Genomic DNA, 288358 nt, shown 5'->3' with positions numbered 1-288358 from the left:
ACTTGGATAATTTAAGTTTAACCATGTTAATTTTGAAGGTGGTTGGATTTAATTTGGATTTTATATGGAATATTAAATATTACACACTGCTGCGGTTTTTCTGGTTTTTTAAACATTATAGAGCAGTCACGGTTTTCCTACTATTCCCGAGGCTAGATTGATCAGAAAATTATGATTTTTGGTTTACTAGAAAGCTTAATCCGAGACGGTCGCATGGATATAAAGTTTGTACAATTTCGAATTCATTTGGTATTTTAAAAACAAAATTGAGATTGGGCTACCGATGTGGTTTTGGTGACAACCTTGGATATAGATTTTAAGAAAAGATTTCTATATTATTTCCAAATGTTTTTGAGAATATAATGCTGTGGCAATTGCCGATAAGAGGTTGGTGAAATGTTGAGAAAGAGGGAACCCGTAAAGGTGGCCAAGTTTTATTTTTAGGGGAGATTATGTCCGAATTTTTATAAAAAATATAAGGTGGTAATTAAAATGAATACTTAAGTATTATTTAATGATAATAACTTCAATGATTCTTTTGAGAAAAGATTATTTGGTTTATGAGGTTGTTGGCAAGGGCGTGGGTCTTGTCTTGCTTGCGTATTTGCAGTTATGAAAGAAAAAGGAAAGAGTAGAGTACTTATCGTATGTTTATCTGTTGCTTGAGGCAACCCAAGAGATATTTGTTTATTGATTTGTTGCTTGAAGCAACCCAAGAGATATTTGTTTATTTATTTGTTTGTTGCCCTGAGGCAACCCAAGATCTTCTGTAGGGAAACTAGGATACCTACAGCAATTTTCCGTTCCCAAGAGTATATATTTCCTGCGAGTAGAAAGTAGAGGCTATCTCAATAGAGCTGCTAATAATTATATGCGCATTTATTTGAACGGAAAATCGTATCCGGGAAATCGTGAATTCGTGACCGGATAAATGTCGGGAATGCGGGTGCCAACCGACACATGAGCTCATGGCTTGTACTAGGACTAGACATTCATCATATGCATCTATGTGACATTGTTTGGGTGTGCATATTGTAATTGGTTTGCCTATGTGAATAATTCTGTTTAACTGCTAATTGTTATACTTGATGTAATTGCTCTTGATTGTGTTTGAACCTCATTACTTGTGTTTGTAACTGGTTGACTGGACTGTGGTGAATTGTGTGATGATTGAATTTGCTTGGGCCTGAGGCCGTGACTAGTTTGTGTTTGAGGCTTAGTAGAGTATGAAAGATCAAGCTGGTTCAGCATAGACTTAATGAACCTATGCTTGGAACAAATTGGTCATTCATACAGTTTAGGAAAACTTTTAAGATTATTATAAAGGAAAATATGGATTTAGGATTTTGGATAACTAACTGATGCTTTTAAAGAAGGTTATGGAATTTAAATGTTAAGCCGTTGGTTTTCAAGAGGATTCATAAGGCAATGAAGACAGTTTTCTTTAAAATATCTCGGAACGGAATTAACTATTTGCGTTTTATTCTCTACTTTCACATTTCACGGCATTCTCTACCTCTACTGAGAACATGTGGTTTGGTTTTCACCCCCCAAATTTTCTACCCTTTCAGTGACATAGGTTTGAAGACGCAATATGAAGCTGCGAGTGATTTGTAGGTTTTCTTTATGGTTTTAATTACTTTCATAGAGTCCCTTCGTTGTTGTCCCTTGAGATTTTATTTTACATAGAGGGGTAGGTTTGGTATATTGTATTTGAGTTTCATTTGGTTTCTTCTGTATAAGAACTATTATTAATAATATTTATGTGATTATTATTTGTTGGAAATCTTTGAAACATGACTTTAATGAATAAAAACAAAATTTTTTGGCATTTTCTTAAAACTGAAACGCGAACTCGATACAAAGGCTCGATAATTAAGTAGTTAATACTAGAAAAGTTTATGTAATGTTCTTTCTAGTAGAAATACCTTGACTTAAGCAAGGTATTTTGCTGGACGGGACGTTACAATTATTATTATTATTATTATTGTTGTTGTTGTTGTTGTTGTTGTTGTTGTTGTTGTTGTTGTTGTCAAAGTCAAATAATCTATTGCAATATCTGCCATCTCTAATTTTTGTTAAACCCTTGGTGTAATGGTGCTATAGAGTTGAGAATTTGAAAGAAAAGAAATGGGGATGAAGAAGAGCGAAAAAGGCAGCAAGAAAGTGATGGAAAATAAGAAGAATGAGAAGAAAGATGTTGGCAGTGCTGCCAGCAATGCAACGATGGAAAATGACAGCGTTTTTGCTTCTTGCTCCTTCTCTAGCCTTGGCCTTCGCCCTTCCTTATGCGATGAACTGCGTGGTATTTCCTCTCTTGCTCTCCCGCTTTCTTTGATTTTTATTTCTTTCATAAATTTTCATTCCTAGCGTCACAGAAGCATGCCTGGTTAGAATTGAGCTTAAGAGTAACCTACAATTTCCCCTTTTTTTTTGTTCGAAATGAGAAAAGAGTTTATATGTTTTTTGTTGATAGAAAAATTGGGATTCGAGGTTCCAACTCTGGTGCAAGCTCAAGCCATTCCTATTATTCTCGCTGGCCGTCATGCGTATCCTTTTTTCCTTCTCTGGATTTAGAAATCTTCCTTCATCTTCTTTTCTTTAGCACATGCTATATCTTCTTATTTCTGGGTTCCTTAATGATAAAATTTTAGACTTATTAATGCTGCCACAGGCACAGGGAAGACAGTTGCCTACTTAGCTCCACTTATTCATCACTTGCAGAATTATGATACTTGCATACAACGCTCTGATGGAATATTTGGTAAGTCTTTTTTTGATACCTATTTGTTACTACTATTGAGGAGCACATATGTGAAGTTTAATGATAATGCATCATCTGAAAGTTGTGTGTTAATATTTTTTATGGGAATATTGTACTGACCGTTTGTTTTCCCCTTTTTGTAACACAAAATAATATTGCATTTCTTTCTTTAATTTAGTCTGAATCAGTTACAGATTTAATTGATTTGTTGGAAATAGCGTTGGTTCTTGTACCGACGCGTGAGCTATGTCTGCAGGTTTATGAAATTCTTCAAAAGCTATTGCATCGTTTCCATTGGATTGTTCCCGGGTATGTTATGGGTGGTGAAAATAGATCAAAGGAGAAAGCTAGGCTACGCAAAGGTAGAAATCAAGTATATTTATCAATAACATTTTTAATAGGGAAAAAAAGAACAGCATTCCTATTATCTTTTCATATTTAAGGTTTTGTCCCTTTTTAATCTTTTTCTTTTGTTCATGCGATGGAATTATCAAACTGATAGCAACAACATTATGAAATAAAGTTGTTTCATGATAACATTATTTAAAATGTGCTTTAGCTTGTTAGAGGAACAAGGTTGGATATTCACTGTACCTCGTCAAATTTGTAACCTGTGGTTATTATTTTAGGCATATCAATTCTTATAGCAACACCTGGGCGTCTTTTAGATCATTTGAAGAATACATCATCATTCTTGTACACAAAATTGCGCTGGATAATTTTTGATGAAGCTGATAGGTATGGCTTGCATCTATTGATGCTATAGAAATTATCATGTGTTGGCATAGTAAATGTGATAATGATTATGCATATAGTTTTTTTTTTTTTGCCAAGTATTTTTTTTAAAAGGGTTAGCTGGATGTATGGTTTTCTGCAGGATTTTGGAATTAGGATTTGGACAAGATATACAGGAAATACTACATCTTTTGGGTTCAAGGAAAGCAGCAAATGATAACAAGGAGAGTACAGTTCCAAGAAACTCTGAATTTCAAAGGCAGAATTTGCTTTTTTCTGCCACCTTAAATGAGAAAGTGAACCATCTTGCTAAAATAAGTTTACACAATCCAGTGATGATTGGTCTTGAGGGTAAAACAAGAAAACCAGTATCAACAATTGAAAGCATTGATCCTTCAGAGTTTGATGAAGAAGACGAAGTCAAGTATTCCAGTAAAATACCAATAGCTGTAGATTATAAAATCCCCACACAGTTAATTCAGAGATACGTGAAAGGTATGTGATAATTAGTTTCTTTTTTATCTTTCCTTCACTGCATTTCGTGGTTAATATTCTCAAGATGCTGAGTACCTAATTGGAATACAATTTTGCTAAGCAGTGCCTTGTGGTTCTCGGCTTGCTGTTCTTCTTTCAATTCTAAAGCATCTTTTTGAAAGAGACACTTCACAAAAGGTTAGGCGTCACTTGCTCTAAAGATACTTTCCTTATCTATATTATATGTAGGATGTTGGAGTTAGAAGATTTTTAACTCTCCGCATTCTCTCTTGCTTTTAGTAGCTGTATTTCTTATCATTGGCAAATATTGACATGACCGTGCACAATTTAATATTTCTGGTGTACTTCTGAAGAATTATGTGATGGGGACAACAAAAGCTTGTCGATATCCCTTGAAAACAGTTGACAAATGGAAGGCATTATTTTTTTATTTATGCGACTGGAACTTATATTTGGCATGCATCGATCCTTAACTTTATTTTCCCCTTGCCAATTGAACATGCTGTTATTCAACTATTATGCTTTAAGATTCACATAATTGACCTAGTGATTTTACAGGTTGTGGTATTCTTTTCGACATGTGATGCGGTAGACTTTCACCATTCGCTACTAAGTGAGTTCCACTTCTCGACTGATCCTCAAACAAAAGAAAGGGTCATACAGATGTTTCTTGGATGCCAAACTTTTCGATTGCATGGTAATATGGAACATGAAGACCGGAGATCTACTTTTCAGGCTTTTAAAACTGAGAAATCTGCTTTGCTTTTGTCCACTGATGTTTCTGCTAGAGGCCTGGATTTTCCTAAGGTTCGATGCATCATACAGTATGATTCTCCTGGGGAAGCTACTGAATATGTGCACAGGTATGTATACGTATTTTTTGTTTTGGCTTCTTTTACCATGTTTTTAGGGGTGGTTATGTGGAAGGCATTTTTTTTCTGATTTTAATTCTAGTTTTTTATGCTAATTGCAGTCCAAACAAACCTCCCCGGACCATTTTATATCAATTGTATAACTTTATTTTATTTGATCTTTTATTTATAAAACAAGTGATCTCCGAGCTTCAATTAGTTAGATCAATGCTGTTAATGGAGAACTTTGTCACTTGTAAATATTCAGGGGCTAACAGCTATGCCACTCTAGCATCTTAAGAATGTCTTATCCATTCCATGAGGGATTTTAAAATCAATTAATATTCTGAATAACTAAATGATTGTCATATCATTGTATCCAAATTTGCTGCAATAAATAGCCCTAGAAGGACCCACTTTGAAAATGAAAACATACATGATGTAATATCTATCAGGAAGTGGAATTTGTTTCATGAATATCTCTTCTTCTAGATTCAAAAGGATCCTCCCATGCTGTCTTTTATGTAATGTTAAAGTCTTAAAGCATGATGTTAAGACTATGATTTGTGATCCTTGATGAATTCATGATGCAGAGTTGGTAGAACTGCTCGTCTGGGTGAAAGGGGAGAGTCCTTGTTATTTCTGCAACCAGTTGAAATAGATTATTTACAGGACTTGGAGAAACATGGTGTTTCACTAGCAGAGTATCCTCTTCTCAAAGTGTTGGATAATTTTACATTACACGGACATAACAAACAAGTAAAGAAGTCTGTTTTCATCGACTTGCATCCTTGGGTCCTTTGTCTCCAGAAGGCACTTGAATCATTCATCATTTCCAAGGTGATACACTGCTGATCTTTCTAAATTCTGGTTTAATATAGATACTCCATTTCCATCTAACTGAATGATACATGAGAAACCTGTATTTTAACATGTTAATCCTATTTTGATTTGGAAAAATGTGCCCAAATTTAACTCTAGAGCCATTATTGTTGTTTGGCTTAGAGCTTTTACAACAATGAAACATTTGGAGTTGCCAGTGTTGGTTTTATGCATATGCTAAGCAAGAGGACTTATGAACCGCTGACAATCTAAATTAATGCCAGATAGGTTTGAGTGAAAGGAAATGGAGGGTCTGACACGGAAATGGGTCGTGGTTGTCAAAATCACATGTCAACTCATAATGTTCTATGATTTCTGCTAGGCTCTTAAATCCTAATCACAGCCACCAACTTGGTTTGGTGGAATTGATAAGGGAACTTTTTGAAGTGGTGGGATTGGATGATCCCTGCTGCTGTTGAGTCATTGTTTATGGTGGCAGATTCTGGATAAAAATCCAACCTACTCCAAAACGATTAGACTTAGATAACGGTAACTATAAACCACTCTTCATCTATTTCCCCATATTTATGTCTCTTCCCGAATCTCTGCATTGGCCTTGTATCCCTTTGATCATCATTTGTGCTGAATGCCACCAAAAAGGGCCTTTGTGCTGCATCTTAGTTGTTCATGTGAGGTGAGCTGCACTAGGTAGGATGTTTGATCATTCACTATGCCTCGTTTACCTAGGTGGTTATACATCTAATGTATTGACAGAGGTTAAATTAGACTTGCAGGTTGATCTTATGACTTGTAACAGTAAACATCAATAAAGAAGTTGTACTCTTAATATGTCAACTTGTCAAGTATACAAATACTATTTCTCTCGAAATTGAGCCATTGAAATCATGTTACATCTAATAACGAAGAGGGATGATGATTTCCAAAACACAATCATCCTTATTCCTCATGATTTCACTGAATTTTTTTTTTACAAATACGATTTTATATAGGGATCTTAGTTTCTGTGTATCATAAGCTAACTGTTGTGTTGTCATTTTTTCAGCCCAAGATGGATGAACTTGCTAGGAAGGGATTTTGCTCTTGGGTCCGTGCTTACACAGCACATCGTGGTGAGCTGAAAAGAATATTTATGATCAAGAAACTTCACTTGGGGCACGTGGCCAAAAGCTTTGCTTTGAAACAACAACCATCCGTAGTTGGACAATCCTTCCAAAAGCAAAATAAGAAGAGAAAGAGATTTGAGAAAAAAAATGGGCTATCGAAAAAGAGAAAAGTTGCTAGAGTGACTTAGGTTCAGTTTGGATAAATAATTTAAATAAGTTCTTTTTAAAGATTTTTATTAATAGCAGTTTATAAATAAGTTATTTTGTATTTGGATTTTTAATTATAAAAGTATTTATTTTAAAGTTATAGTGTTAGGATAAATAACTCAAAAAATAAATTTTTTTTACAGAAGAAAATAAATATTAAAATAATGATGATAACAAATACTTTCTAATATTGAATGTTGGTTTTACATAACCTAATTACTAATATAGTGTATGATATCATAAGTGAAAATAAAAAATAAATATAAAATGTATTGTTACGATGGGTAATCGGAGATTGATGGACTGGATGGAGTTAGTTGGCCCAAATGTGTGAAGGAGGAGGACTCCGAATGGATCTGCAACTCGGGAGGCTTCGTCCGATTTGTTTGTGCAAGGAGATGGGGGTGGTACCTGCAAAGACACTCCGATGTCTAAATTAGCAAGGGTGTGAGCAGATCTAGAGAGTATTGGGCTTAGAGATACCTGAGGGGTGTCAGTGTATTTATAGTGGTGAGCCAATAACCACCGTTGGAGTAGTGTTATATTTTTAGGGCGTTAACCGTCTCATTATCTTAGGGAGGTTAAGATATGGCTCGTGGAAGTAGTTAGAGAGATTCTAGAGATAGTTATTCATTTAAATGAGTGTTTATCCGCCAGCTAATCTCGTGTCCGACTTCTTTAGAACAGGTCGTGGTGAGTACCGACTTCATAGTATGAAGATTGGTACTGGTGAGCCCCAACCCTTTGGATTAGGTCCTTTGATTGATCCTGGGCCTTTATTATTGGGCCAGGGTATGAATAGTGCCCCTACTCGAGCCCAATTTTTTCAAGATTTGGGTTCGAGTATTCTACTCGGGGTCGTAGCTGACTTATTGGAGGACCGATGTGATTTTCTAAAACCGTCGTGACTTTCCGTGTCCTTTGGGTTCTGACGGTTACGTCTAATCAAGCGTCGTGTCCGTTAGGGATGTGCGTAGGTCTTGGTAATGGTGCATTTCTCATTAATGACTGCCCCGCTTTTACCATTATGCCCTTAGCATGTTTATAAATACTTTCCCTCTCTTTCATTTTTTCGTTTCTGCAATTTTTCAAATTTCTTCTTTCTTCGTTCGTGCTGCGTTCTTGCGTTCGGAGACTTCTGCTTCTTCCAACCTTCACTTTGGATAAAGGTTAGCTTTTCTTCTTTCATGACATGCTTTGTGTTTGCATGCTTTTATCTTGTTGGTAGATAGGTTGGTTTGTAGATTTTGGCTCCGTATCTCCTCCCTTTAGAGACCATGTTTTTGATTTCCTTTTCTTTTTCTTTTGTAGGTTTTTGTCACCCTTTGTAAGAAAAAAAATGGCTTCCGTAGATGTTCTTTCTCAATGGGTTGATGTCACGGTCCTAGGGGAGGAACCCTTGGTCGATGCTGAGTTTATTACTCATCTTCGTACTCACCACAGGATTTGTACTTCTGAGGAGGACGAGCCAAAGTATGAGTTGGTAGTCCCGGGTCCAGAAGACCGGGTTTGTTTTGGAAGGGCCGAAGAGGCGGCCCCTCATTTTTTCTTTATGTATGAATGTATGATCACCCGTTTGGGTGTTTTTCTTCCTTTTTCGCATTTTGGGATGTCTGTTTTGCATCACTGTCGAGTTGTCCCTACCCAACTTCACCCCAATTCTTGGGGTTTTCTGAAAATTTACCAATTTATTAGTCACGCTTTGGACTTTCCGACCTCTTTGAGGATTTTCTTCTATCTTTTCCACATGACTAAGCCCTTTAGTGGGCTAAATAACAAGCAGCAATGGGTGTCTTTTCGAGCCATACAAGGTCGGAGAATTTTCACCCTTTTGACGAATCCTTCCATGACTTCAAAAATTATTTTTTCAAAGTGCAAGTTGTAGAGGGTCACCACCCCTTTTTCTTGGATGAGAATTCTTCCCCTCGCTTTCCCCTCTATTGGTTGGAGGCCTCCCCTTGTGAGAAGTACGGTCTGGACGACCTGGATGAGGTGGAGGCGGCCATTGTGGGATTTTTCCGAGAAGTGTGGGGGAGGGCCCCATACTTGGATACTAGAAAATTCCTCCAGGGATCGCCGACCTTTGTTCGGTCGCAACTAGGTAGTTTTTATATATTTCTTATTTCCGACTTGTGTCTGCCGACTTGAGGTTTGCCGACTTGTAATTTTTGCTAATTGTTTCTTTTGCAGACATGGCAAGGAAGAATGCTCAGGAATCTTACCAAAGAGTTCAGGAGGCTAAGGCAAGATCCCGGGCTAGGACTGGGGGTACCAGGGCGATCGTCTCTCCTCCTCAGACTATGGGGACTCAGCCCATTGTGATTTCTTCTTCAACTTTGTCTCGGCCACTCCCCTCCGCCCGACTTCTTTCTGAACCAGAGAAGAAGAAGCGCAAGACTTTAGAGTCTGGCTCTTCTTTTGATGGTGGGGTTAAGGCGGATGCTCTTGCATTCGTCCGAAAGAACATCTATCCTCATATAAGTATGGATGATGTTTCTGTTCGAAACCACCTCACCACTCTGGCTGAGGAGAGTTTTAGGGCGGCGGGTGTTTGTGGCAAGCTTTTGGATATTTTTGAGAAGACTCCTCTCAGCTCTTTGGGGTTAACCTCGAAGGTTGAGGAGCTGGAGGGGAGGCTTCTTTCTTATCAGGAGCATGAGAGGGAGTTGAAGGAGGAGGTCGCCAAGCTGAGGGCGGAGAGAGATAGCCTTCGGGAGAAGGAGAGTAAGTTACGGGCCCAATGCAACATGGAGGCGAGTTTGAGGAAGACAGCACAAGAGAATTATCAGAGTTTATTTCAAGATCTTGTGTCTGTGAAGAAGGATTTGCTGAACTCTCGAAATGCATATGCCGAGTTGGAGGACTCTATCGCTGATGGTGCCGAGGAGGCTTGGAGGATTTTCAAGGAGCAGGTCAGAGTTATTGCTCCTGACTTGGATCTTTCTCCTTTAGATCCAGACAAGGTCGTCATTGATGGTGCTATTGTGGATCCTCCTGCCCCCGTAATTGTTTCTGAGTCAGAATTGAAGACTCGGGGGCAGAGGATTATTGAGTCCCCTCCTCGTTCTAAGGACGCTTCGAGTTCTTCTGTTGTTCCTCCGACTTCCTCTTCATCTCCCGTGGTTGCCTCTCTTCCTGATCCTGGTGGCGCTCCTCCTGACTCTGGTGGTGGTGATCCGTCTACTCCTCTGCAGAAATAACTTTTTTATGGCTATATAGGGGCTCGGCCTGTGAGTCCCCCCCTTTTTAAACTCTTTACATGGTTTGTTGGTGGTGTTTGGACAATTTCTTTTGGCCTTTTAAGGCCGTAAACAAAATATTTTAGAAATTGCCCTTTTTAATAAGGGTTTTAAATTAACAAAATAAATACCCCTTTTTTGGATAAGGGTTTAAGTTACCTTATGCGTGTATGCTTTTCTGATTTCGAAGTCCCCTTGATCTTTTTCCGAAAACTTTTCCCATTGGCTTGTCTGTTTTCTGAGCCTTTTTGTTTAAGGACTTTTAGACAGCCTTTAAGCTTTTTCCTATGTTTTTTCAGTCTCTTTTTTATTATTCCTTATGCTCAACTATGTTTTATTGAGTTCTTATGACTTAGGTTATTTTTGCGATGTGTTTTTCTTCTGCTCGGTTCTTCGCTCCGACTTTTGGGTCGAAGTGTTTTCGAGCTTCAGTACTCGGAGTTTTGTTTCAACTTATGAGTCGAGTTGTTTCCGAGTTGTCTACGATCAGCTTATATAACCTCTTTACACCGACTTGTACCTCGTCGTTTTATCCTGACGACCATCTAGGTCGGTTCATGGGATTTTCACGTTTTGTCGAGCTTAAGTCGGCGCGTTTCGTAGAAAGAAAGAGAAAACAAAAAAGGAATTTATAAGAGATATTGTAAATGAAGAAAGATCTTTTATTGATTGGGGAGGTACCTTCTTGCTGCTAAGGGTTTTTAATAGCCTATTTTCCCTTAGCCGCTACTATGATGCCTCGTTAAAAACCCTTCTCCAGAAAAAACCCTTTGATTTTGGGAAAAAAATCATGAAGTTGGGAAAAGAGTACATCAGGGAGTAGAGTTCGCTTTTAACTGTAGTACCTTTTCATATTACAAGCATGCCATGACCTTGGGAACTCAGTGCCGTTCAGGTCGGTTACTTTATAATAACCTTTTCCTAAAACTTCGTTGACTTTGTATGGTCCCTTCCAATTAGCAGCAAGTTTTCCTTCCCCTGATTTGTTGACTCCAATGTCGTTTCTGATTAAGACCAAGTCATTCGGGGCAAATATTCTTCGAATGACTTTTTTGTTGTACCTTGTAGTCATCCTTTGCTTCAATGCTGCTTCTCTTATCTGGGCATCTTCTCGGACTTCGGGGAGCAAGTCGAAATCCTCTTTGTGCCCCTGTATGTTTCCAATCCCGTTATGGAGAATTACCCTTGGGCTTTGCTCATTGATTTCTATTGGTATCATTGCTTCTACGCCATAGACTAGTCGGAAGGGCGTTTCTCCAGTGGCGGATTGGGGCGTTGTCCTGTAAGCCCATAGCACTTGGGGGAGCTCTTCAGCCCAAGCTCCTTTTGCTTCTTGCAATCTTTTCTTTAGCCCTGCCAGTATGACTTTGTTGGCTGCCTCGGCTTGCCCATTGGCTTGCGGGTGCTCCACCGAGGTGAACTAGTGTTTGATTTTCATACTGGCTACTAAGCTTCTGAAGGTAGAATCGGTGAATTGGGTTCCATTATCTGTAGTAATGGAATAAGGTATCCCATATCTTGTGATGATATTTTTGTAGAGGAACCTCCGACTTCTTTGAGCGGTGATGATGGCCAATGGTTCTGCTTCTATCCACTTTGTGAAGTAATCTATTCCCACGATAAGGTATTTGACTTGTCCTGGCGCTTGGGGAAAAGGACCTAACAAATCTATTTCCCATTTTGCAAAGGGCCATGGAGAAGTGATACTGATGAGCTCTTCTGGTGGAGCCACGTTGAAATTTGCAAGCATCTGACATGGTTGACACTTTTTTACAAATTCTGTGGCATCTTTCTGCAAGGTCGGCCAGTAGAATCCAGCTCGGATTACTTTCCTGGCTAGTGACCTTGCTCCGAGATGGTTTCCGCAGATCCCACTATGTACTTCCTCCAATACCTCGGCAGTTCTTGAGGTCGGTACACACTTTAATAATGGTGTTGATATCCCCCTTCTGTAGAGAATATTTCTCACCAAGGTATAGTGTTGTGCTTCCCTTCGGATCTTTTTAGCCTCTTTCTCTTCTTCTGGGAGGATGTCGAATTTCATGTATTCGACTAAGGGGTTCATCCATCCGAGGTTTAAACCGACTACCTCAAGTACTTCTTGTTTGTCTTCTGTTTTTACTACTGAGGGTTCCTGGAGGGTTTCTTGGATCAGGCTTCTGTTGTTCCCTCCCGGCTTGGTACTTGCTAACTTGGATAGGGCGTCCCCTCTGTTGTTCAGATCCCGAGTTATGTGTTTTACCTCGGTCTCTGCAAAGCGCCCAAGGTGCTCCAGAGTTTTCTCCAAGTACCTCTTCATATTTGGGTCCTTTGCCTGATACTCTCCACTTATCTGGGAGGTCACCACTTGTGAGTCGCTGTATATCATCACCTTTGTAGCACCGACTTCTCCTGCCAACTTCAATTCAGCAATCAAGGTTTCATATTCTGCCTGATTATTTGAAGCTGGAAATTCAAATTTTAGGGAAACTTCTATCTGGGTTCCTCTTTCATCTACCAATATTATGCCTGCACCGCTTCCTGTTTTATTGGAAGATCCATCTACATAGAGTTCCCATGTAGTTGGTTTTTCCTCCTGATCCCCTGCGTATTCTGCAACGAAGTCGGTGAGGCATTGGGCTTTGATCGCTGTCCGAGTTTCATATCTTAAGTCGAACTCGGAGAGCTCTATTGCCCATTGAACCATTCTCCCTGCAACATCCGTTTTTTGGAGGATTTGCTTCATGGGTTGGTTCGTATGGACTCTTATTGTGTGAGCCTGAAAGTAAGGTCGTAGCCTTCGTGAGGCTATTACTAATGAGTAGGCAAACTTCTCTAGTTTGTGGTACCTTAGCTCAGGGCCTTGTAGAACTTTACTGATGAAATAAACTGGATGTTGTCCGACCTCGTCTTCTCTTATCAGGGCTGATGAAACAGCCTTATCCGCTACGGATAAGTACAGGACGAGGTCTTTTCCAGATACTGGTCGGGTCAGAATAGGAGGTTGGCTTAAAAACTTTTTGAACTCCTGGAACGCCTCCTCGCATTCAAGAGTCCATTCGAACTGGCATCCCTTTCTTAATAAGGAGAATAGTGGAAGGGATTTTAGTGCCGATCCTGCCAAAAATCTGGAGAGGGCTGCAAGTCGGCCATTCAGCTGTTGGACTTCTCTCAAACAAGTCGGGCTTTTCATTTCTAGGATGGTTCTACACTTATCGGGATTGGCTTCGATCCCTCTTTGTGTTAGCATAAATCCTAGAAATTTCCCTGCCTCCACCGCGAAGGCGCACTTTGCGGGATTTAGTCTCATCCCATGCAGCCTTATGGTGTCAAAGACTTGTGAGAGGTCTGACAAGGGTCGACTTCTTTCTTGGTCTTTACCAGCATGTCGTCGACGTATACTTCCATTAGACTCCCAAGGTGAGAGGAAAACACTTTATTCATCAATCTTTGATATGTGGCTCCTGCATTCTTTAATCCGAATGGCATGACCACGTAGCAGAAATTAGCTCTGGGTGTGATGAATGATGTTTTCTCCTGGTCTGGCTCATACATTGGGATTTGATTATATCCCGAGTAGGCGTCCATAAATGATAAGTATTGATACCCCGAGCTGGAGTCCACTAGGGTATCAATACTTGGCAGTGGATAAGGGTCCTTGGGACATGCCTTATTTAAGTCGGTATAGTCGACACACATTCTCCACTTGCCATTCGATTTTTTGACTAGCACTACATTGGCTAGCCATGTTGGGTACTTGACTTCTCTGATGAAGCCAGCTTCCAGGAGCGCCTGCACTTGTTCTTCTATTATTAGTGCTCGTTCTGGGCCGAGCTTGCATCTTCTTTGTTGTACAGGTCGGGATCCCGGATAAACCGAGAGCTTGTGGGACATGAGCTCGGGGTCTATCCCGGGCATGTCAGAGGCCTTCCATGCGAAGAGGTCAGAGTTATCTCTTAGGAGCTTAGTCAATTCTTGTTTTAGGGTTTCCCCTAGGTTGGCTCCTATATGAGTATTTTTCCTTCCTCTTTGCCGACCTGTATCTCCTCGGTTTTTCCTCCCGGTTGTGGTCGCAGCTCTTCTCTGGCCCTTGCACCGCCGAGCTCTATTGTGTGAACTTCTCTACCTTTTCCTCTCAGATTTAGGCTTTCATTGTAGGATTTCCTTGCCAACTTTTGATCCCCTCTTACCGTTGCTATCCCTGCTGAGGTCGGGAATTTCATGCAAAGGTGAGGAGTGGATACCATGACTCCGAGTCGATTAAGGGTAGCTTTGCCGATTAAAGCATTGTATGCCGACCCCACATCAATGACTATGAAGTCTATACTCAGAGTCTTTGATTTTTCCCCTTTTCCAAAAGTGGTGTGGAAGGGCAAAAATCCTAGTGGTTTTATTGGCGTGTCCCCTAATCCGTATAGGGTGTCGGGGTAGGCTCTTAATTCTTTCTCATCCAACCCTAGCTTGTCAAAAGCGGGCTTAAAAAGGATATCCGCCGAGCTTCCTTGGTCTACTAGGGTTCTGTGGAGATGGGCATTCGCCAGGATCATAGTTATTATCACTGGATCATCGTGTCCAGGGATTATTTCTTGCCCATCTTTTTTTGTGAATGAAATGGTAGGGAGGTCGGATGACTCTTCTCCGACCTGGTAGACTCTTTTGAGATGTCTTTTGCGAGAGGATTTAGTGAGTCCTCCTCCCGCGAACCCTCCTGAGATCATATGGATATGTCTCTCTGGAGTCTGCGGCGGTGGGTCTCTTCTATCCATATCGTCTCGCTTTCTCTTTCCATGACCGTCCGACCTTTCTATGAGATATCTATCAAGCCGACCTTCTCTAGCCAACTTTTCTATCACATTTTTAAGGTCGTAACAGTCGTTTGTGGAGTGACCATATATTTTATGGTACTCACAGTAATCGCTGCGGCTCCCCCCTTTTTTATTTTTAATGGGTCTAGGGGGTGGCAATCTTTCAGTGTTACAAATCTCTCTGTATACATCTACTATAGAAACTTTCAGAGGAGTATAAGAGTGATACTTTCTGGGTCTCTCGAGACCGAGTTCTTCCTTTTTCTTGGTTTCCCTTTCCCTCTCTTTTGTTGAGGGAGGGGGCCCAGGTCGCCAACTCAGGTCTCTCAACTTAGCGTTTTCTTCCATATTGATGTACTTTTCAGCTCTCTCCTGTACATCACTTAGAGAGACGGGGTGTCTTTTAGATATGGATTGTGAGAAGGAACCTTCTCTGAGTCCATTGACTAACCCCATTATGACTGCCTCTGTGGGCAAGTCTTGAATCTCTAAACATGCTTCATTGAACCTTTCCATATAGGCTCGTAAAGATTCTCCGACCTCCTGTTTTATTCCCAGGAGGCTCGGTGCATGTTTCACTTTGTCTTTCTGGATAGAGAACCTCATCAAAAACTTCCTTGAGAGGTCTTCAAAGCTAGTAACCGACCTCGGGGGGAGGCTATCGAACCACTTCATCGCTGCTTTCGATAGAGTGGTCGGGAAGGCTTTGCATTGCGTAGCGTCGGAAGCATCAGCTAGGTACATCCGACTTTTGAAGTTGCTCAGGTGATGCTTTAGATCCGTGGTTCCGTCATAGAGGTCCATATCAGGGCTTTTGAAGTTCCTCGGAACTTTTGCCCTCATTATGTCCTCGCTGAAAGGATCCTCTCCACCTAAGGGTGGTTCCTCTTGTTCGTCACGGGAGTTGCGACCATTGAGGGAGGATTCTAACTTTAAGAGTTTTCTTTCTAACTCTTTTCGTCGTTCCATCTCCTCTTTTAGGTTCTTTTCAGTTTCCTTTTGTCGCTCCCGTTCTTGTTCTAACTGTTCCAGGCGACTGTGGACTAATCCCATGAGTTCAGTTACATGGGATGGTCCCTCTTTCTCTGATTCGCGCCCTTCTGAAGAGTTTACCTTCGGGTTTTTTACTCCGGAGGTACCTTCCCTGTGTTGATTATCAATTTCTTGGTGGAGGGTGAAGTCCGCATCGTTATTGCCTGTGTCCAGATTCTCTTACTCAGAATCTGTCTCCACATGACCTTCTTCGTGGGATCTGTCCGCCATCAGTGGTTGATCTCTCGGGTCCCCGGCAACGGCGCCAATGTTACGATGGGTAACCGGAGATTGATGGGCTGGATGGAGTTGGTTGGCCCAAATGTGTGAAGGAGGAGGACTCCGAATGGATCTGCAACTCGGGAGGCTTCGTCCGACTTGTTTGTGCAAGGAGATGGGGGTGGTACCTGCAAAGACACTCCGATGCCTAAGTTAGCAAGGGTGTGAGCAGATCTAGAGAGTATTGGGCTTAGAGATACCTGAGGGGTGTCAGTGTATTTATAGTGGTGAGCCAATAACCACCGTTGGAGTAGTGCCATATTTTTAGGGCGTTAACCGTCCCATTATCTTAGGGAGGTTAAGATATGGCTCGTGGAAGTGGTTAGAGAGATTCTAGGGATAGTTATTCATTTAAATGAGTGTTTATCCACCAGCTAATCTCGTGCCCGACTTCTTTAGAACAGGTCGTGGTGAGTACCGACTTCATAGTATGAATATTGGTACTGGTGAGCCCCAACCCTTTGGATTAGGTCCTTTGATTGATCCTGGGCCTTTATTATTGGGTCAGGGTATGAACATGTGTGTTAATGTATATTTTGTTGTTATTTTTTATTTTTTTTACTCCTATTAGAATTTCCTTCTCTTTTATTGAAGTAAAAAACTTACTATAATTAACTATGAAAATGATAGTAAGTTATAAAATTACATGTGAAAAAAAATAGACTTATCGAGAAGGAAAAATAGACTTATCGAGAAGGAAAGTAGATTTCTTTTTGTTTTGAAATTAATTTTTTTTAAGGAAGTGGTAAAATGACTTATCAAAAAGTAGAGAAGTCATATATTTTTATTTCTTCAAAAAGTTATAAAAGCTGTAAATTAACTTTTCAAAAAGTTAAAATCTTTTTTTAAAATAATATCAAACACGTAGATTGTGACTTTTCATAATTCAAAAAAAAAAAATAGCTTCTGTTACTTCCCAAACAAACTCTTTATGCAAACCATGACAATGGCTGATGGAATTTTGATGAAGCAAATGATAACGAAAATGACAACTATAGATGGATACCGACATACTGTGTCACGCGAATCTGGATCATTATCCCCTCATGTCATAGGATTCGATACAAAGCTGACACCAAGTGATCCGAGATAAAGTATCGTAAGAAGTCCTTCCTCCATTGGAGCACTGTTTTGTTGTGGACATAAGCTGAACAAAGTTTTATATGCTTGATGCTTGGTATTTTCGATGTATATCATTTAACTTGTACTATATAAAATACGGTAATTATGTAATTCAACTCATAGTATTGCAAGAAAATTTGAAAGGTGATGAAATATATTCTTTTATTGGATCAATTTGGGATAAATTCCAAGAACTCAACAAGAATGAGACTGATCATGTGGAGTACAACTGCTTTCTGGAAATGTAAGATATATAGGATTAAGTACTATTTTGGTCTATAATTTTAGGTCGAAATCTAATATTTCAAACGTTCTATTTCAATTTCAAAATATTTCAAACGGATTTAATGTTATCTTACCATTAAATTTGATTCGAATAATTAACAAAAAAGTTTACATTAATAATTATTGATGGGTCAATTTTATTTCTGTATTGAAATCAAACGTTATATTAGTTTTTAAATGTTAATTTTTTATGTTAAGTTTAACTTTAAAATAATATTAAATCCGTTTAAAATTTTTTTAGATTGAAATAAGACATTTACAATATTATGGACTAAATAAAAATCTAACTCATATTAAAACTAAAATAATACTTTATCCATATATATATTTTCTCATACTAATACCTTATCTCAGATTATTTGGAATTTGGACATTTGTCATTTGGTGTCCGAAAATTTTTTGGCCAAAAAATTTTGATATGAAAATACTTTTGGAGTTATGCCCGAGATAGGACCCGAGGGTGTTATATGTCTGGGTGTGATGGTCTTGCCCTTCTCATTTATCGCCAAAAGATTTAATATAATTTTTTGTTTGAATTCAACTTATCTGACATAGAGTGAGATGTTTTTTTTAATTGTAAAATCTTTTTTTTGTTAATTACAAGATGATTTTTAGGTTTTTTTCTTTTCTTTTAATTGTAAATTTTTTTTTCTAATAACAAGATGCTTTTTAGGTGTTTTTTTAATTAAAAACGCAATTTTTTAGTTGCAAAAAGTTAGAAGAAAGTATTTTTCGCAAAAATGACTATGCACAACGATTTGCAAAGAAAGAGAATCACTCTTTAGCAGATTAATTTGACAATTTTAGTTTCTAGTTGTATGTGAAATAGTAATAATATAATATTATTTATAACTAAAGTTGACTATTTTATAGTAAAAATATTTTTTTCTTTCTATATAAAATAAATAACCCAACAGATGAGAGATATTCATACTTTTTTTTTCTCTCGTAATTGTGTTTTTCACCATTTCTTTCTTTTAACTTCAATGTCTCGGATATTTTTAGTTTTGACAGGTATATATATATATATATATATATATATGTGTGTGTGTGTATGTGTGTATTATATAAGAGTATTTATATTCAATTTAAATGTATTAATTTTTATTTTTTAAATTATTATGAATTTATAATTATAAAAATAAATTATTAAAAATTATAATTAACATAATAGCATCTAAAACTATGCTTAATATATAATTTTTTTGTCCAAATAAATTTTTTTAAAAAATATTGAAGATCAATAAAATATATATAAAATGACAAACTTAAAATATAATAAGACTTTTTTTATTTGATATTATGATACCAATTACTATATTGTGCAATATATTAAAGATAGTAGTGATATAAAAAAATTAAAATATTAGACTTATTTTAATAAATACTTATATATATGGTTTATCTATTTTATTAATTTAGCTGAAAAATAATTTTGTTTTATAAAATATTAAAATTAATAAAATAGTATGAAATCATTTATTTGTATTATTTATTATTTGATAGTTGAATTTTATTTAGTTCATTATACTTTAAAATAATAAGATTATCTTTTTATTATAAACATAACAAACAAAAATGAAAAAATGAAAATTTATTGACCTTAAAAGTAAAAAGAAAAGAATATATATATATATATATATATATATATATATATATATATATAAAAAGGAGTTTGTGAAAAATTTACAACAAAAATAATAACTAATTGAACAACATGTACCAAACAAAATAAATAGTCAAAGTTTTAGTTTTATAAAATATTTGGGTTTTGGGGGGATGGCTCCATTGTTTTAATAAAGCTCTGGTACTGAATGTAATATGATTAGAATGAAAGTGTAAAATTATGAAAAAAAATTATAAGTAATGTGATTAAATAATGAAAGTAAAATTACATTATTTACAATGAAAGTGTAAAATTTATTTATTTATAAAAAAATTACATTACTTTAAGAGTAAAATTATAAATAATTAATTTATTTAGAATGAAAGTGTAAAATTATAAAAAAATTATAAGCAATGTGGTTAAGTAATGAAAATAAAATTACATTATTTAGAATGAAAGTGTAAAAGTTATTTATTTATAAAAAAATTACATTACTTTAAGTGTAAAATTATAAAAAAATTAATTTATTTAGAATGAAAGTAATGTGATTAACTGTAATTTACTTAGATGTGATTAAAAAATAACTGAATACTATGTACAGTAAAAAATTGATATTATTAAAGAATTAAATTAAAATTTATTTCTATGTATCGTTTTTGTCCCCAACGTTTTCGTCATATTTAAATCCATAATGTTTCAAAATCGTCTCAATTTTGTTCCGCCGTCAATCCTGTTAACGGATCCCTTAACGGTAGGACAACATTGAGTCAATTTTAAAACGTTAATGACTTAAATATAACGATTGAAACGTTAGAAATAACTTTGGAATTTACATCAAATGTTGAAGACAAAAACAGTATTTTATTCTATAAAAAAATTACTTAGACACGTCATATTCTAATTCACCAATTATTTCACATACAATTAAAAAAAATAAAAACAACCAAAATTGTTTCTGTTTTGATATGACTTGATGAGATATCTTACTTTCGTATATTTAACAAATATGTATCTGATATAAATTAAAAATATAAAGTAACATGTCTTTAAGCATTTAACGTATTTTGTTGATGTGTAACCTACTAAAAACATAAAAAATTGTATACTATTATCTACAAATTCACATATTGACAAAATAATTTTTAAAAGATTTTAAAATTTGACAAGCGTATCCACGAGTTCATTGAAGCACATTTCCGACAAACACAGTGCTGACATGGCCACTGCGTTTTGATGACATGGCAAATACCCCCAACCCTAATTCTTCTCCTTCTCCTTCCCCCTCCCCAACGCACTCTCCCCTTCCCCTTCCTGAATACATTCTTCCCCCTCCCCAACCATAATCCTTCCTTCCCCCTCTCTAACCCTAATTTCCCATCTCCTACGCACTTCTCCCCTCTTCAGTCCAAAATTCTCCTTTCTGAACCCTAATCCCCTTCACTTGCCTCTTTAAATTCTAATCCCCTTCCCAACACAGTGTCTCACACTCTCAACTCACTCTCCCCCAAAACAGTAGTAGAGGTCAACCTTCTTAGTTTTACAGAGCCAGTGTCATCGACACCGCACTGCCGCCATCTCGTCGTCGGGTCTTCTGCGTCCGCCAGTGTCTCCTTCGTAGCATTGCGTTGTCTGCACGCCTTCACCGCTGTCGCCTTCACTGCTTGTATCTGCTTGCTGCTAGCCCCCAGTCGTTGTCATGCCTCCTCTGTCTGGGTTCCATTTTGGCTCTATCGTGTCCTGCCGCCTCTGTGTCTGGTGTTCATCTTCTATTCTTGCTTTGGTGGTGTCTGTATTAAGTTTTATTTTATTTTATTTTATTTTGATTATTGTATATAAATTTGTTTGTTTTTTCTGAGTTTTATTGTGATTAATCTTTTTGAATGATAATTTAACCTAAAAATTTGGGACAATTCATAATTTGGGACAACTCTGTTGATGTGAATGGTGGTGTTGAAGGAGGGAGAGAGAAGTGTGCGTTGAGGAAGGGGGAGTGGTGAAGAGAAAGAGAGTGTGGTGGAGGTTGTTGTTGCTGTTGATGTTAAAGTTGTTGTTGCTATGAATGGTGGTGTTGAGGGAGGAAGGGAAAGTGTACATTGGGGATGAGCTTGTGATGTGGCGGAGACTGCGATTAGGGAGAAGTGTGCGTTGGGGATGGAGGCTACGACAGGGAGGGAGAGGGAAGGGGAGGGAGTGTGCGTTGGAGAGGGAACTTTGGGGGTGGTTTACCAAGTCACCAAAACACGGTGGCCACATCAGTTCTGTGCTTGCCGAAAATGTGCTCCGGTGCACTCGTGGGTAAGCTTGTCAAATTTTAAAACCTTTTAAAGACCATTTTGTCAATAACAATAGTGAGATACCAAAATGTCAGCGTTTGAATCTTTCAAATACTGATTTGGTCATTACCTCCATATTTAAATAATGTTTCAAGTATTAAATTTAAAAATATTTTGCTCATGTAAATTTTTTTTTTTGGTTGCCTACAGTAAATTCTATTTAAAGGTCTGTTGCTGGTCAATGAATTGCTGCATACACAAAAAAAAAGTATATTTGGACTTTTACGTGAAGCCTATCTCTCTTAATATATTTTAAATATTCATCTATTTTCTAAACCAAAAAAACAAAAAATAATATTCATCTATTTTTTTTCTCTATTCCTCTTCGGAGCTAAAATCCACTATCTAAACAAGGAAAACTATTTAGATATTACAAACAGTTCACACCCAATTACAACAAACAATTATCATATACAACATTAGACCTGCTAAGTGCTAACAGCACTCAGTTCATCCATGTATCTACATGAGTACTTGAAAAGTCAAATTCAGACAACTCAAACACAAAGGACAATAAATATTAGCATTAAAGAGGCAAATGTAAGTGGATAAGTGCATTAAAGAGCAGTTGTTAGCATGCAAAATCAGAATCAGAAGAAAAATGAATCGATGTTCACCTTCCGAACCTGTCTGGGATTGCTTGCATTTTGCATTTGTTTCTATATTCCTTCAAATATACATACATACACACACACACACACACATATATATATATATATAGCCTCCTGCAGCTGAAGAGAGTTAAGTAAAACGAAACAGGTTCAGAAAAGAATTTTGAAACTCTAAGCACAACACATAGAAGTCCTTTGCTTTGCAAGTAACTCCCTGTCTTTATCATCTTTGGATCGGAACTTATATAGTCCTGGAAGGACTTCTTCAACTCCTGCAGCAACCTTCTATCATCATTGCCAGGGTATTGATTTAACATCTTGGTGAAGAAATTCTTCCAGAGCCCAACGTTCCAGTAACTATTTGATTCGACAAGCAAATTAAGGGTGCTTCAAATGTAGAATCAAGTTTCCAAATTGACTTCACCAACATTACAGTGAATCACATGACTAAAGATAAACAAAAAGTAAATGGACATATACCGTTTAAAGCGTTGTTTGGGAAGATACATGTAGCCTCCATCAGATGATTCTTCTTTGGCAATCTCCATATAGCAATTATGCAACATCATATGGACAACAACGCAAAGGCCGTATGCGTCTACCTGTTGGTAAGTGATGGAGAAGAACAACTTCAAAGACAGTAAATCATGAAGTTAATTACATTTGTAGTGTAGTTTTAAGGAGTGGTTTGCCTGAAATTTCCATGGCTTATCCTCTTGCATCTCAATGCAGCGAAATCCAGAAGTTCCGCAATCACCCTTAAATACTATGTCATCTGGAAAGAGATCCAGAACAATCCCTCTTCCCCAGTCTACAAGGCAAAGACCTTATGGATAGAACAACTTTCAACAACAGAAAGTACTAAAACCAGAAACGGTTTAGTTGTATCATCATCTGGAGAAAAACTGACCTGATCACACCAAGGACCACTTCGGTCCAAGAACCCTTCTTCGTAAGGTCATCCCTGCAAAATAGCAAAACCAGGAATGAGCACTGTCTACAAAAGCAAAGCATTTACAAAGTACTTATTTGGAACATGCATAATATAAACACTAAACAACAAGAAACTCTCTCAGCTCGTATTTGCTCGCATTTGCATGTCAGTTTTATCTCAATCAATATCTAAAAAGTAAAAACGTCATGGTCTGGATCTTCAGTGGTAAACATAACAAGGTTGTTTTATCTAAGTGGTAGTTTTAATTTTACTATATATTTGTAGGACTTGTGGTTTTTTGAGACTGAAAATCGCAGTAACAATAACTTCAACGCTGCCATAAAAGAGAATATAGCACTGGAAAAGTGTTACACTAGACAATATAAAATTAGAATGGAAAAACATCATCTCAGGTGGTTTGGCCATGCATTAAAAAAAAAAGTATGTAAAAGTCATGAACTCTTTCAGGTAAACTAAAACAAAACTACTGCTGAAGCCATAAAAAAAGAATATAGATTAAGATTATTTATATATACACATAATTCCAATAAAATGTCATTTTTTTGTTTGTATAACTCGTCTACTTAGTAGGAAAAGAGTTGATTGTTGTTTTTATTTATACTACATAAGTTGATGCTTTGCCAGAGATAAAGGGCAATTCTACACCCAAAGTCCTCCTTAGATATAGAAGTATATAATAACGAGACGATGTACTTAGTCATGTCATCATAATCATTAATTAAGAATGAGAAACCAGCTTTACAATGACATTCTGCAAGTAATAAGGTGCAAGCGAACCAACTAATGGTAACGAATGAGAAGCTTAATTTTACCTAGCATAGCGAATAAGCAGATTATCAGGCTTGAAATCACCATGAATCAAGCCAACATCATGCAAAGTTTCAACCATGTGTAACATTTCTATCGTGTAATAAATACATAAAACTTCTTCCATGGGTTTCCCTTGGACCGCATATCTGTTTATGACATCCTGCATAGTATGTTCATCTTGAATTAACACTATATAACATTGAACAAGATAATAAGGGAAATCAGTAGAAATAACTGACCTGTAGCGTTCCATGAGCTAAATAGTCACAGATGAGTATGCTACAGTCTGCATACAGATGAATTCTCTGAGCCAAACCATAGCTTGACCTCTGATATAGTTAGATATCAGACAATTCAGTATATGTGGATGTTTATAGAAAAGGCAGGTTGATGGTATAAATATTGAATTTGATATTGATATTAATATCACATACTTCTCTGCCAGTGATCCGCATATCAAGCTGACGATACATGTAAAATTCCCAAGGGAAAGCTGGCTTTTGTATCTAACATTTAAGGTTCAAAGTACAATCAAATGAGACAAATATCACATTTTAAGAGGAAATGATTCTGAAAGACCATCAGCACCTTTAGCGCAACAACATCATTTGGATCACTGTTGACAAAGGCCTTGTATACTTGAGCAAAACCACCTTGTCCAGCGCAACCTTTGATATGGTACTTCCTCCCGCCTTTGGATATCATGATACGGACCATCAAGAGAATGAATGAAGCCAGTAAAGAAAAAGAATAAAGACTATGAAACTATATGAAATACACTGATATGATCATGTTGTGGTGTCTTACAAGAGATGAACACTAACTGCTGTTGATAATAGGAAAAACCCTTATCCTAGACAAATAAGGAAATGATGATGTAATAATAGAAAGAACCAAAACTACTCCTAAGAGTTTTTATTGAGATCCAAAAAGATATACACTCTTTATTTCTAACAATAGATAAACCTAGTTTTGTAGAAACTATCTGCAACAACATTGTCTTTGGAAGACAAGCTAACAACTCTGGGGAGACATCATAAACTCAGATTCAATGGAAATTTCGTTGCAGGGTCAATTTTTAGCAAATATCATGAACTCACAATTTTTTAGCATCTCCTATGAAATTTATGGTATTAATTTATATATGATACAACTGTTCCTGTTCCGTCAGAAATACAAGAAGATAAAGCAACTAAATTCATATATAATGAATTCTTCAGATTGATCATAAAGCTAGGAGCAGTCAGACAATTACGTCCCAATGATGAAGACAAGAGTAAGGATATGAATATTACCTATCTCTATAACTTTGTTCCTTGATGCATTCTTCAAAGTAGATAAGGCCACTTTCCCTGTATAAGATTTAGTGCTCAAGTGATACCCCTGAAATGCATTTATACAAGCATAAAGCACCTGAATCCTTGTCAGTTGCAGTAAATCAAACATGTATATAACAAAGCATATAAATATCTCACATAAAATTTTTTAATTGTAGGATTTATCTTCTTCATCAGGTCTTCCAAAATGGAGGAATCCCATGGATTAATGCCAATGTTTCCCAACTCTGTGGATCCCTTATAATCAATCTGAAATTAAAAAATAAAATGAAATATATACAAAAGAATTCTTAAACTGTAATCGCAGTCAGTGTTAGTAAATCTCAATTCAGGAGACACAACATTGAGGAAATATGTCAATCTTGAGGAAATATGTCAATCTTGAGGAAATAAAATAAATAAATAATGTGTTTTGCTTTTGCAAAGGCAGTGTTTGATTCATCTACTACTTGAACAAACCTTTGGCTAATTGGGAAGCAATAAATTGCCTACCAACGATCACAAAGCACAAAGCCTATTCAATAAAAGAGTACAAGGAAGTTGGTGTTTTCTCTATTTTTATATCTTTCCTTTGCTACTAGTTTGGCTCATTTTGCCTAAAGGACTAACTTCTTTGTGAATAGGCATACCTTCTGCCTTTCAGAAGCCTTCCAAATTTCAGATATTCTCTGGTGACATAATGCATGTGCCTTCTTCAACCACTCAATTGGCTCTGCATTCCTATTGAACATTGACCCAAATAACTAAAATTACAGTCAAGGCACCCCAACTTGAAATATCAAAACAAGCAAGTACTGAAGATTCGACTTAACACAGCACTGACCTGGAAATACCAAGGTGATAGATTGTGAGGGCATCATGGAGCCTCCCTTTCAACTCAAAGAAACATGCAGACCACACATAGAGTGAAGCATTTTTGGTACACACATTGCAGTTCAGCATTTCCATGAAAACACTTCCAAAATCTGAACTAACACCCATCTGCAAAATCAAACCAATGGAAGCATGTTGAGTTGATCTGCTCAACAAAAAGTGCCTCAAAACAGCACCATTACAAAAAAACTTACAGATTTGTTGCAACTAGACTATGTTCTGCTAAGCATATAAGCTTTATGTACACGGATCAAAAAACATCTTTATATCCTACTGTAAAAGACATCAACAACGAAGAACATTAAAGTCTGATATTTTCTTGATAATTTTGCATATAGTTTCTTTTCCTTTCTTTTTGTTTTAAATTAATCTCCCCCTATCTCTAGTCATTGAGCTACCTTCCATCTGATCTATATTCTTTCTACTGGCTAATTTGTTCTACTAACAAAAAAATGTAAAGCAAAGTTCTACTATTACATGATTGATGTAACATCAACTTTCCTAATTGATTCATATTATATAACAAAAACAATATATATATATATATATATATATATATATATATATATATATATATATATATATATATATATATATATGTATATATAATTCAAAACTTTTTAAAAGAAAAAAAGGGGTAAAGGTGCCATATTAAAACCATATTTAAACTTTTCTTTCTTTTCCTTTTCTTTCAACCAACAGAAGATATCACAGCTTCTCTTGGAAGGTTACAGACTAGTCCCCCTTGACCCAGCCCACAATCCCGGGTCCTCTTTCTTTAAGACCTTAGTTCACCTTACCCAAAATCATATTCAGATCATTTTAACATTTGATATCACAACTGCGAGAATCCTTAGCAAGCATAACATTCAAGTAATGTAACCGTACTCTGTTGTGCACTCACTCATGTAGCTAGGTTTTCATAGCTACTATAGCTACCATGGAAAATCACTATTCAATTAAATAATTTTATTCGTCAAAATGCCCTAACCACGAGATTTGAAACATGAGATAGAACGAGTAGATTACATAGAGGATCCAAATCTTGAGAAATCTGACGTCGTTTCGATACTGTTCGCTATCCTTGAAGCTTATAATGCAATCTCCTAGTAAGTTCAACAGGTTCTGGCTGGAACCGCCGGAACCTTCTAGAGCATTCTTGACACTCCTAAAATTCATAAAATGGAGAGAATTTTGTCAATCTTATGAGATTTTTTTTTTTCTGGGACTAGTTTGTGAAAGGCAGAAAGAGCAATACCAGAGGAATGGTAAGAGAGGATCGTCCGTGGCGGAGGTGAGGGAGTTATAAAATGTGGCCATTGAGTGTTTGAATTTGGAGAATGGGAGAGAAATGCAAGGCTTTTGCGAGTAGCCGAGTATGTAAACGAAGACAGTCGTAATATGGGGGGATCCAATATGAGAGTGAAGCGCGGAAATTCCAGATTTGGAATTTAGCGGTTGTGTGAAATTGGGTGTCCAATTTTATCTCAGGAAGGTTCTTAGAATGGGACCCGAGTCTCGATATTAGACCGGTCAGTCTACTCAATAAAATAAGAGTCATTTTTGTTTCTTTGACCAATTTAATTAGATTTAATAAAAAAATTAAATATAGAATATTGTTAGTGTTAAATTTGCAATGCACATATTTATATTTTAATTTGATATAATAAATCGAAAATAATATTTTATAATTATAAATTTTTTAAATTTAATATAATATTATTATTGTCTTTATATAATAAATGTATTGAATATGTTGTTTTATCTTTATCCAAAGTAAAATATAAATATAACAGTTTAAAATTTATAATATTTTTGAACTATAAAAAAGAGACCTAAAAAAATAAGAACATATATAACTATAGAATTTGGATCTTTTAAATTTTAAATTTATATTTTAGAGGGTAAAGTATGATCTTCTACTTTTAAATGATTTTTTTCTCATATTTATTCTTGGTCCAACTTATAAAATAAATTGTGAGAGATCACACTTTATTCTTTAAAGTGAAATTCAAACTTTAGAAAATTCCAATACATAACTATAATAGTAATATGTCAATTTTACACTAAATTTTATATCAAAAAGCTAATGAAAATTTATCAACAACCTAGTATTTTATTAACCTCGTTAGAAAGCAGTTAACCTCATTACACATTTCATTTTAAATCTAAAAATAGAGTTATAGATAAATTAGTTATATTTACAATAAATATTTATACAAAAGTATAAATCATAACATATTATTAACGTGAAAATGCTATTTTTCTTACTTAAATATTATTAAAAACTTCTTTAAACGTAACATTTGTTGTTGATAACTTTGGATTGCCGTCTTCGTTCAGAATTAGAACTTTGAGTTTAAGGCCACTGCAGACTCTTAACTCTTGACACAACAACGTAAAATTGTCCACGAGTAAACACTGATTTTGGCAAGTGAAGCCGTACATGTGATGATGATTGATCCTAACTCTTGTTGATGGTCATTGCAAAGCACACTTTAATAGAAATTATCTCTGTTGGAACTTAAATAGCAATTCTGAATCTGAAGGGATCAAGTTCATTTTTTGAATGTACACATTGTCGCTAATATTTCTACCAATCACTACCGTCGCTCCAATTACGTTGTTGTCAAGTTCGATAACTATTAACGTTGTCCGTTGCATAGATCTGAAGTCTCGTCTATGTTTTGCAGTAGTATTACAGCGACTCCTAACTTCAAAGTCAACTTGTGGTTGGGTAGTCCCAAACATTTGATGTCATTTAGAAATTCTGGTGTAAACCATTCTTGTTATACCATTCTCATCAGCTTGACATGTTGTGTCAGAATTTCGATACTCTTTTTTCATTCTTGGAAAGATTGTCAAAGACGAAATCGTTTACCTTCTCAACACTCTTAAACGTGGATGCAAGAATTGTCCGAATATAAAAATACCTGTAATCTGATGTGTTTTGCAACATATTTAAATATATAAAGTCTACCAAATGAGAGAGAAGATCATCAGTAGTTGCAATCACCAGATCATTTGAAATTTTAATTTCTGACTCATGTGTCTTATGTTAATCGGTAACTGACATAAGATCTCTGAGCGTCCAATCAAGTGCTTCAAAGCACATTTTATTCAGTATTGGAGTTTCATATCAAATTATTAAGCTATTTTGGGTGAACAGCTAAACCTTCAAACTATCATGCTTGATGTTGCAAGTAGATTTATCAATAATTGTAATGGGTATTGAAAATTTAAAATGAGTTATTCCGTCACTAGGTAGGAGTAAAGACGCAATTTTACTGGATGCGATATTTAAAACAATCTTTCCTCTAGACCGAATAACAGAAAAAAATCCATTCCAAATAAATGTCTTATCACATCTACCATGTCCATAAACGAAATAAAAATTATCAGAATCTGTAATAACAACATTAAATATCTTATCGAAAACTAACCTTTATTCATGAGTTATATTTTATTCTGTATATAAATTTGTATGAGTTAATTCACTTGACTCAACATATGAATATCACGTCAATATAAGAACTCCGCATTATTATTACTATTACTATAAAAATAAAGATGAAAATAAATGTTTATTAAATAATTAGATTATATGTGCTAACGGCTCAATTATTGAACTGTTTTTTAATTATTTTTATGAAATTAATTTTTAAATTTATATTTCTATTATTATTAGTTTGATATTTCTATTAAAAATCATTACATTGTTACATGTAAAAAAATCAATACGAAGATTTAAAAATATTATTTGTAATTTATGTTATTATTTTTTTATTTTGGATAAAATATAAAATATATTTTATTGATAGAATAATCCAAAAGCATAAAACACCTGACATAAAAAAAAATACAGAGATTATTAAAAATATAAGATAGTAACGTTTTTACAATATTAAATATATTTAAAAAAAAAGACAAATATCTACATTTATTACTTGAAGATTCATTTATATTATTTTTTGGATTATTTTTATTTTTATTTTTTAGACCGATTGTCCATCAAATTTTTTTATTTTATAATTAGTCATTAAATTTAAATTCGTGAATGGTTAACGATGAAATATAGATAAATTATTACGTAAAATGATAAATTATTAAATTTTATTGTTATATGCATTATTAAATTTAAATATTAAATTATTATTTTTAAAAATTTTATTTTATATTTAATTAAATCGATTTAATAATGATTTAATTACAATTGAATTATTGAACCAATTATTAATCAATATGAATATTAATGACATGTTTTTTCTTCTATTTCTGTGTTCTTTCTCATATCTTGATTTTTGATTAATTTATTATTGATTATTGGATATTGATGCCTTGGCAGATTAAGAATATGGATTAGCCGATTAGTTGAATTTTTTATTTATTTTTTATTTATCTTTTTTATTAAATTAGTTCTAGTTTTAACCCTTTATAAAATAATGAACCAAATAGGTAAAGTTTTTGGTATAGACAGTAAGATAATATCTATATGTGTAGACAATGGGTGGTAAGCTGTGGTTATGACATGTGGTATAAGGAGGGGGATAAATTGATCAAGCTTTCACAGAGGTTGCAGGAAAAGTTAATGGAAGCACGTGAGGGAAGGCATCGTTAGGTTGGGTAATTAGGTGTTATAATTAGTAATCAGTTTTGGCTTATTAGAGCCCAAGTCTTGGCTCGTTTTTCGTTGTTGGACAAAAATGTTTTGATACTGTTTTTTAATTTGTTAACAGAAAAAAAAGAAAGGGATTCAGGTCATTCCCAACCCTCCATCATGACCTAACCCCCTCTCCCTGTTCCCTGAATCATTCATTCATACACGTACAGGAGAATGCAGAATCAAAGAAACCCTCACGGCCTTGCCCTCCACCTAGCCCTGCATGGTCGCCGATTAACACAGGTCCTCAGTGCCGACGCCGTCCCAGGTCCTCAGCACTGTAGCTTCTTCCTCCATCCTTGTCGCCTAACCTAGATCCTCCATCGTCACCGCCTTACCCAGTAACTCGGCAGGTCCTCATCGGTTCTTCCTCTTTGTTGGCTTCTCGGCACGAACCCAGGTTAGTGGCTTATCGTCTTCATCTTCACTGAGGGTGTGGTATTCTTCTTGAATTTTTGTTTCTTTTTTCTTCAAGTCTACTTCGGTCTTGCCTTGCATTTTTGGTTCTGAAGTTCGGTTCTTGGATTCTTCTTCTTCGATCTTCGTTCTTGGTTTGAAGTTTGATTCCGTCTTGTATTTGCAAATTTGTATGTATGGTTCTGAATGCTATGTTACTCTGTGGAAATTTGTATGTATGGTTGCTAATGGTAGAAACTCACTCTGTTAGGCGGAATTTACATTGGTTGCTATTGGCAACAGCTTACTCTGATTATAATGGTGGAAATTTGTATATTGTTGAATGCTGTAGGTGGTGTAGAATTTATAACCCACAAACTAACCGGCAAGTGCACCGGGTCATACCAAGTAATACCTCAAGTGAGTGAGGGTCGATCCCACGAGGATTGATGGAATAAGCAAAAATGGTTGATTAATTTACGTAGTTAGGCAAGCAGAAAAGAGTGTTTAGATGTTCAAGAGCATTGAAGAGTAAAGAAGAGTTTGAAGACAGGCAGGTGAATAAGTTGGGAATAAAATATGGAGAAAGCAGTTAAGGCTTCAGAGTTATCTATTTTCCGGATTGATTTTTCTTACTAACTATTTTAATCATGCAAGATTCAATTCATGGCAAACTATATGCGACTAGACCCTAATTCCTTAGACCTTTTTAGTCTCCTCTAAAATTCATCAGCCGCCAATTTCTTGGTCACTTGATTCCAATTAGAGGGTGAAGTTTAATTACTAGTTTATATGCCACAAAAATCCTAATTATCCAAATATAAGAGGATTCTATGTCACGTATCCCGTTAATTCCAGATAATTAGAATATAGGAGAAATTATTTTCAAGCTGTTGTTCAAGTAAAGAGCTTTTCCAAGTTATACAAGAACTCAATTAGAAAGAGGGTCATACTTCCATTCCACCCAAATTCATAAGATAAAGAACGAAAACAATTCTTGAAATATAAATCAAAACATGAATTAAAATAGAAAAATAATAGCATCAATTCATACAATATATAAAGCTCCTAACCTTAACAGTGGAGGTTTAGTTGCTCATGGCAAAAAGTGGAAACTATGATTCTCTTAGAAAAGCTTAGAATAATGGAATAATGGAATAATCTTTGTGTCTCCAGAAGAGAAGTTTCTTTTCTCTTTTATATCTAATCCTAATAGATTTAAAATCTACTTTCTCTAAAATTCAAAATAATATCTTTTCCTATTTTAAATTAACATTTAAATTTAAATTAGAATTAATTATGGCAATCAGCAAGTCTTCAATTGATGGATGGGGACCACTGGATTCCTTCACTCTGCAGCCTCTGATCTGTGCTTTCTGGGCTAAAAACTGGATCAAAAACAGCCCAGAAATCGCCCCCAGCGTTTTCTGCATTTTCTGCACGTGACGCATGTCACGCGTACGTGACAGTCACGCATACGCGTCGATAATCTTCTTTGCGTGTCATGCGTACGCGTCAGGTACACACACGCGTAGCTGAGCAACTTCGCTTTTCACGCGTACGCGTCAGGTACGCGCACGCGTAGCTGTGCAAATCTCCAAATCACGCGCATGCATCAGGTACGCGCACGCGTCGCTCTTCGCTGGTTTTCTCCTTTAATTCTTGTGCTGCAGAACTCCATTAAATCCAGCTGAATGCTACCTAAAATAAACAGAATTGCACAAGACTCAAAGTAGCATCCATATTGGCTAAAAGATCATTAATTCTTGATTAAACTTAACAAATTTAATGCAAATTCACTAGGAAAAGATAGGAAAGATGCTCACGCATCAGTAGGCAGAATTTGAATGTCTCTGAAGTACTTGGATTATTGAATTTGAATGTCTTTGAAGGCTAAAGTAGTGATTACTTGAGTATTGATTTGTGTTTTAGATATGAAATTTGTGATAAATGATAACTGACTTGTCGTGCTTATGAAATTTGTGTTTTCCCTAAAGTTAATTTTAGTTCATGTGATTTAATTGGTGTTTAGGGTAGAAAGTGAAAAGGTGTTTTTAATTAGATTTGCAAGGTGAAATTTGGTTGACTTTTGATTTAATTTGGTAACAGTGTTTATGATTGGGTTTATCTGGTTTTCATTCTTTTGGAATTTGGTAATAGTGTGATTTCTTTTTGTTGTTTTGTAGTGTTTGTTGCTGAATGATGGTTGTTCTCTCTTGCCTCTGTTTAGTAATCTTTATTGCAATTATGTACATTTTCAATGCATATTTGTACATTTTCATTGATATTACACCTTGTGAATAAGTAGCTGGTTAATTATTACTCCAATGTTGTGGTTAAAATATTTGTCTAGTTGATGATTTCTGTATCGATTTCCTTTACTTGAATTCGTAAAGTTGACTGGTTGTTAAATTGGTTTGCTGCTCCCTTTTAAGTTGCAAAATTCTTTAGGGTTTTGCAATTTCAATTGCCGAATTATCTATTTAGGTGCTGTGGTTGTCTGTTTGTTAAATTGTTGTTGTGTAGTAATATTGTTGTGTATGAAATCATTGACTTGCCATTTTCTTCTCAAATTATTCGATTAATGACACTGAATCATAAATTTTCTTATATGGAGTACTAAACAAAATACTATTAAAAATTTGAAAAAAAAGGGTATAACAAAGAATAAATAAAATTTTCATAACCTGACATTATTATTTAATAACATTTTTTAACGAGTTATCCATAAAGAAGTGAAAATATTAAACATTTCATATTCTTATTACAAATTTTAAAAAACATAAAATCGAAATGAATTATATAAAACGATTTTACCTATAAGAATGATCTAAAATAAATAGTACTTTATAAAAAATGGAATGAATTAGAATAATAAAGTGTATAGTTTATGGTGCTCATTTTTTTAGTTATTGTAAAAGATCTGGTGTAATGCCTCAATATTTGAAGTGAGGGTGTTTTGCAAAATTGTGGCGGCAGTACAATTCGCAGAGGGCGAATTGTCAGGGGTAGATTCTGCCTAACACAGTCATCAAGACAATACGCAAAGGGCGGATTGTATTTTTATAATATTTAAGGGATAAACACAGTCTGTATATTGTGTTATTTAATATTAAAGGGACAATACACAGACTGCGTATTGTCAATCCGCAAATTGCGTATTGTCTTTTCGTAAATAAAATATTATAATTGAAGTACTATAAAAGGAGAAACGGTATTAGGTTGATTGAGTTTGAGAGTGTTTTATTTTTTTGAGAATGTAAGAGTATAAAAATGGAGAGAGGTATTAGTTTGAAAATGTATTATAATGGTCAAATCTTTCCCCAAACATCTGAAGGTGTGAGTTTTGTTTGTGAGAATCCACGTGATATTGTTATTCCTTTTGCAATAACATATGAGGAATTTAAGAGTATACTTTGTCAATGTGGTGAAAATCAAGTATTAAAGAGAGTCGTAAATATTTTTTATAGACAGCCTATTTTAGTGTTTGGTGGTTTCGTTCAGTTTCAAATAATGCACGTGGTTGACGAAGGAAGTATGCAAGTGATGTTTTCGATCTACCAACAAACACGAGCACAAGTGTCTATTCTCGAATTGTATGTTGAGTTTGAAGAATTAGTTGAGGTTGATTTATTGGAGGCTAACATCGACTGGACAGTTTATAACAGTGAAAGTGAAGAGGAATTTGAGGGCACTTACCATATTGTTGGTCCAACTGAAGAAGTGGGTGAAGATGATATAATAGTTGAGTCTAACGTAGCAGATGTGGCAAATGCACTGGCGAGCCAATATCCATCTATAGAGCCTTCTTTCATGCACGCCTTGGATGTAGACGCTATGAATGCACCAGAATTTCCTGAATATATCAATTCAAGTAAGCAGTTATTATTATTATTATTATTATTATTATTATTATTATTATTATTATTATTATTATTATTATTATTATTATTGTAAAGCAATAGTTAGAATTATTTGTTGTTGTTATTGCTGTAGATGTTGTTGTTGTTTTGGACAATGATTTTGTTGTTGGCATAGAATTCAGTTCTAGAGAGACTGTTATTGCAGCAATTAAAGATTATACCATTCGCAGGGGAGTGGATTACTGATGAGCGGATAATTTGTATACTTTTTGGCATTGTTTTTAGTATGTTTTTGTTATGATATAGTTAGTTTTTAGTATATTTTTATTAGTTTTTAGTTAAAATTCACTTTTCTGGACTTTACTATGAGTTTGTGTGTTTTTCTGTGATTTCAGGTATTTTCTGGCTGAAATTGAGGGACCTGAGCAAAAATCTGATTCAGAGACCAAAAAGGACTGCAGATGCTGTTGGATTCTGACCTCCCTGCACTCGAAGCGGATTTTCTGGAGCTACAGAAGCCCAATTGGCGCGCTCTCAACGGCGTTGGAAAGTAGACATCCTGGGCTTTCCAGCAATATATGATAGTCCATACTTTGCCCAAGATTTGATGGCCCAAACCGGCGTTCAAAGTCACCTCAAGAAATCCCAGCGTTAAACGCTGGAACTGGCACCCAAATGGGAGTTAAACGCCCAAACTGGCACTAAAGCTGGCGTTTAACTCCAAGAAGAGTCTCTACACGAAATTTGCTTCATTGCTCAGCCCAAGCACACACCAAGTGGGCCCGGAAGTGGATTTTTATGTCATTTACTCATTTCTGTACACCTTAGGTTACTAGTTTTCTATAAGTAGGACCTTTGACTATTGTATTGTAGCTTTTGGATCTTTGTATCTTTTGATCACTTGAGATCATAGATCACTGGGAGGCTGGCCATTCGGCCATGCCTAGACCTTATGCTTATGTATTTTCAACGGTGGAGTTTCTACACACCATAGATTAAGGTGTGGAGCTCTGCTGTACCTCGAGTATTAATGCAATTACTATTGTTCTTCCATTCAATTCCGCTTGTTCTTATTCCAAGATATCACTTGTTCTTCAACTTGATGGAGGTGATGATTGACGCCCATCACCATTCTCACTCATGAACAAAGTGACTGACAACCACTCTTGTTCTACAAGCATTTGAGGCTTAGTGAATATCTCTTGGATTCCTGATTGCACGATGCATGGTTGATCGCCTGACAACCGAGTGCTCGCCTGACAAACGAGCCAGCCATTCCGTGAGATCAGAGTCTTCGTGGTATAGGCAAGAATTGATGGCAGCATTCAAGAGAATCCGGAAGGTCTAACCTTGTCTGTGGTATTCTGAGTAGGATTCAATGACTGAATGACTGTGACATGCTTCAAACCTGTAACCTACTGGGCGTTAGTGACAGACGCAAAAGAATCACTGGATTCTATTCCAGTAGGGGAGGGAACCACACCGGTGATTGGCAGCACTGTGACAGAGTGTGTGCATTAGCTTTCACTGCGAGGATGGGAGGTAGCTGCTGACAACAGTGAAACCCTACACGAGCTTGCCATGGAAAGGAGGAAGAAGGATTGGATGAAGGCAGTAGGAAAGCAGAGAGACGGAAGGGAAGGCATCTTCATGCGCTTATCTGAAGTTCCTACCAATGAATTACATAAGTATTTCTATCTTTATCTTTATGTTATTTTCGTTCATCACCATTACCATTTGAGTTTGCCTGACTAAGATTTACAAGATGACCATAGCTTGCTTCAATACTAACAATCTCCGTGGGATCGACCCTTACTCACGTAAGGTTTATTACTTGGACGACCCAGTGCACTTGCTGGTTAGTTGTGCGAAGTTGTGTAATGTCATGGTATTGAGCTACCACGTGTTTGGAGCCATTACCGGGGATTATGAGAGTTGTGAAAAAGTATTGTTCACAATTTCGCGCACCAATTACCAGGTGTGTGAATCTGAGCCAACGACCTTTTATGCTAAGTGTGTACAATACGGAACAAGTTGCGATTGGCTTATTAGGGCTAGTCTTGTTAAGAGAAAGTTTTGTTGGGTTGTAAGGTGATACAATGGTAGTCACACATGCACTAGAACTAGAATTTTTCAAGATCATGCCAAGCTAAATTTAGACATGATTGCAGAGGTGATAAAGCCATTGGTTGAAGCAGATCCATCTTTGAAAGTGAAATCTGTGATTGCTGAAGTGCAGTCAAAATTCAATTATACGACAAGTTACCGCAAAGCATGGCTCGCGAAGCAAAAGGCAATTGCGAACCTTTTTGGTGGTTGGGAAGCTTCTTATGAAGCTTTGCCGTCGTGGTTTGAAGCAATGGTACAAAAAGATCCATCAGCAGCAGTCGAGATTAAAACTGCACCAGCATACCAAGGGGATGAGGTAGTCCAGGATGTAAGGATACTGACGCGGGTATTTTGGAGCTTTTATCCTTGCATCAGAGCATTTAGGAGCTACAAGCCAATCGTACAGGTGGATGGGACACATCTGTACGGGAAATATAAAGGAGCTCTATTAGTTGCAGTTTCTCAGGATGGCAACGGCAATATTGTGCCTCTTGCATTTGTCGTTGTTGAGGGTGAGACTTCTGATGCATGGCACTTCTTTCTTACTCATTTACGCACACATGTAGTGACTCGAGATGGTGTTGGGCTTATCTCTGATCGTCACGACTCTATTACCTCAGCAATAGCTCGTAGTAATGGATCATGGGGACCTTCAAGAGCTATCCGAATGTTTTGTGTTAGGCACATAGCATCCAACTTTTTGATAAATTTCAAAGCGCCGTATTTACAGAAGCTGATAGTCAACATGGGTACGTAGATTATTGTGAAACTAAGGTGTATTTGTTTTTACAAGGCATATAGCATCCATTTTATTGATTTTATTTCGTTGGTTATTTATAGGCTATTGTAGGACTGCGCGTGAATTTAATATGCAGTATGCAAGATTGCGTGAACGTGGTGAGGCTTACACGCGATGGCTTGATCGAATCCCATGACAGCAATTTGCTTTGGCATTTGATAATGGATACCGTTGGGGTCATATGACCATGAACCTAGTGGAGTGCATCAACGGAGTACTGAAGGGAGCTCGAAATCTTCCTATCACGTCACTTGTGAAGGCAACTTTTTACAGACTAAATGAGTTGTTCACTAGGAAGAGGGCTGAGGCTGAGGTTCGAAGGAATGCAGGACATGTATTTTCTGAATATGCTAGCAACAAATTGCAATCAAATCAGCAAGCAGCAGGAAACATCCAGGTTAATCTATTTGACAGGCACAATGAGATCTTTGAGGTACGTGAGATGCCCAGTGGTATCGAGTATGCGGTGAATCTCCATCAACGGTATTGTGATTGTGGTGAGTTTCAGACAGATCGAATCCCATGTCGCCATGTCTTTGCGTGTTGTGCGAACCAACGACTTGATTGGCAACAATACGTTCATGAGGTATATAGGATAGATGAGATAAAAAAAGGTGTATAGAGCACGATTTAAGCCATTAGGAAATCTAGCAACGTGGCCGGTGTATTAAGGACCAAGACATATACCTAATCCGCACTTAAAGCGGGTTTCCAAAGGGCGTCCCAAAATAACCCGCTTCTTGAATGAAATGGATATGCGTGATATGCATGGTCCTAGGTGTTGCAGGCTTTGTGGAGGCGAAGGCCACAATCGAAGTAGATGCCCCCATCGTGCAGGGCCTAGTGCTGGTGGATCTGCACCTACGTCTTAGTGCATTTGGTTTTTCCTTCATTAGGAATTGGATTTAAATACTACATCAATTGTATTAAATACTACTTTATGAAATCCCTGTGTACTCAAATTTGATGTGAATTTATAAAATTCATAACAATTACAATTGCAGTCTTAAATTAAAAGATAAATAACAATTATTTGCTAAATGTCTTTTTCACAAATTTAGTACATTTTTTAACTGCCTTCTTGATTGTGGAAGGGGTATATCTACTTGCACTTCTACGTGTTGGGTCAATCCTCAGATTATAACCTTTACCATGAATATCTGGAGTATCCGTCCTATCCGCACCTTCCGCACCACCTATATGACATCAAAAACCACAATAATAAATATATCACAAGAAAACACTAATATATCACAATAACGAATACAAAAATATATCACAATCATACACTAATATACCATAGTAATGAATACAATAGTATATTATTACCTGCATCGTCATCACCATCGTTGTCACCGTCACTATCATCCTCACCAACATTATCATCCTCAGCCATGGGTGCCTGCACCTGAGGAAAATCAACAGCATTACTAAACCCAATCCCTCTGGCGACACTCTGGATCGAATCACTCTGAATCGAGTCAATAGACCTTCTAGCTCCAGAGCGTGGAGAGGGGCTACGACGTCGTAATCGCGAATCAACAGATGACCGACCAGAAACAATTTGAGGCAATTGTCTACTACACTACGGAGCCTGCTCGTTAATTTCAAGAGGTTGTGACTGAAATTGTTGCACTTGCAGTTGAGGGTCCAACAACTCATTTACCCATTGCGACATGTCTGTTTCAGGTGCCCACCAATACAACTGACGATTTGAAGATTGCTCAGCTGTGTCCCTCTGCTGTGACATGGCAGGTCGATAATATGCTTGATATGGCGGCATCTGTAATGAATGTGAGTCATCGAATAACTGACTAAAGAATGAGACCCCAGGCTTAGTGTACGGTTGTGTGTACGGGTACTGGTATGGGTGCATCATAGGTTGTGGCTGTGGCTGTGGCTGTGGCTGTGGCTGTGGCTGTGGAACATAACCAGTTAAACGCAGGTGAGCCCCATATTCGTCATTATACCATTGCATATACGTTTCAGATGTAACATAGTGTACTACGGGATCACCAACCAGAACAGAGGTCAAACGGTTTGTCCATCTCATTATGTATGCATAATGCTCATCTCTCCAATCTTTGATCTTTGGTCCAGTCAGGACCATGTTGTGAGCTTCTGCAAGTATCATCAGTTGACTAGGAACTTCCTGCTGTAAACCAAATTGTCTTTTGACCCTATCTGATGCATGCCATTCAATACACTAAAATGATATCAGTGGCACAGTTGCACTCCATATTAAGTGATGTTGCAAGATTTTATTAGGAACTACAATGTTTCCCATACATTCATGGTTGTACGAGTTCCACACAAACTGCAAATGCATAACAAAACAAACATACAAACATAACTACAAAACAATGCACAATAATAATAAAACTAACAAATGTAATAAAAAAAAAACTTACCCCATCTGCAGGAATATCGTCTAGTAACTGCCTAATAAGCGAGATGGTCCACTTTTTGTAGCCATGAAATTGCGAGCTCCAAGCAATCCAGCTGAAATAAAATGAAACTATATTATACTAAACCGATATATTTAAATCATATATTTAAACAATGCACACTAAATAATTCATAGTAACATGTTATATTAACATTAGTAACTTTACCTGCACGCAAGCGGAAAGCTTGGTTGCGATCGCACAGGTGCTAGGAACGGTAACCGTTCCCAAGCCCATACACAAAGCAGCGCCAATGGACCATCCACATCTTTACAATTATAATGTGATGCCCGACATAATGTCCTATACAAATGTGCCAGGCAAGCTGAAGCCCAACTAAAGTCCCTAATCTCAGCAAAATTACAGAGCAGAGGCAAGAATTTCCAGTGGATTGTCATTCCAGACTTGTCACAAAATAAATTTGTGCCGAACAACAATAATATATGAATCTTTACGTACATTTGCCTGCCCAAGGCAGTATCTAATTGCATGCGCCGCTTTAGGGTGCGGAGCCATGCAAGTTTGACACCGCTTCCTTTGTGATCAGCTGCAGTAGGTACTGTCGCAAATTGTATCATGAATTCATTTTCGAGGCTACTACTACTGCTATCTGTGAATCCTGACACCGGTAAACCATCCGTGGGGAGTCCAAAAATCATTGCAACATCTTCCAAGGTAATCGTGCATTCACCGTATGGAAGGTGAAATGTGTGATTTTCCAGGCGCCATCTTTCAATCAAGGCATTGATAAATGCATTGTGCAAAGTAAGTTTTTCTAGTATCTGAGATATGTGATAAAATCCACTATCCCGTAACTCGATTTCAACACGGAGATTATATACATCTTGGTGGAGATATCTTGATCCTAAATTTCTTGAATTCTGAAACAAAATGAGAAATATGATGAGTATCAAAAACAACAACAACAACAATAAGAACAATAATAATAATAATAATAATAATAATAATAATAATAATAATAATAATAATAATAATAATAATAATAATAAATGAACAAAGATAAAAAATAATTACATATGGTAGACGATCCAGATATTCAACAATATGATCTTCAGGACGCATAATGTCACAAACCATATTCTGCGTTTATTTTTTCCTGAAAAAATATATTATATAAACTTCACTAGATCTGAATTTAAATATTCATATTTAAATTAAATTTGAATTTAAAAAATTAACTCTTATTTAAATTTATTATATTTATATATAAAAAATATCAAATATGTTTAACATATTTAAAATATATTTAAATTAAAAAATATTTTAAATCAAACTTAAATATATATTTAAATACATATTAAATTAACAATTAAAAATATTGTCAATTTTAAATATATATTTCACTATAAATATATTCAAATTCAAAGTTAGATATATAGTTAAATTCGAAACATGTTTAATTTATATCTAAATTCAAATTATTAATATATATTTACTCAAATTTAAATAAATACCGAAAACCAAAATGTAATTAACGACACTTTGTGGACTGTATTTAGTTTCAAAAAATATATAATTTTAAATTATAAATATGTATTTTCATATTTTTTAATTTTATTTAAATTTAAATTTAAATATTTAATTAAAACCAAAATATATTTGAAGTCAGATTTTAAGGTAGATTTAAATATAGATTTAAATTTAAAATATATTCAAATTCAAATTTAAATTTATAATCAAAACCAACGTAACAAACTTAAAGTCAGTTTTAAATACATATTTAAATTTAAAATATATTTAAATTCAAATTATAAATATATATTTAAATATGTTTAAATTTAAATTTAATTTTATAAACAAAGCTAAAATATAGTAACGTTAAATTTACTTATATATATAAATTCAAAATATATTTAAATTCAAATATCAATATAAAATTAAAACTAAAACATATTTAAATAGCCTAACTACAAAATTTAAACTTTTTAACATATAAATTAAAATCACAATTATATTTTATTTTCAAATTTAAATAGCCTAACTACAAAATTATATTTAAATTTAAAATATATTTAATTAATACTAATTACTAATTAACATCACCATCATTCATCTAAATATATAATAAAGGTATAATTTTTATTTATGTATTTTTTTCAACTACTAATAAATAAATACTATTTAATTTAAATAACAACTATACACATTATTATCACATTATCTCTATTTCAAATAAAAAAATACACAATTAATCTATTAATTATATTAATAATATTTAAATAACTTACTTGTTAATTCTTGAAGAAACAACAAATTTGGCAAATGAAGACGAAGTCTACAAGAGGAAGCATGGAAGGATAGAATTGAAAAAGTATTAAAGAGTAGAAGGAAAGGAATGTGTGACTGTGGTTATCTCTGAAAATGTATGCAAATTGGGGAAGCTTGTGCACATTGGCGAGAGAGAGAGTCAAACCATCACCTTATTCACGGGCTTCAGGGGTTTGACGCGTGTCGACCATGCACGCAATACGGGTTTTGCGTATTGTAGGGGAATACGCACTTTGTGTATTGTGCTTCCCAAAGAACGCGCCCCCAAACCTCTGTTAAACACCATTTTTTCTAATATCTTCATAAATCTCACGTTCTTCATCAATAATGAAATAAAAAATCCGAAATTGTTAGCATGTCAATTATTTATTATTTTAATTACGATGTTACTATTATTATTTATGGCAGGTTTTGGGTTATCATGATGATGCATCTAGCATATATTGTGAGTTCAAATAGATGAGTTTAGGTCTGACAAAAAAAATGAGGAGATTAGGATGGGTATCGAAGAGTCAAAGAGAATTTCAGAAGCTTTTCAATTACACGAATCACGATAAAAGTAAAGAGTGGACGCGTTAGCAGTGGCCGTAAGTGTTTGGGGTGAACAGCATGTATTTTTATTTTGAGATTGACATGTGTTGGAAATGTAATCTACTACATATAATGATTACCTATCTAATGAATAAAGTTGAGGATTCTTAAATTTTTTTGGTTTCCGATTTCAAGAAAGTAACATGTTATCATGGCCTTTGATACAATTTTTGATTTATTTATATTGGTTTTTTATTAAGAAAAAAAACCAATTTGGAGAAAATGAAAGCAAATATCTTATTTTCCTGATCAATTGAATAGTAGTTGCATCATGTATCCAAATTATGTTAAAAATTGGTTAAAATTACATGAGATACCGACTGTCTAGTATTTTTTGTATGATTTTATATCATAAAATAATAGCCAAACGTTTAAGCTATGATTGGTTGATAATTCTAGAAACAAGTATGATTTTTTTGAACAATAGAAAAGGCCAAAAAATGAATGCAAAGTTATATATTACTCTAAAAAAATGAGCCGCGATTTTAATGAAATTAATGCAAGTGAATATAAACAGTTTCACATATTTATTTTTTGTTAAATTCTGATTACCTTTTCGTTAATTAACTATAATAAACTATACAAATATAAAAACATATATTTATATGTTTTTGTTTATATTTTTTATTTTCATTATTAGTTATAAATATAAAGTATTATGTTTTTGTTTTTATGTCGTTGTCATTTTAATACTTTTATATTTTGAGAATGTAATAAATTTTTACGAGTTGAGTATTTGTTTCATATTTTTTAAATATTTCCCTTTTTCTAAATTTAAAAGTTTATTTCTTAATTTACTTGCTGATTCAATCGTATTTATAATCTATATTTTTTTATTAATTTATATTTCGTTACACATATTTTTAAATGTGCCTAAACAAACAATTAAAAAAAGATCGTTTTTACCATTTTATGTGAGTATGATTTGTTTAAGGTGAATGTGCATTTAGCTTTACGTTTATTTTCGTTGGGTCGGTGGGAGGGGGTGTTAATGGATAAAATGAAGTATAAAATGCTTTCCTCATACTTTTCATAGTGGTGTCAGCAATCTTGGTTTCTCCTGTAATCTTCGAAGATACCCACAGTTGCATGTGTTAATGCTCATGGCGACCGAAGCTGGTCGTTTTCCCTTCTATGCTGTTCGAAGAGGATGTGTCCCAGGCATTTACAGGTCATGGGAGGAATGCGAGCATCAGGTGAACGGGTTCCGGAATAATGAACACCGTGGCTTCCATGATCTGTTGGAAGCATTGGCTTGGCTGCGTAGTGCCGCATCTCCTCCTGCTCGTCGGCCAACACCACATCCTCAACCGGTGAGAAGAAGACCGTCAAAATTGCTAGAAGGTGCTTTCTGTTCACTCCGTTCGTCTCAGAAAGTTTATTCTGTCGTCATGCCTGCTGAGAATTTGGACTGTGGAGATAGTAGTGGTGGCAGCAACCCTACTTAAGTGACTGGTGAGCACGAAGATCATTTTTATAATTTTTAATATTGAATCGGTTTTTTTCATGTAGCACTCCTGTAAATGCAGAGTTTTGGTAATGATGTAGATTTTAATTTATTCTGAAATAATAAATTGGTTTGGTTCGTTCAGTTAAGGATACGGGGACAGACGACAATTTTGTGTATCTGGAAGACATGGAGTTGATGTTGATGAGGGCGTGTTCATCTTTTCAAATTGGTTCTCCGCTTTTTGTTCCTCAGGAAATCAACACGAACGATGAGCGTGTGCTGTTCGGATTCACAGTGGTTCTGCCTCACAATAGCAGAGGTATAGATCTCGTGGCTCATGGTCCTTTGTGTTATGAGGAACGTGTTGCTCTTCAAGAAGTTTCGTTCACAATGCTTGATAAAATTCTTGTTGCTACTGGTTATACCATTCATGATTACAACTATCGTATCTTGGGTCGGGTCAAAGAAAGTTTGAATCAGTCGAGGGCTGACGAAGTGGGTAGATTATGGGAGCGAATTCGTATACTAGAAAAAGAAAATGAGGAACTTTCTGGACAAATTGAAATGTTTGGGGAGATGTTAGAGGAATAGGTTGCATGCTGGAGGATGTAATGCATGTTTTGGATGGAGGTATGCCAGGCTTTGGGATTTCTATGTTAGTGTATTTTAGAATTAGTAATTTGGCTGTATGTTGTTAATGTTTCCTTGGTGGCTAGACTTATTGGGTGGCTGGCAAATTTCCGATTGAAACTGATATTATTGTTGCTGTGTTGCTCATGTTTTGTGTAATTACTTAAATTAAATCTAGTCGTTAATGTTATGCCATTTCATTTTGGGGTTAGATACAGGTGTTATCATGAGAATTTATATCCAACTCATTGCACAAGTAATATCTAAAGGTGAAGGTTGTGGTAGGCTTAGAGAAGGGGGGTTGAATCTATGCCTTCCTTTTAAGTTGCTGTTATAACCTTCTTAAAACAAAACTTTCAATTCTGATTCTGTTTGTACTCAGCAGCAGAAATTTATGAAATAATTTATTTTTGTCTCATGAATATCAGAAAATAGAACACAGCAGAGAAGAGAAAAGCTAACACCAGCATATATCCTGGTTCGGTTGCCTTGTGCTATGCAACCTACGTCCAGTCTCCTCCACAACAATGGAGGAATTTTCACAATAGTTAAAAGTATTACATACACCAATTTCGCATTCAAGTTCTAACCTAACTTGACTTTGGCTATGCTAACACCTAACTATTCACTCTTAGTGCTAACCCAACTAAGAAAGGGATACCTAACAGGTACAAGATACAAGACACTTAACCAACTTAAAGAAATCAGAAAATAACTCTAGGCTTTTCTCTCAAGTGTATCACTCAGCCTTTTTCCACTCATGGCTTTTACTTGAGCTTCCTCACAATGCCTTTTCTCACAAGAAATTACAGAAAGATAAACATAGAAAAGCACATTATAATCAGTAAAACATGAAGGAGATTGACTTCATCAACAGCCTCTGTGCTATGCGAAAAACCAGATTAGCAAGCCTCTGATTCAGTTCTTCATACTAGCGGAATGCACCTTTGATTAGGTTACACTGTCCAGTTAGTTGAACTTTTTCAAAGATCACTTCTCAGAACAAAACCTCAATACTCTGGTTATCGCTTCTTGCTTTCTGAATGAGCAGGAAGTCTTCTTTTAACTCCTTACATGTTGTTGGGTTCTTCTTCCAAGGTCAACACCTTGAGCCTTGAGCTTCACCAACCCACATATTCACTTTTTCTCCTTAAACATCAGAGTAGGACCTTTGCTTTTGACTTCTCCAACTTGACCGAAAGCCATGAAGGAGTAACCGAAATTGTCTTCTAATGGTCAACCAAATCTGAACCATAGAGATGCAACTTGGTCCCCAAGAATCTCTTGTGACCGTGGATTTGTAGTAGTAAAAAACAGTGATCAACTTTCCTTTGTATCCCATTTCGGACCGAGCAGAGTGTTGGGAAGAAGAGAAGAAACTTTGATGCATGCAAGAGGAAATGGGTTACCTTTAACCTAAGCTTGATTTGGTTTGAACTTGATGAAAAGACATCTGCCTTTCAAGCTTAATGTCTCTTTCTTGCTTCTTCGATGATTTGCTTAGGGAGGAAGCTCTCTCTCTTTCTCTTTCTTATTTTTCTGAAGTTCTGATTTGACTATGACAAAAGAGAGGGGAACGTTGTTTTGGTTGGAGTAAGATGGAGGGAATTGAAATTAAATCAGGCTTGGATCAGATCACTTCTTTTTGTCCGTTTTGATTTTTTTTTCAACCTTGTTTTCTTATGGGCTTCGTTTATTTATTGACTCACCAGCCTTGCTATGTTATTTTCATTTCAATTTGGGCTGCTAGACTAAGTTTTGGCCTGCAACATATAATAAATAATTAGTAACATATACTTATTTATAATCAACACTAATTATTTATTTTACCCAAAAATAATGTTTGTCATCACTAATTAATTTAGTTAATTTCTTAACTCAACAAAAGGAGTTGAACAGAAGACAGTATCTTATTTTTTGCCTAATAACAAAATATTCCATTCTAACCAGGGAACTCTTTCATGTTGGTATACTAATGAAAAAGTTTTTGCTCAAAAGAAATAAGTATTTTCTAAGATGCTGCTTCAGCCCCAACATTTTTTCCAAACTAAAATATGTTAATGTCAACTTGATCCGTGTATCCAACTTGTTCCATAATTAGCAAAGTTAAACTCAGAGGGCAGAAATCACGGTGCCATAAGGTTGTGGTTCTGGTGACTAAGTTACAAATAAACTAACGGACCAAAAATTGATAATGGGGTGGCAGTAGATGTAGTCGCAAGCTGATGCAAATATAGGTTTTTAGTCGGCCCTGCAAGTTGGGCTTGATGAATGACATTTGCATTCAATCAATCACTCTTTTGTAGGGTTGAGTATTGCAGTAGGAGAATGTGTTTTGGAAGCAACATCACATAATGAATACCTCGGAATGTGTGAGAAGAAAAAATCCTATATCTCAAACCCTCTCTCTCTAAATTGGACCTCCTTTAGTGCTTTTTGCTGTCTAATCCGAAAGTATGCTTCTTTGAGAGTGTGAATTTTCTGTAGTACACCAAGCCTTTCTTTTCATTATGAGGTAAGGCATATCTCCAACATACTGCATCTGAGAATCTCTTTATTTGGCCCGTGTAAACTTGGCGCCAAGTACGTTGGTAAAATCTTCTTTGCTCTGCGTCATTGGAGGCAGACATGAAAAACAAGGGGAAGGCTACCCTGTAGAAGGTTGGGGGTCCTCATGTGACCTCGAAAGATGACTCCAGTGTGGAAGAGGCAAAGCAGTGACAAATGAATTTTTGTTGATATAGAATTTATCAAGTGATCAATCGTAGTATAGTCTAAACCAACGAAAAATTCATCATCAAACAAATCTACAATCTATATCCGAGAGTACTAGTCTCCCGAGTCGTTCTCCCTTGGAATTGCCAAAGTGTGCATCTTATTGACTTAGTAAGCCTCGTTGGAATTCTTTGAAGATTTTAGCAAGCAATGAGAAACAAACAATCAATTATCAAAAGGCTTGGCTTAGGGTTGGCATTAGAACCTCTATCCTCATAGTCCATTCAATGTTGATAACAATTAGGCCTTGCTCCATTTAGTCATCCCCTAAGTATAGAGGAAAATCAAATGAAACCAATCAACTTGAGTCACAAGTCCTAGCTTCACCTCATGGGAATCTAGCTTTAGTGCACTCCAAGTCAATTAGCAATCCCTAACTCTCAATCAACTATTGATACAACTATTCAATTTCTTCCAATGACCAAACCCTATGCCAAGTGTAAAAATTCTACTCCATAGCTAGTGTTGACATTTTATCAAACATGTAGTGAGCATGAAAGAAGGTCATAGTAATATGAAGAGAGAGGTAGAATTAAAGATGTTGCAATGCAAGGAATTAACAACAATTGTCAAAGAGCAATAATGAGGATCAAAATCTCAAAGCATCAATGGAATCCAAAAAAATCATAAAGTTGAATCCTAGATCCAAGGAATTTAACAATTACAACTACAACTTGAAATTGGAAAAGAAAATCTATTACATAAACAAGATGAAGTGAAAGTTGCAATGGATCTCACCAAGGAATGGTTAAAAATTCAGAATTTTTATGAAGAAGAACCCTAGGATGAACTTGAGTTCTCTCTTCTCTCTCTCCCCAAAATATCTCAAAAACTAGAAAATGAACTAAGTGTCCTCTACTCTTGCTCCCCTGGTCCTCTTAAGGCTTTTCCCGCCAATACACTCCTCAAAAGTTCAGATCTCTAACCAACTCCACGCCTGAGTCACGTGACTTCTAAAAAAATCATATTCGAACATCGGCGCGCACGCGCAAGGTACGCGCACGCGCCATGGATGCGGTTTTAGAGTGTGCGCGGAGGCGGAACGTACCCGTGCGCGTCCATGAGAATCCTGGCTTAGCCGCTACTCAAGCCGGCTCGTGGCTTGGCTCTTGGTCTCGGCTTCACGTTGCTCATATCCGTGCGGGCGCGTCAGGTGCGCGCACGCGCCCATGCGGAAATTTCCCAAGCTTCAATCCTCATGCTTCCTTTCCTTGCACCCGTCTTCCTTCTCTTTTCCTGTCCATTCCTACTCTATATCCTGAAACTACTTAGCGCACAAGTCACGGCATCGAATGGCATCAAGAGAAGATTAGAGATGTATCTATTTTAGTGCAAAATAAGCATGTTTTCCTTCATGAGACAAAACTAGGGAAGGAATGCAAATCCTTGTATTTTCATGCAGAAAGTGTGTGAAATCATTGATAAACCCTTTGAAATTAGCACAAGATAAACCCTCAAAATGGGGTTTGTCAAGCAGATGCTGGCTGTGACCGAGGATGCATTTTCCACATCAGATGATCCTATCGTCGACGTGTTCAACAAAGTGCGTGAGGTGGGTTGCTTAAGGATCATTTTCAAATGGACCTCTCTTGTTGATTTTATCTTTCAACTGTGGGTCTATATTTTTTTAAGATATTTGTTTTCTTTGGGTTTCCAGATTTTGCTCAGATCTGATGGAGCAACTAGATCTATAGTTGAGACTCAGGCAGAGGAGATTAAGAAGCTTAAGCGTACGGTCGATGGTCACGGAACCCTACTAGAGATACTGTGGTCGGAAAATGCAAAAGGACGAGGAAGGCTACTAATGCACCAGGAGAGGTATGGTTTAACTAAAGGTCTTGTTGTTCACGATGCAAAGAAGCAAAAGAAGGAGTGGCAACGAAAGCCGAAGCTGCCCTATGAGGATGTCGACGCGGTGGCTTTAACCAACGATGTCGATACTATAATAGCCAAGATCGGCACTGGGATGAATGCTGTAAACACAAATCCCGACCTTGCAAAAAATACTGACAACAACAAGGGTACAAGGCCTGCAGCACAGTCTAGCACTGTTAAGCAACAACCACTCAAGGTAGCAATGCTGCAAGGACTCACTGTTGTTCTCTCACTTGAATACTGTTTTATTTGGAGGTTCTTAACATGTATAGATTTTTTTATCACGAGCTAATGCTTCTTTGTTTCCCGGATTGATTTGAAAATTTTTTTATAGCAGCGGCTAGAGTTCGTTTCTGGCAATGATTGTAGTCCATACCCTATTCGTGCCCACGGTGACAAGGAAGTCCCTCTCTTTTATCGAGTTGGTGCATCGAACTTCATAGACGGTGGAGACCTCCCACACGTAAGTCCTATAACCTTCCTTAGTTCCCGCCTTTGTGTAGTTTACATGACGTTTGTGAGTGGGAGAAATAAAATACCATGCCGGATACCTGTGCAGTGTATTGACGTTGTGTTCCGTCCCCCCGCCGGTGTCAACTTTGTGACTGTTGAGTTAGCGATCGCTACGTACGTTTTCAGTCAGAAGCTGTTGATGAAGTACGTTCCCTCATTCTTCAAATTACTTTAAAAGTTTGATTTCTTCACTTGTTACTTGCATGTCCTTGTGGTTTGTAAAGGTGCTTTAGTAAACCTAAACTTCCATCACCGTATGCATCTTAAATTTGTGTTTTCATTCCTCATTGGAGATTTCTGATCTGATTCTTTCATGAAGTATCACCATAAGCCATCTGTGTAGCACTGTGTATTTTTTATTAGCTCATTACTTGAAGATTTTCTTAGTTGGTAACATCCATAATTTTGTGCGTGGCTCCTCGCCAACGTTTTTCGTTTTTTGGTCAATCCCAAAAAATTTAGTCCAACTGCTCCCCCACCCCCCAAACCCATTTATTTTTAGGTTTCTGGGAAACTCAAACAAGCATGCGTGTTTTGGCCACCAAAAAATCAAGTTGGGTAAGAAATGGGAAACTTAAAAGAAGGCCTTAGGCCCATGGTGCAGTCTCTATATATGCTGCATCCCAAAAAAATTAGGATTTTGGTTGATCCATTCCACTCAAATTTCTAGGTCCATTAAAAATAAAAAGGTTCATCAAGTCCAACGGAAAAGTACTTGCTATATAATAATTACCAAAACCATGCATTATAAATAACCAGCATGAATAATTTGTTGTAATGTATTTATCGAATTACATTGAATATCACAGCCTAGTTGATATATGATAAGAACATAGTTTAATTGTTGTTAAACATTAATCAAATAAGGAATAAACACCTTGCATAAGTTCCCATGCTTTGAACCTCATGTATCCTCTCAACTTTTTGGGCCTTGTTGGGCTACAGCCCTGGAACAAAGTATGGAGTAATCACTGTTCTGAGTATGTCTGCCGCAATCCTCCCCTAGGCTAGTTTAATTACTACTCCTTCCTCATATTTCACACATTGGTAGCTTTACGTTGATGTCATAGTAAATTTATTCCCGTTTACATTGCTGCTATATTTTCCAACTATTCTTTGCTACAGTTTTCTTTCAATGACTAATAATTTCGCTTGATGAGTGCTTGCAGGGAGGTGCTCATCCTCAATGAACACTGCCAGGGAGACAAGCAAGCTTTGTGGACATTGCAACTTGGAGAGGAAGTTGTGGACGATGTAAAGTATTCTGAACTACCATTTAGTCGGCTCACTCTTACTTGTCTTAGTCTAATTGGTTGTATTCATAAGCTTTGTTTTAACAATAAATTTTTACGTTGACTGTGATGCTATGTGCAGGTGCTGACTCTACTGGCTACTATGCTGACTGATGAGTGAGCAGATAGGCGCATCTGGTGGCTTCCAACGACATTCGCAGTATGTCGCCTCAACCCCGAATGATGTTGTCTGTCCGCCCAATTTATTTTTAACCATGCTCAACTATATTAAGTTTTTAAACGATGTTTTAGCAACCCTTTACCAACTACTTCAACTTGTGTTATGTATATTGTAATCACGAGTGCCAATATGGAAACTAATGGACAATATTGATATTACAGCAGGTAGCCCTGAACTCTGTCGCATTCTGCTAGGAGACATTGTCCTTCATCAGACAACACTACATGGGCCGGACTGATGATCTCACGAAGGTACACATCTGTATTCCAAAGGACTATGCATTTGTGGTTTCATCCATCTATAGATGTCCCTGCCGAATGTTAAACTATTTTTTTCCCACAGATCTTTGTACCGATGCACTTAAATCGTCATTGGTATCTAATGATCATCGATATCCAGAACAAATCACTGATTTATCTGGACTCTCTCAAGTCACAAAACACGCGTGACGCCAGGATCAACCAGATATATTTTATGGTAGTTTGACCGCGTGACAATCCCTTTTGTTATACTAAATAAACATGACCGGCATTCTTTAATTTTACTATACTTGAGTATCATTTCCATTTGGCATTGCAGGCCAGGTACATCCAACAATTGCTGCGAGAAGGAAAGTTCTATGACAGGTCAGAAAGCAAACCACCACAAGTCACTGATTTCAAATTTTTAGAGCCTACAACGGGTCAATAAGCACCAAAGTCCAATGATTGTGGCATCGGGTTGCTCAATGGATGGAGCTGTCACATCTATGGGGATTCTTTGACTTGGAGGTATGTATAAGTATGTTCTTTTAACCCGTTTGATTTTTGCTTCCTGGCCACTATTACGTATGTGTATGTGATCTAGTGACTTATGAGTCATTGTGTGATGCAATATGTTTTGGAAAAGCCCTAAAGCTTTGAACCTGTATGGAAGCAACGTAGTTGCTCATTTTATTGTTTCTAGAGGGTTGATGATGAAACTCGGATGAGGTTGGCTGTGGATCTGGTTATGTCGAAGTCGAACCCTAAAAGGGAGGAGGTATGTCAGAAGGCTGGATATTTCTGGGATAACTCAGTGAAGAGCTACTTCGACAGTGATGGGTGTGACACCAATGATGGCGGGTAAGAGGATGCAACAGCCGGCAGCATGAGCAGCCAAAGCCTGACCATCTAAGTTAACATAGTAAAGGGTTGTAATTTTTTTTGAAAACTCCTCATGGGTGAGGACGAACTTCGTTCTCCTGACGTGTTATTGTGATTCCAAACATTCTTTCTACCATTGCCTGCAACCTTTTGGTTTTGTTATGTTGCATGCAGTTTAGCAGTATTTTATTTTGGGCTACTACATTTGGTAAAATAAAATGGGTAGATGTGCCACACTGATGGCCTGAACCCGTTAGAAGGGTTCCTAAATTGTAGTGGATTTTAAGTCACCTGCTTTGTCTAAGATCAATGAAACCTTTTGCACAACACCCCTTGAAGTCTAGTCAGGATATCTATTTTAGTTAAGCGTTAATTATGTTAGTATTTATAAATATATTAAATTTTTGGATTATTGTTAAACTTTTAATTATATATGTTACATGTTAGAATTATTAAACTTAACTAATTCTCTTTCAAAACAATATGTAACTAAAGATTTTTAAATTTTTAATTGTCGTTGTTTTTTACATAATAAAAAAACCTTTGAATTACTCTATAACATTTTTTACGTATACAAGATCTTGTTATACAATTAAGAATATCTTGTAAATTGATGCGTACGCATCTTTCCTATCTTTTTCTAGTGAATTTGCATATAAATTGTTGAGTTTAATAAAGAATTAATTATCTTTTAGCCAATATGGATGCTACTTTGAGTCTTTTGCAATTTTGTTTATTTTAAGTAGCATTCGACTGGATTTGATGGAGTTTCTACAGCTCAAAAATCAAAAGAGATTTCAGCGAGGAGCGACGCATACGCGTGACTGACGCGTACGCGTGATTTGGAGCTTTCCATGGCGACGCGTGCGCGTGACTGACGCGTACGTGTGATTTGAAGATTTGCTCAGCGACGCGGATGCATGACCCATGCGCCACGTGCAGAAAACGTAGAAACCGCTGGGGGTGATTTCTGGGCCCCATTTTAGCACCCAAGTTAGGCGCAGATCCAGTAAAGCTAAGTGGTCCCCACGTTACAAGACGCAGAGTAGTTAGTTAATTCTGATTTAAATTCAAATTTAATTTTAAAATAGGAAAAGATATTATCTTAATTTAAAATATTAGATTTTAAATTAATTAGGATTAGTTATAAAAAGGGAAGACTTCTCTTCTATTAGGAACATTACATTAGGGGATTCCATTAGGGAATTCTATACAAATTTACAATCCTAGTTTTCTTCTCTGAACCATGAGCAACTAATCCTTCATTGTTAAGGTTAGGAGCTCTGTCTATTTGTATGGATTGATTTTACTGCTTTTTCTATTTTAATTTATGTTTTGGATTTATATTTAAGAATTGTTTTCGTTCTTTATCTTATGAATTTGGGTGGAACGGAAGTATGACCCTCTTTCTATTTGAGTTCTTGTATAACTTGGAAAAGCTCTATACTTGAACAACAGCTTGAAAACATATTCTCCTAAATTCTAATTATCTGGATTTAACGAGATACGTGACATATAATCCTTTTATTCTTTGGGTAATTAGAGTTTTTGTGGCATGCAAACTGGAATTTGATCATGTACCCTTTAATTGGAATTAATTGACCAAGGAATTGGCAGTTAATGAATTTTAGAGTAGACTATGAAGGTCTAAGAAATTAGGGTCTAGTCACATATAGTTTGCCATAAATTAAATCCTACATAATTAAAATAGTTAGTAAGAAAAGTTAATCCGGGAAAATAGATAACTTTGAAACCTTAACTGTTTATCCATATTTTATTCCCAATTTTTTTAATTGTCTATACGTTTGATATTTTGAATTCAAACTTAAACCTTTTGAACATCTCAAAACCAATTTCTGCTTGCCTAACTAAGCCAATCAATCAATCATTGTTGCTTGATCCATCAATCCTCGTGGGATCGACCCTTACTCACGTAAGCTATTACTTGGTACGACCCGGTGCACTTGCCGGTTAGTAAGTGTGGGTTGTAAACTACTCACACCAAGTTTTTGACGCCGTTGCCGGGGATTGACTGTGATTGACAACTATTAGTTGTTTGATTGCTTAGATTAGGTGTTTTATTTTTAATTTTATTTAAAATTTGTTTTAAATATTTTAGAAAAAAAATAAAATTTTTAATTTTAATTTTTCTTATTTCACTATTTATTTATTTTTTTCCTTTCTTCCGTTTTTGTTTTTCGCCTTCGTTTCCCTGTTTACTTTTTTTTTATTATTTTACTTCTTTTTAATTTTTTTCCTTTCCTTAAAAAAAAAACTTTACGTCTTTTTTTTTCTCTTTCGTTACACTTTCTTTCATTTACTTCCCCCTCCCCTATTCCTTCTTTATCGCTTCCTTTTTTATTTTGTTTTAAAAAATATATTTTTTTTAAATAAATAAATAGCACTAATATTTTTCTTAATTTCTGAAATTAAGTTTGGTGTCCCTTTAGTTGTTTTATTTTTTTAGTTTAAATCTCCTTTATGTTCTTTCTTCTTTTCTTGCTTGTCAACCACATGGTGCGTTTAATCCTGTTTGGTGTTTTGTGCTAAGGAAAAATAATGGAGAAATATCACGTGGGTTACTACTTACACTCAAGTAGTGATTCATACTATGGTGGATGGAGGAACTATCCAAATTTTGGTTGGCAAAGTCAAAACCAAAGAAATTTCAATGCTCAATGTTCCAACTACCAAGAACCATCATCTTTCTACCCATATCAAGAGCCACCATCAGATATTGAAGCTTCTCAAAAGAAGAGTGTTATGGAAGTAGAAACTCTTAATGCTATTCTTGCTCAGAACAAACTTTTGTCTCAGCAATTAAATCTACTTACTCAACAGATGAGTGACATGCAAGTCCTAGCTATCAACACCCAAAATCTTCTTCAAGAGGTTAATTACATGGGGAATGCTCAGGGTGATTTTCAACAGAATAATTTTAATAACCACCAGTTTCAATCAACTCAGCAGGCAAACTCTAAATCCCAAGAAAATCCTAATTGGGAGATGATGATGAGTTTTATGCAGGAAATCAAAGCCTCTATTAGAAACTTGGAAATGCAAATGGGCCAAATGAGCAAGCAATTACTTGAGAGGTCTGCAAGTATATTTTCAAGTGATATAGTGGTGAACCCAAGAGAAGACTGCACGATTATTCAGTTGAGCGGTGGTAAAGTAGCTGGCTCTGAAACCAAGGTCAATGAAGAGTTAGTTGAAAAAGAAAGCTACCAAGAGGAAGAGATGGAAATTGAGAAAGCTTGCAAAGAGATAGAAGAATTCAAAGGAAAGCACAAGGGAGTGGAGCTTGCAAGACCTCTTCCAAAGCCATCACCATCCAATACAACATTTAAGTGGGTAAAATTCCTATCCTTAACCTGTACTTTCCCACTTGAATATGGGCTACTAGAGACGGATGGTCAACTTAGAGCTCTTTGTGGCATTAAGAGTAAGAGGAAGATGGTTAGTGATAAGAGATGTCAAGCAAGGTTCAGTATGGTTGCATGCTCCAAATTAAAATGCAAGGATTGGTGTAGAGCTAATTTGAATGGGTCTAGAAGGTTGTTTGGATGTCTCTGTGAGAATTCAGATTGCTTGCTACCCGGTGGGAACAATGGTGATCCACAAGAAGACAGGTATAAAAGCAAGGTTTGGGACCCTGGAATTCATCTCCACAATCAACACTCATAGGGCCCTGTCACTTGCTTCAACTTGCTCAAAGGCGTTATGCGCCTAGTTTGGGATCTCGGTAGCCATTGGAAATACAAACATTGGTGGAGATTCCTGTATCAGTACAAGCACAAGCCACCATGACAAGGAGCGCACCACATGTCCAACTTAAGGACTTTAACTAAAAGTGCTTGGTGGGAGACAACCCACCGTGGTATGATCATTCCTTTTCATTCTTAGTTATTTTTTTCGTAGTAGTAGTTTTCTCACTTATTTGATTTTTATTGAGTTCTTACTAATTTTCTGATCATGCAGCTATTTTAGAACAGGAACTCGATATTAAAAAAAAAAGAACACACGACGCATACGCGTCAGATGGATGTGTGTGAAAAATAAATTTTACAGAGAGTTGCGCAGGAGTGGCACCAGAATGGAGCCTTTCGTACAAACAAGCCCACGCGATCGCGTACCCCACGCGTTCGCGTCGTTTGTGATTTTTGCCATCCACGCGGGCGCACCAATGACGCGGACGCGTGACCTGCAAAATCGACGTAAAAGAGTGTTTGGGCAGAGAGTTATGCTGGCTTGGGGCAAGAAGTGTGTTAAAAGCACAAATTTGGTCACGCGGACGCGTGACTGACGCGTCTACGTCAATTGCACATATGGCCATCCACGCGTTCGCGTGCATGACGCGAACGCGTCGTATGAAATATTGGTTCCTAAGCCATGCAAACAAAAAGTCGCGCGGGCGCGCGGCTAGCTTTGCGCGAATCGCACAAAACCCAGGGCACGCGGATGCGTGCTTGACGCTTACGCGTCATTATGGAAATTTCGCAACCCACGCGAACGCGTGCTGCACGCGTTCGCGTCGCTTGCGCCACACTAGTTCGCCGCCCAGTTTTCTTTCTCCTTTCTCCCAATCCTAATCCTCTCTTGTTCTTTTATCCTTTTATTTTTCTTTTTCTTTCCTCATAATATTTATCTCTTTCTATTTTCAGCACTTCTTTGCTTGAGGACAAGCAAACCTTTAAGTTTGGTGTTGACACTTTGCTTAAGGGTTTTTCTATTTATTCCTATGGCACCAAAGACGGAGGCGAATCTCCTTCACTGAGGAGCACAACCTGAAGAATAAAACGACCACTAGGATAACTAAGGTGGTTGAGTTCCTTTCATATTTTTTATTCCTCCCTTCTTTTTCTATGTTATGTTCTGATTTTCTGCTATTTTGTTTTGTTTGTTGCATGATCCTTTGTTAGTTAGAATCCTAGGACTAGTTTAGTTTCCTTTTTTATGCTGAAAAGATGTTTCATGTACCACTCACTGAACTTGAATCCAAAAAGAAAAGAAAAAGAAGTGATGTATTACATGAGAAATTGAGTTTAATTCTAAGAATAGTCTTGTTTACTTAAATGTGGTGGTATTTTCTGTGATTTTTGAATGCATGATATGAACAGTGCATATTTGAATTTGAATCAAGGGATGTTGATGTATAAGGAACAGAAATTTAGAGAATTATTATGACTTCTCTGAAATAAACAAAAATTTAATCCTTGAAGCTAAAGAAACAGCAAAAGAAAAAATCATTATATAAATAAATAAATAATAATAAAAGCAAGGTCCAAGGCTCTGAGCATCAACGACTAGAGAGGTCAAACATGATTAAAAGCTCAAAGAGTTGTTTCCCTAGTCATATGCTTGTGGTGTGATTGTGTCAAGTAATCCTTGAGACAGAACACTTAGAGTCGAGACCAAGTGCGTTTAACAGAGTATGCCAAAGGCTTTGAGCACCACTGTCTGGGAGTAATTGAAAGAAAAATCAGAACTCAAAGAGAGTTCCCCAGTTAAGTGCTTGTGGTGTTTCGGTGTCAAGTAACTCTTGAGACAAAACATTTAAAGTCATGGCTAGGCTCAAGGTGCAAAGCACCAAAGAAAAAAATGATGAATAAATAAATAAATAAATAAAAATTAAAGTAAATTTTGCTGTGTTCAAGGATTAAACTGAAATATAAAAAATCAGAGAATTCATAATATTATCCGGATTCTAAATCCGAATGACATTAACATTCTTCTGATTCAAAGGAGAGTGAGATGCCAAAACTATTCAGGATTGCAGTTGTAAACCCCACTATGAGAAGAGACATGAGCTTAATCGAACTCTCATTCTCATGCAAATTCACATCCTAAGCTTATATTAGTTTTGGTTGCTTGAGGACAAACAACAGTTTAAGTTTGGTGTTGTGATGCGTGCGCATCTTTCCTATCTTTTCCTAGTGAATTTGCATCTAAATTGTTGAGTTTAATAAAGAATTAATTATCTTTTAGCCAATATGGATGCTACTTTGAGTCTTTTGCAATTTTGTTTATTTTAGGTAGCATTCGACTGGATTTGATGGAGTTTCTGCAGCTCAAGAATCAAAAGAGATTTCAACGAGGAGCGACGCGTACGCGTGACTGACGCGTACGCGTGATTTGGAGCTTTTCATGGCGACACGTGCGCATGACTGATGCGTACGCGTGATCCATCAATCCTCGTAGGATCGATCCTTACTCACGTAAGGTATTACTTGGTACGACCCGGTGCACTTGCCGGTTAGTAAGTGTGGGTTGTAAACTACTCACACCATAAACCAAACTTAAAAAACACATGTCAATAATGGAAAGAACTTATACTCGAGAATTGGAATGAACTTACACTCGAGAAATGTTTACTATTACAGTAAGAAAAGATAATGAAATGAAGGTGAAATTATAATACTCCAACCGGGCGAACTCAAAATCAGTGCATGTATGTTCGTGGTTGAGACAAATGTGTGAAAACTTATATTTCTCTTAATGGGTTACATTGCGATGCATTGCCTGGAGATACAAATTCCTGGACCTGAGACATCGTATATCATCTGATATTTCTTTATCCTTAAAATGCAATCAAAAGTGGGAACAGGAAAATGGAAATAAATTTATAAATTGCATGGCTAATAAATAGAGATGCTGCTGTCTTTCAATCTGCCCTCAACTGCAAAACTATTTCTTCCAATATATGTAGGTATAATAACACCATAATTTACTTTTCATACTAACTTGGATGTAGCTGCACGATTCGGGGCATCAGCCAAATTAACGAAATACAAACCAAGGAAATTTAGAACCCTTAAAAAGTTGGTAAAGTATCAAAAGTTTTTCCATCCATACAAAGAATACCATGTGCTCAATACTTTCAATAGCGATCTTGTAACAACCGCAATATTTCCAACACCAACAAAGAAGAACCTCACATTAATCCAAACTCACCCAAGATAAATGAGTCACAGTAACTACTTTCTACTCCACAATGAATATAACAAAATCAAGTATATTAAGCTAACTTGCAAGTTCCATAACAATAAATTCATAATACAAACAGCGCCATGAAATATCATCAAGAAATTCCCAAACACAATCCCTGCCACAAAGCATGTTTGGAAATTTAAAATCAGAATACGAGTAACAATCGAAAGGGAGATTACCAAGCCACAAGTCGATTACCTCTATGTTCCAGTCGACGGTGTTACCCACTCTGCCCATGTTCCTGGTTTGGCTTTGCGCTGTGCCTATTACATGGTCCCAGCTGTCGTTAGCTCCGCCATCTTGCTCACTGCAACTATCATCTCCCTCTTCTAACCATTTGCCTTGATCAGCGTGTAGGTTAAAGTGCGGCGAAACAGCCTACATGACAACAAAATTGATATAAAATTGCTGACTTAATGAGGTAAAACTAATTAAGTAGTGAATATAGGGTTTGCAACCAAGTGTTTACCTCGAGTTTGCTAACTCTCATTTCCTAGGTTGGACAGTGTTTATATTTTATAGAGGTTGAGATTTTTTGTGGCTCCGTGCACCTCCATTTTGTGTGCTCGGTTTTCCTGCGTCTCGTGCACTTTCTTTTTCTACCTTTGTGTCCCTGTGTGCTGGGTGCCCCTTTGGTGCGCACAACGGTTGGATCCCGAACAGCACAGGCAGCGTTCGGACTCCTATCCATCATGTCATTGCCGCTGCGGGCTTCTAGATCACAGCATATCTGCCTGATTCTGCTCATGCATTTCTTGTACAGATCGTCATTTTTAGATCCGATGAACAACATCCACTGCGAAGCAGCATGCAGGGCTCCATGTCTCAACAAGAAACCCCACTCATCCTCTAGTCCCATCTTCTCAGTGAATTCGTTGATTGTGTTCACATCCTTCCTCCATCGTCTCAAAATCAAGCTTTCGAGAATTCTTTTTACGTGCTCGTGCTTCATGACAAAAAACATATGCCTGTAAGGAAAACCTTCTTTCTCCCAAAATCCACATCGACATACCAACCTACCTCTTTTTGGATCGTACAATGCCACCACATTCTGACCAAGGAATCCATACTCCTCAACCGTGTACACCATGGTTGTTTAGACCCTTTGTTTGCTTATGAAGTTAACGACCGAGATAGACTCAATCTCCTTCTTCACTTGTGTGAATATGACCTTCGTATACACCGATGTTGCAAACTGTTCGATGGGATCAAGACGGGTCATCATAACGGGAACACCGTAAATTGAATTGAACTATGCAACCTGCTCACTGTTTCGGTATTCCCGTACTAGTAGCTCCAAATTCTGCACAAGCTCTAGAACAGTGTGCCTAGACGACAGAAATTTTTTTAGATGGGAATTGATGCCCTCACATCGAGACATCGTTCGAAACCCAGCGCAAAACTTGCGATGCAAGTATGCATTTGCCCACATCTTCCTCTTCTCATACAGTTGTAACGCCCAATATTTATTAAGTAACCCATACTGTTCAGCAACCTGTGCCCATTCACACTCAAACTCTTCAACCTCCATGTCAGCATACAACCACTTGGCAAAGACATCACGGAACATCTGCTCGTTGGTGTTCGAGGTCACATTCTTCTGCAGATACCATGCACACAACCTATAGGTTGCTCGGGGCAACACTTCCCTAACTGCAACAATCATTGATTCATCCCCGTCGGTAACGACTACAGAGGGCAGCTTCCCACACATGACTTCTAACAAGTTCTCCAACATCCACTTGTATGAACTAATTGTCCCATCTAAAACCAAACCGAAACCAAAAATTGTTGTTTGCTTGTGATTGTTTGAACCTAAGAATATGACAAGGGGTCTATTGTACTTGTTCTTCTTATACATTTAATCAAATGCAACGACGTCTCCAAAGTGTTGAAAATCAACCCTGCTAGGACCATCTACCCAGAACATGTTTCCCAACATACCTTCTTCAGTCAAATTGTACCGGGCCATAGACATGGGATCAGCAGCTACCTTGCCTTCCAGGTATACTATATCAGCGTTCATGTCTCCATCAACCACCTTTGCATGCTTCGACCGATCCATATAGTTGTATGCGTCTTTCTTGGTAAAACCCAAAGAAGAATAACCACCCGCAATCCCAGCCATGTACCCGAATATCTTAGATGTCGGCAACCCATACGTATGCATTCCATCCATGTGGGCCTTTGCAGAACCCGATATCGCCTAGAAACTTCGAATCATGTGAACCATTCCCCTCGGTATCAACTCGTGGTTATGCTCGAGGATTACTTTTCGAACCTTCCAAACCGAGCTACCCTTATCAAGGTATATAGACATCAAGGTCTGGCAATTCGTGCGTGTCTCAGGCCAATGGCATCTTTCCTGTCTAGTCTGTTGTAGTGTTTTCCATCCCTTAGGCCAGCCCGATTACAGAAGAACCTCCTTCTCACTACACTCCCATCTTCATCCTTTGCATAGTCTCCCTTACGGACCCCAAATCCGTTGCATTTCCCTGACCTACCATAAAACTCATATGCTCGCTCTTCACTTTGAAACACCTTTTTCATTATATCCTCTACAGTCAAACCAGTCACGTCTCCATATTCACGACCATCTTCATCCGACAACAACTCAACCTTTCTTAAGTCATTCTCGTCAACAACATTGTTGTTTAAAAGGCATAACTCGTTTTCACTTTCATCTGGAGACAAACCGTTTGCCTTGCCCATCCCACCATAGCACTCCATCTATTAAGTTGTAATAGTTGGTTTTTTAAATAATAACTTTTTTCTGCTATAAAAATACACGCCTTAACCTCTACACAACAACAATTTAACAAATAGACAACCACAGCACATAAATAGATAATCCGGCAATTGAAATTGCAAAACCCTAAAGAATTTTGCAACTTAAAAGGGCAGCAGCAAACCAATTTAACAACTAGTCAACTTTACAAATTCAAGTAAAGGAAATCGGTACAAAAATCATCAATTAGACAAATATTTTAACCACAACATTGGAGTAATAATTAACCAGCTACTTATTCACAAGGTATAATATCAATGAAAATGTACAAATATGCATTGAAAATGTACATAATTTCAATAAATATTACTAAACAGAGGCAAGAGAGAACAACCATCATTCAGCAACAAACACTACAAAACAGCAAAAAGAAATCACACTATTACCAAATTCGAAAAGAATGAAAACCAGATAAACCCAATCATAAACACTGTTACCAAATTAAATCAAAAGTCAACCAAATTTCACCTTGCAAATCCAATTAAAAACACCTTTTCACTTTCTACCCTAAACACCAATTAAATCACATGAACCAAAATTAACTTGAGGGAAAACACAAATTTCATAAGCACGACAAGTCAGATATCATTTATCACAAATTTCATATCTAAAGCACAAATCAATACTCAAGTAATCAGAGATATTCAAAATCACAAATCACTACTTTAGCCTTCAGAGACATTCAAATTCAATAATCCAAGTACTTCAGAAACATTCAAATTCTACCTACAGCATTCAACAATATACAAATTTCCACCATTATAATCAGAGTAAGCTTTTGCCATTAGCAACCATACAGTGTAAATTCCGCCTAACAGAGTGAGTTTTCACCATTAGCAACCATACATACAAATTTCCACAGAGTAACATAGCATTCAGAACCATACATACAAATTTGCAAATACAAGATGGAATCAAACTTCAAACCAAGAACGAAGATCGAAGAAGAAGAATCCAAGAACCGAACTTCAAAACCAAAAATACAAGGCAAGATCGAAGTAGACTTGAAGAAAAAAGAAACAAAAATTCAAGAAGAAGACCACACCCTCAGTGAAGATGAAGATGATAAGCCACTAACCTAGGTACGTGCTGAGAAGCCAGCGAAGATGAAGACCCAATGAGGACCTGCTGAGTTACTGGGTAAGGCGGTGACGATGGAGGATCTGGGTTAGGCGGCGAGGATGGAGGAAGAAGCTGCAGTGCTGAGGACCTGGGACAGCGTCGGCGCTGAGGACCTGTGTTAGTCGGCGACCATGCAGGGCTAGGCGGAGGGCAAGGCCGTGAGGGTTTCTTTGATTCTGCGTTCTCCTGTACGTGTATGAATGAATGATTCAGGGAACAGGGGGACGGGGTTGGGTCACGAGGGAGGGTTGGGAATGACCTGGATCCCTTTCTTTTTTTTTTTTGTTAACAAATTAAAAAACAACATCAAAATGTTTTTGTCCAACAACGAAAAATGGGCCAAGACTTGGTCCCCTAATCAGCCAAAACTGATTACTAATTATAACACCTAATTACCCAACTTAACTATGCCTTCCCTCACGTGCTTCCATCAGCTTTTCCTGCAACCTCTGTGAAAGCCTAGTCAATTTGTCCCCTCATTATACCACATGTCATAACCACAGCTTGCCACCCATTGTCTACACATGTAGATACTATCTTGCTGTCTATACCAAAGACTTTGCCCTAATTTAATAATAATAATAATAATAATAATAATAATAATAATAATAATAATAATAATAATAATAATAATAATAATAATAATTTTCAGAGATGCCATTTTTATTTAGAAACTTTGGAGGCCTCATTATTTTGTTTCTGCCACAACTACAAGAAAAAATCGTATTTGTAACAAAAAAAATTGTTACAAAATGTCAAAATTTTGAAACAAAAGTTTTATTTTAACAAAAAAGAGACCGTTGCAGTAAGTCCCATTACAAAAAGTTTTTGTAACAAAAATGAAACTGTTACAATTCAATATGATATTTTGTAATAATTTTTTCTGATACAAAAAATCAGAAGCCGTTACAAAAGTTGTAACAAATTTTGATATTCAAGGTATTTTTCGTATCAAAAAATTTTGCTACAAAATGTAACATGATTTTATAACATTTTCTTTCTTTAGTTACAAAAGCAAATTAATTATTTTGTAACAACTTTTTTTTAATACAAATTGCATGCATAATTTACTAAATTGTTTTTTAAATTAACTAATATATTAACTATTTTAATAAGCAAGTTTACATCTATATAATATGCAAAAACATACATAAGTCAAACAAGATCCTTTTAGCTAAAATTATTTTCAAACAAAATAACATTAGTGAGTACATTGATTAGTTCTACAAGTTATATGTCTTGCACAAGCTCAATCAAAAATTAAAAGTTCTAACATAGATTAGTGTCTCTATGAATCAAAATATTCTTGAGCCCTCAAGGTAGCATGTGGTCACCATTTCAGCACTCCTGTAAATAAGAAAAAGCGAACCAAAAAATTAGAAACAAGATATAATACTAATTATAATTTTTTCCATTAAGTTTTATCCAAAATGTTTAGAAAAATTTGGGCAAAACCTCCCCTAAAACTTGAATATTTCCACCCTCTACGGTTCCAACAAAAACAACCAATTCACAACTTATTTCTCAGCCAATACACAACCAAATTTATCAAACCAAATTTAGGCATGAAGTTAAAATGAACTTGAATATGCCATATAACTAACCATTAGCAACGGTGCTCCTTTACTCTTGCCCTTTGTATTGTATCACATCTATTTTGCCTATTAAACACAAAAAATAAATTATAAAAACTTGTTAGCATATTTATTAGCATAGTTAGAATTGCATAACTTGAACATAGTTAGAATGTTTATTAAATAATACCATCCATTTGAGCATTAAAAAGGAAAGAATTAGCACAAAAAAAAATTAGGAGAATATATAAAACCAAGTATAACATACCCAGATTCTTTAGTAAGTATAACAAATAGTAACACATGACACTTGTTATTTATATAAAACTAAGTAAAAAATATCCAGATTCTTTAGTAAGCTACAGCATCTAGTGTACAACAACAATCAACATACTAGTCACTGAACAAATTCAATAAAAAAAAGGAGAATAGCAAAACAAAACAAAATAAATAAATAAAAGCATATTAAATAAAGGACAGAAGATGTTGGAAGGCTCACCGTGCGGATGCTGACAACATTAGACTGAGCTTTCATAATCTCGACATCATGCTCTTGTTGCTGCTTCCAATCAGAAAGCAAGGTCTCATCCTGTACAAGTTCCAAATTAGAACTGATCCATGAACTGTTGATGGCAACCAAAAAAATTGTACAATAATATTAATCTATGGTGATACCTGAGGTAGCTGTATAGTCACTCTATTTGGAAAAAGGGAACTAAGTTGCTTCATTACTTTGGGTGTTTCTTTGCTCCTATCATGCAATCTACCAAAATTATCCTGCACAAAGTTAGATACCAAATTACAGTAGTTCAATAATCAATAATTCCTGCAGGAGCCATGACAAAAAGCTAATATATATAATCAATAATCAATAGGTCATTAATAAAGTAAGAAAACATCATTATGCAACATTTGCTTCAAAGCTTTCTTAGTCCCTACCTCAATCAAAATTGTGTCACTTCATTAAAGCTGGTGACATATTCCTCCATCAAATTCTCTATATGCAGTGCCTAACCTTGGCCCTTAAAAGGTATTTTAATTTAATATAATTAAGATTTTTTGTAGATTCCTCATAAACTTGAGTACATGACAGCTTGAAGGTAATAAGATAATGATGGAAATTAAAGAACCAAAACCGGGAGCAATAAGATAATGATTGATAACTGGTAATAAATAAGGCAAAATTAGTTGGCACAAAACCGGGAGCAATATAATTTACACGAGTGTTTGGGGGCATTTCAGCAACCAAGGCCTATGCAGCATATTACGAATAATTATCAGATTTAAAAACAAGAAGATATATACAGTTTTGTTAGATGTTCAAGGAACACTTTACAGGGCAAGTGAAGCTTGTCAAGAACAGAGTCTTTGGTTTGCAAAATAGGGTCAACAGAAGGATTTGCAGCTGCGTTTGACACAATCACATCTATATTTCCACACTTATGTAATGTTCAACAGTATATTCAACAGCATTCAAACAAATTTTAATAAAGGATAATGCATTCGATAAAAATGAATAGAAAAAGGTGACCTGTGCGGTTTTCTGAATCAAATCCTTTCTCTGTTGATCGTTAGAGACATGTCAAATAAGGGCCAAAACTTCAATTCCTTTAGACCTAAGTTTTCCTGCAGCCTCTTCAACATTTTGCTGTAGAAACAAGGAAATTGAGTAATGAATATAATTAATTGGAGGCAAAGAGGAAAAGAAAGGGAAAAGGACCTGCTTGCAAGAAGAGATGACGACGGAAGCACCTTCCAAGCCCAGTCTTTCAGCTATGGCGAAGCCTGTTCCAGACGAAAGAGGCGATATGGAGCACTAGGGGGTTCAGCCAGCAGCGGTGGTGGCTCCCTGTCTTGCCTTTTGTTCACGTTCCCTCACCCTCAGACCAGATCGGCGGCGACTGGGCTCATCAACGATGGCAGAAATGAAGGGAATCGGCGACGACGAAGACAGCCCGGACAGCGGCAGCGACACGACGCTTCTCCTCGCGACAGCTTCCTCGTTGCGCGGTTCTGACAGCAGCTCGTGGACGGACCAAACGGCAGCGGCAACAGCGCGACCTTCTCCTCCTTCTCCTTCCTTGGCTCGCACCTCTCTCTTCTCTGCGCGACACGACGGCGCGGCGGCAGTGACGCCCGCCGGTGCCGTCCTCACTCTCCCCTCCCCTTCTTCCTGTGAATCCCTCTCCTCTCTACCCTTTCTGTTTCTTGAGTTCGGTGCTGCTGTTTGTGTTTCAAGCTTGATGAGTTTGCTGAGGGCATTTAGGTTTGGGAAAGGACTGCGGCTGGGAGATGAGTGAGGGTGGATTAGAGTTTTGAGTAAAAATAAGTCTAGGAATAGTTTTATAATCTCAAATAAAAGTGTGGATAATATAATAATTAAGAATAAATTTTATTCCAACAATAATAATGTATAAAAATTCTTGAGATTAATAATTTTGCTGAAAAGGTGCCCTGCTAGGGTTTAAAGGGTGCTCTGCTAGGGTTTCTCCCTGTAGGGTTAATTCTCTCGATTTCAAATCGAATTCTCACAAACTAAATTGTGCTCTGATAGTAACCATGGCTAGACGTAAATCTGGTCAACGAGTGGTGTTAGATGACACTGGAGAGTTGGAGGACGAGGACATTATTGTGTTTGGGAAGGAAGAAATAGAAGAAAGTCTCCAGATCTGTGCCAAAAGTCTTATAGGCCGGATCTTGGCAGATCGATCCTTTGGAGTTGGTACAGTGGAAGGAGCAATGAGAGCGATCTGGTCTCACCCAGAAGGGTTTAAGGTTATGGATTTAGGTGATAACCTATTCCAATTCTTCTTTGAAAAGGAAGTGGATCTGGTTCGCGTAGAACGCGGTGCACCATGGCTGCTGAAAAATTACATTGTTAATATCAAAAGGTGGGAGGAGAAGGATATTAATAACAATGATGAACTATCTCAAGTCCCAATTTGGGTACAACTGTGGGGGATTCCAGAGCACTATAAATCAAAGGAGTTAGGGAGGAAGATTGGAGGTACTATGGGAGAAGTAGTGGAGGTGGATTTTTACTCAATGAGAGGAAGAGAAAGTAGAATCTTAAAGGTTAAAATTCTCATGGATGCTACAAAACCTTTAAGAAGAAGCCTCAGGATTGCTGGACCTAATAGAAATGTGATTGAGTTATCCGTAAAATATGAGCGAATCGGGACTTTCTGCAACTATTGTGGTCACCTCGGACATGAAAGTAGAGGATGCAATCAACACCTTGAAGATTCAATTAAGGGAGAAGTGCAAGAGGAGAAGTGGGGGAATTGGTTAAAAGCCGAACAAGTAGGTTGGAGGGTTGAAAGTTACAAGGAGAATGCAAATCCTAATATTCCTAAGGTTGAGATGTCTCGGATTGAAGGCCCTAAAAAACAGACTCCAGTTAACTTGCTAAGGAGCTTTGCCAATCTCTCAATGCAGGAAAACAGTGGTGAAAATGAGCAAGTGGAAAGCAAATCGAAGGAAGATAATAGTGATAATGGGGCATGCGAGAAGATAATGGCAGATCAAAGGGAGAGGTTGTTGTTAGTGCATAAAAAATGTGGAGACAAAGAAGATTTTAATGACGGCAGAACTGAAAGTGAAGCTAATGAAGAAAAGAGAAAGGGAGGACTAAAAGGAGTGGAGGAGGCAGTGAGCTCAGGCTTCAATATTGGCCGAGAATCTGACACACTAGAGGACGACGGCTGAAGGATGAAGTTAAAACAACTTGCAAGGAGGAGTGGAAGTAAGTATAAAAAATTCAGTGGTGAAAAAAGGAGAATAACGGAGAAGGTAGCAGACAATGGAGGAAAAAAACAATGCATTAGTGATGAAAGCTCAGAGACAAAGGGGGAGGGTGCCAGCCCAAACTTGGCACCCGAAGAGGTATGAAGATGATGATGTGGAACTGTCGGGGTTTGGGGAAACCCCTGACAGTTCACAACATAAAAGAGATCAATAGATCTCGTTCCCCCGAAGTTCTGTTCTTATGTGAGACAAAGAATAGTTCTTCGTTTGTGACAGGCCAATGCCATAAATTGGGGTTTACAAATGTTAGTTGTGTTGAACCTCAAGGACTAGCAGGAGGATTGGTGTTGGCATGGAGGGAAGGTGTAGATATTGCAGTGGTGAAAAGTGTAGAATTTTTCATTTATTTTAGATGGACAAACAGGAGGCTACAGAGAGAGTGTGGCGTTATTGCAGTGCATTTACACAGTGAAGAAGGACTGCGAAACCAACAGTATGGCACCATTTTGAATCAATTAGAAGGAATGGAAGATCCTTATATGGTTATTGGTGATTTTAATGACATAATGGCTCATGATGAGAAGGATGGAGGGAGGATGAAATTAGTTGCATCTATTGAAAATTTTAATAATTTTATAAATGCAGCAGGCCTAATTGATTTGGGATATGAAGGAAGCAAATTTACTTGGTGCAATAAGCAGTTTGGGGGAAATTTGATAAGAGAGCGATTAGATCGGTGTTTGGTCTCTATGAACTTATTGGAATTATACTCGGGAGCAGCGATCTTCCATTTAAATGATCAAGGCTCCGATCATAGACCACTGCTGTTTGAATCGGAGGTCGAGCAACGGAGGTTTAAGAGGAGGTTTAGGTTTCAGGAGAGGTGGTGTGATAATGAGGTTGTTGGACAGATTGTAAAAGACACATGGAAGGAATCTATAGAAGGCTCACCTATGTTTCGTCTTTACACAAAGCTTAAAATTGTTCGACATCGCCTTGTTGAGTGGCAACAACAGCCTGGCAGTAACTCACTAAGACAGATCCAGCAGCTTAAACAGAAGATAGAAGAAGAAAAAAGCAAAGCACAGCAAGCAGACAACTTTTGTATTAAGGTTTTAGAAGAAGAACTTACAGAAGCATACCTAAGTGAGGAACGCTATTGGAAAGAGAAAGCAAGAGAGCAATGGCTAAAATATGGTGATCAAAACACGAAGTATTTTCACTCAAGGGCACAAATGAGAAATAAGCACAATAGAATATAGAAACTTGAAGATGAAAGAAGGGAGGTGCACTCGGATCCGGAAGGAATAGGGAGGACAGCGCATAAATACTTTGAAACACTGTTCAGTTCGAGCTCCCCTGCTAACCCAAGTGCATGGCTCTCAACAATGAGAAGGAAGGTGTCTAGACAGAATAATTGGGCCCTTACAAGACCAATTAGTGAGCAAGAGATTAAGAGGGCAGTCTTTTCAATTAACTCTTTCTCAGCCCCAGGAGACGATGGTTTTACGGCGAAATTCTATCACTTCTTTTGGGATACTATTAAAGAAGATATTATAAAAGCAGTCACTAGTTTTTTCTCAGGCGGAAGAATGCTGAGGTCTTTCAATCATACACTCATTTGTCTTATTCCTAAAATACCTGAAGCTGCTACCATGTCACAGGTACGACCTATCAGTTTAAGCTCAGTCTTCTATAAAATTATTTCGAAGGTCTTGATACATCGTATGCAATTTATCATGAATCGGATAATTAGTGATAACCAGAGTGCATTCATAAAGGGGCGGTTGATTAGTGACAATGTCCTCATAGCACATGAGTACATGCATTTTTTGAAGAATAAAAAATTTGGTGATTGGGATCTAGCTTTGAAACTCGACATGAGCAAAGCATATGACAAGGTGGAATGGTGCTTCCTATGGAAGGTTATGAGTCAATTGGGATTTTGTGATCAGTGGATAGGATGGATGAAGGAGTGTGTAACTACTGTTTCCTATTCTGTTACTGTGGATGGTCAACCTAAAGGTTTCTTTAAACCTACAAGAGGTCTCCGACAAGGGGATCCTCTTTCACCCTATCTTTTCATTCTTTGTGCAGAGGGACTCTCCCACTTGCTACACAGAAGAGAACAGAATAATGATATTGTCGGGCTCAGATTAAACAGTAGCTGCCCTACTATTACACATTTGTTTTTTGCAAATGACTCTATAATTTTCAGCAAAGCAAATTCTCAGGCATGCGGATGAGCGGATAATTTGTACGCTTTTTGGCATTGTTTTTAGTATGTTTTTAGTATGATCTAGTTAGTTTTTAGTATATTTTTATTAGTTTTTAGTTAAAATTCACTTTTCTGGACTTTACTATGAGTTTGTGTGTTTTTCTGTGATTTCAGGTATTTTCTGGCTGAAATTGAGGGACCTGAGCAAAAATCTGATTCAGAGACTAAAAAGGACTGCAGATGCTGTTGGATTCTGACCTCCCTGCACTCGAAGTGGATTTTTTGGAGCTACAGAAGCCCAATTGGCGCGCTCTCAACGGCCTTGGAAAGTAGACATCCTGGTCTTTCCAGCAATATATGATAGTCCATACTTTGCCCAAGATTTGATGGCCCAAACTGGCGTTCAAAGTCACCCTCAGGAATTCCAGCGTTAAACGTCGGAACTGGCACAATAATGGGAGTTAAACGCCCAAACTGGCACCAAAGCTGGCGTTTAACTCCAAGAAGAGTCTCTACACGAAAATGCTTCAATGCTCAGCCCAAGCACACACCAAGTGGGCCCGGAAGTGGATTTTTATGTCATTTACTCATCTCTGTACACCCTAGGTTACTAGTTTTCTATATATAGGACCTTTTACTATTGTATCTTGGAATCTTTGGACATCTAGTTCTTAGATCACATCTGGGTAGTTATCCTTGTTCTGATGCTATCTTAGATCATTGGGAGGCTGGCCATTCGGCCATGCCTAGACCTTGTTCTTATGTATTTTCAACGGTGGAGTTTCTACACACCATAGATTAAGGTGTGGAGCTCTGCTGTACCTCGAGTATTAATGCAATTACTATTGTTCTTCTATTCAATTCCGCTTGTTCTTGTTCTAAGATACCACTTGTTCTTCAACTTGATGAATGTGATGATCCGTGACACTCATCATCATTCTCACCTATGAACGTGTGCCTGACAACCACCTCCGTTCTACCTTAGATTGGGTGGATATCTCTTGGATTCCTGATACACGATGCATGGTTGATCGCCTGACAACCGAGTGCTCGCCTGACAAACGACCCAGCCATTCCGTGAGATCAGAGTCTTCGTGGTATAGGCTAGAACTGATGGCGGCATTCAAGAGAATCCGGAAGGTCTAACCTTGTCTGTGGTATTCTGAGTAGGATTCAATAATTGAATGACTGTGACGTGCTTCAAACTCCTGAAGGCGGGGCGTTAGTGACAGACGCAAAAGAATCACTGGATTCTATTCCGGCCTGATCGAGAACCGACAGATGGATAGCCGGGCCGTGACAGGGTGCGTTGAACATTTCCACTGAGAGGATGGGAGGTAGCCACTGACAACGGTGAAACCCTTGCTTGAACTTGCCATGGAAAGGAGTAAGAAGGATTGGATGAAGACAGTAGGAAAGCAGAGAGACGGAAGGGAAGGCATCTTCATGCACTTATCTGAAATTCCCACCAATGAATTACATAAGTATCTCTATCTTTATCTTTATGTTTTATGCGTTTATCACCATACCCATTTGAGTTTGCCTGACTGAGATTTACAAGGTGACCATAGCTTGCTTCATACCAACAATCTCTGTGGGATCGACCCTTACTCGCGTAAGGTTTATTACTTGGACGACCCAGTACACTTGCTGGTTAGTTGTGCGAAGTTGTGTTTATGCCATGGTATTGAACACCAAGTTTTTGGTTTCATTACCGGGGATTATTTGATTTGTGAAAAGTATTGATCACAATTTCGTGCACCAAGTTTTTGGTGCCGTTGCCGGGGATTGTTGAGTTTGGACAACTGATGGTTCATCTTGTTGCTTAGATTAGGTATTTTTTTTTTCGGAATTCTTGAAGATGAATTCTAGAGTTTCATGATGATTTGTTGAAGTCTGGCTGGCTGTGAAGCCATGTCTAATTTCATTGGACCGAGGTTTCAACTTATCATCACAAGAGCTTGTTGATTTCTATCAATCTTGCTTTTGGAGCAGTGATCTGCTAAGGCTTGGCTGGCCTTTGGCCATGTCTAGTGTTTTGGACCGAAGCTTTCTTTGAAAGCTTGGCTGGCTGTGAAGCCATGTCTAATTCCTGGACCGGAGTCTTAGACTAGCATTGCACTGATTCCTGGAATTCTCATTAAGAATTTTGATACCTTTATTTTCTTTTTCCACTTAATTTTCGAAAAAAAGCACAAAAAAATTTACAAAGTCATAAAATCCAAAAATATTTCTTGTTTGAGTCTAGTGTCTCATGTTAAGTTTGGTGTCAATTGCATGCATTCATTCATGTGTCTTAGTGATCTTCAAGATGTTCTTGATGATTTCTTACTCTAATCTTTAAATTCTCTTGACTTGAGTGTTTTGTGTGTCTCATATGCATTCTCATTTTATTAGTGTCAGTAGTATACAAACTGCTAAGTTTGGTGTCTTGCATGCATTGTTATTTGATTCTTGTTGCATTTTGATTTTTCCTTATTATTAAAAATCCAAAAATATTTTTAATTTGTGTCTTCTCAAGTCAATAATACAGAGAATCGAAGATTCAGAACATTCAGCAGAGGAATTGCACAGAAAAAGCTGGGCGTTCAAAACGCCCAGTGAAGAAGGACAGACTGGCGTTTAAACGCCAGCCAGGGTACCTGGTTGGGCATTTAACGCCCAAAAGGGTAGCATTTTGGGCGTTAAACGCCAGAATGTGCACCATTCTGGGCGTTTAACGCCAGGATGGCACAAGAGGGAAGATTCTGTTTTCAATGCAAATTTTTTTTCAAGTTTTCAAAGTTTTTCAAAATCAAATCTTTTTCAAATCATATCTTTTCATCAAAATCAATTTCTTTCTATTTTTAAAAATACTTGCTATCAATTAATGATTTGATTCAACATTTCAAGTATGTTGCCTTTTCTGTTGAGAAAGGTTTAATGTTTGAATCATATCTTTTCTTGATAGCCAAGTCATTAATTTTCAAAATCAAATCTTTTTAAAATGTTTTTCAAATCATATCTTCTCAATCACATCTTTTTAAAACTAATCATATCTTCTTAACCACATCTTTTTCAAAATAGTTTTCAATCAAATCTTTTTGATTTCTAATTTCAAAATCTTTTTTAAAAATCACTTGATTTCTTTCCCACTTTCATTTTCGAAATCAATTAGTGTTTTTCAAAAAAAAATGTTTTCAAAATCTTTTACTTAATTTTCGAAAATTACTTCCCTTCTTCTCACATCCTTCTATTTGTGGACTAACACTATTCCTTAATGCAAAATTCGAACTCTATCTTCTTTGATAAGTTCGAATTTTCTACTTCTGTCTTCTATTTTTCTTTTCCTCTGACACCTCAAGGAATCTCTATACTGTGACATAGAGGATTCCACATTTTCTTGTTCCCTTCTCTTTCTTATGAGCAGGAGCAAGGACAAAAGCATTCTTGTTGAGGCTGATCCTGAACCTGAAAGGACCTTGAAGCGAAAGCTAAGAGAAGCTAAGGCACAATTCTCTGTAGAGGACCTAATAGAAATCTTCAAAGAAGAAGAACTCATAGCAGCCGAAAACAACAACAATGCCAACCATGCAAGGAAAGTGCTGGGTGACTTTACTGCACATACTCCCGATTTCTATGGGAGAAGCATCTCTATCCCTGCCATTGGAGCAAACAATTTTGAGCTTAAGCCTCAATTAGTTTCTCTAATGCAACAGAATTGCAAGTTCCATGGACTTCCCTTGGAAGATCCTCATCAGTTTTTAGCTGAATTCTTGCAAATCTGTGACACTGTCAAGACTAATGGGGTTGACCCTGAGGTCTACAGACTCATGCTATTCCCTTTTGCTGTAAGAGACAGAGCTAGGACATGGTTGGACTCTCAACCTAAAGAAAGCTTGGACTCTTGGGAAAAGCTAGTCAATGCCTTCTTGGCAAAGTTCTTTCCACCTCAAAAATTGAGTAAGCTTAGAGTGGAAGTCCAAACCTTCAGACAGAAGGAAGGAGAATCCCTCTATGAAGCTTGGAAAAGATACAAACAATTAATCAGGAAGTGTCCCTCTGACATGCTTTCTGAATGGAGCATCATAGGTATTTTCTATGATGGTCTCTCTGAACTATCCAAAATGTCTTTGGATAGCTCTGCTGGAGGATCTTTTCATCTGAAGAAGACGCCTACAGAAGCTCAAGAGCTGATTGAAATGGTTGCAAATAACCAATTCATGTACACTTCTGAAAGAAATCCTGTGAACAATGGGACTAGTCAGAAGAAAGGAGTTCTTGAGATTGACACTCTGAATGCCATATTGGCTCAGAACAAAATATTGACTCAACAAGTCAATATGATTTCTCAAAGTCTGTCTGGAATGCAAAATGCACCAAGCAGTACTAAGGAAGCTTCATCTGAGGAAGAAGCTTGTGATCCTGAGAACCCTTCAATGGAAGAGGTGAATTATATGGGAGAACCCTATGGAAACACCTATAATCCTTCATGGAGGAATCATCCAAATTTCTCATGGAAGGATCAACAGAGACCTCAACAAGGTTTCAACAATAATAATGGTGGAAGAAACAGGTTTAGCAATAGCAAGCCTTTTCCATCATCTTCTCAGCAACAGACAGAGAGTTCTAAGCAAAATACCTCTGACTTAGCAACCATGGTCTCTGATCTAATCAAAACCACTCAAAGTTTCATGACTGAAACAAGGTCCTCCATTAGAAACTTGGAGGCACAAGTGGGTCAGCTGAGCAAGAAAATTACTGAACTCCCTCCTAGTACTCTTCCAAGCAATACAGAAGAAAATCCAAAAGGAGAGTGCAAGGCCATCAACTTGGCCGAATTTTGGGAGGAAGGAGAGGCAGTGAACGCCACTGAGGAAGACCTCAATGGATGTCCACTGGCCTCCAATGAGTTCCCCAATGAGGAACCATGGGAATCTGAGGCTCAAAATGAGACCATAGAGATTCCATTGGACTTACTTCTGCCATTCATGAGCTCTGATGAGTATTCTTCCTCTGAAGAGGATGAGTATGTCACTGAAGAGTAAGTTGCTAAATACCTTGGAGCAATCATGAAGCTAAATGACAAGTTATTTGGAAATGAGACTTGGGAGGATGAACCCCTTTTGCTCACCAAAGAACTGGATGACTTGTCTAGGTAGAAATTACCTCAAAAGAGACAAGATCCTGGGAAGTTTTCAATACCTTGTGCCATAGGCACCATGACCTTCAAGAAGGCCTTGTGTGACCTAGGGTCAAGTGTAAACCTCATGCCTCTCTCTGTAATGGAGAAGCTAGGGATCTTTGAGGTGCAAGCTGCAAAAATCTCACTAGAGATGGCAGACAATTCAAGAAAACAAGCTCATGGACTTGTAGAGGATGTTCTGGTAAAAGTTGAAGACCATTACATCCCTGCTGATTTCATAGTCCTAGAGACTGGGAAGTGCATGGATGAATCCATCATCCTTGGCAGACCCTTCCTAGCCACAACAAAGGCTGTGATTGATGTTGATAGAGGAGAATTGATCATTCAAGTGGATGAAGAATCCTTGGTGTTTAAGGCTCAAGGATATCCCTCTGTCGTCATGGAGAGGAAGCATGAAGAGCTCCTCTCAAAACAGAGCCAAACAGAGCCCCCACAGTCAAACTCTAAGTTTGGTGTTGGGAGGTTCCAACATTGCTCTGAGTATCTGTGAGGCTCCATGAGAGCCCTCTGTCAAGCTACTGACATTAAAGAAGCGCTTGTTGGGAGGCAACCCAATGTTATATTTTATCTATTTCCTTTTGTTATTTTATGTTCTTTTGTAGGTTGATGATCATGAGAAGTCACAAAATCAATGAAAAAAGCAAAAACAGAATGAAAAACAGAAAGAAAAATAGCACACCCTGGAGGAGAGCATGCTGGCGTTTAAACGCCAGTGAGGCTAGCTGTTGGGCGTTTAACGCCCAGTCTGGCACCATTCTGGGCGTTTAACGCCAGAAAGGGGCACCAGACTGGCGTTAAACGCCAGAAAAGGGCAAGAAGCTGGCGTTAAACGCCAGAAATGGGCACCAGCCCGGCATTTAACGCCAGAATTGGCTAAAAACGCATTTTTGCTTGCCATTTGGTGCAGGGATGACTTTTCCTTGACACCTCAGGATCTGTGGACCCCACAGGATCCCCACCTACCCCACCACTCTCTCTCTCTTCTTCACCCATTCACCAATCACCTCAACACCTCTTCCCCAAAAACCCTTCACCTATCAAATCCCATCTTTCTCTTCACCACTCACATCCATCCTTCATAAAACCCCACCTACCTCACCATTCAAATTCAAACCACTTTTCCTAGTTAACCCCCCCTAAATTGACCGAACCCTACCCCTCCCCCACTCCTATATAAACCCTCCTTCACTCCTTCATTTTCACACAACCTAAACACCACTTCTCCCCCTTTTGGCCGAACACAAAGCCATTCCCTTCTCCCTCATTTCTTCTTCTTCTACTCTCTTCTTTCTTCTTTTGCTCGAGGACGAGCAAACATTTTAAGTTTGGTGTGGTAAAAGCATTGCTTTTTGTTTTTCCATAACCATTTATGGCATCCAAGGCCGGAGAAACCTCTAGAAAGAGGAAAGGGAAGGCAAAAGCTTCCACCTCCGAGTCATGGGAGATGGAGAGATTCATCTCAAGGGTGCATCAAGACCACTTCTATGAAGTTGTGGCCTTGAAGAAGGTGATCCCCGAGGTCCCTTTTTCACTCAAAAAGAGTGAATATCCGGAGATCCGACATGAGATCCGAAGAAGAGGTTGGGAAATTCTTACCAACCCCATTCAACAAGTCGGAATCTTAATGGTTCAAGAGTTCTATGCCAATGCATGGATCACCAAGAACCATGATCAAAGTATGAACCCGGATCCAAAGAATTATCTTACTATGGTTCGGGGGAAATACTTGGATTTTAGTCCGGAAAGTGTAAGGTTGGCATTCAACTTGCCCATGATGCAAGGAGATGAACATCCTTACACTAGAAGGGTCAACTTTGATCAAAGGTTGGACCAAGTCCTCACAGTCATCTGTGAAGAGGGCGCCCAATGGAAGAGAGATTCAAGAGGAAAGCCGGTTCAATTGAGAAGGCATGACCTCAAACCCGTGGCTAGAGGATGGTTAGAGTTTATACAACGCTCAATCACTCCCACTAGCAACCGGTCCGAAGTTACCATAGACCGGGCTATCATGATTCATAGCATCATGATTGGAGAAGAAATAGAAGTTCATGAGGTTATAGCTCAAGAACTTTATAAGGTGGCGGACAAGTCCTCTACCTTGGCAAGGTTAGCCTTTCCTCACCTCATTTGTCACCTCTGTTATTCGGTTGGAGTTGACATAGAGGGAGACATTCCCATTGATGAGGACAAGCCCATCACTAAGAAGAGGATGGAGCACACAAGAGACCCCACTCATCATGAAATCCCTGAGATGCCTAAAGGGAAGCACTTTCCTCCACAAAACTATTGGGAGCAACTAAACACCTCCCTAGGAGAATTGAGTTCCAATATGGGACAACTAAGGGTGGAGCATCAAGAACACTCCATCATCCTCCATGAAATTAGAGAAGATCAAAGAATCATGAGAGAGGAGCAACAAAGACAAGGAAGAGACATTGAGGAGCTCAAGCACTCCATAGGATCTTCAAGAGGAAGAACAAGCCGCCATCACTAAGGTGGACCCGTTCTTTAATTTCCTTGTTCTTTATTTTCCTGTTTTTCGAATTTTAGTGCTTATGTTTATCTATGTTTGTGTCTTGTGATCATTAGTGTCTTAGTGTCTATGCCTTAAAGTTATGAATGTCCTATGAATCCATCACCTTTCTTGAATAAAAAACGTTCTTAATTGAAAAAGAGAAGAATTGCATGAATTTTGAATTTTATAACAGTTTAATTATTTTGATGTGGTGGCAATACTTTTGTGTTCTGAATGTATGCTTAAACAGTGCATATGTCTTTTGAATTTGTGGTTCATGAATGTTGGCTCTTGAAAGAATGATGAAAAAGGAGACATGTTACTGAGGATCTGAAAAATCATAAAAATGATTCTTGAAGCAAGAAAAAGCAGTGAATACAAAAAAAAAGAGAGAGAAAAACGAAAAAAAAGAGGAGAAAGAAAAAAAAAGAGAGAAAAAGAAAGAAATAAAGTTGTGATCCAAGGCAAAAAGAGTGTGCTTAAGAACCCTGGACACCTCTAATTGGGGACTCTAGCAAAGCTGAGTCACAATCTGAAAAGATTCACCCAATTATGTGTCTGTGGCATGTATGTATCCGGTGGTAATACTGGAAGACAGATTGCTTTGGGCCACAGCCAAGACTCAATAAGTAGCTATGTTCAAGAATCATCATACTTTACTAGGAGAATCAATAACACTATCTAGATTCTGAGTTCCTAAAGAAGCCAATCATTCTGAATTTCAAAGGATAGAGTGAGATGCCAAAACTGTTCAGAGGCAAAAAGCTAAAAGCCCCGCTCATCTAATTAATACTGATCTTCATAGATGTTTTTGGAATTCATTGCATATTCTCTTCTTTTTATCTTATTTGATTTTCAGTTGCTTGAGGACAAGCAACAATTTAAGTTTGGTGTTGTGATGAGCGGATAATTTGTACGCTTTTTGGCATTGTTTTTAGTATGTTTTTAGTATGATCTAGTTAGTTTTTAGTATATTTTTATTAGTTTTTAGTTAAAATTCACTTTTCTGGACTTTACTATGAGTTTGTGTGTTTTTCTGTGATTTCAGGTATTTTCTGGCTGAAATTGAGGGACCTGAGCAAAAATCTGATTCAGAGACTAAAAAGGACTGCAGATGCTGTTGGATTCTGACCTCCCTGCACTCAAAGTGGATTTTTTGGAGCTACAGAAGCCCAATTGGCGCGCTCTCAACGACGTTGGAAAGTAGACATCCTGGGCTTTCCAGCAATATATGATAGTTCATACTTTGCCCAAGATTTGATGGCCCAAACCGGCGTTCAAAGTCACCCTCAGGAATTCCAGCGTTAAACGCCGGAACTGGCACAAGAATGGGAGTTAAACGCCCAAACTGGCACCAAAGCTGGCGTTTAACTCCAAGAAGAGTCTCTACACGAAAATGCTTCAATGCTCAGCCCAAGCACACACCAAGTGGGCCCGGAAGTGGATTTTTATGTCATTTACTCATCTCTATACACCCTAGGTTACTAGTTTTCTATATATAGGACCTTTTACTATTGTATCTTGGAATCTTTGGACATCTAGTTCTTAGATCACATCTGGGTAGTTATCCTTGTTCTGATGCTATCTTAGATCATTGGGAACGGCCATGCCTAGACCTTGTTCTTATGTATTTTCAACGGTGGAGTTTCTACACACCATAGATTAAGGTGTGGAGCTCTGCTGTACCTCGAGTATTAATGCAATTACTATTGTTCTTCTATTCAATTCCGCTTGTTCTTGTTCTAAGATACCACTTATTCTTCAACTTGATGAATGTGATGATCCGTGACACTCATCATCATTCTCACCTATGAACGTGTGCCTGACAACCACCTCCGTTCTACCTTAGATTGGGTGGATATCTCTTGGATTCCTGATACACGATGCATGGTTGATCGCCTGACAACCGAGTGCTCGCCTGACAAACGAGCCAGCCATTCCATGAGATCAGAGTCTTCGTGGTATAGGCTAGAACTGATGGCGGCATTCAAGAGAATCCGGAAGGTCTAACCTTGTCTGTGGTATTCTGAGTAGGATTCAATGATTGAATGACTGTGACGTGATTCAAACTCCTGAAGGCGGGGCGTTAGTGACAGACGCAAAAGAATCACTGGATTCTATTCCGGCCTGATCGAGAACCGACAGATGGATAGCCGTGCCGTGACAGGGTGCGTTGAACATTTCCACTGAGAGGATGGGAGGTAGCCACTGACAACGGTGAAACCCTTGCTTGAGCTTGCCATGGAAAGGAGTAAGAAGGATTGGATGAAGACAGTAGGAAAGCAGAGAGACGAAAGGGAAGGCATCTTCATGCACTTATCTGAAATTCCCACCAATGAATTACATAAGTATCTCTATCTTTATCTTTATGTTTTATGCGTTTATCACCATACCCATTTGAGTTTGCCTGACTGAGATTTACAAGGTGACCATAGCTTGCTTCATACCAACAATCTCTGTGGGATCGACCCTTACTCGCGTAAGGTTTATTACTTGGACGACCCAGTACACTTGCTGGTTAGTTGTGCGAAGTTGTGTTTATGCCATGGTATTGAACACCAAGTTTTTGGTTTCATTACCGGGGATTATTTGATTTGTGAAAAGTATTGATCACAATTTCGTGCACCACATGCCAAAATATAATGCAGGTGTTGAATGACTACAATAGTATAAGTGGACAAGAGGTGAACCTGAATAAATCTGCTGTGTTTTTCAGTCGGAATACACCGCAATCAGAGAGGGAAACCTTTGCAGCCATCCTTCAAGTCCCGAATGTTGGCACTCAAGACAAATACCTGGGTTTACCAACAACAATCCAGAAATCAAAAAAAGCAACATTTGCATATGTCAAAGATAAAGTTACAAAAAAATTACAGCACTGGAAAAGATCGTTACTATCGGTTAGCGGGCGTGAAGTTCTAATTAAATCTATGGGTACGGCTATCCCGATATATACTTTGGGGTGCTATAAACTACCTGAAACTTTTATAGAAGAAATTCAGAGACTGCTTATGCAATTCTGGTGGGGACAGAAACAAGGAGAAAAGAGACTTCAATGGATTAAGTGGGACACACTGTGTAGACCAAAAAATCAAGGAGGATTGGGGTTTAAGGATCTAAAAGCTTTTAATCTTGCCATGCTAGGAAAACAGGGATGGAGATTGATGACCAGACCAAATTCCCTAGTGACTAAAGTATTCAGAAGCAGGTATTTTAGACATTCTTCATTTCTAAAAGCTGACATTGGATACAATCCGTCATGGGCTTGGAGGAGTCTCTTAGAAGGGCGAAAGGTTCTGGAAAAGGGGATTCTCTGGCAGATTAGGAGGAGATCAGCAGTGAAGATTTGGGAAGATTGCTGGGTTGGAAGACAAGAACCATTGACACTGAGACAGAATCAGGAGCCTAATCCAAGCTTAATTTGGGTCTCTCAACTCATCACTGAGGAAGGTAATTGGAATGAGCACCTTATAGCCAACAACTTCACATCAGAAATTACACAGGAAATACTTCAAATAAACATTAAAGAAGAAGATAACTTGATTTGGTACAGAGAAAAAGGGGGTTCTTACTCTGTAAGGTCAGGATATGAGGTATGCTTCAATTTTTTTCACCCGCCACTCGAAAGTCTTCCACCAATTTTCGGAGACAAAAATCTATGGAATTCGATTTGGGATCTTGACTGCCCAGCCAAAGTTAAGGTCTTTACCTGGAAAGCTCTCCATAATGGTTTTCCGGTGAGGCACCGACTGCACGCCCGCATTCAAGCTGTCCCTGCGATATGCCCAAGATGCGAAATGGAGGACGAGACTTTGACCCACTATTTGCTTAATTGCATTTACTCGTGGCAAGTGTGGAATCACATGGGGTTCTTGTTCAACAGTCCAAATAGAGTGGATGCAGAGGATAGTTTTGGCAATTGGTGGAAGGAGATGCAGGTAAAGATAAAACAAGAGAGTTTTAATAAGAAGCAACGAAGTCTCCTTGCGATGGTGCTATGGAGGATTTGGATATCTAGAAACAACTGGCTTTTTGATGGCAAAAGGAGTGAACCGGCTGCTATTTGGGAAGAGGCATACAACATGAACGAAGAATTTCACCTTAAGACAAGTCATTGTTAGTTTTCCTTTTTATTTCCTTCTAGGTTATTCTCATGCTTTTTCTTTGGGTTAATGCCCACCTTATCCTTGCTAGAGTTCAGACATGGACTAATATTGCTTTATTGCAATTTATTAATAAAATTTCATATCTTAGAAAAAAAATAATAACGTATAAAAATACTATTTGTTCATCAATTTTATAAATTACTTTCAATAAAATATTCAAATATAAAATTTAGAAATAATATAATTAATTTTTTTATTTTCCAAAATTACAGTATTAATATTTTAAATATTAATTATTTAATGCAAATTATATAAAATTCTTATTATTTCATAATTATTAACTTTATAATTTAAATATAGAGAATAATCTAATAATTGTAAAATTCGATAATAATCCTAATTTATTTCAAATTCAATTAATCAAAAATTGCTCTAATTATCTTTAATAAAATAATTTCTGAAATTAAGACTATAAATAACTATATGATTTGAGACTTGATCATAATAAAAATTTTTAAAAGTTTCGGATCTTATAGATATGGTGGTGGTGATGGCGGCGGCGATGGAGGCAGCGACGGCTGCGAGCTTTAGGGTTGAAGCTAGCCTCTTGCACATTTTCACGAGATCTTCTCTCTCACACTGCGACGGCTGAGAGGTTTAAGGTTTGTTTGGAGGGAGTTGAGAATTTTAATTATGTATAATAGTGGAGGAATTTTTAAAATTATGTAGGAAAGTTTTATAATTTGTTACAAATAAAATATTTTGTGTAAGTTTTTAAAAAATCTCACTAAAAAATCTCTACTAATTATTAAAAAATTTGTAGTGTAAAAATCTTATTATTAATAAAATTTATATATTAATAATTTAGAAGAATATAAAATAATATTTATAATTTTTAAAAATTAATGAATATATACATTATATAAAAAAATTTTAATTTTTGAAATAAAATAAAATTATTTTGAAAAAAATATATACACAATTTTTTTACCTTAAAGTGTTTAACATTTTGAAAAAAAAATGTTATAAAATATGCTTATATTTTGTGACAAATAATTAACTTGTTATAAATAATATTGAATTTTGTTACAAATTAATTTTTTTGTTACAAAACAACTGGAATTTTTTAAACAAAAAATTATTTTATTACAAAATAATTGGAGTTTTTGAAACAAACAAAAATTGTTACAAAATATTTTAAATTTTTGCAACTTATTTTTTTTGTTACAAAATATTACAATATTTTGTAACAAAACACTATATCGTTACAAAAACTAACATAATTTGTAACAAAATAAAACAGATTGTTACAAAATATTATCATGTTTTGTAACAACTTGTAATATTGTTACAAAACATTATTCTTTTGTAATAATAAAAAACTATTATTATAAAATATTATTTTTTTGTAACAATTTTAAATTTAATATAAATTTTTTGTTATAAATATTCTATTTTCTTGTAGTTATACAGTGGTAATTTGTAAGAAATAAATTCAATTTTCTTTTTTCTTTGTTCTTTATTTGTGCATTTAGCAAATTGCAAGGATATAGGAGTGGAAGTAGGTTGGACTATTTATCAAAAGTTCATGATTTGGCTAAAAAAATTCTACAAAATTTGTTAAGCCGGCTCGTTAAAATATTTTTTTATTAAAATAAATTATTTTTAGGTTAGACTTTCAATTATTTATTTATATTATATACAAAATAAAATAAAAAAAATTAATGGTCAAGATTAGTTAAGATTGTAGGTTTTTTTTTTTTAAAAAAGTTTTTAGATTGTAAATATAGTTATGATACGTGATTAACGATTGATATTTAAACAAATTATACTTTACAAATTTTTGAGTTATAATTCACGAAACAGACTTTTTAAATAGGCTCGTGGGATTGCGGGCTTTAAACAGGCCGGACTCGAGTTTAGAAAAAAGTTTAAGAGATAATAAACCTAAGTTTGATCCATCTATTTATAACATAGCCAAACTCGTTAAAAGTAAAGCTCGACTTGGCTCGGCCGATTTTCACCCTACATATATATAACAAGGCAATAAAACAGCGACGGTAAGACAATGATAGATACGTCTATAGAAAATAATAGTTTGTGATACAATGAAAAAATATAATGGAAATATAAATTAATAATTTTAAAAAAATAATAAAATTATAGATAAATTAATATAAAATTATAAAAATAAAATATTTTTTATCTGTTAAAATTATGCATAAAGATAAAGAATGTTTTGAATATAAATTTTTATTATTATTTTAAATTAAATATTATTAAAAAATAAATAAATAAATTTATAAAATATTTATAAATAATTACTTTATAAATATTTATCTTGATTTTGTTACACATAATAACAACCTAATAAAATTTTTTAATATTTATTTTAATTTAAATTTACAACTTTATACATTTTAAAAATTAAATAACTTATATAAAACTTTTATATTTATTTTAAATATTTTTTTAATTTTTAAATTATTTTATCAAATTAATCTCTTAAAACAATGAAAAAATGACGGAATAGACACCGTATTTATTGAGCCACTAGTATATATAATAACAGGTATTTAGAAGAACTAATGTATGTTCCCGTGATAATACATAAAATTATATAAATTTTTTTATCAAAATTTAAAGAAAGAATATATATATAATAATTATTATTATAAATATGTTACAACTTAAAAATATTTAAAATAGTTAATATTTATTTTAATCAATTTAGATTGGTTGAATGATCATCTTATTTGTCTGCTTAAGCAAGTATTTGGAGTTTGAATTTTGTCTTGTGTGTATAAGTAATCTATTAATTACCGACAGACCTTTAATAAATAGAACATCAATTTGTGGTGGATTAATCTTCGACTTGCCGAATTAGGAATCCATAGAAAAAAATTGTATTTGTCTTTAAAATAGATTAATTTTTCATTAATAACAATACTTATGAACTTTTGTCTTTATTAAAATTTACTTGGATAATTTTATTCGTTGGTATCATATTCATTCTTGAAGTCAAAACAATATGATCAACATTGTTACTCGTTAAAACTTCACATTTTATGAAATAATTTTTAAATTTTCAAATTCATAAACTTATATCATTACAAAAGTTATTAAATCGATTAATATTTCTTAGTAACATTGTGTACTGAAACACCATCGTTGAGTATTAGTTAGTATGAAGAGAAACCAATAATAACTTTTATTATTTTATATATAATTTATTTTATTAAAAAATAAATTAATATTTTCTACATTTGTAAATACATTTTCTTTTAAATTTATAAAAGAAATGAGAAAAATTAATCTAAAGACTAATTTGATATACATCTTTTAATTTTAAGGACTAAAATATTACGAGTAAAAATTAAATCACTTATAACAATGTTATGGATCGGAGATGCATGATATATAGATAAATAATTATATTAGATGCACATTAAAATTAATTATTAGTGTAAAATATATATTAAAAATGAGTTAAATAATATATATTTGTATACAAATATATAGTGTTGTAGATGATTTTAGTGTACAAATAATATTTTTATATAGTAAAATCATGTCTCACGGACGCACACCACATATTTAGGCCAGCAACCAATTTTTTAAAAAATAGAAACCATTAAAATCACAATGCCAATAAAGGTTTGGCTAGTTTTCATAAGCGGTATTATTTATAAAAATGTGTCATGGGGACGGGCTCTAGAATATGTTCTTAATATAATATGTAGAGACATATGGAGAGAATTTTTTTATTTGTTTATTTATTTTGAGCTTCATCAGTTCCAATTCCAAGACAGCATCTATTATTATCGAAAGCTTTTAGAAAGAAAGTAACAAATATGGAGAAAAAAGAAGAACGTAGGAGCTGAGTGAGCTTGCCAACCCCGAAAGTGGACAGGCCAACATTCCCCCATAAGATAATATTCGATATTTAAAGGGATAAAGTCGGAAAGCAAATGTATAAAGGTAATTAGCCATTATTTGAAACGCATAACAGAGAAAATGACCTCCTAAGTTCCCAACAAAACTCATAGGCAAAAACAATGGAGCAGATAAATTACTTCTTGATATTGCGACGCTCGACCACAAGTATGTTTGGCTTAAAAATAGTAAGTCATGATACCATCTAATTTTATATATAATAAATAATAATATATTTTTCAGAGATGCCATTTTTATTTGGAAACTTTGGATGCCTCATTTTCTTGCTGTCACACAGTGGTAACTTGTAAGAAATAAATTCAATTTTCTTTTCTCTTCTTTATTTGTGCATTTAGCAAATGTAATGCAAGGATATAGGTAGCAGTGAAAGTAGGTTGGGCTATTTATCGGAAGTTCATGGTTCGGCTTAAAAAAATCTTACTAAGTCCTTGAGCGACTCGTTAAAATATTTTTTTATAAAAATAAATTATTGTTAGGTTAAATTTTTAACTATTTACTTATATTATATACAAAGTAAAACTAAAAAGAATTAATAGTCAAGATTAGTTAAAATTGTAGTTTTTTTTAATTTTTAGATTGTAAATATAATTATAATACGTGACTAATGATTGATATTTAAACGAATTATGTTTTACAAAAAATTTTGAGTTATAATTCATGAAACAGATTTTTTAAATAGACTTGTGGGCTTGAGGGTTTTAAACAAGCCATACTCGAATCTAAAAAAAAAAGTCTATGAAATAACAAATATAGGCTTAGTTTGAACTATCTATTTATAACATAACCAAACTCGTTAAAAGTAAAGCTCGACTTGACTCGACTGATTTCTACCCCTACATATATAACAAGGCAATATAACAGCAATGGTGAGATAATGATAGGTATCTATATAGAAAATAATAATAAAAAAATAATAGTTTGTGATACAATGAGAAAATATAATAGAAATATAAATTAATAATTTTAAAAAAATAATAAAATTAAAAATAATTTAATAAATTTAATATAAAATTATAAAAATAAAATTTTTTTATTCGTTAGAATTATGCATAAAGATAAAAAATATTTTAAATATAAATTTTTATTTTTATTTTAAATTAAATATTATTAAAAAAAAATAAATTTATATAATATTTATAAATATTTATCTTAATTTTGTTACGTATAATAACAATCTAATAAATTTTTTAAATATTTATTTTAATTTAAATTTATAATTTTTATACGTTTTAAAAATTAAATAATTTATATAAAATTTTTATATTTATTTTTAAATATTTTTATTTTTAATTTTTTAATTTTTTATTAAATTTATAATTTTAAAAATAAAAATATAAAAACTAACCTCTTAAAAAAATAGAAAAGTGATTAAATAGACACAGTAATACATATTTAGCGAGCTGCTAGCTTAGTATATATAACAACGGGTATTTAGAAGAATAGGTTGTCATGCATCTTCCATATATTACTACTAATTAATAACCTATCCTTGTGTGATTACACATAAACGTTAAATTCGATTCTTTCAGAAAAATAAAATAAATAATATTATATATTTAAATTTTTTTGTTAATTAATTTTAATTAAATTAGTTTAATATCAACAAAAATTAATTAGTTATGAATAATATTATTTTAATTAATTTAGTTTAACATCAATTGATTCATAATAAAAAAAATTTGATATGTAACATTACTCGAAGAGAATAAATTAAATAACCTTCGTATATAATTTTGACTATGCATTATTTCATTAATAATATGGATTATCAATATCTTTCGTTGCCTATACTCTAATTAATTTCCTTATATTATGTCTCTCTTTTAGAATCCCATTCCAATTTTTTTAAATACTTTATCAAACATAATATATATTATGAATTTTTTTTTTTTTCGAAACCACTTTTTTCAAAAGTTTAAACTGATTAGAGAATGTACATAATAATTATATTATATATCTAATATGCTCCTTTTAACAGGAGTATTTTTTTTATTTGTTTAAATTTTTTTGTATAAATTTTCTTTTTATATGTCTTTTGTTTATATTATTCTTTTTTTTTTGGTATAAGAGAGATCGAACTCTTGAACTTTTAGTTATAAAAATTTTGATAATAAAATATAACACTACTTTTTTAAAAAAACTTAAATTGATAAAAAAATATATAAATGATTATATATCTAATAATTTTAATATACGAATTATTACAAAAAAAATTTATACAAACATTCAATCAACTTTATATGATTAGATAATTTTTTAAGTAATGAATTTAAAAATTAGTTAATTTTACTTAGCTGGTAATATATGATTAGATTACTATTAAAACTCTTTCAGATTAAAATTAAATAAAATTGAGATATTATAGTTGTCACATTTTTTCCTTTAATAAGGTTGAATACATATATATATAGATGACAAAGCAATGTTAATCGAGATGTTGGACTATGAATTAACATGGAGTAAAATAAATTTAATTGGCAGGGAATGATACGGTTGACAGGTTAGCAACTTTTGGAATGCAAGCAAACTTCATGGTGTACTTGATGAGCATTATTTATAATAAGATGGATCAAGTACCTGCATGCTGCAAACATCATTAACACATGGAATGCTGTCTCCAATGTTGTCCCAGTAATTGGTGCTTTTGTTGCTGATGCCTGTTTGGGGAAATTTCGAACCATTGCCTTTGCATCTCTTGCTAGTCTTACGGTATGTTTAATTGTTTTTCTCGTTAATTAACACTATATAGTGCTAAATAGTTAGGATTATCCGATTATTTATTTGTTAGAACAATTTTATCAGAATAATATGCTCTAATTACATTCCGATTTATGTTAGAGAATATATATCTATTTGAAAAATATAACTGTGATATGATAGATGATGTTTGGAATATAAAAATACCATTTATATATAAAAAATTACCTACAAAATCAGTTATTAATTTATGATGTATTTTTGTATATATATATATATATATATATATATATATATATTATTTAACTACTTATTGTTAATGTATGTATATTTTATATTTTAAAATATATTTTATTTAGTGGCTAAATTTTTGTGTATATTTAATATGTTTGTTGAAATATAATTTGCTGAAATAGAGATCACATGAACTTGCTTATTCGTTTTTTATGTTTTAATAATTTGAAAAAAAAACTATTTGTATATTAAAAGTAGACACTAAAATTAATTACTATATATTTTTGTGTGAATGTATGTGTTATATAATTTATGTTCAATGTATATTTTATATTTTAGTATATATATTATATTAGTTAATTTTAATGTACAATTAATATAGTTATTTTAATAATTTAAAAATAAATAAATCTCATTAATTCTAAATAAATTTTATTATATTTTTTTTATTTGATTATTCTTATTTAACCACGATTGAGTATGCGTGGTGTGGATAATAATATATAAATCATGATTCTTCGAAGATTTCGATAATATTTAAAATTGTGGCTAATAACTCTAAAATTATAGCAATTTAAAAATGTAACTCCCGATTAGCCACAAATAATTTTTTGTGGTATATAATTGGAGTTTAGTCACAATTTTTCCGTAGCTAAACCTTTGTTTCTTGTGGTGAACCAAGTTCTTCAATGTATACTACAGCACGCAGGGTTTGATCATGCTCTTCAACCAAACCCTACTTGTTTATCTCCCAGACACTGTTAGCTGGACTCTTGGTCGTTATGGGTTGCCGGTTTTGTTTATGTCGATTATTGTGTTTGTTTCTGGAGCTAGGGTTTATGCATTTGTTAAACATTGGAAACTCTTTGCTTTATCTGAAACCAATCAGGTGCCAGTAACCTTTAAACATTGTTCATAATTTCACCGGGAAGAAAGGGAAACCTGATTGGCTTCATAGTGATATCAACAAGGGAAGATGGGAGTACTTCTATTTCATCATTGCAGGGTTCATAATGTTGAATACGTGTTACTTTGTTTTCTGTGCTCGTCGTTATTGCTTGATGAAATAATTAATATTCATGCGTTATTGTTTGTATTGGAGAGTCAGAAACTGACTGATGAGATTATTAGTTTGAATTTAAGAGTAATACAGTGATAGATAGAGGGATTTTGAAACCAACGAAAAACAAAAGTTATAGTGTGAACTTGTTTATAGCCAATAATTTTTCTTATGAAGAAATGGGGAAAAATTAAGTTGTACAATTTTGCTCAACCAAAAATTTAGAGACAATAGATTTATATGAAATATAATATATCTAAAAAACTTGATAGTAGTAAAACTAATTATTGCAGAAAATTTTATTTGTTTTTTATAACAAGTACATTTTAGGAAAATTTTGTTATAATACATAGATTAAATATACACATGAAAAACAGTCAATCTTATAATAATTTTAATATTTAAGTTACTACATAAATATCAATATAAACTATAAAGTCATTCATAAAGTACGGACAAAATTAAATGGTCAAAGAAAAAAAACACAAATTGGTCAAAGTTAAAACTAAATAAATAAACAAATAATATATTTTATTTTGTCAATGCATAATATAATGAATTATAAAGTAACGTTCACTTTCGAAAATCAAGTCAATGCAGATTTTTATATTTTGAATAATGTTATATGATTAGTAATACTATTATATTTTATCAATATTTAATTAGTAATAATTTACATTTATATTTATAAATATTTTACACACAATAAATATATAATTTGTATTTATATTTATCGAATTTTGTACACATAAATTAATACAATTTGTATCTAATTTTTTAGAATTTACACATTAAAATTAATAAAATTTATTTGTTAAAGATAATTTAATATTTATATTAATTAAATGATGAGAAAAAATACTAAACCCCTAAGTTTCTCTTATACTCTGGATGAACATTATTCAAAAGTTTTAGTTAATGGACATTATTTTTGAGGTCATCAATCTCCCTGAAAACAAGCTATTTATATGAGATATTTTGCCATCCCCATTATTTTAATTAGATATTTTTACTATAAAAGAATGTATAGAGCTTTCAATGTTTTCTGTCCAAGCATTCTTATTTCATCACCACAAACAAGAAAAAGAAACAAACAATATAATGGGGCTACTTAGAGAGAACGGTAGCAGAGTGTGCTCACTACTCTGTTCAACAAAATGCAGGTCAAAATCGTCATTGCAAGAGAAATTGCTAGACGAAGAAAGACAGATGGCAAAGAAGCCTGGATGGAAAGCAATGCCTTATATCTTAGGTAAGCAATGCCTCATAAAATTTGTCACAGTTTATTAATAAAGATACATAATCTGAAATTAATATAGTTAGCATTATTACTGACATATGTGTATGTATGTACAGGGAATGACACTGTGGAAAGGTTGGCAACATTTGGAATGCAAGCAAACCTGACAATGTATTTGATGAAAGTTTATAACATGGATCAAGTGTTTGCTGCAAACATCATTAACAATTGGTATGCCATCACCAATGTTCTTCCAGTCCTTGGTGGCTTTCTTGCTGATGCCTATTTAGGAAAATTCCCAACAATCGCCATTGCATCCTTTGCCAGTCTTACGGTATTTATTTATTTATTTAATATTACTAATTTACTATTATCATAATAACATAATATAAAATTTTTTATTTTTACGTTATGATAGTAAATTTTGATTTTGATGCACATTATCTAATTTCATCCTTTATTTTAGATGATTATATAAATATACGTATAAAATTATTTTATGACGATGGTATATCAAAATTAAATTCACGGTAATATATAATTTTTGTCGATTCAAATTTTCTAGATCCATCGCTAATTATAAGATTTGGCGATAAAAATTGATTAGGGTATGGTGGTAGTAATGCTAACAACATGGGTGCCACACATTCATCCAACACCATGCACTCTCCAACAACAACTCGATGGTGTTTGTAAAGGGCACACAACATTGCAACTAACCGTCCTACTCATAGGCCTATTCCTCCTTTCGATAGGAACAGGAGGAATCAGGCCTTGCAGCATTCCGTTCGCCATCGACCAATTCGACTTGACAACGGTCGATGGACGGCGCGGAACGACAAGGTTCTTTAATGTGTATTACACCACACAAACATTGATCATGCTGATGAACCAGACTCTGTTGGTTTACATCATGGATTCTGTTAGTTGGACTCTTGGTTATGGTTTGCCAGTTATGTTTATGTTGGTTTCCATTTTTGTTTTCTTTGCGGGGACTAGGGTTTATGATTTTGTTAAGCCACAGGGAAGTATATTCTCTAAGATTGCTCAGGTGGTGGTTGCGGCGGTGCACAAGCGCCACCTTTCTTTGCCTCCTAATCTGGAAACTCAGGAAGCTTTTTATGATCCTCCGCTTCAGAACGATGGAGAACCAAACCTACCTCTTACATATAACTTCAGGTAGGTCAAATATTTCTTTTCCATGTTAATAAAAAAAATCTTTATTTTAAATTTTGAACTAATTTAACAACCCAATTATAATTTTGAAGTTTGCCTTGGTATTATTTGTGTGTCACATTATTTTTTTAAAATACTATTCATACACCAAAATCAATCAATATATTTCTATATAAATACATATGTTGTTTAATTTATTTTTAACATATATTTATATTTCAACTTATATTTTATACGGATAATTATGGCTGATTTTGATGTATACTTAACATAAAATTAGAAAAAAACGACTCTAATCCTAAACTGGTTTTAATTTGAGTTTGGATTTGGTCTATTTCTGTTTTTCATGCACATATGCTCCAATCAACAATTGCCACTTATTAATATGACTCATCTATTCACTCAACAATTACTAATTAGATCTATCCATAATAATTCAGGGTTAGTTGCACATGCAATTGGTATTGTTATTGATTTGCTTTGAATTTGTTTCATTATTAGGTGGCTAAACAAGGCTGCTCTTATTGGTGGAGATGAAATGAACATGGATGAATCAAGCAGAGATCCATGGAGACTATGCAGCATCCAACAAGTAGAAGAGCTGAAATGCTTGCTTAAAATGATACCAATATGGATATCCACCATCATAATCTTCCTTCCAGTGGTACAACAATCAATATTCCCAGTCTCACAAGCCCTCAAAATGGACAGGCACCTATCACACAACTTTGAAATGCACCCTGCCTCAGTATCCGTCATAACAATGCTAACAATCGGCGTATGCCTCCCTATCTATGACCAACTCCTCGCGCCGGCCCTCGAGAAACTCACTAAACAAGAAGGAGGCCTCACGGTCCTCCAGAGAGTCTCGCTGGGACACGGCGCAGGGATATTGGCCATGATAGTAGCCGGATTTGTAGAAATTCGGAGGAGGCGTCTCGCGATAGCCCTAGATGCGCCGGACGGGGTTGCACCAATGTCAGTCCTGTGGCTTGCACCTCAATCAATGCTAATTGGATGCATTCATGTGTTTGGAGAAGTTGGCAACACTACACTTTTCAATAGAGAATCACCTGAGGGAATGAGAAGCATAAGCAACTCTTTGCTTTGTCTAAATTTGTCATTTACTAGTAACCTTAGCAATGTTATAATAAATGTTGTGCATAACTTCACTGGCAAGAAAGGAGATCAACATGGTTGGCTTGATAGTGATATTAATAAGGGTAGGTTGGAGTATTTCTATTTCATCATTGCAGGGTTCATGATGTTGAATATGTGCTATTTCATCTTCTGTGCTCGTCGCTATACTTAAAAAGTTACAAGGTCAATGTGAGAGGACCAAGAAAGAGAATTTAACAATCAACATAAACATATATGGTAGTGTGTGTTTGTTTAATTAAGTTTATCTTATTATATTATTATGCTTAATAATTAGTAGGCATTCACATGTGAGAATGTTCAATATCTGTTCTCTATAAATTTTGAGTGGACTAATTTATGTAATAATAAAGTGCTCTTTTTTTTATTATTATCCTTGAGATTTAAGGATTTTTTTGGGGTCATGCATAAAACAAAAAGATATTTTTGACCCTTGGGCCACTATGTCTTTTTTTTGTGACACAACAAATGCAATATAACTCGGTTATCCAACGTTTGTAAAGTTGAGAGAATTATGTCTGATTTTTCACTAAAAATAGTTTTAGTAAATACTAGAAATCAGTATTTTTAGCACCAAAAATAAGGAAGAGTTAGTATTGATATAAATTTGTAATTTTTTTTTTACAAAATTGTGAGAAATAAAAAACTCTATAAATTAAACATTATTAAAAAGTTATCATTAAAATACAAACATTCTGATTTTAAAATACAAACATTCTCCTCCTTTAAGAGATGTTAAAATGATACTCATATCTTCTCTATTTGTAAAATATACATTCTTCTTTCTTATAACTTTTAAAAAATCTCCTCTTTAATCCATTTTAAATTTTTTGTGTTAACTAATGTTAAATATATCTATTTTTCAAGAAAAATAAATTATTTTTTACAAAAATACTCTTTAGTAAAAATTTTATTTTTTTGTCATTAAATTTTACTTATCAAAATTTCCTTTAATAAATTAATTTTTATTGATTAAATTTTATTTTTATTAAAATATTTTTTTTAAAAATTAATAATTAAATTATTTTTTTCTAAGATATCCTTCAATAATTTTTTAATTATTCAATTATAAATTTACCAAAATTTGTAATAATAATTATTTTTATATTTTACTATTAATTTTCTGATATCAATATATATTATTTTAATATTAAATAAATTTTTTTACCTCTATTAATATGTATAACAATTAATTTATATTGATATAAAAAAATAATCTTACTAATATTTTTTTATTTAATGTTAAAATAATATATATTGATATAAAAAAATTAATAGTAAAATATAATTATAATTATTAACAAGACTTTTGGTAAAATTACAATTTAATAATTAAAAAATTATTGAAAGGTATCTTTAAAAAAATAATTTAACTATAATTTTTTTAAAAATATTTTGATAAAAATACAATTTTTATCAATAAAAAATTAATTTATTAAAAAGTATTTTGGTAAGTAAAATTTAATGACAAAAAAATAAAATTTTTGTTAAAAAATATTTTTATAAAAAATAATTTATTTTAAAAAAAAAAGATAAAATTAACATTAATTAACACAAAAAATTTAAAATAAATTAAAAAAATTTAAAATTTTAAAAAAATATACACATTTTATAAATAAAAAAATATTATTTTACCGTCTCTAAAAAAAAGTAAATTTTTTTTTGGATTTATAATACGTATAGATAACGTGCAATTTAAAGTCATACTTAAGTACTTTAACCACTTATCTACAAGACCTTTTAGTGTTTCTTCTTTTATTATTTTATTTATTTATTTTTAATTTATCAGTGGTTAACCCAAACCCGTCCCCTCAAACATAGGAAGGAGAGTAGCACCAATTCAAAATAAAAATGAAAACGTTGACGTCAAAACCAACACTACGTACTAAGCTGAACGAAAGCAAAAGTTTATACAACATTGATCATCTTAATTGAGATTGGTATTATGCATCAAAATTATTTTTAATATTTAATTGCATTAATTACGTAATTAAAATTGATAAAAGTGTATTATATTAATTTTTAATTTTTTTTGTTAACAATGTGATGATATAGTTTGATGACGTAAATTATTAGTTAGTGATATATGTCATTTTATGATTTGATCACGTGTAATAGTATAATAATGTGTTGACTAATGACATGTGGTATGTGGACGTAGATAGTTGTGTGTTGTAATGGTATTTGTCCACGTGTCATCTGTTATGTTCTTATTATAAATGTAATAAATTAGTCTCTCACTTTATATTAAGTAACTAATTTTAATTCATAAAATTAAATGACGTGTATCGAACTAGTCTCTTCACTAGTCTTTTCTCATTTTTTAAAAGATTCAAATTTTTCAAATCTTTGATTCAGTAATAATTTTAATTCTATTTTTCACATATTGTTTAAATATAATTACTTATATAAATTTTTTAAGATTTTAATTTTAATTATATATATTTTTTACAATCATTTAACATTGATAAATTTTATAATATATAAGTATGTTATTATAAAAAAAGAATTATATGATTAGTTAGATACTTTTTTCATCTAAAATTATGTATTTTTAAAAAAAATTCAAGAATCAAAATACATTTTTTTACCGATTCTTTAAAACACACGTTTCGGTTGTATGTAGATAGGCTAGATGCAAAAACTTGCATTAAAATGATAGTGAGGATATTTAAAATGCCTTCATATCAGCTCCAAGACGGCGATTAAGAGTACATGCAAGAGAAAAAATATTTTATAAAAATATTTGTATTTAAATAACATACGAAGAAAATAGAATCAAAATTAATGTATTTAAAGGTATTAAGAATTTTGAATTTATAAAATAAAAAAAGAGAAAAAGCTAGTAAAGGGACTAATTTGGTGCATGCATTTAATTTTATAGATTAAATTGAGTTACTTAATATAAAGTGAAGGACTAATTTGGTGCATCTACAATGATGATATAGCAGATGACACGTGGACGTCGAATATTGTTGCGACACATTGCACAAACTAACACATACAACTGTCCACATCAGCATGTCATATATCACTGGTCAATATACACATTATCATATCATTATACGTGATCAAACTATAGAGTGATACGTGTTACTAACAATCTACATCATCAAGCTATGTCATCACGCCATTAACAAAAAATAATCCGAAAATTAATGTGGTGCACTTTTATCAATTTCGTAAACATAATTGGTGTAATTAAAATCTCAAAGACAATTTTCATACAAGATGCTAATTTTAAAAACATTTTAAAATTTAACTATATTTATAAGATTTTCAGGTTACATAAATATTTGAAATATGAAATTTAACAACCTAAGTTTGTATATGTTGGGGTTAACCCAATAACAATTTTTATTTTTTAGTCTAATATCGTATTAGAATTGGATAAATTTAAATTAATCCAAAAATAAACTAAAAATCATCTGGCATTTGTAAAAAATATCAAATTCTTTAGACAATACCGAAGGCTAAAATAGTAAAATTTACAATTGATAATACATTTCGGTGATTATATTTTGATGTGAATATGATAATTGCTCGAAAAATATTAAATAAATTAATATATTAATTTTTTTAATATAATATCTATTGACATATATTTTAGAGTATTATTTATTTTAGTTCTCAAAAAATTTTAGATTAGACATTTTAATTTTCAACTAAAATTAATTATTCGATTGGTCTTTAATAATTAATTCTATTAGTTACTTAGGTCCTTTATTCCGTCAACTCTAACGGAGAACAAAATAGTCTTTGACAACTCTAACGGGAGATAAAATAGTCCCCCATCCCCTCTATTCGAAAACGATATTATTCTTACCTAATTTTCATCATATCTCGCATAACCCTAACAGCTTAACACTGCAATTTCAAGTTATGCAATGCACACTCTACAACTTCAATGTCCACAAGAAGAAAATTAAAATTCTCAACTTGTTCTCAACCAATTCATACTCAGTAAACTAATGACTATATTTCTCAAGTACTTGTCGTCTTCGATAGATTCCATGAATCTAGACAGCAAAGCCCGATTTGTTAAAATCTGGCGTCGTCATCACCATCTTTCTCCTCCTCTGCCCTATTATCTCCATAGCCACATTGCCCACCACTCTGATCGCTTCCTTCAACTTCTTCTCTGAACCAATGTCCAGTAATCGCTTTAGTTTTCATATAATCGGCGACGGCAGCATTGGACTTCGGGAGAGAAGGAATGAAGCACTTGGATGCGAGGTCGAAACTGTCTGCCAGCTTGGACTTCGGGAGAGAAGGAATGAAGCACTTGGAGTCCATTCCAAATGAGAATTTGCATATGATGTCGAAGGATAATCTTTTTATGATGTCCTAATGTCCAACAATCTATATTGTTTGCCGAATAGTGGAGAAAGACGTGCCATTGGGATAGTTGTGGAACTTGGTTTTGAGGATATGGTGAATGTTGTTGGGGTTGGAGGTATGTTGTTATCGAGGATATGGAGGTGGATGTTTCTGGTGGGTGAATTATTGTGGAGGAAGTGGGTGTACCAGTCACAAAATTTAAAAAATTTGTGGTATATGACATGTTGAAGTAGGTGCGATATACGTGATAGTTACACCATGGCTTGATCTTGGAGTTGAAGGAGGAGAAGATGGAGAAAAAGATTGTGAAGGTGAAGAATGAGAGAGTATAAATGTTAGAATTATGCAATATATAATGAAAATTAGAGGAGAACAGCGTCGTTTTCGAACAAAAGAGACATGAACCATTTTGTTCGCATTAGAGTTGTTAGAGATCATTTTGTCTCTTATTAAAATTAACCGAACAAAAAATTTAAATGACTGATGAAATTAATTATTGAAAATTATTCAAATAATTAATTTTAGTTAAAAATAAAATATTTTGTCCAAAATTTTTTAGAAACAAAAATAGATAAATACTCTACAGCTTAATTATTATATTTTGTATATTGTATATATCGCAATGTCTCATTACTTATTGTACATATTTAGTCATAATCGAAATCATGGCTAAATTAAAGACGGTATTTTAATTTTGGTAGTGTGGACATACAAATTAAACCTAAACTAAATGATTAAGATTTGTTTCACATCTATATCCATATGATTAAGATCAGAGAAAAGTAATGTAAAGAATGGTCACAATTCGTTTGCGTCAATTGTTAATAGGGACAACATCATAGTGATGGTTAGACTAATGTATATATATTCGTGTACCTTAAATTTGTTTGTCTTGTTACGTTTGGATTTCAGTGGCAAAGAGCTGTGGACGCATGAGCAAATACATCTTTGTACGTTAGTTGGTCCAATAATGGTTGTCATCGTTGCACATTGGTTTATTAGACAAGTATACGGACCTTGAAATATTTATCAAAATTAAAACAAATTGGAAGAAAATAGAGATAGAAACACAAATGGATCAAACTCATTGATTAGTCCGTGTATCCGTTTAAACGGGACTATACTTTTAAAAATAACATTTTTTAAATATTTCATCTAATCCGTTCTGATTTCTGAAGACCCGCCCATTGAAACAATTTTATTTGTTTACGATTTTTATCCCAAAAAGTAATCTTTTCGTCCAACATTTTTTGGAAATAAAATAAGCAAATCAATACGTACAAACTATAAAGTTAAATAGACCAAATTTAAATTGACGAGGTAGCCTGGTTTAGTGTTCACCACACTAAGAGCAACTCCGATGCTAAGAAATAGATTTTTTTTCTGACATATGGAACTCAATTACCATTTGAGTAAAAAAAGAAAGAAGATTCTTTACGTAAATCAAGATTGAGAATCCATCTAAACAGAAACTTGTAACAACCAATAACAACCAATAAAATTAGTAAATTAATAAAAAAATAAAAATATATTAAATATATATATTAAATAATTAATTTATTAATAATTATAATAATTTATTATATTAAATATTTATATATCTATTTAATTAATTATTTACATTAATTATTTAATAATTAGTTATATTAAATTATAATTAATATAAATAATTATGTTAAATTAATATCAAATATTTTTTATATTATTTATATTAAATTATAATTAATTAAATTTATTTTATATAAAAAATAAATTTAATTTTTACATATTATTAAATAATTTTTAGTTGGATTATTTATTTTTATTTATAAAATTTAAAATATTAACTAAATTTAAGTTATTTATTTTAATATTTTATAATATTAAATTATTTTGAATTTATAAATTTATGGAATTATGGAGAGAAGCTCTAGAAGTGTATGGTCTGTGCATAAGCCGTAGCAAGACGGAATATATGGAATGTAAGTTCAGTCTGAGAAGGGAAAACTCCAATATAGAGGTGAAAATTGGAGAGAACACCTTACGAAAAGTTAAAAGTTTTAAGTATCTTGGGTGCATCATACAGGATAATGGAGAGATTGAACATGATGTAAATCATAGGATCCAAGCAGGTTGGTCAAAATGGCGGAGTGCATCTGGTTTTATATGCGACAAAAAAGTGCCTTTAAAACTTAAAGGTAAATTCTATCGCACCGCTATAAGACCGGCTATGCTGTATGGTACGGAGTGTTGGGCGACTAAAGGAGAGCACGAACATAAGCTGAGTGTGGCAGAGATGAAGATGTTGAGATGGATGAGTGGTCACACGCGATTGGATAAAATAAGGAATGAAGATATAAGGGAGAGAGTTGGAGTAGCACCCATTGTGGAAAAGATGGTTGAATCGCGTCTCAGGTGGTTTGGACATGTGAGAAGAAGACCGATAGAACATCCAGTCAGGAGGGTGGATGAGATGGAAGATGGACAAAGGGCGAAAGGCAGAGGAAGATCTAAGAAGACCATCCATGAGGTGGTCAAACGAGATCTACATGTAAACGGTCTCTCTGTAGACATGATACATGACAGAGCACAATGACGTCGTTTGATTCATGTAGCCGACCCCACTTAGTGGGATAAGGCTTTGTTGTTGTTGTTGTTGTTTATAAATTTAAATAATATTATTATAAAAAAATAATAATTATATTAATTTTAATTACTTTAATTAATTAATTAAGTAAAATTACAATTGAAATTAAAATTAATTTTTTTTTAATAAAAAAGAGAGAGATTTTTTAAATTTTTATTTATTATTTATAATGCAAAAGCATTATTTTTTTATACAGATGCGCCACAAATAAAGACCGGAATGAATTATTTATTGAAAATGGTCTAAAAAACACATAGATCGATCTAGAAAAGGAGCATATATAGGGTCCCACTGTTCCACGCATTATTAATGAACGTATGAGCATGGCAAACGCACCAAGCAATTTTTTTTCTTTCCAGAATTGCCAATGAGCTGAGACTCCAACTTGTGATTTATAAGTTAGTACGGAAAGATTATATTATTTAAATTATAATTTATTGATAATATAATTATTATATATTTTTACAAAAAATAATATTTAGAAGATAATAAAAAATTAGTTTCAATAATTTAAAATGATCTTATTTAATATATATTAATTATTATTAAAATAATTTGTAATATAATAAATGTGTAATTATCGATGTTATATATATAAAATTATGGATATTATTTTATATAATATAATTTTAGATATTTTTTAATATTATTATTTTATAAAAATATTATTTGTATATTAAAATTAACTATTATATATTTAATTATTTATATATAAATACATATATAATTTAACTAATTTTTAATGTTATATTTTAATATATATTTTATATTAGTGATTGATTTTAATGAAAATGACAAATTGGTCTTTGACTTTTTAGTTTATAAACATTTAAATCCATCTTTAAAAATGAAAAAATATATTTAAGTTCCTGATCTCTTTAAATATGGACACATCGATTTTTGTGTTTAATTTATTCCATTTTAAAAAATTTTTCACATGTACATTTGTATCAACTAAGTCAGTACAACAGAAGTCACGTTTGATTTTTTCGTTAAATCTGACAAACTCAAATAAATATAAGAGATCGATATGTCTAAATTTAAAAAAAAATAAAAAATTATATATATTTTTAAATTATAAAAAACTTAAATATATGTACATAAAAAAATAAAAAATTTATTTATTTTTTTATTAAAATCTATTTATCTTTTTCTCCAAATTTGAATGTACACTTCACTTTTATGGTCTAATGGACTAAACAGTTTTACGCATATTGTTGGTAATAATTCGGACGTTTTTCGTAAAATGGAAGGGTTTCTCTTTTAGGCAGGAAATAAATATTTTTGGTAGATATAGTGTCATGGGAATATTATTCATTTAGGGATTTATGATTTGACTATAAATTATAAAATACTACTTACTATTCAAAGTGCGATGATCATATATATGTCAATTATTTAATATTATTAATTGAAGCTTACACTTATTTACTATTTTGAACTGGGATTACTAGCTATAGCTGTTGATTATTGACGTTTTCTAACTCACTAGTCAGTAGTCACTAGCTAGGACAAGCAAGGGTGTAAATAAGGAAGATATTTTATATTTTGCTAGACCTTGGGAACTCAGTAGAATACTACAGCACATACATACATACATACGTGCCCAAAAACAAAGCTTGGCCATTCAATAATATTCATTATATAATCTTTGTTTTTTGTGCATATAAATGCAAGAGGTTATTGGGCACATGATATTGTGTGCCTTAGCTCAGAAAATCTTTAATTCCAACGCCTGAAGCGTATATTACTCTCTCTCTCTTTCTCTCTCTCTGGTCTAGCCTTTAATATATAGCTATGATCATATAATATATGATGAATAAGTGCTCGGTTATCTTATATTTTGATTGTTGATACGACATATACACATAGAACTGCTTCTGCTTCTCTCACTATTCTTAATTACTTAGAGAAACTGTTTGCATTTCATTGAGTTCATCACAGGCGGCACAAATAAAAAAAGTTGCAACAATGATTGAAAAAATATCTTCTTCAGAATCTTCTTCAGCTACCAAAACCAACAAGAAATATGGAGGCTGGAAGGCTGTACCTTTTATTTTAGGTCAATTTCTCTCTTCTTCAATCAACTCTATAACTCTCGTTCTTTTTCATCTATCAGATCGAGTTATCAATTCACAATCACCAATTTATATAAAACTAACTGATTAGTTTATGAAAAAAATTAACTTTTTTTTTTGTCAAAATAACATCACAGTTCATGTTTATTGTTTATATATATATATATAGCCATCATTATTATACTATTTTTTTTATTTCTATGAATTGTTAAAAATAATATATCACAATTGTGCCGGTAGTGTTGTGCTGGGGTGACCATCTTTTTTTTTTTGTTTGTAAATTTTGTTTCCTATATATGAAATATTTAAATTAAATATTAATAATAATCCTTTTATGAGCGGATGATTGACAAATTCTTTGTGTTGTGTCTCATCGCTCTATTATTAATTAATTTATTATTACAAGTTGCAAGTGCACTGTTAATGTCCGTTTTTATAAGCTATACTAAGATTGCTTATATATTACTATATCTAAGAGCATGCTTAATTAATATTATATATGTGGGTAAGTAAGTTAATTTATTTAATTTGCATTGCAATAATAAGGAGTGCAGGGAATGAAACGTTTGAGAGGTTGGCAGTGTTTGGGTTACTTCTGAACTTTATGGTGTATCTAACAACACAGCTTCATCTAAACCAAGTCAGCGCTTCAAATGTTATGAATATTTGGTTTGGGTTGACCAACTTTGGTCCCTTGCTCGGTGCCTTCATTTCTGATGCCTTTTTCGGTCGCTTCAGGACTATTGCTTTTGCTTCCTTTTCTTCTCTTTTGGTACTCTCTCTCTCTCTCACCCAATATTTGATCGGAGGATAAAATACATTGTTAGACTGGACGAAAAAAATTTAAAAATATTATCTGTACATTAAAATCAGTCACTAATTTTAGTCACCAATATATTTATATATAAATATATGTGTGGTTTAATTTATTTTTAATATATATTTATGCTCTAGCATATATTTTATACTGATAGTTAATTTTAGTAGTTAATTTTAGTATATACGTAACATAACTAAAAAAATAAAAAAAATTAAATTAATGACTAAGTGATAATCAAAAAAATAATAAATTCACATGACTCTTATCATTTTTCGTAAAGTAATTAGAGTAGTACTATATGATTGGGTTAGGGTTTATTAGGAGAATTAACTTTGAAAAAAAAAAGTTTTGGAAAAATACTTCTTAATAAAATGAGAGTATGTATATATGTATATTATTGAAAGAATATATTTGTGTTTGGTTCTATTTTAAAATTAAATAATTCTTTTTTTAAAATGTTTTAATTTTGTTTGTGGGTGATGTATGTGTACAATAAAAGTACAGTAAACTTATTATTAAATAATGTTTACTTATTTATATAGGAATAATAACATGATCAGCTTATATTTTTAACTCAAAATAATTTTTGCCAAATATATAAAAGTAAATTTAAATTACTTCTAAAATTAATTTTAAGTACCTCTCAAAATATTTTTGAAGAGATATATGATGTTAGATAAAAATAAATTATAATTAATAAAGTGTCACTAATTAGTTGTTTAATTTGTTATACAATTATTATTGCCCCTGTGGTTGAGACAATGGAGAAGATGGTTTGAGCAGACATCAATAATGGAGGAAAACGGAAATGTTTGTAAATAAAAAAAATTAATAAAAAATTAAAATTTATCTTATTTAATATTTATTAATTTTAGTAATAATTAATAAATAATAAATAAAATAAATTTCGTCTTTTTTATTTTTTTAGTATTACTGAAAAAAAAAATACAAGTAGACCCTGAGCTACAGTTTTCACATTAAATGTGGCACATGCATGAGTCTAGGCATTATTTCATTTCTTTCTTTTTTACTACAAAGTTTTTAATATTATTAAGTGCAATAATAGGTATACTAAGTGGGGAACTGGGGATAGTTTCAGATTGTTGTCACTGCATGCATATATATACACACTCAGTTTTACTAGTGGAACCATGAAAACTAACCAAAACAAAATGAAATTTAAAATTTTATATTAATTAATTAATATTGTATACTTGTATTATTGTTTTTTTTGTATTTATTCACACACACACACACATATATATATATATATATATATATATATATATATATATATATATATATATATATATATATATATATATATATATATATATATAGCATGCCTTGTGCTTACAATTTTGGTCGTCGAATCTAACAAGTTAGGTTAAGGACAACAAGAACATCTCAATTGGTTTAAAGACAGACATATAATGGATTTGAGCAAAAAGTAAATAAATAAATAAATAAATAAATAAAGAACAAATTACTAAAAGAGGAATAATGGACTTGATCGATGAAAATGACATGAAAGAAATGAATGGTCACTTCTATCCCTAGTCCGTTCCAAATGATCTGAAATTATTAACTTATCCTAAAAATTTAAATTAACAGAAATAATATATAATTAGATCTCTAATTAAAATATATTATTACTCCAACACAAACTATTTTAGTTAATTATTTGTCTTACATCCTTTTTTATTTCTTAATTTTTTTTATCTTACATTATTATTAGAAAATTATTTCTTTTCAAAATAATTGTCAATTTAAAATACATCACATACATTGTCTAATTTTTTTCCCACATGGATAGAATTTCATTGCTTCAGTCTTTTAAAAAGAATAATAATCGTCAATTAATCTTTTACTACTTATACAAATATAAATTAATTCTGTGTTACTATATATATATAAGACACAAACAAAAAAGAAGATTGATGAATATAAAATTATTATAAGCTAATCTCGTGAAAATATTGTGGGGAGGGGAAAATAAATAAATATTAACCTTTTATTATTATCCCTCCAAAAGAGAAACTGTAATTTTTCATTAAATTATTATTTTCATATAGTATAAATACATTAAAATCAATTATCTTACATATATAAAAAAAATTAGTCACTCTTATATATTGTATATTAAAAATAAATTAAATAATATATATATTTATACACAAATATTATTTTTTATATGCATATAACATCCAAAATAATAATATAGAATATTTGTTTAATGGGCTATGACAGGTAACTAATAACTTTCTTGAACAACATAAACAACCACTAATTAAATCAAAACACACTACATTTCTAAATTATCCACTTAAATCTTAATATTAGAATAACCATCCGTACACCTAGTGAAATGAACATTTGATATATCTATTGTTCACATTGTTTAGTATTTTCATTCTCTCCTGTACCTTTTCTTTGTTTAATTGATATTTTGAAACATGATGTTAGGGAATGGTGTTGGTGTTTTTAACATCATGGTTACCAGAATTGCACCCTCCAAGTTGCACAGCTCAAGAACTGGCAAAAGGTGAATGTGTTAAAGCAAGCAATTCTCAAATGGGTGTTGTGATCTTAGGACTTTGCTTCTTGACAATAGGTTCGGCCGGAATAAGGCCGTGTAGCATACCGTTCGGCGTCGACCAATTCGACCAGACAACGGAAGAAGGGAAGAAAGGCATGGCCAGCTACTTCAATTGGTACTACACAACATTCACATTGGTCTTGTTGGTGTCTCAAACACTTGTTATCTATGTCCAAACCTCTATTAGCTGGAAAATAGGTTTTGCAATACCAACTGTGTGCATGTTTTTGTCCATAATCATGTTGTTTGTTGGAACAAGGCTTTATGTGTATGTGAAGCCTGAAGGGAGCACTTTTCCTGGAAGTGGACATGTTCTTGTTGCTGCTTATAGGAAAAGAAAACTCATGCTTCCAATTATTGAAGACAAACTTGATGGTGTTTTCTATGATCCCCCATTGATCTCTGCTAGTAGTGGTGATTCTTTGCCATTAAAGCTCCCTTTAACCCAACAGTTTAGGTAACATCTTTATTTCTATATATTATGTTTTTTCTTATTCATTATTTGTTTATTTGTTACTATTATATACGAATGTCACTATATTCATCTATCATTGTCTCATTGACTAGTATTCATTATTCATTCTAAATTTTCTATGGAATATAATAAGGAACAAAACTCTTATTTTATTTTATTTTATTTTATTTTATTTCAGTTTTTTATTTGGGTACTTCCAATTAGGGCTGGAAGTGAGTCGAGATGAGTCGAGCTAGACTAAGCTCAAGCTCGGCTCACAAAAATTGAGTTTGGCTCACGGCTCGATTCATTAACAATCGAGCTTATTTTTTAAGTTTAAGCTCGACTCATCGAAAGCTCACAAGTTTAGCTTATCGAGCTATTAACGAGTCGAACTCGAGCTAGCTCATGAGCTGGCTTGACTCACTTCCAACCCTACTCCCAATTTTATCTACTATCTCATTGACCATAGTCCATAACTATAGACAACAAACAATTGAGGAAGCCATGAAATTAAACAGCTATTATTTACAAATTGCTTAGCTTCTTGAACTTTGATTATTTAACCATTGACATGTTTTATAAGGAGAATTAGTATTTTTTTTTCATATATACAAGGAAATTTAATGGATTAACATACATATAATTAGATAAATATAAATATAAAAATAAACAATATATTAGTTGATGAGTACATAACCTTATTATGTTTGAATTTTGAGCAGAGTAATTAATTTTTAGAGAGCCAAAAATCTATGCAAAAACTGAAAGCTTACTAATTAGCTTTTTTTTTTTTTTAAACTAGGGCCTTGAACAAAGCTGCTCTAATAATGGAGGGGGATCTAAACGAAGATAAGAGCATAGTGAATAAGTGGAGACTTACAAGCATTCAGCAAGTAGAAGAGGTTAAATGCATAGCAAGAGTTTTACCAATCTTATTTACTAGTATCATTCCTCTCATTGCCCTGTTACAACAAGGAACATTCAATGTAACACAAGCCCTGAAAATGGACAGAAACCTAGGACCTAAATTCCAAGTCCCAGCAGGTTCAATTGGAGTCATATCATACATTACCATAGCTTTGTGGCTCCCATTCTATGACCGGATCCTAGTACCAAGGCTAAGAAAAATGACCAACCAAGAAGGTGGCATCACCCTACTACTAAGAATTGGAATTGGCAATGTCTTCTCTATTTTCTCTATGGTTGTTGCTGGTTTGGTTGAAAAATTGAGAAGGGATTCAGCAAATTCACATCAAAATCCACTAGGAATTGCTCCTATTTCAGTTTTTTACCTAGCACCACAATTGGTCCTAATGGGTATGTGTGAAGCCTTTAGTGCAATAGGGCTAATTGAGATTTTTAATAGAGAGTTTCCTGAGAATATGAGAAGTGTTGGCAATTCATTGTTTCCATTTGCTTTTGGATGTGCTAGCTATGTGAGTGCTATAATTGTTAACATTGTTCATCATGTTACTGGAACACATAGCCATCCAGATTGGTTAACAAATGACATAAATGCTGGTAGGATAGATTATTTTTACTACATTATTGCAGGACTAGGCGTTATAAACTTGGTTTATTTTATACATGTTGCTACAAGGTATCAATACAAAAAGATCCAGGTTATTGATCCATTGCCACAAGACATGGAGATGGGATCACACAAAACCTAGAAAGAACCTAAGTTGATGGTTTTATTTTTACTTCACTTCTCTTATTAGGATTTTAAGCTATTATTATTATTATGATCATGATGATGTAATACTTAGATTATATTACTTGTCTTATTGGAAATGTAATGAAAGCTATTGAGAATGAAATAATAATAGTATAATAATTAACAGGTTTAATTAATTACTCTCTGTTTTCGATTGAAACCGCATGCATTACACGTGCTAGCTAGACTTTTAAAAGTTTCTTTGTGTAGCCTTCTCTAAACTTAGCTTTCAGATAGACATGACATGATAGATAGCAACTATATATAGAAAAGAACAATGTATATATATTTTGCTTTTTCTGTTAATTAAGAGCCAATAATTTTTGGAAGAAAATTGTGAAACGTAAGTAATGACAGAAATAATTGAACTGATTATGGTAGTCTTAATCAAATTTATTGTGCATTTATTGGATAGACACAAGATTATTCCGAGGACGGTAAGTTAATACTCTACGTATGAGATATTCATTTAATTTGGAGGCATCTTTTTAATTCATGATCCGAAATCAATCACATGACAACTATATATTTTCATTTATAATTTATAATTATTAAAAATTTGTACAAAAAGAATTAGAATTTTTTATATATATGAAAAGTAAGAAGGAATATAAAGTAATTGTGGTGATTGATATTAAAATATGTATTAAATATATTCTAATATTATATAAAATGTTGTCTTTTAACTAAAAGCTTGCAAGTTGAAATATCTTTTTGAGCATGAAAAACATCTTGTAGCTAACCATTTATTGTCTTTAAAAATATCAAAAATATTATTTATACACTAAAATCAATCACTTTACTAAAATTAGTTATTAATGTATCTATCTATAAATATATATGATTTAATTTATTTTTAATATATATTTATATTTTAACATATATTTTATATTAGTGATTGACTTTGATAGTTGATTTTAATGTACACATAATATAGTGATATATAATTATAGCAAAAGAGATACATATTACATATCATATGATAATGAATGCGTTTGAGATATAATTATTTTTATTTTTTTATTAGTTTAAACTTTTAAGATGGATAATTTTATGATATGGTATCAAAATTTTATATTTAAAAAATGTAGAGTTTAATTATAGATGAATTACAAAAATAGAAAAAATAGCATATATAAAACAAATATAAAAAAAATTATACAAAATTCAAACAAATCTAAAAAAAGTCTTTATTTAAAAAATATTAAATACATAACTATTTATATTATATTTTTTATTAATTTAAATTATTGTTTAGGATGAATAGTTTGATGATATAAAAAATATTATTCAAGAACTTTTCCTCTACGAATATACAGTATTGCATGTCTCAATGACTCAATCATACAGATCAGGCTCGTCACAGAATGATTAACTTTAGTAGCATGATTTTTGACAATAAAACAAGATGGGAATTAGTGTGGTTGTTGATTACTCATGAGTGGAAAAAATTGCTTTTGTCGTTGTCTTCTAGTCAAAGGCGAATAACTAAAAGATAACCATTTTAAAAATTTGAAAGGGAAATCTTGGCATACATTATTACTACTCGTCAACATTTCAAAAGTGAATTCAAATGCATGTAAGCATAGATAGAGCTTCTGACCAGCAGGTTGATCAAATCCATATGCAATGCAACTTGCAACTGGCCTGGCCATCACTAGGACCAACGTGGTTAGAACGTTGACATTGTCAGATGATGGACCATTAATGAAGGTGAAACATTTTGTTAATGGTGATGTGATATATTAACTTGTGTTTCTAAAACATATATTAATTAAATATTTATTATTATTATTATTATTAGAATTTAGTAGATAACTATAGACCTGAACTTTTAATAACAAAATTTGACTTGGTTTGACCTGTTTTTATTCCTAAAATTTAATTAACATGTATTTTAAAAATATATGTTTGTTTTTTTATTAATAGAAGTTTTAAAAAATATATTTTAATAAATATATAAAAATATATTAAAATTTTAAAATTATAATTTTTATAAAATATTTTTCTATAGCCCTCCAATAAAATTGGAACGATTAATACAGATTACATTGGTATTACTACTTTTTTTTTTTTGGACGTGGTACTACTACTTATTTTGGTGTTTTTTCTTGGTCGGGCTATGTTTTGGTCTAGTTAGGTCCAGTGAAAGTCTTTTTGGCGAGAAACCTTTTGCAATTTGAAGCACAACCTGGTAAAAAAAAAATTTGAAGCACAACCAAAAAGATGTTAACATAGCCCACTTAATTTTATTCTTATGTACAGTAATCAACCTATTACATGACCCAAACAAAAAAACGTAATCAACCTATTACGGGCTTACGGCTCGTCAAAAAGAATAAAAAAAAAAAATCTTTTAATAGATATTTATTTTTTCGATTTCTCAAAGCCCCACAAAAAGGGTAGGGGTTAACAGCAAATAACAACGAGCCACGTGGCATTAACGGGTGGGTCCCACTTAGGGATCTCCCTAGACACCTCTGAACAGTATTGAGGTGGAGCAAATGAAGCAGTAGCTGAGTTTCGCATTTCTTCTTCGCTCTTAGCTCTTCAGTCTTCACTGTATCCGACTCCGTTTTAGTGTGTGTCAACTCGCTGAGTGACTCAGCTACCGAGTTCGAGTTCTTGTAGTTGAATGTGATCACCACCACCATCATCAATCAGTTGCTACAATGGATCCTTCATCTTCCATGTCGCTTCCACCTTCTATGCACCTCGCAATGGCGGCTCTGCTCGGAGCCTCCTTCATGGCCATCTCCGCCTTCTACATCCACCGCCGCACCGTTGACCACGTCCTCCACCGCCTCGTCGAGGTCCGCCGCGGGCCACCTCGTACTTCCTCTAGCGGCGCCGTCGATGCCGACACCGACGACTACGATGACTTCGAAGAAGAAGAATACGAAGACGGCGACGATCGGAGCGGCTTCGGCGGAGAATTCGACGCTGATTCGACACACTATCAGGGAAGCCTGACAAGGTCCGTGGACGAAAGCTTGCTTCGGAGCTATAGGATTTCGTCTTCTATGCCGAACGTGGCTTCTGCGGCGGATTGGTTCCCGGAGGACCCTAGGTTCGGGAACACTGCGCAGAACCGTGTCTCGTCGCTTGATAATCTCAAGTTTGCGCCGCTAGGGCTTCCTTCTCTTCGAACGCGATCCACCACCGGTGCGAATTCGAACTCTCGAGCTTGAACTTGTTTTAAGTTTATCTAAGGTTTTTTCAACTTTCCGTGCAGTTGAAGTCGTTTTGATTCAATTCTCAATCAGTTATTCATTTATTTTTCTGTCTGTTTTCGTTTGAGAGGATGCTTATATTATGTGTTTTTATCTGTAATTTGATCATTCATTTAACGCTATCGAAGTAGAAACTAGTGTGAGGTAGAAGTCGAGTTTCTTTCTTTTTTTTTTTCGTGGATTCTAGATTAAATTATGTTTATGTTTTTTGGATTGGTGAAGGAGAGAATGCTCAGCTTTCGAGTTCTTATAAGAGAATAGCATCTGTTGGTAGAATCATGACCCCGAGGTCGCCGGGGCGAACTGCTTTTGAAAGTACTGAAGATTCTGACGAGGAGGGAACACAGCTTGGTGATGACAGTCGCATTCCTTTTTACCCTGGGACTAGAGATTCTTCGAATAATTATGTGAGAATATGTTTTCTTACCTTTTGGAATTGTGAATGTTGATTATTTTCAATCCCCCCCTTCTCTTCCACCCTCCTTCTTCCCCCCAGTCTAGGGGCCTAGTTGGGGAACATGCTTGTGATTTCAGTTACATATGAAAATTGTTACCTACCGTTATATTGGATTGTGAAGGGGACATATCCTTCATGCATGTCTTTGGGTCAAAGGTAACCAAGTGAGTTGCCAAATATTTATGGCTGTTATTAATTTAATGAATCTTTTAAAAATTTATAACTCATCCATAACAAAACCAGAAGTCTCCCGATGTTTAACAAACTCTCACATCAGGTAATGGAACCCTTGTAGTAAGTATTGAAACTGCCAGATTTTAATTTGGTCCAAACAATCTGTTCATGGTTGAAAAAGCATAGGCTATAAAGTGTGGTGGATGACCATCAATTATCCTTCCTTGCTTGATTTTGGTATGCTATTGTTCATTGTACATTGTTTTAAATGGTTTGCTATGTTGTTGCAGGGACTGAATCCAAACATGTGCAATTTATCCGGTGTTGCTTTCAGGCTCGATGATGCAAACTCTGCACACCAGATGTCTGGAGAGGTTTCAAAAGAAGGGAAAGCAAGTGGCGATATGAATACTGATGGAACAGTGGATTCAAATTCAGCACATGCTGCTGAAAAAGACCTTGCTTTTATCAGTAGTGTTTTCCCTAAAAGAAACACAGTGAACGGTAATGTCATATTTGTAACATAATCTGTACTATGATTCTTGTGTTTGGCATTTTTCTAATTTTATTCTTTTCACAGTGATTTGATGCATTTTTTCTCCTTTATAAAAATGTTCAGAGCCAATAAACATAGAAGAAGAGGAAGTGTGCAAGATGATTAGAGAGTGCTTAGATTTGCGTAAGCAATATGTTTACAAGGAAAACCTTCCATGGAAGGCTGAACCTGTGGAGGCTGACTCTGACCCATTTCATTTTGAACCAGTTGAAGCAACACCAGTAAGTTAGTTGTTTTCCATTATTCCCCTCAGATATTTTTGTTCCCATCTGCTAGAGATACTAACAGTAACCTTTTTCTTTCCCCCTTGAAGTGGTTTTCAAAATTGTTATACTGATGTTTTAATGTTTCTAACAGCATCATTTTAGAATGGAAGATGGAGTCATACATGTCTATGCAAATAAAACTGGTGAGCACACAGTTGTAAAAACAAGGCAATGCAATGATCATTTTCAGCTTTTTTATTTCTTTCTGTTAAGCATAGAATGATTGAGCTTCGTGTGGAACTGTGTGCAGACACTGAAGAGCTCTTCCCTGTTGCAAGCTCAACAACATTTTTTACAGATATGCATTACATTCTTAAAGTTATGTCTGTTGGGAATGTTCGCTCTGCATGCTATCATAGGCTTCGGTTTCTGGAGGAAGTATGTTTATACAACCTTTGCATATGTGATCTATTTGTGTTTTGCCTCTGGCTTTTGGTTAACATGCATCTGATCATTATACAGAAATTCCGCCTTCATCTATTACTAAATGCAGATAGGGAGTTTCTAGCCCAGAAAGGTGCACCACATCGAGATTTTTACAACATCCGAAAAGTTGATACTCACATTCACCATTCGGCTTGCATGAATCAGAAGCATCTCCTCCGCTTCATTAAGTCAAAACTAAGAAAAGAACCTGATGAGGTGATAATCTACTTTCGGACTGATTTAGGGGTTTAACTGATGAGTGCCCGCACTTAAGGCACTTGTTAAGGTACTAGAAGTAGATAATTTTAATTTTTTAAAAAAAAATTTTTAAAAATTTTCAGTGCATTAAATGTATTAGAAGGATAAAGGCTTTCTAGGTTTATTTCCCTAACAAGTGCTTTAAGGGCATTCTTAAGCAAATCCGTTTTTTGTTTTTTATTTTGAGACCAAAATAATGTAGGTTTTTTTCGCATCCTTTTTCTTCATCTAATTTTTAGTTGTTATTTCCTCTTAATGTTGCTAATAGTATTCATACATGTTGGCAGGTTGTTATATTTAGAGATGGAAAGTATATGACACTTAAGGAGGTTTTTGAGAGTTTGGATTTAACTGGGTATGAATTATTTTTCTGCTGAATTTTCATCTAATGACTTGTAGAAAGATGCTTGCTATATTTATGAGCTTTTATCTTGTCTGCATGTTTCTCATAGGAGGCAATCGTAATGCAGGTATGATCTGAATGTCGATTTGTTGGACGTCCATGCAGATAAGAGTACATTTCATAGATTTGACAAATTCAACCTCAAGTACAATCCTTGCGGGCAAAGCAGACTCAGAGAGATATTTTTAAAGCAGGATAATCTTATCCAGGGTTTGTTTAAGATTATGAAAGATGCCTATTGTATAATTTTTTAAGCTGTAGGAACTCTGAATGTATTAAAAGTGTTGATGCTTTATTGTTTCACAATAGCTTAAACATACCCACATTCACAGGAAGGTTTCTGGCTGAAGTAACAAAGCAAGTTTTAACTGATCTTGAAGCTAGCAAATATCAGGTAACTTATTCACATGGCATAGACTTTTTTCTGTTAAATGTTTTTGTGTCTTATATATTAATTCATTTCTATTTATAAATCAAATTTCAGATGGCTGAGTACAGGATCTCTGTTTATGGAAGAAAACAGAGTGAATGGGACCAGCTAGCAAGTTGGTTTGTTAACAATGCTATTTATAACAAGAATGCTGTATGGCTAATCCAGGTGTGTTATTCTGTCTTGAGGCATAATTTTTAACATCTATTCTTTGATATGCATAGTCTGATGATAAACCATTGAGGCCCGGATATGATCCATCTGACCTCATAAAAGTCTGTCCTAACTGATTGACTCTTCTGGTGATACTAATTTGATATTTATACCAAGATTCTTATAGACTATAGACCAACTTCCCATAACTTTACAGTCATTTATTTACTTATTTATTGTGACTGTTTATAGGTCTTTTTAATACTCAAATGGGTTTCCTTAGTTTGAGTTTTAGGATTGTTTTGTTTTTCAGCCTGAACTTGTAATGAACAGTGGTAAATATTTGGAGAGAATATTTTATCCAAAAAAAAAGAGAAAAAAAAAAGAAGAAAAAGAAAGAAGGAAATACTCATGATTAGTACCCTTGGAAAAGTGGTTGAAGTAAGTAACTTCAAAATTGTATGCAGTCTGCAACGAGTGCTGTAATATTCCTGTATCCTGTTGTTGAAAGTGAATCTTCTTAATTCTTGCAAATTATAGCATTAACTCACGGGTGTTATCACTCAAACATATGCACAGCAAGTCTGTAACCACAATTCTTTGATGTAAAATGTCTTTGTTGCATGAGCATTTTCAGGTCTTTATATTACTTTTATAGTGTTATGTTTGTTGGAACTAGGAGAACTCTGCTTGTTGTCAACAGCATCATCACTTCAGTCTCCACATGAATTCCTGCTTCACTACCATAAGTTGTTAAGTGGGTTTAACTTCTAGATTAGCAAGTGGCAACTAACCATGCACTGCATTGCTTCTTCCCAAAAGAAAAGAATTGTAAAAGAGAAAATAAGAGAGAAGTCACTTGATATTTGTTGGAATGTGCCATGTTAATTATACGGATCCTTACATAGATAATGGACATATAATGCAATTTTTTCTACAAGCAAAGAAAGATGAGGCTTAGATTTGATCATGTTGAAGAAACACCATTTGCAGCATTTTAATGCATGCTCTTTGTGATGTGATGTGATATAATATTTCTAACTTCATACATCATACGTCTTAATTGTTTATTCAGAATTGTGTTTGGTGCATTGACTTGTATAGGATTTTGACTTTGACTATCATCTTTTTTTATGAAACTTCCATTTGCACAGTTACCACGACTATACAACGTATACAAGAATATGGGAATTGTTACCTCCTTCCAGAATATTTTGGATAATGTGTTTATTCCTCTATTTGAAGTCACAATTGATCCAAACTCTCATCCTCAATTACATTTGTTTTTGAAGCAGGTTAGTCAATTTGACCCTTCCTTTGTGCTCATAGCTCTATTATGTATGTTCAAATGTAGAAGTCATAAAGTTAAATGACGTTCAGTATGTGTCATTTGATTATAGCAGTGAACATTTCTTGTGTAACTATGTCATGTTGTGACAATGATACATCAAGCAACTTTGTGGTGCTTTACCGGTGCCACTATGTAAATTGCTCATTGCTACTGTGTGGCTACTAATGACTGACTTTCTATATTGGATTTGATTGTGCCTGTTCAGCTAGTTGAAAGGCATACTCAATTATAATGGAGCTAAATATTCACGAGCTTCAGTTTATTTGAGTACTTTGCAAACTGCTTCTTTTATTCATCTTGCAAATACCTTGTTATTCAATAACAGTTATGTATTCAACCCTATATATTTAAAATCAAGCTGTTGTTCTTCTTTTGTTCAAAGATTTTTTTTAAGTAGCTACCATCTGTGCAGTGTTGCTTTGTAGTAATAAAGGCGTGCTTTTCTGAACATTAAGTTTTACTTCACAGTTCATATGTCAGCAGTAGAGGATGAAATTCAATTTGAGAGCCGGCATTCGATTCTTTATAATGTCATTGTTACAATTGTGTATTGTTCAATTATTAAAATCATGAAAAAAGGAAGCACCATTTTTAATTCTTGTCTTCATAATTTACTAGGTATAACATGTTACTTTTTTGAAAGCAGGTGGTTGGATTTGACCTTGTAGATGATGAAAGTAAACCTGAAAGGCGTCCAACTAAGCACATGCCTACACCAGCAGAGTGGACAAATGAATTCAATCCAGCATACTCTTACTATCTTTATTACTGTTATGCAAACCTGTACACCCTCAACAAGGTTATTGTTATTTCCCTCTGCATACACGTCTTCAGCTTCTAGTTATTGTCTTCTCTTTCTTTTTCCAACATATTTAATATCTTACTTTCTATTGGTTTCAGCTCCGTGAATCTAAAGGAATGACCACTATTAAGTTGCGGCCCCATTGCGGAGAGGTTGTTTTCTGTGTGCTATAGTAGCTGTATGATTTGATTATTTATTTTATTTAAGATGGTTAATATATTTTACTTGCTTATGCAGGCAGGCGATAGTGATCATTTGGCTGCTGCTTTCCTCCTATGCCATAATATTTCCCATGGGATTAATCTACGGAAAACTCCTGTGTTGCAATATTTATATTACCTTGCACAGGTTAGCCCCTCATGAATAGTCAGTCATTTGGTCAACATAACAATATCTATCATGCTGCAATCGTAGTTTGCGTTTGTTGTAAATCTTGAAAAATTTGTGATAAAATTTTAATGGCAGTCATGTTATCTTTTTAGGTTGGATTGGCAATGTCACCACTTAGCAATAATTCACTTTTCTTGGACTATTCTCGCAATCCATTGCCCATGTTTTTCCAGCGAGGTCTGAATGTCTCTCTTTCTACTGATGATCCTTTGCAAATTCATTTGACAAAAGAGCCCTTGCTTGAGGAATATAGCGTCGCAGCAAAGGTTTGCTCTCTGTTAAAACACCTAGGCTCCTTTTTCTTGGCTGACAACAGTGAAATATTTTGTTGCATCATTTCTTCTAGGGGTCAATAATTTTCACATGCACTGCAGGTATGGAAACTCTCTGCGTGTGATATGTGCGAAATTGCCAGAAATTCTGTCTACCAGTCTGGATTTTCACATCAGACCAAGGTAAATGAAATGGTGTAGGAATTTTATGCACTGGATTACCTGTTTTTCTTTTCTTTTATTTTCTATTATTAGGGTAAAGTATGTTTAACATTTAATTGTATTCAATTTTGGCCCTAACGTTTTCGGTTTGTATCAAAACTACCCGAGTGTTAACTCCATCTGAAATGTTGGGAACAAAGTTGAAAATGTTTAGGGATATTTTTTAAACAAATCGAAAATGTTAATGGCAAAATTGAATGAATCGAAAACGTTAGGGACAAAATTGAATAAAATTAAACGTTAAGGATATTTTTGGAAAAAATTGCAAACCTTAGAGATGAAAATTATACTTTACCCTTATTATTATTATTATTATTATTATTATTATTATTATTATTATTATTATTATTATTATTTGCATTTTCTTTGAGATCTTCCATCCTTTTGGTCTGTATTCTCTTTTGATGTTTGATCCACAACTTTAGCTGTGAAAAGTGAAAACTGATAGCTATCCACATGCTGTTACAGTTATAATATTATTGCATGGACGTTTATAAAATATTGTTTACCTGGCTCTTTCCTGATTTATAAATGTCTTGATTTTTTATTTAATTTATTTATTTTCCCTTCCTTTTACAGTTACGTTGGCTTGGGGACAAGTATTTCCGTAGAGGTCCGGAAGGAAATGATATTCACAAGACAAATGTTCCCAGTTTGAGAATTGCATTCCGATATGAGGTGGAACATTTGTGATAAACCCTATACAGAATGCAGTTTGATTATAATTATTCTATCTTGATAACGATTGTGTGTTTTGTGCAGACATGGAAGGATGAAATGCAATACATATACGCTGGTCAAGCCACCTTTCCTGAAGATGTAGACCCATGAAATGAAGTAATGAAAAATGAAATCAACCTGTTATGTGACTCTATTGTCAGTGCATTTACCACTGATGTTGAATAGCAGCTTCGGCGCTGACAACTTATTGTAACAACAATGTAACCTTTATGGTAGGCCTTAGTTACAACTTACATGGTTCAGAATCGAAGTTAAAAAATAAACAGAATAGAGAACTGAGAAGGCAGAAGAAGAGCCAGTATCTAACGCTGGCATTTTCTGCGGCAGGAATAGCAACACCTCTTTCTCTCGTTAATCACTAGTAGACTAGAAATAGTAAATTAATAATGGCCACTATGTGAATTTTGTTCTGCATGTGTAGGCCGTTAAAATATATTCTGTTTGGAAACATCAGAAAAAGTTTTTTTTTTTTCCCTATCAAAATATCTACAAATTCTATTCCTGTTCGGTTACTTTTTAGTTTAGATGACTAGAGTACAATTAGAACTTAAAAGAGTTTAAGGTGCCTTTGGCCAAATAATCATTAGCTGATTAAGCTCAAGTTCGAGCATTATTTAGAAAAACTTTATTTCTACAATATACACGGTGGGAGTAAAAAGAAGTACAATGATATCCGCCCTTTTACCTTGTAAATCTTTTTTAAACACCTTGAGATTGATAGCCAATGTATAAAAAGGAGGTAGAATGATATCCGTTTCCTTTTTCCATTTTTTTCTAAAGTAAAAAGGCCGACGATAAAGTTGAAATAGGTGAAAATAATATCGAATAAAATCTTGTTTAAAATAAATTGTGACAAAAAGTTTCTTTAACCAAGCATCTAATCGCTAATTAATATTTGCTTTGTTGAAAATCTGTATTATACATAGTAGCACCCTTTGCATACCTTTTTGACTCTTGCCACTCACTGCTATACCAAGAGGTATGATATGGATTCTCTCTCTCTCAAGCAAAAGTATGATTGGAATTTCGATTCCAGGGCTGGTTTTTCTCGTTACTGATTGCGTTGCTCTAGATGCTGCTAGGGTCATAGGGTGAACCAAAATGAGCGAATCCAACTGGTAGTTTAATTTGGTTGATATTTCCTTCCAACTTGACGAACGGTTTATAAAGTGCATTACACAAATGGTAATGGAGAATTTTAGTGCACGTAATCACTTTTATCGGATCACTTATTATGAATAAATTAACTAATGGTGTAGATTAAAACCCCTCTACTTTTAGTTTTAGCTGGCCACGGTATGGTTATGTTTTAGTTACTAGAAAGATACATGAAGTGTATAGTTGGGCGGGGATAAAAATCTAATATATTTTTTTATGAATGAACTTGATGCGAAAAATTAGATAGAATTTATCCGCTAAGAGTTCAAAGGCTGAGTTTTATGCCAGATTTCATGCTAAAAGGGCCGAATAAGTGTGCCATGAAATTTGAAAAGCTAATTAAGCCAAAGAATTGTCTGATCTGGACTTTATGATTTGCAACGAATAAAAGAGTTTTGAGAAGTGCTCTCTTAGCACTGCTGAAATCATTCAAATTGCTTGGAGGGTGTTCATATGTGTAGTATTGAAATATCAAGTGTGACTTTGTAAGAGGTGAAGTAGCATATTAATTGATGATGATTAATTCAGTGAAAACTGAAGAGTTACATAACGTGGAGGGTCTATAGATTCAATGTCTTAATGTTTTAACTGACTGGATGGCTAGCGAAGAAAAGTACAAGGAAAGAAGCAGGATATCACTTTGTAGATTTATCTTATGGAGATCTCAAAGGAATGGTAGCTGATCATGGAAGAGGGATCCCCCGTTACCCCGTCTAATTAGAGTGCAATCTTTGTCTCTTTTTTTCTTCTTTGGGTTTTAAGCTCCCTCCAAGCACAAAAAAAAAAGTAGTTGACTAATATGCAGTTATCTTCATGCATTGTTAATAATTAAGAATTGTTAGATCTATTTATGAATAATATATAATTGATTACAAGCACATTAGTTATTTCATATTATATGACTTATATATATAAACTATGAAATATGGACACTTTGTTGAATTGCTATATTAGCGTGTCGGACACATTTTGGACATGACGCACATAAGCACTCGTCCGACACGCGTATTTCTCATGTCCAAACGTTTCCTGTTTAAAAAAATAAAAAAAATTGCCAAACACGGTCCGGACATGACCCATACATACATGACACGGCCCAAAAGTTAAACTTTAGTGATTTTTAGGTTTTACAAACGTGAAACGGTAAAACCTAAGTATCTAATTTTTCCCCATCCACCGTCCCACTCTCTTTGGCTCCATACGCACTCACCTTCTACTCGTTACTGCCGGTCTCCCACCACCTCCGGTCGTCGCCGCCACCTCCGGTCGTCGTCGCCGTCTGGTCATCGCCGCCACTTCCGCCGTGTTCGTCGTCGTTGCTCCCTGTTCACTGGTGCTCGCTGCCTGTTCATTGTTTCTCCGGTCGTTTGCTTGCTCCATTCTAAGTAAGAGAGAATGTTTCTCCATGGTTTAATTCTTGGTTCTATTATTCTATATACTCTTCTTTAATCACTTTATATGAATATCTAAGATAAAATAAACAAGTCTACAACCATCTTCATCTTCTTCTTGTGAAATGAATTGGAGTACTTATTCTTTTATCCATTCCTTAAAAAGAAACAAGTTGAAACTTAAACGTGCAGAAAATTTAGTATTTGTCCATACTAATTTTCGTCTTCTTTCAAGAAAAACTCCACAATACAATAAAGGAGAAACTATGATGTGGGATATTGCTGGAGATGTTTTTTTATCAATTGATGAAGAAAATAGTATTCTTAAAGTTGCTCACATTTCTCTTGATGAACCGGAGTTGGAAAGAATGACTTTTTCTAATGATAAAGATATCAACCATATATGATAAAAAAATAATATGACTTTAGATAACCTTTTTTTGTGTACATGTGATGTATAAAACTCTTACTATCTCTATTAAAACATAGGAGTGTAGAATTTCATCTTTTGAATACTTACATACTTTAGAAAAAAATGCATATCATATGGTTATTTTTGAAAATACTTATTGATTTAATATTAATGAATATATTATATTATTAATATATGCATGTCCCATGTCCAACAACTTTTAGAATTCACGTGTCGCCGTATCGTGTGTCGTATCGTGTCCCTTATCCCTTATCTGTATTCGTATCAGTGCTTTATAGTATATAAATGATCTCATCTATTATTAAATGCTAAATAAAATAAGTTATTATTAGTTTTTATTTGAGTTTAAATGAAAATAAAATTAAATATTTTATTTTAGTTTTTATTTGAGTTTAAATAAAAATAAAATTAAATATTTTATTTTGGGCCTTCAGGGATTAATGGAAACTAATATCCACATATTCCATCAGAGAGTTACTATTAAGCTTAAAATAAAAATTTGCTAGATTTTGGTTCATAATAAAGATAAAAAAATCATAAAATTAAATTCTCTTCATTATAATCATGAATTTAGGTTAATGATGTAACATGAATAGTCTTGGGTCAAGAAATTTAAAATTGTCCAATATTTTTAACTATCAACTTTCACACGAGAGAATTTTTACCTATAATTTATTTTGGATTATTTTTAAATAATAAATTAGAATTTTCTATACACCATTAAAACATAATATATATTTTTTTTCTTAGAAATAAGTTTCATCAATACCAATTGAATTATGCAATAGCAGATATATGTGATTTCCTTATGGAACAAATTCTTAAGTAGTAGTTGTCACCTGATCCAACCATGCACCCAAATATTTTATAACTTCAAAAACATAAATTCTGAGTAGCACTTCGTGAATTTACTTATTATACGAAAATTTTTTTCAAAATTCGACTTAATAATAATAATAATAACAATAATAATAATAATAATAATAATATAGTAGTTTCACATTCATAAAATAATGCAATGCATGGATACTTAAAAAAGGTGTAGATTTACATACATATAAGTACATACTATTACACACTGACGTAACGCTCAAGCAATACTATTAGAGGGCACCAACCTAGTATAATTAGTTGGGGGTATTATTTCACAAGTTCTATAGATAATGATTGCTTGAGGGTACCATTAACAACTAGTAAGATCATAATATCATTATTCATTTCCTGTGTTTCTCAATAAGCTTCTGCAACTCCTCCTTTCTTGCACCAACCACCTTATCAACAATTTTTCCTTTCTTAACTAAAACGAATGTTGGCATTGCCTGCACCTGGAATTCTTGGGCCACTCCCTGATTCAATATCCCAACTCGTACGTTAATTAGTAAACAAATTAAATTAAAATAATGTTGAATATATAAATAATCCCACATATATAATAACTAATAAGTTCGAACAAACTTACCATTAACTCATCCACATCAAGTTTAATGAACTCAACCTCTGTGTATTTGGCAGAAAAATCTTTGAAAATTGGGCCCATGTATTTGCAAGGTCCACACCATGTTGCCGTGAAGTCAATCACCATCTTTAGCAAACAAATTCATATAAATTATATATCTCTCAAAATAATTTTAATGACAACAATAATAATAAAATGAAATACTATTATATGATACTAATTAATAATTAATAACTAATTGTATATATAAGTTTTTCAAAGCTTACCAGCTTATTTGTTTGTTTGGAAGCATCAAAGTGAGCCTTCCATTTAGCAGAGGAATGAAAGGTGAGGATTCGAGAAGTAGCTACTGATGATAATGGCTTTGGTGCTCTTTGAACATATTCCAAATTTGAATAGTTGGCTCCCATAATCAAATTCTTCTTCCTTTTACAAAAAACCCAAAAGATTGTTTCAGGCACTATACTTCAATTTGGGGTTTAATTACTCAACTTTGTTTGGTTGCTATTATACCATTTGGTTGCAAAATTCAAGGCCTTTATATAGAGAGTAGCAAAGTATAATTGCAATACTATTTTATCGTTTAATATGAGAACTAGCTACTTAGTATCGGATTCTCTTGCAAGATAAGCGGCTAATTTTGACAATATTTACTGCTCGTACCCAAACAAATTAAATATCCTTAGCATGTGTTTAAAAGAGTTTTAAAAAAATGAAAACCCTACATTTTTGTATAAAATACTAATATTCATCTTGAGAAATATTAGATGATTAATTTTTGTTGTTTGTTTTTTTGTTTTTTTATACATTTGAACCAACTTTTTCTAATAAAAATATTAGCCCCTTATTATTCTCCATTCATTTTGTCACTTTAAAGTTTAAAATCAATTTAATATGATTCACACTATATATAGTCATTTTTTTAAAAAAAAATTTCACCCTTGAATAATGAAGAAGTCTAGTACGCATTTTTAAAACTATTTAACTTTCAAATATTTAAATAACATTTTTTATATAAAAATGTTGAGGAACTATTTTTTTTTAATAATAGAACTAAAATTTTTGTCTAACACCTTATTTTTATACCACAAAAATTTAGAATTTAAAGTTTAAGATTTAAAATTTAAAATTGGTTAAATATTAGTCAAAAAAAATAATAAATTTTAGGGATAAGTACTTTTTTCGTCCCCAAGGCCTGAGGTCGAAATCAATTTCGTCCCAAAGGTTTTTTTTATTAAAATCATCCTAAATTTTTACAAACACATTAAAATCGTCCTTCCACCCAATTACGAAATTTTTTGGACACAATTACCCCTGAGGTTGTTACCGGTAGTTTACCTACATAATGATATAGAAAAATAAGTTTTATTATAAATAAAAAACGTCACCCCCAAAAGAGAAGCATAACGCGTCTGCTAGGGCTAGGGTTCAAGCGCAGCAATGGCGTCGGGGAGCTCAAGGTCGTTTCGGAGCAGGGAGTCTGCGCAGAAGAGGAGGATTCTTTGTGGGTATGGAGAGAGACCAGTGTTGCGAGTTTCCGGAACCAAAGAAAACTCAGGTCGCCGATTCTGGGGCTGCGTCTACTATGAGGTGAGTTCATGAACAGTTATTCTCAGCTGATCCCAAAGTTTTGTTTCTGGGTACTGAGTATGGTGGGCTGATGTAGGTTAATGATGAATGTCAGTTTTTTCGTTGGGCAGATCCAGAAGTTGGAAGCGAAGATCTGCATGTTGCAAGGTTGAAGAGGAAAGTCGTAGCCCTGAAGGCAGACGTGAAGGCATTTGAGTGGAAGTTGAAGGTTGCTTGTGTGTTCGGCATGGTTGGCTGGGTTGCTTGTGTATGTTGCTAGCCATGGCTACAGGTTTTGTCGAATCACAACCAGGGTTTACCATGTTTGGTGCCTCTGAAACTGGGTTGATAAAAGTTTGGTAGAAAATAGGGCAATTGTAGTTAGTTTGTACTTAGGCATTGAAGTCTATTTTATGTAATTTAAAATTTGCTGTTGTGACTGAATAATAATTTGGTATTGAAACTGGTTATTGAAGTTGAGTATATATGTATGTAAGTGATTGTGTGTGTCTGTAATTTCTGAAGAATTTGGCAATGAAGGTGGAAGTGGTTGGGATGAAATTTGACTGAATATGTGTCTATTTTACTAATGCATAACATGTAGCATAGAGTAGTTGCATTACATCAGAATGAAAGCAGAACATTAGATAAATCAAAACATAACCATGTGACTTCATTCATTAACAAACCAAGGGTAATAGTCTTAAAGCATTCATGAAACCATATCACAGTTGGACTTACAAACCGCCGCAAAATTGATAGATGTTTAGCGGCGGTTATTCCAACGGTTATATAAAACCGTCGCTATCCGTTTAGCCGCGCCTCCATCTTCCGGCGTTTTCTTAAACCGACGCGAAATATTTTGCGACGGTTCAAAACCGTCGCTAAACGGCTCCAGAACCGCCGCTAAGTGCCGCTTATGTTGTAGTGAATCATGTAATATCTCACCATATAATTTTAAAAAATTTATTAAAAAATATTTATGAGCTATTAAAAATGGGCAAAAGAGTATTGTATGGAATTCGAATTGATAGCTCATTAATATTTTAAAGAAGTTTCGTAATTAAATATTTTGTTAGCTTTTTTTATGTATGAAATAAAAAATATATTTTTTAATTTTTAAATTATTAATTTTTTAATAAAATTTTTTAATAAATTATTAATTTTTTTAAAAATTTATGGACTGAAAAGTATTGCAAATTATTTCATAAAATGTGTGTAGTTCGAATTACTCTCTTTCGAATTACTATGGGCACCAACTCTTTGAGTAATTCAAATCTTCCCAATTCAAATTATTATGGATAGCTTTTGTGTGTAATTTGAATCACCCTGATTCTAATTACTGTGTGTAATTCGAATCATGTTGATTCTAATTAGTGGATGTGTGTGTAATTCGAATAAGTATGATTCAAATTACATAGAGATGAAGTTCAAATTAGGCTAATTCGAACTATATAAAAATGTCTCTTGGTTGATTCATGAACCAGTTTTTAATTTAACTTATATCAGTAATTTACCCTTAAAATTATGATTTATTGATGCACATATAAGATCATTTAAAAAATACATATCTTAAAATTAGATAATATTATAATCATAAATATTCGTTAATTATAGACATTATATGTATGAATATATAGAGGTTATGAGTATAAATATTATTTATGTAAAATTGATATTAAATTAAAAATATTTTGACTGTCTTCACTATATAGAACAAGAATAGAAAAAAATTAAAGAAAATAGATTAAAAAAATCACATGCATAATAGATTAAAAATTAGCACAGAAAAAAAATATAATAGAAAAAATCTACTATACTTAGTAAAATTGTTAATAATAGATAACATCTTTGTTATAATAGTTGATAAAATAATTTGAATATTATTATTATTATTATTATTATTATTTGAATATATAGAAGTTATGAGTATAAATATTATTTATGTAAAATTGATATTAAATTAAAAATATTTTGACTATCTTCACTATATAGAACAAGAATAGAAAAAAATTAAAGAAAATAGATTAAAAAAATCACATGCATAATAGATTAAAAATTAGCACAGAAAAAAAATATAATAAAAAAAATCTACTATACTTAGTAAAATTGTTAATAATAGATAACATCTTTGTCATAATAGTTGATAAAATAATTTGAATATTATTATTATTATTATTATTATTATTATTATTATTATTATTATTATTATTATTATTATTAGTAAACTATTATTTGTATTTATAAAAATTTAGAACACTAATAAATTTATCCACAAATAAATAAAATTACTATTTTTACACATAAAAGATGAATTTTTGCTAATAAAACTACTCAAATCCTAAAAATCTTTTAAAATTTTTAAAATACCCTCTAATATAATCTAACTCTAACTTTTTTTTTACTCTACATCATCACTCCTATTCAAATTCTTCCTCACCACGGCTCTCATCTTCAACCACCACCGTCACTATTATCATCACCATCCCTAAATTCTTCTTTTTATCACTACCATAGAACAAGAAAAAAAGAGTGACAGAAAAAGCCAAAACAAAGAGAGTGAGAGAATGACTAAAAAAATAAGTTATTCATCACTGCTGAAAAATTAATTTTAAAGAGGAAGAGCATTTAAATTCAGAATTTTACATTCAAATTCAAACAATAATATCTCAACAGAATTATATTATTACAGATTCAGCAACAGAACCAATAAAACTGCAAACACAAATTTAAATTTTAACAACAGAAGTGGAGCATTAAAATTCAACAATTACATATTTATAGTTGGGTAAGTATATTTTTTGTGCTTAAAGTTTGACAAAAATTTTTAAAATACTCCTAAATTTTATTTTGTTTCAATTTTGTCTCAAAAGTTTTCGATTTGCATCAAGTATACCACTGACGGCTAATTTTTCAAAAAATTTAAGACCAATTCAATAACAATTTCATAAAAAAACCCTCAACATAAGCAAAGCAAGCATAATTTTCATACATTATTGTTATATTAGTCTTAAATTTTTTGAAAATTTAGCCGTCGAGAGTATATTTGATGCAAATCAAAAACTTTTGTGATAAAATTAAAACAAAATAAAATTTAGAAGTATTTTTGAAATTTTTGCCAAACTTTAAAAACAACAAATATCAAAATTTAATTTAATTAAAAATAATTGGTTGGCTAGTATTTTTATTTTTTCATCACACATAAAATAAGCCTTTAAAATAAAATCTATGAGCGGTTGTATTTACAAAATGAAAAATGGCGGCTCAAAGGTGACAGCATCTTTAGTTTTCTTATTTAAAAAAAAAAAAGAAGAAGAAAAGAAAAAAGATTGATTCCCTATTTCTCTTTCTGTTTCCCTGGAGAGAGTTTAACCGTGAAATAATTAAGAAAGAAGAGCTGCACAATTGTCAACGCTTATTAAAATTATATGTTTACTATTATTATATTTAAAGGTTTGCTTGGATGAGATACTTTTTTAAATTTCATTATTCTAGTTCAAATAGAAAGCAAATTAAATACTATAATTAAATTCTCTTTAATAGTTTAATTTCAAAATATTTTATTTGGTTGAGATAATCATATTAGATGTAGTTTAAAAATATTTTGTTTAAAAAGATAATTAATTTATCTATATTCATAAAATGTGTACTTGATTTTATCATTTATTATTTTTAAATCTTAATTAATCCTTATAATTTTTTATTCATAAATTTATAAGAAAGAATTGAAATCTTATAGTATTTAAATTGAAAATTGAAAATCGAAAACTAGAAATAAAAAAAAGAGAGAAATTGAAATTCCTTCCTATTCTACGTGAAAATTAAAATTAAATCTTATATTTTCAGTAGTTGAAATTCCTTTTAAAATTTCTTGAAATTAAAAAATGCTTTTGATTAAATATACAAATAAAATATTTTATCTTTAAGAATTTTAAATATTCTCAAAAAATAAATTCCTTCCTCAAAATGTCTTGAATTTTAAAATTCTCTCTAAAATATTTTCAAACACATTATTTTATTATACATTAGGAATTTAAATACTCTAAAATTATTTTTCTTCTTTAATTATTCCATCTAAACACACTCTAAAAGATATTTTCATGTGTGATAATAAGGTATTTAACTCTATATTTAGAATTTTTTATTATTATTACTTAAAGAGAATAGCATTCATTAAATCAGATTATATATGTATAATAACAGGCCAAAATGTCAAATTTTTTTAAACAATATAGGTAAGGACGATGCTCATGTGATATGAGTCATCATGTCAAACAAAGTCAATGATGAGAACTGCATCAATAATATATACCTTCTCAGCCTAACAAAAATTTTATTCCATATGCTAGCTATACTATGTGTTTCACTTTCCTTTAAAGTGTCAAGACTTAAGATACAACAAATGGATTTTTATTTATTTATTTATTTATTTTACCAATGTGTTACCTGTTTTCAAAACATTATTAAAATGTTATTCTTTTAAAATTACTTATCCAAGTTTTTCTCTTTTTATATTATCATTATTAAAAATAAACTAATCAGTTGCCATTATGACAGAATAGTGATATATATATATATATATATATATATATATATATATATATATATATATATATATATAAGTAATTAATTGCAAAAAAGATAATATTTTGATAATAAATTTTTAAAAAATTGACATATTGGTAAAAAAAAGGGCAACAAATTCATTTACATAAGACGATATATTATTGCAAATTCAAAAATTAACAATATAATATAAAGAAGCCATTTAGATAAAGTCGTTTAAAACATCTTTTTTTAAGAAATTTTTAAATACTTAAAATTTAATACATATAATTCATTAAATTAGATCAGATAAATTAATTTAGTAAAAAAAACGATAAATTATACTTTAAATAAACTAGTCTCAATTAATATTTTTTATAAAAAATAATTACAATATCTTTATTATAAAAAATGACTAAAATATTCTTAATATATATATTGAGAATCTTAAATTTTAACCTTTTTATTTTTTCTGTGTCATTATATAGAGTTAGAATTTAGGGTTTTTAAAATTAAAAAATATATATAATAAATAATTTTAATTATTTTTTGTAAAAATATATTAATTTAAATCGGTTTAAAGTTTGATTTACTAATTTTTCAACCAAATTAATTTATTTGATCTAATCTTGACAAAAATAATATAATTCAATCGATTATATATATTAAATTTTAATTAATAAAAAAATCTAAAAAAAAGACCTTTTGAGCATTTTTATTATCGGAGTGGCCCATAATATAATTCATAAGGAATTCAAGATGTATCCTAAAATCATAAATGTTATTAACCTCTCCAACATCCGAGAATCAGAATAGTGTGTCTTCTCTAGAATAACATGATAATATCACTATACGAGCACAAAGCAACGGAAAGAATAGAAAAACAAAATAAAATAAAATAAGAGGTGAGAGTTACATGCATGTGACAAGCGCGTATATATTGGACAAAACATTGATATCTTCTACTTTGATTTGTTATATCAACATTTTGAAGTGTGTTAATGAGATATATATGATACTGATGAGGCTTTAGAGCACTACCACTCTCCAACCAATAATAATCCCAAACTTTGTATAATGAGGCCATTATTTGTGTCGGCATGCAGTGCTTAGTTACATGATTGATGGATATGCATCAGTGTCGGCAACTTCCTATAATTTTATGAAATTTATATCGAGGCTAATATTAGATATTTTCATATATTAATAATATAAAATATTTTATATTATTATTTATTTATATTTGTTTCTTATAATTATTTATATAATTATTATAAAAAAATAATCATTTTTACCGATGTAATATTGTATATTATTATGTATTAAATATATATGTAAAATTATTTTATAATAATAGCATATTAAAATTAAATTTTATTAATATTATATATATGAGAAATTGTATTCTATATTATTTAATGATATATAAATGAATTGACACACATATATATTAGATTAGTTACTTGAGCTACTCTTGAAAAACATGGAAAAGTGACATTGACGTGTTATTTTAAAATTTTTCTTAAATATCTTCCTAATAATAAATAGTAATAAATAAAATAAAGAAAAAGTCTAGGAACCAGTAATTTTATTGCATTTTAGCCAGCATGTAATCAGCAGAAAAAAGTGAGTCATTGGATAAAATATCATACCAATTTCACATCATTAAATCATCATTGATAGCTATTTTATGACTATCAATTCCAAAAATTACGGACCCTTTAGCATTGCTCTAAAATAAAAACTAAATATAATCGATCGTTAATCTTAAATAACAATTTATCTTTCCTTTTAAGTTTGACTATCTTATTATAAGTGTCTATTTTTAAAAATTTTATCTTTTTCACAAATAAAGATTCATTAGAAAATCGATCAGTGTATTATTATTATTATTATTATTATTATTTCCCTTAATTAATTTATCGATGTTATTACCTTAATAATCAATCCTGGAATTAAATGTATTGAGAGAGGAAATAGATTAAGTAATTGAAAAAAAAATTATTACTATAATAGTTTTAAAATAAGTATGTAAAATTATTTTTAGTTTTTATAACTCTTACACTTTATAATTAATAAATAAAAATTTGAGTAATACTACATATTTAAGTTTTTTTATAAATTAAGTTCAATTAAGTTAAATAATAAAATTTAAAATAATATTAGTCATAATTAATTTTTGTTATATTAAATTAATTTATTAATTGAACTTGATTAATAAAAAAATTTAAATATATAATATTATTCTAAAAATTTATTATAGATAAACACCTGTCTAAATAAAAATGTTTGAAACTGTGTGGTCATATCAAATTAGTAGTAGGCATGGATAATGTAGATAACTTTCAAAAGTGTGATGTTTATGAATTTAAGATGTTTGTTGAAGAAGCCATGTTATAGGCCAATGAACTCAGCCGTGAGTTACGTTGAATCAAATTAAAGCGAAGGAAACACAAAAAGAAACTTGCATTATCGTTTGGAGTTCTGTTAATAAACAGTATCGGTGAGTTTTAGGATATGTTCGATCTCTAGAGGCACTTTATCTATCCTGGTAACCCTAAATGTTTAGGAATCAATTTGAAAATGTACTTGGGATTAGCAAATTAAATGTAAGCATTGTAATAATAATGTCTTCTAAGAACTTCATTAAATTATGTACATTCTATTTCACGTATTAATATGTTTTTTAGGTACATATATCTAATCGAAAATTTTTGTGATCAAAGTTTGGGGTCAAAAGTAGCTATAACTTTTCGTTTGTTTTGTAATTTTGTTTGTATTCATTGATTCTCGGTAGAATAAATATATAATATATATTAGATATAATTAATATATAATTACAAATATTATATACATAAAATTGTAAATATTACATTAAATAAAATAATTTTAAATTATTATCTTCTTACACTTTTAAAAAAATTATTTTTAGCAGTTATTTATTTAATTTTAGTGACAATAAAAATAATCACTAATATATTTATCTGCAATTAGACATTACGATCTTATATTGTGTCACTAAAAAGTCTTAACAATAATTATATAATTTTTAATAAAAATATTTTTAATAATCACAAAAAATATATAATTAATATTATAACATATAATAATAATAATAATATATAATTATTAGAAAAATATAAATTAAACAAATATATAATGGCTATTATATTATTATCACTAAAAATTTGCTACTAAAAATAAATTTTGTCATAGGATTGTCATTACTATTTATTTAATGACAATTTTTTTTGTCACTGATAATAATAATAATAATAATAATAATAATAATAATAATAATAATAATAATAATAATAATAATAATAATAATAATAAAAATAAAGGATAGTCTAAAAAATTTTACAAGAAAAGAGTAATAAACAAAGTTTTGAAAATCGAAAGAACCGGTCAGGTCAAGTGGGTTAATTGAAAAATCGTCAATAAATCAATTTGATTGACCTCATAAACTATGACAAAAAATCGGTCAAAGAATTAGTTGAATTAGTAATTAATCGATAAATTGCTGGAATTGGCCGATTTTTTAAAAGACTTTCGGTTTGGTATACCCCTCCAAATAGAGCCGTTTTACCCCCTTTAAAAAAAAGAAGAAAATCCTAAATCCCCAACACAATCCAAATCCCCCTCCTCTCCTCTCTGAAACTGAAAAGTGATGAAAATTTAAATTGAAAGAATAAAGAATCCTAGGCCCCGCAACCTCGCTTCGTTGTCATTTTCCTAAACTTTCTCCATTGGGGACAGGCATCGCATGTGAAACTTCCGTCGCTGTCTTCAAAAGTTGTGTCACCGTCTTTGGAAGTTCTGTGGCCTTTGTTGTCTCCTCTGTTCGAGCTCTTTCTCTCTGTCTCCATCAGTAATTCTGTCTCCTCTATCGTCATCGTCACTCTCCTTCTTTCTTAGAATGATTTTTGTTGGTTTTACTGTTATTAATAATATTGAGTTGCAAATTTCAAATGTTGATAATATTTTGTAGTTTTGTTAATATATAATACTAGGTTTAGTGATTTATTGAATGTATGAGTTGTGAGTTGCTAAATGATTCTGTCAAGTATTTGTTGCTGAGTTAATTTTGTTCATAGTTTTTTTTGTATGTTAAAGATGGAACAATCACAAAGTGATCAACAGCGGTGATGTGGATATGCTGTGATTAATATGGATATGCCTGATATTGTGATTGATTCTTTAAATACGGCTTCCTTTGGTGGTACTTCTAAAGATGGTAACTTTGGACAATTACCTGTTTATGATGGAGATATCGAAATACTAAATGATGAATATGATTTGTGATGAGTTGTGTTTTTCATTAGTTGAAAATTTTTTTGTTAATTTTTCTTTTGATAATAGAATATTATGTGTTTGTCACTATGTGCGTTTTGGTTATTTTTAGTTATGAACTTTGATATTTGAAATTGTTTGTGAACTTAGACTATAGATAATTTATTATGTGAAATTATGAAATTTTAAATTTTATTAAGTTAAAACTTATTGAATCTATATATTTAAAATTATATATATTTTTAGTTATTTTATTTAATATTTTATTAAACTGATTAAAGTCTGCTTAAATTTTACTCGAATCATTGAATCAATGATCTTATTGATTTATTGACTGATTCAATTCTCACTATTTTGGTGATAAAATCAAATTTATGACAAAAAGTATTATTTTTCGTGCATAAAACACTTCTATTGTGTGAGTACAGGTATATTGATTTTAATATATTATTACTATAAAATAGTTTTATATATATATATATCTAATAATATAATATAACAATAACAATAATAATTGTTTTTATATTAATTATATACATAATTATTAAAAAAATAAATATAATTATACGATTATATAAAATATTTCACATCATCAATGTATCAAATCTTTCAGTTCAAAGTTAAATAAGATGATGAACATGACAATTGCAAAAGATTGTTTTCCGTGCATAAAAAGATTTATTGATCCGATCTGGCATATATGTGTATGAAATTAAATATCAACGTGGGACTCATCAGACCAAAAGATTAAAAGAAGGAACAGTTTGGAAGCAGCGTAGTAGTCTTCCTTTTTGTACTTGCATGCTTATAATTCATGATTTGTTAATGTTTATGTCTTCGTCTGCGTCATGAAATCTACATTCTTTTTCCATTGAATCAAAGTAGATGCCACTTTCTAACTCACTTCGATTGTGTAACAGAGTAACACTTCATACCAGGTTTTGTTTATTTATTTAGTTACTTATTTAATGTATATTGTCAAAAGAAAGAATTTGTATTGCGTCGCAAAAATTCATCAAAGATTCTATTAACGAGAATTTGAGTCATTTTTGTGAGTAATAATTATAACGGCTTTTATTAATACAAGTTTATTTGATGCATCCTCACTTGACAAGGGTGAATTTTTACCCTTTGTTTTAATTTATTTCTTTTTCTACAGTAACCAATAATATATAAGAATAAATATTTTGTCTATAATTAAAAATTAAATAAATATTTTTAAATTATAAAAAATTACTTTGTCCTTAGAATAAATTACTATGTTCCCAATTTTTTTTCCCTTCAATATCCAACGTTGAGTTGATTTTAATTTTCATCAGCTCAACCGTTTCAGTCCAACTCCCTCAAAATTCAATAATTTAACCTACATTTGCCATTTATGGTATTCGGGCTATATAAATTTTATTTTATGAAGACGCGTCGGAATTCGATTTTTGTTTGGTTTGTAAATACTTCTTTAAGTCCTAAAAAATTTAAAATTAAATATATCCTAATTTAAACTTTTGTTTAAAAATATAAGATGTGATCATTGCCAAATCTAATAATTAAACTTTTGTTTATAAAAGTATGATTTATCTATCTTCTATCTTAAAAATATGACCGTTTGGTTTTGTTAATTTTTTAGTACTAAAAATTTGAAACATTATGTTTTGAAAATGGTGTGTTGACTTCAATTAATCTTAAAAAATACAAATAAAATGACAATTATAACAAAAACGGTAATAAAATTTATACTCACCAAGTGAAGTTTTCGTTGTCTTAGAAAAAATTTAAAAATAGCATTTAGATAGGACTATCTTGTTTTTTAAGTAATTATTCTTTGTTTTTTTTTTTTTGTTCTATTGTTACTTACTTTTAAATCACAAAAAAATTAATAATTTTTTTATTAAAAATATAAAAAATTTTAAACTATTTAATATACGTATTTTATATTATTAAATAAAAATATTTAAAATTTTTTATTTGTTTTAAAAAGTTCGTGTTAGCTAAACTCATAAAAGTAAAAGTCATAGACTGCTTTAATTTGTACCTCGGGAAAGCTAATTGTTGTATAGAAATGCTATATATACTTGAATGTACAACCTGGGGAAAAAAAACCATAAATCCATAATACATGAATGGATTATTGACAATACTACTAAGGTAACATTTTTATGATTTTATCACATTAAATAAAAAGGACAAGAATTATTTTGGGATCACATAGCAGGGAAGGTACTTATATTATTTTCACAATCTCATCGCATAATGATGTGCCTAAATTAGCTTTAAGGTTCCATTCTATAGTTTGCTTTGTCACTTCTCTCTAGCATAATCCAATGCCGTTTCAAAAGACATACTATTACAAGTCTATAAAACTTTCCCTCTTTCATTGTTAGTCCTTTCGTCATTTTAATTCTACATTAATGCACAAATTATGTGTATCCAATTTTGGTTTATCATCATTATATATAAAAAAGAAGCAATTAATTAATAACCATTATCATAACATCCAATTTAGGATTTATGGGCTTTTTGTTGATACACTTAAATTTTTTTTGTATTAATCTAATAAAAAGGTATAAATATCTCATAAATTATTAGAGTCAAAGTATTAACATTTAGAAACATTTAATAGTATGGAATTGAATTGAATTTTATTAAAAATTGAATTTCAGTTAAAATTGAATTGAATTATAGTATTTGAAATAAATTAGTAAAACTATAGAATTGAATTGAATTTCAGTGTTTGAAATGTTTATTAAATAAATTAAAATTTTATAATAGACAACTTTATCCTTTATTAATATAACATCATATTTAAATAATAAATATATTTATTTATTAAATTATATAAATAATTAAAAAAGGTTTTTTTAACTAATTTTTTTAGCTGAAATTTGTTCACTTTGATCTTTTAAAAAAATTAGATTAATCTAAAAATATTATTATTAATTAAAAAAATAAATGATTCTTTATGATTGATTCTAACGACAAACTAACAACAAAAACAAACATGAACTATCAAAAACCAATTTTTGAGTGGTCTAATGACATAGCAAGTAAAAAAAAAAAAGCTAATTATTAACGATAAATTATAGTAAATAATTCATATTATTGAAATGGAACAAAATTATGCTATTTTTTGTTAGTGTCATGATTGGCATAATTTTGTTTGAAATGTTCAGATATATTGACAAACGTTTGGTGTCATTAATCTAAGTTAAACACATGTGAATATTTTTTTAGATCTATATAGTAGATCTTTTAAAAAAATAGCTATATATTAATTGGATTGAAGGAAAAAAAAAGAAGGGAATAAAGGTGGTGAGACAAGAGTATGTGTTGAAAAGTGGTTGAGTGAAAGTGAGTGAGGAAAATTAAAAAGAAGTAATTAGATTATAAGGATATTTTAGACATTTTAAATTTTAAGTGAAATTCTAATGGAATAGAATTTTATATCATACCTATTTGGATTGGAATTGATTCTGAGAGAAAATAATAAAATTGAATTAAACTCTATATAAACTAATTTAAATAGTTTTGTTTTAAACACTGGAATAAAATTCAATTTCTAAAGCTCTTTTTTGATTTTGTGATAAAAACATGATGTGGACAAGTGAAATCGAATAAGTCTCCTTTTTATTACATCAAAAAATTGGATAAAAAATTAAAAGAGTCCATTCGATTCAATTCTCAACCTATAACATAAACAAATTAGATTGAAAAATCATTTTTTTATTACTTCAAAAAATTAAATAAAAAATAAAATAATTCTCTTTCTATTCAACTTCAACTTATCTATTTTATTTCTATTTTCAATTATAATTTATTTTTTTATTTAATTTTAATTTTTGTCTTATTTTTTTTCCCTGATCATTTGGTCTTAGTTTATTCTAATTAATTATAGATTATCATCATTAGGATAGTCACGCTTCACAATTGATATGTAGAGGGAATGCACATTTTAATGGATTCAAAGATACTGACAAATTAAAGCTGTTATGCTAGTAGATACCAACAATGTTTATTAATTTGTATCACTGTCAATTGAAGTTAAATGTTTCTTGGTTTTACTTATTATTATATCAATCTTTTTATTGAATTTTTTTTTTGGTGATACAATCTTTTTATTGATTTAATTGGCATAATTATGTAGATGGCGATTGATTTCACAGCATGCAACATGATGTTTGTGGACCTTGAAAATTAATGGGCCGTGTTGATGTCCAACAATTTGCTGCAAAATACACAGGGGTTGGGTTTGTCAATATTGATGTGGACGAGTTTATGGTATATCCCTCCTTCTCTTTCACCATAACTCTCTTGTTTCATTCTATTTAGGAACACATTATTAGTTTTTAGATTCGGTGAAATTATTCTCACCTCCCATGTTTGGTGAATTCCAACCTTGTATTCTTTTTACTAGTCTGCTTAAATAAGTATCGATAGTTTAAATTTCGTCTTATACATGTAACAACTCATTGATTAGTGACAAACTTTTAAATAAAACTCTGATCCGTAATAGATTAGTTTTTAGTCTATTGGATTGAGGAATATTCTGGACAATATATATAGTTAAAATACATATGGTGTTCTTGTATATATATTACTAAAATTTAGTGTTAGATATTCTTGTAAATGTAATACTAGCCTTTCCTAAAACTTTATTATTTGATATATATATATATATACACACACGTGTCTTATACATTTTTTTAAATAAAATAGTCAATTACTAAATAATAAAAAAAATTTATATAGTAAAATAATTAAATATTTTGCAATAGAATAATAGTTTTTTTTCTCAACATCAAATTAGTCGACCATTGAATTTTTAGATTTTTATTCATATTTTAAATAATTATAATGCAACTCTAGTTTGATTATATTATTTATAAAGTTTAATTATATATTTTTCTCTAAATTAAAAATATATTGTCCTTTTAATAATATTTTTTAAAAGTAGATTTGTATCTTTTAATATTTCTAGATTTTTCTTTACTAAATAAGACCTTTTTTTTTAAAGAAAAACAATAGTATCTAGACGAATAAAGGTAGATCATGATAAATTTTACTAAATTTCAAGAAAAAAAAAGTACAATTTCTTTATCATCCTACCACAAAATTAATGATTGATTGATTCTAGCACCTATGAAACTTATTTGAAATCACTATTGTAATTGAAAACAGGTGTCTCAAGGATGAAAAATCCATGTGCAGGTAATGGCAACACCATGCTTATTAAGAAAGACATTCATAAAGTGGTTGGAGTTAGAAATCAGGAGCTACAAAGATGGAGGGAGAACAAGCAAGGTTATGTTGGATTCCCTAAAAAACAAAAAAGAGGTGTCATTGTTTAATGTGATTCAAATCACAATGAAAATTATTTTTCTAGACCTATTTGTCATGTGTCGGTGCTAATTTTAAAAATGGAAAACGACATAAAAGGGGTTACCGATTCATGTCTCTATTATTTGTAACCTCACATCCATTGGATTCTTTATTGATATTTGACACTAACACTACTCATCAAAGATTATTATAACCATCAATATTATTTGGTCAACTAACACAATTCTCTCTTTTTTTTTTCCTAAACAAAATAAATTATTATAAAAAAAAAAATTCATGTCATGGGACCTTAGAGAAATATCTAGAGACAAGTCATTTTCATAATAAGCAATTAATATGAGAAACTAAATAAGAAGCCTATAACTTCTTTAACTGAAACCACTCATAAGATGAACCATACACACTTTACACATAGCAAGTAACAACGTGTTCTAACTTATAATAATATTAATAAAACAAAATCCAAGGCCACTTGTGGTGTTACACTTATTTATGTAAATTACAATATAACTATAATTAACTACCTTAATAGACCAATTCTCAAGTTACAATCACAAAAAGTTTTTCACACACCAACGATTTTCTGCTATCAATTCAAAACCTGGGTAGCAGCAACCAACCATGCCTTGTTTATTAGTATTATGCACAATTTCTTCAAGACTAGAGCTGGAAATTACATTACATATATATACAGTGTAAGTAATAAAAGATTGAGAGAATTAGTTTATTTATATTTATATATATATATATATCATGTTCATGATGACAGTTTATAATCCTTTCTCATAATCTTCTTAAGCTCATGCTTCTGATGTGTGGAAAGCCTTGAAGGGAACATAACATCAAACTTGATTCTCAAGGATCCTTTCTTCCCTGGTTCTTTAGAAATTGGCATCCCTTCATTTGGGACCACCATAACATGCCTCGGTTTCACAACATCGGTCACTTCAATGGCGATTTCTCTTCCGTCCAAGGTTGTCAAGTTGAGTGTCTTCCCTGAGAGTGCCTCCACAAGCAAGATCTTCTGTGTGATCACCAAGTCATTTCCATCTCTCTTGAACACAGCATGTGGTTTCTCATCCACTACAAAGACTAGATCAGAAGGTTGAGACCCTCCTTGTTCTTGGTTTCCTTTTCCAGGGAATGTTATCTTTGTTCCTTTTTTCCAACCTGGTTTAATGTCTATCTTCAAGGTTTCTTCCACACACTTCAACTTGCTGCTAAAACCAAAAACAGAGGAACTTTTTTAAGTTCACTCAACCGCTTATTACTAGGTCAATTGTTATGCATTCGCAACAATATAACTCTATTTAAGAACCGTTAGATAATTTGATATAGGTGAAAACTCAAGTGCATACGACTTCACGTGAAGTTGATAGTTGGGAGCAGTTAGATGACTATCAGCTTCACGTGAAGTTGACTGCACTTGAGTTTTCACGATATATCTGACTAAACTATAATATAGTGGTTCTTAACTATTATTATAAATCGGAACTTAAGGGTGACGCTGGTCAAATAAAACTAACCTATATTCAAATCAAACTTAGGAATGAAGAGATATTGTGATTGGAATGGCTAAGTTGAAGATTACTACGACCAATAAAAAAATATTGTATTCAACTTAGTAATTTTTTATAGTTAGTTGTTAATGGAAGAATGGTCTTCGCATTTTGTGTATTGTTATTTGTTAATAACCAATAAAATAAACACAGGAGGGACCAACACGAATCCCAAGAAATAAATACATGAAACAAGAAAATTGAAGTTTTCTGTGGCATGTGGATACACATGTAATCTTGCGTGTCTGCACATTAGGCCTACTCAATGTACAGCCAAAAATTTCAGTGTAGTAGCCACAGCCAAATTAATTACAGGAAACAAAATTCTGCAGATGAGTTAAATAAAAATGATGGCCAAAGCAAGACAAAAATCATACATACGGGTATTGATTGAAGTTAGGAAAAGATTCAAGTTCAAGAATCAAGAGCCAAAAGTATATGTACTAAGTGATAACAATGAGTTTCAGTACTAGTAGATTTTCAATTAGTTATAGTCCAAACATATAGCCGACAAAGGCATGCAACATTAATAATATAGCTTAACTAAATCAAATAACATCCCCAAAATTTGTAACCAAATCAAGAAGCAGAAAACCATCACAAAGTCAGACCTAAAACCTCAATTCAACACTTGTAATGCATACCGCAATCTAAAACCATGGCATGGATTAATTAAAGAAAGAGGAGTAATTGTAACTACTACTTACCCGAGTTCATCAACAACATTTCTTGAGATCTTCAACTTCTTCCTACAACCTTTGTAAAGCTCCTCAAGGGTGCACACAAGTTTGGTCTCAACCACCACCCCTGCTTTCTCCTCCTTCACATTATTATTTCTACCATCACAGTCTTGTTCCTTTTTGTTAACCTTCATGGAATTGAGAGGGTAGTGGCCATAGAAATCATAGATCTGGCGCTTTTTGGGGTCACTCAAGACATCATAGGCCTCAGATATCTGCTTGAACTTTGCTTCAGCTTCTTCCTTGTTCTTCACTTCTTGATGGTGGTTCCTATCTGGATGCCACTTCATTGCAAGCCTCTTGTATGCTTTCTTAAGCTCCTCTTCTGTGGCGTGACGATTCACCTTCAGAACCTTGTAGTAGTCCCCTGCACCCATCTTCTTCACAATTCACCTCAATTATGTGAAAAAAGGAAAAAAAAAACAAACTTTTGTAATGGGGTTTATGGAAACTGAAAAGTGAGAAGTTTCTTCTTTTGAATTCACAATTCAGTTCAATTATATGGAAAAAAGATTATAACTTTCGTGATGGGGTTTATGAAAAGTTTCAATTTTTGGGTTTGGTATGTGTGGTTGCAAAAGGGGGTGGTTGTTGGTGGTGGAGGGTTAGTGAGTTGAAGAAGAAAGGAGTGTGTTAGTGCTACAGTAATAAGCAGTTCCAGCTGTTGAAAGAAACAAGGGACAATGCACACGCGCAAAAGTAGCAGGATTCACGTTCACCTTCCGCCAGAGAGAGAGAGAGAGAAAAAGAGAAAGAGAACACTGACAGAGAGTTAGGACTTGAGAGTGTGTGTTTATTTGAAGAAAGAGAGAGATGAGATGAGAATTAAGGTTGGGTACTTGGATGATGCTGATTGATTGCTGAGACTTGCATTTTGATTTTTTGACATATTTGATTTTTTCAGAGAGAGAGAGAGAGAGAGAGAGAGAGAGAGAGAGAGAGAGAGAGAGAGAAGAGTCTGTGCTGTCATAAGCACTTGTTTCAGCAAGCACCAATAGATAAAAGCCAGGTATTCATATCAAGTTATTATTATTCTGGAAAATCCTTTCTTTTTTCTTAAAATGAAAAAAAATGGTGAGATCCCTAGAGGCTAGAATATATTTCTAATTTCTCAGACCGTTTTCTTGACTTGAAACGGAGAATCACTCAAAATATGGAATTGACAGCACAGTCAGTTACTTGAATTTGAATTAAGTTCTCTCTATTTGATTTACAGATTTACGCCTTTATTAGGGTCCTTTTTTTTTCCCTTTTGTAAATAACTAGAATTTATATATGAAAATAAATTATTTGTTACCAATGAGACAAATAGTTGGATGCTTTAATTTAATTAAAATAGATCACGTCACCAATACAAAAAAAAGACCTATTAAAATGTTTGTAAATTAACAAGAGATTAATTCTTGTGTTTAACGATAATTCTTGTTAATTCTTGTGTTTAACGATAAATATTACACTTTAAAATATACTTTTAATATACAAATTAGGTAAATTCTAAAGAAAATAGCAATATTTTGCTTAGTTTCGGAAAGTTGTAGGGTCAGTTACTTTTGAGTTAGAGAAATGAAGCTAAGAGTTGAATGGGTTTGATCAAGTTTGAGAAAGGACAAGTGCTTAGTTTTTGATTTATGGGAATATTAAGTTTAAGAAAGAGAAGTGAGAATTACAGCGAAGAAATGCCTGGCGAGTGGAGAAAGAAGACATGTTAGGTTTAGGAGATAGTGATTAAAGAAGTGATCAATATTATAATGAGATTGAGAACGTGCAATGGAGTGGGGTGGTAGGCATAATATAGCTGGAGTGAAACGAAAGAGAGGTACCACCAACCATGATGTTTCTTTTCCTTTTCCAATTCACTGTTTCCTTCCAAAACACTAAGGACCCAGAATCTAGTTGGTGCTCTTAGAGGGATCTTACACTTTAAAATACAGGTTTAAATTAATCTTGTTTTTTTCTTATTTTTTCTCAAGCATATCTAATGTCGGATTTAATGACTTTTTTTTTTCTGATGACTAATTTATTCTTTAAGAGCAAATGTTAGACACAAAATGGTTTTCATAAAACTCCCTTATTTTTGGATCAAGGCCTTTGAAATTTGGATCACTGTGTGGGGGTGATGGAGCCCTTTAAATAAATATCCTATTAAGCCCAATTCTCAAAAAAATAAAGAAGCCCAAGGATCTATTAAAGTTTATATGAGAAACAATTCAACTATTGGAGACATAACTAAAACTATGCATTCATAAAACTAAAACTTTGTAGAAATGGTTTGTGTAGTTATTTCTGTTTTGTATATTTAAGTTGATTGACATTTTTTCATTATTTATAGTTTAAAGCTACCCTCAATTGTCCATAACACTTTGTAACGTAACCCTACTAGTGTCAGATTGTACCAAAGGGGTTAAAGGCACTGTGTTCCAATTTGATTTGCAACAACCATCACCGACCAGATCTTTTGTTCTAATCAAAAGTAGGGGATGAGGGTTTGTGATTAGACACTATTCTGCAGTGCCAAGTGCTATAGTCAAGCATTCAGTTATAAAGTCAAACTGACATAATAATCAGCAATTCAACATCATAGTGAGTGTATTGTTACCGCTTGATGATAATTGATAAGGCTTCGCATTTTGTTCCTTTTATTTATTTATTTGGATTTATTCATAGATATTAGTATTCTATATTGGGCCATCCGTGAAGAACTCTTGAAACGAGATAACATAAGATGAGAAGGCACCATATTCAATTCAAAATTTTAAAATGTTACGTTAATGGGTCTCTCATCTTATAAAATCCTCACTCTTTTTTGCTTTTTTTAATGTGGGACTAACTTCAATACTCCTCACACTTGCAACACTAATAATCTCCCCCTCAAATGTGAATCTCCACATCAAACATCAACTTCCCTCTAACTCCTCCACCGCATATGAGTATTCGTCCATCACACCGCCGTAAAACACCACGGGACACGCCGCCCGATCCATCTTTGTCGGAAAAACTTTCGATGCCTCCACTGCATATGAGTATTTGTCCATCACACTGCCGTAAAATACCACGGAACACGCTGTTCGAACCACCTTTGTCGGAAAAACTTTCGATGCTTCACCTTGAAATACCTCTTAAAACCACCGGGAATATTTTGGAAAGGAATCAAGTGAGATAACATAAGATGAAAAGACACTACATCCAACTCAAAACCTTAAGATGTCAAGTTAATGGCTCTCTCATCTTATAAACTCCTCACTCTTCTTTGCTTTCTTTGATGTGAGACTACAACACTCCTCACACTTGCAACACTAACATTTTGGATTAGAGGCGTGCACGACCAGACCGTACTCGAAGGATTTTGGACTATGAAGACCCGAATCCAAAGTGATTCAAGGTTGATTCGAAGAGAAGAAATGAAATCTAAAAAGTGAGTGAAACTGGGACCGAGTCATAGTTCAGGTCATCTAGACTTGATCCGGTGGTTCGATCATCATACACAATTAATATTCTTATGTTAATATTTTATATTTAGAATGGATGATGACTATTTTTATATGGAATTTAAGTATTGTAAATCTTAATATTTTGTGTTATTAGTCATTATAAGACTATAAGTTAATGTTTTATGTTTAGAATGCATAAAAATTTAGACCATTGCATAATATTGTGTTATTTGTATTGACTTATATTTAGTGTTATTAGATAATATTAGTATTGATTGTGGTTATGTTTTAATTTTGGAGAAGGGTTGGTTCTTATTATATTTTTTTAAGTGAATTTTACTATGTCAAATAATAGTTGGAGTCTTAAAAATTTATATATTTTTACATGCTAACTTACAAAAATATATCAAAAAAATATAATGTTAACAGTTCAATTTTTATCTGGTATAATTGTACTCCGAAAATATATAAATTTCATCGGATCTATAGTCAAATTCAGATTTAATAAATAAACTCTATATATATTTTAGGTCGAATTTAAATCACATCAAATCCGATTTTTACATGTCCCATAAACACCCCTATTTCATATTCCGGATAACGCATATTCTTAACAAATTTTAAAAAGATTCTGTAATATTTTCTGCAAAATTCAAGTAACAGATACTATTGTGAAGTTCATCATTGCAACGTGTTTTTAATCAAATGACACTCATGTTCATGAAAAAAATAGATTGATAATCCCTTAAATCTAAGATGGAAATGGAAAATATACGTAAAAAATCAAAATTAATAAGGGTAAAAAAAATTCAAAATTTAATTAGTTTTAATACACAAAATTGGAATTTTTATTTTTATTAGTTTTAATTTTTTTAATATTTTATTTAAATTAAAATAAAAATATTTTTTATTGATAATTATATTTTAAAATTAATTATTCTTTATTCACTTAAAAATAAAAAATGTCAATAAATTAATCTGTTTCTTGTTGTTTTAATTTCGTTGACACTATCAGTTAAATTGCAATAAAAATTTATATTTCGTAAATAATAATTATAAAATTGAGTAGTTACGATAAATAATACATAAAATAATAAATATTTATATTTTTATATAAATTAAAAATATGTAACTTTTTTATAAGAAAAACTTAAGAGTCAATAATTTTTAATATTTTATCCATTATTTAGTTGGTATAAATAATAAATTATTTTTAATAAATAAATTTTATTAATTTATGTGTATAAATTTTAAAAGAATATGAATACAAACTGTATTAATTTTAATAAATATAAATATAAAATATATATTTATTATATACAAAATATCTATAAATATAAATATAAATTATTATTAGTCAAATATAAATTAAAAATAATAATATTTATTAATCACATAACATTACTATTTTTATAAACAAGGCACATTAGAAACTCGAAAAAAGAGAGAAATGTTAACCATTTTTTCTATTTTTGTTAGAAAAAAATTAATAACATGCTTTTCCTTGTCTCATACTCCATTATGTGACATTTCAGAATTTCACCCAATGATGGGTCATATGCATACTTTTTCCCCAATATTAATGTGCTTTTTTAATGAAATTAAATTCATATAAATTGTGTGATTCATATATTTTTTATGAAAAAGTATAGAGAGTCAATAAATTTAATATACAATATGTATAATAGGAATAAAATTAAAATTAATATCAAATCAAATAATAATTAAGTTAATTAATTTTTAATAATTTTTAATTTAAAATTCAAAATAAATAAAAATTTACAACATTTACATACATCACAAAAAGGTCTCTCTCTCCCATGTGATGTGACTTTCTTCTCGTCCAGTTTCTTCCTATCTTACCGGTGCTGCGCCGCCACTGACAACAGCCACCGTTACCCATAACAACTAAACTCATTTACAATACGGACAGTTACTCCTATTCTCATCATATGCTCCCAATTTTCGGTGCTCTTCTTGCTACCGCAGCCTCACCTACGCCGTTGCAACCCCTCACGGCTGACTGTGCCACCGACTCTGCCACAGACTCCAACCGACGCTGCCACAGGTTTCCGCATACGCCGCCAAAAGCTCAACGACGCCGCTGTTTGAATTAATCGTGTAAGTATATTAGATGTAACGCACGCGTGCTTGAAGGCAATATCAAATCAAACACTCAATTGATTATTTTTGATTCTCACTCATATCTCTTCATATGTTCAAGCTTTTTTTATTTTTCTATTTTTTGTTTCTCCAGTTTTATAGTTACATCAAATCATAAAACTCATGTATCAAATTATAAACTTTTTTTAATTAAAAATTAAATTATTGGATGATCATAGTTGATTCTTCTTTTATTTTAATGGTCAATTTAAGATGGTCATTTTAGTAGGTATGCGGATGGTTATTTTAATTTTTATGTAGATGATTATTTTGATTGGATTGAGTTTAGTTATATATAATTAAAATATCTTAGATGTTCAATTCATTAGATATGCAGATGATTATTTTTATCCTGGACGGTTATTTTTACTAAGGGTGAGTGGCGCATGACAAGCCAAGCAGCGACGGTGAAGTGGAATGATTATTGATGAAGGTGGGATGGCCACCGATTGAAAAAGAAGAGAGTATTAGAGTGAAATGTTTTAGTAAATTATAATTTCATATAGTTATTTTTTTGAAATAACTAACTGTATTTTTTAAAAATTTAAAAATTTAAAAATTTAAATTGGGAGATTTGAAATTTAAAATTTAATGTGAAATAACTGAATGAGAATTTTTGAACTCAGATAATCTGTGGAGTGATTTTTATTATTTATCCCTATTAAATTAAATAACTGATCCATTTTACACACTGTCAAAATTTTTCACTGTGTCTCTAACAAAATTCGTTATTTATTTATTTTTACAAAAGTTATAGCAAAATACAAAATAAAAGGGGGAATAATTTTTCCCTAATATTAATGTGCTTTGTCAAAAGAAGGATTTAAATGTAAAAAATAATTTCAAGACTTATTAAAAAATAATATTACACTCATAAACCTCAATTTTGTGTTGAATTTGGTGGCTTTTATCAACTTATCTCACATTTATTCAATGAAATAGCATATTTTTGTAATTCTCTCTAATCTGTGCTTCAGAGTTAAAAATATGATTTTTATACCTTAAAATAGCTAATTTTAATTCACTTTAATCACATTCGATGTCTTTTGATATGTTTGTTGAGTGATTTCAAACTTATAAGACATGGATTGGATGGAAGAAGTGAGGAGAAAAGTATGCAAAGTGAAGAATTGATGAAGAAATAAGTATTTGGAGAATTTAAGGCCACGCGCACACGCGACGTTGGTTACGTGACCTCATTAAAGTGAAGACGCTAGGGGCGATTTCTGAGCTTTCCAGGCCCAAATCCAACTCATTTCTAAGACTATTTGATGCAGAATTCAAGATTGGACAAGGGGAAGCAATTAGATAGCTTAGGATAATGCCTTAGGTAGTTTTCTAGAGAGAGAAGCTCCCTCTTCTCTCTAGAATTAGGGTAGAATTAGGTTAATTCCTCTTAGATCTAGGGTATTCTTGTTTTCATCTAGTTTTCTTTGCAATTTCTTATTCCTACATTTTTGTTCTTCTTAATTCTCTTGTTAATTTTCCTTTTTATGCCTCTTTTTATGTTCATGCACTCTTGTTACTTTGATTTTCATTTAATATAATTTATGTTTTATGTTCCTTTATTGTTTAATTGAGTTGTTATTATTGTTCCTTACAATTGGTAGTTATTAGATTTTATAGTTCTTGTTATTTGACCATGCTTTTTATTGTATGCCTTCCAAGTGTTTGACAAAATGCTTGGCTTAGGTTTAGAGTAGTTTTTGAACATTCTTAGTTTGGAAAGAGAAATTAGGCAATATTGAGTCATTGATACCCAACTTATGTTGGTGATCTAGAGTTGTTAGTTAATATTGTTTCCATTGACTCTAATCTCTTGCTAATTCAATGAGTAAATACCCATAGTAGTCCCTGAGATTCACGCAATTACTCATAGTAATCCTTAAGATCCCGATTTTCCTATTGTAGTCCTCCAGATAGAGCTCCGAGCACTCAAACTAGTCCCTGGCCATATTTCAGGTGATGACTCATCATCGGAGCGCTGACATGGCCTAGGATTGCCACGCTGGAGTGCTGCCAACGGCTAGCTGAGCTGGATAAGTTCCAATTTTTACCCAGATTGGTCCCTCCTAGTATAATTAACCCTAAATCCCCAAATTCTCATACACCTCCCCTCTTCGTCTTGTTCACCTCTTCTTCTTCTTCTTCTTCCATATACTTGTTCCTGTTCATGCACTCTCATCCGGGGTTGCTACTCATGTCGATGATGGGTGGAGGTAGCACTGCAGGTGGAAGCTCTGTTCATTTTCCATCTAGCTGGAACCGGACTAGAACGCAAACGAAGAGCAGAAGATCGGCCCCGCCAGAATGGTGCGGCTGTGGCTGTAGGCCAGTTCTCAGATGGTCTGGCACAGATTCGAATCCGAATAATAGGTGCCCCAATTATAATGTAGGTTAGAATAATCACTTGTGTTGCTGTTATTCTCCTCCCCTGACTGATCTTGTGTTGTTATGATTCTCCTCCCATGACTGTTCTTGTGTTGTTCCTCTCTAAACTTTGATCCTTTATTGGTTGTAGACAAGTGGGAAGAGATGATGTGGACTTTTTGTGTGGCCAGATTCTGTGAATGATGAACAGGTTGAAAAGTCAGAATCGTGTGGTGATGAAGTGAAGATCAACGTTGATTGGAGGCTTCGAAGGTTGGAGGAGGATGTCCAGATGCAAAAAGTGATGACCCAGTTATTAGTGTTAGCTATGTGTGTATTGACAGTGTTGTTGGTGATCCTGTATTGTAAATGATGAATGAATTGGTGGTTTTGGGTTCCTTGTTATTAACATTTGTAAAAATCTGCTTCTTGATGGAATGAAAAGTGCTATTAACTATGAAATTATTGTTAATTTAAATTCCATTGTATATGAAAAAAATAAAGAAACTGCTTCTTGAATGATAAACCACATAGCATAGTATATTAATATAAATTCCATTGTTTATCAAGAAATAACAAAAGTTGACTGTAAAAGACAGCCTAGAAATCATGTTGCTGCTATCTGTAGTTTCATCAAAAGCAAGGCCAAGGCATACCAAAAAGGCCTTTGCATCACAGTTCACCATCTAGTCATTATACGATGGAAAAGACTAATAACAAAACACAAAACAGAAACTCCTAAGTACATATATCTAAAGTATTCAATTCTTCTTTCTTGGGAGCTTAAATCCTGGCGTTGGGATGAACTGCATCAAGTTGGCAAACTTTGAAGATGTTGCTGAAGATGCACCCTGCAAGGGATTCACTGTTGGTGCGGTTGGCTGATTAGAGGATCTTCTTCGTGGTGACTGCTTCGAAGGTCTTTTTGGTGCATGATCCTATAGGAGAAATAAGTGGCATTAAGTATTATTTATGCATGGAAATAACAATATACTCAAATGTAAAATTTTAGTTACCTTTTCAAATCCTCTTGCTCAGAAGCAAAAGGCTGAGTTAATTCGATCTCCTGGGGATTGCTTCCCAAATCTGCTTGGCCAGAAACGTCTTGGGGCTGCTGAACAGGCTTCTTAGGCACATTATGAACTTCATCATTTTTCTTCTTCTCAGCCGCCTCGGCGGCAGCGGCAGCGGCTGCTACTGCTGCAGCAGCAGTAGCAGCATCAGCATCTCTTTTCTTTTTGCAGCCTCTCTTTGTATGCCCCTTATCACCACAGTAACTGCATGTAAAGGCACCCAGCTGTCTCTTTAGGTGTACACCATCTGCAGTGTTGCCTGAGAGTTTTGGGTCAACTTTAGACTTCTTAGTTCCAAAACCACTCTTCTCGTCTGCATCCATCCTCCTCTTCATCTTTAGTTTTCCAGGTTTTGTCTTGATTTTAGAGGCATGTGGCCTGTTACAGTCCTCTGCTTTTTCCCACATTGGTTGACCCGGAATTGGATTAATGTGGTGGTTATAAGTTTCCTTGTATGAGTCCATGGTCAGCCATCTGTGACAGAAGTCTTCTGGCTGTTTATTCACACGAGACAGGGCATCACAAGCGTGCACACACGGGATACCTGCAGGTGCCAAACAGTAAGATGAACCATGATAATAGTTATGGTTGAAGAAAGTAAAATGAATAAACACAATTAACTTACCCGTTAGCATCCAAAATTGGCATGTGCACAATCTCTTTCCTATGTCCACAACATGGTTGGTTGGATGTCCTATGCACAATCTCTTTTGCATATCCGATATGAAGCACCATTCATGCTCTTTATAATGCCCCAAGTCCTGATGAAGTAGCTCAAGAAACTATCTCCATGTCTCTGTATTCTCCACTCTGATAATAGCCCAGGCTATGACGTAGATATGATGATTTGCATCTAACCCCACGGCTGACAAAATCTGTCCACCAAACCGGGTCTTCAGGAAAGCACCATCCAGACCTATCAAAGGACGGCAACCAGCCTTGAACCCGTTTTTGCAGCCATTTAAAGCATATATACATTCTATCAAAGGTAACTTCACCATCTGGTTGGGGGGTGGTGCATATTTGTACAGTGGAACCGGGATTAGTCTTCAACAGCGTCATACCATAATCCCTAACCATCCTATGTTGCTCTTTCTCATCCCCATACACTACACTTCTTGCATCCATTAATGCCCTGGATATTGAGTTTTTATTTAGTGTCAAGTCAAACCATGTCTTGAAGTAAGTTGTAGCCTCGCAGTGTCTAAAATTTGGATACTTTCTCACCTTCTTCACAAGCTTGCTGCATACCCAATTCCTGTTGGCAGCCCTATTCTTGTCCTCTCTTGGACAAGTATGGTCATCATTGAATGTCTTAATTTGCCAACATGTGTCTTCATGGTCTCTTGATGCATAAGCCACCCATGGACACTCTTTCACCTTACACATCGCCCTGCACCTAATATTATCATTTTTCACTATCTTTATGCTTCTACCCTCTTGGATTGTTATTCTCTCACAACTTCTCTAAATTCCCATTTAGTTCCGAACTTCACGCCTACCTCAAGGTGCAGCTCTCCAAACCTTGCACCCTCTCTAAACAGCGGACTTGCCTCTTCAGATTCATTTCCTTCCTCCAGCTCATCTTCTGAGTTTGGAGGCGTCTTCATCTCCTCCGAGTGCCAAGAATTGGTGCCATCTGAGTCAACACCTGGGTCTAGTCCATCCTCTACCCCTTCATGAACACAACCCACAAACCCAAGGTCAACCTCAGCGTCACTCACCTCCTCCACCAAACTATTGTCTTCATGTAATATCTTCTCCTTCCCTTTACCTAGTGGACTAATATTTCTCTTACCCACCGTAGCATGCGTCATGTTTCTCCTAATCCTACTCCCAGTTTTAGGATCATTCCCTGTAGCCTCAGAATCAGATGAACTACCCTCATCCGGACCTGGCTTGAACATGCTATCCTCTTCATTATCAGAGGAGTCAGAAGATACATCAAAGGGAACTTCATTGTTAAACACTTTGCTAGTAAATCCTCTAGCAGCAGACCGTGTACAAGGTCTCCTGAAAATACTTGGTCTCTTGGACAGTTTCTGCTTCTTCCTCTTATCTGATTTGGTGTTCTGACTGGATTTCATGGGCTGGCTGATTTTAGTGGGCTTGGTGGGCTTGGTGGGCTTGGTGGAGTTGGTCTTCTTCAGAGGTTTGGTTGTCTTGGAAGGATTGGCAATTTTGGAGTGTGATGGTTGTGATTGCCGTGGAGATGTTCTGTTTTTTTTGACTGGATTTGCAAGAACTGTTGGGTACAACCTTAGGGATAGGAGGAGCAACTATGATTGCATGAGTCTCTGTAACTGGGGGACTCACATCAGTATCTGTACCTGCATTACATCCCTCTCCACCATGATCATCCAAGTACACAACTGTGTTATCTCCCTCTAACACCTCTGGCACTGACACTGTATGTTCGAAACATATATCAATCAATTCCTCATTTGTCCTAGCACAATTCACCATCTCTCTTATCTCTTTGTCACTGTTTACATTTCTCAACCCCTTCTCCAAACATTTTCCAGGAACATGCCACCAGCACTGTTTAATGTCATTGTACCCAAGCTCCTTATGGTAGTTCCGTATGTAGAACACATCTAGAGTATCAGTGCCTAGATCACCTAAACAGGCCTTGTTGTCCGGAGAATATATCATAATTCCTTCTGCATTTTGTTTGAAGTCACCCCCATGATGAAACATGATGTCCAACTTCTCCTCCATCTGCAAGAAATTTAAAATTTTTACAATATATAGGGATAATTTGAAAGCCTACTCATGCATTAAAAAGGAAAAATAATCACCACAAGAAAACATTTTTTTCCAAACCTCCATACTTCTCCTTGTTTCTTCCTTGTTTCATTCGGGTATTACAGCAATCCCACAAACCCCAACCAAGATTCAAACCCTAGACACTACAATGACACCAAAACTCCAGAACCTCAACAACACTAACCAATGCTATCATCAACCAACACTTGTATTCAAATACAAAGTAAAAAAAAAGGTTACCTTGAGTCCGATCACAATGTCAGAACCTCGTCTTTGAGGTGAAGGAAGGGAAGGGAAGAGCGACAACAACTTTTCATCATATGACTTCTTCTCTCAAATTTTTGTAAACCTAGCAAATACAACCTTGCGGCTACGCCATTGATGGGGAGATGAAGAAGAACGCAGAGGGTGGAAGAAGAAGAGACGAAGTGTTTGTCTTGGTGGAGAAAACTGTTTTTCATAATAAGTAACAACTATACGGCGTCGTTTTTGGCTTTCAAGGGCGCCAAACCCAAAACGACGTCGTTTTGGACACGTCCCATGTGGCAATCCTAGGCCACGTCAGCGCTCCGGTGATGAGTCATCACCTGAAATATGGTCAGGGACTAGTTTGAGTGCTCGGAGCTCTATCTGGAGGACTACAATAGGGAAATCGAGAACTTAGAGATTACTATGAGTAATTGCCTGAATCTCAGGGACTATTATGGGTATTTACTCCTAATTCAATTAGTGAGTTGATTAGGACTTTTAGATTGAGATTAATTAAGCATATTTGACTTTTTCCCTATGTTAAAGATAACATTGTACCTTCTTCCGATGTTGGAGATGACGAAATAGGATTAGCTTTTGTTAATCATTGTATGATAATTAATGACTAGGATCGAAAGCCTAGATTTTTCCAATCCTTGTCATAAAATGTCTCTCTTTAGTATTTGTTTTTCTTAGTTATTTTTTTTACTTTATTATCGTTTATTTTCTTGCGATTTTATCAACCCAACCTCCTTAAAACTCATAACCAATAATTGAGCACTCGATTGTAATTCTTAGACGATTCAGGACCAATACTCTCGATTATTTTTATTAGGTTGGACTTGTGACAACCAAAATTAAACTTTGATTTGAGGATCGATTGTCCGTAAGTTATTTTATTAAATTTCGAACCAATATAAATCTATGTACCATGCACAATAATTTTTTTTAGAAATTAAAATTCAACCAAATTAAATAATAAAATTTAAAATAATATTAATCACAACTAATTTTTATTATATTAAACTAACTTAATTAAATTTAAATTTAATTAATAAAAAACTTAAATTTATACAATATTCTTGTACTAAATTGAACCAGCCTTTTATTATAACAAATTAACAAGTAATAGCACTTTCCTACTGATTCGGTTTGTAAAAATATCAAAACAGAAAGTAATCCATTAAAATTAATTATTCTGTAGACACTCAAAAAAAATTATTCTGTATTTCATTTTATTTTTATTGATTTCAAATATTATATTTTATTCTTTTGACATGAGCATTGTCATTTCTCGATTTTCTTCTGAGCAATTACTATAGTTAGGGTTTCTTTCTTCTTTCACTTGGCTTCAGCCGCACGCAGTCTCTCTGCACTATTCTCAGCTGCCATCATCTTCCTTCTCCTCCTCCTCCGCCGCCTCCGCCGCCGCTCAACACTTCTGAGCTGCTCTACTTCTTCCAGGTTACTTCTCTCTCTGTCTAAGTCTACTAATTTCAATAATCATTCAATTGTTTTTTGGTTCCGAGAAATTTGGTTTGGTTGTGTTTGCTTAAGATTCGATATTTTATATTTTTCAAAATAATTTATTCTGCATCAGTTTGATGTGTCTCTTGTATGATAGCTTTTGCAGATTCTATGATACTGAAGAATTGTTTTTTTGTTCATTTGTATTGGATGATTGGGTTTTAGGTCGTATATATGGGATTTGATTAATTTAGACATTACGACTTTCATTAAATAGAATCAATGATTGGATCGACTGTTTGAAAAGTATGGATTATGAACTGCCCAATTTTATTGTAGTATTCTTTATTGGGGTTTGGAGAAGGGGGTGGAGATTGGGGTTTAAGGAGTAAGAGGCATTCAACTTTCATTCCTTTGCAATTTTTAGCGATTGACACTTTTTGCCCTTTCTGTTAACTGTTTTAGTAAATAGTTTTGCCAATATTCTCCTTTCAGTTCTGTAAGTTTCTCATCAAAATGTGTTGTTGTTGTTGTTGTCGTGGTCATGAGCTACATTCTTTTATTCACAAATGATGCTGTATTTTGTATCTTTTCCTCTCATTTTCCTGACAGTTTGAAGAGTTATATGGTAGTGCGATGCTAATTGGCATGTTGTATTTATAAGTGTCTGTGTGCTTATGCTGTGAGGACTGGAAGGGTTTGGGGTGGTATGGGAGTATAGCTAACAATTGTGTTAATGTGCCATGTACAATTCAGAGGTGTGGATGAATAGGAAAAGAGAGTTACTATGAAGAGTTATGAATCATTTGTACTAGGTTATAAACAATCTCTGTTTGTACTTATTATGCCCTAGGTAAGACTCCACCATTTACTATATGGCTTAAGATCAAAACTATTAACATACTTCTTTTCTTGCTTCAATTTATTTCTGAGGGTATCCAAGTAAGAGTGGTAAGTTTGAAATTCATTAGTAGTAATTTTTAGGTAGATGGTGAGAAGTTGAGAAAATTGATTGAAGGGAGACATTTATCAAATTGTTGGGGGATCTGTTAACAAAATGGAAACAATCTGTTGATATTTCCAAGAAATAGATAAATAATTTTATAATCTCTGAAGATAACGATAAACTAACACTATTAGGGATGAATTTCTCTTAATGTTGACTATCGATGCAAGAGATTTTGGATGTTTGTCACTGTCACTTTTAAAAATGCAGATTTTTATCAAAATAGATATGTTGATGCTGATGCAGGTTTCTTGTCCTGTGTTTTTTTAACCTTTAGATAGGTTACCATCACACATTTTGATTTGTAAAGTCATTCATACCATCTTAAACATCCAAAATGTCGCGGAAGGGTTTGATGGAACAAGACCTGAGTAAACTGGATGTAAAGAAATTGGATCCACTCTCTCCTGAAGTCATATCACGACAGGCTACCATTAATATTGGTAATATTTTCTCTAATGTATATCACATTCATTTGTCAGCTTTGTTACAGCCATATTTGAGCTGAAACAGATTTTTATTCCAAAGGACTAATGTTATTTCTTCCTTTTTATTAATGAATAATGATACTTGGAACTTATGATTTTTTTGAATCTTTGCAGGCACTATAGGTCACGTGGCACATGGCAAGTCAACTGTTGTGAAAGCAATATCAGGTGTTCAGGTATTTCTCTCTCTTTAGTTTCTCTGCTTTTAACTTTGTCTTTTTATATACCAAATCCTGGTAACATCTGTTGCAATTTGTTATTGATGCTATTGCTATACTATTATATGCCTTTTTTTTTTCTCATTTGTTAGTCATCTTAAAGCTTGAATAATAATTTTTCCATCATGGGTGCCACCACTATGATGCTGTATCACCTGACTGGACTATATAATTTTGGAAATCCTTGTAACAAAAGAAAGGAAGGGTCAATAATAATGTCTATTGTTTCTTTCAATTTTGCAAAGAATAATATATACTCATTGTTATATAGGTCGTCACCAAGGAATTTCACTTAGTTTTAGACACAATACTCAGCTTGTAAAATTCAGTTGTTTGTCAAGGGATAATTAAGTGCCTTTGGAAGTGGTTTTAGCATTTTGCAGATAAGAACATTTTTATTTTCCCCGTTGATCAGTGGTCACAAAGTCTTTTGACAACATACATGAGTTCCATGTGATAGTTGTTACTTTTTTTCCTTGGATTTGTAGTGTTAAAAAGAAATTTTATTAATAATTTCATTCTATCATTAATATATGTTCCTTGTGTGTTAGTTAATCAAACACTGTTAACCTCTTGTATACTGTGAATGTGCAGACTGTTCGTTTCAAAAATGAGTTGGAGCGTAATATTACAATTAAGCTTGGCTATGCAAATGCTAAGATATATAAATGTGAAGATGAACGTTGTCCTAGGCCTATGTGCTACAAGTGGGTATTTATTTTATGAATGCTATTATATTATCAGTTGATTTCAACTTTCATTATGGTGATCAGCTTTCCTCTTCAGGGCATATGGAAGTGGGAAGGAAGACAGTCCTATGTGTGATGTGCCAGGGTTTGAAAACAGCAGGATGAAATTGCTGAGGCATGTTTCTTTTGTGGATTGCCCGGTAATGCCTTAATCTGTCATTTATTATTGTTGGCTGTCTTTTCTCTACATAATTTCATTATAATATATGTTTTGCTTTTTTGTTGCCTTTTCTCTGCTGTTTTTACTTTTTTTTTCCCTCCATATGGCATGGGATTTTCATATTTCTTGGGTTATCCCTTTTTAGTGATGTTAGTATGTTAGCAGTCACTAATCAGTGCTAATTATTTAATTTTATATATCTCTCTAGTTTGCTTGGTTTTACTTTTACATGATATTTATCTTTACTTTTCCTATTTGTTTAGGGCCATGATATTCTCATGGCTACAATGCTTAATGGAGCTGCAATCATGGATGGAGCTTTGCTACTTATAGCTGCTAATGAGAGCTGTCCACAACCACAAACCTCAGAGCATTTAGCTGCTGTAGAGATTATGCGTCTGCAGCACATAATCATCCTTCAGAATAAAGTAGACTTGATTCAAGAAAATGTGGCAATCAATCAACATGAAGCAATAACGAAGTTTATTGCGGTTAGTTTTTTTGTGAATAAGTTTTCTGTGAGAAAGATTTTGTTGTGCAAGGAAGCCCTCTTTTATTTAATTGTATACTCAATATTATTATTATTATTATTATTATTATTATTATTATTATTATTATTATGTTCTTAGTGGGTCCCTTTCTGCAACTTACATGTTCTCCTTTTGGTGGCTATCCAATCCAGGGAACTGTTGCTGATAGTGCACCAGTAGTACCTATTTCAGCACAACTGAAGTATAACATTGATGTTGTGTGCGAGTATATTGTAAAAAAGATCCCAATTCCAATAAGGGATTTCGTCTCTCCACCCAATATGATAGTAATTCGGTCATTTGATGTCAACAAACCTGGTTTTGAGGTTGATGATATAAAAGGAGGTGTAGCTGGTGGAAGCATTCTGAGGGTAAGCCTTGTTTGTACTCCTGACCATGTATAATACATGATTTTAAAATGTTTAGCTCGTCCTAAATTTAAATTGCTCTTGCTCTATTTGCGAAATGTTATACAAATAGGGGAAGAACCGAAGAAGGCATCACCATGTGCTAAAAGGTGGATGCTCAGTGAATGAGAAACAATGTCTGAGCTGATTTATTAGCACTTCATTAATCTTCTTTCCAATGTATACTTTTTTTAATAACTATAAACCAAGTTAATGTGTTAGAATATGACATAAATTTATGGTTGGTTAGAGGCATTCTATTCTTACTTTGTGTCTCTCCCTGACATCTTTGGTCAAACACATCTGATGTTTTTTTGCCGCAGGGTGTTTTGAAGGTAAACCAATTCATTGAAGTTCGACCTGGTATAGTTGTTAAAGACGAGAGCGGGAATATCAAGTGCACCCCTATATACTCCAGAATAGTATCATTATATGCTGAGCAAAATGAGCTTCAATTTGCTGTGCCTGGAGGTCTCATTGGTGTTGGGACGACAATGGATCCAACTTTGACACGTGCTGACAGGTTGGTTGGGCAAGTTCTTGGTGAGGTTGGATCTCTGCCTGATGTTTTTGTTGAACTTGAGGTACGAGGCTACATACTTAACTATCTGCAATTTAGCATACGTTCATAGTCTCTCTATCTCTCCCTCCTTTTTTTAGTCCTCTCATTATTACATCTGCCCTCATTGCTTGGTATTGTGAACACCTGTCTTGCCTGTTTGGTTGTGTTTTGACTTGCGGTCTTGCAGGTGAACTTTTTCTTGCTTCGACGGCTTTTGGGTGTGCGGACAAAAGGCTCAGAGAAACAAGGCAAGGTATCGAAGCTTGCTAAAGGAGAGATGCTTATGTTGAATATTGGATCCATGTCAACGGGAGCCAGAGTTGTTGCTGTGAGAAACGATTTGGCAAAGCTGCAACTTACTTCCCCGGTGTGCACCAGCAAAGGTGAGAAGATTGCTCTTAGTCGGCGTGTTGAGAAGCATTGGCGTCTGATTGGATGGGGACAAATCCAAGCAGGAATCACTCTGAATGTCCCGGCCGCTCCCCAACTGAGTTAAACAAGAGAGAGTAGACCTGTTATTAAAACTTGAGAGGGATTTAAGAGATGTGGGAAGGAAGAGAATTGCTGGGAACCATTTTTTTGAGGTGGAGAAGAAAACATATGAATGACGATGAGTTTTTGTTTTTGCTTTATTATTTTTGTATACTGTTGTCTACCTATAACTGAAGCTGTATGTTATGCCCAATTGAGTTTTACACTAGGCTTCAATAATTTCACATTCACGCATAGTTGGCATGTTCACGTTGAAATGAAATGGCGGTACTTGTGAATAGAGGGTGTGCAGATTTGTGGTCAATATTTTTAATATGCATTTTACACTGCGTATACCTTCCTCGAAAGAATGAATCCACGAATTGTTAAGGCTGACAAGTTGTTGGGGAGTTTTCTTTTTTTTTTTTTCTATTTTGTTGGTCTTGAGGTTGGGGAGTTTCCGGAAATGTTCTCTGAGAACTATTTCATTTTAGGGGGGAGTATTCATGCGAGTTGTATACCCAATTGCCCATTTAGCTGTTGATTCAACTATAAATGGGTTTATGAACTGAAGTATTAGCCCTAAATGCAGCTTATTGAAAATCGTCGCTTTATTTGTTTTTTTCTCTCCAATATGCCGCTCTTACGTTTTATTGTTTTGTCAAGTGTTATTTGTTAGTTTTTTTTGTTGTTGGGACACATCTCTAATGTCTATGTGGACCGTGGACGGGACAATAGACTAGAGATACTAAAAATTATTTTTTGTGTATTGTGTTTAGATATAATGTCTAACATATTAATGTAACGTTCAATATTATGTTTAGATATACATGAATAAAATTAAAATATTATTCAAAATGACTAAAACATATCTCTCATAACTTTCCTCCCTCTTACACCCTTTCTTCTCTCACTCTTTTCTTATTGTCTAATATTTTTCCAATTACTAAAAGATTATGAAAGAATGATACCTGTTAAACTCTGCTTCTGTCAATTCAGTCTCTCTTGCTTAATTGAATATTTAAATTTTTTTAGTACAATTCATTTTCGTATTTTTTTAAATTTGTTATTTTTTTAAATTTTTTATTGTGTAAATTAGGAGATTCAAGAGGTGCTGGATTTAGTCTTTTTACCCAATTAAAAGAAGAAGAAAAATACCATAAAAAAGAAGAATACAGAAATAGGAAAAGAGCAGAGAGAAGAGAATATCTCTTTGAATACTTCTCTGAAAACCTCTAAAAATGAGGAGCTAAGGAAGTCAAATTAGGTTTTAAAAAAAAAGAGATAATCATCTATAGAAAAAAGGGAAAAAATTTTCAATAAAAATTCGTACCCACCCTCTCAATTTCGTGTTTATCATTGTTTAAAAGTGAACATAAAAATGAAAAAAATTGTCCTGGAGACACAGTGTCTAGTGTCTATATCTCTATCTAAACACTTTTTAGATATTTAGATATTTATTATCCATATCTCTATGTCCTGTCCAGAAAGCAAACGTAACTTAAAAGTTTATTTTATGATGCTTAAATTTTAGATATAGAATTTAAAAATAAAAAGATATGTCTCATCTTTCTCTATCTTTATTTTAATATTTTTAAACAATTTAAACAAAATTTCATAAGCACTTAAAAATTTTCAAATATCTAAAATCATATCATAAAATTATTAATTATGCTATATAAATCAGCAAACTTTTAAATTTGAAAGATTAAAAAAGGTGTGTGTTTCAATGAAAATTCAGATGTAATTATTCTTATATATAATTGATAATTAAAATTATTAGATATCAATTTAACAAAATATGTCAAATTATTTAAGAGTCTTCAAGTATTCACATCAAAATAGTTGTAGTTGAGTCTCCATCTTATGCTTTGCAAAGTCTTAGGATAGGCACCTTTGCATACTATGCCTCTGCCTCTCGGTTTCCAGAAGCATTAACATATCGGGGAAAAAATGAAAACGAGAATCGTTGAATAATCAATCTCTATAGCTGTGTTTGTTTACAGAGACAGGACACTCGGATATGGACACAGAAATATAAAATCGTATTTGACAGAAAAGATATAGACAGAGACAATGTATCAAGAGACACTGAATTGTGTATTTTGTGTCCATCCAGAAGAACACAAAAACACTAATAAGGGACACAACTTATTTTTTATTTTTTATTTTATTATTCTTGTTAATTTTTTATAATTATATTTTTTATTATTATATTTTTCATTTCAAATTTTTTGAATAAAAAAATAAAAATAAATTGAATTTTTTTATTACCAAACAGAATATAAAAATACAAAATTTTGTATCTCTATCCATTAGTATTTTGTCATGTCCTGTTCTAAGAAACAAACAACCTATCTTCCAGGGATGATCAAGGAAATAGACTAACCCACTTGTTTTCCTTTATCTGCGCCGAATGTTTCCATATAGTCCAAAGTCAAAGTAAACTCAAAATTACAATATTGTCCTACCACTTCTCCCAAAAGTCAAGCATACAACGTATAAGAAGGACTAAGCATTTTTTCATTTCATCCAAAATCAATTAAATAACATATTGCAGCGTACCTGTTTGTGAAAAATCCAAAGATGGCAAAGTCAAGTGAAGAGAAACACGAAGTGTTCATATGCTTTAGAGGTGAGGACACACGCAACACCTTTACCAGCCATCTGAATGCTGCACTAAGAAGGCTAGAGATAAGAACCTACATAGATCACGACCTCAGAAGAGGAGAAGAGATTCCTGAGAGGCTTCTTAGAGCAATCAAGGATGCTAAGCTTTCCGTCATTGTTTTCTCGGAAAACTTTGCGGCTTCAAAATGGTGCTTGGATGAGGTTGTCAACATATTGGAGTGCAAGAAGAGGAGTAACCAAATTGTTGTGCCTGTTTTCTATCGTGTAGATCCGGCCGTGGTGAGGAACCAGATCGGAAGTTATGGTGACGCATTTGGCAAGCATGAACAACGGTTTGAAGGTGAGATGAATAAGGTCAGAAAGTGGAGGGAGGCTTTGACTGAAGCTGCTAATCACTCTGGTTGGGGATGCTCACTCAACAAGTAACTTCCTTTCCTTTCTTTTCTTTTTTTTTTTTAATTTGAATTTAATTTTAATATACGGATAAAAAAGTAAATTTATTTAGAATAAATTAATGTGATTAAGTGTAATTTACTTAGATGTGATTAAAAAATAATTGAATAATTATGTATCGTAAAAAACTGATATTATTAAAAGATAAAATTAAAATTTATTTCTATATGTATCATTTTTGTCTCTAACGTGTTCGTCCTATTTAAGTCTCTAATATTTTAAAATCGTCTCAATTTTGTCCTGCCGTCAATTTCGTTAATAGATTTGCAGAATAATATTGAGTCAATTTTAAAACGTTAGAAATTTAATAGGACGATTCAAACCTTAGAGACAACTTTAAAACTTACTCCCAAACATTAGAGACAAAAACATACTTTACCCTGTTTAAATTCAACCCTTTTTTCATAAAAAAGCATGTTCATATTACGCACATTTCAAATAGTTGAGATAATAATAAAGTTGTTTGAGTGATATGTTGGCGTGACAGGGTGGAATATGAAATAGTTGAGGGAATCGCGAAGGATGTGATGGAGAAGCTGAATCATGTGTATGTTGGTGACCTGGATGAACAAATAAGAAAATTTGAGCAACTTGCAGAGCTTCAAGAACAATATTACAATGCTATAACAAATGTGGAAAATTTACAAATCTACCAGTCAACGCTTGAACGCATCACCCAACTTAAAATGGAGAGAAGCATTCGTCTCCTTCGTTTGACTCCTGACATGCTTCCATATGTTGGAAATTTCAGATCCCGCTAATTATACCACTCATAATTATTCCTCCTTGTGTTTTTAATTTGTTTTATGTTTATTAGTTTTCGTGTTTATTCTTTTCTGGTTGAAATAAAATGAAATGCTTTCTTTTTATGTTGATAGCGAGTGATTAATTGCTGAATTTGTCCTCACTGATCTTCAATAATGTACTATTTGTATTTTCAAGTTCGATATATTATCAAAAACAAAAAACTATACGTGTGTTTTGTTTATAATTCATTTTTCCAAAAGCACATCACCACATGTCAATTGGGCAACATTTATTTATTCTTTTAACAGAAAACTAGCTAAATTCAAATTGATGCATAAGTTTTATGGCAGTTAAAAATTCAAATAACCTGAAACTAAAAAATATATATCTTGCATCTTTCACTCTGATCTAGGGTATACATTTTTGGTGAATGATTAACATACAGGAGAGAATGTCTTAATAATAAGTTGCTAGGATTTGAAGTGGTAACCCTAGATGCTCTCAACTTTGCCATCAACATTCGTCTAAAATTTAACTCACTATCATTTAAATTAATTTCCACACGTGATTTAGATATATTTAGAGTAGATTTCAATAAACTATAGGTTCGGTAAGTCAAATCTTTAAAAAATACAATTATCGAATCTACACTAAAAATACAAAGATAGAATTACAATTCTCATTACTACTTTAATTTAGAAGTGCATTACATCTATCGAGGGGGAGATGATATATATATATATATATATATATATATATATATATATATATATATATATATAATTTCACCCTAATAAAGTATAGAAAAACCCGATTATTAGAGATAATGGAATAATTAGCAAACACATGGTTTACCAGTTAATTTCAACTAAATATATATTATGTGCTATATATATTATATATGATAGGGTTTAATAATAACTTTAATCTATGTACTCGATCTTATTTAGTGAAAAAAATTTTTGTTGTTGTTATTGTATTATGTAGTGTTGTAAAAGTTCTAAAACATATTTTTTTAATTATGTTATGTGTACATTAAAATTAGTCACTAACATAAAATATATATTAAAATATAATACATATTAAAAATAAATTAAATTATAAAAACTACTCGGTACGTACACCAAAAATAAATTTTTTTAAAGACTATGCATGAGAATTTGACAAGTGTCATCACTTGTGTTTTAGTTCATTCAAACATATTATTATGAAAAAACCAAATTCTTGAATAATTTGATTCATTTTAAGTGATTTTTTACTTTTACATAAAAAAGTATTTTCGGACAAACACAATTGGGTTTGGACTGTTTATGCTTAACAAAAAATAATAAAGTGAGCTAAAATTAATTCATTACATCTAACAAAAAAAAAATTATTACAAATTATGTATGAGTTTGCAAGTTCTATATTATTTATCAATTTGGAGGCACTGCACAGTTTTTTGGTGCTGGTGCTATCTTGGTAAATTCATGGAATGTCATAGAGGTTGTTGCTTCTATTGGTTATACATTGGATATGCCAACTGATGAAAGAGAAAAATGGCATTACAAATGCCAACATTTGATACTTTGAAGTTGCTAATAACCTACTTTTTATACTGTTTTAATGAGAACAATGATCTAATGCATCTAGTTTTGATGAAGTAAAAAACAGAAGCACTTTTTGCTCCTGAAATGACCCAACAATATGCCATCCAAGATGGAGAATTCAGCCTTGAGAATTTGTTACAAAATAACGGTGAAAAGATACCCACTGGCAGACTTGTTAGTGTGAAATCCAGTAAGAGGCAGGAATTATGGAGAGTGACATGGGCAGCGGCAAATTGCAGCGTAACAGAGCTTCCTGGAGAAGATGAAATCGGTAGCAACAACAAGAAAGAAGAATCGATGCAGAAGGGGAGGAATTATGATTCCGTTGAGAAATCGAGTGTTAACCAGACTCCAAAAACGGCGATGGACCTTGGACAAAACAGCATCACCGCCGACGAAGATCCAGAAAAAGGCAAGGAAGCAGGCTAATGGAGGCAGAAGCTGGATGTAAAACGACGAGAAGGCAAGTCGCATATTGAAAAACGGAGTTATCTCATCGCATCGTCGAGTCCCTCTTCCAAATCGCTGCGCCGCCGGAGCACCAACACGGACAGAACCAAGCAAGAGAAGGAAAAGTAGCGATACGGAAAGGAGGAATGGTACCTGAGACGACCATCTGGGGCACGAGGAGCTGTAAGAGAGTAGAAGATGGATAGCATCTGCAATAAGGGAGAAGAACCGATCAACGGAACCAGGCAACCAGCGCCTCTGGCTCAAGGAAGAAGGAGATCGATGCAGATCCTCTAGGTTGGGTGGGACCAGCTTTTGGTTGTGCGAAGAAAGCTGACGGCGGAGAGGAAGCTGACGGTGAGGAGGAAGCTGACAGCGATGAGTCCGACGATCAGCAACAGGACCTGTTGTTTCTGCTACCGACGACGATGAGCGCAACGAAGTCTCGAACTGAGTGCGAGACGGCGACAAGATAGGGAGCGACGACAACGACCAATCCCGGAACCTACTGTTTCTGCCGCCAGCGATGACAAGAGCAGGAAAGCCGCACGAAAGCGACTGAGTGCGAGACCGGAAACAGTGAGAAAGACTGGAGCCGAGAGAGTGACGAGGAGCTTGAACGCGACACAGGAGATAGTGAGAGAGACCGGAGGCGAGAAGTGAGCCATAGTGAGAGAGATGACAAAGAACTTTAATGACAGAGTGACACTGAGGGAGGAGAAGGGGAGAGCCCAGGAAGAAATGTTAAACGACGTTGTGTTTCGAAGAAGGATCCCGCTAGGGAGACAATGGGCTATTGAGTTATAAAATGAACATCTTTCATAATATCTAAAATAACCATCTGAGTATTAGGGATAATAAACATCTTCTCAAAAGTTTAAGCTAATTTTGGAGTTCGCCAAGAATTAAACTCTTAACCTTTAAGGCTTAGTGCTCTAATACCATGTCATGATACCACTCATCCTAAAAGTTTTAGCTGATGAGAAAAGATAACACTAATGGTTATATCTCTAATACTCCATAAACCTCCATTGTATACATTATACAAATATTCTATTAACTTCTCATACTTTTCCTTTGAAAAATAAAATAACAAAGACCCAATCGGTTTATGTAAACCTGGTCCGAATTATAAACTCAGATAGAATTATAAAAACCGTCCAAATTCATCTAGGTCTAAAAAATACTACCATTACATTATAACAAGTCAACGACTTAAAAAAAATGTTTAAAGCATATTTGTGGGAGTATTCTCCTTAAATTATATATATAAATTATATATATGTATGCATAAATATATTAGCGACTAATTTTAGTGATTGGTTTTTATAATCAAATAGCATTTTTTTCTTTTCTTTTTCTTAAAAGTAAAAAATTTGAGAGTTTTTAATGTAAGTAAAAATTGAAAATTTACCACTTAACATGTGCGTTTAGAGTATTTATTAGCAAACAAAATGTTTATTATATTGATTTTCCTTTTCAAGTTGAATCAAAGTATGAACCCTAAACGCAGATTATGAGAATCGTTGAATTCCATTACATTCCATGTATATAATCAATCTCCATCTTCCAGGAAGGAACAAGGAAGTACACTACCCCATTTGTCTCTTATTTATTTTTCGGCGCCCAATGATTCCATATAACACACATATAAAGGGAAAAAAAAACTCAATAATGTAAAGTCAAAGTCAAATAAAACTTGAAATAAATTACAAGGTTGTACTCAACTCCCTACTTTAAGATTATTAAATTTTAAAAACCATCTATAAATTTATATTTTTTTTTATTAAGCAGTAACATGTTTTTCTTTCTATATACAATGTATAAGAAGGACTAAACATTTTTCAATTTCATCGAAATCCAAGAAAATAACATATTGCAGCGTACCTGTTTGTTAAAAGTCCAAAGATGGCAAATTCAAGTGAAGAGAAACACGAAGTGTTCATATGCTTCAGAGGTGAGGACACACGCAACACCTTCACCAGCCATCTGAATGCTGCACTAAGAAGGCTAGAGATAAGAACCTACATAGATCACGACCTCAGAAGAGGAGAAGAGATTCCTGAGAGGCTTCTTAGAGCAATCAAGGATGCTAAGCTTTCCGTCATTGTTTTCTCGGAAAACTTCGCGGCTTCAAAATGGTGCTTGGATGAAGTTGTCAACATACTGGAGTGCAAGAAGACGAGTAACCAAATTGTTGTGCCTGTTTTCTATCGCGTAGATCCGGCCGTGGTGCGGAACCAGATCGGGAGTTATGGTGATGCATTTGGCAAGCATGAACAACGGTTTGAAGGTGAGATGAACAAAGTCAAAATCTGGAGGGAGGCTTTGACTGAAGCTGCTAATCACTCTGGTTGGGGATGCTCCCTCAACAAGTAATAACTTCCTTCCTTCCTTTCTTTATTATGAATATAATTTTAGAGATAAATGTGATATTATATGATCATCCTGAATGAGGAAATTGAAATTGAATGATGACAGAGTGGAATCTGAAATAGTGGAGGGAATTGCAATGGATGTGATGGAGAAGCTGAATCATGTGTACGTTGGGGATTTGGATGAACAGATAAGAAAATTTAAGCAACTGGCAGTGCTTCAGGATCAATATTACAAAGCCATACCAGTTTTTGATAATTTAGAAATCTACAGGGCAACGGTTCGACGCATCACCGAACTTGAAATGGAGAGAAGCATTCGTCTCCTTCGTTTAACTCCTGACATGCTTCCATATGTCGGAAATTTCAAATCCCACTAACTCTTATTCATCATTCCATTTAATTATTGTTCAAATTTTATTACTGCCTGCTTAAATGCCTTCATCAAGACTCAAGAGTATACTTGGTTAATTCGATCCTTGTTACAAGTTCATTTTCAATTTGTTGACTTATGTAATTCCTGATCAAACTTCTCATAATATTTTAATTTCTTGTTGAATGCTCATTATCCGAGTCATTAATGATTGAATTTGAATATGTCCTCGTTGAAGGAATTGAAAACGAGAACAAATGCATGTGCCCTGCCCTCGTTATATGTTAGAAAAACTGGGTTACTCTTAAGAATGAACATTAACAAATGGGCTTTAACTAAATATATCATCTTTTCAAGATGGAATAAAATATGAGATGAGCAAACTAATAAATAGAAATTAAGGAATACTAGCTAATATAGGAACCTCGTGAATAATTAGGCATAAAAAGAGCCAAGAAAATTGTAGATTCGTTGAATTACATGTATAATAATTTCTTTCTGGCGTACAATATATATATATATATATATATATATATATATATATATATATATATATATATATATATATATATATATATATATATATATATATATATATATATACAAGGAAACTCAACATTTTTTTATTAATATTAGTTAATATTTTAAATTAATACTTTATTTTTATCTTATTAAAATTTACGATTTAACATTAATAATTGCTATGGTGTTTAAAAACTGTTGACTAATTTGTTCAAAAAGGATTAACAATAAGTTTTAATTTAAAAAATATAATAAAATGATTTTTAAATATTTAAAATTTATTATGAAAAATAAATTAAATAAAAATTAGATACTAAATAATAAATACTATAAATTGACTTTTAATATTTAGAGTTTGAAACTTAGCAAACTCAAATGTTCATAAATGTTCTAACTATTTGCGTAGTAACTAATGTGATATATAACTATATAGTAAATATATATATATATATATATATTAAAATTAATTATTAAAATAAAGTATATATTATAATATAAAAATATATATTAAAAATAATTAAATTATATGTGTTTGATTATAATATAAAATATATAATAATATCTAATTTTATATTTGAGTGCGATTAATTTTAATGTATAAATAATATTTTTAATTGTGGTATAATATGTGATGTTACTGTACCCGCCACAACCGCCAATATGCCTATTTAATAAGTAAAATACTGTTTTAAATGATTGAGTTGAAAATGAAGAACGCGGTTTTCTAATCATAATTCCACCAATCCCAATTAGATATCCACAAAACAAATTGAACGTCATTTTAATTTATCGAAAAACTACAGGTAACTAATAATATTTTTGAATAATGTGTGAATAATGAGAATTAATAGGATTAAAAGAATAAATTTAATGAATAATGTTAAATTAGAGTATAATATACTTGTATTTGATTGGTAGTTATTTATATTGTTTAAAATAAATAATTATTATTTTTCTAGCACTCTTCTAGGTAAACAATGACTATCTTAAACAATATGAACAACCACTAATCACACTACACCATAATTTAATACTACTAATTAAATTTAAGATTAATTTACTTTTTTAAATTTTAATTCTATTAATTCACATTGTTCAAATATTATTCAAAAATATTGTTAATTACCTATACTTTTCTCTTATTTTATTCAAGTTTGAACAACTTAACAAAAGAGGATGTTAATGTTAGGGTAGTAGGGTACGGGCAATAATGGATATTCATGGAGTGGATATCTGTTCTGTTTTCATTTAGAAAAATGTATTTCGTTTCTATTTTATTTTTATTACAAGTTTTCGTTTAATTTTTTCGGAAAAAAGTAAATATTTGTGCATATTTATAGATATTAATCTTTAAATAATTAAAAAACAACACAATAAGTTATATTTTAATACAATTTAACTAAATTTATTATATTAAAACAGTTTAAATATAAATTTAACGTAATTCATGTATATATAAAATCTCTAATATGTATATACACGTTTATCAAAATGAAATAGAAATAATTTTCAATAAAATAGAATAATATAACATAATTTTTATATATAAATAAAGATATTTTAATAATTTTATTTTTTGTAGAAATTTAGTAGATTTTTATAAAGCAAATATCTCTATTTTTATCAAACGAATTCTCATCTCTATAGAAATTTTGCAAGTCTCTATTAATCCCTTTATGGCCACTACAATATAAATATTTTTAAATAACAAATTTTTAATAACAATAATATAATAGTTACTATAACTTTTTTTGCGACAATTATATATTTATCATTATTACTATATATTATAATAATAATTACATGTTTTCTGTGGTCATTAAAAAATATTTATTAACAATGATATTATTGTTGCTAAAAATTCTCTAATTTTCCCTAAATATATTAGCGACTATTTTTATTGTTATTAAAATAAAAATATATTACCGGAAATATTTTTACCATTCCTAATTAAGGAGGGAATATACATAGTTAAACGAAATTGTTACTGAAACACAAACACTTGACAATCCTTTTCAAAGCGAACAAATTCGTTATCATCGTCATTAATAAAGTGTCTACCGGATTCAAAAGGTAGCTATAAATCTATGGACGTATGGAACTTATAGCACAAGACGTTAAGCTGAAGTATAGTCATATATAGTTAGAATGAAAAGAAAGAATGAGAAATCAACAAAGGAAGCTGTTGAAATGAGTTGTCACAGTAGCCCCACTACTACTACTGTTTTTGGAAGCATCCATTCACTATTTGTGTAAGATTGGTGTCAAAATTTCTCATAGCTTTTACACCTCTCATCTTATTGCAATTTGGCTTCTTTCTTTGAGGCTGGTTTCTGACAAATGCTGCTCTACGTTTCTCCTTTTCACATGGTCAACTCTTTTATCGATTCTTATTCTTCATCATCGACTACATAACTCTACCCGTTAATCATTGCATAATTCTATAACACACCCCAACCCCCATACGTCATTGTATGATTATACATTTATAATTATCTAATAATAAATAATTGGACTTTGTCAAATGTAATGATGGAATTTCGTGTGTGGACTTGCTTTCATTGATCGGTTGCCTGGCTTTTATCTGTTTTCAGATCGAATTAAATCTTTATTAAACATTATATTCTTATAAGTTAATATACTGGATTATAAATAATGAGCTCATCCGATAATGAATTCAATAGTAATTGAATATTTAGAAAGTTTTGTAAAAGAAGAAATAACCGTGTTGAATCTTACATTTAATTCAAAGATATTGAGATATATGAGATGAGTATGATATCAATTAAGAACGAATTAAGTGAAGCTCATATAATATTAAAGAATTCATACACCAACCAGACATTAACAATTTTATCTGTTCTATTTCTCTCCAACAAGAAATCGCTCACTAGTTTATAATAAAATAACGATGAAGAGGACTTTTTTACTTTTTAAAATTCAATCACATCATCATCATCATCATTGTTCATACCCTGGTCCAATGATAAGAGTCCAGGTTCAAATAAAGGGCCTGATCCGAAGAATTAAGCCTAGCTAAGCACCAGCCTTCGTATAAGAAGTCGGTACCGTCCACGACCTGCTCTAAAGAAGTCGGGCACGAGATTAGTTGGCAGATAAACACTCATTCAAATGAGTGACCGCCCCTAAAATCTCTCTAACCGCTTCATCAAGCCATATCTTAACCTCCCTAAGATAATGGGACGGTTAGCACCCTAAAGATATGGCACTACTCCAACGGTGGTTATTGGCTCACCACTATAAATACACTGACACCCCCTCAGGTATCTCTAAGCCCAATACTCTCTAGACCTGCTCACACTCTTGCTAACTTAGGCATCGGAGTGTCTTTGCAGGTACCATCCCCTCTCTCTCCTCGTACGAACAAGTCGGACGGAGTCCCCGAGTTCCACATTCATTCAGAAATCTCCTCCTCCACACCCTTGAGCCAACCCACGCCATCCACTCTATTAATCTCTGGTTACCTACCGTAACATTAGCGCCGTTGTCGGGGACCCGAGAGATCATCCATCGATGGCGGACAGATCCCACGAAGAAGGCCATGTGGAGACAGATTCTGAACAAGAGAATCTGGACACAGGCAATAACAATGCGGACCTCGTCCTCCACCAGGAAGTTGACAATCAGCATAGAGAAGACACCTCCGGAGTAAAGAACCCGAAGGTAAATTCCTCAGAAGGGCGCGAATCAGAAAAAGGAGGACCATCCCATGCAATTGAACTCATGGGACTAATCCATAGCCGCCTGGAACAGTTAGAACACGAGAGGGAGCGGCAAAAGGAAACCGAAAAGAGGCTAAAAGAGGAGATGGAACGACGAAAAGAGTTGGAAAGAAAACTCTTGAAGTTAGAATCCTCCCTCAAAGGTCGTAACTCCCGTGATGAACAAGAAGAGCTGCCTTTAGGTGGGGAGGATCCTTTTAGCGAGGACATAATGAGAGCAAAGGTTCCGAAGAACTTTAAAAGCCCTGACATGGACCTCTATGATGGAACCACGGATCCAAAGCATCACCTGAGTAATTTCAAAAGTCGGATGTATCTAGCCGATGCTTCCGACGCTACGCGATGCAAAGCTTTTCCGACCACTCTATCAAAAGCAGCGATGAAGTGGTTCGACAGCCTCCCCCCGAGGTCGGTTACTAGCTTTAAAGACCTCTCAAGGAAGTTTTTGATGAGGTTCTCAATCCAGAAAGACAAGGTGAAACATGCACCGAGCCTCCTGGGAATAAAACAGGAGGTCGGAGAATCTTTACGAGCCTATATGGAAAGGTTCAACAAAGCTTGTTTGGAGATCCAAGACCTGCCCACAGAGGCAGTCATAATGGGGTTAGTCAATGGGCTCAGAGAAGGTCCCTTCTCACAGTCCATATCTAAAAGACACCCCGTTTCTCTAAGTGATGTACAAGAAAGAGCTGAAAAGTACATCAATATGGAGGAGAATGCCAAATTAAGAGACCTGAGTTGGCGACCTGGACCCCTCCCTCAACTAAAGAGAAGGAAAGGGAAGCTAAGAAAAAGGAAGAACTCGGTCTCGAGAGGCCAAGGAAATATCACTCTTATACTCCCCTAAAAGTTTCCATAGTGGATGTATACAGAGAGATTTGCAACACTGAAAGATTGCCACCCCCTAGACCCATTAAGAATAAAAAAGGGGGGAGCCGCAACGATTATTGCGAGTACCATAAAATATATGGTCACTCCACAAACGACTGCTACGACCTCAAGAATGTGATAGAAAAGCTGGCTAGAGAAGGTCGGCTTGATAGATATCTCATAGAAAGGTCGGACAGTCATGGAAAGAGAAAGCGAGATGATATGGATAGAAGAGACCCACCACCGCAGACCCCAGAGAGACATATCCATATGATCTCAGGAGGATTTGCGGGAGGGGGACTCACCAAATCCTCTCGCAAAAGACATCTCAAAAGAGTCTACCAGGTCGGGGAAGAGTCACACCTTCCTACCATTTCATTCACAAAAGAAGATGGGCAAGGAATAATCCCTGGGCACGATGATCCAGTGGTAATAACTATGATCCTAGCAAATGCCCATCTCCATAGAACCCTAGTAGACCAAGGAAGCTCGGCGGACATTCTTTTCAAGCCTGCTTTCGACAAGCTAGGGTTAGATGAGAAAGAGTTAAGAGCCTACCCCGACACCCTATACGGATTAGGGGACACGCCAATAAAACCACTAGGATTTTTGCCCCTTCACACCACTTTTGGAAAAGGGGAAAAATCAAAGACTCTGAGCATAGACTTTATAGTCATCGACGTGGGGTCAGCATATAATGCCCTAATCGGCAGAGCTACCCTTAATCGGCTCGGAGCTGTGGTATCCACTCCCCACCTCTGCATGAAATTCCCGACCTCAGCGGGGATAGCCACGGTAAGGGGAGACCAGAAATTGGCAAGGAAATGCTACAATGAAAGCCTAAATCTGATAGGAAAGGGCAAAGAAGTTCACACAATAGAGCTCGGCGGCGCAAGGGCCAGAGAAGAGCTGCGACCACAACCGGGAGGAAGAACCGAAGAGATACAGGTCGGTAACGAAGAAGGAAAAAACACTTATATAGGAGCCAACCTAGGGGAAACTCTAAAACAAGGGCTGGCCGAACTCCTAAAGGATAATTCCGACCTCTTCGCCTGGAAGGCCTCTGACATGCCGGGGATTGACCCCGAGCTCATGTCCCACAAGCTCTCGGTCTACCCAGGGTCCTGACCTGTACAACAAAGAAGACGCAAGCTAGGCCCAGAACGAGCCCTAATAGTAGAAGAGCAAGTACAGGCGCTCTTGGAAGCCGGCTTTATCAGAGAAGTCAAGTACCCAACATGGCTGGCCAATGTAGTGCTAGTCAAAAAGCAGAATGGCAAATGGAGAATGTGTGTCGACTATACCGACTTAAATAAGGCATGTCCCAAGGACCCTTATCCCTTGCCAAGTATTGATACCCTAGTAGATTCCAGCTCGGGGTACCAATACTTATCGTTCATGGACGCCTACTCGGGATATAATCAAATCCCGATGTATGAGCCAGACCAGGAGAAAACGTCATTCATCACACCCAGAGCTAATTTCTGCTACGTGGTCATGCCATTCGGATTGAAGAATGCAGGAGCCACATATCAGAGGTTGATGAATAAAGTGTTTTCCCCTCACCTAGGGACCCTAATGGAAGTATACGTCGACGACATGCTGGTAAAAACCCAGAAGGAAGTCAACCTCTTGTCCGACCTCTCACAAGTCTTTGATACCATAAGGCTGCATGGGATGAGACTAAATCCTGCAAAATGCGCCTTCGCGGTGGAGGCAGGAAAGTTTCTAGGGTTTATGCTAACACAAAGAGGGATTGAAGCCAATCCCGATAAGTGTAGAGCCATCCTAGAAATGAGAAGTCCGACTTGTTTGAGAGAAGTCCAGCAGCTCAATGGCCGACTTGCAGCCCTCTCCAGATTTTTGGCAGGATCAGCACTAAAATTCCTCCCACTATTTTCTTTATTAAGAAAGGGATGCCAATTCGAATGGACTCCAGAATGCGAGGAGGCGTTCCAAGAGTTCAAAAAGTTTTTAAGCCAACCTCCTATCCTAACCCGACCAGTACCGGGGGAAGACCTCGTTCTGTACTTATATGTAGCAAACAGGGCTGTCTCGTCAGCCCTGATAAAAGAAGACGAGGTCGGACAACATCCAGTCTACTTCATCAGTAAGGTTCTACAAGGCCTTGAACTAAGGTACCACAAACTAGAAAAGTTTGCCTACTCCTTAGTAATAGCCTCACGAAGGCTACGACCTTACTTTCAAACTCACAGAATAAGAGTTCGTACGAACCAACCAATGAAGCAAATCCTCCAAAAGACGGATGTTGCAGGAAGAATGGTCCAATGGGCAATAGAGCTCTCCGAGTTCGATTTGAGATATGAAACTCGGACAGCAATTAAATCCCAGTGCCTCGCCGACTTTGTAGCAGAATACGCAGGGGATCAAGAGGAAAAACCGACTACATGGGAACTCTATGTAGACGGATCCTCCAACAAAACGGGAAACGGCGCAGGCATAATATTGGTAGATGAAAGAGGAACCCAGATAGAGGTCTCCTTAAAATTCGAATTTCCGGCTTCAAATAATCAGGCAGAGTATGAAGCCTTGATCGCTGGATTAAAGTTGGCAGAAGAAATCGATGCTACAAAGGTGATGATATACAGCAACTCACAGGTGGTGACCTCCCAAATAAGTGGAGAATATCAGGCAAAGGACCCAAACATGAAGAGGTACTTGAAAAAAACTTTGGAGCACCTTGGGCGCTTTGCAGAAACCGAGGTCAAACACATAACTCGGGATCTAAATAGCAGAGCGGATGCCCTATCCAAGTTAGCAAGTACCAAACCAGGAGGGAACAACAGAAGCCTGATTCAAGAAACCCTCCAAGAGCCCTCGGTAGAAAGAACAGAAGACAAGCAAGAGGTACTTGAGGTAATCGGTCTAGACCTCGGATGGATGAACCCCCTAGTCGAATACATGAAATTCGACATCCTCCCTAAAGAGGAAAAAGAAGCTAAAAAGATCCGAAGGGAAGCACAACACTACACCTTGGTGAGAAATATCCTCTACAGAAGGGGGATATCGACACCATTGTTAAAATGCGTGCCGACCTCGAGAACCGCTGAAGTATTGGAGGAAGTACATAGTGGGATCTGCAGAAATAATCTTGGAGCAAGGTCACTAGCCAGGAAAGTAATCCGAGCTGGATTCTACTGGCCGACCTTACAGAAAGACGCCACAGAATTTGTGAAAAAGTGTCAACCATGTCAGATGCATGCAAATTTCCACGTAGCTCCACCAGAAGAGCTCATCAATATCACTTCTCCATGGCCTTTCGCAAAATGGGGAATGGATTTGTTAGGTCCTTTTCCCCAAGCGACAGGACAAGTCAAATACCTAATCGTGGGGATAGATTACTTCACAAAGTGGATAGAAGCAGAACCATTGGCCACCATCACCGCTCAAAGAAGTCGCAGGTTCCTCTACAAAAATATCATCACAAGATATGGGATACCTTATTCCATTACTACAGACAATGGAACCCAATTCACCGACGCCACCTTTAGAAGCTTAGTAGCCAGTATGAAAATCAAACATCAGTTCACCTCGGTAGAGCACCCACAAGCCAATGGGCAAGCCGAGGCAGCCAACAAAGTCATACTGGCAGGGCTAAAGAAGAGACTACAGGAAGCAAAAGGAGCTTGGGCTGAAGAGCTCCCTCAGGTGCTATGGGCTTACAGGACAACTCCCCAATCCGCCACGGGAGAAACACCTTTCCGACTAGTCTATGGCGTAGAAGCCATGATACCAATAGAAATCAATGAGCAAAGCCCAAGGGTAGTTCTCCATGACGAGGTCGGAAACGTACGGGGACACAAAGAGGAGCTCGACTTACTCCCCGAAGTCCGAGAAGATGCCCAGATAAGAGAAGCAGCCTTGAAACAAAGGATGACTACAAGGTACAACAAAAAAGTCATTCGAAGAACATTCGCCCCTGATGACTTGGTCTTAATCAGAAACGACATTGGAGTCAACAAATCAGGAGAAGGAAAGCTCGCCGCAAATTGGAAGGGACCATACAAAGTCAATGAAGTTTTAGGAAAAGGTTATTATAAAGTAACCGACCTGAACGGCACTGAATTACCAAGGTCGTGGCATGCTTGTAATATGAAAAGGTACTACAGTTAAAAGCGAACTCTACTCCCTGATGTACTCTTTTTCCAACTTCATGATTTTTTCCCAAAAGGGTTTTTTCTGAAGAAGGGTTTTTAACGAGGCATCGTAGTAGAGGCTAAGGGAAGATAGGCTATAAAAACCCTTAGTAGCAAGAAGGTACCTCCCCAATAAATAAAGATCTTTTTCATCTACAATATCTCTTATAAAATCCTTTTTATTTTTTATAAGTCTTTCTACGAAACGCACCGACTTAAGCTCGACAAAACGTGAAAATTCCATGAACCGACCTAGATGGTCGTCAGGATAAAACGACGAGGTACAAGTCGGTGTAAAGAGATTATAAAAGTTGAACGTGAAAACTCGGGAACAATCCGACTTACAAGTCGAAATGAGAACCCGAGTAGAAAAACTCGGAAATACTCTGACCCGTAAATCGGAGCGAAGAACCGAGTATAAGAGAAACGTATCGCAAAAATAACCTAAGTCATAAGAACTCGCTAAAACAAAGTTGAGTATAGGGGATAACAAAAAGAGATTGGAAAACCTGGGAAAGGTTTAAAGACTGTCCCAAAGGTCCTTAAACAAGAAGCTCAGAAAAACAAACAAGCCAAAAGGGAAGGTTTGCAAAAGATCAAGGGAACATCAAAAAACCAAAAAGCATGCACGCATAAGGTAATCTAAACCCTTATCCCAAAAGGGTATCCATTTTGTTAACTCAAAAACCCTCGTCAAAAAAGGGGTACTTTTTAAATATTTTGTTTACGGCCTGGGAAGGCCAGAAGAAATTGTTCAAACTGCACAACTAAGAATAAATAAATAAAGAGTTTAAAAATGGGGGCCCACAGGCCGGACCCCCAAATAGCCAAAGATCATTTTTTCACAGCAGACGGGTCACCACCACCAGAATCGGGAGGAGCGCCACCAGAAGCATCCATGGGAGATGAAGAGATCGGAGGGACCGTTGAAGTACTCGGAGCATCTTTAGAGCGAGGAGGAGACTCAATAATCCTCTGCCCCCGAGTCTTCAACTCTGATTCAGAAACAATTACGGGGGCAGGAGGATCTACGATGGCACCATCAATGACAACTTTGTCAGGATGTAAAGGAGAAAGATCCAAGTCGGGAGCAATAACCCTGACCTGCTCCAGGAAGATCCTCCAAGACTCCTCGGCATCATCGGCAATAGAATCCTCCAACTCCTCATATGCCTTCCGAGAATTCAACAGGTCAGTCTTCACAGACACAAGATCCTTGAATAAGCTTTGATAGCTGGCCTACGCTGTTTTCCTTAGATCCATCTCCATGTTGCATTGGGCCTGCAAAGCCTTCCCTTTCTCCCGGAGGGTATCTCTCTCCTCCCTTAGCTTGGCAATTTCCTTCCTCAACTCTCCCTCATGCTCTTGATATGCACAAAGCCTTCCCTCCAGCTCCTCGACCCTCGAGGTCGTCCCTAAAGAGCTGAGAGGGGCCCTTTCGAAGATATCCAAGAGCTTGCCACAGACCCCCGCCGCTTTGAGGCTCTCCTCGATCATAGTGGTAAGGTGGCCCCGAACAGACATATCATCCATGCCTATACGGGCATGAGGATAGATATTCTTTCGGACGAATGCAAGAGCATCCGCTTTAACCTCCCTAGAAGAGCCAGACTCTAAGGTCTTGCGCTTCTTGGGATCAGGAGAAGGTCGGACGACAGAGGGCGGCTGAGAGGGAGCTGAAGAAGAAATCACCATGGGATTGGAAAAAGTCCCAACGTTCCGAGGAGGAGGAGGAGGAGAGATAACCCTGGCACCACCAGACCGAGCGCGAGACTTAGCTTTAGCCTCCTGGTCCCTCTGAAAAGATTCTTGAGCGTTTGTCTTTGCCATTTCTGAAAAAGAAAACAATAGCTAAAGAATCAAACAAGTCGGAATGATCAGTTAACAAGTCGGAAATTTAACAGACCAGAAAAAACTACCTAGCTGTGATTGGACAAAGGTCGGAGACCCTTGGAGAAATTTTTTAGTGTCCAAATATGGGGCCCTCCCCCACACTTCTCGGAGGAACCCCACGACGGCAGCCTCTACTTCATCCAGGTCATCCAGACCATATTTCTCGCAAGGGGAGGCCTCCAGCCAGTATAAAGGAAAGCGAGAAAAAGAATTATCATCCAGAAAAAATGGGTGATGACCCTCTACATCTTGCACTTTGAAAAAGAAATTTTTAAAGTCATGAAAAGATTCATCAAAAAGGGTAAAAATCCTCCGACCTTGTATGGCTCGGAAGGAAACCCATTGTTGTTTATTATTCAGCCCACTAAAAGGCTTGGTCATATGAAAAAGATGGAAAATTTTTTTCAGAGAAGTCGGGAAATCCAGAGCATGGCTAATAAATTGGTAAATTTTCAAGAAACCCCAGGAGTTGGGATGAAGCTGGGTAGGGGCAACCCGACAATGCTGCAAAACAGACATTTCAAAATCCGAAAAGGACAGAAAGACACCCAGACGGGTGATCATGCACTCATACATAAAGAAGAAATGGGGAGCCGTTTCGTTGGCTCTCCCATGACAAACTCGGTCCTCTGAACCGGGAACAAGCAACTCATATTTGGGCTCATCCTCATCCGAAGTACAGAGCCGGTGGTGGGTGCGAAGATGAGTAATAAACTCCGCATCAACCAACGGCTCCTCCCCCAGAACAATAACGTCAACCCAATCTACGACGGCCATTTTATTTCTCTAAGAAAAATGAGGAAACCTACAAAGGGAAAAAAGAAAAGGGAAAAATCAAAAACAAAGGTCTCTAGAGAGGAGAAAAAGGAACCAGGCACAAGTCTACGAACCTATTTCTCTACAAAGTAAAGCCATACGAAAAGTGCGAAGAAGGAGAAAGAAACTAACCTCTTTCTGGGAATGAAGGTAGGAAGAAGCAAAAGTCTCCGGAGCACGAGAACGTAGTACGAGTGAGTACGGCACGAACAAAGAAAGAAGAAGTTTGAAAGATTGCAGAAACGGAAAAAGGAAAGAGAGGGAAAGTATTTATAAACATGCTAAGGGGCATAATGGTAAAAACGAAGCAGTCATTAATGAGAGTGCACCGTTACCAAAGCTATCAATCCCTAAGTGCATCCCTAACGGACACGACGCTTGAATAGACGTAACTGTCAGAAACAAAAGGTCGCGAAGATCACGTCGGTTTAAAAACCCGTGAAAATCGGCTACGAACCCGAGTTAAATACTTGAACCCAGACCCTAAAAGAGATCTTGGGCTCAAGTAGGGGCACTGTTCATACCCTGGTCCAATGATAAGGGCCCAGGTCCAAATAAAGGGCCTGATCCGAAGAATTAAGCCTAGCTAAGCACCGGCCTTCGTATAAGAAGTCGGTACCGTCCACGACCTGCTCTAAAGAAGTCGGGCACGAAATTAGTTGGCAGATAAACACTCATTCAAATGAGTGACCGCCCCTAAAATCTCTCTAACCGCTTCATCAAGCCATATCTTAACCTCCCTAAGATAATGGGACGGTTAGCACCCTAAAGATATGACACTACTCCAACGGTGGTTATTGGCTCACCACTATAAATACACTGACACCCCCTCAGGTATCTCTAAGCCCAATACTCTCTAGACCTGCTCACACTCTTGCTAACTTAGGCATCGGAGTGTCTTTGCAGGTACCACCCCCTCTCTCTCCTCGTACGAACAAGTCGGACGGAGTCCCCGAGTTCCACATTCATTCAGAAATCTCCTCCTCCACACCCTTGAGCCAACCCACGCCATCCACTCTATTAATCTCTGGTTACCTACCGTAACAATCATCATCATCATCATCATCATCATCATCATCATCATCATCATCATCATCATCATCATCATCATCATCATCATCATCATCATCATCATCATCATCATCATCATCATCAATCATCATCATCATATCATCATCATCATCATCATCATCATCATCATCATCATCATCATCATCATCATCATCATCATCATCATATCATCATCATCATCATCATCATCATCATCATCATCATCATTCATCATCATCATCATCATCATCATCATCATCATCATCATCATCATCATCATCATCATCATCATCATCATCATCATCATCATCATCATCATCATCATCATCATCATCATCATCATCATCATCTAATTTTAATATATTATTAATATAAAATAATTTTATACATTCATCTAATTATATAATGTTATATTAATAAAAATAATCTATTATTATTATTATTATTTTTTATCAAAAATATTAATTGTACATTAAAATTAGTTACTAAAATAAATCACTATATATTTATGTATGAATATATGTAGTTTAACTAATTTTTAGTACGCATTTTATATTTTTACGTGTATTATATATTGATAGTTGATTTTAGTGTAAATTCACCTGTAGTTGTATTATTATTGTTGTTAGAATAAAGTATCATTTTTATTCCAAACGTTTGGAATATGTCCTATTTGTATCCCTAACGTTTAAATCGTTTTATTTGTATTTCTAACATTTGTAAAAATGATTCAATATTATCATACTGTCAATTACACATCATGAACTTTAGTTTGAGTTTTAAAAATCTTATTGAAATTAGAATAGAAATATTTGGAACAGAACCGATGATCTACTTTAGATAATAGCTCATTAAAAGTTGAAACTAATTCCTACAATATTTACATAATTTATTTTTTAGGGACATAATTGAATTTGAACACAAATAACGAGTACAATATTGAAATCGAACACATCTAAATGAGATTTAATTGAGAATAAATACATCCAAGTAAGAATAATTGACAAATACAATCTAATCTATTAGTAAAATTAACGGTAGGATAACATTAAATCACTTTTATAAACATTAGTAATACAACACAAATAAAATTTACCCAAAAGGTTAAAGATAAAAACATACTTTACTCTTGTTATTCTTCTTATTATTATTAGAGAATGAAAAAGAATAAATTATGCTGGTGTAACATTGTTTATATAATAATGTAATGTTTGCTTGTATTTGTTGGTACGATAAGTTGAATCGAGATATTGCCTGAATTCTATCCCCGGAAGGTACATAGGAACTAACACCTACTAAAGTCAACTAATAAGGCAAATGCTAATAATGCTTTAATTTCTTGCATGTTGAAACCATAGAGATCGAGAACGAAGAGAGAATATACATGGCAGCAACGTCTTCATCGTCCTCCACCAATAATAGTGTTCACGAGGTGTTCCTCAGTTTCAGGGGCGAGGACACAAGGAAGACATTCACCAGCCATCTGCACGCTGCCTTCAAGAGATTTGAGATCAGAACCTACATAGACTACAATCTTGAGAGAGGAGACGAGATCTCGGGGACGCTTCTCAGGGCCATAGAGGATGCCAAGCTCTCCGTGATCGTGTTCTCGAAGAACTTCGCATCCTCCAGATGGTGTCTTGAGGAGGTGAAGAAGATAATTGATTGTAAGAAAACGAGGGGGCAGATGGTGCTGCCCATATTCTACGATGTGGAGCCTTCCATTGTTAGGTACCAAACGGGAAGCTTTGCAACTGCTTTCGCCAGACATGAGGAGCGCTTTCGTGATTCTGATCGCCCTAACAAGAAGATTCAGAAATGGAGGGATGCTCTTGCTGAAGCTGCCACTTTCTCTGGCTGGGATTGCTCCGTTGACAGGTAAATCATAATATACATCTAATTAACCTCACGTTACGTAGAGTTAATAAATAATAATTTAGTCAAATTTTTTAAATTACGTGAAATTTTTAATTAAATATCAAATTTATATGAAAACAACTACATTCAAATTTTTTTTTCTACTTAATTATTTATGGTCATATACCACTCACACATTTTGGCTTCAACAATCCGTAACCCACTCCAACCATCATATCGTTTCACAAAAAACTCAGGTGGAATCACGTAAAATTGATAATTGAGAGTCGTTAGATAATTTGACTAATTTAACTAAATTTTTATGTAACGATTCTTAATTATCAACTTCACTTAAAATCAATTGCATCTGAATTTTCACTTTATTGTCGTCTCCTCGCCGTTCAGGTTAATGGAAGCGCCATACTTTGGATATTCGGACCAAATCGATCATTAGGTCAAAGATCAATAACTCGAGATCAAAATTAGGTGTGAACGAGTAGTCAAAATGTCAAATATGTTTTTTTAGCTGTTTAACTTATTTTAAATAATAAAATATAAAAAATTATTTTTATTATATAATATATTATTTTATTATATCTGATTTAATTTTGATAGAATTTTTAATTTCTAAACTTTTAACTCTACAAATTCAATAGTTGGTTCAATTTTAGAACTTTGGTATGCTTACAATATCCTATTTACCTTAATCCTAAGCCAATTATTAAACACACTAAACCACGGACTCACAATTCTTGATATTGGTCAAGCTTCTATTATTTTTGAAAGTTTACACTGCAAACAAAATTTGATTATCGTTAAATTTACTCTTAAATTTTATATACAGAATCGACGATTTTAAGTATTATTATCAGATTTATTTTGTTGAAGAAATTATTATTGAACGATAAACCGTAGGTTTTAAACATTTTTTTAATAGTGTTAGAAAGTGCAGTTTTTCCTTTTAAGATTATTTTATTAGAACTATAATTATTTTAGGGTCAAAATATTGATGGTTTAGTTTAGCTTGAGAATATATAATTAAATATTAATGTAAAATAGTTTATGGTAATGGTACATTAAACTAATATCTCTATATGTTTCTTGTTTATTTGTACATGATGATCCAGAAAATCAATAGAAAGTCAAACAATATGCCCAAAGTGGTTATTTTCTTGCTTATTATATATAAACCTAGATAATCATATAACAATAATGTCAACTCTTCACACTTGTATATATATATGGTATAAGGCAAAGTTAAATTATGAAAAGGTATATATAAAGTAAGGTGACTTTACTTTTCTAACTAGAAGTTTAATAAGTGAAGGAATAGAATAACTCATTAATTTTTATCATAGAGAATATTTTAATAATAAAAGAAATAAAGTAATTAATATAATGAGATAATAGAAAATAAAAAAAATGCTTCAGAAGGGATTAAAAATGTAACATATAGTTTAACTATACTCTTAAGGAAAGAGGAGTGTATATATTTGAAAAGAGTTATGCTACATGTATACTAAAATTAGTCATTAAAGTCAACCACCAGTATAAAATATATGTTGAAATATAAATACACATTGAAAATAAATTAAACCACACATGTATTTATACATAAATACATTGGTGACTGATTTTAATAATTGGTTTTAGTTTATAAATAACATTTTTTATATGAAAAATATAAATTAAAGAATATGAGTAGTGTAAATAATAAAGTAGTTTCTCAAGTAAGAAATTGCAAGTTTTGAAATATATATATGGTCACACATGCATGTAGGAATTTTAATGTTTGTACCAATAATATATGATGATAGGTTGGAATCAGAGATCGTTGAGGAAATAGCGATGGATGTGCTAAACAAGTTGAATAGAGTGTATGTTGGGGACCTTGATAAAGAAATTGCAAGGTATGACCAACTTGCTAAGCACCAAATGCAATATTTTCAAGGGAGTCCTCATCCATTGCATTACCAAAATTACAAAGACACTCTCAATCGCATTAGAAAGCTTCAAATGGAAAGGCACCAACGTTTGCTTCGCATTCCTCCTAATATGTACTCACAAGCTGATGATTTAAACAACAATAACACCAATATTGATAATGGTCTCTATAATCTGTGGTCTAATGCTTTTAGATTTTGATTACTTGTATTATTTCTGTAGCTACTAGAATTTAAACTAATTAAGTATATGTCCTCGATCATTTCTATTTCATGTAATCTAAATTATGGGACACTTATAATAACTACGTCTGTGTTTCTTTATTGAAATGTCCGTCTATGTTTTTACTTGCCAAATTGTTTGTTTCATTATTATTTTTCACATTATTGTTATCATATGTTGTAGGTGCATAAAATAATTTTACACATTTAATCAGACTTTAAGAAACAGCCTCTCACATATAATATATCTTGAAGGGATAAGTACTGTTTTGATCCCTAAAATTTAAGGTCAAAATTAAATTCGTCTCTAATCTTATTTTAGATTTAAAATTATTTCCAACATTATATTTGGTATTAAAATCGTCCTTTTAATTTTTTTCAGACAAAAATACTCTTTTCTAACTTTACCGTTCACTACCACCACCACCTTTATTACCACCAACTATTCCTCCTTTTATATCTATTCATTTTAATTCATCAACAACAGCAACACAACAAAAATTCACACTACTCCTCCAACTCCTCCTCTTTTTCTTCTTAATCGGACCACCCTCTAAATCCACTCCTTTTCTTTCTCCTGAGCATACTTGCCCTAATTTCGGTACTCTTGAAAATGATGTCGTCGTTATGTTGTTGTTGCTGTTGTTGCATGTGTTGAAAGGAAAAATCACGGCAGAGATCTGCCATTGATCGCGGACTCCTCCGCTGCTGTTGAGATTGACGGTCGCCCTCTCCTTGCCTGCCACATCCTTGCCTCGCCTCGCCTCGTCATTGGAGGACATCCTTTCTGCCGTCATCGCCCTCCTCTTCGGCATCAGTCACGGCGCCGTCACCGCCGTCACCATTTACCTTGTCAGCTGTCGACGACCTTTTCCGGCGACAGTAGTGGTAGAACAAACTGGTGACTTTGCTGTTTCTACTTTACTCTGAATCTCGTTTGTCTTTTTCTGTAATTGATCAAGTTTTTCATTCTTTTTTTCAAAAAAAATCTGAATGCTTTGTTGTTGTTGTTGTTGAATTTGAAGGATTTGATGTTGCATTTAAAACAAAAAATTTTGAAACGTTGGAGATGATGCTGAACATTGAGGCTGAACTTTTCTGCTTCTCTGTTAGCGTTTGCAGCAACTTCTTTAGTTCAAGATCTCCTTTTCCATTCTTTTCCGGTGGCAATTTTCAAGAACAACAGTGGCAGCAGTTTTGATGGTAGTGGTCACGATTTTGAGCTTTCTCCCTCTCGCTCTCTTGTTCTCTCGCTTCCCTTCTCTTTCCCGGCAGTTTCACTTTCTTCTCAATCTCTTTAAAATAAATGAGGTTGTTGATATTATTGTTTTTAAATTTGAATGATATGTTGTTGATGATAAATTTTTAAATTTGAATGTTATATTGTTGATGACGAATTTTTGTTGTGTTGCTGTTGTTGATGGATTAGAATAAATAGATACGAGAAGATGAATAATTAGTGGTAATAAAGGTGGTGGTAATGAACGGTGGGGTTAGAAAAGGTATTTCTGTCCGAAAAAAGTTGAAAGGATCGGATGATCTTAATACCAAATGAAATATTGTGGACAATTTTAAATCCAAAATAAGATTAAAGACGAATTTGATTTTGACCCTAAATTTTAAGTATCAAAACAATACTTATTCCTATCTTAAACTATAAAATACATATTTACTCAAATCAGTTAAATTGTTTAATGGGTTTTAGTTGACTGCATTTGAGTTTTTATCCTTAAACAATACATATATATTCATAGGTGAATATTTACGTAAAATTATCATCACGTAAAATTAATAATTAAAAATAATTAGATAATTTGAGAAGTTTAACTAAATTATTATCTAATAATTTTTAATTAAGTCAAATTGCATATAAATTTTATCATATTTATATACAAATAATAACTAATTTTAAATTGATTTTTTTGTGAACGTAAATTTTAATAATAAATATATGACTACGTATTATAATAACTTAATTTAGAGCTATATAAAGTAACAAAATTGAATTAAATATTTAAATTATTAGGGAGATACACTAAATATTTAAGCTAAAAGCTTTCTATTGTTGATATAAAATTATAATCGAATTTGATATTTTTTAAATGTTAAAGTATAGTTACTTATATATTTTTTATATAGAAAATAATGAATAATAAGATGTTTAATTTGGTAACATGGTTCCACCTTATCTTCTTGTTGATAATAAGTAGGAGAGAAATGAATAGCATTGGGCATGGCAACAACTCAAACTCCATTGCTTTTCTCCACCAACAACAATGGCCAACCCTTTATCCATAACAGCCACACGCGCCTCTTCCACTTGCTCAACCACTCCATTGTTGATATCTCTCACTTGAAGCAAATCCATGCTCAACTTCTACGTACCATTCACACCAACCATCATCCACAAGCCCTCCTTCTACACAGCAGAATCCTTCACCATTCTTCTCTGCTTGATCTTCGATACGCCACTCGAATTTTTCATCACTTTCAGAATCCCAATTCCTTCATGTGGAACACACTCATAAGAGCCTATGCTAGAACCGCAGACCAAAAACACAAGTCCATGGAACTTTACAAAGCAATGTTAATGATGGAACGAGAACAACAAAGTGCAGCGGTTATTCCTGATAATTACACATATCCTTTTGTATTAAAGGCATGTGCTTACTTGTTCTCTCTTACTGAAGGGAAACAGGTGCATGCTCATGTATTGAAACTTGGGTTTGAATCGGATACTCATATTTGTAACAGTTTGATTCATTTTTATGCAACTTGTGGGTTTCTAGACTTGGCACACAAGGTGTTCGAGAAAATGTCCGAAAGAAGTGAGGTTTCATGGAACATCATGATTGACTCTTATGCAAGTGCTGGTGAGTATGACACTGCATTGAGAATGTTCTGTGAGATGCAGAGGATTCATGATCCTGACGGTTACACCATGCAAAGTGTGATTAGTTCCTGTGCTGGATTGGGTGCTTTGTCTTTGGGTTTGTGGGCTCATGCTTATGTCTTGAAAAGGAGTGACAAGAACATGATTGATGATGTTTTGGTTAACACTAGCTTGGTGGATATGTATTGCAAGTGTGGCTCAGTGGGATTTGCAAAACAAGTCTTTGAAATCATGCCTTATAGAGATGTGAATTCATGGAATTCAATGATTTTGGGGCTTGCCATGCATGGCATGGCTGAGGAGGCGTTGGACTACTATGCAAGAATGGTGAAGGTAAAGGGACTCGTGCCGAATTCAATCACTTTTGTTGGTGTCTTGAGTGCATGTAATCACAGGGGCATGGTTAATGAAGGGCTTATGTATTTTGACATGATGACCAGGGAGTACAAAATTGAGCCAAGATTAGAGCATTACGGATGCCTCGTTGATCTTTTCGCTCGAGCCGGACGCATCGAAGAGGCTATGAACTTGGTTTCGGAAATGCCTATGAAACCGGATGACGTGATCTGGAGGAGTCTGTTGGATGCTTGTTGCAAGCAACATGCAAGTCTTGAGCTAAGTGAAGAACTGGCCAAGAAAGTGTTTGAGTCAGAGGGAAGTACTACATATAGTAGTGGTGCTTATGTGCTATTGTCAAGAATCTATGCTTCAGCTAGCATGTGGAATGATGTTGGATTGCTTAGAAAACTAATGACTGATAAGGGTGTGAATAAAGAACCTGGTTGTAGTTTGGTAGAGATTGATGGTGTCACTCATGAATTTTTTGCTGGGGACACTAGTCATCCTCAAAGTGAAGATATATACAAGTTTATGAGTGAAATTGAGGAGAAGCTAGAAGCAACCGGGTATGTACCTGATTATTCAGGTGCACCATTAGTTGATGAGGTTAATGAGGGAAAAAAGAATACTATGAGGTTGCATAGTGAGAGATTAGCTATAGCTTTTGGATTGCTAAGGTCAAGACCAGGCATGCCAATAAGAGTGTTTAAGAATCTTAGGGTGTGTAATGATTGTCACAGTGTTACAAAATTACTATCAAGAATTTATAATGTAGAGATAATTGTGAGAGATCGTGCACGGTTCCATCATTTTAAAGAGGGAAACTGTTCTTGTAAGGATTATTGGTGACGAAAAATATGCACAATCATATATAAATGAAAAATCTATGGTGAACTAATATATCGTTAAAAAATTTTATTGGCCCGGGTTTGATATTATGGATTTCTTAAAATTTCATGTGACAATAGAAAATCCTATCTTCACAGCAATTATTATAATCATATATCTCTCTGGATATTGAGAGCGACACGAATGATGAATGATTTGGTTCAACTAATAATAGCCAGCTAGTTAATACCAGTGAAACTGCCGGCCACATGCATTCCATTGACACAAATTCAACGGACGAACAGTAACATAAATTGGTTTGATAAAAGATTGTACCAGAGAATTGAATTTTATTTTTTTTAGGTTCAAATTGTAACTTTATATATATATATATATATATATATATATATATATATATATATATATATATAATGCACATGAAACTTTTGGTCTTTGTCATAATGCTTGACGCTCATTGATAAATTTAGTTTGCATCTCTCTGTTTTGTTTTGTTCTGTCATTTGTGAATTAGAATCTCACCCAATAAGACATACATAAACAGAACCTTTTCTATTAGAAAAATAAGCCTGTTTATAAGTATTGTAATAAATAAATAAAAAAAAAATCTATACAAAGGCATACACTAACACTGATACACCTAAGAATAGCATAGTCAAAGAAAATTTACCACAATACAAATGAAATGAAATAAATGAAACAATAGTAGTGCACATGAAGAATTGACTAAGTTATACTTATAACTATAGCTCAAATACATAGGAAGCCCAAAAACAACTACTACCAGAAGAAGGGGACAATATGCTGATATGATCCTAGCCAATGCAAAATTTAGGGCACCTCCATTGAAGGTTGGTAAGACCTTGATGAATTGTGCTTTTTCAACGCAATGAAGATGGTGTAGTAGTGCAACATCTTAAATGCTTTCACATGTATAATTGATATTTGAACCCGCTTGGATCTCTATGTACATAGCCCTTGCATTAATGTAATTGATTCAAGACTCCACAAATCTCGCTACTCAAAGTAAACCTTGTGCCTCAAAGTCTTTTGCAACTGGAATGGCATAATAGAAAAATAAAAGTTAGGGAAATAATTGAAGTATAATGCGCAAATATCAAATCATTTTATATAATCTTTTGGATTAATGTATCAATTATTCTCACATTTCTATGATGAATTTCCAAAGTATATCCTCCACTCAGATTAAACAAAGTACAATAAGACATAAAAAACAAAGTACAATAAAAATGTTAATGATGCCATAAATTAGTTGTAAATAAACTGTTTCGGTAAACATTGGCTAATAGTGACAAATATTATGCATTGGAAGGAGTATATTTTATTTTTATTTATTTATTTATAGGATGTAAGATTAGCGAGATGTGTGAAAGGTAGAGATGCCACATCCTTATTTCTTAACTATTAAAAGTCACTCTAAATGGCTAATTATTTGTTGCATAACATTTTTATGAAATTTGACTAATTAAGCCAAAATAGCATTAACTATTATTTTAAATTACTTCTATTATAACAATGCAGCATTTCACCTTGAAAACAAATATGACCATCAATCAAGTCCTCCACTTGATTTTTCTATAAAGAAGGAAGCAATGCAATGCATATAAGTCTGACCAATGTCTTAAAGGGCTTGATGTTAAGGATCCTATAAGATTTATATTCCAAGGGAGTTAATAATTATGTAATTCAAATGATCCCTAATTTTTCAAGTGGTAGACTTATGTAGTTTAGTCGTACATCAACTAGAGACTAGCTATTGTAGAATTCCACACTTGTAGTTCAATCCAATTCTCAACACCAAAATATCCTTTCTCAACTTCGTATAATAACAACTTAATCTGATTTCAATTGATAATCTATGACAACTTCATGAAAATACTCTGATGCATGTAACTGACTACTAGCAGCTCAGCATCCATAAGAACTCTGAAAACTCACCTTTTGACGATTGAAGAACCAAAACAACCTGCATCATCACATTGTTTGGAGGAAGCTGCAATCGAAGAGGATAAAGCTTCCCATTCAAAGGACTCCGACTGCACACAATAACTCCCTCTAACCCTGTCTCCTCCTCGAACTTCTTTGTCAATTCTTCCACCCCGTTCCCTTTGAAGATCAGAGAATACCCCTGCACATTCTCATCGTCCACTTCCCCATCATCTTCGGCAACATGGTAGTATATAGTTCTCCCCTCCATCTTCGGCGGCGAGCCCACATATGAATCCGACGACTGCCAGCAAACAAATAAAGACAAAATCATCATAAAAAAACCGCAGAACCTTACCATAATAAAAGTATTATGTTTCCCTCTACGAAAATCATGCTTGTCCAGTATGAAATCACAGTCAGAATTAGTCCTTAAATGATAGTCAAAGGCCAATATATATTTCTAGGAACTACAGTAATTTAATTTTAACCGCACAAACAAACATCCAACGACCAATTTCATGTATCTAATCTAGCTATATCATAAACAATTACCAAGCTAATTACAGCACTCGCTCCATTCCATATTAATAGGTTCATTCATAAATCAATGTAACTATCCAGACACACTACACCAATTTAGTTAAAATAAGCATTATTTTGAGAGCTAAAAGTACTATCAAGAAATTAAAGAAATAAAGTCAACAAAGAATCAAAGGCAGCAGAGATGAAAATTTCAAAACTTTTCCCCAAAAGCATACCTCCTGCCTAGAAAATTGAGTAGATTTGGCATCAACAGCAGAAGGAGTAGACGATTCAAAATTGAGGGAATCAGAGTGAGTAGGAGGAGGAGGCGGAGGAACATAATCAACATGAATCTCCAACACATCAACATCCCACAAGACCCAATCCTGAGTGGAAGTCCGATGCGGAATATCATGTGTAACGGAGTTCCTCCACGGCGGTAAGCCACCGTTGGCCCGCAAGAAGTTGCCGTAACGGGTCTTGAGCTTGACCTGGGCGCCGTCTCTGATGGGTTCCCATTCGACGGAGGAGTCAAGTCTTGAGGGGTGAGTTTGGAGGACCTTCCGGCCGGTGACGCCGAGGAGGAAGGGCTGGTTTGATGCCGTGAGGTACTTGTTGTAGCAGCTTTTGAGGCGTACGATGTTGTCGTATTCGGGAACTATTTCGACGAGCCACTTGGCGCTCTTGGTGGCGCCGTTGCGGTCTTGGACGACGGATTCTTCATCGTCGTCGGCGGTGAGGTACTTGTCGTGGTGGCTGCGGAAGCGCACCACCTTGGCGCGGTGGAAGAAGTCCATGGCGAAGAGAGAGAGAGAGAGAGAGAGAGAGAGAGAGAGAGAGAGAGAGAGAGAGATGAATGGAAAGTGTGGGAGGTTTGATTGATTTTGAGAAGTGATATTTGGACTTGGTCTCTTATATTGTGGAAGAGAAGAAGAAAGAGAGAGAAGAAAGGTGACTACTTTTCTTTCTTACCATTTTGCTTATTTATTATTTATTTATGGATTTATTTCCTGATCTGGTAAACGTTTTGTATACGGTTAAGTTATCAGTGTTTACTTTTAGGTAGAAACTTATGGACTGTCAAATTCCTAATGAATTGAGAGTTATTATATAATTTGATTGATTCGATTAAATTGAGAGTTGTAATATAATTTGACTGATTTGATTAAATTTTTATTTAATGATTCAATTATCAATTTTACATAAAGTCTACTACAGTTTTACCTTACTTTAATTTTATGATTGATGGATTAAATTTTAAGGATATAAATTGAATATTTTTTTAATATTTTTATATATTAAGTATATTAAAAAAATTATTATTATTTTTAAAATATATTCTTAAAACATAAATTAATTAAATCGTTTTAAGTAATTGGCCATTTAGTATAGAATTAAATAAAAATAAATGATTAAACCCTGTGATTTCGAAAGTGTAGGAGATGATTTATTCAACATTGTGTGCTGTAAGGGGGAGCCAGCAAGCACAAAGCAGAACGCGGTTGTTAGCTGGTGGCGGTGGACGCGGCCATTAGGTGGCCAAAGTGAAAGTGCTAATCCCTTCAGGAACCACATGAGCCAATCACGTGCACCACCACCCTACGCTGCTGCTTCACAGTTCAAACCAACTATTTCTATCTACGACTCATCTTCAAAATTCATGTGACATTTAGTTATGATACGTTAACAGAAAATTATAAAATTATAATTTAATTATATTAATATTCTTTAAAGATCAAATTAAAATATTAAATTTTTCTTAGACCAAATTATTTTATGACATAATCCTTCGTAAATCAATTTAAACATTAATCTTCTACTTGTGTATTTCTAGTTTCAAATAATATCTACAACTACCGTTGGGCATTCTAGTATTCTACCATGCCTATAATTACGATGCCTAAGAAAACTATGTTTTGATCCTGAATTTCAGTGATGACATGTAAGAGTAAGATTATTCAATAATTAACTGGTATGCAAGATTTGGCGTTGGGCACGTGGATCTAGAAAGTTATAGAAGTTGATTTGGATTTTTCTTAAGTTGAAACTGGAAGGTGTTCATAGAAAACAAACCTTATGTAATTTACAGCCTTGTAAAGTGTTTGGGAGAAACGGTGAAATTAATTTTTAGAAAATAAAATTAGGAATAAGTTTATGATTTTTTTAGATAAACAATAATTTTTGTAAATAATAAAAATAATAAACTTTAAAATCATAAATGAAGAAAGAAAATGTGTAACTATCACTAAATGTATTGTCTACTTATACTTTTATTTATATTTTTTTATATAAGTTTATTTAAATGTTTTAAAATAAAACGAGTGTGAAAAATAAAACACCTATCTGAAATAAGATTGTCGACATTTTATTTGAGTGTAATTTAAAAAAAAATAGTTAAAGTGGAGATAGGGCATTTGAGAACTCGTAAAGAATCCATATTCCACAGTGTTGGACGTTGTCGTTGTATTTGTGCAGAGGTTTTGGCTCAGCATTGGCCAAACACCGTGGCCATTTCATGGCGGACACTGCTCTCATCACCATTTAACCCTACGTTTAATTTTCCCATCTCCACACACCCACAATAAATCCAATCACAAGATAATATCTATTAATTAATTAGGGGTGGCAACGGGGCGGGTAGGGGCGGGTTTTGCTCTACCCGACCCCGCCCCGTCCTACAAAAAACCCGCATCAAACCCGCCCCGCCCTACCCGCGGGTTGTAAAATGTTAAACCCTAACCCGCCTCTGCGGGTACCCGCCCCGCTCCTACCCGCCCCTATAATTATTAAATCCAACAAATAAAATTAAATTTTAAAAATTATATACCCACCATTTACATACATAATATAAATTAAAGTAAAAATTTATATATGATATAATATTATTAATCATTTTACTAATTATTTTATATATGTTACATATATTATATATTAAAAATATATATATTTACATATATATTATATATACCGGGGTGGGTAGGGGCGGGTTCAACCTAAACCCGACCCCGCCCAAGAACCCGCCCCGTTAAAACTCGCCCCGGTGCGGGGGCGGGTAATTACCCGCCCCGAGCGGGTAGGAGCGGGGTGGGTACCCGCGGGTTCGGGTAGTGTTGCCACCCCTATAATTAATCAGATGCGTTACCATCATTATATTTAAAATAACTTAAATGGCACAAGTCATCCTAGGCATTACAATTATAGGCATTGCCGTTAATTCACATTTGTATGAAAACCTTTCATTTGTATCATTGTATGCAATCCCTTGAACCAGTCAAACAATTACGGAATTAGGTATTTTTATATTTTAAAAATATTAAAGATGGTTAATATTCGGTTTATTTATTTAAATAAATAAAAAATTAGAGAATCAATATTTTCAATAAAAACTTAACGTACCGTAAGCTGCAACTCCGCGGGGTCCTCACACAGCGGCAACGACGACGGAGATCTTACATAAGAATCAGAAAGCGCCGCCACAGAAACAACCGCATCATCATCATATCTCTCTTTGGAAAAAGATCCAACTATAATGTTGTCAACAACCTCCACAGTCCACAAGATCCAAGAGTGAGTGGCGGAACTATGAGGATCGTCGTGCGTAACTGAATTCCTCCAAGGCGGAGTGCCACCGTTTCCCCTAAGGTAGGTCCCACACCAACTCCTCAGCTTCACGTGGTTACTCAACCCTTCCCTTCGTGGCTCCCACTCGTACTTCCAACTCGAACCTGCTGCGTCCATCTCCGACTGCACCGCCCGGTTTCCGGTCATTCCTAGAAGGAACGCTGTGTCGGTTGCCTTCAGGTACAGACCGTGACAGCTCTTGAGCCGAATGCTGTGGCTCTTCCCTTCTACTAACTCCACCTCCCATATTGCGTTCTTCGCCGAGCTTTTTCTGCTCTGGTAGAGACCTTCGCCGTCCTCGTCTGCGATTAGGTACTTGCCGAGGTGGCTCCGAAGCTTCACGGATTTGGCTTTGTTGAAGTACTCCATTGCTACGTAGTTGAATAACGTCTACCAAGTGTTCGATGAATGTGCTAAGTGAAAAATGATCATATATGTATATCTACTAATAATCTAATATGCTACAAGTTGACCCGGTGGTCAACAATAACATACGGCATTACTTGACCCGCACATAAGAATCATGGAAACTTTAAAGAAAACATGAAACGAAGAAGCAATTTGTTACTTGGAGGTATTAGCTAACGGACAATTTCCTTAATCAATCTTCCTATAACATAATATATATCTATTTATAGCCTCAACAATATGAGTATAGTAATCAGATTTATGGTTTTTGCAATATATATCTTATTTTCAAATAAGACTAACATAATGTCAACTTTTCAAAAGAATAAAAATGAAAAAGAAACACACACAAAACTATGAATGAACAGTGGTTTGACTCCAAGAGATACATAGCGGTACCAACCCAAGTCTAGAAGACATAAGGGTAGTCAACGTTCAAAGGAAGACCAGATGATTCTACGTGGCAGAATGCAGATTCTGACTTCGATAAACTTGGTCTTTGCTCTTGCCATTATTCAAATAAGTAACAATGTCCTAATCAAATTCCATTTTTCCTATGTTGTGCGTAAACTAAACAGCGCGGCAAAATCATATCATTACAAGATCTAGGAATAATATATCCTTGTTAAGTGGGAGAGAAACAGCAGAGGGAGTGGCTTCTTCCTCTGCTCGTTCTAATTGGATTATAAACAAACCAAATTTGTATAAATATTATTAAATCACGAATATATATTATTAAAGTTCTTTAGCAACATAACTTCAATGTAACGTTAATAAAATGTAGCTAGCTAAAGTTGTTCACATACACTGATACACATATATTCTTAATGATTTAATACAGTTAAACCAGGACAATAAAGGAACAAAGTTCTGCAAGAGGACAAAACGAATGAAGAGTTATAAGCTTTGTGAACGAATTTAGTCGTTAGCAATGTTTGTTATATCTATTCTTTAGACATTTCTATAGGCAGGGACGGATCCAGAAATAGTATTATAGGTCAATAACATATATAATATTAAAAAATTATACAAAAAATTATATAATGTAAAATACATTATAAAAATATATTGATAAAGAATATATTTTAAAGTACAAAAAATATGTATGTACTTTTATTAACGAATTAGTCAATTCTTCGTATCATAAAATTTATCGATAATGGAATTTGTGTCAAATTTTTTAACAAATTTTTTTCAATATAATTAAAAGACAATTAGCAAAAAATTTATCTTTCATTTTATTTCTGAATTATTCTTCACAATATTCATAGCTGAAAAAGAACTCTCAATTGTAGTAGTTGAAACAGAGAGAATTAATACCAAATAAATCAAGAAGGACGCTCACAAAAAAAAATCTACTTTATGAAATTTGAATAATTTTATTTAATTAAAAAACATTAGTAATAATATATTTTCGTATTTTTTTTAATATTATTATTTATTTTTTAGATGTTAAAAATTATTAATATTTAAGTTAGATTAAACTTTTATTTATATTAAATTAAATACTAAATAATTTTTTTAAAAATTAAATCGTCCTTAATAATTATTATTATTAATTTTTTTTAAAAGTTGGGGGAGGGGGGGAGGCCTTCACTCGCCCCGTATATCCGTCCCTGTCTATAGGAATATACTACGACTTGTTATAATAGGCATTGGTTGATGTCCCTGCCATTGCATTTCTTCCTTTGACTCTTCTTATAGCCGACGGAAACACAATAGAAAGGGGCCAACAACAACGTCGATATTTCTAAATTAAAAATATTATAAAAAAATCAACTATTAATTCATATATATATATATATATATATATAGAAAGGGGCCAACAACAACGTCGAATTTTTATATATTATCAATATATCTTTTTATTGCATGCATCTCATATGAGTGGTAATTTAATCACTCATTTTTTAATTTACAAATAACATAATTTTTTCTAAATTGCTTATCTTTCTTTTTAAATAAGAAAAAAGGTTATTGAATTCTCAAGCATATTGTTAGGAAAAGTTATTTTATATTATTATAAATCAATAAAAATGACAGCTTCTGGAAGATAACGGCAACTGGAAAAGTTATTAATCCCCAAGATTTTCACTTTAGAACTGCCATTGCGTTGAGGATTCAAATCCAAAACAGTCAACTTCTTTGTTTTGGTCTGGGCAAAACTGTCAAGTTTAAGTGGGATATTCTCCCAACTCCACCGGGCTTTTTAAAAAAAAATCGATGTTTTTTAAAAGAAAACGAAGATAAGAAAAAAAGAAGGGGGAGGGAAGGGGCTCAGATGTGAAGACTGAAGAATCCAATGAAGATTAATTGCCAGTGGTGTGAATAATGTCTGAAACTCCTCAACAGCAACACAAAAATTATAATACACATAATCTTCCTCAGAAAAGCTAGCTTCGAATGTATAGTGGTCGCATTCTATAAAACAACACAATACCACCATACGCGGTTTACAATAAAAGACGGATTCAGGAGGGTGGAATCACAACACTAGATCAAAGTCACCCTCCACCCATTCATCCAAGAACACAGAGAATATAGGCCCGTGCTCAAGAATAAAAAAGTTAAACTTACATGTGAAGAATGACTGGAAATCAATAAGAAAAATGAATGTCCATCTTACTTTTGGGAAACTCTAAGACTGCTCTCAAGCGAAAAGGAAAGATCACGCATCTGAGAGACATTAACATTTCCACATCATTACCTTTTGACCCTACTTGTGCAGTGGAAACTTCTCTCGAGTCTCATCGCTTGGTATCCACATCAGCCAGCCTGGACATGCAACATATTGGATAGATTTCTACTTTTCGGTATGAAAGATCAACATGTAGGTTTGTAGGCTGACCAAAAACCACATCAAGAAAACACATCATCAGTGATAATATGTAAAGCCTGTCCAGGGTTAAAAATGAAAAAGGCATTTCCAAGGTAGACAGTACTGGAAAGGATAGATATGTTGGGCCATGGATTTTGTAATGAATGATAAATACTAGAACCATCCACTAATTTGTTCCTTTCTACACCATCTCTCCTTTGTACTATCCACATGCAAGATGTAAACCCTTGTTGTAAATGCTAAGAACTATTCCATCAGTCAAAGTCCCGTTCAACTTGTCAAACCAAACAGAACAAAAACACCCTTTAACACCTCTCCAATATCAAATTTAATTGGCTTAACTAGACCATCAGTTTCCTCACACGACTTGCTGTATAGACAGACATTCTTTTTAATGAATCATATACAATACTACTAACGTAATCTGAATGATTAACCTCAACCATTAGTGTTGGAACATAAAAACACATTCTACTCCTCCCACTTGTATTACAAGTGGTTGAAAGCTTGAATTCACTTGCACATACTTTTCAAAAAGAATAACAATGCATCTGAGTTAATGTCAGTCAAGTTACCTGTTTGTAGAAGCAGCTTCAGATTGTGTACTTGCTGCAGTAGTACTCTGTGGGCTGCTAAAACGTCCTAAAAATTCACACTATGTGATTTGTTTGAGGAGCTGAACAAATTCAAGACAGAACTTTGCTCAGAAGAAGTCTGAACTGGTATTGAAATAGTGCCGGAAGAATCTCGTGTAGTGGCCTTTTGTTTGAAGCCATTCCAAATATCATCAAATGAATCAGAAACTACATTAGTAGTTTTGGGATCATTTGATTTTTTTTGGCTAACTGGGCATAGGTCATTTTGCATCCAATCAAAACTTTGAAGTTGAACTGAACTATTAGCACCAACTTGTTTTTTGATTTGATGAAAATCAGAAGCCACAGATTGCCCAGAATATGAAGCATTACTAGAAGGATGTTGTGTAACAGAGGAACCGGTAAAATCATTCCAATCATCAAATGAATCAGCACCTTCATTAGCAGTCAAAATACCAGAAGCCTGGTTTTGGCTCCCCTGCCATTGATTATCTTGTTTCCAGTCAATATTTTTAGAGGAATATTGTGCATTGGCTGATCCAATGAAATCATTCCAGTCATCAAATGAATCAGCATCTTCATTAGCACCCTTGGTATCAGTTGTCTTGTTATTTTTACCTGGCCATCCTTCATCTTGCATCCAGCTGAAATCTTCAATAGAAGAGCTATTACCTACTTCTGTTTTAGTTTGATGACAATCAGCAGAAGTCTCAGATTTCCCAGCTAGAACATTTATCTCAGAATATGAAACACTACTGGAAGGATTTTGTGTAACAGTGGATCCAGTAAAATCATTCCAATCATCAAATGAATCAGCACCCTCATTAGAGGTCGCAATACCAGAAGCCTGGTTATGGCTCCCCTTCCATTGATCATCTTTCATCCAGTCAAAACTTGATGAGCCACTAGCACCAACTGCTATTCTTTTATCATCACTATCCTTTGCAAATTCAGATTTGCCAGTCTTGCCAGTTGTCTCAGAGTTGGAGGGATTACTTGATGAAATTTGTGCATTGGCTGATCCAGTGAAATCATTCCAGTCATCAAATGAATCAGCATCTTCATTAGCACCCTTGGTGTCAGTTGTCTTGTTATGGCTATCTGGCCATCCTCCATCTTGCATCCAGCTGAAATCATCAATAGAAGAGCTATTACCTACCTCCGTTTTGGTTTGATGAGAATCAGCAGAAGTCTCAGATTTCCCAGCAAGAGCATTTATCTCGGAATACGAAACACTATTAGAAGGGTTTTGTGCAAGAGAGGATCCAGTAAATTCATTCCAATCATCAGCTGAATCAGCATCATCATTAGTAGTCACAATACCAGAAGCCTGGTTATTGCTCCCCTGCCATTGATCATCATTCATCCATTCAAAATTTCTAGATGCACCACTAGCACCTTCTGATATCTTTTTATCATCATTATCCATGGCAAAGTCAGATTTGCCAGTCTCACCCTTTATCTCAGAGTTGGAGAGGTTACTGGACAAATTTTGGGCATTGGCTGATCCAGTGAAATCATTCCAGTCATCAAATGAATCAGCATCTTCATTAGCACCCTTGGTATTAGTTGTCTTGTTATTGCTACCTGGCCATCCTTCATCTTGCATCCAGCTGAAATCTTCAATAGAAGAGCTATTACCTACTTCTGTTTTAGTTTGATGACAATCAGCAGAAGTCCCAGATTTCCCAGCTAGAACATTTATCTCAGAATAAGAAACACTACCGGAAGGATTTTGTGTAACAGGGGATCCAGTAAAATCATTCCAATCATCAAATGAATCAGCACCCTCATTAGTGGTCACAATACCAGAAGCTTGGTCATTACTCCCCTGCCATTGATTGGCTTGCATCCAGTCAAAATTTCTAGGTGAGCCACTATCACCCCCTGCTATTCTTTTATCATCATTATTCTTGGCAAGTTCGGATTTGCCAGACTCACCTGTTATCTTGGAGTTGGAGAGATTACTGGACAAATGTTGTGCATTGGCTAATCCAGCGAAATCATTCCAGTCATCAAATGAATCAGCATCTTCATTAGTACCCTTGGCATCAGTTGTCTTGTTATTGCCACTTGGCCATCCGTCATCTTGCATCCAGTTGAAATCTTCAATAGAAGAGCTATTACCTACCTCTGTTTTGGTTTGGTGAGCATCAACAGAAGTCTCAGATTTCCCAGCTAGAATGTTTGTCTCAGAATACAAAACACTATTGGAAGGATTTTGTGTAACAGGGGAGCCAGTCAAATCATTCCAATTATCAAATGAATCAGCATCTTCATTAGTAGTCACTACGTCAGAAGCCTGGTTATTGCTAACCAGCTGTTGATCATCTTGCATCCAGTCAAAATTTCTAGATGAGCCACTATCACCTCCTGCTATTCTTTTATCATCATTATTCTTGGCAAGTTCGGATTTGCCAGACTCACCTGTTATCTTGGAGTTGGAGAGATTACTGGGCAAATATTGTGCATTGGCTGATCCACTGAAATCATTCCAGTCATCAAATGAATCCTCAACGTTATTAGTACTCTTGGTATCAGTTGTCTTGTTATTGCTACCTGGCCATATGTCATCTTGCATCCAGCTGAAATCTTCAATAGAAGAGCTATTACCTTCTGCTTTGGTATTGTTAAGATCAGCGGTAATTTCAGATTTTCCAACCTGCTCAGTTATATTTGATCTGGAAATAATACTTGAAGGATCTTGTGCACTAGCTCTAGCTGAGCCAGTAAAATCATTCCATCCATCAAATGAATATTCAACCGCCTCAGTAACAACAGCAGCAGTTGTTTTATTATCACTCCTTTGCCATTGGTCATCTTGCATCCAGTCCAAATTTCTGGTAGAGGAACTGGTAGCGCTTTCTGCTGTTTTGGTATCATTAAAATCCACATTCAGCTCTGGTTTGCCGCTCTGGTTAGGTACCTCTAGGTTAGAAGTTCTCCATCCATCAACCTGAAACCAATCATTTCCTTTGGACACTGAATGATTGAAATCATCTTTCGAGGATCCAGATACTGTATCTTGAACTTTAGAATGACCAAATGATGACTCGGGCTCTTCATTAACTGGACCAGAACTAGCGGATCTAAAGTTGGCCGCCCAACCAGAAAAGGAATCATCACTCTGATCTTCCATAGACCTTGTAGGTGTAGCCAATTCTGAAGCTTGGACATTCTGAAACAAACTAAGATTTTCACCAGCTTGGACGGCACTATAAGAAGCAGTATCACCCACTTGATCTCCGAAAGCCATTGTCTGTCCAGACGCATTTGAATCGGATTCCCTGTGATCGAAAAAACCATCAAGATCAACTCCAGCCAAACTCAACGAACTCTTCCCCTGGAATGCTTCCGAATCTGAGTTACTAGACAGAGTTCTCTCTGCCTCACTTGGCCATCTAATTTCCAAATCTAGCAGCTCAGATAAGGGAATCTCATCTTTAGATTCACTCCTCCTTCTACTTGATGAATTCTCCTCCTCCTCCATAGGTGCCACCATCTCCTGCAAAAGCACACGAAAACATTATTTTCAAACAAACTACCAAAACTATTTTTATACCAAAAAAAAAAGGGCACTGCCATAATTCTTTTATTATTGATGACATAAACTCTTAAAATGTAAATTTTATCTAGTAGCAAATCTTGGCTATATAGGTGCGACTCTGGTAATCCCGTATCCCACCTTTTTGTCCAAGTGTTATATGACCACTGCATTTCAACTTCATGGATGCTAAGTCTGATCCTTCATCTATGTGGGATTGATGTTCTCTGCAGCATCATAGTGCAACATGCATGCATGCTTTGAGATGACGTGTAGCAGCATGAGTAAATGAACATTGAACACTTTGAATGGGAGGAAGCATGCAGATACCTTTGAAAGTTTAAGCAAAGAAGGCAAATACTATTCAAATATGCATGCCTCATTAAATCTTAGGGAGCAGATATTGGAGACATAGGGTAGCTTAGGTTCTCCTCAATTGTAGAATATTAATCCAAAAGCAATTATTTCAGCAACCAATTTCGAAAATTCAAATTGTCCAGCCAATCCATGTTTCTCACCTATTATATCTCTATTTATACACAATTTTTCCTCCATCAAACATGCAATGCCAACACAGAACTCAAATTGCTCTGTGAATATCAATCAGTGAGAATCCAAAGATAATTAGCCACAGAAATGGATGAGAAAATTTATATACTCATTACTCAAGGAAGTTAATCCCAAGAAACTAGAGTTGTGCTTCAATGTTTGGGTTGTTAGGCTTTGAAGAATTCCACCAAAGTTGAATGAGCAAGAGATTGATACCATTGAAATGGTTCTTCATGCTTCAAACTTCAAAGTATTCTCATATTCTTTAACTTCCGGATTAAATATTCTCATATCAAGGATTGCCCATTTGCCCCACTATAGATGATCGGTAGTTTCTGTCTGTTAATCTCTGTTACTTAATGAATGTGTTGAGTTGTTTTATTTCCTCAGCAAACTTTATGGGTATTATTATAGTGTCATAAATATCCAAAAATGAAGACTCTTGAATATGTTCCTTCAGACACATTAATCAATTAAGAGACTTGAAACCAAAACTCATTTCACAGCAGCACATTTTCAAGACCCCCATATACAAACTATCCTTTTACTAGTACTGTAACTGTACTTACTGTAAAGAGGATTTCGGTGGAGTATAAAACAAAGACACTCTTTAAGTTTAATAACTGATTCATATTTAATCCAAAGTAGAAATACATATTAATCCATGTTCAAGGGTCGTGCTTATGCTTATTGGCTGTGAATGCTAGGGGACTTCTCATGCAATATTCTATTTAATTTGGATTATAAAGCAACGAAGAACACAAATCCACACGTCATGCTTAATCTAATTGTTAATATACGCCACTAATTTTGGATGATGCATCAATGCATATGTTAATGGAGGTTTGTATTGGGCAGATAATGAGGTTTATTGACTTCTCCAAATTCCACATACTTCAAAAAAAAAAAAAAACAAGAAGATAAAAAAGAAAGAAAGAAAGAAAGAATGAATGAAAGGAGAAGAAGTTATGAATAAGAATTTGAAAATATCTAAATCATTGCCAACTGTTCCATAAAAATACAAAGTTCCTATATGGAATGAATCTGTGAGATCTTACTAAATTTCCTTGAGAATTTCTCATTAACTTAATCGTAGAGCACTCTATCTTAGTCAATCTGAACCATTTAAGTGGATCAATAATGCCCTAGATTATGTATTGTGGTGCTTGGCACATAAAGCAAAATTACTATCTATCTCCAAAAGTTGGTCATGCATCAATGATTACACCCAAAATTTTAAGAGCGCCATGTTATTAGCAGCTTAAACATTATATGACCAATTGTATTATAAGTAAGAGTTGTGCTTCAACAAGTTAGGAAATGATCCTACTGTTTAGAAATTTGAAAAAAATACTATGAATAAAAAGTCTAAAGCCAACAAGCCAATTTAACTGCAGTCAAAAATTCAAAATATTGTAAAATTATGTTAGGAAGTTTAGAAATAATGGAAAATGCAAGAAAGAAGTAATGGCCTATTTACAATCCAAGATCCATAAGTCATTATCATGAAACCACTCATCCTAAAAGCGTAAACTGATAGGAAAAGCCAACATGAATGGTTATATTTCTAATACTCTCCCTCAAGCAAGAGCCTCTTTTGGATTTGCTTGATTTTTTGCTTAGGCCTTCCTTTTTTTTCTTTTATTTGCCTTATTATATTTTTTCCACTTTTGGGATTCACCAAAAATCGAACTCTAGACCTTTCAGATATACAGCTCTAATACCATATCATCAAACTCATCCCAAAAGTTTAAGCTGATAGAAGAAAGTAACATGATTATATCTCTAACAGTCATCATTAGACAGATGAACATATATCCCTAGAAACATGCACTTAATAGACAGGTTACATAAGTGCAAGATTAAAAGATGAAGGTTCCAATGACTAATCAATGTGAAAAATATTTAAAAATCAAAGCAGTTGCTCCAAGATGAGTTATTAGTTAGTAACAAACATCATATTCAACAAATCTCTATCAAATAAATATGACTGGAATTATCCCAATTTTAGATCACATTTAAATGTATTTATCCCACAGTTCTAGAATTTTTCTTTTTTCTTTTAACAAGAGATATGATGAGTTAATTATATGTAAACATTCTAAGAAGTTGTACATGTAAATAGCATGGATCCCCAACTACGCCAATTAAGCCACACCTAGTTAAATAATTTGCACAAGTATGCATAAGAATTCATCCAAGCGCTACATACAATTTCCCAAAACAATTTCAACAAATTGATCAGTAGAAAACTGATTATATATAATTGAGGAGATTTGAGATTACCGATCCATCGAGCTGAAGGGAATCAAGGAGCCACTTGTAACCGAGTGTGTCCTTGAACTTGATGGGCTCGGGAGGGAGATCCTTGTGAGGATTGGCGCCGCAAAAGACGCAGATGGAGGACTGCACCCCGCGGAGGAGCCTACCATCGCAGTTCTTGCAGCGAAGGTACGGTGGCGAGGGATCGAGATTGGCGACGGTTTCGGCAACGGAAGGAAGCTTGGGGAGGGAGAGTTGGTCGTTCTTTTCGGTGTCGTACCACGAGAGGTTGGCATCTTTGCGAAGCAAGATCTGTAACTGCTTTATCTGATCCAATGGCATCTCGAACGCCATTCTTAGGTTTTCGTATTTCGAGTTTCTTCGATTCGCACTGTACTCTTCTTCTTCCTCTTCACACTGGCGGTTCAGGGATGAAATGAGATCTCGGTTTGTTAGCAGAGCCAAACAACAAAACGCAGCCGTTTTGCAGGTTAAAATGCCTTGAGAAGTTGAGCATAAAATAAAATGCAAATTTTATTTTGGTAAATAAAAATTGTAATCCGGGATTTGAACCCGACGTGAATCGAACACGCAACCTTCCGATCTGGAGTCAGACGCGCTACCATTGCGCCACGGATCCGATGTTGATAAATTACTAATTAATTTTATTTATTTTAACTTATGATATTAATTATAATTGTTCATCGACTTTAAAATTTGGATAAACTATCAAAATCGCGACTTTTTAATACGCTGAGAAAAATATCCTCCAAACACTTTAAAATGTGATAAAAATTCCAAATGTGAAATATATATTCTCAAAAAATATTTTAATACAATTATTTATAAACATGATTAAAAAAAGATAATTTTTTTATTTTTAAAATTTAGTAATTTTAGAGTAAGTATATTTTTTTTGCAATTATTTTTGTTAATGGTTAACAAAAAATGAAAAAAGAATCTAAAGGTTAAATTTTTATGTCATTTTATTCACTTTTTAAATAATTATTTAAATATTCTTATACAAAATTAGATCAAATGCATAAACGATTTCACAAATACAAAAAAAAAAAATTGTTGCCTATAAAAAAAATATTTCTTTTTTACCAAATAAGATTAGATTAAACAACACAAACTAGACAAATATGTAAAATTTTATTTTATAATACTACTAGTACTTAGTTCATACTTCTTACATTAGCACAGATGTGTGCTAACTCGCTATAATTCATCAACTTATTACTGGGATTATTATGTAATTGTTTGTTCCTTTCACTTGAAATATGCACACTCCAAAGCTCTTGTTTCTCATTTGCTATAGTAGCTTCTTCTGGCATCTGTGCTAGTTTGTATGCACTCTCCTGAAACACAAATTTGAAATAACAATATGTCATCAACTCTGCTACAATCATCAGATCATAGCCCCTCTTGTTATTCTCCAAAACCGTGAGCAAAAAGAGATGTACCAGCAGACGCCACAAGAACGCGAACCCCTGCCTCTTCTCGATTCGCCTCTCGATCACCTCAACAGCTGTGTTTAAGTTATCATGGTCAGTCATGGCTGATAGAGTTAGTTGTTTAGATTGTGTGGATAATGAGACTGATTTCTGAAACTCCTTACAAAGTTGGCCACCAACTTGAAGTTGTATTAGATAACATTAGACTAAAGTTTGTGACTTTACCCTTGATTGCTTCACCAGCATTCAGCAACATGATGTACCAAACTTCATTGAACACATCTAGTTGTTCATCAGATGCACCAATCAGCTGAAAATGAGAGTTCAATTGATATTGTAAATTCCAAAAAGAATTTAAGGAATTTGGAGCCACAACTCAAAAAATAGGTTGATAAACACCACAACCTTAAAAGAATGAGCATCAAAATCTGGACCAAGTATTTCCAACCCATGTCTGTCATTTCCACTCCCATAAGCATAAACTGCCTCTGCAAGCTATGTTAAAAAATAGAAATGGAGAGATGAATTTTATCTATGGAAATGTATCATTCAGGTGAACAAAGTTGTATCTCGGGCATACCACCAATCCTCTATGCATTACTCGTTGCTTCTTTTTTGTCATCCTCGAAATCCTATGGTAAGAAACACAGTATTATAATTCATGATGCTGTAGGTCTAGAATACTTTCTGCAAAAGATGAGTTAACACTTTCTACCTGCCTTTTAAGTTTTAATCCCTCAAGAAGCTCTTCAGCTTTGGAAAATTCTCCAGTCTTTGCAAGAGTCCACACTGTCAATATATCAAGTTGCCACTTCATATACCAGTTGGCCTAAATATTTAAGTATACAATGCAAATAAACTGTCAGCATTTATATGCTTCGATTGCAAGCCAAGTTAGCAAGTTTTTCTCCACTAGCTAGATAATACCAAGAATCAACTACATAAATATCACCATCAAATCTACACTACCAGTGCGAGTCTTCGCTCATATAACTTGTAAGACATAGAGTGTATCCTAACTTACTTTATCAGTTAGGTGTTCTGCTAGGATCTTGAGACGATCTCCAATGATATCCATTTCGCCACGTACACACAACCGCAAAAGTAGGCCAGCAGCATTTAGATAAACCTATTTGTGTAATGTCAGAACTCATTAAAAGGAACCAAGAAAATTAGAAACTGTCAGATGGAATGATGTTGGTGATTTTTCTTTTTCTTTCTTTATTTCTTTAAGAGATGATGTTATGAAATAACAAACCTCTGCAGCCACAGCATCAGGCTGATCTAACTCCTTCCATATATGATGATCATATATTTCAAGCACTCTGTTCATTGGACCATTACCCTCTAAGTAACAAAGTGCTACATGCCACCAATTATGGGTCAACCTGAAAAAATGGAAACATTTCAAGTTACTGATAGCAAGAGAAACAAAACTCTTGTAATAATAAATCAAGTGCCTTGCATACATAAAGGATGAACAAGAACTCCATGAAGGTGAACATTCTTCCATGAACTCCACAGCTTCTTTAAAACGGCACTCGTACTGATAAATATGACACAACTGCATAAAATAAAGTCAGTGATTACAGTAATTATTTAGTTTAGTATATAACTTATTACAAGGTCTTTTTCAAAATGCATTTCTAACATGTGTCCATGAATCTAAAAACAAAACTAGAGACAATAGTCCCAGCATGATTAACTAATTGATCATTTAACAAAATTGGTAAACTTCTATGACATCAAGATTTCAGACTCCGAATGAGAAAAGCAAGCAACAGGGTTTTATTCAAAATCTTAGGTTGATAGTTAAACATCTTTTAGAAAGCACATTGCAAATCATAAGGTAGAGTGAGCATTCCCTTGTTCAATGGAATATGTTAACTTAGAGCATGATGTGCCCAGCTATCTTGCTTATTAATTTCAAATCCCCTTTTGGCAGCTTCCTCGGCTTCTTTCATACGACCGAGCTCCAATGAAGGAAAAGAAAGCATGCCATATATGAAACTTTCTCCCTTATTTTGGGGTAGTACCTATAAAACATAGGACAAGGTTCTCAAACTGTCCAATTAACCAATGGTTTGCAGTAATACAATTCTTTGCTTCAAGGGAAGAATTTTGATTAACTCTTAACTCTTTATAAACTTCAAATTAGGGAGCCCCCTTCATTGTACATGCTGATTCAATATTTACAATTTTACATATTCTAAATTCTTCAAACAATATAGAATATAGTGATTTATTACTAATAGCAATGTACTTTTTTATGGCCAAAGAAAAACTACTTGCTGCATGCAAATTATAACATACACGAAGTGATAGTTCTCTGATTAGTAAAGAACCTGATGAACAAGAGATAAAGAAAGATCAGGCCGCCCTGTGATGAAGCATAGCACTTGCGCCCTCTTCAGAGAAACAAGATCTCTTGGGAACTCTTTTAGAAGCTTCGAACCAAAGTGAAAGATGTATTAATCAAGAGAACCTATACTAGCAATATAGATCAATTTCATACATAGTGCAGGAATATGCAGTAGGCCAGTAGCATACCAAGTAAAATAAGTCGAAATTCAATATTGAATTTTCCAAGCATGAGTAACAACTAGTCCTCAAACTCGAGAATAAAAGCATCAGTTATTAAGCAGAACATAACTGTGATAGATAAATAAGCAGAGATATAGAACAAGAACAATGAATTAAGGGGGAAACTATATATGAGGGTGAACTCACTTTAGCATGTAATTCATAAGCCACGTCATCATCTCTATCTTTAGATATTAAATAACTGACAGCATCAAAAACTAGCCTCTCGTACAAGGTAGCTTGTTCCTGTCACAACTCACAACTGAACTCTTATTATGTATGAAAAATTAAAATTTGGAGTAAGCAAGCATAATGTATAGCAAAAACAAAAGGAAGATTACCAGATTGGATTTAGCAGAATCAAGGAAAAAGGAAGCTTTGGAAGGATCAGAAGAGTGGAGAAAATGGGATGCTAAGATGTTGGCCAAGGTACAATCTTTGTCATGAGCTACAGCTTCAAGAATCACATGCTTCTCTCTGCCATAGCTTAGTACCTTCACAACATTCAAAAACCAAATTCCAGGCAAACCCCACTCGTCAAAATTGAAACTTTATCAAACACATAAATAAAAGAAAGAAGATCAACCATTTATGAAATTCCACACCTGATGATAGTAGGCATTGATGGCTGAAATACATGCTTGAGAAGAAGTTGTCACCTCATATCCCCAGTTATCCAATTTAACAACTTTCTCCATTTTCCTGCTATCTTATTAAATTTACTCTCTTTTTTTCATATACCAATCTCAAATTAGCTTTTGGGTTCAGACTTGAACATAAGAACATCCCAGGAAAGAGACAGGAACTACCTTGTAATATTTGGACTGAACTGAATCAACTGGTGAAGTGTGTCAGAGGCTGAAAACTCCAACTGTACCATGATGGTTTTCGGTGAGGATAATAAATAGTGAATAGTAGGATTTTTTTTTTTTAATTTGGATTTTTTTTTAATGCTAGTAAGATCTCGTACATTATTATTCAACAGATCTTTTCTTTTTATAAATTTGTATTTGGATTTAATATTCAAAGATTTCTTTCTAGTAATTCTAATAATTCTATTTTTAGTCTTTTTATTAAAAATATTTTCATAAACATATCAAATATTTTAAAAAGATATTTTTTAATTAAATATTTTTTTCTAATTATAGAATAATGGCTCCCAAAAAAATTAAATTCAAAAATAGAATGGATATGCACAGAGTCTTCTTTTTTCTTCAACTTTCTTTTGAAAAATTGATTTATAAACAAAACCAATCAATTTATAAAAAAAGTATACATGTGACTCCAAAGATATACTTAATGTGATTATGGGAAGTGAAAGAAAAGCTATAGCAATTCTAGCAGCAAGAATCTAATCAAAGTGGCAACACAAATATGCTTATGCCATTACATTACTCCTCTTCTTGATAGTAGCAACTTCAAAGAGGAGATTTTCAAGCAGCAAGTGCATTTGATGTTGAATTACTTGCAACAACAGTTTAAAAATACTAATTCAGCTTACAAGCTCAAAAGCAGAAGAAAGTTGAGGTTAAGATATAGACAATTCATTCATGAGAAATATACTACAACCTAAGAGTATTGATATTTTCACATAAACATCAGCATCAGCAGCAGCACATGTTATGAACACTGCATGTGACAATAAACCAAAATGAATCATCATTGTTCAAACTTCAAACCTTGCAGTTAAAAGGAATTAAGCAATGTTGTTTAAATGTTATCAGATAATGAGAGTTGTTGATCAGGACAGTTACATAACATTGAATCATCTAAGCAAACCAGTAACTTGATACATGGAACTGTCACTAAAAATGAGATAACAACTTTAAAGCTCAAAAACAGAGGAAAATAGATCAATGCAATTCTACTTTATTTTTCATACAATCTTGATCATTTGTACTAGCAACTCCCACTCCAAATTCTCTCGAGAAATAATAATTGCACGCTCACAAAGCGCACTTAGGCGGATTATGCTCCATCTATTCATTGATAGAGCGTCATTTCAAACGAAACTGACCCATGTCATTCTATGAGTAGATGGAACACAATTCGCCTAAGTTTCCGGTCTATGAGCATGCAACAGTTTCTCATTCTTATTCAATATTTCTTGCCAACAGCAGCTAAAGCTCTCCATTTGATCTGAAGAGGCTTGGAAATCTCAAGAAGCTTGTCATGATCAGGAATAAGCCCCTTCACAGCAGGATCATGAGCAAATCTCTCAGCCCATTTCACCAAAGAAGGAGCCTTTGCCTCAACAAGAACCTTCCTTCCATACAAAGATTCTGTGACATGGAGCCATCCTAAGAAGCTCCCAAAAGCAATGTCAAGGAATCCAACACTATCCCCACCAAAGAAGGGCTTCCCTTTGCTGCACTTCCCAAAAGCCTCTTCCACCCTCTCAACCACTTCTTCCATCACCTTATAATATGGCTCCCTCTCTTCTTCTGTTTCAACAGTTATAATGCTCTTCATGGAAGGAAACCACTGCCCCCATTTGCACAGAAAGGAAAAAACTGTTAAGAATCAATTGATCTAAAATTGACATATAGTTTTTGGGTAGAGACAAAATCACATATAGTAAGAGAAAGCTAACCCATTAGAGATTTAGAGTAATTACTATAACCTACCAACTAATTAAGTTATTAACTAACAACATGTAACAAACTTCCATGTAAGTTTATTTTATTGAAATAATAGTATAATCAATATAATTAATAGAACTAATCTAATAAAAGTAAGCTAGTTGTAAGGTTGTTAATAAAGAATCGAATTACTGATAGTTTTTAAACAATTAAAAGTCTCTCAAAACTCATTAACATAAACTTTTAAGATCTTCTACTCAATAACTAGAAATAATCCAACTTACAATCCAACTTCAATGAAACAATGAGAAAAGAAGAGTGAAAATAGCAAAAACCCAGATCGGGAAAAACAAAAAGGAATCACCTTTTCATCTATATAAGTGGCCCAAAAGCGAGCAATTGCTCTGTCATAAGGATCAGAAGGAAGGATTGAAGGGGAATTATTATTGGACCAAGTCTCATCAATGTATTCAACTATGATGAGAGACTCAGAGATGGGTTTGCCATGGTGAATTAGAACAGGGACCCTGGCATACACAGGATTAGACTTGAGAAGAAGATCACTCTTGGGGTTCAAGGTCTCTTCAAAGTGTTCATGTTCAATGGACTTGATTCTGAGGGCAATCTTCACCCTCATAACATAAGGGCTTGACCATTTTCCAATCACCTTCACCTCACCCTCACCCATGGCTGCCACACTCTAACACTTGCTTACTTTAATCCTTTATCTCATCTATTTATGTCTTCATGTCTCTCAGAAATCAGAATCAAAGTTGGATACTACTCCTCTTTGGAATCTTCTATGGACGGAATATTTTATACTACAAACTTTCAGATACATACAAAGGCATGAGTACCATACTTCTATAAAAAAAATATTAACTATATAATTTAATTGATGTCTCAATTTCGAATAAATCAGCTTCTCATTATGTTAGCTTGCCTATTAGAAAGATTAATTTTAAATTTAAGAGACCAATTTAATTATCGATTACAAATTAGGAGATTAATGTTCACCAAAGATCGAACTCTTGACCTTTCGGATCTAGAATTCTAATACCATATCATGAACCCACTCATCCCAAAAGCGTAACCTGACAGGACAATGTAACACTAATAGTCATATCTCTAATACTTCCAAAACCTCCATTATACACATTGTACACTTAAGCCATTGGCTCCCTATACTTTCTCTTTCCGTAATTATATAATACTTTTCATATATATTATCGGATCTGCTACACATACAAGCAAAAAAGCCCTACAAGTCATACAAGTTCCTAGCCCACATTCCTTGCACACGCGCACAGAATTTCTTTGAATGGAGCGTAACATTCACGCGCTCCACTCACACACTCGCGCTTCGCGAAAACCGCTCCTTAATGGCGCACTCTTCCACTTCTCCAAGCCATTCGAAGAAAACACAACCGTTCCATTTTCGAGCAACATTGCAAACGGCAGAGATAGCAATCGTCGCGAAGATTCGAACTCTCCATCAACACAACATAGAACTCTCGATCAAGAATCTCCAGAAAAAATAAAGTTATAATACTCAAGGTACGTTACGTTACTATTTTACTCATATTCTATATTTTTCAGATTTCGAAAACGAAGAACTAGGTTTTACTGTTCTTCTACATTCTTCTAGGTTTTACTGTTCTTCTACGTTCTTCTAGGTTTTACAGTTTTTAATGTTCTACTTGTTCTAGGTTTTAGTGTTATTCTTGGTTCTAGGTTATACTGTTCTTCTTAGTTGTTCTAGGTGTTATTGTTCTTGTTGTTCTAGTTCTTCTGGTAATTGATTTTTGGAAGTATATTGCTTGATTTGGTGGGTGTAAATGGAGTATTTTGTTCGGTGTATATTTCTGAAATGATATACTGTAATATAGTGATCACTTGCAACTGTTCTAATATTTGCTTGTTCATGGGTCTATATTGCTTGACATTGTATATTAATGCATGTTTGAGTAATATCTGACTGATATCTATGGTTATATCTGATTCATATCTATGGGTGTATCTGAATCATATGTTTGGGTGTATCTGAATAATATGTATGGGTGTATATTACTGATATCTATGGGTGTATCTGACTCATATCTATGGGTGTATTTTTCATTTCAGAAACAATGGCAGGCAGAAATCAAGCTGAAAAAAATGTAAGAACAAATATATGTCTTAGGCAAAATCAGCTTTATATAATAGAAATATAACTGACTATAATTTTGCTTTGCTTTGTTTACAGCAAACCAAGGACCTTAAGTGTGCAACACATTTGTTAAGTGAGAAATTCAGAAACATGAGTGAGGAGAAGAAAACAATAGTTAGGAATTTGGGATTTGGCAGCCTGATGCACATCCCACCGCTGAGGGCGCATCACCAAATATTAAGGGAGTTGGCTAACTCCTTCAAATTAGGGGAAAACAAACTGGAAACCGGCTACGGTTCATTTAAAATAAGACCAAAAACAATAGGGGTTGCGCTTGGCATCAACGCGTCAGGTAACTCGCTAAAAATTATAGGTGTATATGAGCCATATTCAGTTGTATTTCAATTGATGCTTGGGTGTATTTGAACTGATTTTCATATTATGTTGTTTTCCTTTTTGTAGGAGATCTATTTCCTCAGAAAGTCAATTATAAGGATCTTTCTGAAGATGACAAACAAATTTTTAGAAGATTCCAGGGTAAGACGCTCAAAAATCTGACAGATGAGATGATGGCTATTGCCGTTGATAATGAACAGGGGCACCTCATGTTCAAGAGGATTTTCATCCTCTATATACAGATAGCGTTCCTGTTACCAACGACAATAAACAAATCTCACATGCGCACCTGGCCCCAATTTTCAAGATGGACACAATAACAGAGCGGAACTGGGGAGAACATATTTTGAATTTTATCGTCAAGGGCATAACAGATTATAAGGTGAAAAAGAAAAAGGCAATTGATGGCTACCACTTTGCCCTGATGATAATTTACTTTCATCTTTCAAAAAATAAAGACAAGAAGAGGGAAGAAAGACCTCCAGAACCCTGGATTGCCAACTGGACTAAGGAACAGTTGGTCGAAAGAATGAGGGGAGAAATGGAGGACCATATGGTAAGTGAACAAAATATCTTAAGTGTATTTTATTTACCTGAATACTGCTAACTACAATTTCTAATGTTTCAAGGGGTTGTAAAGATGGGTGAAGCAAAGGAAAAAATGAAAGAAATAAAGAAAAAAAATGAAGAAAGCAAAAAAACAAAAAAAAAAGAAAGGCAAGTTCAACATCATTATCTGAGACTGAAAAAACTGAAGTGACCATTCTACCTCTGAGTCTGAGACTGAAGAAGACTCAGAGAATTCAACAAGAAAACAACCGGCCCGAAAATCCAAAAAGTAAGTAACATGTTTGGGTGTATTTTGTTTCTACATTTGGGTGTATTTTGTTTATCCATTTGGGTGTATTTTAATTCTCCATTTGCGTGTATTTTGTTTATCAAGTTGGGTGTATTTTGTGCATTTCTTTGGGTGCATCTTGTGCATTCATTTGGGTGTATTTTATCACTTTTAGAATATTTTTAAATAATGATTGTTTGTCTTCCAGAAGGAGTCCAAAAAAAGAAAGAAGATTGAGGAGGATTCTGATTCAGAATATGAATAAACTGAATCTGAATCAACTGATGAGTAATGTTCTGAAATTATTACTCCTTTCCTTTGGGTTTATTATCGAGATTTCATGTATTAACAGAGTGTCTCTTATTAACTTATAGAAGCGAAGAATCATCACTAGTGGAGAAGCAAAAAACAAAGAAAAAGACTCAGATAACACCAAAAAAGTATACACTTCTTTGGATAGTGTTCTGTGACCAGATTATTTTTGTATTTCTGATTCATACTTGATTTTCCCCCCAGGACATAATCCAAAAAGAAAAAGGTCATTGTGCAGGATTCATCTCCTGAGCAAACTCAATCCTATCATGGGTACAGTACTTTCTAAGCAATATTACCGCCTATCATCAAAATTATAATTGTTAACATGTTCTTTTATGCATGTACTGTCAGATCTGAAATTGGAACTCAAGAATTAGATGAATTCTTAAGGGAAAACAATGAAAAATCTACTGCACATGGGTATGTCTTGTTGGGGTGTATATTTTAGATTTTAGGGGTATGTTCTCTTTCATCTCAGACGTATTCTGATTTATTCTCACAGGAGTTTCAAACTTCCCAGAACTTTTCATAAATGCAAAAAAATTAACATCGCATCGATATGTAAGTTTTCATTTGTAAAAATTGTTAGTACCATTCTTTACTTATATGCCAAATTAAATAAAATACTGTTGAAAATGTCACCATGCTTCATATTTTTGCACCTGTTTGTCACTCAAACCATTGGTGGTTATGGCTGATTGATACAAGAAAGCGGAGATTTTATATACTCGACCCGGTACACACGAAATGTCCAACCGATGAAAGAAAGGAGCTTAATAAATTCATTGTAAGTTGGCTTTGTGTTCTTTATTTTAATAGTTAGGTGTATTTTAATTCAATATAAGGTGTATGTATGTTTTGCTTTGGGTGTAAGTATGTTCTCCTTTGGGTGTATTTCCTTCGGGTGTACTATTGATTTGTTTTGTTTTTTAAGGGATATGTTATTTCAAGAATGAGAGTATATGCTGGCGGGGCACCTCTGAAGAGAAAGGAGAAGGAGAAGGAAATTAGAGTACCATACATTAATATCTCAGGCCAAAAGACAATGTATAAATTTGTGACTTTGAACATTAAACTTTCCTAAATGAGATTTGTAATTTATTTTCTTCATTTTCAGCTATGACTATGCTATTTACGTTGTAACACCCTAATTAGCCTAAGCCTTACCTCGCGTCGTAAAGCCAAGGTTAATCAGAGATTACGACAGTTCTAAACTCAAACATAATATATATATATATATATATATATATATATATATATATATATATATATATATATATATATATATATAAAGAATAGTATAATCTAGAAGCCCGATAAAAGATATAGCTCAAAAACAGAATTTCGAAGCACAAACGTACTAACGGAGCTACTAGCTTAAGGCATAAGAAACAGAGAAGATATAACAAAAGATAAGTATATAATATCATAGGGAACTAGTCACGACTCGCGGAGTTTAAGCCGGCTAGCCATATACTGATATACAAAACCATACAGTGAAAACAGCTTATACAAGTTTTGTTCTCTCAAATACAAGCCTCTAGGCAAAACAAAATACAAAAGGAGAGATGTATAAACAAAATAAACCAAAAAGAACTCAAAATGACCCAAGATTCTCCGCTCCTGTCACCAACCAAAGCAACTCACCGAGATGGGTTGCGACCTGCATCTGAAAAATACAACAACAATATGGTATGAGAACCGGAGGTTCTCAGTATGGTAACAGTTCCCAGTGATATAGGATATAAGACCCCGGGACGCCAAAGGCAATCCTAAGCTTCATATCCATCACAAGATTCAACTTAAAGCATTATAAAACATTTAAGCATAATATACCAACTTGACTTAAATAAACCAGGTTATCTATCTTAAGGAATTTCTATTCTAACCAAACACCGCTGTCCCACAGCCTTCACCAACCGATCCTCCATGCGATTCCATCGCCACCGCCTTCCGAACCTCCTCAATCCCAGCAGAAAACACAGATAATGTTCAAAGCAAGTAAAGCACAAGTAGTAGCATATATGGCAAATAATTCAGATAGCAAGTAAGTATGTTATTCAATTAGGAAAACCATTACAAGTAGACAAAGCATACAAGCAAATAGGAAATGCATATGATGAATGCCTGCCCTACTGGCTGTGATATCACATTGTCGGTTCAACTGCCAACCCGACACATCTCCATGGAGACGTCGCCCTTCGGATTTCTTATATGGGAACCCCCGAGATATAGTGCCCGGATCACTGTCCAGGTACCGGCGCCTGCTCGCCCTATAGATCCGAAGGGATGCGAGCGGGATATTCTTGCCTCAGACCTCACATCTCAACGTAAGCGGGATTAACCACCGTCCTTACGCCGCCGCCGCTACCTCGACAGGCGGGATTAACCACCGTCCCCGCCAGGTGCATAGCGTCTCAAAATATCATGTAAAAATATTATTTCAGTGGTTTTCAAAAGTATTTTCAGCATAAATATATCCATCACTTAAATCCGAGTCTCCGACTCATCTCAACCACTGTCCCTTTATAACTCAGTTTCCAAATACCAAAAGTCTATCATTTCTCATCTCATATACCAATCATCCTTCACCTAATGTCAAACCATTCTCAGCACGCCAGAAACCTAGGCCTCCGTTTTCTAATTTACCTTAAAACCATGTACTAGAGCCCTTAATTTATATCCCATGTTCTAATACTCAAAACTAGGCCCAAATGTCTTAAAATGGTGTTATAGAAGCTTACAACCTTGTTAAAAAGGCAAAATAGTTGAAAACAAATAAATTTTTGAGAAACAAGACGTGTGCACCCGCACAATTCAGAAATCATGAAACTCTACAACTTTGCAAAATTTCAGATTTTTAACACCAACTTTGAATGATCGTAACTTCCTCTACAAAATTCCAATTTTCGCAATCTTTATACTGATTCAAAGAGTTTTCAAAGATCTTTAATTCTAAACAATTTTCAATCAATTTCGAAAACCGAGGCAAAAGTTATGATCGAACAAAGTTCACCAAAAATCAATTTTTCCAACTTCACAATTACCACCCTATCTCACCATACCCATACCAAATCATACCAAACCATCCAAAGCTCCATTTTTCATCAAAATGTACCTGTTATAGCATAATACATCAACCTCACCACATTTTCCTCCTCATTTCATTATTCTCAATTCCAACATTAACTATATAACACATATGATCAAAATCACCATCAAACCCACCATTTCTTAAATCATAACACTACAATCATCATAAGAACCAACTCCCAATCCATACAATCATTCAACATCATCATATCATTATAATTCATCACAATCAACTCAACATTCATCAATTCATCAATATTTAGCACACCAACCATCATTTTAGTTCAACCTATCCTATTGGTCACTAGCCTATGTGTCCATGAATATTATATACTACATAGAGGAAACCGAAACCATACCTTGGCCGATTCCCTTTATGCACCCAAACTCAAAATGAGTACCAACAAGCTTCCAACCACAATCCAAGCTTTCAAATCCACTCCAACAAGCACAAAAAAGTTCCAAAAGCTCCCAAAGCCACAATAATCAAACTATATACATATAAATCACCACAAATCAACCTAGGGTTCAACATAAGCATAATCTCACAAGGGTTTAAGAGCTTTTACCTTTCCCAACAGATTTGATAACACAAATCCAAAGCTAAGCAAGGATTAGAGCAAACCTAAACATCCAAAATCACAAAAACCCATTTAACCCAAAACTCTAATAAAACCCGAAATTTTGAAGAGCAGAACTGGAAGGATTTCGTGATTACCTTGAGGGTTTCTTGAGTGGGTTTTGTAGAGATCTTCACAAGGAACGCGTAGCCGCAAACGGTGCGGCGATCGGAGCTCCGTAGCTCAAGATATGAGCTTGGGAAGTTTGAAGTGAATAGTAACAATGGTGGAAAGCTCTCACCTCTCTCCTCACTTCAGCTGCTGTTGTGTTTAGGTTATGAGGGTGAAAGTGGCTGAAATGGGTTCATTTAAGTGTATTTATATGTTGGGCTTGGACCCAACTTGGGTCCGGTCCAACCCGTTAGCGTTTTTAGCCCGTTTGGCCTAACTTCGGGCCAAATCTTTAAAATTAAAGCCCGGTTTTCCATTTCTAATGTTTTTCTAAGGTTTTTGATGGTTTTCACTTTTCTCGTACGGTACCAGGCAGACTTGAACCGATTCAACCGGTTCAATTGCCGGTTCACAATTTTTCACGGTTTTTCGTAGAAAGCACATTTTCTGACTCAGAAAGACCCACTGAGTCCAAAAATCACCTTTAAATCCTCAAATTCTCTCTCTAACCTTTCGGAATCTAATTTGGGCAATTAATTCACTTAATTAACCGGTTGATTCGTTGCGGTTCTTACATTCTCCCCACCAAATAAGAAATTTTGTCCTCAAAAATTGAATTACCTGAGAAAAGCTCGGGATAATCTTTTCGCATCTCAGACTCCAATTCCCAAGTGTGCTCTTCTACTCCTGCTCGCTCCCAAGCAACTTTAACCAATGGGACATCCTTTCCTCGCAGCTTCTTCATACTAGTGTCATCGATCCTCACTGGTGTCACTTGGAGAGTCAAGTTCTCTTTCAACTTGACCGATTCAGGCTCCAACACATGAGCCGCATCCGACGTGTATTTACGGAGCTGTGACACGTGGAATACGTCATGCAAGTTAGACAGATGAGGTGGCAAAGCTACTTGATATGCCACCGGCCCGAATCTCTTCAAAACTTCAAACGGTCCTATATATCTTGGGTTCAACTTCTTGGTCTTGATTGCTCTTCCAATCCCAGTTGTCGGTGTAACCTTAAGGAATACGTGTTCTCCCACTTCAAACTCTAAGGGTTTCCTTCTCTGATCCGCATAACTCTTCTGTCGACTTTGGGCAGTTAAAATCCTTGCACGAATCTTCTTAATGTTCTCAGTAGTCTCTGCTATCAAATCTGGACCCAAAACACTTACTTCTCCAATTTCATACCAACAAAGTGGAGACTGACACTTTCGTCCATACAAAGCCTCATACGGAGCCATCCCAATGCTTGCATGAAAGCTGTTGTTATATGCGAACTCCAGCAATGGCATGTAACGATCCCAACTCCCGGGTTGATCCAACACACATGCTCTCAGCATATCTTCCAACGTTTGAATAGTTCTTTCCGATTGTCCATCTGTTTGTGGATGATACGCCGTACTAAGACATAGCTTCGTACCGAAAGCTCTTTGGAAAGCTCCCCAAAACCTTGATGTGAATCGGGGATCACGGTCCGATACTATGCTTGACGGCACACCATGCAACCTCACTATCTCCTTGATGTATAATCTTGCCAATTCCTCCATAGAACAGTTTAGTCGGATAGGAAGAAAATGAGCGGATTTGGTTAAGCGATCTATGATCACCCAAATCGCATCAAACCCCGACCTAGTCCTCGGTAAACCGGTAACAAAATCCATAGCAATTCCTTCCCACTTCCACTGAGGAATCTCAAGTGGTTGTAGCATTCCTGACGGTTTTTGATGCTCTATCTTCACTTTCTGGCAAGTCAAACATTTGGATACCACTGTAGCTACATCACCCTTCATCCCCGGCCACCAGAACATCTTCTTCAAGTCATAATACATCTTCGTGCTCCCGGGATGAATAGAAAACCCACTGTTGTGAGCCTCCAACAGCAAGTCTCGCCTCAAACTCCCAACATCTGGTATGCAAATCCTTCCCTTGTATCTCCATAACCCTTCCTCATCCTTAGTGAATTCTTCGCGTCTCTTATCACCAACTGGTTGAAACAATTGCTGAAACTTCTGCTCATCTTGCTGAGCCCTTTGTATTTCTGATTTAAACGTGCTTGAAATCTGTAACTGATTCAAACAAGCTCTTCCGGCAACTTCACTAATATCCAGCTTAAGATCTACAAACTTATCTACTAGTTCTTCTTCTTTGATTCTCATCCAAGCAATTGTTAAAGATTTCCGACTCAAAGCGTCTGCTACCACGTTCGCCTTTCCAGGGTGATAACTCAACTCGAAATCATAATCTTTAAGCAACTCCATCCACCTTCTCTGGCGCATATTTAGCTCTTTCTGATCAAAGATGTACTTGAGACTCTTATGATCAGAAAAGACGCTAAACCTTACTCCGTATAAGTGGTGTCTCCAAATCTTCAATGCAAACACAATCGCCGCTAATTCCAAGTCATGAGTGGGGTAATTCACCTCATGCGGTCTTAGCTGACGCGATGCGTAAGCCACCACATTCCGGTGTTGCATCAACACGCAACCTAAACCCTTCAAAGAAGCATCACAATATACCTCAAACGGTTCACGCGGTTCCGATAGGATTAGAACAGGTGCTGAAGTTAATCTCTGCTTTAACGTTTGAAAACTTTCTTCACACTCCGATGTCCACTCGAACGGCACTTCTTTCCTTGTCAACTTTGTCATTGGTAGCGCAATCCGGGAAAATCCTTCGATAAATCTCCGGTAATATCCGGCTAAACCCAAAAAGCTTCTGACTTCCGTCACAGTCGTCGGTCTTTCCCATTCCATCACTGCTTCTACTTTAGAAGGATCTACAGCTATCCCTCCCTTACTCACCACGTGGCCTAAGAACTTTACTTCCTCCTTCCAGAACTCGCACTTTACTGTCCAGGCCATCCTCAATATTATTGAGTCCATTTTGTCAGATATATTCTAATGATATAGAAATTGAGTAATGTAACTGCTAGCTAGTTTGTAAATTGAACACATGGTGTAAAAATTTGCCAATTTTAAACAACTTCTTTTCAATAAAATTTTTTTCCATAGTTAAACTGTCTGTGCTGTATTCAAAAGCTCTGTATTACAGGTGGTAAAATATGAAGAAAAACATCAAACTAGATATAAACACAAATTATAAAATTTTACACCCAAGAAAAATTTAATATACACCCAAGATTGCTTAATATACACCCAAACTTCTATCCCCCTAAACCCTGAACCCAAAACTCTAAAAACCCTAAAAACCATAAAACCCTAAAATCCTAAACCCTAAAAACCTAAACTCTAAAATCATAAACCCTAAACCCTAAATCCTAAGACTCTAAACCCTAAATACCTAAACCCTAAAACCCTAAACCCTAAAACCATAAACCATAAACCCTAAAACCCTAAACTCTAAAAACCTAACCCTAAACCCTAAATCCTAAACCCTAAAACCCTAACCCCTAAATCCTAAACCAACGAAACTACTATACACCCAAATCAGTAATTTTTAACATAAACAGCAGATTGTGAAGTGTATATATATATATATATATATATATATATATATATATATATATATATATAATGTCAAACACAAGAAAATTCACAAATACACCCAAAAGAACAGTTCTTTTACACCCATATTCTGTAACTATACACCCAAAGAGTTATCCGCGGCTGCTGGTACCCTGAACTGATAATTTATAATACGTCCTTGATATTGGCTAGAATTTGAATGCACCACTGATCCAACATCAAAGAGGTTTAACTGAATATAACAAACTCTTATATTAGCTAAACTATTAACGACAAAATTAAACTCAATTACCACATATTTACAAAACATCACTTTTACCTCGTTTAAAGCTTTCGTTTTCTTCTTCTTTGAGGCATTTTTAATCTGTTTGTCCAACTTTAAACCTAGCTTATTTTTTGGACGTCCTTTTGTTCGAATCCTTGGAGGGCTCTGAAGCTCATTAACGAATTCCAAGTTGGCATCTTTGTGAGATAAAGAAGATGTCCCTTTCCTTTTGGCTTTCAATTCTTCCATCTCAACCATGACAGTATCGTACGCACGGTGCATAATTGCAGTCAGCTCCTCCGATTCTGATGCAAATTCGCAAATATTTTGCGAACGAAAAACCAATTCGTCAAACCTCTTGCTTCTTGGCTCCAACAGTGGCTCGTCGTGGCTGCTCTTGATGTGTGTGTGTTGCCTCTTTACCTTCTTGCTCCATCGTTCCAGTATATATCTAGGTGACACTTGGCTTACTTGTTCAAAGCTTAACACGCTTAGTGCGTGACGGCACAGTATCCCTCTTGACTCGAATAATAAGCATTGGCATTTTACCTCAGCTGCTACTAAGTCATAAGTAACCACAAACTTGTTGAATATTGAGCTGGAAAATTGTTCTCCAACTTCATATACTGAATAGCCTAGAGCGAAATTCGTTAATTTAGTTATGCAATTCGCCTTTCCTCTGAATTGTGCTTGGATTTTCCTAAACTTTTGATGAGTGTACACATCTTGAAACTGAGCTTCAATGGAGGATTTGGTTGCACAAGGTATAATCATATGAAAATCTGCAGCATCTGATTCTCTCTCTGCTTGCTTCCTGCTTCTGAGGCAATTATCGTATTGTTTGACAAATTGAATAAGCGAGCTGTTCCGGGTAATAAACTTGTTAAAAAATGAATGCATGCTCTCGCTTCTTTGCGTACTTATCATCCCTGCCCAGAAATGGTGATCCAAATAGATTGGAACCCATATATGACGGTCTTCATAGAGATCTACAGAATACACCCAAAAATAGACTATAAATACACCCGACATAAATTTAAATTACACCTCTGCTGCAGATTTTAAACAAACATTACCTGAAAGCCACTTGTTGTCCACAAGACCAAAATTTAGCAAAAAATCATTCTAATTCCTATCAAATAGTCTTTACTATGAGAGTTCCAAACAACTTGGCTCATTTCTTGTTCAATTTCTGCATGTCCCTTGTACCCGTTTAATTTGCTTGGAATCTTCTTCATGATGTGCCAAATACACCAACGGTGAATTGTTGTTGGCATACAGGCCTCTAAAGCCCTTTTCATTGATGCGCATTGATCGGTGAGGAACCCTTTCGGAGCATTTCCTCCCATGCAACGAAGCCAACATTGAAATAACTATTTGAATGATTCAATTTCTTCGTTTTTCATCAAAGAGCATCCAAGAAGTGTTGACTGACCGTGATGATTCACCCCGACAAAAGAACCACAAACCAAATTATACCTGAAACAAATTACCATAGTGCAGAATGGAAATTCATTACGTACACCCCCAACAAATGCTTTCTATACACCCAAAAAACACCCAATATACACCTCTGAGGCAGATTCATAAAAAACTTTAATTTAGCATCATAAACAGGGACAGTTTATTACCTATTTGTATTGTAGGTGGTGTCAAATGAAATAACATCTCCAAAATACTCAAAGGCAGCTCTACTTCTAACATCTGTCCAAAAAGCCAGCTTAATCGATTGATCCTCCTCGAGTTCAAGTTCAAAAAAAATTTCTGATTTTACTCTTTCATTCTTAACAAATATTTCCTGAATTCCTTTGCATCTTCTTGTTCAGAAACATTACGCACTTCTCTCGTAATGTAATTCCTCACATCCTTTTCAATAAAATTTAACTCGGATGACCACCAGCAGCCGCAACAAATGATTGGTAAGTTTTGCTTGGTCTAATACCAGCCTCCTCATTATTCTCTATGTACGACGAATGGACATGCTTAGTTCCCTGTACTGTTTGAGCATCTCTGCTTTACTTGGACAGCAAGGGTGTGAATGATCCAACACAACCTTTGAAATGATCCAAGCACCAACATCCTTCAATGTATGTATATAAATTCTTGCAGACAGTTTAAACCGGCTGTTGGATTCGTCTTCTTGGTCGGAGATATTTTAGATTTCCATTTTCCCTCTCTGCTATATGTAATCAATTGATTCTTAATCTCGTTTCCCTTCCTATTTGTGCTCCGAACTCTTGTAGAAAATCCTGCAACATTTGCATAGTTCTTGTAAAATTTTCTAGCATCTTCAAGAGTGGTAAAGGTCATTCCAACCTTGGAAACAAACTGGTCATCAACAACAGAGAGAGGCTGCAGAATACACCATGTTAGAAACAAAAAATACACCCAATCATGTCTGATCTAATACAGCCGAACGACAACAACTCAACTAAAATAGAAAGAAACTGTTAATCAAGAACAGAGAGAGGCTGTAGAATATACCATGTCGAAAACAAAAAATACACCCAATCGTGTCTGATATAATACACCCGAACGACAATAACTCAACTAAAATAAGAAAAAGCCATAAACTGTAAATACACCCAAACTTCCTCAAAAATACACCCAAAAAATTCTGATCTCCCGAGAGTCTGCTATAAATTACAGATAATTAATCCACAGAGTTATGTTCACGCGATAGTTTCACAGTTAATGTTCACGAATTATTCAGCTACACAATGCTATACAAATAACTGCAACAAAATTTAGAGTAATCGTATGTAAATCAAACCTCAGAAACTTCGTTAGATTCAAATTCATAATCCACTTCGCCTTGATTCAGCTGACAATCTGAGGTTGAATCATCCATTATCTTCAAAACGAGTTCAAATTTTGATTTTAGAAAACAAAAAATCGAATAGAAAACGAAGCTGGAGTTACAGAGAGAGGAACTAACGTCAATGACGAAGAACAAACCAATGAGAAAGGAAGGGAAAAGAACGATCAAAAAACCAAGGAAAGACACGCGAAAAGAAGAACGAGCAAATTTGGAAAGAAGGAAAACAAAAAAGGAAACAAATATTTTAAATTTGGTAGTTATACAAACGCGGGATCTTTATATAGCGCGTGTAAGTGATGTAGGAGTTGCAGCGCATTTTGGTGGATTAGGCGTTAATTAACTTGTAATACTTACAAGTCCTAATAGCTTGTATACCGAGCTTTTCCGATATATTATTGAAATCATATCATATAATAATGTTTATGTCTTTTATTCTGTAGTAACACACAATAATAATAGTAAAGGTTAGAATGACACAATACATTATTAATGATTCCACCTAGTATTAATTAAGCAAAATTACTTAGGATTAATGACAAGATCCACATTGGCCCTTAGCATCTTAGAAAAGGCAATAAGCTTGTCAATGGGTGGCAGAACATCCTTAACAGCATCATGTGCACAAAACTTTTGAAGCCACTTAGCCAAGCCAGGAGTGGTGGTTTCATGCACCAAGCTCACACCTTCAGTCACCTCCACCGTCTTCAGCCATGCCAAGAAGCTTCCAAACCCAATGTCCAAGTACCCAATTTGGTCACCTCCAAAGAAATCTTTTCCTTTGCTTATTTTGTTGAATGCATCCTCTAACAATACCAACCCTTCTCTTACTTTTTCCAACTTTTCCTCTATGGGCTCTGTGTCTAGTCCCAACACAATGGATTTCAAGGGCGGGAACCACTGTCAAAACCACAAAACTAAATTTAATCTTTTTAAACATAACAACTATGAATCATTTTTTATATGCACATATTCTAATGTCCACTAACATATTAGAACTCATTATAATTATTCCACTAGAAAATAAAATAAGAACCTTTGTTACACTAAAGATGATTTAACATATAGAATGGTTATAGATAGATACCTTATCATCAATATAAGTAAGCCAAAATCTAGCGATGGCACGATCATAAGGAAGAGAGGGAAGAATAGGAGGACCTGAAGAGGACCAAGCTTCATGGATATATTGAACAATAATCATGGATTCAGCTATGCATTTGTGACCATGAATGAGAACCGGGATTTGCTTGTTGACAGGGTTGGACTTTAGAAGTAGCTGGCTTCTCTTCCCAAAAGTCTCTTCAATAAAATCATATTCCACTGATTTTATGTTGAGTGCTATGCGAGCTCTGATCACAAAAGGGCTTGGCCATGCCCCCAACAACTTCACCTCACCGTTACTATTCTTCTTCTCTGTCATACTCTAATATTAATGCAGAACAATAATAGCCGAGCAAAGAGAGTGAAGTTACTTATATATCTGAGTGAGTACACTTAGTAAACGGTCAACATAAAAAACTGCATTTTCAAAATTATAGAAATGTTACATCACCTTAGAAATTAAAACTGGACAAGTGCCATAAACTCTAAGCTATTAGGTATGAACAATAATTAATTAATTAATACGTAGATCAAAATGTCCCTGTTGACTATAACACTGTTAGACTGTTAGTGTAATACATCAGACACCTAATCTTGTTTTGCTTTTTTATTTATTGAATTTAGTTCATCTTATATATATATATATATATATATATATATATATATATATATATATATATATATATAATTTTTTTATGTTAATAACCTATAAAAAATATATAAAAAATTTTAAGTTATGGTTTTTTATAAAATAAATATATTTTGTAATTTTAATATGTATTTTTAAGACCTATATTAACCAAAATTTTATTTATTTATTTACTATATATTGGCATATTAATAAATATTAATATATCTATTAATTTATCTTTTTATTTATAAATGTATACAAAATATACTAATAATAAAAAAAAATAGATTCAAGTTTTATAAAATGTAAGACTTATAGTTATATGACAGTGCACCAACAGCCGTCCTCGCACGCCACCTTGTATGACATCAAAGGGAGAATGAAAACAAAAGCTTCAGAATTCATTTAACACTGTGAATGATGATATTGCATGCCATTGTTGACTTTATTTTGGAATATATATTTTTGACTCAGATTTGTTGCACAATTAATGTTTGAAGTCTAACAATTAAAACTACTTATTCAACAAACAATGAGGCAAGAATTTCATGTTATTTACTTATTTGAGTCATTCATTCTAAAACTTTGAATTGACAGTATTGTATATCCTATTATTTTTAAGTCTCTACTAGCTAGTATGTTAATTAAGAATAAAAAAATTCATCAGTTTTGAACGGGGGTTCTAACTTCTAAGAATGCAAAAAACATAAAAAGGAAAAGAAAAAGTGCACCAGCCGGGAATCGAACCCGGGTCTGTACCGTGGCAGGGTACTATTCTACCACTAGACCACTGGTGCTGTTCGCTTAAGCGTTACAACAAAATTTATATCATAAATTTAACAGCGACTATCCTACCTATACACACAAATCAGCGATACATTAGTGAACAAAAACTAATTTTAATGTACCAATAACATTTTTTATTTAACAAAGCCTCGCATTAGACAATACAAGGCACGAAAGCAAAATCTCACTCACTCAGCAACAATGGCTTAATTATTACACTGCATGTCCCTCTACTAATTTGTTAAATAGGAGCCAATTTGGTCATAAGTGTCTTAGCAAACTCAAGAAGCATATGAGTGTGAGGCATAACATCTTTGACAGCAGCATGTGCACAGAACCTCTCAGCCCAATTGACCAAACCAGGTGTGTTGACTTGGTCAAACAACTTCACACCAGTGGTTATCTCTGTCACCCTTAGCCACCCCAATAAACTACCAAATGCAATATCAAGGTACCCAATTTGGTCACCACCAAAAAATAATTTGTTATTTCCTTTGCTGGTGATCTTGTTAAATGCATCCTCTAGTAGTGCCAGTCCTTCTTCCACTTCCTTTATCAATCTCTTTCTTTCTTCCTCTCCTTTTGCTCCTGCAATGGATTTCATGGCTGGGAACAACTGAAAATAATCACAAGTTGTATTTAGAGTCCACATATTTTCCCCTTTTTTTTATTAAGGGAAAAAAAAACGGACTGAAGAATCAGAATTTATTAGTCTCAATTCTGTATGTTATACTTTCAAGTATGTAACGATCTTCAACTCTTCATCATCTCAAAATTTATTTATACAAAATAAAAAGTAAATATTTCACTCCCTTTTTTTGGAAAATGATAAAATAACACTCTCTTCCTCTATATTTTATAAATGTACATTCTCTTCCTTTCTAATTTTTTAAAAAAAAATTTAATTTATTTTAAATTTTTTGTGTTAACTAATATTAATATTATCCATCTTTTAAGAAAAATAATTTTTTTTTAAAAATACCCATTACCAAAAATGATATTTTTTTTTCTCAGACAACAGAAGAGTTGAATTAAAGTAACCAATTACTTATACTGCTTTGACATAATTTTTCTTTTTCTTTTTCTAACAGCTTTGAGGGCCTTGGGCCTAAAGCCCATTTGACAAAACTATATTCTAATTGGCATCAATTTCCACTTTTAATATTCTTAGATGAATTCACTGAAATAAAAAGTGAAAACTTTCAATCTTTCATAGACCTATCTATCATTTAGTGACAAAAACGGACAATTTATTGGTTTTATTTATGTTCTTGTCTCACTCGGAATATATTTAGTTTCACATTATCTAAGAATTTAGTTACAACAAGATAAATTGTTTATTCCTTATTTGGTTAAATTCATTCAATTCTAATATACTATCAAAGTATATTTGTTTAGTTCTTAAACTCTAAATTCTAAACCATAAAAATTATGTTATGAATATCCAACGAAAGTTGTATACATATACCTTGTCATCAACATAAGTTGCCCAGAATCGAGCAATGGCGCGATCATAAGGATCCGCCGGAAGAATAGAAGGGCGGCCGGAGGACCAGACATCATCAACATACTGAACAATGATCAAGGACTCACAGATAGGTTTATTTTCATGAATAAGAACAGGAATTTTCTTGTAAACAGGGTTGGATTGAAGAAGAAGTTGGCTTTTGGGTTGAAATGTCTCTTCAAGGAACTCATAATCCACTGATTTTATGTTAAGAGCAATCCTAGCCCTCAATACAAATGGACTTGGCCATGCACCCAACAACTTCACCTCACTCTTTGCCATGAATATATGATAATTGATAATTGATAACCAAGTATATGTTAATGCATACTATAAATAGAAGACTAATATTAATTGGATAGAAGAGAAGTTGATGTGGGTGTTAAAGAGGTTAAATGATTCATTGAACACTTCATGAAGTTTTGTACCAAACGACCAACTACTTTTTTAATTACTTTTGCATGTTTTTCATTTAATTAACTGTCAGCACGGCCATTCTAGTTAATCACCACGCAACTACTACCTACTTGTTGAGATTTAAATCCAAGCTATAATATATTATTATAAAAAAAATTTCAAATATTCCAAAAATATCGATGTTCTAGTTATTTTAACCGTTAATTTTAATTAATATATATATATATATTTTATAACTCAGATCAACTATTAACAACCGAGTGTTCTCGCTACACTTAAAACTCTTCCTATATATATATTATATATAACTCCCTATTTAAGCAAAAAACTTTGTGAAAAGAAGATATCAGCATAGGGATCATGCTACATCATTTAGTTAAAAAAAGTGAAGAGGTTGGTGAGTTTTGTGGCTAAGGATTAGACACGTGCGTGATGATCTCTCTATGTCACAAGACTATATGTTTTAGATACATTTTTTAAATCAAAATTCAAAAGTCTCCATATAGAATGATTTCTTATATCTCAATAAATTTAAATTTTTCTTTTATAAATTTTAAGAAATTATTAATCTTTTCATTTTAAATTTACAAGTGTGTGAATATGTATTTTTAATTTAAATTAAAACCCAAAATTTAAATTTATATTATTATTATCCGTTTAAATAATTTTATATATTTTTATTTAAATTTAAAAATTATATTAATGTTGTTATTTTAAAATTAATGAAAGTAAAACAAATTATTAGAGAACATACACTTTGTAGTAAAACTGATTTTGCCAGATATTGCTGGCTACAAAATATGGCCAAAGTTTCGTAACATATATTTCGCCCCCTTGATATCGAAATATATGGGGAAAATTGAACAAAATGACAAATCTTTAAAAAATTACACTAATTGGGATTTGGAAGAGGCAGAAAAAAGAAGGAAAAGGAAAAGAAAAAGAAACGAAGCGATATTTTTTTTGGGGTGGAAAGAAAGAAAAGCGTTTGAAGATCATTATATATAGATAATTAGATATCTTGTATCGAGCAGGATACTTGGGCCTGGATTTGTATCCTTGGGCCGCATCGTATTTCTAACTATCTAAGCCTCCTTTTGCAACCTTTGGGCCTTGGCCCCATGATATATGAAATTCAGAACTTTATATTAAAGAGAAAATTTTAGCCCTGCCAATTCAATACCAGATGTGGAAAGATATTTTTTTAGATTTTATTTTAGATATATCCTCCTTTCTCTTATTTGCTTTCTCAAATAGAAGTTTTTTATATGTGCTTTGAGCCTTTAACATATGCTATGGTTTATTTCTCTTTTTAATTTATAGGTTTTAACTTTTAACTGACGTTTGAATCATTTCTCTTTATTTTCAAAATCTATTTTATTTTATTTTTTTAAAGATGAGAGAGTCGTATAGATATGTGACAAGTGCTGAGGTGAATCCCTTTTGTCCCCTTCTTCTTCTTCCTTGTCTTCTTCTCTTGTGTTTGCAAAATTTTGTCCTCTCTTATTTTAATTTTGTGCACATATATGATCAATGTTTATCATTTTATTGGCTTGCATTTGAACATTGCAGTTTAATTTTAGTGTTAAGATTTTGGGAATTTCTCAGTGACATTTGATAACCATATTATATATTATTACAGTATTTAAAAACCAAATTAAATAATATGTGTTTAAATAAAAAAAAAATACTAGATGTATATTAAAATCACTCATCAAAAAATCGATCATTTATGTATAAATATATAAATAATTTAATTTATTTTATATTTTAATATATTTTTATGCTAATAACTAATAATTCTAATAGTTGATTTTAATACGTAACATTCTTGTTTCAAATAACATGCATGTTGGTTGTAGTGAGAATTTACCACGAGAGAGAAAAGAGGTATAAATTAAAATTGTAGAAAGTAGCTAGTTTCTTTCTTAAGCTTATATAACCCAACAAGGGTACAACTTCATTAAAGAAACGTCAACCACAGCGGTGGTAAACTGATTATTCAGCATAGAAAATTCCAGTACCAAAATTAAAGTCCTTTATTATGCAATCTTACTTCTTTCTCTCATATTTATATTTGTAATAAAGTGTATCAATTTACTCAATTAGCTTGAGCTATGTGAGTTATTAATTATTGTAATGAGTAAGAACAGGGGAAAATATATAGATCAGATGTGGAACTAGTGAATTCTTAGGTAGTGAGTTTGAGTGCTCTTAATTGCTGTGAGCTTGAGTGTTAGGTAAAACCAATCCAATAATATCTAAAGGCTACTTGATCTTCTTCACTAAACTTCAGTGAGAATTAAACAACTACAGAAGCTTCTTTACAAAGACAACAATTAACTATTGGCTATTAAATTACAATTCACTAATATCATATATATTAATTAGTATTTGACACATAAATAATAAGATTTAATAATTAATATGTATTTTAAAAGATAAGAAAGCAAATAGAAGATGTTTTTATTTGTGTTCGACACTAACTATCTAGATTTATCTTTAAGAAAATAGAGACTTCCAATCAATTATATTCACAAGTCGGATGGTGTAATTATAAGGGATTATGTCGATCAAATCAATGATCGTCCAAAAGATATGAGGATTAAAAAAAATAACATACTTTTTATTAGGGTGAATGTTTGTTCTACTTATAAGTATTTATAATATTAAAAATATTATTCGTACACTAAAATCAGTCACTAAAATCAGTCACTGTATTTATATATAAATATATATTTTATATTGATAACTATTTTTAATAGTTAATTTTAGTGTATACATAACATAGTTATTATAATATATCTACTATGAATTAAAAAAAGATTTATAGTAGATTCTTGCCGAATTTAATGAGATAGGATATAGTTCGAGTATCTTGTGCCTAATTATATCTACAAAGAGGTGTGATTGAGCTAATAAAATGTCTTAGATTCAGTTGAAGATGCTAAACCGTACCAATTTGCATTTTTATTTTGTCTTTATTTTTAGTAATTTTTTGTTTCGTTCTGAAAATAAAAATAAAAATAATAAATTTTTTTGTTTTTATTTTTAATTTGTCTTTTTATTTCATAAAAGTCTAAAAGATTGATAATGATAAAAATAAAATGTGAAAACACAAATCAAAAATTCTAATTTTTATATTTTCAATGCACTTTTGAAGTATTAAATGTGTAAAAACAAAAATTGAATATTATTACTTTTAGTGTCTTTAACAAATATTCTAAAAATATAAATTAGCTAATTCTTTGATAATAAAATAAATAAAAGGATTTTGCTAATTAGAAAATCGGTTAAAATGACTAATTAAATATTTTTTATGTAAAACTTATATTTGTTATATATTTATTAAAAATATTAAAAATTTGTATAAATACTAATGTTAAACCTACCTTAAATTAAAAAGCACGTATTTAATCTCCCAACAATCATGACGACTATTCAAAATAATGGAATATAAACAAATTTTAAATATTTGATTTGTTCCTGAAGTTTGGTAAGAATTTTAAAAATATCCCTAAGTTTTATTTGTTTCAATTTTATTCTATAAATTTTTTATTTGTATCAAATATATTCCTAACGGCTAATTTTTCAAAAAATTTAGGACCAATTCAACAACAATTTCATAAGAACAACTTTTAACATAAGCAAATCCAACATAATTGTCATACATTGTTGTTGGATTGATCTTAAAATTTTTGAAAATTTAGCTGTCGGGAGTATATTTTATGCAAATCAAAAACTTTTAAGACAAAATTAAAACAAAATAAAACTTAAGGATATTTTTAAAGCTTTTACCAAATTTCAAAGACAACAAATATACTTTACCCTAAATATTTTAAAAATATTAGCATTTTAATAATTTTAATCGTTAATTTTAGGGCAATTTACACAAATAAAATGATTGATGGAAACCCTTACGCAAATACAACATTGGCGAATTCCAGACGCAAATGCAACAAACGCAATTGTATGTAATCCGCTATACCCTGTAGCGGAACCCAATTGCACGTAATCCGCTACAGGCTGTCGCAGATTACGTTGAGGACTTCAATACTCATAAACCGCTATACCCTGTAGCGGTTTATGACCAAATTGTGTTTGTGCATAATCCGCTACACCCTGTAGTGGATTATGAGTAAAGTGGGTGATTATATATACCTGTGTAATAGTAACAACCAAATTATGTAAAATGCACGAATTGATACAAAATGTAATCGTCATTTGCAATAAGTCGTACGAAAAGAATAGCCACAAGGCATTAACAATAACACAAAATAAGTTAACTACATAAATCATACAAATATAACTGTCACAAGTCGTTAACCCTAACAGAAAATAAATAAGTCATCATTCATACAAGGATAACGGTTAGAAATAAGACAATGACGCTACTGCTGGTCACCATCAACATCATGGTCGCCCACGAATGGACCAAGTAGGTGTGGGCCTGTGCCACATCGAGTCGGACGCCTAACCCTGGCCGCTCGCCGATATCCAGGTGGAGCCTCCTGTAGCCCAACTCCAATGCAGATGGTAGCGTCCCCCCATGCCGAACCAAGTGTCGTACGGGCTGCCTGCGGGCACATTCAGGTCGACCGGGAGCTGGGTCTCAGGAGCCTGGGATGGCACATCCGCTGGCTGTGACCTATACTCCGGAGGGTCGGACGGGCCGCCTGGAATCGGACTCTGGTACTGATGAACGTCGTCACCTCGTATGATCTCAACAAAATATGCTTAGAATTGGGTTCCAGCCAGCTGATCGTCCAAATCCATGGTGAAAGTAGTGGTAGCAAGATCAGCTAACATCTGCGTGCTACACTCATGCAGTACCTAAGAGCTAGATACGTGAGTAAAAGGTGTACCACCCATACTAGCCTCCGCAGTGCCACCAACCTGAGTGTCAGTAGGGTGCCCACGGGACGATCCAGCCTCGTCTTCATGGTGGACGGGAGGTGCTCATCTAGCACGAGCAGCCTGTCGTCTAGCACTAGATCGACAAAGGCGATGATCTGCCTAGCCTCCGTCATCACCACCAACCTGCTACTCCTGCATCATGTCGTCGAGCCAGTGCCACTCGCGATCAGTGACACGTGTACCAATGCATCATCTCTGCTCCACACGTCTGTTGTCCGGAATATCCGATATTGGAACTCTAGTCGGCGCCTGCGACGACCCTCTGAGTATAGCATCGTCTAGAACTTGGGTCGGCCTGGGGTCGGCGAAAGCAATCCCTGGTGACAGAATCCTATGTGCAACACGGTGCCACCAGTCCAGGTACTCAGCAGATGGACTAGGATCAGCCACTCTCTGGACACTCAACACAGAGCAAACTCGCTCGTCCCAATGCTGATGCCATGTCCTATAGTAAGTGGAGAACCATCTATCTCCATCCATGTCGTCCTTACTATGAAGATACTCTATATTGAGCGCTGGCTCAGGCATATGCTGTACGCTCCCTAGCTGTGGGAAGACTCTATCTACCTGATGCCACTTAATCACTGCAAAGTATATCAGACTGGTGACGGCCCGCCATAATCGGATGTGCTCCTCTATCAGTATCTTCGAATGGATGACTGCCAGTATGTCCAGAGAACCATAAGGCTCCCACACAATCTGATAGTCAGGAGGCAAGTCAGCATTGTACCAATGTATACATATAAGTGGGGGAAGAACTAATAAAATAATGAAGAACAAAAACAAATTACTTACAATTGATGTGTTAGTCGATCCAATGCCAGATGATACCGAATAATCCATTGTTCTTTTCCATCAGAAGTGGGCAATTATGTGGCCCATCTAAGTTGCAGAAATATCACGTAAGTATGTAATTTCATATATAGAATGTTATGAACTTGAAAGAATACGTGAATTAAATTATACCTGGATGCCAATGGAAAAGAGAAAGCGTCAAAACACTGCGGCCTCAATGTGGAGAACCGCCAAAAAATCCATGACTGTAGCAATTGTAGGGGTCCAGCCAAGTTGGTGACGTTTCTGTTCGCCACCCTGCACATGCATCGGTATAGCCACGCCAATGCAGCGATGCCCCAGCTATAGCTACCCATGTCATAAAGTCTCGCCATAAAAGGCAACCAGCGAAGGTGGACCCGATTAGCACTCTTGTCCATGAACAGCTGTGTCGACTGAAGCATCATAATATACGCACGTGCATATATGCGCACGGTCTCCTCCGAAGCATCAGCTGGTAACACCCTGAACCGCTCATGGAACCATGTTAAGTGGACTGTGTACAACTTTCTCTTATCCGGTGGTGGAAGCTCACCAAATAAGTCCTTGAACCACTCCCACCGGTCTGGCCCCCTCGATGTGCAGGTGGAAGTCTGTCATGCACTCGGAAACAGCCTGGCCATCCACATGCAGCCCGAGTTGGTATGCCACATCCTGGAGCTGATAGTACACTCTCCAAATGGCATATGAAAAGTGTGGGTCTCAGGCCGTCACCTCTCGATAAATACGCTGACCAGAGGCTCATCCAACCAGAACCAATGCGCGTTCAGCCTAACCAAGTGGTACAACCCAGCCCTCTCCAAGTAAGGTATGATCCTGTCATGTAACGGCATATTCTGTTGCCTACGGACGCTATAGACACATCGGGTTGGCTGCATCTTCAGAAATAAAGAACATCAACTTAATTTCTAACAATGACATCACCAAACTATAGCTTATGTTTCTATTCTTAAGCTACTTGGGTTTTAAAATTATTAATTTACCATCCACAACTTAAAATCCTACTTCTCTACCTTTACTATTAGATGTTAAATATCAAAGTTTAAATTTCAAATTTTTATTTTCAAACCAAAAGCTAAACTAAGTCTCTATCTTTCTAATTAATAAATTACTTCCTTAATATTGAATAAAAATATACAATTATTAAAATATTGAAAGAAAATAGAGACACTTACCTCTTCATCGATAGTTCCGGCTATGTGAGCAACGCCGTCGGTACAACCGCCGTTCATCCTCCATTCTTCCAATGCTCAAGAATTTTCTCTCCCTTCTCTCTACTTTTTTCTCTTTAACTTTCTTTCCAAATTACTTCAAATAATTTCCGCTATAGCCTCACGTGGTATATATAATCACCCACTCTACTCATAATCCGCTACAGAGTGTAGCGGATTATGCACAAACATAATTTGGTCATAATTGCTACAGAGTGTAGCAGTTTATGAGTATTGAAATTCTCAACGTAATTCGCGACAGCTTGTAACGGATTACGTGCAATCAGGTTTTACTATATGGTGTAGCGGATTACATACAATTGCGTTTGTTGTATTTGCGTTTGGAATTTATCAATATTGTATTTGTGTAAAAGTTTCTTTCAATCATTTTATTTCTATAAATTACCCTTAATTTTAGTTATAAAAATATATAATGATATATATTAATTAAATTCAACGAATTAAAATGACTGAAATATTAGTATTTTTAAAATATTTAAAAATTTTCTATAATATATACAATTAAATTTTGATCAGCTATGGTAAATGAAAATGATGAGGGAGGAGGATGTTTAAGTGAAAAGTAAGAAAAGATAAGACACCCTGTCTTGTAATGAATTTTGATTATTTGTATGTTGTCTTATTGGTTGCTCTCCACTATAAGCTAAGTATGTGCTACGTAGGACACACACATATATATGCATATGCCAGCTAAGTGAGCTAACTTATCAATACCACTTTTCAAGTGGATAAATAGATACTTATATGGCTGGCACAGATAAGACATTAGCACTTCACTTCACCACACACTAATCAGGTATCATCTTTAATTTCTTTCAAGAATATATATATTGAACCTACATTACGTCACTCATCATTATTCATCAATTGATAATATACCACAACTGCCAAATACTGCTCATGATATAGACAACCATACATTTATACATTTCATTTAATTACTTCCCTTAATTATTTTCTTTAACCCTTAATTATTATGCATCAAAATAATACAAGAGTGATTTTTGTAACCTATTTTACTCACCAAAATGTAAATTAAATTACAAAAAAAAAGAGGACAAGTGTATGTTATAATTGCTTACATTCATAGTTAGCAATCATAATTATTTAAAGGCTTTGTTAGCGAGCTGACATGACCAGACTTATGTTTGTATCTTCCACTATGTCAACATTAAGTCCTTCAATTCATAATATAACAAAGCAAGAGAGAAAGATTGGTTAATTACAGAAAAAGTAAAAAAGTAAAGAAAAGGAAATTACAAAAAGGGTAGCATGCATATATAATATTGTTTTTGCATGGGTGTATTTGCTTCAAATATAGATGGTACCCAGCTATGAATAATTGTGGGCACCTTTCTTCTTCTCAAACTTGAAGATTATACTTAGAATCTTTCAGAAGAATAAATGCAAAGCCATATCCACCACCATAGTCATAGCCATAGCCATACCACAAAGCTTTAATTTTTGCCCCCAAGCTAAATATGAACCCCCCCTCTCTTCCCCCCACAAACATAAATTGTTAATAGAAAGAAGTTCGAACTACGAATTGTGGCCACTCCCATTTCAAGCAAAATAGCACATGGTGTGTTCACATAATTCAATTCGGCCCCCATTGTTAAATGTGAAAATTCCCTGCCCAAGTTTATTTCAGAATTTTGCACATGCATGAATGAAAAACCACACACACAATGCCAATTCTGAAACGTGCTCAAAATAAATTTTGATCCTTTGATTAATTAATTACCCTTTCACAAATATTTTGAGAAAAAGTTAGATTATATAATAATATTTTTAATACAAATAGCTAGTTAATAAGTTTTGAAAATAATCTAATTATTTGTTGAGTAATATAAAATAAAATTTAATTATTTTATATTATAATTTAAAATATTATTTTAATATAATTTTTTAATATTATACAATTTTTATTGCATAATAATTAATCTTAATGAATAAAAAATACTCATATTTTTTGTATTTATATATTTTATATTTATTTATTTAAAAATAAAAAATTATATTATTATTTAAAGTATTGTATATTAAAAAATATTTATTTATATATTAAGATATTTTATATTTATTAGAGTTCATCAATACTCTTCTTTTATATTAATCTTTAATTTTTATTTAATAAATTAAAATTTAATAATTTATATAAATGTGGCACATCTAATATGCACAAAATTATTATACTTGTTTTAGACATACCTTAAACTCTCGTACTTTGTATTAATATCTATTATTCTACTAGCTATCTTTAAATTTGGGAAAAAAAAGTTGAGAGCCATCAATTTTAATTTATATTAACTAATAATTTTAGCTAAGAGGTCAACATTTTTAGTTTAATAGTCCAGTACGTACAATTCTTAGTCAATATTTTTAAATATTACTAATTTATTTCTAACAAAAAATAATAAATTGTACTGATCATGTAATATTTTTTTGTGTGTGTTATAGTCTTTATTTTAACACTAATATAATGGTCTTATTATTTTTTAACTATTGATAAATTGAGTTTGGTGATAGAAATGTTTTAGGGTAAATTGACTCCAAAAGATCATTTGAGCAAAATAGATTTTAAATAAAAGCAAGTCACCGATAATTCCATGAAAGTCATCAATTTGTTAGCTGATTTTGAACCCTTTATTTTGTATTTGTTAATTACCACTAAAATAATTTAAAATTATTGTTACCATATTGGAGAATAATAGTTTACCGAAGGGGGTATTATATATAGCGCGTGAAAGGCATGGGAATAAAATGATAAGGAGGATGAAGTCAGAAACATGTGCTGAAAATTGTTAAGTGCACGGATAGGACTTCTTTGAGGTGGTATCCAAAGTAAGAGAAGGAGGTAACTTTCTGGCTATTATCTATGTCTAACCATATTTGATATTAGATATGGCAAAGTATTTGGCGTGACCTGAGCATGAATCAATGTCACACTTTGATCAAATCGTACTTTTGCAATAACTCTAGGGACCAAATTAGGTCACCTTCCAATGCTAGTGCATACTAACACACAAACTAACTTCATAATAATAATAATGTAAATTAAAAAAAAAAGAATAGCATCCAAGAATTCCAACTGCTTATTGCATTGCCACTATTGGTATCATAGAAAAGGGTAGCACATAAAATTGAACAAGAATTTGAGTGAATATGGAATGAAAACGTGTTCAATTGGGTGAGTAGTAGTGTGTGAAAGAAGGGTTAAACATGATGTTGACTGTGTGGTGAGCTTAGTCTTTTTCATTGTTGGCATATAAATATAAAAGCTAGGTATTACTCTTCCTTTTCATGATAAAGCCATTTACATTTCCATTTTGGGTATTTGGTATATATATTTTTTTATTTAATTGGGAATTTCACTTAGTTCCAGCTGCCAAATCCTTTATTTTTTTTTTCTTTCTATGCAACACTTTTAGCACGTGAAAATTGTGCTTCATAAATTGTTCACTCTTCTGCTTTTACTTTATTTTCTACTAGTTGGAACTAACAACAAAAACAGTTTTTTAAAGGCATAATCTAAAACACTTCGATTGAGACTTTTATATGTTAAAAGCATTAAGAAAAATCTAAGATGTTGACCCTTTTTTAGTAACCTAGTAATATGTATGTAAATAATTGGGATAAATTCGGGAGGATGTCCTTTTTATACAACTCACACTGATTAAGAATGAAGAAAGTGAAAATAAAGCAACAAAATAAAATAAATAAAATTCAGAATATGGATATCGTGTTAATGTTGCAAGTGTGAGGAGTTAGTCTCACATCAAAGAAAGTAAGAAAGAGTGAGGAGTTTATAAGATGAGAGACTCATTAACTTGACATCTTAAAGTTTTGAGTTGGATGTAGTGTCTTCTCATTTTATATTATCTCACTTGATTTCTTTCCGAAATCTTTCTGGTGGTTGAGACTTCCTCACAGCGGCCCGATTGAAGAGGTTAACCAAATAAGTTTTTTTCTTTATAGTTGTTAATAAAGGAGTATATTTTATATTATCGTTATAATAATAATTTCATGATATATTTCACCACATTATTCATGCCTTTATATTTGCAGATATTTGTTAAAAAATTACTGAATGAAGATCGAGAATATGTTCTTAATCCTACTTTTGTGGTCCTTCTTAGCTTGTTCCTTTACTTCTGGGCTTCTAGTGGTGTTGCATAATTTTATGAGCATATACTATTTATATAAAAGAGTTAGGTTTATTTTTGAAAGATGGAGATTTTGGAGAATGGTTTTATCTCATTTTTCAGAAAGACAATAATGAATGATGAATATTTTGTAATTAACATTCTTTTTCCAAAAGTTATTCCCCACAAATAAAGTGATTAACTAGCTAGTAAGAATACAAAACTAATTTTGTACGTCACAGAAAATACAAGTAAGAAGTTCAATTATATAACTATACCTATCTCGAGTTTAATTTATTGTAAATTTGTTATATATAGTGATGATTCTAAGTCTGGAAAAATAAACAGGAGTGTTATGTTAGATTTTTTATAGCTAACATAAAACTGTCGAATGACCATCAGATAAAATAATATAATTAAAGTAAAGTGATTATTATTACGTACTTAGTTTAAAGATTTCGATCTTGAATTAAGTAAATTAAAAAAAATGTATTAATTTGATTCTTCACAACAGTAAACAATGGATTTGTGATGTACAATTAATTTATCATGTAAAACTTAATAATAGTATTTATATGTACCGTTAATTCTTGTGATATGTTTATATATAAAAAGATTGTCATGTAAATAACAATTTTTAGAGCAATTAAAAAAAGTACATCAATGTAGTCTCTCGTATATTTTCGATCGTCAGAGCTCAACGCCGTTAGTGATGTGGTTTAAGCCTTTTCACGTTGGATATACTAAAACGACGTCGTATGCGCTTTAGCGTTAAAAAATGCACTAAACGGCATCGTTTGAGGGTTTGAACAATTAGTATTGTTCAAAAGGGAGGGGTGTAACATTTTAATATTGTTCGAACCCTAAAACAACGTCGTTTTAATTTGTTCAGTATGGCAAGACTTGAGCCACATCACCAACAGCATTGAGTTTCGGCGACGGAAAATGCACAATGAACTACATTGATGCACTTTTTTTAATCTAAGAGACCAAATTGTTGTAACTGAAAAGTTAGAGACTAAATTAGTACAACTCACCAATCTCATGGACCAAAATAGGACTTAACTCTAAAAATTTTACCTATTTTAATAGGATTCGTGATAAAAAAAAAGTAGTTAATAAATATTATATGAAAATTCAAAAGATAATAAATATTTCACTATTTAAAGTTATGTCTTTTTATGTTCATGTGACAGCAACGAAACGTGCACCATTGTAAATAACGAAATATATGGATAATTCCATTTCGTTTCGCATTATCTATTACTGAATATATATATATATATATATATATATATATATATATATATATATATATATATCCATTATTTATTATCATAAAGGACTTAATTGATAATTTTTTTTCAAAAAATAAATTGTCTCAAAATTATCAAAAATCTAATTATCACTTTACTCGAATAATTAAATGGACATTTTTTTAAAATAAAGTGATAATATCACTCTTAGTTTTATTAAATCTTTATAAATATTTTTTGAGAGTATTATGTCCCAACATGGGAGATCAACATCATTTAAAAGTGACAATATCCATTTTGCTTTATGATAAATTTCTACATGATTATTCTAATTTCTTACAAAACTAAAATATATCTAAAAGCTAAAAAGAATTATATATATAAAGTTCAAGTTATTTCAGCAAAGCAAGTCTTGATGAGCTTACTATAAACTGTTTACTCTTCCATATATAGAAGAACAAACTCAAGTTTTGAAAGAAAAAGAAAGAATCAATTAAGTATGCAACAATCATTAACACTTAAAAGTGTCACTAATCCCTTTTAGCTTTCGCAAACAGAACTCTCTACCCTTTCCTTTATGGCCTCCTCTACCAAAATTTAAATGCAATCAAACCAACATAATGTACTCATCCAATTGGTTAAGATTGAACTACTACTCATTCAATAAAATTTTTAATCTTATATATAAAATATTGAATCTTCTATAAATGGTTATGCTAGCTAGAATACCAATTTTGATTTTTTTTTCAATAACTAATCAACAAAATATAAAATAAGTAAAAGCTAAAAGATTGAGTTATTATATTATATAGAAAAAAAAAAACTAAAAAACACTGACTGATTGCTAGTCGAAAAAATGTTAAATTGTAATAATTTCATAAATTAATTTTAGAAATGAGATAAAATTTCTTAAGAAACTTATCTTGGTATTGTGGGATATAAAATAGTCTTGATCACGTGCTCATGTCTAGTTTGGACCACTTCTCCACTCTTCTACAGCATATATTGCCCTTGACCTAACGCGATTATTTTGTTGCCATCGTTGCTAGCTTGAAAGAAAAAAATCTAAAACTAGTTAAGGTAGTGGTTTCCTTTAAGGTGCACCAAATTAAAAGCATAATCATATTAGAAATATTATTTTTTAAATTTTGATGGTATATATAAAATCTAGGTTTAATTATTCTCTTGGTCTTTATAATTTTACTAAATTTTTAATTAGATTTTTATATTTTTTTATTTTTAATTAAGTCTCTATAGTCTATACTGCTTTTAATTTACAATTAGGTCATTTTCATATAAAAAATACTAAAATAAACAAAATATTTCTCTTAAAATACATGCGGGGTCAAAGATCTAGTTAGGTTTTTAATTATAAATACTTTCTGTTCCTGCGTGAATAACCGATTTCAAGATATAATTCGTTAATTTAGTTAATTTTAATATTTTTTACACCAGAAATAATATAATTATAAAATAAAAAGAAGTGTAGAGATCCAATTAAAAGAAAAAAAATATAGGAACTTAATTAAAAATTTGACAAAATTATAAGGATCCACAGAATAATTAATCCTAAAATTTATTATTATTATTATTAAGTGTTGATTTTAAAGATACTTTTAGAAGCCCAAAAAATATTTTGAAACAACTTTAATTAATATTTATTAAACAAAAAAGCATTTTAAAACAATTGTTAAACAAACTTTAATTAATATTCTTTCATCACTAATTCACAAAGAGGGTAACTAACTAATAATGAATTTATCTATTTTATGCTATAAGAATACATTTAATAGTATAACAATATTTTTTAAAATTTTTAATATATTCAAAAAAATTTAAATAATTTTAGGACACATGTTAACAATACCTTTAACTAAATGCCCTTGAATTAATTACTATTACTATTACTATTAATTACAACCCCCTCTCTGTCCGTTTGTTTTGTATGTTCATCTAATCGAAGCCAAAGGAGATGATATTAACAAGGTGCTACTTTTGGCTTTCATTAATCCATGTCTTTAGTAGTGTTATTTCACTTAATTGATAATTATTATAGCTAGGAAATGGGACCTTGAATTATTATCCAACAAAGTGGGGGACATCCTGGTACATCAAACATGGGAAGAGAAAAAAAAAAAAGAAATTAAATTGAGAGGAACCAAAGAAACAAAACGGATCAGCATTAGTGGACAAGATTAGTGTCAACATCAAAACAAACTCCATACTGAACCAGTTTAGCTTGTGGGCCTTCTTTAATTTTCATCCAAAACACCGCCTACTTTTCCCATAATTTTTTTTTAAAGTTATGCTAATTTTACAATTTAGGAGTTGCCCTACAATTTTATTTGAATGATGAGCATATAAATCAAATAAAATAGTAGTTATCATGAGTATTTCATTATTGGACTAATAAAAAAAAATCAGTAGTAGGACTAATTCAGTAGTATTCCATATATTGATTATGACTGATTTTTTTTTTGAAATGTACATATATGGAATTCATTTTATTTAATCTAAAGCTAATAGAAAATATGGATCTTACATGTTATATTAATTAAATTTATCGAACAATTATCGAATTAGAAAATTAACATAGCTTAGACATTGTAAGTCCATTGAAAATAGTGAACAACTAAATATTAGCCACTTATAAAAATTCACAAAAATTAAACTAAAAAAAAAAGAAAACTCTAGTAACTTGTTTTAGTCCTAAATTTTATTGACTTTTGTGACTATAAAAAAAAAAGAAAAGAATAATAGTTTAGTAGTAGTGAGTGTAGTAGTGTTAGTTCCTAATTAAAAATCCATAACTATCATTATTAAGAACTTTATCACAAATTGACCCCTCTCACTAAAGTTATCGAAATGAAAACAATGATTAATTATAGCGCACCCCTTCCCCAGTCTCTCAGATCCCGAGCCCCAACGAAGCCCCCTCTTACGTGGCAGATGTTGATTGGACGAAACAAATCAACGGCAGAGATGAAGGGGGTCCCTATGGAGGGTAGTTCAATCGAACGGCAGGGAAAGGAAGACCGAGAAACCTCAGCGGAAGCGACTTGGTGCGCAGCTACCGAGGTGAGTGTGAGAGAAGTGAGAAGAGAGAGTGAGAGATATAAACACACTGCGCGCACCATTCTCCACTGTCCAAGGAGATCACACACGAAAGCTAAGACCCCTCTCTCTCTCTTCTTTTCTCTGTGAGTGTTGTGTTTGCTTCTAAGGTGCTTAAGGAGCACTCTATTGTTTCTGCGAGGTTTCAGTTCTTTTGGTGAATGGTGGTGTTGAGCTGATTTCTTGCTGGTTTGGATTCGGGCGACCCGATTGGTTTTGGAATGGATCCGGGTGCGATGATGAACGAGGGCTCGTTTGGGAATGGGGGAGGCAATACGGTGCCGTTTAGCTTGGCGGAGATCTGGCCGTTTCCGCAGGCCGTCAACGCTGCTGGAGGCGGCGCCTTGGGGCTCAGGAGGCCGCAGTTTGGCTTGGGACAGTTTGGGGATTTCATTGCCGGTCCCAACCGGGAACCTGGACCGGTTGCTTCAGAACAGAAGGCGGCCAGCGGTGGCGGTGGCGGTGGCGGTGGCGGTGGTAGTAGGAAGAGGCGTGAATCAGAGGAGGAATCCCCTAAGGGTGTTTCCACCAGCAATGTTGCACCTAATGCCGTGGTAATTTTCATTATTGCCTCTGTTTATCCAATTACTACAACTAATTTACTGTGTCTCGAATTAATAAGAGAGAATTAAATGGAAAAATCATGTTCAATGCTAGTATTTTTGTTTTCTCTGTTTCAGTTAAAATAATGAAAATGGATCTGCATCTAATGATAATCATAGTTCATGTTATACTTTCTGATTGCATCTAGTTGCAATTTGTTTATGTAGTTTGAATTAAGTGTAGTGAAAGTATTGTGAATTGAATTCATGTGTGAGTGTCTGTGTGGATTGGGCAGAATGATGGGGATGGAAAACGGCTTAAAGGAGGAGGAGGAGCGTCTGGGAGCAGGAATGAAAGCCGTGACGCGAAGGTTGAAGGAGCAGAAGCCAGTTCAGGAAAGCCTGCGGACCAAAATAATCAGACACCACCACCTGACCCTCCTAGGCAAGATTACATCCACGTCCGAGCCAGAAGGGGTCAAGCTACTGATAGCCACAGTCTTGCTGAAAGAGTAATTCTAATCCTACAGTTTTTGTTTCTGTAGTTGTAATGATAAACTTCCATAAGGATGGTTCATTAAATGATAAGTCATATCATAATCTTGCCTTTGTTTTTTGGGCGGGGTGGTTGTTAATTTTTAGGAGATATTGAATTTATGGATCTGTTGCAATTAGGGTAAAATTGACTATTTTTCTCACTGGTGACAGGCTAGAAGGGAAAAGATTAGTGAAAGGATGAAAATTCTTCAGGATTTGGTCCCTGGTTGTAATAAGGTATTGTTTTTCCACCAGTTGAATTTCTTTTCTGCTCTCATGGAATGTGTGCATAAATCAGAAATGGAAGAAAAAAAAAAAGAAGAAATGGGTGGAAATTATGTTAATTCAGTCAGAAAAGCAACGAATAATGTCATATTCGGATGTTAGTATTGTATACTACTGTCTGGTAACGTGACCATATTGATAACACATCTGAAAATCATTCCTTACTGTATTTTCTTTAATTCAGGTTATTGGAAAAGCATTGGTCCTTGATGAGATAATTAATTATATCCAATCCCTTCAGCGTCAAGTTGAGGTATCAATTTTTACCCTGATTTTGGTAGTTATGAAATTATTATGTTTTTGTAGTTGATTTTGGTTATTGGGTTTTACAGTTTTTGTCAATGAAGCTTGAAGCAGTGAATTCAAGACTGAACACTGGCATTGAAGCTTTTCCTCCTAAAGATGTAAGCCTTCAATGTTTTTTATATTGGGACGTCGAATTTTGTTGAAAGCTTGTTATTATCCCCTTTCTTTGAAATTCTTCCTTTTGATAATTCTTTTCAGTATGATTTTACCTGTTGCTATGCAAGGCATCTATTCTTGAGTCATACTCTTGACCATTTCAATCTTAAAGAGCTTTCCTCTTTTTTCCTCCTGGTTTAAAAAAGAAAGAGAAAGAAAGAGTTATGTTTTTAAAGACAAAACTGTAGATGATTTTGATATCAATACCAAGAAAGTGCCACTTCTTCTCATGTTTTCATCTAAAAAATCAATCAAGCAAACATCAATATACCATAGTTGACATTTTTGTTTCATTTGCCAATAAATGAAATGCTTCTGGCGCTTTAAAGAAACCAGGAGTGAAAATTTCTATATTTGGTTGACAATAACAAAGCCAAACAATTATAATTCTATGTTTCATCCTTGTTGAGTAGTCTTGATTCTTAAAAGACATCAATTTCTGTTTCAGTTTGGTCAGCAAACATTTGATCCGGCGAGCTTGCCATTTGGTTCTCAGGCTACTAGAGACTATAGCAGAGGTTCTTCCCCAGAGTGGTTACATATGCAGGTAGGAGGTGCTTTCGAAAGAACAACGTAGCCTGTGAAATCCCTTTACATTGTAATAAAAATGCATAAACAAGCAGTATTATTCCGCCCTCCAGTGGCTCCCAGAAAAGAAAAAAGAAAAGAAAAAAGAAAAAAGAAAGCAAATGGTATACTGAAGGTGTTAAGTCTAATGAGCACCTCTTCCCCATTTTCTACACATGGAGCTATTATCGTTTTCACGACTGCTTTAGTTAGTATTTTAAGGATCCCCCATTATGTTCTGTGTTGGAAAATGAATTGATTTACTCAAGAGTATGTAGTATAGTGGACTCTTCTTCAGGCTTTTCCGTGGTGATACCCAACATAACCACTTAAAAATGATTATTCTTGTTGTAAAAGAATGTTATTGCTTGTCCTGAATACATAATGCTTACATATTGTGTAATAGTCTCTCAACATTGGTGTTTGTTTGTGAAAGAAATGTTGAATAAATGAAGCAAATAGAACTTTGTTAAATTCATTTTTGGCATGTTACACTACCCATTTGAGTGCAGCAAAAATATCTTTGCCATATTATAGACTTCTGATAAGATATTCCATAGAAACACTTGATATTTGCTGGAATCAAATTGTAGCAACTAGATATTGCTAGACATGAAGATGTCTAATATTCTCCAAACTAAAGTTGGACCATGGATACTTTGATTACGTCATCAACATTAGTTGTAAAATAATATCGTGAAATCTCTTATTTTCATGATCTTATATGGGCAAGATATCATTAGTGATTCAGATGAGCTTTATGTCATACCTTATTTACCCTGTGATTTTTCCTTTCATCTCGTTTTGTGGTTTAACAACTAACGAGTACATGCGTGAATGCATTCTCTCAGAATAATTTATGCAAACAGGGAAACTAGATTCCCCTAAATAATTAAATATGCATCACATAGTGATAGAGTCTTGATTTGGAGATCGTGAACTGTTGACGAGTTTCCTTAGCAGTACAAACTTTCTGAATTGTGTTACTTCTTTCAAATCGGAAGTCACCTAGCATTTCATCACCTTAAAAATTAGAATATATTGAGGAGTATGATTTGCTTTGTCGGCCATCAAGGACTACAGACATGAATTTGAGACTTCCTCTAATGTGGGAAAGGAGGTTACTCTTCTTCTTATGGATTTGCAAGCAGCTTTATTGGTCAGGATTTGTGTTCTCGTTTCATTGCATTCTTGTTAGATACTAGTGGCTTCTACGCTTTGATTTTGTGTGTGTACTGTATACTAAGGGGTACGTGAATCCTATTGGATCTAATCTCTCTTTTTCTACTTTATTTTTTCCCTCTTGCTGGGGCATGATTCAATCAGATCGGATTTATCGACATGACAAATTGTAAAAAAATAAAATAAAAGCTGATAATGGAACAGTACGTTCCGGTAAGTACCCTGTCATACCAGAACCGCTTTTTCCTGTGACCAGATTGTATAGAGATAGAAATTATAAAAATCGTAACACTTCTGGAAAACAAGTATATTGAAGAAGAATCAATGAAGCTCATAGACAATAAAAGATTCTGAGTAGTATATTAAAGAAAAACAACATTTAAAATTTGAATGTTATTTATAGCAAACACAGTCATCATAAAAAGCAAGGGTTATTAAATAATAAAAAAACATATATATAATTGCACACTAGTGAGTGCGGAGAAGATGGAGGGAAAGGAAAGTTGCAGAGAGAATTTAGCAGTGGAGAAGCAAATATAAGGTCCAAAATAGAAAGAGAGAAGGGGCAAAATGGGGAAAAAAGAGGTGAAAGCGGTTACCAGAGAAAAAAAGAGAGCCGTTTCTGCTTTCAGATTTCCCCGAAATTTACGTAACGAAAGAGAAAGAATACGAATACGAAGAAGAAGGAAGAAAAAGCGATAATCGAATCGTGATAACGCATGATATCGGAAGATGATGAAGGGATTGGGTGGGATTGATTCTCAACCAGGTTCTTCTTTCTCGCGAACGAGTTCCAAGATGCACCAGCGACCCCCCTCTCAGACCATTCGACTCGGCCGGGTCCAGCCACAGGCACCTTCCTACCGCACCATTTTCTGCAATGATCGTGAATCCAATTTCCCCGTTCGCTTCAAGGTTCATTTTATTATTATTATTTGATGAATGCGCGGCTAATGTTTTTGGTTCAATTCGTGATTGCGTTTCGATTGGTGATTAATGCGGTGGGACTCGTTTAGTGTTTGTTTAAGTAGGATTGGGGTCAGTGGAGCTATGATGTTAATGATTAGCTTGATGGTTTTTTTTTTTTTAATAGCATAGGAGACTCGAACCTGCGACCTCTTATGTGAGTATGGAATACTATGCCATTTGAATTATAACTCATTGATAATGGTTAGCTTGATGTTGATATTAGGTTAATGATGCACTTCATGTTAATTTAGAACGACGGTGGTGGTTAATTTGGCTTTGGCAAGTAGATTTCTACGTAACGGGTAATTGCATTGTTTTCGAACTACAAATTGGTTGAAGAACTTCTACAATGCACATATTGGCATTACTTGAGAAATGCCTTCTGTCACATTATAGCTGGTAGTGACATTCTTCCATGCACGAACAGTTCGGACTTTTAGGGGAAGCATTGTAAGTTGAAGCTAGTCAGAAGTAGAGGCTAGTTGAATCTTAAAGAATAAAACCCAAAATAGGTCCGGAATTTTTTTATTGTGACTTACGTCCCTGATCTTTGTTTTTTAGCCGTCAGTCTCAACTTTCAAATTGAGACATATTGGTCTTTCTTTTAGTAAGGGCTAAATTGTTCAATTTTGCAAATTTAGGGAACCTTTTCTTTTCAAATTTGTATGAAGAGTAAATTACTCTCCGATTGCTTGTGTTTTTGGTTCCTACTTGATTTTGAAAACCTACACAAAGCTTTCCTGTAATCCTATTTATGGCAATAAAAAACTTACGACAGACTCCAAAATGCCATTAGGCGACCTAACAAAATCTGATTTGCATGGTTGTGGCTATTTTGTTGGCAAGTGCAATTTCTATTCCTCGTATGGCACTGTTTATGATGAGGCATCCACTTATTTTGCCTGCCCTTGCTCCCCCATTGGGCCACTCTCACCACCATCAGGTCATGGTCTCATCCGTTTCATAAATTCCCTTGCATGAAAAGGTGTTAAGTACTAAGGAAAATGCAGAACCACTTTCTTTATTGCAATATCAAGCATTCCATACTATTGGATGTGGAACTTTGTGCACCCTATGATAGCTATGTCTCTAAAAAAATGCCACACTCAAATTAAGCTATTAGCATAACCCTGACAAACAACATAATCAAGGAATCTGCAGAAGAAAACTGGCATACCACATCAAAATTAGATCTCCAACTCTAAAGCAATATCAATTTTGCGATTAAAAATTTATGTGAGGGTTGCATATATACTAGTACTAGCTTCCGCTTGTCATCTTAGCTTGATATTCTTAGGGCATTTCAAATTCACTAGAGCATCCTCATTGATGACCCAAAAGAAACCCAAAAAGCAAAATGCTCACAACTTTATTGATGATGGCAAGTGTGCACTTCAGTTCTTCGTTATAGTACTTGGTGTCCTTGAACTTCAATTCCATCCCTATCTCTATTCTAGCCTCAATGAACTTGAGGTTAATGGTATTCCCCTCTTTATTGTGATCTATGTTATTCAAGGAACTTCAATTTGGAGTAGCTAAATAGTTGGTGGAAGTGGAAACCATCATGTGAAATTGTGAACCACTGTTGTAAAGAACTTTGAATGGGATGCAAAAGAAGAAAGGGGAGAAGCTAAGTGAATCAAACAAAGCTTTCGTGGGAGTGAGGATGGGTTCCCCACAAATGCATGAAGAAGAGGAGTAAATCATAGATTGAGTTCATGGGTGGTGGCAAAGTAGAGGGGACTGCCATGGATGGCAAGGGAGGTGATGGCCACTGATTAGGGCATAAGGATGGAGAAAGTGTAGTTTTTTTAGAGAGATTGGAAATGAATTATTAGCGTGTAGCGATGCACCTTGCTTAAGAAGAAGTTGCATTGAAGAAATGAAATCGTACAGATTCTGTTTGTGTTTTCCTTCTACCTCTCCATGTATGCATACACCTTGATATCAATTTACTAATTTACAGTTTTTTAAACTTCAAGAAATTTCGGACATGCTCTTCATAGTTGATATTATTTTGTATTTTTGACATACTTAGATTTGCTCATTTTGATTAGTTAATATCGATTATCTCAGGGAAATTCAATATCTACTACAAAATACAACGTTTTAACCTTTTTACCAAAAGGATTATTTGAACAGGTTAGTTACTCTATCCTTTTAATTCTTGATAGGAAACTGAGATGCTTTTGATTTCCATGTTTCAAAAAAGTATGGGTTCTGGTTGTCATTGCATGAATTGTTGTAACTTTTTGAAATTATATTCTTGTGAGTAGTTTCTGGAAACTGTTCTTGTAAATAGGATATTTTGGACTGCATGATTTGTTATGTGTGAGCTATTTTACATTTTCTTTTGAATTTTTAAGAATTAGTTTCTAATATTTTGCTTCTAAATATTTAAATTGAAGAGGTTTGGTTGGTTGTGTTTTTTGGTTCTTGGGCTAATTTAATCTAGGAGCATTGGTTCTTTTTATTTATGTTTTCTTTAACTTTTTTTTTTAATTTTTATAAAATTTTATTTTATTGTGTGATTACTTCAGGTATTAAGTATTGCATATTGCTGACTATATATGTTCGACCATCTTGGTGTCATTCTTTTTCTTCTTTAATTAGCACTCTTCGTCTCTTCCCATAAATCTACTGGCACAAAATCATTGGGGTGAAGTAGAAGTGGATTTTTAGTTTATTTGAGCACAAAGAAAATGACTCATACTTTCTTTACAATACATAATGTTAAGGCAACATGTGCTCAAGTTAATTTGTTATAGCTTTTCTTGTCAGTAGTTGTTGATTGCTGATTGAAGGTAAATCCTGTTTGTTCATGATGAGTTTTATCCTTTGCCACATTATTTATGTATGTTGCCACTTAGAAGACATAAATTTTGTTTGTGATGCAGTTCAGACGGGTGGCTAATCTCTACTTTCTTTCAATCTCAATTTTGTCAACCACACCAATTAGGTATTAAAATGCTAGTCAACTTCAAAGTTAGATTATTATTTTTGCGCTTGCAAGTTTAATTGTGATTTGTGAATATCATCGGTAATGGATGATTACAACATCTTCTTTTTCTGCATTTTACTGTTGTCTTCCTCATTCTATCTTTGATATGTAAGAAATTTGGTTATGACATGAACATGTATATCATACTACATGAACTAGGAAATAGGGCAAAATGGCAGTCCGATGCACAAGCATCCCATGTTAACGCAAGATAATGTTGCAGGCCATGAAATGGCTAGGTTACAACATATTAAACTAGTATATATTTTTTTTTTCTTCTTTTCCCTTTTTTTTTCCTATTTTAAATAAAGATTCTGTTATATGGAGATTCATTGTATTTGGTTTGAGTGTGATTCTCCAATTTTCATTGATAGATTTTCACTTTAAGGAAAGTAAGTTTGGGGTTGATAAGAGGTATTTGATCCCCATTTGGTGTAAAAGACATTATTGATTTCTCTCAGATAAGTTGGAGATACAAATCTGTTTGTGTGTGTTTTGATTCAAAACGGCTTTTTAAAGAGAATTTTATATCCTTTCGCTTAGTGTTCTTGTACGAAGTATGGTAGCATCTATCTAATTATTGTGGTATTTCAATCCACATTGGCATGAAAAGTTGAAAGTAAATAAATAAAAGTTAATGAATTTATGGAATTTATGCTGGAAGATTTGAAGTGTCCAGTGTGAGTATAGGACGGTGAAAGGTTTTGTTAATTTATGGTGGAAATTAGTGGGTTTGAAAGTTCATTGGGTTAACTGAACAGAGTAATTTAAGAGGCAAGGGATAAATTCGAGGATCAAGTTGGTTTGTTATAAAGTGGTTAAGCACGAGGTAGCTAGTTTTTTTTGCCTCTGTATTTTGGTTTTGATTGTTCAAAATTTCACATCATGCTGTGTATTCGTATTGTACTTTTTCCCCTGAATTATGTTACTTGACCCTTGTTATTATGTTTGTCTCATATCTATTTGTTAATTTATCGTACACCTGATGGAATCAGCCAAGAAAATTGAAGGAAAAGGATGCTGTTTTGATGAAAATGAAATCTGAAATTCAATGAAAACACTTCGAGACTAATAGTGATATCTTACTTACAGTTCTATAGCTTTTTTAAGAAGAAGAAGCCTCAAATGGGATTAACCAACTAAATTTGCTTAACTGTTTTATTGACTTAACAGCACAAGCTTTAATTAATTAATTGAGTCCTGCTCATACTCTAACATAATTATAACTGATTCATTTGTAAGGTAATTACCATTCTTGTTACAATTAAGTGCTATTCAAACTGCTGCGGTATATGTTTTCTTTCTTTCGTTCTTCTTTTACTTGGTTTCTTTTATTTTATTTTTTATTCGTTTATTTTATTTTTTATTTTTTTTGGGGGGAGGGGGTTTGGTTCATCATGCTTTTTACCTTGCTTTAATTGTTGTGAACATTATTATCTTTAATATGTATTTTCTTATGCTGAATGCTTTTCATATTTACCATTGGCTAATCTTATACTTTGGTTATTCATCTGCATAGCCCTAATCTCATATTTTCTGATTTTGTAGTCCCGTCTCTCCAATTACCAATGTACTTCCTCTATCCTTGGTTCTTCTTGCATCTCTTATTAAGGAAGCTTGGGAGGACTGGGTATGAATACTATTTACTCTCCTTGTATAATGCTTTCTTTTTATTATTTAGCTGAAATGTTTGGGTTATGGAATTTAGATTTTATCATTCCGATACTTGGGACATTCCAAGATTTTTCTGGAAAACATTATAATAGATAGCACAGACACAAGATTTTAGTGGCATGTACATGTGTTCAATCAGACATTTGTGCGACACACATAAAAATTACATCTTCATTTTGCCAAATATATATTCTCTTCTTTTTTGAAACACTACAAATATGACTTGGACATAATGTAGATAAGTTCTGGAAATGTCAACAAAACTGATATTTTATAAAATTTTCAAATGAACTTAGTAATGGTAAGTATTAACTACTGGCACAGGATATAAGAAAATAAATGTTTCATAATGTTTTAGAGGAGCCTAGAAAGTATTGAATATTGGAAGTTTAGGATTTATGAATATTTGAAAATGTATACATTTTGAAAATATATTTATGTATGTACTGTATCTGTGTCCTACCATTTTAAATAGTTGGTCTGTCTTTGTTAGTGTCTCCATCGTATAGTGTTAATGTCAGTGCTTCTATGATACAGCATAGGCATTTATCATATAATGTTTTTATTGGTTTGTAAAACATTGTGCTTCGTTTGTTTCAAAAATGCATTAATGTCTGTATGGATGTCCTCAATTAAAATCGTCAATACTGTCTCGTGGATTATATTATGGAAAAAGATTTCTATGTGTATTCCCCTTATTAATATATTGTTTCCCCCCATTAAATGTTTATAACAGAAGCGCTTTCAAAATGACATGGCCATAAACAATAAAATGGTAGACGTTTTGCAAGATCAACGGTGGGTTTCTGTACCCTGGAAAGCGTTGCAGGTTGGAGACATTGTCAAGGTGAGTGAGCTATAAGTTTCTGTGCTACTGCTAGAACATTTTGATACATCTGCATTTTGCAATCGTACTTGTAAGGAACTATATGTATTATGGTAATTTTTGGTATAGATTTAGTTTCCATGTATAAGCTTTGTGATTGTGGAACACACTTTTACTCATGTATATCCTGAAGATCTCATTACCGAATTTGGAAACACTCCTAGTTGTCTTTACGGGTCCATTTCCAGCTTTGCATTGTAGAATATTATGTAGCAGTGGTGTATATAATTTTATAACCTCTTGACATATTCTGGTTGTCTGAATAGTGTGTTCACCTGTACCCTTGTTTTTTTTCCTCTTAAAAAAATGTTGTAGGACAAATTTATGTTTATAAAGTTTCTTCACTTCTGTTAGTTATGTTGTGGGTTATTGATGAAAAATAACATAAAATCTCTTTTTCCAAATATATGTGGTTGAGATAGGTTTGACAGTTGTCTCTTTTTTTTTTAATCAAAAAATAAAGCTAAATGGTAACATGCCAATTTCATTTACTGACAGTAATTACTATAAGCTAACTTTTTCCTTTTCTTTTTTGCAGGTTAAGCAGGATGAATTCTTTCCAGCAGATCTGCTTTTCATGGCTAGTACAAATGCAGATGGTGTTTGCTACATTGAGGTTTAACTATCTTTAATTTTCAATCTGGTTTTTTCTTTACGTTGTTTAGTAGTGAGTGCAGTTTAGTGACCTTGGATATGGGTGACAGACTGCTAATTTGGACGGGGAAACCAACTTGAAGATAAGGAAAGCATTGGAAAAGACTTGGGATTACCTGACTCCACCGAAAGCATCTGAGTTTAAAGGTTTATATTTGATGTTGGTTAACCTATAAATCTGCACTACTTGTTTATGTTTCTGGTTACCTGATGACAAGCTTTCCAAAACTTTCTAAAATCACAATGTGTTCTTTTATACATTTACAGTAATAGAAACTTTTTTTTGGTATTATTTCTATAAACATTTTGTGCCATTATCATTGTTTTGGCTCATCTATCTGAGTAATGAGTATAGCATTAATCAGTTCATGTGTATCTTACAATGGATTATATGCATCTTGATTCCTTTGAGATGCAAATTCTGCTCCCAATTTGATATGTATGAGTTCAGAAATGTACATCATCCTATCAATTGACATCCTCCATTTTGTGAGAGTTTAGTTGGTGAAATATTGTTTTACTCCAGTTATCTGGTTTATCTACCTTCCCTTAAAGTTGCTTGGCATCTCTTCTCGATATTTGTATGTTCAAATATTCATGCTCACCAGCTACTTGGCATCAGTACTAGTTAACGCCAAGTAAAAGATTATAAATTATTGTGATGATTGGGTTATGTGGTAGCAAATGCAGCTATAAATTCTGAAATAACCTGTGCATTGATATTGAAAGGATATTCCAAAGTGAAACTCAGGCTCTGTATGTATTCAAGTATGGAAAACAAGTAAAAAGTGCAGAAATAGAGAGTCTAGACTCTTGAGAACAGTCTTGGGTATTAAACGGCCCATTCACCCTCCTAGTCTTCACTTACAAATGGTTAACCAAATTCCCTCCTCAGTCTACAGATTCAGCATGATCTTTATTTTCTCTCTCCTAGTCATCCTAACAAAATTAAATTTGTCTCCACTTGCCCGTGCATTTTTAGGTCCTGGTCCATTGTACCCCCTTATCTTTCTAGCATAGACTATATACTTGGGCTTGGTAGGGTTCCTATCATACTGAATAGTGATCCTCCAATTAGATGGAAGTATTCAATATGAAGATCAGAACTATATTTATTTATTTATTTTTGGATAAAAGAATTATTACATTAAGATGAGGAGGATTGGGGATAAGAGTTCCCCTATACAAAAGCAAAGCAAAGAAATATTTATCTATAAAGCATAGATTTCCAATATCTCAACTAGTTTGAAAGGGAAAGTCTCATCCCTTGAAACATGCTTGTCAGAAAATCTGTCATTGAAATTGTGTGGATTACGCTGCAACCCAAATAGTGCAAATAGACAGTGCCCAAAGGTTTTGCCTCTTTCCTGCTACCAAACCCTAGAAACCTAGTCAATAATTGTTGATCTAGGGTTGAAGGGCACACCCAACATTCATCAAAGATGCTAAACAAATTGTCTCATTAAGAAATAGCTGTCGGGCAATCAAAATGTATGTGAATTTGATTTTGAATTTTCCTCACACATAACACGCACATCAAGGGACTTGTAAAGGTGTGTTCATAATGAACAATTAATCAATTTATTTTTGATTATGTCTGAAACGTGGTTTTTGTTTATTTTTATGGCTTATTTGCCTGTCTATTATTTGTTCCTTAAATTGTAGTATGTTGGAAATTTATAAATTGTAATTCTCTTGCTCGTTACTTTTGTATGGCTCTATCAAGCCGATTGCCTTTCATTTTAATTTGTTTAGGCATATTATTGTGAAACCAGTGCAAGTATCATCATCATATAATCATATTGATGGGGACGTGTCAATTCTAATGATAAATGCAAAATTTGTTCTTGATCTTATGCATTTAAATTTCTGAGTAGTTGTTTTATAATGCATGGCAGGTGAAATTCAATGTGAACAACCAAACAATTCGCTGTATACCTTTACTGGAAATCTTATATTGGACAATCAAACATTGCCTCTCAGTCCAAATCAAGTTTTGCTGCGAGTATGTTATACTTTTTCTACTAGTTCTGTTTAAAGTATATTTTGTTGTGAGCTCCATTTTATTCATAAACTAGCTATAATTGTTGCATTGATGATTGAAATGCACCTTCATTGTTGGATTTCATTTAAAAAACTTGAAAGTAGCATGGAGAAAATAGAGATGTAAATAATTTTTTCAATGGTTAAACTGTATAGAAACCATTATAATATGCAGGCATCTTGCCATTCTTACCTAATAATTGCCCGATACTAATTTTTCTTAAGCATAAATAATTACATCTAATTGGATATTCATATCAATCATAATTAAGGAAAATTAGGACATAAATCTGTATACTATCTCAACAAATATATTATATATTTATTTTTACAATCAATAGATAGCAATATTTTGTTTATGGGAAGTTTATGAAACTGAATAGGCATTGGTTTATTGAATCTTCTGCATATTCAGGGATGCAGTCTCAGGAATACGGAGTATATTGTTACGGTGGTTATTTTTACAGGACATGAAACAAAGGTTTGTTGTTAATGAGTTATATTTATTTTTATAACTCTGCAATATTTATTCCATGTTCTGTTACCTGGTAGATAGTTATACACATGTTTTTTAGTGACGCATTAATTGTCGAAATGCATTACTAATGACATGCTTGCTGCATAAGATAATCTACATGTAATGTAATTGATTTTTAAATATATCGCAGATGCTATGTTATTATTTTTGTCTTATTTGATATGGATTGTGTTGTAATGTTTGCCTTATACCCATCTATTTCTTTTCAATTTTATCATCATTTGAATAGCGTTATGTTTTGCAAGTTTTTGAATTGCTTTCTCTTGTTTAGTATAGAGAGTATTGTGCATTATTGTTTTCTTGACATGTTCATTACATCTCTCTTCACAAAGAATGTGAAGTAGTGTTTACAAGCTAAAGCAAGAAACAAGAAACATAACTGAAGCTAAACACTTTGAGTCTCTGACTAGGGGCATTTCTCCAGCATGTCCTTTTATGTAATTTATTTTCAAAAAGTATCTTCTTTCATTTTTATCCAAATAAAACTAAAAGTATTTTTAATAATTGAAAGTGCTTTTTAAAGTCTTAATGTGAAATAGATTTATCTACTAAAAAAATAAAATCTAAAATGTAGATATTTTTTCAAAAACCAATCCAGATTGACCCTTAATATTGGTACATCCTTTATGACCTATACTATCACTATTTTGCTGCTGAGTTCTTAATTGAAATTTGAAACTCTATTCTTGAGTATGCTTTGAGAATTTCATGCTATCAAATCATCCATAATTTTTTTCTTTAATATTTTATTGATGGTTTTTCTCTCCATTATTCTCTTGGGTGAATCACCACTGCTGTTGTGGCATCTCTCAAACAACCTTTTCTCCATTAGATACGGCTTGGACACACATGAACTCGGGGTGGATACACATAGGACATAGATTATTATTATTATTATTATTATTATTATTATTATTATTATTGGCCTTCTTTCTTTCAAGAAGTTTCTAATCTTTCTCTCGATGAGCCACGGTTGGAAACAAGAAACTATCTCACTGAAGAAAATGAAGTGAATCCTTAAATGATCACTTTGATTGGGTTTTTTGTTTCAGTCCCCCTCCCCCTCCCCCCTTTATTCATGTATTTGTACATGATTAATTTTCTTATGACGAACTCATTAAGGACTTTTTTTGTGATACAACAACAACAAAGCCTTATTCCACTGGGTGGGGTCGGCTATATGGATCAAACGACGGCATTTGAGTCCTATCATGTATCATGTCTACAATAAGACTATTTACACGGAGATCTCCTTTGACCACCTTATATATGGTCTTTTTGGATCTTCCTTTACAATTGGTCCCCTTTTACTTTCCATCTCATCCACTCTCCTAATTGGATGCTCTGTCAATCTTCTTCTCACATGCCCAAACCAACTGAGATGAGATTCTACTATCTTTTCTACCATAGGTGCTACTCCAACTTCCTCTCTTTTATCTTCGTAACTTCGTTCCTTATTTTGTCCATACGTGTGTGGCCGGTCATCTATCTCAGCATTCTCATATCTGCCACACTTAATTTATGTTCATGCTCACCCTTTGTCGCTCAATATTTTGTTTCATTTAACATAGCCAGTCTAATGGCAAAAGAAAGAGCCGAGCCCCATATTTTGTTAGAGGGAAACTGAAATAGGGGATATACAAGATACATGATATGCTCCACTATTCGGGAGGGTTTTAGAAAGAATGAAAATGAGTAGTTTGACACCTATAAGTTTGCTGGAAAATTGTAAATCTTGACCTTAATATATATATATATATATATATATATATATATATATATATATATATATATATATATATATATATATATATATGCCGTGTACATGTCCCTGTCAGCACTATTTTTTTTTATTATTTTGGTGTATCAATGTGTCCGTATGGTGTCAGGTGTCTATTGCTCATTGTTGTTGATGTAGTCTCCTTGGTTGATATTTACCACCCTAAGTTTCTATATCAATGGGATTTGGAATCTCCAACATTTTTTTCATATTGTTCCAGGTTTCCTGAGTCTTTTCTTGCTGTCAATTATTGCGTTTTGTGAAATTTCCACTTACAATCACTCAAATGTCTCTTCTTCCTAATGATGCAAAATATTCGATCAACCTCTTTAAGCGGAGGCAATTCAGCTGCCTTACCAGTGTTTTATAGAGTTCAATGCATATTTCTCATGTTGCTAATGGTTCATTTGTAACAAGCTAATGTTTAGTAAATTAGTCTTTCTTTTTATCTTTAAATATCAATTTTCTGAGCGCAATATTGTTTAATAAAAGCATTAAACCTAAGCAATTCATACTAGCTGTTTTCTTTTGTTTTTCTATAAATTAAACTGAGGGTGTTTGTTTTCTGTTTCCAGTTTAAAACATTGTGTAGGAAATTGTGGAAAAAGCCAAGACTCTTTCCATCAAGTTTCTGTACAAAATTTTAAAAAACATAAACTGAAAATATCTCCTTTTTGTTTCCCCATCCTCTTTCATAATAAAATGGTTACCTTCTGTGATTGTTTATGGATTCTGTCTTACAGACAATTTGAATAACATTGCAGGTGATGATGAATTCAATGAACGTTCCTTCCAAAAGAAGTACATTGGAGAGGAAACTTGACAAGCTCATACTCACTCTATTTGTAACTCTCTTTGTGATGTGCTTTGTTGGAGCCACGGGCAGGTGCGTGAGTTAAATAATAATTTTTCCTGGACCTCTTCCAATTCATTACTAATTTTTCCTGGACTATGTGTGCACACTATCAAGAAGGCACTAGAGTTGGTTTGTTTCAACTCCATATTAGATTTACTATTATTATTAATATATTAGCATGACGAGACGTTATAACTAATAATATTTTGTAAAAGTGTGGAAGTTCCAGAGAGTAGCTCTTTTAATATTTATGATCCACTTACAACTGTGAATAACTTTTTATAGATTACGAATTTTGTAATTCCAACTGTTTAATCGAGACATTTGACCCTATAGACCAATTATGTGAAATTTCCCAAAATTTGGAAGCCATTTGATATATCACCATACTACTCAATTTTGAACTATAATATAGTTTCAAAACACAAGTAAATACCGACCATTAGATTGCATATTTACTGATGTTTGAAGTTTATAAAATTTGGTTATTTGATTATCTAATCAAATAATGTCATTCAATGGTTGGATTGACGAAATTCATAGTACATTAAAAAGTTATGTGATGGTGTAAGTCAACAACCCGATGGAAGTGGATCCCTGCTCTTTATGTTTAATTGAATTATGACTGGAATTTGGAAAAATTAACAGAAGTATGGCCAGATTGGGGATCTCTTATTTAATAATTAGTAGTATGAATTAATTCTGTTCTGAATGTTAGATTTTTGTTGACATTACAGTGCACTCTTCGTAGACAAGAAATATTATTACTTACATCTTGATTCAATTGAGGAGGGATCATCACAGTTTAACCCTAACAACAGATTTTTGGTACTTTATAATTGCAAAGTCAATAACAATATCATCTCCTTGTTTTGTTTATTTGAATATTTGTTGACTCTCTCATTTTGTCAGGTTCTTATTCTGACTATGTTTACCCTTATCACACTATACTCTTCAGTCATTCCCATTTCTCTTTATGTCTCTATAGAGGTTTGTTTCTCAGTCATATATGTGCCCATAAAATGTGTTTCCCAATAAGCCAAAATGTTAATAATTTTATTTTTTTATCAGATGATAAAATTTATCCAGTCTGCTCAGTTTATTAACAAGGACTTGCACATGTATCATAGTGAAACCAATACGCCTGCATTAGCTAGGACGTCAAATCTGAATGAAGAACTTGGGCAGGTAAGTTGCTACCAAATTTTTCCCCCTTGACAGAAAAACAGTTGTTATTGATGAAAGTGCAAAGAGAGAATAAGATGTGCTCAAATGGACAAAAAACAAATGAGAAATAGTAAAAGAAATAAAGAAATCAATGCAAGGGCTCCAGAACTAAACAAATAACCATTTAAGAACACCATAATAAAGGTGTTTTTTTTATTGGGAACAGTCACATCTCTTCCAAAGTAGACAAAAGGTTCCCTACCGACAGGCTTCGGTCAGTTTTCTTTACAGACTTATAACCATAATGAAGAAAGATAAGATGGTAGTCATCAATGTTATCATATACAAAGAGATGGATTGGTAGCTTTGTTGCATGGCTTATACATATAGGACCTAGCTATTAAATCTTTTTCCTTTTTACTTTTTAAACCTTCGTTATTATCTAACTTTTTCCTCTGTTTGTCACCCACTTTATGTATTGTTGAAAATTTTTAGACTTGAATTAATATGAAGTGCATATTTACGGTAGATGTCTGATTGCAAGATCTATTTGTTTTCCTCACCAAATTTCTGAGATACACAATTTTCTTGATGATTTGACTAGGTGGAATACATTTTTTCTGACAAAACTGGGACTCTTACTAGAAACTTAATGGAATTCTTCAAGTGCTCAATTGGTGGGGAGGTGTATGGACATGGTGTGACAGAAATTGAAAGGGGAATAGCAGAGCGCAATGGCATGAAAATTGAGGTAAGATGTTTCTGCATGGTAAGAAAATAACAGGTCTATGTCCAGGGATCGCAGTTATAATGTGTTATGTTTCATTACAGGAAAAAAGATCACCCAATGCAGTGCAAGAGAAAGGTTTTAATTTTGATGATACTAGGATTATGAGAGGAGCATGGAGGAATGAGTCTAATCCTGATATCTGCAAGGTAAATAGTTCTGCTTGACTTTGAAGTAGTGGCAAAAATTTGGAATTTCCTGTTTCATAACTCATGTTTGATTTTTTGCTAGGTAGAAATGTTCTTACATAAATCCATCTACTTGCATGTCTTCATGTTATTCGGAAATTATTGTTTGTGTTTTTCCTAGAAGAAGCTATACAAAGTTTTTCAACTGTGTCCATGTGTCATGAGAACATACAACTGAACTTGATCAGCTGGGTAACTTAGAAATCTGTTACTTCTTATTTATATGGGGGTTAGTCTTTCTTGTTGGTCTCATGATCTATAATTTCTGCTTTATAGTTTCATAAGCACTGTGTTTCGTCTATAACCTTTGCACACTGAAATTTCACTTTGCATGCTTTCCACATTGGAGGAGCTGGCATTTACCTTTTTTTGGTCTTTGGAAAAGAAATTTTATTAGAAGAGAATTTTTTATTCTGAGTTCTTCTCATCTTCTGAACAATTTGAATTATTTGGCTCAATGTTACTGATGCAATAGTTTTGAATACTCTTACTATGGACACAAGCCACAGAAAGAAGCATATTGCTTTCTTGACAAATTTTGTCATAGATTGAGAAAGTGGTCTATCCACTTGGATTTGATGATGAAAAATCACTTCCTAGTCTATTGTGAGATCTTAATCTGCTGCAGTTTTATGGATGTTAATAAATTTTGGGTTTATACTATGTAGTTGGTAATAAGAATAAGAATAAGAATGTCAAACTCCTTATTTTTGCATACTAACCGGGTGTAATGTCTATATTACCTAATTTTCAACTAGCTGGCATAATCTAGATCCTTCATCTTAAATACTAATATTTGCTCAAAGAGAAGATGCTTTTGTTCAACGATGTACTGCTTGATACTGTATCTTCCTTTTTTCTGGTAAAATGCTTTACTTATGAGAAAAAAAATGCTTACTTACTATGTGCTCGTGTGATGATTTGTTTCGCTACATAGGGGTTCTTCAGATGTCTTGCTATATGTCATACAGTACTTCCTGAGGGTGAAGAGTCCCCTGAAAAGATTAAGTATCAAGCTGCGTCTCCTGATGAGTCTGCTTTGGTTATTGCTGCAAAGAACTTTGGTTTCTTTTTCTACAGGTACAGAATTCAAATTTCTAGAACATATTAATATTTTCTGCATGACTGTCTGTTTAGTTCGACAAATCATATCAAACTTCCATGGTTACTCTGTACAACTACATAATAGTTTAGTCTTTTGATAGGGAAGGAATATTAACATCATGACCAAGTCATAAAGATCTGGACCAGTTCCAATTTAGCTAGCAACTCACTGGCTTTTTGCACATTATAGTGTGATGTGCATCCCTTGAATAATTAATTTCCAGATGTAGCTCTCAGTGGTTAAGTTACTTCACTTTCATCTATGCCAGTTCCAATTAAGCCACACTGCAAGAATTTTCCATGTTAAGTGTTTTTATAACGAAGCTTGCATATTTGCAAATTATCCTTAGTCTGGGACTTCTTATTGAGCTGGGATTTTTATGCACTTTCTGTCACACTTGCCTCATCTACATCTTTGTTACAGAGGCCATCTTGTATTCTTCCTGTTCTATTAGCCTCCATGTTCTCATAATGAAATTTCCTTATTCTGAAAGAATGGGGTAAGGCCTGTGTCTGAATTTACCTTTCATTTGATACTTGCAGTGATTTGAGGTGTATGGAATATAACTTTAATAATTGCTTCTGCTATTGGTTTATTAATAGTGCTGCTGCTTTAGGTTATTGCTATTTGAGTTGATCCTGATCAGTATTTTACCTTGGCAGACGCACACCAACAGCTATATATGTTCGTGAATCTCATGTGGAGAAGATTGGCCATACTCAAGATGTATCCTATGAAATTTTAAATGTACTCGAGTTTAATAGGTAACCATCCCTTTCCCCATGCTGCTATAGTTTAGATTTTAAGATTTGAAACTTTTCTTTTTAACAATACTTGTAATCGTTGTTCCATTAATAGTACAAGGAAGCGTCAGTCCGTTGTATGTCGTTATCCAGATGGGAGGCTTGTATTGTACTGCAAGGTAATACATTCTTGAGGATTCTCCATTATGAAAAATTGCTTACCTTCGGCTAATCAGATAACAAACATCTTTTAAGGACTTGCTTATAACAGGGTGCTGATACTGTAATCTTTGAGAGACTGGCTGATGGTAATAATGAAATCAGGAACTTGACAAGAGAGCATCTGGAACAATTTGGATCTGCTGGACTACGCACATTATGCCTGGCCTACAAAGAATTGCATCCTGATGCTTATGAAAGCTGGAATGAGAAGTTTATCCAGGCCAAGTCTTCTTTACGTGATCGTGAGAAGAAGTTAGATGAGGTAATTTTTATCCTGCTATGGTAGCTTTTCGCGAATATTAAGCATCAAATGGTTTACATTTTTGTAATAGCTTACCTCAATGGGTAGTTATAGTGCACTAAACTATTGTTTTTATTATTCCTCTGTAAAGTTCTGGCAATGAAGAGACTGCTTTGCTTTTGCATTTTGTCTTGTTAAAATCCGATTGGTTCCTAAAAGGATCAGAAAGAGGTATATTATTTTGATTCATATGCTTGTCTTTGTTACCAAACCTAGCTGAAGTGTAAAAATTAGAAAGTCACAAAGGTGCTATTCAGAATACTGAAAAAGCATGAAAATTCAGTAGCCTGCTAGCATTACTCATAAGCTTGGGTTCAACCCATGAGGCGTTTGCCATCAATTACAAATGCTAGTTTCGATTCTGATTGAACGTGGCTCTGCTTCCTAAAGGACTTATTGGGCTCTTTTTTAACTTAATTATTAAATTGAGTTTCCGCTTGAAACCCTGAAAGAACTGCAAAGCATAAAGCTACAAAATTTGGAAAATCAAGAATTACTTCCTTAAAATATGGAAAGCTAAACATGTCATCTAACCGTATCATCTTATTGCTCATTAAATTACATGCTGCAACCAAAATGTGGAAACCTGATAATTGTTAGTATAGAGATTAATGCTTGTGCTACTTTTTCGTAATTCTATATTTACCTTTGTAGCTGCATATTTTTATTCCAATTGTTTGACTTTTCACTTCTTATTGTAAAAACTAGAAGTATTCTTGTCACTTTTCAAGTCAGGCTATGTTCTAGATCTCAAGCTATTAAAAATTTGAAATTACATTGTAAATTTTCTAGAATGAATTATTCTGTTCTTACTGATATTTCTAGAAATAATACAGGTTGCGGAACTTATTGAAAATGGTCTCACTTTAATTGGTTGCACCGCCATCGAAGACAAGCTTCAGGAGGGAGTACCAGCTTGCATACGGACTCTTCAAAAGGCTGGTATCAAAATTTGGGTTCTTACAGGGGACAAGATTGAAACAGCAATAAACATAGCCTACGGTGAGTCTCTTGTTGGGTCAGCTGGTTTCTTGTGTCCTGTGTGCGCCCAAAAACTTTGTTCACTCTCATTTTATTAATCCTCTGCTGCAGCATGCAATTTAATAAACAATGAGATGAAGAAATTTATTATCAGCTCAGAAACTGATGCGATAAGAGAAGTTGAAGAAAAGGTAAGCTACTCTTTTTGGCTTCCACATGCTCAGTTATTGTTTCTGATTGTAGCAACTGTGTTGTTATTCGACTTTTAGGGTGACCAAGTGGAAATTGCACGATTTATTAAAGATGAAGTGAAAAAAGAGCTAAAGAAATGCACTGAGGAAGCACAGAGCTATTTTAACACTGGATCTGCACCAAAATTAGCACTTGTAATTGATGGAAAGTGTCTAATGTATGCGTTGGATCCAAGTTTAAGAGTGATGCTGCTGGATTTAGGTTTGAACTGTCATGCTGTCGTTTGCTGCCGAGTTTCTCCTTTACAGAAAGCACAGGTAAAACTGATGCTCTGTTCAATAACTTCTTACTGCTATTGTTTATATGTAGAGAACTTATGCTAGTATAAGGAAAGATGCTTTGACTCTAGTTTGGGCATAGTTTGTAGCAGAAGTTGGTGCTTCTTGTATTGGGAAATATTACCAAATACCGTCTCGTGGTCAGGACGGATGTACGAGATAAATTTTCTTCTAATGAAGTCTTAAAACATAAAATAAAATAAATTAGTTGTTCAACTCCAACATATCCTAACTAAATAATTTGTGACATAAAATGCAAATGTATCCTTCCTCTACCAAACCTTATCCAACCTTCTTATGTTTAGTAAGGAATGGAGAAGAACGAGATAATTCTGGTATTCTATATATAAATGGGTAAATTAAGGGAGGTTAGTGCATATGTTGGTCAACTAGAGGGGTGATAAGTGAAATTTACTAAAAAATATGAGATAACTTATAAATAATAATAAGAATAATAATATTATCAGTTTTAAATTCTTATCATTATCAATATTCTAGCCGATTAAGTTTCAAAAGGGTTATATTATATACAACTATTTTATATAACAAAATTATAAAAGCAAAATGCATTTTAAAAGTTTTTTAATGAATAAAAGGAAATTATTTTATTATTTTCTCTCCCTTGTTCTTTAATAAGAGGAAAATAAGACAAAAAATTATACATATTTTTAAAGAATAACACTGTTTAAATAGAAAGTTGATTTATACAAACATCTAGTCCTTTTATAAGAAAAACAATGTATTTCTCATTATTTTCCTCTCTCTTTTTTAAAGGAAAGAATTCTATAGAATCATTGTTTAAAGCTTAGCGTTATTAAATAGTTTTATTTTTAACTGTAAGATCTTGTTTATGTTTGTATATTAGTCTTTGGAGGAATATTTTATGTTTATCTTTATATTTATTTTAAAATATTTCTAATTATAAAAAATAAATGTTTTTTTTTTCATCCTTTGCAAGAAAATAGGTTTATAGATAATCCAAAAAATAATTTCATATAATAAACTAACTCCGATATTCATCATATATTTCAAATTTCAGCATCTAAAAAGTATCATTTTATTTATTCTGCCTCCAAACTCTGGTCCACTGTTTCAGGCTCCAAGCCTCCAATTTAGACAAATTATATGAAATCATTTTGCGTAAAAACCATTTCATAAAAATGAAGTGTCAACAACAACAACAACAACAAAGCCTTGTCCCACTAAGTGGGGTCGGTTACATGAATCAAACGACGCCATTGTGCTCTGTTATGTATCATGTCTACAGAGAGACCGTTTACATGTAGATCTCGTTTGACCACCTCATGGATGGTCTTTTTAGGTCTTCCTCTGCCTTTCGCCCTTTGTCCATCTTCCATCTCATCCACCCTCTTGACTGGATGTTCTATCGGTCTTCTTCTCACATGTCCAAACCACCTGAGACGCGATTCAACCATCTTTTCCACAATAGGTGCTACTCCAACTCTCTCCCTTATATCTTCATTCCTTATTTTATCCAATCGCGTATGACCACTCATCCATCTCAACATCTTCATCTCTGCCACACTCAGCTTATGTTCGTGCTCCCCTTTAGCCGCCCAACACTCCGTACCATACAGCATAGCCGGTCTTATAGCGGTGCGATAGAATTTACCTTTAAGTTTTAAAGGCACTTTTTTGTCGCATATAAAACCAGATGCACTCCGCCATTTTGACCAACCTGCTTGGATCCTATGATTTACATCATGTTCAATCTCTCCATTATCCTGTATGATGCATCCAAGATACTTAAAACTTTTAACTTTTCGTAGGGTGTTCTCTCCAATTTTCACCTCTATATTGGAGTTTTCCCTTCTCAGACTGAACTTACATTCCATATATTCTGTCTTGCTACGGCTTATGCGCAGACCATACACTTCTAGAGCTTCTCTCCATAACTCCAACTTCTTATTTAGGTCTTCCCTTGACTCTCCCATAAGGACGATATCATCGGCAAAAAGCATGCACCATGGCACAGGCTCTTGGATGTGCTCTGTGAGTACTTCTAAGACTAATGTGAAAAGGTATGGACTTAAGGATGATCCCTGGTGTAATCCTATACCAATAGGGAATTCCTCTGTCACACCACCTTGAGTCTTCACACTAGTTGTGGCCCCATCATACATGTCTTTAATTGCCCGAATATATGCGATCCTTACTCTCCTCTTTTCTAAAACCTTCCATAAGACCTCCCTTGGTACCCTATCATACGCTTTTTCCAAATCAATAAACACCATGTGTAGAGCCCTTTTATTACTACGATATCTCTCCATCATCCTTCTTAATAGGTATATCGCTTCAGTGGTAGATCTGCCTGGCATAAATCCAAATTGGTTCTCTGTTACTTGTGTCTCTTTTCTCAACCTCCGTTCTATCACCCTTTCCCATAACTTCATAGTATGACTCATAAGCTTAATCCCTCTATAATTTTCGCAACTTTGTATATCCCCCTTATTCTTGTAGATAGGTACCAAGGTGCTCTTTCTCCACTCATCAGGCATCTTCTTTGACCTTAAAATCTCATTAAAAAGCTTGGTTAACCAGTTGATGCCTTTTCCTCCAAGACCCTTCCAAACCTCAATCGGGATATTATCAGGTCCTACTGCCCTGCCATTTTTCATCTGCTTTAGAGCCTCTTTTACCTCGAAGTCTCGAATCCTTCGATAGTAGTCAAAGTTTTGATCTTCTTCCCTTGTGCATAATCGACCAAGGCTCGGAAGAGTCTTCTGTCCCTCATTAAATAACTCGTAGAAGTAGCTCTTCCACCTTTCATTAATCTTCTCCTTTTGAGCCAACACCTCTCCATCCTTATCCTTTATGCACTTAACCTGATCTAAATCTCTCGTTCTTCTTTCCCGGCTCTTTGCAATTCTATATATACCTTTTTCTCCTTCTTTCGTGCCCAAAGACTGGTAGCCTCATATGCTCTTGTTCTTGCTTCACTTACAGCCACTTTTGTCTCTTTCTTAACCGCCTTATAATTTTTCAGTTATCTGCATTGCGGCATAAAGACCACTCTTTAAAGCATTCTCTTTTTATCTTTATCTTTTCTTGTATACTCGCATTCCACCACCAGGACTCCTTGTCTCTTGGTCCTATTCCTTTAGATTCACCAAAACTTTCTTTTGCTGTTCTTCTAATAACTTCTGCCATCTCCCTCCACATCTCTTCCGCGCTTCCATTCCCATCCCACTTTGCCTCTTCTCCTACCCGTCTTAGGAAGCTTCTTTGTTCCTCACCTTTCATCCGCCACCACCTCGTCCTTGGGTTCTTCGTATGATGTCTTTTCCTCAACTTTTGCTCAACGCGAAAATCCATGACGAGCACCCTATGTTGTGTTGTCAAACTCCCTCCCGGGATAATTTTACAGTTAATGCAAAATTTTCGGTCGACTCTCCTCAACAAGAAGAAGTCGATTTGAGAGCTTGTCATGCCACTCTTATAGGTTATAAGATGTTCGTCTCTCTTTTTAAAACATGTATTTGCGATGAGAAGATCAAAAGTTGAGGAAAAGTCCAAAATAGTTTTACCCTCGGCATTGATCACCCCGAAACCATGGCCTCCGTGAATACTCCCATATCCAGTCACTTCTCTCCCAACATGGCCATTTAAATCTCCTCCTAAGAAAATCTTATCTCCCAAAGGTATGCCTTGAACCAAACTCTCTAGATCCTCCCAAAACCTTATCTTGTGTTGTTCGTCCGAACCCACTTGCGGTGCATAGGCGCTAATCATATGGAAAGCACCTCCCTCCACCACAAGTTTGATAGAGATGATCCGATCTCCCACCCTCTTGACATCAACTACGTCCTTCTTCCACTGCTTATCCACAATTATTCCAACTCCATTCCTATTCTTCACCTTTTCTGTATACCAAAGTTTGAAACCAGAAGAATCCAACTCCCTAGCCTTTGCACCAACCCATTTCGTTTCTTGTAGGCACATAATGTTAATCTTCCTCCATTGGTGTCCACCACCTCCATGGACTTTCCTGTTAGAGTGCCTATGTTCCATGTCCCAAATCTCAACCTTTTGTCGCTTCGACCTTTACCTTTTCCTTTGTGAACTAGCTTATTTACTCTCGTCCGTTCACGAAAACGCGAGAACCCTTGCTCATTTAACACTACATCCGGGCACCAATGCAGCGGCTCTTGCTTTGACACCGTACTCGAGCCATACGGCGCGTTACTTCCGGGTAACGACCTAGCTTTAGCGCAATAATGTCTTTGATTCATGTCATGGGGGGTTCGGCTATATTTTTACGTTGGTTGCCGAAGACCTAACACAACCCTCCTCCTTTATCCGGGCTTGGGACCGGCTATGTACCGCAAGTGTAACATAGGCGGAGTTTCATAAAAATGAAGTGTAAATCAATTATAATTTTTAAAACAACTATACATTTTAAATTCTTTTTTATAATGATTTTCATGTAAACCACATTTATAATTTTTAATATATTTTTAAAATATTAAGGATTCTGTGCATTTTAGTAAAACCAGTGGAAGAGTGAAATTAAATTGATGGAAACGATGGAGGGGTTGGGTTGAAGAGAAAAGTTAAAATGGCTTTTTCTTTTTGTTGTTGTAGTGAGTTTTAGGCTTTGAAGCTGTTAAATACATAGAGGAATGTGTTGTTTGTTTATAGTAGACTCAAATAGTGTAGTGGACTCGAGAATATAACATTTCATTAAATAAAACTTTTTTAAAGTCTTTGCAGTAATGGAAAGATTTCTTAGATAGTGAAACAGAGAAAGACCAGTTGATTGACACATGTAAACTTTCCAAGTTATCGACCTTGAATTGTATAGCTAGACTATATGTTCATTCACTAAATCTACTTACAGGTAACAAGTATGGTCAAGAAAGGTGCACATAAAATAACACTTAGTATTGGTGATGGAGCCAATGATGTTAGCATGATTCAAGCTGCTCATGTTGGTGTTGGCATAAGTGGGTTGGAAGGAATGCAAGCTGTGATGGCTAGTGACTTTGCCATTGCACAGTTCCGTTACTTGGAAGATTTGCTGCTTGTTCATGGCCGCTGGTCATATCTACGTGTATGCAAGGTCTCATGTTTTTCTAAACTCCAGAGTACATGACCATGCATAGTTTTTCTTTTCTTTTTTTAAAAGCTGGTTCAAAATTGGTTTTTGCAGGTGGTATTATACTTCTTCTATAAGAATCTCACATTCGCTCTCACTCAGTTTTGGTTTACTTTTCAAACTGGGTTTTCTGGTCAGAGATTCTATGATGATTGGTTTCAGTCATTATATAATGTCATCTTCACAGCAGTACCTGTGGTCATTGTTGGGCTATTTGACAAGGTAGCATATTTTCTACGACAACTTGGAAATTGGACCTCTATTTTCTTTTGTGAGTGTGTATTTTATCTCTGGAGACTGGAGGCATGCGTCACTTGCTTTTATATTGCCCCATTCACTAAGTTCTGACTAAGATGTGAAATCATTCATGGTCCTATTGTCTTAGAAGATAGATCTCATGATATGGTATGAGAATTTTTATGACCAAATAGACTTAAGTTTGATTCGATTTTTGTCTGCTCCCATTCTTCTGAATTAGAATTAGATTTAGTGCCTATTCCATGTTTGAAACCCAAAAGAGACCTTTTTTTTTGTGGTGGAGAGAGAAGAGAGAGAGGAAAAAAGAAAAGGGGGGAGAGAGGGGGGGGGGATGATTAAGCTATACCCAACTGTTTAGGCTTTTTACAAGAAAGTTTTGTGAAACTTGCAATATATTTTTTCTTCATGGATGATATGTTTTGAAAGGTTATATGCGTCTTTGCAGGATGTCAGTGCGTCTTTATCCAAGAAGTATCCTGAGCTATACAAGGAGGGAATAAAGAATGCCTTCTTCAAGTGGAGAGTTGTGGCTGTCTATGCCTTTTTTTCTATATACCAGTCTCTAATATTCTTCTATTTTGTGGGCACAACAAACCTGACTGCTAAGAACTCAGATGGAAAGATATTTGGACTCTGGGATGTCAGTACAATGGCATTCACATGTGTTGTAATAACTGTCAACTTGCGACTGCTTTTGATCTGTAATTCAATCACAAGATGGCACTATATTAGTGTCGGTGGAAGTATATTAGCCTGGTTTATTTTTGTTTTTATATACTCGTTGATTTGTCATCTTTTTGGTCGACAGGTGAATTGCCACTTCCTGTGTCTACATTGTTGAAAAAAATTTGGAACCTTCCTTATGAACCCATAAAAACCTGTCTAACCGAGTTCTGTTTCTACTATCTGCTGCAGAATGTTTATTTTGTCATCTTTGTCTTGATGAGTACATTCTATTTCTACTTCATACTACTACTTGTTCCCGTTGCTGCACTCTTCTGTGACTTTGTTTACCAAGGGTAAGTTTCAGATTGAACAACTCCATACTTTGCCTGTATGTTTTATTGATGGGGATGTCAATATCCTTATGGGGCTTCAAAGGTAAGATGCAGCACATTAGCTCAAAGCAGAAAGATATACAACTTTCGAATAAAACCTTGTTATGCAGATGTCTCTGTTTATATTATTATCACCCTTACTAAAGGGTTTTGTGCTATGTTCATTTTAGTTCATGTGGTTACAGGGTTCAAAGATGGTTCTTCCCCTATGATTTTCAAATTGTTCAAGAAATGCACAAGAATGAGCTTAATGACACCGGTAGGGCAAAATTGCTGGAGGTAGAGAACCAGCTTACGGAAGATCAAGCAAGGAGCTACGCTGTATCTCGGCTCCCACCTGCGATATCAAAGCACACTGGGTTTGCATTCGATTCACCAGGGTACGAGTCATTCTTTGCTTCACAGATTGGTGTATATGCCCCTCCAAAGGCATGGGATGTTGCAAGACGAGCTAGCATGAAATCACGGCTAAAGATTGTGCTGCAAAAGTGATTTAGAGTAAGATTACTGTACATTGCATTGGTTTTGATCTTCCTTTTGTGAGCAGCCCTAGGAATTCTGTAAAATCAAAATGTGTCATATTAATTATCTGCTTAACTTATGTTTAGGATATATTCTGTTTTGGGCCATTTAGAGTAGATTTTCAGGAACCTCGCAGATGTATATTCCACGATAAACAGCAATTCATATATAGCCATTTTTGAAAGAGTTAAGTGCTTCTCATTTGTATTGGATTGATTGATTGGTTTACTTTTTTAAGTTCATGCAGAAAGACGGTTTCTGACATTGCGTTCAGCATATTTGAACATTCAATAACATGATTTTATTTGTGTTAGTGTCAGAACTTTTGCCTGAACATCAACAAATTCAGGTAGAGAGTATCAATTAATGATACAATATCTAGTTTTAGGTGACTAACATTATGACTTCTCTCATATTGTAACGTTTGTTGCATATTTAGATTTGGCTGATGCTATATAGGTAGCAACTAGCAGAAGGAAATTTCTGTTTCCTGTTTCAGACTTTCTTTCTTTCCGTTCTCTTAGATTGTCATTTTCTACATCAATAAAAGTATCTTTGTTCAATTTTTTAATTAAAGGTAAAAAATTTATTTACTCTCGCTACTCAAAATACATAAGCATCATTTCTTAATTCCCCACAATTTACAAAAACTTTCAATTGAGGCCAAGTTTATACTCATTTTTTCTATTCTTGTTTTTCAAAATATTCACTTTAAATGTCAGCATACCATTCCATGAGCACTTCTTGAAACTAGCTAATGAGATTTTACCTCAGAGTACATTATATCTTGTTCAATTTCATAAATTATGTAACAATAAATATGGCATCACCTCCATTTACCTTTGATTTTGAAACAACTTTTCCTAAAGCCTTTGAGGTTGGAAGATTTCAAACAGTATCTCCTAGTCTTAGTCACTTTGTTTCGTGTGGTTTTGAGACTGTCTTTGGCTTAAGTTTTAGTTTCGAATTAAAATTGATAGGCCTTGGTACTATTTCTTTAGTTTGGGGAGTATTGGTCACTGTGGGCTTAGGATCATTAGTTGCTTTGCTCACACTCAACGGAAGTGGCTTCACCATAGTAGTTTTGGGACAAGGGTTTTGGCCGGTAGTGGCATTTAACTTTGCTTGCTCTCTAAGATTTCTTACTTGGTCATCAAGGTACACTATAACCTCCTGTCCTTTCAAGTATCTGAGGTGATGATATTCCATATTCAATGTATACATCAATAACACCATTTTTTCTCCTAAAAAAACACAACTCTCTCAACTCATTATCAGAGTTTAAACGTCTCAATCCCACTTTCTTTATTTCGTCATAAATTAACTCATTGAAGTAGTTTCTCAGATAGAACACATCCAACCTGTTCACATCAACCTCACCCAAACAATACTTATTGTCAGGAGAATAAGCCAACCTCCCATTCTTATCCTTTTCAAAAAAAATTTCATGATGAAACATTATATCTAAAATTGCATCCGTCTGCATCATAGCAAAACAAGAAAAAACTTAAACCACATGCAACTAAAGAAAAAAAAACAAACACATTACACCATAAAAAATGGTCCCTGTTCTATTCAACAAAAACAGAGCATCCAAATTTCGTTCAAATATATAAGCAATAAAAACTAACAACATATCATTCCGAAAAAACTATGAATGCAAACGAAAAGAGTAAACTAAAACAACCCAACAACGGAAGAATGATAAATGAGCCAAAAAAAATATTCTAAAAAAAAAACTAACATTGAAGATAGCTTAAACTTCCCACCCTATGCTTCAATAGCTCTCCATGAGACTTCCTCCAACTTTCGCTCAAAGAACGAAACAAATCAACAACGAAGCAACATTACCCTAATCTATCACCATTGTCTCTAGCTATAGAGGAGACGAAGCGTTGATGTTGGTGAGAAAAGAGGAAGAAGACATTGTAAGTGATTACCCCTTTCACTAAACAACCTTTTCATTCTTTTACATAGTAAAACGGCAATGTTTTACTTTCAAAACCGCCTAGGATCAAAACAACGTCATTTCATTCATTCTATGTGGTACTGCCGGGCCACATTAACTTTTCGGCTGCCAATTCACGTCTGAAATTAGATCAGGACATGTATTTAGTCCGGAATTCAACTCGAAATTGGGCTAAGGACCTATATTTAATTTGGAGTTCAATCTAAAGATTCAAATAAGTGCAATTGAAATCTTAAAGGTCAAATTGATGCACGACACAAATTTTAAAGACCACTTTAAAAATTTAGTTCAGACTAATGCTTTTGCATAATTGCATGAATGGTTGTCATTTTTATCAAAGTAACACGTGGTGAAGGGATAAACAAACTCGTCCGAGGATTTGTAGAAATTACAAACTCCATGTCCATGTCTTGCGAAACTGCCAACTTATCATAAACTCTATATTGCTTGTTAACACGAGTAATATACTAATATGTGTATTTGCCCGTGAAATACCTTAATAATGCATAAACGTGTAGATATTTGAAATTCCGGGGAAAAAATATAAATAATGATTTTTACTTAAATAAAAAGAGACAGAATAAAGTAGCTTTTTGCTATCGGAAAAAAAAAAAGAAAAACACTTGTTAAGAAAAGTAATATGGAAAGTTAAATATTTTTTAAAAAAAAAAAATTGGTGACAATATTTTAAATTTTTTAAACATCTATTGTATATTTAACAGAAAAAAAATAAGTGAAGTCACTTTTTTTAATTGTTCACGGTATCTCTTAATCTGAAAAATTTTGAATTCTATTTAAAGGTTTATTGTTAGTTAATAAATTACAAATTTGGATTCTCAACATTTTAAATTTTTATTTTAAAGGATAAAGTGAGATCTCTCACCATTAAATATTTTATTCTCTAAAGTTATATTCAAAATTTAGAGGCTCTAAATCCATAGATTACTGGTTTGCTGCATAAACAAAATGAAATTCGAATTTTCAATACTTATTTAAGATGAAAAGTGAGTTGAGTACTCGATAAATCCAAGTAAAATAATATTAATAAATATCTTAAGGCACTCATTAACAAAAAGCCCATTAAATTTATAGATGTTTGTACCATTTTAAAATCTTTAATTATGAAAAGAAATCTTTAATTGAATTATGTCTTTCCTTTCCTAATAGATACATACTGTTAATGACATATTGACTGGAAAAATACAGAGAATGTAATTGGGCTGAAATAATCTGCTTTTTAGGGAAGGATTTCATTTATGACACGTGTTACAGATTCGTGGTGAAAAATAAAATAAAATCATATTAATGCATGTCTTGAAAAAATAACTCAAAATCAAAAGTGTTTAATGCCTTAAACACACAATATATTTAATATCCTTTTTTAAATTTGAGTAACATATATTCTAAAGACATATTTTAAAAATATTAAAAAATAAAATATTTGACCAATTATTATCGAAAAGATAAATGTTTAAATGTATATACATTAAAATTTTAAATTTATATTATTATATTTTTAAAATATGTCACTATAGCACATTTTATCTAAATTATTTTTAGAATGGTAAACAATAAATATTTTTATTTCTTGGTATACACTTGAATGACACACATTAATTGGTTCTTTTTTTGGAAAATTTATAATGATATCTTTTTTTGTATTTTTTAAGTAAATATTTGATAACAAAAAATATTAATAAAAAATAGTCAAAATTTGTCTTATTTAGTATTTATTTTGAGAATTACCTGAAATGTTAATTTAGGTCTGATGAGTATGAGGTCTAAACTCTTTGAGATAGTGTCTGACATATTCTTACGTTGAAATGCTGCTATCCGAGTTTTTCGTAAAGAAGTAGGAGGTGGTACATACAAGAAACTCTAATACTTAAGTTAGTAAAAATTTTAGACATATTTTTAGTTGATTAAAATATGAATATAACTGAGAAGTGTTAATGTATTTATAATAGAATTAATAATTATCTTTTGAAATAATTCCATCTTTGTCGGGAATAGAGATAATAAGAAAAATTTAAAGAGACAGTTACTTATTTCGAATAAGTAAAGCTGAATCCTCTTGGTGTGTCCAACCTCTTAAAAGGTCGGATAGTTGATAAAGACTATTTTTTATCTAATATTATCGTTTTTTAATTGTATGTGTTCCTGACATGTATTTGTCATAATAGTTTTAAGGATCCACATAATTTACAAATATAACCCATCTCCTTTAAACAAGTTTGAGAATTCTGAAAATGGCCAATATTTTATTATTCTTTTTCTTTTGCTTAGCAGCCAATGATTACAGGGTTGATGGTACTACGTTAACCATATCTACAACAGAAGAAGACGAAATAAAGAGACATCTGAACCTCATCAACAAGCCTCCCATTAGGAGCTTCCAAGTATTATCATTTATTTATTAAAATATACTATATAGTTCTTTAAATTCTCATAATTTAATTTATTTATTTTTATTTTTATTAAAATATATAGTGTGTGGTACCTGCAGACGGAACAAGGTTATATTGTTGATTGTATTGATATCCACAAGCAACCAGCTTTTGACCATCCTTTCTTGAAAAATCATAAGCTTCAGGTACTGTATTCGGCTTTTTTTTTTTTATATTGTAAAGTAAATGATGTAATACAGGGTTGTTATATAAATTTGGTGTAATGTATTGATATGAGTTGAATCAGTTGAATCGATGTCAGAATAAATCATTATGAAAAGACAAAAAATATCACAAAATGTGACAAACAATTAAAAAAAAAGACAAATATCTCTTTACATGAAAATAAGAGTACCGATTTCATCGAGAACTTCAATCGTTAATCCGTGATTTAATAATTTTCAGCTTTTCTTTCATTCGATGTAACATGATTCTCTCATCAAATTGATACTACTAAATTCTTCAATAATTTTCAATCGTTGATCACTAATCGAACGATTCCTGACTTTTTTTTCTACACTCTCTCTCATGAAATAGTTAATCACAATTTTATTTAAATTGTATATAACAATTTCAATATGAATCGTTGAAAAACTTTAAAATATATATCTGTACATCGATATTTTAATGAATTTAATGGTTAATTTTAATTATGTATATTATATATTTTTTTATAATTAAAATCAAACAATTAAAAATTATTGAAATACTAGAACACCAATACACTTAAAAATTTTTGTAAACCATTATTAATCTCATATATATATATATATATATATATATATATATATATATATATATATATATATATATATATATATATATATATATATATAAAACACACTGTCACGCAGAGAAAGCCAACTTTTCTAGAGAGAAGGAAGCATGCTTTTTATTATGTAACAAATAAAACACTAGATTTTGTGTTAGAGAAATTCTCTTGTCCAAAAGGGTATGTTCCTATCCGTAGAACATCTAAAGATGACCTTATTAATGAAATCAAAACCACTTCTTTTGCTCATCATCACTTGGCTCAAAGCTTCCCAGGAAATCATGTAAGTAATTTTCTTTTTCTTTTTGGACACGATAATTAATTAATGGTTTAATTATTCTGTCAGTCATTATATATATAGTTTTATTGAATTTTTAAGTAGGTATTTATACTTTTTTTTTTCGTTATTGAGTCGCTGTATTATATCAGATTTTGTAATTAAGTTTCTATCATGATAAAAACGTTGAAATTAATAAAATATTCCGCTAAGCAAAATGAATATGTTTAATATACAGAATATTCCGTTAGTTCTAATATTTTTATTACCGTAAAAATTTAGTTATAAAATTCGATATGATATAGAGACACAATTAAAAAAATTTTTTAAGACACAATTAAAAAAATATAAAAATTTAATTAAAAATTCAATAAAATTATAAAAATTAATAGAATAAATTAATGACACATTATTTTAATTTGCGTTTAGTTTTATGGATGAATAATGCATTCTACATGTAATGTTTCTGTATTTTTAGGAGTCATTGAAAAATGAATGTATCTGAATATATTTATATATGTTTGTCTAAATATATTAAATTTATCAAAAAAAATAAAGAAACAAATAATTTAAGAATAATGAATAATTATTACATGTTTTTAATTTGTAGCTTGTAGCAATGATAATGGACAATAGAGAGGATGGGTATATGGGAGTTAATGGCCACATCAATGTTTATCAACCAAAAGTAAGGAAGTATCAAATGAGTATTGCTCAAATTGCGGTTCAGAACGGTGAATCTAATGGAATTAACACAATCCTTTTTGGGTGGCAGGTAATTTTCAATTTATTTAATTAGTTAATCTGAGAAAACCTCTCAAACAAATATGTAAACGACTGATATCCATTATTTATGTCCTTCCTTTTTTGGACTTTTTAAAAAAATTATTTATTGGTTTCGAACAAATATAAAATGGAGAGAATTAAATTTTTATTTCAACTATTTCTTATTAACAATCAGAGTTAATTAATTAATTCAAAATTAGTAAAAGTCAATGTCAATGTATGAATGGCATGTTATTAATTGATTAATATTATTTAATCCTTAAAATTAATCGAATTTAGTATTGATGATAATTTTTCTTAATTAGTACAAAAATTCAATAAACATCCATATTTTAACATTAATTTCATATAGTGAATCAGAATTAATTATTGTTATTATTAATATATTAACATAATTAAAATTAAAATTATCCGATGCACAATTGCACACACATCACTCCTATCCTATGAATAAAGGGTATTTAACTATTTATGCAAGTTTCTTGTTTTATAAATAAGTATTCTTTTAATCAAAATATTCTAAAGCTAAAACTAATCTTGTATACAGGTGTCCCCGCAAATTTATCACAACAAATTAACACACGTTTTCGTTCTATGGACGGTAAGTAAAGAAATCTTGTACAATCATTATTTATTATTTTATTTGCATTTTAATTTAATTTTGAATTAGTTCGGAGATTGATTAATTAATTAATAAGTTGTTGGAAAATGATTATTACAGTCGGATTCATTCAGGACAACAGGATGTTACAATATGATGTGTCCAGGTTTTATACAGATTGATCCTCATTTCACTATTGGCCTCCCTATCATTAATCTCTCTACTTATGAAGGCCCACAATTCGAAATTTCTTTGTCAATTTCACAGGTAACTACGAATCACAATATTTATTATTATTTAACTAAGTTTTTAATATATTTATTTATTAAAATAAAATATTAAAATATTTATTAATAATAACATTAACATGTAATTACTCATATTAGCTAAAATCTTATTGTATTTATGTATAGTTATTATTAGGATAAAATATTATTTTAGTCTCTAACATTTAGGCTAAATTCTAATTTTATTTTTAAGATTTTAAATATTTTATTTTTGTCCCAACAAATTTTAAACAGATTTAATATTATCTTACCATTAAATTTGATACTAATAATTGATGAAATGAATGATTTAAACGTTAATAATATTACTGGTTAAATCATATTTTCTTCCATATGTTTGAAAAACATAACAAAAATCTTCTCGTAATAGTATAATACTTCTCAATTTCCTTTTTTATTCAAAACACCAAATCCTAATAATTAATCTTCAACAATTCGAAATAAAAAAAAGCTTATATATTAGTGATAGTTGGTGGATCGATTTTACTTCTTTTTGAAATCGAATGCTATTAATTTTTCAATATACGAATTATTTGTGTCAAAATTAACAGTGAGACAACATTAAATCCACTTAAAACTTTTTTTAAAATTGAAATAAGAGGTTTAAAAAATTTTGAATTAAAATATGACTTTAAAACATTAAAAACTGATGGTTCTACTTGAACTTTAGAAGGAGGGGTTGAATCAAGTTGGTTTAAAACTTAAAGTTTCAGACTCTGTTTTCACTGAAGCTGAAATTGCAGGAGATTTTTTCTTTTTGTCTCATGTGTAGAAAATAATCAAAGAAGGGAAGAAGAGAAAGATGCCCGCATATATCTTGGTTCGGATTCCAAGTGCCATGAATCCTACGTCCAGTCTCCACCACAATTCATGGTGGAATTTTCACTATAATCCATTGATTACAAACACCAATACTATTGAATTACATCCTAATTTAACTAGTATCTATTCCTAAACTTTCTTCACCAAAGCTTGACACCAAAGTCCTGTCCCAACTTGGAAGGGGAATCCTAATAGATTCAAACTCACCAAGTGCTAACCCAACTTGACAAGGGGAACTAGTCCTAGTTCAATCTTCCAATTACACAAGAATACAGTGACTCTTTTGCATCACTCTTGACTTTTACACCTCACATGATTAGCCTTTTTCTCAAAACAGAAAATGACATAAGACAGCCATAACAATGAAAATCAGAAATTAAGCTTGAGTAGAAGAAAAAGATTTCAACTCAATGTTTGAGATGATGCTCTGAGTTTGTGCTCTCTTTTTCTTGTTTTCAAATGTTGGAATGAGGTCTCTTTTATATCTTCAGCTTGCCTTCAAATTTTGCCTCTTCCATGTCTTGTATCAACTGCCCGTTGGAGTTGTCTCAGCTGGCATGCAGTCTTTTTCACCATGCTCCACTATCTCTGTTGCTTGAGGAGCCCGTCCACCACCTCTGTGATCCTTTGCTTTGCTTTGCTTTCTTCCTTGGCATGCACTTCTTTTTTTATTTTTCTCCATAACCCTTGCTGCTACTATTCTTTGCTAGTTTGTGTTTTTACTCAACCATGATCTAAATAGTGCTCTGCTGACATCTTGGTTTAGTGGGGTGTCCTTGCTTTATTTGAACAACACTTGTCCTTGTTTTGTTGTTGTTCCCTTTTTGTTCCAACTGTCCTCATTTTTCCTTTAGCAAATATATAACCTTGTATTTACTGAACGGTGCTATGATGATCTTTTGGGCTTGTTTATTTTTCTTGGAGCACTAAGGAACAAATGAGCACTAAGTGTTGGAGCTTTAGCATATTAGTTTGCTGAAGTTTATGCTGGTTTGGGCTGAAGCAGCATGAACTTGGACACTTGGACCTACAATAATAAAAAACACACATTAAATAATATTGTGCTTTCACCTAAGAAATGTTTGTCATCATTTATAAAACCAAAAATCAAACTAAGCTTAACAATTCCCCTCTTGATGACAAATATGATAAAAGGATGACAGACATGATAAAAGAGGATAATTAAAATTTAAAAAATATTTTAATGAGTTGAGAGCACTTCCCTTTGAAGATCATCCGAAATGTATAGTAATCCCCCTCAATGTTAGCAATTCTCTCCCCCTTAATCCTGGCTTACATTTTCAAAAAAAAAAAACAGCCAAGACCAATTCTTTCAAGCAATATATTACAGTAATAGTGACTTTAAACACAAAGCAATTAACACTAACCATGGCACACATCATAGGATAAATTAAAGTTAATCATAGTAATAAGCATCAAGTATCATTGTCCTTAACTATCACTGTTAACCCCTAAGCCAATGCTAACATTCCTTTTCTTTTTTCTCCTTTTTGTCATCAAGAGAGGAAAGAAAAAATCTGCACAAAATTTGTTAGTGGCTATCCAAAAAGTTACCAAGCAGTAATGTAGTTATGGGTTACAGCCATCCAAATAAAACAGAAAAAGTTCAAAAAGAAAATGAGTCATAGTCACAGATGTGATAAAAATGCATAGACATCAGAGTTGGATTCATTAGAGGTTCCATCATCATTCCTCTCATTGTCAGTAATGGTGAGTCCAGCCTCTACATCCTTCACAAAATCCCTCGGAATCCTAATCCTTCCTTTGTTTTTTTTAGCGCATTTTCTTCCATGACTTGATTCCTCTTGCGCTCAGCTCCATGAGTGAGAAGAAGGTCTGTCAAATTGATGAATTTTTCAAACACATTTTTTAGGATGTGCGTCATGACCTTGACTGTGGTGGAGGTTTTAGGGGAATCAGAAGATCCTTATCAACAGATGGAACATCAGTGCTGTCATTAGTTAGGCGACGTCTTGGTGCTATTTTCTTTACTGCACCACCCCCTTTTATGTATGAGTTACAGTCTTTTGAAATCTCAACCCCAAAATTAATATTATAATATTAAAAACTTTTTGTAAGAAGCATGGCATAAGGTAAAGCATTTTTTTACTGACACAAGCATACATATGCCTCACAAGCAAGTAAGCAAAAGAAATTGCAATTTTAGAAAGAAGAGCAAACAGAACCAGTGTGTCACAAAAGGAGACGCGTTGAAAAGAGTCGTGCTGAGGCAAAATGATGTGGTTTACAATCCCATGTAATTGGGCACGGATTGGACCAAGATATTTGTGAGTAGGAGTGGTACCTTCTAGGAGAAGAATATTGACGCACACAGTACTCAGAGCTTCAAAATAAGACACATTCAGAGTTCGTCCCACTTACCCGACGTATAGACATTAACCCCTTTGTCCTAATAATCTAGGGCTTTGCTTAGGTGATACTTGTCAAGGATGATCACCTTAGCTTTGAAAAATGAGGCAATTCTCCCTTCTTTGTATGACATGTTACTATAGAACTGCTTCACCAGATCAGGATAAACTTTCTCTTTAATTGACAAAATGGGAATCCATCCTTGACATGCAAACAGTAGTGTAAAGTTTAGACTTTTTCCACAGAATTTGTCTAGATTGACAAGATTAAAGGGACAGAGAATGCGCTTATATATGTCTTTGCAGAAAAATAGGTAGTTCATAAGATATTGAAAACGATGACGATGAAAGAACTATTAGGAAAACTCGGCATAGAAGGATTTGTAAGCAATAGGATTGGACAGTTTAGGTTAAAAAACGGAACAAAGAGGAAAGTCAATGACTGTACCACCGGTATGGCGAGTCTAAGAGGAGGGAATCTCTTCGTCTTCTCCATGAAGACGTCTCTTACCTCGGGAAGAACTGGATTTGGATGAGCTTGGCTGAGAGACGTTTGGAGGAGTGGGAGTTGGGCGAGGAGCCACGCCAGGGCGGCGAGCAATGGTTTTAGTGCGAGCCATGTCAAGAGCAGTGTGGAAGGAGATGGAGGAGAAGAGTGAGTGGGAGATTGTGATGGAGAAGAGTGTGAATGATCAGAACGGTTGGTATGGGTGCCACTGTGAGAGCTTCTGCAGATAGCTCTTTTCTTTCGTGCCATAAATATAGAGCACCGGTTATTTGCAAAAGATGAAGAAGCGGAGAGAGTAGAGTATAAAAGGATGCATGTAGTGAAAAGTTAATATAGGTTTAGAGGAGTGCAAATATTGCATCTTGGAAATAAATAAAAATGAAAGCTTTAAAAAATTTTTAAAAACCTTTGAAAGTTACAGCTGTAACTTTCGTACGTTAAAAAAAACAAAAGAAAAATTAATCCAATGGTTTCAATAAGGGAGGCTCATAGTTCGTAAAATAGCTCCAGTACTTTAAGTCCATCAATCATGGTGACATGTTATGAATCCAATAAGCTTCCCAATGGTTTAATGAAGCTCACTCATCATCTACCCAAAAAAGTCTCAGCTCGATTTATGAGACAAAACACAAAATTCTCATCATCAAAAACATTAAGAGAACATAGATGAAGCAAGAATGCCCAGTTTAATCCGTAATTTGCAGAACTTCTCTTCTATCAATGGTTTGGTGAAAAAATATTAGCCAGCTGACCTTCAGATTTAACAAAATGAATATCTAAATTTTTATTTTGCACATGTTCTCTTATAGAATGGAATTTAACTTCAATATGTTTTGTTCTTGAGTACAAAACAGGGTTTTTGGAAATATTTATAGTACTCATGTTGTCACAAAATAATGGAATATTAGATACATTCAGCTTATAGTCAGCTAACTGAGTTTTCAGCCATAATAATTGAGAACAACAAGAGGAGGCTGCAATATACTCAGCTTTGGCAGTGGAAAGTGCCAATGTAGCTTGCTTCTTGCTTGACCAAACAATGAGTGATTTTCCAAGGAAACAGCACATGCCACTTGTGCTTCTTCTATCAATTCTATCCCTGACAAAATCTGCATCACAAAAATCCACTAATTGAAAAGAATCAGTCTTTGGAAACCATAAACCATGATCAGTGGTACCAAGCAGATATCAGATGATCCTCTTGACAGCTGAGAGATGAGATTCCTTAGGCTTTGATTGAAACCTTGAACACACTCTAACACTTTGGATAATATCATGCCTTGAAAAGGTTAGATACATCAAAGAGCCAATCATCCCTTTATAGCGTGTCTTATCAACATCTCTAGCATGTTCATCTTTGTCAAGCTAGATATTTGGATGCATGGGGGTTCCTATTAGCTTGGCACATTTTAGCCCAAATTTATTGACAAGTTCTTTTGTATA

At 33.9% G+C, this 288358-nt stretch overlaps 25 protein-coding genes, 1 long non-coding RNA gene, 2 other non-coding genes and 1 pseudogene across 42 annotated transcripts in view; 15 read left to right on the top strand and 14 right to left on the bottom strand.

Annotated features, from left to right (window-relative positions):
* The window catches only part of LOC112791881 (DEAD-box ATP-dependent RNA helicase 17), a 9101-nt gene extending 2007 nt beyond the window's left edge, over nucleotides 1–7094 (top strand). For 2 of the 4 annotated variants that reach the window (XM_025834900.3, XM_025834898.3), the window contains 10 exons: nucleotides 2107–2305; nucleotides 2477–2549; nucleotides 2655–2764; nucleotides 2983–3126; nucleotides 3394–3502; nucleotides 3642–3994; nucleotides 4098–4171; nucleotides 4553–4857; nucleotides 5439–5685; nucleotides 6731–7094. In XM_025834900.3, the coding sequence (XP_025690685.1) occupies nucleotides 2131–2305; nucleotides 2477–2549; nucleotides 2655–2764; nucleotides 2983–3126; nucleotides 3394–3502; nucleotides 3642–3994; nucleotides 4098–4171; nucleotides 4553–4857; nucleotides 5439–5685; nucleotides 6731–6979 (1839 nt within the window). In that variant the 5' untranslated portion in view covers nucleotides 2107–2130 and the 3' untranslated portion in view covers nucleotides 6980–7094. Of the gene's footprint in view, nucleotides 1–1571; nucleotides 1614–2106; nucleotides 2306–2476; nucleotides 2550–2654; nucleotides 2765–2982; nucleotides 3127–3393; nucleotides 3503–3641; nucleotides 3995–4097; nucleotides 4172–4552; nucleotides 4858–5438; nucleotides 6217–6730 lie in introns of all 4 variants that reach the window. The other 2 variants (XM_025834897.3, XR_011870041.1) reach the window with 2 other exon arrangements.
* A 15221-nt stretch (nucleotides 7095–22315) lies between these two features.
* Nucleotides 22316–27753, bottom strand: LOC112791880 (mitotic checkpoint serine/threonine-protein kinase BUB1-like; annotated as a pseudogene).
* A 9591-nt stretch (nucleotides 27754–37344) lies between these two features.
* Nucleotides 37345–38227, top strand: LOC112783184 (uncharacterized). Its single transcript, XM_025825995.1, has 2 exons — nucleotides 37345–38041; nucleotides 38133–38227. The coding sequence occupies exons 1-2, from the start codon at nucleotides 37345–37347 to the stop codon at nucleotides 38225–38227; spliced, it is 792 nt and encodes a 263-aa protein (XP_025681780.1).
* A 51-nt stretch (nucleotides 38228–38278) lies between these two features.
* Nucleotides 38279–38963, top strand: LOC114927494 (uncharacterized). The gene is made up of 2 exons (XM_029297483.1): nucleotides 38279–38677; nucleotides 38796–38963. The coding sequence occupies exons 1-2, from the start codon at nucleotides 38279–38281 to the stop codon at nucleotides 38961–38963; spliced, it is 567 nt and encodes a 188-aa protein (XP_029153316.1).
* A 22537-nt stretch (nucleotides 38964–61500) lies between these two features.
* Nucleotides 61501–62109, bottom strand: LOC140177770 (protein FAR-RED ELONGATED HYPOCOTYL 3-like). Its single transcript, XM_072210935.1, has one exon. It carries the CDS (start codon nucleotides 62107–62109, stop codon nucleotides 61501–61503), a length of 609 nt encoding a protein of 202 aa, XP_072067036.1.
* Nucleotides 62110–69625: 7516 nt separating this feature from the next.
* LOC140177769 (uncharacterized) lies at nucleotides 69626–70741 on the top strand. The gene has a single exon (XM_072210934.1). It carries the CDS (start codon nucleotides 69626–69628, stop codon nucleotides 70739–70741), a length of 1116 nt encoding a protein of 371 aa, XP_072067035.1.
* A 19157-nt stretch (nucleotides 70742–89898) lies between these two features.
* On the top strand, nucleotides 89899–95395 carry LOC112791878 (putative protein NRT1/ PTR FAMILY 2.14). Of its 2 annotated transcripts, XM_025834896.3 has the most exons (5): nucleotides 89899–90169; nucleotides 92615–92703; nucleotides 92808–93025; nucleotides 93299–93870; nucleotides 94369–95395. In XM_025834896.3, exons 1-5 carry the CDS (start codon nucleotides 90114–90116, stop codon nucleotides 95177–95179), a joined length of 1746 nt encoding a protein of 581 aa, XP_025690681.1. In that variant the 5' UTR covers nucleotides 89899–90113; the 3' UTR covers nucleotides 95180–95395. The 2 variants fall into 2 exon arrangements, with proteins under 2 accessions (XP_025690681.1, XP_029153082.1); XM_029297249.2 differs by lacking the exon at nucleotides 89899–90169 and having other exon boundaries at nucleotides 92451–92703.
* Nucleotides 95396–103545: 8150 nt separating this feature from the next.
* Nucleotides 103546–109800, top strand: LOC112791877 (protein NRT1/ PTR FAMILY 2.13). 2 transcript variants are annotated; one of them, XM_025834894.3, is made up of 4 exons: nucleotides 103546–104054; nucleotides 104625–104842; nucleotides 107357–107946; nucleotides 108749–109800. In XM_025834894.3, the coding sequence occupies exons 1-4, from the start codon at nucleotides 103964–103966 to the stop codon at nucleotides 109617–109619; spliced, it is 1770 nt and encodes a 589-aa protein (XP_025690679.1). In that variant the 5' UTR covers nucleotides 103546–103963; the 3' UTR covers nucleotides 109620–109800. The 2 variants fall into 2 exon arrangements, with proteins under 2 accessions (XP_025690679.1, XP_025690680.1); XM_025834895.3 differs by having other exon boundaries at nucleotides 103669–104054; nucleotides 104617–104842.
* Nucleotides 109801–112150: 2350 nt separating this feature from the next.
* Nucleotides 112151–120299, top strand: LOC112791870 (AMP deaminase). The gene is made up of 19 exons (XM_025834883.3): nucleotides 112151–112828; nucleotides 113119–113303; nucleotides 113818–114031; nucleotides 114147–114304; nucleotides 114441–114492; nucleotides 114600–114727; nucleotides 114812–114991; nucleotides 115321–115388; nucleotides 115504–115646; nucleotides 115769–115830; nucleotides 115921–116034; nucleotides 117174–117314; nucleotides 118017–118169; nucleotides 118271–118324; nucleotides 118410–118520; nucleotides 118655–118828; nucleotides 118937–119017; nucleotides 119636–119734; nucleotides 119819–120299. The coding sequence occupies exons 1-19, from the start codon at nucleotides 112336–112338 to the stop codon at nucleotides 119885–119887; spliced, it is 2679 nt and encodes an 892-aa protein (XP_025690668.1). The 5' UTR covers nucleotides 112151–112335; the 3' UTR covers nucleotides 119888–120299.
* Nucleotides 120300–123757: 3458 nt separating this feature from the next.
* LOC112791876 (thioredoxin H-type 2) lies at nucleotides 123758–125079 on the bottom strand. The gene is made up of 3 exons (XM_025834893.3): nucleotides 124502–125079; nucleotides 124239–124361; nucleotides 123758–124125 (listed from the first exon to the last, which is right to left on the bottom strand). The coding sequence occupies exons 1-3, from the start codon at nucleotides 124643–124645 to the stop codon at nucleotides 123994–123996; spliced, it is 399 nt and encodes a 132-aa protein (XP_025690678.1). The 5' UTR covers nucleotides 124646–125079; the 3' UTR covers nucleotides 123758–123993.
* Nucleotides 125080–140403: 15324 nt separating this feature from the next.
* On the bottom strand, nucleotides 140404–144037 carry LOC112791872 (uncharacterized). Of its 2 annotated transcripts, none has more exons than XM_025834887.3 (2): nucleotides 142243–144037; nucleotides 140404–141193 (listed from the first exon to the last, which is right to left on the bottom strand). In XM_025834887.3, the coding sequence occupies exons 1-2, from the start codon at nucleotides 142650–142652 to the stop codon at nucleotides 140734–140736; spliced, it is 870 nt and encodes a 289-aa protein (XP_025690672.1). In that variant the 5' UTR covers nucleotides 142653–144037; the 3' UTR covers nucleotides 140404–140733. The 2 variants fall into 2 exon arrangements, with proteins under 2 accessions (XP_025690672.1, XP_025690671.1); XM_025834886.3 differs by having other exon boundaries at nucleotides 140404–141196; nucleotides 142243–143475.
* Nucleotides 144038–155437: 11400 nt separating this feature from the next.
* On the top strand, nucleotides 155438–160686 carry LOC112791871 (eukaryotic translation initiation factor 2 subunit gamma). 2 transcript variants are annotated; one of them, XM_025834884.2, is made up of 9 exons: nucleotides 155438–155791; nucleotides 157078–157243; nucleotides 157403–157464; nucleotides 158101–158213; nucleotides 158293–158395; nucleotides 158679–158906; nucleotides 159098–159316; nucleotides 159676–159936; nucleotides 160102–160686. In XM_025834884.2, exons 2-9 carry the CDS (start codon nucleotides 157138–157140, stop codon nucleotides 160408–160410), a joined length of 1401 nt encoding a protein of 466 aa, XP_025690669.1. In that variant the 5' UTR covers nucleotides 155438–155791; nucleotides 157078–157137; the 3' UTR covers nucleotides 160411–160686. The 2 variants fall into 2 exon arrangements, with proteins under 2 accessions (XP_025690669.1, XP_025690670.1); XM_025834885.3 differs by having other exon boundaries at nucleotides 155467–155791; nucleotides 157082–157243.
* A 773-nt stretch (nucleotides 160687–161459) lies between these two features.
* Nucleotides 161460–164456, top strand: LOC112791875 (toll/interleukin-1 receptor-like protein). Its single transcript, XM_025834892.3, has 2 exons — nucleotides 161460–163438; nucleotides 163957–164456. Exons 1-2 carry the CDS (start codon nucleotides 162972–162974, stop codon nucleotides 164228–164230), a joined length of 741 nt encoding a protein of 246 aa, XP_025690677.1. The 5' UTR covers nucleotides 161460–162971; the 3' UTR covers nucleotides 164231–164456.
* Nucleotides 164457–167889: 3433 nt separating this feature from the next.
* LOC112791874 (toll/interleukin-1 receptor-like protein) lies at nucleotides 167890–169195 on the top strand. The gene is made up of 2 exons (XM_025834891.3): nucleotides 167890–168630; nucleotides 168737–169195. Exons 1-2 carry the CDS (start codon nucleotides 168164–168166, stop codon nucleotides 169008–169010), a joined length of 741 nt encoding a protein of 246 aa, XP_025690676.1. The 5' UTR covers nucleotides 167890–168163; the 3' UTR covers nucleotides 169011–169195.
* Nucleotides 169196–183251: 14056 nt separating this feature from the next.
* LOC112791873 (toll/interleukin-1 receptor-like protein) lies at nucleotides 183252–186178 on the top strand. 2 transcript variants are annotated; one of them, XM_025834890.3, is made up of 3 exons: nucleotides 183252–183328; nucleotides 183413–183932; nucleotides 185729–186178. In XM_025834890.3, the coding sequence occupies exons 2-3, from the start codon at nucleotides 183439–183441 to the stop codon at nucleotides 186054–186056; spliced, it is 822 nt and encodes a 273-aa protein (XP_025690675.1). In that variant the 5' UTR covers nucleotides 183252–183328; nucleotides 183413–183438; the 3' UTR covers nucleotides 186057–186178. The 2 variants fall into 2 exon arrangements, with proteins under 2 accessions (XP_025690675.1, XP_025690674.1); XM_025834889.2 differs by having other exon boundaries at nucleotides 183278–183932.
* A 2067-nt stretch (nucleotides 186179–188245) lies between these two features.
* On the top strand, nucleotides 188246–190400 carry LOC112791869 (pentatricopeptide repeat-containing protein At1g59720, chloroplastic/mitochondrial). Its single transcript, XM_025834882.3, has one exon. It carries the CDS (start codon nucleotides 188310–188312, stop codon nucleotides 190155–190157), a length of 1848 nt encoding a protein of 615 aa, XP_025690667.1. The 5' UTR covers nucleotides 188246–188309; the 3' UTR covers nucleotides 190158–190400.
* A 287-nt stretch (nucleotides 190401–190687) lies between these two features.
* Nucleotides 190688–197035, bottom strand: LOC112791868 (uncharacterized). Of its 2 annotated transcripts, none has more exons than XM_025834880.3 (3): nucleotides 196023–197035; nucleotides 192114–192405; nucleotides 190688–191210 (listed from the first exon to the last, which is right to left on the bottom strand). In XM_025834880.3, the coding sequence occupies exons 1-3, from the start codon at nucleotides 196614–196616 to the stop codon at nucleotides 191176–191178; spliced, it is 921 nt and encodes a 306-aa protein (XP_025690665.1). In that variant the 5' UTR covers nucleotides 196617–197035; the 3' UTR covers nucleotides 190688–191175. The 2 variants fall into 2 exon arrangements, with proteins under 2 accessions (XP_025690665.1, XP_025690666.1); XM_025834881.3 differs by lacking the exon at nucleotides 196023–197035 and adding an exon at nucleotides 192863–194046.
* A 1904-nt stretch (nucleotides 197036–198939) lies between these two features.
* Nucleotides 198940–206986, bottom strand: LOC112791867 (uncharacterized). Of its 2 annotated transcripts, XM_025834879.3 has the most exons (4): nucleotides 206470–206497; nucleotides 203776–203861; nucleotides 200070–203595; nucleotides 198940–199498 (listed from the first exon to the last, which is right to left on the bottom strand). In XM_025834879.3, the coding sequence occupies exon 3, from the start codon at nucleotides 203590–203592 to the stop codon at nucleotides 200137–200139; it is 3456 nt and encodes a 1151-aa protein (XP_025690664.1). In that variant the 5' UTR covers nucleotides 203593–203595; nucleotides 203776–203861; nucleotides 206470–206497; the 3' UTR covers nucleotides 198940–199498; nucleotides 200070–200136. The 2 variants fall into 2 exon arrangements, with proteins under 2 accessions (XP_025690664.1, XP_025690663.1); XM_025834878.3 differs by lacking the exon at nucleotides 203776–203861 and having other exon boundaries at nucleotides 206470–206986.
* A 27-nt stretch (nucleotides 206987–207013) lies between these two features.
* On the bottom strand, nucleotides 207014–207085 carry TRNAW-CCA (transfer RNA tryptophan (anticodon CCA)). The gene has a single exon. It is a non-coding gene; the product is annotated as a tRNA-Trp (tRNA).
* A 496-nt stretch (nucleotides 207086–207581) lies between these two features.
* Nucleotides 207582–211449, bottom strand: LOC112791865 (uncharacterized). 3 transcript variants are annotated; one of them, XM_029297247.2, is made up of 15 exons: nucleotides 211295–211449; nucleotides 211091–211187; nucleotides 210827–210979; nucleotides 210633–210731; nucleotides 210248–210349; nucleotides 209798–209938; nucleotides 209372–209466; nucleotides 209161–209290; nucleotides 208927–209031; nucleotides 208622–208731; nucleotides 208483–208534; nucleotides 208308–208397; nucleotides 208128–208212; nucleotides 207912–207976; nucleotides 207582–207806 (listed from the first exon to the last, which is right to left on the bottom strand). In XM_029297247.2, exons 1-15 carry the CDS (start codon nucleotides 211363–211365, stop codon nucleotides 207624–207626), a joined length of 1578 nt encoding a protein of 525 aa, XP_029153080.1. In that variant the 5' UTR covers nucleotides 211366–211449; the 3' UTR covers nucleotides 207582–207623. The 3 variants fall into 3 exon arrangements, with proteins under 3 accessions (XP_029153080.1, XP_025690658.1, XP_025690659.1); XM_025834873.3 differs by lacking the exon at nucleotides 209798–209938 and having other exon boundaries at nucleotides 211295–211448; XM_025834874.3 differs by lacking the exon at nucleotides 209798–209938 and having other exon boundaries at nucleotides 211091–211211; nucleotides 211295–211434.
* Nucleotides 211450–212147: 698 nt separating this feature from the next.
* Nucleotides 212148–213987, bottom strand: LOC112791866 (glutathione S-transferase U17). The gene is made up of 2 exons (XM_025834877.3): nucleotides 213432–213987; nucleotides 212148–212969 (listed from the first exon to the last, which is right to left on the bottom strand). Exons 1-2 carry the CDS (start codon nucleotides 213753–213755, stop codon nucleotides 212583–212585), a joined length of 711 nt encoding a protein of 236 aa, XP_025690662.1. The 5' UTR covers nucleotides 213756–213987; the 3' UTR covers nucleotides 212148–212582.
* Nucleotides 213988–218168: 4181 nt separating this feature from the next.
* On the bottom strand, nucleotides 218169–220770 carry LOC112791864 (uncharacterized). Its single transcript, XR_003197293.3, has 4 exons — nucleotides 220577–220770; nucleotides 220428–220483; nucleotides 220218–220349; nucleotides 218169–218434 (listed from the first exon to the last, which is right to left on the bottom strand). It is a non-coding gene; the product is annotated as an uncharacterized lncRNA (long non-coding RNA).
* A 6798-nt stretch (nucleotides 220771–227568) lies between these two features.
* Nucleotides 227569–228648, bottom strand: LOC112791862 (glutathione S-transferase U17-like). The gene is made up of 2 exons (XM_025834872.2): nucleotides 228244–228648; nucleotides 227569–228056 (listed from the first exon to the last, which is right to left on the bottom strand). Exons 1-2 carry the CDS (start codon nucleotides 228577–228579, stop codon nucleotides 227679–227681), a joined length of 714 nt encoding a protein of 237 aa, XP_025690657.1. The 5' UTR covers nucleotides 228580–228648; the 3' UTR covers nucleotides 227569–227678.
* A 969-nt stretch (nucleotides 228649–229617) lies between these two features.
* Nucleotides 229618–229688, bottom strand: TRNAG-GCC (transfer RNA glycine (anticodon GCC)). Its single transcript has one exon. It is a non-coding gene; the product is annotated as a tRNA-Gly (tRNA).
* Nucleotides 229689–229788: 100 nt separating this feature from the next.
* LOC112791861 (glutathione S-transferase U17) lies at nucleotides 229789–231892 on the bottom strand. The gene is made up of 2 exons (XM_025834871.3): nucleotides 231146–231892; nucleotides 229789–230293 (listed from the first exon to the last, which is right to left on the bottom strand). Exons 1-2 carry the CDS (start codon nucleotides 231464–231466, stop codon nucleotides 229919–229921), a joined length of 696 nt encoding a protein of 231 aa, XP_025690656.1. The 5' UTR covers nucleotides 231467–231892; the 3' UTR covers nucleotides 229789–229918.
* Nucleotides 231893–236707: 4815 nt separating this feature from the next.
* Nucleotides 236708–238584, bottom strand: LOC140177768 (serine/threonine-protein phosphatase 7 long form homolog). The gene is made up of 5 exons (XM_072210933.1): nucleotides 238528–238584; nucleotides 238087–238230; nucleotides 237485–237945; nucleotides 237314–237365; nucleotides 236708–237217 (listed from the first exon to the last, which is right to left on the bottom strand). Exons 1-5 carry the CDS (start codon nucleotides 238582–238584, stop codon nucleotides 236708–236710), a joined length of 1224 nt encoding a protein of 407 aa, XP_072067034.1.
* An 8408-nt stretch (nucleotides 238585–246992) lies between these two features.
* On the top strand, nucleotides 246993–249966 carry LOC112791860 (transcription factor BHLH089). Its single transcript, XM_025834870.3, has 6 exons — nucleotides 246993–247653; nucleotides 247938–248153; nucleotides 248350–248415; nucleotides 248648–248716; nucleotides 248796–248867; nucleotides 249374–249966. Exons 1-6 carry the CDS (start codon nucleotides 247321–247323, stop codon nucleotides 249500–249502), a joined length of 885 nt encoding a protein of 294 aa, XP_025690655.1. The 5' UTR covers nucleotides 246993–247320; the 3' UTR covers nucleotides 249503–249966.
* A 117-nt stretch (nucleotides 249967–250083) lies between these two features.
* On the top strand, nucleotides 250084–276247 carry LOC112791859 (phospholipid-transporting ATPase 3). 3 transcript variants are annotated; one of them, XM_025834867.3, is made up of 27 exons: nucleotides 250084–251589; nucleotides 253720–253785; nucleotides 254541–254602; nucleotides 256193–256274; nucleotides 257055–257165; nucleotides 257743–257820; nucleotides 257909–258005; nucleotides 259757–259863; nucleotides 260317–260382; nucleotides 262984–263105; nucleotides 263813–263903; nucleotides 263988–264065; nucleotides 264147–264263; nucleotides 264847–264993; nucleotides 265074–265178; nucleotides 266155–266297; nucleotides 266985–267086; nucleotides 267181–267244; nucleotides 267337–267549; nucleotides 268425–268590; nucleotides 268681–268760; nucleotides 268839–269078; nucleotides 273961–274182; nucleotides 274273–274440; nucleotides 274922–275284; nucleotides 275392–275495; nucleotides 275720–276247. In XM_025834867.3, exons 1-27 carry the CDS (start codon nucleotides 251407–251409, stop codon nucleotides 276024–276026), a joined length of 3684 nt encoding a protein of 1227 aa, XP_025690652.1. In that variant the 5' UTR covers nucleotides 250084–251406; the 3' UTR covers nucleotides 276027–276247. The 3 variants fall into 3 exon arrangements, with proteins under 3 accessions (XP_025690652.1, XP_025690653.1, XP_025690654.1); XM_025834869.3 differs by having other exon boundaries at nucleotides 251157–251589; nucleotides 254546–254602; XM_025834868.3 differs by lacking the exon at nucleotides 253720–253785.
* A 4027-nt stretch (nucleotides 276248–280274) lies between these two features.
* Nucleotides 280275–283321, top strand: LOC112783146 (protein neprosin-like). Its single transcript, XM_072210932.1, has 6 exons — nucleotides 280275–280424; nucleotides 280532–280618; nucleotides 282132–282296; nucleotides 282855–282908; nucleotides 283029–283175; nucleotides 283295–283321. Exons 1-6 carry the CDS (start codon nucleotides 280275–280277, stop codon nucleotides 283319–283321), a joined length of 630 nt encoding a protein of 209 aa, XP_072067033.1.
* Nucleotides 283322–288358: the final 5037 nt, after the last annotated feature.

The sequence above is a fragment of the Arachis hypogaea genome, chromosome 13 (assembly GCF_003086295.3).
Source record: "Arachis hypogaea cultivar Tifrunner chromosome 13, arahy.Tifrunner.gnm2.J5K5, whole genome shotgun sequence".
NCBI lineage: Eukaryota > Viridiplantae > Streptophyta > Magnoliopsida > Fabales > Fabaceae > Arachis > Arachis hypogaea.
The sequence above is the reverse complement of the archived record's forward strand: the minus strand, read 5'-3'. Positions and strand labels throughout refer to the sequence as shown.

Excerpts from the sequence above, each read along its gene's own strand:
- LOC112783184 (XM_025825995.1), top strand. The coding sequence starts at position 37,345 with ATGATTGCAGAGGTGATAAAGCCATTGGTTGAAGCAGATCCATCTTTG. Across the intron at positions 38,042-38,132 it reads GAAGCTGATAGTCAACATGG|GCTATTGTAGGACTGCGCGT; the intron begins GTACGTAGATTA and ends GGTTATTTATAG.
- LOC114927494 (XM_029297483.1), top strand. The coding sequence starts at position 38,279 with ATGAACCTAGTGGAGTGCATCAACGGAGTACTGAAGGGAGCTCGAAAT. Across the intron at positions 38,678-38,795 it reads GGCAACAATACGTTCATGAG|CGGGTTTCCAAAGGGCGTCC; the intron begins GTATATAGGATA and ends CCGCACTTAAAG.
- LOC140177770 (XM_072210935.1), bottom strand. The coding sequence starts at position 62,109 with ATGTATAAGAAGAACAAGTACAATAGACCCCTTGTCATATTCTTAGGT.
- LOC140177769 (XM_072210934.1), top strand. The coding sequence starts at position 69,626 with ATGATGATGTGGAACTGTCGGGGTTTGGGGAAACCCCTGACAGTTCAC.
- LOC112791878 (XM_029297249.2), top strand. The coding sequence starts at position 92,490 with ATGTTTTCTGTCCAAGCATTCTTATTTCATCACCACAAACAAGAAAAA. Across the intron at positions 92,704-92,807 it reads AGCAATGCCTTATATCTTAG|GGAATGACACTGTGGAAAGG; the intron begins GTAAGCAATGCC and ends ATGTATGTACAG. Across the intron at positions 93,026-93,298 it reads CATCCTTTGCCAGTCTTACG|GGTATGGTGGTAGTAATGCT; the intron begins GTATTTATTTAT and ends AAAATTGATTAG.
- LOC112791877 (XM_025834894.3), top strand. The coding sequence starts at position 103,964 with ATGATTGAAAAAATATCTTCTTCAGAATCTTCTTCAGCTACCAAAACC. Across the intron at positions 104,055-104,624 it reads GGCTGTACCTTTTATTTTAG|GGAATGAAACGTTTGAGAGG; the intron begins GTCAATTTCTCT and ends TAAGGAGTGCAG. Across the intron at positions 104,843-107,356 it reads CTTCCTTTTCTTCTCTTTTG|GGAATGGTGTTGGTGTTTTT; the intron begins GTACTCTCTCTC and ends ACATGATGTTAG.
- LOC112791870 (XM_025834883.3), top strand. The coding sequence starts at position 112,336 with ATGGATCCTTCATCTTCCATGTCGCTTCCACCTTCTATGCACCTCGCA. Across the intron at positions 118,325-118,409 it reads TGCGGCCCCATTGCGGAGAG|GCAGGCGATAGTGATCATTT; the intron begins GTTGTTTTCTGT and ends TTGCTTATGCAG. Across the intron at positions 118,829-118,936 it reads AATATAGCGTCGCAGCAAAG|GTATGGAAACTCTCTGCGTG; the intron begins GTTTGCTCTCTG and ends CATGCACTGCAG.
- LOC112791876 (XM_025834893.3), bottom strand. The coding sequence starts at position 124,645 with ATGGGAGCCAACTATTCAAATTTGGAATATGTTCAAAGAGCACCAAAG. Across the intron at positions 124,362-124,501 it reads CCAAACAAACAAATAAGCTG|ATGGTGATTGACTTCACGGC; the intron begins GTAAGCTTTGAA and ends TGTTTGCTAAAG. Across the intron at positions 124,126-124,238 it reads TTGATGTGGATGAGTTAATG|GGAGTGGCCCAAGAATTCCA; the intron begins GTAAGTTTGTTC and ends ATATTGAATCAG.
- LOC112791872 (XM_025834886.3), bottom strand. The coding sequence starts at position 142,652 with ATGGGTGCAGGGGACTACTACAAGGTTCTGAAGGTGAATCGTCACGCC. Across the intron at positions 141,197-142,242 it reads AATGTTGTTGATGAACTCGG|CAGCAAGTTGAAGTGTGTGG; the intron begins GTAAGTAGTAGT and ends TTTTGGTTTTAG.
- LOC112791871 (XM_025834884.2), top strand. The coding sequence starts at position 157,138 with ATGTCGCGGAAGGGTTTGATGGAACAAGACCTGAGTAAACTGGATGTA. Across the intron at positions 157,465-158,100 it reads AAGCAATATCAGGTGTTCAG|ACTGTTCGTTTCAAAAATGA; the intron begins GTATTTCTCTCT and ends GTGAATGTGCAG. Across the intron at positions 158,214-158,292 it reads CCTAGGCCTATGTGCTACAA|GGCATATGGAAGTGGGAAGG; the intron begins GTGGGTATTTAT and ends TTTCCTCTTCAG.
- LOC112791875 (XM_025834892.3), top strand. The coding sequence starts at position 162,972 with ATGGCAAAGTCAAGTGAAGAGAAACACGAAGTGTTCATATGCTTTAGA. Across the intron at positions 163,439-163,956 it reads TGGGGATGCTCACTCAACAA|GGTGGAATATGAAATAGTTG; the intron begins GTAACTTCCTTT and ends TTGGCGTGACAG.
- LOC112791874 (XM_025834891.3), top strand. The coding sequence starts at position 168,164 with ATGGCAAATTCAAGTGAAGAGAAACACGAAGTGTTCATATGCTTCAGA. Across the intron at positions 168,631-168,736 it reads TGGGGATGCTCCCTCAACAA|AGTGGAATCTGAAATAGTGG; the intron begins GTAATAACTTCC and ends GAATGATGACAG.
- LOC112791873 (XM_025834890.3), top strand. The coding sequence starts at position 183,439 with ATGGCAGCAACGTCTTCATCGTCCTCCACCAATAATAGTGTTCACGAG. Across the intron at positions 183,933-185,728 it reads TGGGATTGCTCCGTTGACAG|GTTGGAATCAGAGATCGTTG; the intron begins GTAAATCATAAT and ends ATATGATGATAG.
- LOC112791869 (XM_025834882.3), top strand. The coding sequence starts at position 188,310 with ATGGCAACAACTCAAACTCCATTGCTTTTCTCCACCAACAACAATGGC.
- LOC112791868 (XM_025834880.3), bottom strand. The coding sequence starts at position 196,616 with ATGGAGTACTTCAACAAAGCCAAATCCGTGAAGCTTCGGAGCCACCTC. Across the intron at positions 192,406-196,022 it reads CCGCGGAGTTGCAGCTTACG|TCGTCGGATTCATATGTGGG; the intron begins GTACGTTAAGTT and ends GTTTGCTGGCAG. Across the intron at positions 191,211-192,113 it reads GGTTCTTCAATCGTCAAAAG|TTGCAAAAGACTTTGAGGCA; the intron begins GTGAGTTTTCAG and ends ATGCCATTCCAG.
- LOC112791867 (XM_025834878.3), bottom strand. The coding sequence starts at position 206,799 with ATGGCGTTCGAGATGCCATTGGATCAGATAAAGCAGTTACAGATCTTG. Across the intron at positions 203,596-206,469 it reads CCCTTCAGCTCGATGGATCG|GAGATGGTGGCACCTATGGA; the intron begins GTAATCTCAAAT and ends GTGCTTTTGCAG.
- LOC112791865 (XM_029297247.2), bottom strand. The coding sequence starts at position 211,365 with ATGGTACAGTTGGAGTTTTCAGCCTCTGACACACTTCACCAGTTGATT. Across the intron at positions 211,188-211,294 it reads TTCAGTCCAAATATTACAAG|GAAAATGGAGAAAGTTGTTA; the intron begins GTAGTTCCTGTC and ends ATAAGATAGCAG. Across the intron at positions 209,467-209,797 it reads AAGATAGCTGGGCACATCAT|TTGTGTCATATTTATCAGTA; the intron begins GCTCTAAGTTAA and ends TATTTTATGCAG.
- LOC112791866 (XM_025834877.3), bottom strand. The coding sequence starts at position 213,755 with ATGGGTGAGGGTGAGGTGAAGGTGATTGGAAAATGGTCAAGCCCTTAT. Across the intron at positions 212,970-213,431 it reads CCACTTATATAGATGAAAAG|TGGTTTCCTTCCATGAAGAG; the intron begins GTGATTCCTTTT and ends AAATGGGGGCAG.
- LOC112791862 (XM_025834872.2), bottom strand. The coding sequence starts at position 228,579 with ATGACAGAGAAGAAGAATAGTAACGGTGAGGTGAAGTTGTTGGGGGCA. Across the intron at positions 228,057-228,243 it reads TTACTTATATTGATGATAAG|TGGTTCCCGCCCTTGAAATC; the intron begins GTATCTATCTAT and ends TGGTTTTGACAG.
- LOC112791861 (XM_025834871.3), bottom strand. The coding sequence starts at position 231,466 with ATGGCAAAGAGTGAGGTGAAGTTGTTGGGTGCATGGCCAAGTCCATTT. Across the intron at positions 230,294-231,145 it reads CAACTTATGTTGATGACAAG|TTGTTCCCAGCCATGAAATC; the intron begins GTATATGTATAC and ends GATTATTTTCAG.
- LOC140177768 (XM_072210933.1), bottom strand. The coding sequence starts at position 238,584 with ATGAACGGCGGTTGTACCGACGGCGTTGCTCACATAGCCGGAACTATC. Across the intron at positions 238,231-238,527 it reads CCGGAACTATCGATGAAGAG|ATGCAGCCAACCCGATGTGT; the intron begins GTAAGTGTCTCT and ends TTATTTCTGAAG. Across the intron at positions 237,946-238,086 it reads TCTGGTTGGATGAGCCTCTG|ACTTCCACCTGCACATCGAG; the intron begins GTCAGCGTATTT and ends AGTGCATGACAG.
- LOC112791860 (XM_025834870.3), top strand. The coding sequence starts at position 247,321 with ATGGATCCGGGTGCGATGATGAACGAGGGCTCGTTTGGGAATGGGGGA. Across the intron at positions 248,416-248,647 it reads TGGTCCCTGGTTGTAATAAG|GTTATTGGAAAAGCATTGGT; the intron begins GTATTGTTTTTC and ends TCTTTAATTCAG. Across the intron at positions 248,717-248,795 it reads CCCTTCAGCGTCAAGTTGAG|TTTTTGTCAATGAAGCTTGA; the intron begins GTATCAATTTTT and ends TGGGTTTTACAG.
- LOC112791859 (XM_025834867.3), top strand. The coding sequence starts at position 251,407 with ATGATGAAGGGATTGGGTGGGATTGATTCTCAACCAGGTTCTTCTTTC. Across the intron at positions 256,275-257,054 it reads AGGAAGCTTGGGAGGACTGG|AAGCGCTTTCAAAATGACAT; the intron begins GTATGAATACTA and ends TGTTTATAACAG. Across the intron at positions 263,904-263,987 it reads ACCCTAACAACAGATTTTTG|GTTCTTATTCTGACTATGTT; the intron begins GTACTTTATAAT and ends TCATTTTGTCAG.
- LOC112783146 (XM_072210932.1), top strand. The coding sequence starts at position 280,275 with ATGGCCAATATTTTATTATTCTTTTTCTTTTGCTTAGCAGCCAATGAT. Across the intron at positions 280,619-282,131 it reads TGAAAAATCATAAGCTTCAG|CTTGTAGCAATGATAATGGA; the intron begins GTACTGTATTCG and ends TTTAATTTGTAG. Across the intron at positions 282,297-282,854 it reads CAATCCTTTTTGGGTGGCAG|GTGTCCCCGCAAATTTATCA; the intron begins GTAATTTTCAAT and ends TCTTGTATACAG.